A 288,358-nucleotide genomic window follows, 5' to 3' on the forward strand; every position below is an offset into this window, starting at 1 on the left:
AAGCTTCGGAACCAACTTAATAATAATAATAATAATAATAATAATAATAATAATAATAATAATAATAATAATAATAATAATAATAATAATAATAATAATAATTTGAATTAAATTGAGATGTACAAAATACAGATCACCTGAGAATAATGAATCATTATAGTCTGTAGAGAAAACTTTATTTAATAAATCTCATTCTTCTTCATTTTTTTTGTTTTGTTTATAAGCGATACAAATAATGTATAGTACATGAATCACAAAAAAATTACCCTATTCCTGGTACGGTGCACTGTTGAGGCATAAAATATATAAACACTAAACTAGAAATACTATCTGCATAGGTTTTCTCGAGGTTCTGCTCTTTCCTTCTATCTTAATTTCATCATTATCATTCATCTCATCATCACTGTCTCTCTTAGCCTTGGTGCTAATCGTGGGACGCTAAACTATAAAATTTCATTTTACAATATTATTTGTAAGAAAATATTACGTATTTATAACAACTTAAAGTAAGAAGTAAAATGTTAATTCCCTTAAATGTATACAGAGACTAAGCTGTTATCCGGAAAGTGTTGTTTAGAGAGTTCGCGTTACGTTCATATGTGTGATCAGAATAATAGAGTAGAAAGATAATCATGTTATTTTAAGAAAAACATGAAGTTTCGTATATACTTTATATTAGATCCTAAAATGTGTATAGTATAACAGTGTATTTTCACACATATGTTTCATGTTTGGGATATCACATACATAATGAGCCCCAAAATCTTTTCGAAAATCTTGTGCGGTCATTCATGAAAGAACGTTACAGGTTTCAGAATTTTCGGTTTTTATGAGGTTCTACGATCTAATATAAGAAATGACAGCTGGGAAGAAGCGCGGTAACCATCTTGCTCTTGAAAGGTCACTGCTGTTGTTGACATCTCTAAGGAAAATTGCAATACCCCTGCTATTGTCGCTTTATGTGTTTTCTATCGTAACGGCTGAAAACAACCTTTGTTTTACAACATGAAAAGATGAATTGTGAATATCTCTGGTGAGCGACCAGAAAAAGAGGACAGTCCTTCTATTCGAATTTGGGTATTTTTAAGATAAATTCTATGAAACGTGCTTTATGTTTTTATTATTTCTTGCTTTAATTTTTATTGGCGACTCTTCTCATTCCGTGTATTTTTGCAACCGATGTATGGGGAAGAACCACATCGATATGCATTACTAACGTAACAATGAACAAGTGTTTGTCAAAATATCACAGTAGAAACTGAGGGAATGAAACGGCGATGGAATTTTCCATCGTACAAAAAGCCACACTGCATATAAGCTATTCCCGTTATATCAGGGTATTTTTTTTAAAACCAAATAGCTATTTTTATTTGCGTATATCCTTGTGTGCTTACAAGCCAAAATACTGAGTATAAAATTAATTAAAGAATAGCAAACTGACAAAATAGCTGTTCTATAAAGAAATACGGGTGAGGATCACGATTCTATATATTAACATAACTATATTGATTTTTTTTTCAAAATAATTTATAGGTTTGAATTTATATTTAAAAATATGTTTTATATACCAGTTTGTTTTGGTAACGCTGGAACACCATCAAAATTGAATTTGTGAATGTTCGCTGACTAGGCAGCCAGAACAGTTGAACCACCCCAAACCGGAGAGGTAGCGGTTCCATTAAAAGTGTGAATATCGTAGTCAGTGAAACAATTTTCCACGTATTGTGTTTGAAAAATCGTATCTAGGTGTGTAGTGTTAAACAAAAGACTTTATGTCGCCAATTTTGTTTTGTCCATCCTTACTATTTCTTTCCTTATTCTTACAATATAGTGCTACAATAGCTTTAATAAACTAAAAGAATCTTGTTTACAGTATTTCCTAGATACTATAAATTTGTAATCTTTGATGCTGTAGAGGTCACTAACCACTATCTCCCTGAAGTATTTAAAACCCTACTGAAGTTTCCAACAAACCTACCAAAGAAAAAGCAGTATTTTGTTTAGCTACTAAACTTAATGAAATTGAAAATAAAATAAAATAATATTAGAATGATTAGAAAAGTAACTACATTATATATATATATATATATATATATATATATATATATATATATATATATATATATATATATATATATATATATATATATATGTATGTATGTATGTATGTATGAATCTGAATATAAAATTCTGATTGCATATGAAAATTTTATGAATAATAATAAAAGAATACATAAAAATCTTTCTGTTAAGCTTGCGCTAGGTATATGTTAGGTACAAGTTAGATTTTGCATCATCATAGTGCCCCACTCGGAACTGTATCAGGTACCACAGGCACTAACACACGCGAGCTAACCACTGTTTTCTCTCTCTCTCTCTCTCTCTCTCTATATATATATATATATATATATATATATATATATATATATATATATATATATATAAACACTTAACCCCACCTTATACTAAATTATCTCTAACCAACTAACTGTTCTGCATGGATTATACTGTAACGATGACGACACAACACAGATATATATATACATAGAATGTCCTATATAAGTAGTTTTCCATATAAATTAAACAAAAGAAGTATTATATTTTATTGTATTTTTGGATCATTGTCAATTTATTTATTGTAATAGGGGGGTGGAGGGAAGGAAAATAATGATGCAGGATATAAAACTTTACGTCCTTCCTCTGTTCATTCAAATATAACAATTTTCCTTAATTATGACCTCCACTATTATAAAAAGTACATATTCACTATTATAAAAAGTACATACTCAATAATGTCTTGTAAAATATTTTGCAATATCTGCGTTCCTTTCTCTGTTGAATCAAATGTTAACGGAACTTTCTTTCCACATAAATTTTTGTTTTTATTATTGCGTCAACTACTGTCTGTTCCAATGACAGGTTAAAGAAGCAGTAGAAAATTGTTTTTGTAATAACATGTTTGATACTGCAAGGATGCGATAACGAAAATTTATGATAAAAAATGTCCACGTTGTTACACAACGGTACTATACTTTCGGAAGCTTGAAATCTCCCTTGAAATCCCCCTGACTAGTAGCAGAAATCCTGAGAATTCCGTAACTCTTTTAGAAATTCTGAGAATTCCGTAACTTTTCTAGAAAATTCAAATTCACTGACTCTTCCATTATATCTCGCTCCTCGCCACCATGTATTCAAGTAATACAAATCTCCTCATAAGAAAGAGTAACCAAAAGCTTCCTGATTTTTAACATTTTTTTAACGCGATCCTTCTTTTCCTCATTTCATTTATTTCATCTTTCGTTATTTCTTTTCATTTTTGGTCTCGAAGCGGGGGGTCCGGACCCCCCCTTGGCTACGTGCCTGGGTGAAGCATCAGATGATGAATCTTTATAAAAGTTCCATTTTTTTTCGGAAGCGCCAGTAATCGTCAGATTATTAACAAATATCAGAGAATTATTATTACGATGCTCCTTGAATGGTCATAAAGGGGCTACAGCTCCCTTCCAAAAAAAGAAAAAAGAAATCACCATAAATATCCTTAATAGGGACATACCAGAAGAAGGTACAAGGGGCACAGGGGACGAAGCATAATTTGGTAGATCTATAAAATTTCAAATTTTATTTTGGGAATTCTAGGGAGCTTTAGATTAATCACAAATGATACAAAATTAATATTCCGATGATCCTTGCATGTGCCAGTGACTGTTATTGGGCTACAGCCACCCTTGTAAAATTCATATAATTTACGATAAATATCCTTAGAAGGAACGTACGGGAAGAAGGTAAATATGCTTTACAGTTAATGTGAAATTTGTCATTATTGTAGAAGAATGTTTTGAGTTTTTAAAAATCTAGAATCTATTGTAAATGAATATCGTCTGTCAGTGTACCAGATTGAATATATATCTTCGTTGTTTTTGTTTAACTGGAATATAATAAAAAAAATTGCGTTTTTAAAAATCAAATTGGACTCTTCTTATATCATAAAATTACACATACAAGTCACTTGTATATTTTCTGCACACTTAAGCAAACCAGCTGGAAATAGAACAGAAAATGACAATGAAAAATGCCGCGGGTAATATTTTAAAAATTAAAAGTGTAATAGGTGACCTATAAGTTTTAATAGTGTTTTCTTTATTCATTAAAAGAAACAAACAAAGAAACAAAAAAAAAAAAAAAAAAAACCGTAACTTTCCGTACTTCTTACACAATAACTGTATGATCCCACTCTCCGCGCAGTAGCTTTCTCGTGTACTGTACATGTGAGCACGTCAGGAAATCGTATACTATGGACAAATGGTTGTAGTAAAAACAAAGGTCTCGCGAGGAAAAAGGATAAAGTTGAGTAAGGCTATACCATAAACCAAAGAAAACATATTAGTCCTTCTTAAAAACTTTTTTTTTTTTTTTTGCTCAGTTGTCATTAACTAAATTGTTTAAAGATTTCATTAATCTGAGTGTAAGACAGATAAAATGAACTAACTTTCATTCAGCACGCTCTCGTGAACGAACAAGGCATGAATTAATGCGATCTCCTAAAGCCACTGTGAACACCTTGTCCAATATATCTGGAATGATCATCTCTACGCTCTGGACAATTCTTTAAGTCATCTACAAGGGCGCCCATGTTTTGGTTTCCAAGGGGGTGCAATATAAGCGACATTTCAAATGTAGTCTCAATTTTTGCAGTAACTATTCTAAAATATCTATTTGGTTTTCGATCTTCCGAAGCACAATTTCCTCTAAACGGGGGGAGGCGAGCGCCCCACCTTGCCCCTACCCTGATGGGCGCCCTTGTTACATGATTTTTGATAGAACTTTTTAAAGGAATCTCCACAAGAAAAAAATGCATGGAGGAAGATCTGGACTATTTGATGGCCATTCGACACTTCACCCCTTACAAAGAAGTCATTCCCCAAACTTCTCTTTTAAAAGATTTATAGTTGTAGTAGTATAAAAAGGTGGCGTGGATATTTATTGTGGTTTTCAAAGTGATTTTGGGACCGGAACGGGGAAGTTGTAGCCCCACAAGGACCACCGGCACATGGAAATAGCTTCTGAGCGTAAATTCTGTGATATTAGTGATTATTTTTACGCTACCGCCAATAACACAAATAACGAAAAGTTGGAATTTTTCATGTCGCTACTGGTACCCAATATAAGAAGGAATGGCCGTAATAAAATTCCAGACGCATGCACCATCATAGGTACAAGCGAAAGAGTGTTACTGTATTTTCTAATTAAAAATGCAAATTTACTGCAAAATTCCTACAATTAATTGGAGAAAACTGCTTTCAATATTTCACATTGACACTCTCATTAGGCAAAAGAAATTCTGAGTCAATGCCCCTAAAAGAAATCTACACATGGGTATTATCTTATTGTCACTTAACAATTCTTATAAACAAACATTTTTTTCTAAAACAATGTCAAATTTTACATTAATTATTTAAAAAGAAATGCTTCTGCCATTAGGTCTTTGGGTAAGAACAATCATATTGAATTTATGATGATTTTCAAAGAGAGCTGTAGTCCCATATTAGTCACTGGTACATAAAAGTAGTATGGAACATTAATTCTGTGCATCTTGCAACTAATTTGACACTCATGAGCAGTATCAATATAAAATTTGGAATTTCAGTAACCCCCTTATGACCCTCAAAGGTACCAAATTACCCACCGTGCCCTGTGCCTCCTGTTACCAAAATAATATTCCAAATTGTTACTATCAGAAAGCCAAATTTCACATTAATTAACAAATTATAGCTTCTTCCGTATGTCCCTGCTAAGGATATTTATCGGGAATTTTTAATGTGATTTTTGGAAGGGAGACTGCATCTCAATATCAGTCAGAATTTTTATAAAGATCCACAACTTTTGCTTCCCCCCCTGTGCCCCCCCCCTAAGGCGGTACATTACAAAAATAATATTCCTGATGTGAAAAATGCATACCTTTTTGCTACAACGAAGCAAATTTCACATTAATTAACAAAGAATGCCTTCGTCTCATATGTCCCTACTAAGGATTGTGGAGATTTTATGGTGATTTGTTTATTTTTGAAAGGGGGCTATAGCCCCATATAAGTCACTGGCACATTCAAGGAACATTAGAATATTAATTCTGGGACAGTTGTAAAAAATCTAACGCTCACTGGCAATTCCGGAACATAATTTTGAATTTTTATACAGATCCATCTTCTAATGCTTCGCCCCCTGTGCCCCCCTAAGGCGGTGCGTTACCAAAATAACATTCCAGATTTGAAAAACGCATACTTTTTGTCTACAATGACGACAAATTTCACGTTAATTAAAAAAAAAATGCCTGCTTTTCGTATGTCCCTACGAAAGATATTTATGGTGACTTTTTATTTTTGAAAGGGGGCTGTAACCCAATTATCAGTCACTCTTACATGTAAAAAGCATTGGAGCACTAATTCTGTGACATTTGTGATTAATCTGACGCTTACTGGCATTCCGAAAATAAATATTTGGATTTTGGTAACACATCATCCACCACCTTTTTACGCCCCTTGCCCCCCAAAAGGGGGAACTTCCCAAAATAATGTTTGAGGTGGCTTTACTAGCTTCGTGAATGAGTGTTCTGTAACAAATACAACTCATTTGCCCCAAAATCTTAACGAATAATTATTGGAGAAAGCTGCCTCCAAAGTTTAACATTGAATCTGCCATAAGGAAAATGAACTTCCGTGTTTACACCCGTAAAAGAGGGGCTAAAAAGCAATATTCTCTTATTTCCTATAGAAATTCGAAACATTCAGATATTTTTAAATAAGAGTGACAAATTACACGTAAATAGTTTGAAAACATCATCTTCTTCCAGTGCTGTAGAAAATTACACGAATTATGGAACAGTCTATATATATATATATATATATATATATATATATATATATATATATATATATATATATATATATATATATGGTGTTAATGAACTATACCGACAAACTGTAAGAAGTGATACCTCACATCAAAATAAGAGATAAAGTTCATATGGACCTATGGCAAAAAGTGCATAGTTTGAGAGCTAGAGCTGTCAAAATTGCTAAGAAGCCAAATGTTTTTCAGATGAGCAGTGACATTTGCGATGATGTTTAAATCCAAATTCAGCGCCAAAACTTGGGGGAGGCAGAAGGGGTGGATATATAAAAATTAAAAAAAAGTGGCCAATATTAGTGTCGTATCCATAGTTTTCGGAGTGGCTGAGATGAAGAGTGATATTTCCGATGGCGTTTAAATCCAAATTGAGCCCCCATTTTTTACTTCTAAAAGGGGAAAGTGACATGTAAAAGTAATTGAAAATGACTGATACTCGTGTCGAAATCATAGTTTTTGATGTCCCTAAGTTCATTGGTGACAGTTTTGGTGCCCTTTTTGTCCAAAGTGAAACGTATTGTTCCCGTGCGAAAAACGGGTATTATGCTAGGCTTTAATAATAACGAACGGAAATTTCATATGTTAATTTCTTTAATGTATTTGTCACTGCTCAAATTTACGCACTTTTGCTGTGTATGTGTGTATATGTAAATATGATCATCTCTTTTTTTTTAAGTTGTTCGAAAGATATACAAATAATAAAGAAGGATTATTTTATCAGAAAACTGAAAAGTAAAATGAAAAACTGTTGCTTTAAGTATTTTTCCTGCTAGCGAAATATATTGTATACATATATGCTACAGACATGTTACAGCAAATAAGATTAGCATCAGGCGAACAAAAATTTGTTTCTATTTTCCGGGTTTTACCAATATTTCCGAACAAAAGATTTTTTCTAATGGGTTGAAATTTTCCGAAAATTTTACACAGCACGTGGATAACACGTATCTCCATAATATATATATATATATATATATATATATATATATATATATATATATATATATATTAAGATACTGGTATTAACCAAACTGATTCTGGCCTGTTATTTAACACTTTCCCGCCATAAAACGGTAACTTTATAAGATTACTGAAGCTAATTTAAATCTGTCTATATTAATTAATCTAATTAGGATTATATTTTAGGATGTTTTGTAGCCGTAACTCCATTCTATCACGCTGCTGACTTTAAAGGAGTGGTACAAATATATTTGTTGACACTAAAGTTCCCTATTCTAATACAAGCAACAAAACTACTCAATGATCTTAACTGAAAATTAGTAAATATAAAATAGTTTTCATTTTAAAAACATAATGTAGTAAAATATTGAAAATTTCAATGTTTCACAATTTTTACGGATTTTTCCAAGTTCGGGAAGGAAAGCTGTAGAAAACCGTTTTTATAAAACCCAAAATTTCCGTTTTTTCCACCAGGAATTTACAACACTATTACGGAGTATTCCTTACAGGGTGTAATTCTTAGATATGCTCTCAATAGAGTTTTCAGATATACCCTGATTTCAAGGAGGATACAAAATAGTTAGATACAAAACAGGATACAAACTGTTTTTTGGTGTTCTGAATAATGTGTGATGCTATGTATTTCGTCACGGTATATTTCACGTGTTATTCACTTATAAGCGTGAATGAAAACATTGCACCATGCGTTTCCCCGAGTACGAGAAACCGTGCTATTGAAGATCCTTAACATATGAGTGACTTCCTTTACGCTGATAATGACCACTATCCACAGTTTCTGGAATTTGAAATAGGGCCTGTTGATATTTGGCTTTTTCGCAATTATGGGCAGCCCTAGCTCTGAAATTATGGCATTTTCCCCACAGACCCATATGAACTTTTTATCTTATTTTGATGTAAGGTATCACATCTTACAGTTTGTTGGTATAGTTCATTAACACCCTTTGTATACCACATTTTCTGACTTTCGAGTAAGTATGAAAAGGAAGTTCATCATTCCTATGCAATTCGATACAATGACACATAAAAAACAAGTTTCCCTTGTGGTTTAATACCAATCCAGTCCACCTAATAACTTAATTTCATCAGAAGTGACAATTATCATGATGTTCGCTAAATCCTATCATACAATGGTAAAAATGAAATGAAATCCTTAAGTTTTATGTCCCACGGTTATGCCGGTTAGGCTAAAGGAGACAGTGAGTAGGTGAGCCTGAACTTTTCCACCCGAAAGGAAATATGTTAACGGTACTTTACGTAATAATGATGTTCTAACATGGTCCTTTAATGGATGTTGCCAGAGGTGGCGTGTATGTCATTATGGGTTGATGACCTGCTTACGTGTGTTAGAAAGTTGTTATATTTTTGTTTTTAGTTGTGCTGACATGGAAAGGTCATGTGGTCTTTTTTGAGTGTGTATGCGTGTCTCTAGAGACTCTATACTGGTTATTTTTAAAAATAATAATGGAAATTTGAATTGGTTTGATTTGAATTAAATCCATATTTTTATTGGTTCATTTGCTTAGCAAATTCAAAAGAGAAACTTGTTTCGAACAATATGTGAGAGAGAATAAAAGATTACACGAACAATATGTGAGAGAGAATAAAAGATTACACGAACAATATGTGAGAGAGAATAAAAGATTATACGAACAATATGTGAGAGAGAATAAAAGATTACACGAGCAATATGTGAGAGAGAATAAAAAGATTACACGAACAATATGTGAGAGAGAATAAAAGATTACACGAACAATATGTGAGAGAGAATAAAAAGATTACACGAACAATATGTGAGAGAGAATAAAAGATTACACGAACAATATGTGAGAGAGAATAAAAGATTACACGAACAATATGTGATAGAATAAAAAGAAAATGAAATCTTTGAGTCCCACCTGTTAGGCTAAAGGAGATGGTGATTATTTTATTTGTTAAAAATAAGAAGGTGAGAACACTTATAATGTGTGATACGCACTGGGATCGAACCCGGGATCCTTATTATTGGAGCTGAATACTGTATGATGGGAGGGAAATATTTATTCATACGTGACTTTTTAATTTGTTGGTTTGTATGCATAGCATACTCGGTGAGCGTGGTAAAACTTCGTGTACGGTATGATACACTATGATGGTACATATACAGAGCGTGGTTTCCGTACGTCTGTTGCTGATGAACTTAAGACATGAACTGAACTTTTCGCGCGCTTTTGGAAACCCGGTTGGGTAAGAGTGATAATGTGTACATGCTAAAACTTGAATTTTAATACAAAGGAAGACCGTTGACACGTTTGGTAAACATTACAGAATACCGCCAGACTGATAGAAATAACTTTGGCGCCGCGGTAGGTGAACAAAAGGAAGATTGCGGACGTGGGAGATAAGCATCACAAATTGGGGACAAACTAATAAAAATAACTTTAATGTTGGGATTGCCGAACACGTGATTACCTTGCGGTTATGAAAATACTTTAAATACAGGTTATAAGAGACAAAATATATAAAGATACATCATGCAGTCGTATGAGAAGAAGGATCTTTGCAATAGCAATATTGAAGCAATATCTGATGCTGAAACAGAAATATACGAATCATCGTCAGATGAAGAATTTGATTTTGATGCAATAGATTCACCAGCGCTAACAGTTTCACCAACACCGCCATCATCTCCAATTGTATTATCAAGAACATCACGATTTTGGGCTTTAGATTGTTCTTGTAATAGTGAAAAAGTGGATCGTGAATGTATAAAGAAGGCTATTGAAAAATGGAATTTTAATGAGACACTAATATGTGAGGGTTGTACGACAGGATCTAATCATGATTTTGATCATGATTGTATGACGACGCGTCCAGAATTATTGGAAATTCGTGCTTGGAGTATTATAGCAAGTCCTAGTGTTGAAGATGATGTGTTTTATTTGTACGCAAACACGCATATTATCGGACTATTAACAAGAGAAAAATTTTATGACGCCTATGCGGAATTATTAAGTGATACAGACTATTTACCGGAATTACTAGAGATCTTCATAAGAAAAGACAAACGGAAAGCGAATATTTCAGATTGAAAAAATGTATTCGAATAGTGCTAGTGTTTCATGTGTGTTATGTAATGGTGAAAACATTAATGTGAACTGTGTATTAAAAACTATAAAAGTATACTTACACAACAATAATCCAATGGAATGCGTGGAATGCAAGTTACATCTTCCTCATGAATGTAGACATTTTCATAATACTGGATCATTTGCAGTGAAGTATTTATCTCTTGACAAAACTCTTACTGAACTCTTTGAAGTGTTTGAACAAGAACATAGTGAAATTTCATTTCGATGCTTTATGCATAAAACTTGTGATCTTTTACAAAATACAGAATTTGTTGGACAGATAATTCCGTTTTTTATTTTTCATACAAATGAAATTTCACCATGTGTAAATCAGTATATTATCGATATTCAAGGTTTTAAAATGTCTGATAACGAATTTATTATTCGTGAGTTTTGTTTAACTGCATGCGATGATACAGTAAATTTCCATTGCTTGGTAAAATCACCAGTTGAATATAATTTATTATCACTAGGATGTCAAAAACAAATTGACTGGTTAACATTAAATTTGCATGGATTGAAATGGAATAGCAAAACTGGATATACTGTATCATGCATACGAAACCTTGTATATCAATTATGTGCAAAGAATTCAACCTTTTATTGTAAAGGTTTAGAGAAATCTCTTTGGATTAAAAGAATATTTGCATTAGATAATGTCATTGATTTAGAAACAAAACATTGTCCTTCATTAAATGAATTATGTGGAAATACATTTAATGAATATTGTTCTTTTCACACAAGTATTGTAAAGAAATCAGGATGTGCATATCGTAATGCACAACAGTTGAATTATTGGTGGAAATATGAAAGATCAACAGCATTAACTAATGCATTATCAAGATTGTAATGAGGAATTGTAAATAAAATGCATGGGTGTAAGTTTAAAAAAAATTTATTGTACATTAAAAATGTAAATTTAAAAAAAAATAAATAAATAAAAAAAATTTAAAAAAAATTATTTGTGTTTTCTTTTTAAAAATTTGTTTACATGTTTATAAACAATAGCATCATTCTTTTTCAAAATTTTCTTGTTAAACAATTTTAAACACTTTTCAAATGATTGAGTGCGAATAATATGATGCAGAAAATATAAGACAAAATAACCACATAACACAGAATTATCATGTTGATATTGTTGAATATTTGTAAAGTACATTTTAGTATTTTTCGATAAAAAGTTTTTTATTTCCTTGGGAATGTCCATAGCAAGACTATCAAAGTAGTATCCATGTTTTTTCTTATTGATGTACACTGCAACCCAGTGGGAACCAGCAGAATCAGATGTATCAAGATTAATCACAAGTGCTGCAGGAGGTTTTACCGTTACAGGAAGTTTGTCAATAGGGTAAATTCCAGTAACACTTGCACCAGTCACTTTATCAGTTAGTAACACTTTTAATAATTCATCACTATACATGATAAAGATTATTTTTAATTGTAGTAGGTATGTAATTATCACTGTTATTCACATGTAACACATAATCATACACTTTCACATATTCACTATACAGTAATGCTTCATGAACAGTACATCTATATTGTCCGAAACGATGCTTATTATGTGCACACCGATGAACGTGAAAACTTAATGCAGTATACTTTGGACAGTTTATTTCTTCCAAATTTGTAACTTCTCTTTGAAGAATTTCTTGAAGAAAACACTTTCTATTTATTCCGTATGTGTATATGGTTGTAGTATTTGAACAATATGTTTGAAGAATTTCCTTAAGATGTGAATATTCTACATCCCCTTCGTGCCAGGTAATGCCATACACATTCTCACCTAGATATTTGTGCTTATGATTGGCTCAGATAAGTTATTTAAAGGAAATGGTGGTTTAAAAACCCAATTTTGAAAAAAGGGAACGTCAGGATTTACAATGGCTAGCTCTTTTATAATAAACTCATCTTCGTTATCATGATACGCCGAGAAGTGAACAACAACCCGCATTGTACTCAACTAAATAAATTAGAAGGTGTTATCAGTATAAATATTTCTGTCTTTGTCTATTTGTGCTAAAGAATCGAATTGTGCGTACACAATGCATGTAACAGGTTCAGTTAAAGTTTCTGAAAATGATACTTTTAAATTTACAGGGGAATCGCGTACTACATCCCACGTGTTATCATCTAAAGTTCCTGTTGGAGATAGAATAAATGCATACAGAGCATATCCGTTTGGATACTCATCAAGAGTAACAGTATGTGAATAATTTTGATAATATATACCAGTACCTGAAATCAAAGTATAGTAACTTAGAAGGTATAAATTATTATTAAAATCAGGTGTGAGGGGGTTGGGAGGAAATGATTTTGAACCGACTTGTAATTGCAGTTTGTTAACGTTAAAGTTTTGAAATTCAAAGGGATTAAGATGTGATTTCCCATTGAAGGCTGTGTTGGAGATGAAACCAATAATCAGGCCTTTAGGAACATTACCCAGGAAAAGATTATCAAGGCTGTAAGACTTTACTTGTGCAGGTATAGTATAAGATCTTGTTTCCACTCTCGTCAGAGGTAACTTGGCTGTTTCCGAACCCATTCGTGTATTTAATTGCATAGCTAAATCTGCAGCTACATCAATACGACGTACATGAAGAATAATTTCCTCAAGTGCAACTTTATAACTTGTATTTTCAGCAGACATTAAGCAAAAATTATCTTTACTACGATGTAGTTTTACACGCAAACTTACTTTGTTAGGAAGCATACGATCTAAACTTACAATATCCGTATGAAGACGTCCATACATTTCAAAAGATTTACTATTTTTCACCATATTAGCACGTTTTTGAAAACCAGCATTTGTATTATCTAATTTATTAAAATTTTTTGCAGTATCTTTATGCCACATGGCACATGCTAAATGTGTTTGAGAAGCATCATGAGAATAATTTAATAATGTTTCAATGTATGCACGATAAGGATAAGATCCTGATGAAGAACTAATTAATTTATCATTTAACGAAATATCAATTTGACTAAATAAAGAATGTAAGAAATTATTTACGGGTGCGACAACATCATCGTCAGCTAAAGTTGTACCATCAGCTTTAGTAATTTTACAACGTACATAAAGATATAGATATGCAGGATGAATAAATTCACCTGTTTCTCCCGGAATAACAAATTCAATAGGTCCTTCTGAGGTTAATGTGGAAATAGGACGATATTCAGCATTTGTAGTTGCTTCAATAGCTGTTTGTGTCATTGGTATAGAAAAGAAATCAAATTCATTGGTACAACATTCAAAACTATTTGAATTTAGGAACGCCATTATGAAAAGATGTCCTGTATATGTTTACGTTTTGTTGGTGGTCCAAACTTTACAATTGCAGGAGCTTTCCTCTTGCGTGACCGTCTCTTGCCGTTACCAGTTAGCAACTGCCCAACTTTATTAATTGCTTTTGTCTTTAAACTATTACCAGCTTCTTTTACACGTGCACGAACCGATTCTTTAAATGGTCGATTTTCTAATACATCACCCGCAACTTGCATACCGGTTTGTAATGCTTGACGTCCTACAGTTTTTGCACCTTGTTTAAGAAATGGTAAAGCAAAACGAAATAATCCTTTAAAGAAACTACCTATACCATGTCCCCTTTGATATACAGGTCCTGAAAAATATGGTATTCCGCGCCCACGATGATAAGTAACACGTCTTGCTCTCATTTTTTATTATTATTATTATTTAGAAGATGCCGGAGATCGTTTAAAATGTAGTGTTACGGTCAGTGTCCCAGAACGAAATGGCAAATTTCGCCCTGCATGATCTTTTAATGGTATTTCAATTGTATTAAAACAAAATTTTGCAAGTGGCATATAATGAATATCTTCAAATGTAATTGTTTGAACTTTTCCATATTTAATATCAGAGATTGTTGCTATACGTAATAATGTGCTTTTGTATCACCTAAAAATTGATATTGTATAATATCTGTATAAATAAAAATTTGATGTGGATATCCGATATCTATGTATGGCTGTTTGAATCCGTGAGATTCTTTTACAAGATCTGATTTTTCAGAAAAACCTAATTGTAAAGCTAATGTAGGCGACAATGTAACTGATTCTACATGTTCATCACATTCAACATGTACAACATTTGAAAAACTAAATCTTATAAAACTCGATATTGCGTTTAATTCTTCTAGTAAATGATGAATGGATGGATAATATCCAACAAGAATTTTACTTTTCATAGGTTCTGCATTTTTAAATTTGTACCATATAACGTTTTCACCCGCGGTAACATTATAACATGTTAATGGAATATGTACTTCACTTAATCCTACATACCAATCGGATTCTGATAAACGAATATTATTTTTTAATTGATTAATAAAATGTGTTGGACTATTTGTAGGATATACATCAGCACTAGCATTTGAAACTAATGTAATGTAAAAACTATCATCAATACTTTCAGAAATCATTTTCGTTTAAAGTGAAGTGTTAGGTTTGAAGTTCCAAAACGAAATGGTAATTTTAACCCGTGTTCATCTTTTAAGTTTACTTCTATTGTATCAAAATATTTCTTTTCAACTTTAACATAATGTGGTGTGTGAAATACAAAAGATTTTACATGCCCGTGTTGTACATTATATACACTAAGTTTTCGAACTAATGGACCTATATTTTGTTGTTGTTTTACAATATCAATGCAAACATTAATTGTATTGGGAATATTATAATCTAAATCACATGGAAATTTTCCACGTGCTAATATTAAATCAACATTTTTAACTTTTGTGTATATAACATTTTTAACATCAAGCGTATTTTCATTAATAAATCCAAAAATCTGTTGTAAACCTGGTGTAACACCAATCATACATTGATCTTCTAATTTTAAAGAATGTTTAATAACAACTTGATTTTTATTTTGTAAATAGTGTAACATACGAACATTTTCAGGAATTAATTGTAGAATTGATTCAATTGATGAATAATATCCCGGTGTTATTGGAACATGGTAGCGTTCAACTTTATCATCGATAACACTAGTAATTATAATTTCTTCATTTTTACCAACATTGTAAAAACTCCACGGAATATTAATTTGTGTTAATGCAACACCCCATTCCCCATCACTTAAATCAATAGGTTGTGCCAATTTAACTCGAAATGATGATGTGGTATTATTCTCAAAAAGATTGCTACTTGCATTTGAAGGAAGAGTAACGTAAAAGTCGTGTGTAAAGTTTGAATTCATTTTGCAGACTGAATAGAATCTGATCTAATCCACGAATTCATACTTGATGGATATCCTAACCATTTTACATACATCCACCCTTTTTTACGTTTTAATACTTTTTCAATGAGATATGTTTTCTTTGAATTTATAATTACTTTTTGTAATTCTTGTGCATAAAATATTCCTTTAATTTCTTCACCGTTCCAATCTTTTAATTTGTAAGTGACAGGATCTGACTTAATACATTTGTCAACAATAAATATTTCTTGTGACCATTTAGGTAAATATCCTTTTTCTAATACATGTTTATACTTACTAACACGTACATAATCACCCTCATTAAATTTACATGTTATATTCTTTTTATTATTTTTATTTCCGTATAATGTTTCCCACAATTGATTCACATTGGAATCATTTACTTGTGCAGGTGCCATTTTAATACTTGAATGGTATGAATGATTATAATTTTTTACAATTTGATTTAATACATTAATATAACGATAAGTATTCTTTGCAGTAAAATAACGATACAATCTTTCTTTTAATGTACGTATAAAACGTTCTGCTAATGCGCATTTAATTTCGGAATGAACACTATAATGATTAATTTTATATTCTTTAAACAATTGTTTTACATGACGATTATAAAATTCACCGCCTAAATCTGTTTGTACGTTAAACACGGGTAACTTGAAATTTTTAAAAATTTTTGTTATTGCTTTTACCATTTCAGGACCTTTCTTTGTTTTTAACGGAACACAATATGCGTAACGTGAAAAAATATCAATACAACATAATATATATTTATAATTATTATTATACTTTGCAATATTTTGCATATCTGCTAAATCCATTTGTAATGTTTCATTTGGTGCACTAACATAATACTTTTTACGTTCAAAAACTTTACGAGCTGGTGCATGTAATGTATAAGCATCTTGAGAAGCTAACCAATTTTTAATTTTCTTTTTAGATAACTTTGTTTTGCGTTGTAATGTTTGTATACTTGATAAAGAATCAGGATTTGAATAATCATAATATATTTTTGATAATTTTGTCATTTTTTACATACTATATTCTTTCCACTGTTTAAATAAATTAGCAACTACTGCAGGACTAGTAGATTTTCTTACTTTACGAATACGTTGACTACTACTACTACTACTATTTACTTTTGATGCTGGTGTGCTAATAGGTGTACCAATAAATTCTTTAGGAACATTAAGATCTTCTAATAAATTTTTAAATTAATGAATACCTAAAGGATTTCTTGAACGAACAACATCATTTACTAAATCTATAATATTTGAACCTGGTATTGTTTTTCCTTGAATACGTACAATGCCAGACTTATCCCACTGAATTTTATCAGAACTTGTCAACTGTTTTAATAATAGATCTGTTTTCCTACGAAGTGTTTTCGGTACTGATTGTAAAATGTCTGATACAAATGGTAAAATAGAAGTATTGCTATCTTGTTTGGAACTTGATGATAATTTTTCTTCTTCTTCTTCTTGAATGATAGGTAAAGTAATAGGCTTATGTGAAGAAGAAGATGTATACTGTAAATAACGATGCAAAGCTTGTTGATATAATTTCCACTTTTGTTGTACACTAAGATCACGGCGTTTTAAGATATTATTCATTTCTTCATCTAAACGTGACTGATGTGAATCTATGGATTTAAGATTTGATTGAATTTCATGTACAGCATTTTCAGGAACTAAAATCATTTTACGTAATTCTGACATATTTAACGACTGAAAATACTACTTCCTACTGCTGCAAGAAGTGGTCCCAAGATTAACGGTAAAAGCGCACCACCTTTTTGTAGTAACAACTTCTTATTTTTATTTAATGCAGTACGCTGCTGAGATAGAGCACGTAAGATCTTTTTATGTCTACGTAAACGTTGCTTCTGACGAGAATTTAAAGGAATGTTTCCTTTTATTGTGTTTTTAGCTACTTGAGATATTGTTCTTATTAAATCCCCTGAAGCATTTTGTAAAATTTGTTTTCGTTTTGCATTTTTGCATTTGCACAGAGCACGGAGCGTGCTGTAGTGTTGTTTCACCTTCAACATCTTGATGTAGACTAAACAAAAATTTCTGTATGCATGTCTTTTACGTTAGCGTACACATGCATGATTTCATTCGGAAAAATATTTGTACGTATTCGCAATGCATCGTTTGTTTTTTGTGTCAAGTCAAATAATAAATAAGTGTGAGGCTCCCGTGTTACTTCTTCGAACACACTCACGACTTCTTTACTATACCGAGGCATAATTTGCCTTGCTAAATATTGTATTTGTAATTTATCACGTGGATTTTTAAATACTATAATATAATGTGCATTTAAGCTAATATAAAGTGCATGTTTTCCTTTTGGAAATAAATTTTGAATAATAAATATTACAGTTAACTTTTTATGATGTGCATACTTTGTAAATAAATTAGCAACATCGCCATTAGTTTCCGACATTAAATCATCAAGTATTAATAATGAATTTTCTTTAATTTCAAAATTATTCATGTCAGGTATTCCCTCTACAAAACGTATTTTTGCATTTGCATCTAATTTTGGTATTACTGCGCCATAACACCAAACAATATCATTAAATTTTATACTAAACATTTGATCACATTCATTAAGTAACCGATTTACAAAACAAGTTTTACCAGCCCTTGAAGGACCAGCAATTAAAATAGTAGAGGGATGTTGAAACTTTAACATCTTGTAATCAAATGAATGCATACAATAGAGACTCTGCTTTATATACACACTCACACTCATACATTCACATATTTTCGAACATGTGAATTTTAATATTTTCACAATCGTTGATTGTTCGGAGTATACATACTAATGAAACGGATAAAAAATCACTGGGATATAAAATTAAAGCTTGAAATGAAAAAAAAATCACTGGTATATGAAATTAAAATAAATTATGAATAAATTAAAATAAATTAGGAATAAATTAAATATTTTTAAGAACGGTTATGCTGTGCATACGAGCCGGTTTAAAACAAAAAGAGACATTCATACAACTCACATTCATTCATTCGTGGGTCTATAACCGTAAGGTACACTCGCACGTTTTTGTACTGGTTCATCGTCAGTTACGTCAGGTTCTTCAATACGTTTTCGTTTTTTGTTGACCTCACGGTGTGTCTTTGTCTCTCTACAGCTAAAGATGCGGAACCCCGGTCTACGAACGATACTGTTTGGGTTTTCTATTACTGTGGACTCTAATTGTCCAGACACTAATTTATAGAAACTCTCAAAGTTAATTTTTTGAGAGGTTCTATCGTTTAGTGTTATCCCCCTAATTTTGAATATATCGCGAACATCCCCTTGGGCATTTGTTAGCCGCATTGCGTAGTTTTTACAGCCAAGAGCAATAAAGGTTGTAAACTCCCAACCTTCAGGAATTTCATTTGTAAGATCACCCAAATAGTTTCCGAGCGGTAACAAGGGTTCCTCATCTTTTTTCTGTAGATACATGATACTGTCAGTGTCACAGTAAATGGCTCTGTCAGGTCCTACAGTCGTCAGTAGTTCGTAAAGTCTAAGTCTAGCCCACGAAGTAATAAATGCGGCTAGTATCACATTAGAAAACGCTAACGGAACGTTTTCGTTTTCAATGTCTCTGTATGTGACAATGAGATGGTCATCATCAATTGGTATCACACTTTGAATTTCATACCTTGCCGTAGTTAAATACCTAAGAAATGTGACCTCATCACTAACAATTATACTCTGTGACATATCTGTGCGTTGCCCCCACTTTCCATACAATGAATTGAGGTATAGTTTCGCACATTGCCTCAATCCAGGGTTCGTCCTAATATTATCATAATTTAATCGTATGCCTTCATGTGCATAATATTCTTCGATATATTTATGTTTGTCTTCTTCAGTGGTACAGTAAGCAGGAAAACCAGAGGCTTCCTGCTTCATCTGAAGGAAGGAATTCACATAGGTCCCGAACAGCCCACCTGAATTCCCCTCTTCAGGATCTAAGAGTTCAAATTCCCATATCTCATGTATATCGATTATTTTGTAACCTTTTTTAAGAGCAAGGTGTAACTCTGGAGTACAAAATGTTCCTGTGAGAGCACACTCAGCATCACTATGAGTACATTCATTAGTGTTTTCTTCTTCCATACATGTGCGGCAAAGGCCGAAAAGTAATCGACCTCCCGCAACGTATGGTAAGATCGGAAAATAGAGGTCCTTTGCAGGGACAATTGTGCATTTGACTACACCGTGAATACTTTCCACATCTGGAAAGTCCGGTCCCGTGTGAATCTTAGGTGATTTAACCGGCATAGGTTTACGTGACATTACCCATGGGTAAAGGCTCGTTACATCGGCATAAGATATACGCTCATCATTCGTACAATTGACGTAAGAACGAAAGACCTCCGTGCGACCACCGTTGTAACAGTTCTTAGGAATAAGAAAATCAGGTAGATTAGTACAACGTTCTTGAACAAACTTTTGCACTTCCTTGTCCGTCTTTATCTTATTATCCCAAGAACATTCCCATATTTCATATAGGTTTACACCTATACTTTTCAGGTACTTACGGCGGCGCATGGTTTGCTCATATCGTTTTTCCATCGTATTGTACGAATCTTGTGCATCGTGCAAAACCGCGTCACGGTTAAAGGGAAAACAATGGCGGCAGGCGTGGAAAAAACATCCGTAATACTCGAAGGCAGCGTTGAGTCCTTCGTGCCATCCATCGACCTTGTACCTACCAATATACTTTTCCCCACCTCTCCTAGCATGCTGGATTTCTATCCCTAATTGGTCTTCCATATACATAAGCCATTGCATAGCTTTTGTACTATACTTGGTCTTATGATGGAATCCCAACGCGGGAATGATAGGAATAGTATTTTCCGGTAAGTGCAAGGTACGATATGTACGCATTGCAAGACTTGCAATGGTTGATGATGTTATGAAACATTGCAAACCCTCCGTTTTCTCTTCAATAATATCGCTAAATTTGATGACCGCTTCTGTTAGAATTCTAACATCATTTTTACAATAAGCCAACATATCCTTCTGCAGGTTAAACTCCTCGCCACTTTCCGCACGTTCTTGGTGCCAGGCCTCCAGTTGTTTTCTTTCTTCTGTGCTTCGTCCCTCAGGGTCATAGTACTTAAGCGGAGGGTAGGGACCGACATAATTTTGATTCTCTTCAGTATTAAACAAATATGGGAAATCTCCCTTCTTTAAATTTTGACTAAGGCCTAACGTTTTCGGTAATTTGGATAATTTAGCACCAATATAGAGGAAAAAGTCGCGAAAAAAGAAACGGTTACCTATGTTAATATTAAAAATCTTTTGACCCTGAATAAGAACACTAGGTACAATATGCTGGTCATCTATTAGAGTTCTAAGACAGAAGAGACCATCGTATCTGGATGCATTATGAGCGATCATCAGGATTTTCTGAAAGACAGGACGTTTTACTAACACGTGGTTAATAAAATCCGTCATTGTCTTAAAAGAAAACGAACGATTTCCAATATTGTCACCGCACGTTTTACAAGGCTCATCGATACCTTTCCTTATACAGACGTGACATACATGATGACAACACACCAGTACAACTTCATGTTCCCTTTCACCGCGCTCATTCGGCGCCTTCAACATCGTCTCTACATCATAGGTAATGTACATAAACCTTTTCGTATGAATAGGTTACTGTCTCTGAACAAAACATGTATGATTTGTATCAACATACACGCGGCATGTTGAACAAAAATGTTCACCACACATGTGTTCAGATTTTCGCCCCCTCTTATCAAAGATGATACCACAATCGATGCAGAGCTTTACATTATCACATACGGATTTAGCCGCTTTATTACATGTCAGATGGCTGTCAAAACAAATACCCTCAGCAAACTCTCTATTGCATGCATTACATTTAATTCTGTTTGCAGTATAGTCCCGTTCGTGAGTATGTTCGCAAAAAGTACAACGAGTTTTACACTTATGTACCCAATATCTTTCATCATAAGCTTCCAAACAATAATAACAATACTTCCGTGCCTTGAGAAAACTTCTAATATTGCGAATTGGTTCGAAATGGCCAATAGTGTTACCTCTTTGATATAGGATAAAAATCTTATTTTCTGCGTGTTCTCCCGGGTACCGTACTATATATTCCCGATTATTCTTTTCAACCTCCTCATAAACAACGATTTGATATTCCCCTTTCAAATATGCTTGAAAGAGGTCCAAATCAGAGATGTCACAACCTTGTTTACTTTGAACGTTAACTCCTGCCATTTCGCAGAGAACTTCTGCTTTAAGAATCCAACTATCATAGTCTCTTGTTTTTAAATTATACAAAACTTTACTACTTGCGGTATGTTTTGTTATTCCATATATTATGACCATGGGGAGGCAGTACATATTCTTATTTTCAATGCGAATTAATCGCTTTTCCAAGTAATCTTGGTATTTGCAATATTTTTGGACAGCACTCATTGCATTAGGTCTTCCTTGTCCGTGCAAATTCTCTGCTATATGGAATCGAAACAATACTTCTTCCCCTAAAAGGAACACTTCATTCGAATTTAGTACTCGTTCGATTGAAGTGAGGACTGTTCTAGCAGTGAAATTGTCCTTTCTTCTAAACGGCACATACACTGGTTTGTTATTAGTACTATTACTACTTTCAACGTATAAACCAATGTAGTCCATGGGGCGTGTATTGGAGATTACATGTTCCAACGCAAAATCAATTAAACTTTCGATATAGGCCTCTGGGTTATTAATATTCCTTTCATCACCCACAGGTCTGACGACAATTTCATGCCCCGTAAGATGAAACTTACGAAACCTTTGTCTGCTTTGTCTTACAACTTCGAAATTACTACTGCTTTGATTATCCCCGCCATGACTATTATCACTACTACTACCACTTGTACTACCACTATTATGACTACCAGTAGTACTACTTGCACTATTCTTATTTATGTTGCCATGTCCAACCATTGGTGGGACACTAGCAGATGACGGTCCAGGTTGAGGAGAAAAAATCAATTGGTTCCCATAGTCATGATTATCCTGTACACAATATTGAGTTGTATTGTATACAGGATTTTCTCCCTGGACCTGTTGCGTGGGTATAACCACAGCATTGTCCTCATTTTCAACCAATCTCCTCATTTCTTCTTCAATTGGTAATTCAACGGAATTTAAATTGCCAATCCCATCTGCTTTATCATTTAGGAAAGCTAAATCTTCATTTGATAACAAATATAAATTATTAGGACTCAAGTTATGAGTTTCTTGAGGAGTCATGACTATGGCATTATTATTTTCAGATGGGATTAAGCATGGTTCCAAAACAAATCGCGAGCCAAAATCAAAAAACTCAGATAACTCTGTATCATTTATCCTATCTACCTGACCTTCCCCACAAGCTAATAAATACATAACTTTATCTAGAGCCAATTCATATGATTCTTTACTACGGAAAAAACCGTACACAAACAAATCCAGTACGTCAGCACTGCTTACACAGTGCTGGAGAAGAAGTATATCATTACCTTCAAAGACACGAAGGGTCCGCAATATGGCTTCGCATCTCACCGTTCCCCTATGGCCAAGTCTGCTTAATTCCATGATGGCTTTCCACGTACTAAAAACCTTAGGGTACTCGTTGAGACCGCGCAAGACCTCTTGCAGGTAGATTTCATCAATTATGTTAAATTCTTCAGTCGGGCAGAAGAAATCCATCTAAAAAATAAAAAACAAAGAAAAAACTATTTTGAGTAATCAATACCCCTTTAATAAAAAAAAGATCAAATAAATACATCTTTTAAGCAACGCTCACATGATAATATCATATAAAAGAAAAAATAATCATCTTTAGTTAATTATTGATATGTAAAAGAAATCAATCAAGTTACTTTATGAAAAATCAGTAAATATATTCACCTATATTGAATTATAAACTATTCTATTAAAAAATATCCACACACACACACACACACACACACACACACACATACACACACAGAGAGAGAGAGAGAGAGAGAGAGAGAGTCTCTCTTTGTTCATTAATATTGGTTAAATACAAATCAAGTACAATTAAAAACTATATAATTTCTTTCTTTTAAAAAAAACATAATAACCATAAGAAATACATACCTTTCAAGGCTTAGTTCTCCGTTCACAATCCACAAAAAAGAAAAAGAAGAAATCTCAACTGGGATAGTCGGTCGTTTTAATGTAATTGCTAGCACCACAACGCTTAGCACAGCTTCAATGTCTGTAATAAAACAGCCCTCAATAAATATAGTGATAATCCTGTATACTTTATTTAATACTATTAAAATAGGTTTAATAATCAGGAAAGCTTTCTCTGTGATCTTTAACGCACGCCGACGTAAGAAAAAATGATAAGCGTACACATCAAACACATGTTATATCATGTTCTATCAAGTGTTCTCCCTCCCCCACCACTAACAGTGACATCTGTCGGAAAACTTTTAAATTAAGTTTAGTTTACCTCCGTGCATCGTGTTGACGTATTTATTATTATTAGTCCTAAATATATATTTATATTTTAAAGGCACAGTATGATATATATTTCTTTTTTAGCCATTAAATACTACTGATAACATTAAATAACTACCAAGAACCCTTCTCGCAGTTGTGTTCTGTTAATAAAACATAATTTGTGAGGGCATAATTGATTCTTCTATCAGTAAACCACCAAACGTTCATTATATTACAAATCCCTAAGGGGGACCCACCAACACATATGGACCTTCAGTTGAACATAATTATCATCATGTTATTACCTATTCAAAAAAAAACCACCAATTGTAGGAATTAACTAATGGGGAACATGCCCTCAACCGGTAAAAAAACAGCCCCACATAATTCTCTTTTTGCTATAATATAATACTGCTAAAATCTCGGGTCACCTGTAACTAAGGAGGGGAAGGGCTCCCGTTACTTGTAGAAATATACTACAATAGTCGTACGTGATTTTCCTTTTGCTATAATATAATATTGTTAAAATCTAAATAAGCCTGGGGGCCGCGGTGGCTCGGTGGTAGAGCGTTCACCTCTGGTGCTAGGGGTTTCGGGTTCGCACCAAATATTTCAACATTTTCATGACAAACATTGTTTGGATTTATTTTTTATAAATTGTGGTGGACAAACACCGTGTCCATGGGTTTTTTTCTCGGGGGTTCTCCCGTTTCCACCCGCTTCCTATATACTTTTAAGAGCTTATTTTAGCTCCCATATTTAGTTCAAACACCTTATTTTTAACAACGAGTTTGCACAGCAAACGATTTATTTTGCAAGTTCGCAATTTTTAAAATATTTTCGAAACAAGTTTCTCTTTATGAGATTTCATAGAAATCGATCCGTAAAATAAGTTGCTCCGACTAATTTATTAGGAGAATATAAAAATAAGAAACGAACCAAAAAATAATCACCGTCTCCTTTAGCCTATCCGGCATAACCGTGGGACTCAAAAATTTCATTTTGCTTCCTTGTAATACAATACTGTTTAAATTAGGGGCACCTATAACTAATGGGGGGGGATGTCGCCCGCCAGTTATAGGTACGTACTACAATAGTCATACATAATTCTCTTTTGCTATAATAGTCGTACGTAATTCTCTTTTGCTATAATACTGTTAAAATCTAGGCAATCTATCTAAAAGGCAAAAGCCCCCGTCAGTTATAGGCGCATGTTAGGAATACCCATACATAATTTCAATTCGCTTCCTTGTAATACAATACTGTTTAAATTAGGGGCACCTATAACTAATGGGGAAGGGCCTCCGCCAGTTATAGCTATGTGTTACAATAGACGTACATAATTCTCTTTTTGCTATAAGATAATACTGTTAAAATCTAGGCAATCTATCTTGCAGGCAAGACCCCCTCGTTGAGGGACATGGCACAAATAGGAGTACATCATTTCATTTTGCTTCGCGGATACACAACAAGCTTTCAAATCAAAAGACAGTGTTCAATAACCAATGTATTTAGGGGTTCCGTAAATTTTCTTTCTTAACATTAAAGCTATTGTATGGGTTATGTGGCTAACATTCAGTAATATTTACTATTAAAACACAATAATGTTAGGGGAAAAGCGCTCCCCCCAAGACTAAAACATTTCTTTCTTTCTGCAAATACTCGTCTTAGTTCAAACATTTGCCTTCCTAAAAGATTATCAGCTATATTACCAAAGCGTACTTTTATGCCATCTATTGGGAAATGAGCTTACTTAAACAGTTCAAGTCCCATCTGTACAACATACATATATATATATATTAGGTATAACTGATTTTAAAGTAATCGATATAACAGTTTAAAAAAATCGTAACAAATGAATCAAACATATTGTAATTAAGCATCCTATAATTAAGCAAATAAAACTCTACATGTAAATGGTCCGTCTTTAGGCCTTTTATTTGTAGGTTCACACTACAAGTGTTCTGAGTTTGCTTAGCAAACGAACCAATAAAATAATCACATTGCAAGTGTTCTGAGCTTCTTATTTTAAAAAACGAGTTTGTGTAAGAGACGAGAGAATAAATAATCACAGGGTACCGGTTCTGAGCTTGTGTACCAAGCAATCGGTAAAAGATAAGAAAGGAGAATATGAAAATAAGAAGCGAAATAATGAAATAATAATAATAATAATAATAATAATAATAATAATAAATTGCAAACACTTGAAATCTTGTCCCTCTTACATGGTCGTAGGTTTATTCCCCGATAATGTTTCTCAAAAGCAACTCGTGTAGTTTTTCAATAATTATTCAAAAAAAAACTCATTATTATAATTAAGTGAATAATACATGGCATTTAAAAAGTTCTCACCTTAAAAAATCAGAGTTCGTTCTGTTAAATCACTCACAAAAAAGTTCAACACACAAAAGATCAACACACACACACTATGGAACTGTGTAAAAACAATAATAACAAACTTTATTTCAATACTATATATATATATAAGGATTTCATTATGTCCCTCCCCCAAGCATCATGTTTTCAACCCGATTTCATTAATTATAAATAAATAAATAAGGTCATCATAGCCGCTAACATCGTTTATTCATTCATTGCCACAGCGAGAAATCTAAAAATTTCTTATTTTCAAGTTCGTCAACCGCTGGAGAAATCTCATTCAGACAGGGTATCGATCGATCGACATTTGAGGCTTGCAGCTATGTACGGATCTCATCTAATTAAGGAAAAATGCTTACATGTTCATCAGATATTAGATATTCTGCCAAAAATCAGATATTGCCACAAAAATACATCTTCTAAAGGGGGAAGAAACATCGAATTTCTATCTGTCTTCTTCATCACTGCCGATAAGTATCGCAGTAACAATCATCGTTAATGGAAAAATATTTCAGTATGTCATCAGTCAAAGTTCCAACAAACAAGGGGAAAGCGTCTAAGGTTATTCCAGTACAATCGGAAATAAAATTAGAAAGTGCATTGACTCTATACATGCGTGTCACAAGTCATAGTTCTATCGGGAGCAAGGAGAAAGCGTGTAAGGCATTGACCCGGAAGTAATGACATTCTAAGCTAGTCTTCTGTAAGAGACGGAACAACAATCATTCGCTCCGTATTTCAAACTTGGCTGTAAACACGGAGTTAACTATAAGGAATAAAAAACGATGAATATTAAATAAATAAATAACCCATTCAAAAATCACACATCGTATTTTCCATATGTTTTTTTTCTCGCCAATTTACATGTGAGAATTGCAATAATTCTCAGTACAATACAGCGTTCACCTCTGGTGCTAAGGGCCACGGGTTCAATTCCAATACAATGCAACGTTCACCAATAATGTTAAGGGTCCCGGGTTTAATCCCCGTACAATGCAACGTTCACCTCTGGTGCTAAGGACCACTGGTTCAATTCCAGTACAATGCACCGTTCACCAATAATGTTAAGGGTAGCAGGTTCATTTTCAGTACAATACAACAATCACCTCTGGTGCTTGGGGGTCCCAAGTTCATTTTCAGTACAATGCAGCGTTCATCACTAGTGTTAAGGGTTCCGGGTTTAATCCCCGTACAATGCACCATTCACCTCTGGTGCTAAGGTTACCAGGGTCATTTTCAGTACAATGCAGCGTTCATCTCTGGTGCTTGGGGGTTCCAGGCTCATTCTCAATACAATGCATTGTTCACCTCTGTTGCTAAGGACCAGGGGTTCAATTCCAGTACAATACAGCATTCATCTCTGGTGCTAAGGGCCCCAGGTTCGATCCCAGTGCGTATCACACATTATAAGTGTTCTCACCTTCTAATAAAAATGGTTTCCTCCCACTTTATGAGATTTCATAGAAATCGATCCATAAAATATATTAGGAAAATATCTTTTTATTCTCTCTCACATATTGCTCGTGTAATCTTTTATTCTCTCTCACTTATTGTTCGTGTAATCTTTTATTCTCTCTCACATATTGTTCGTGTAATCTTTTATTCTCTCTCACATATTGTTCGAAACAAGTTTCTCTTTTGAATTTGCTAAGCAAATGAACCAATAAAAATATGGATTTAATTCAAATCAAACCAATTCAAATTTCCATTATTATTTTTAAAAATAACCAGTATAGAGTCTCTAGAGACACGCATACACACTCAAAAAAGACCACATGACCTTTCCATGTCAGCACAACTAAAAACAAAAATATAACAACTTTCTAACACACGTAAGCAGGTCATCAACCCATAATGACATACACGCCACCCCTCTGGCAACATCCATTAAAGAACCATGTTAGAACATCATTATTACGTAAAGTACCGTTAACATTCTTCCTTTCGGGTGGAAAAGTTCAGGCTCACCTACTACAGTGATGATAAGAGATGAGTGAAATGGTGGAATGAAGAAAGTGAGATGAAACTGGAGATCCCCGAAACAACCCACGAGCACGGTGTTTTTCCACCACAAAGTCAACACGGTGCGAGCTGGGATCGAACCAGGTACTCGAAACACCGGAGGTGATCGCTCTAGCACTGAGCTTCCGCGCCCCCCACATATCATGGTAAATATAGTACTTATTTCGCTTCTTAATATTTTGTATGGCCGGAAATTCTTTTTTATTTTATTCATTGGAGGCAAACTTTCTTACAGATTGATACTGCACTTCAACTAAACACTAGTGGTTTATTGTTCAACAGCCCTCCAACTCTGCAAGTAAACAAGTTACCACCAAACGGAATCTGTAATCAGAGGTCCCTACAGAGGTTCAGACTTTTCTTCACTGAATAGTTTTAAGCTCTTTCCTTTTTTATAGTAGGCAATAAAAATAGGAGAAGAACAATATTACTTTTCTGCGGCAGTGTGTCATTTATTTGAGCAAAGCTATGATAGTCAAAATTTGCAGACACTCCTCAAATAACAGGAAGAATCCCACAGCTATTTACAAAGGCAATCGGAAAAACAAGTTCATTTCTCTGCTTTCACGGAATATTTACACGTGTAACACTTTGCGTGCTGAAATTAATAATAATAATAATAATAATAATAATAATAATAATAATAATAATAATAATAATAATAATAATAATAATAATAATAATAATAATAATAATAATAATAGTGAATATCTACAATATATTATCATTATTCATACTTTATCTTATTTCTGACATAATACATAATACATAATTTTGTCCTCTTCAATCACAAGCCACTGTTGTGCTTATACGATAAATTTCTCCTCAATATCGTTCTGCCTATTTACTCAGTATACTACTAGACTAATATTCATTCACAACAATTCTTTGATCCAATACTTGATCCAATTTGGTTTGTATATACCCACACTCATGTCCATTTCCATCTAAAGAAACTAGTATAAAACAATTTTGTTACCAAGCGTTATAGTAGTGTATGATTGAATTCCGGATATATGAAGGCCCATAAATATGCAAATTACATATGGGCCGTTAAAATTAGTAAAATATGCATTGGGCCGCGGAAAACTTTGCATTTGAATCAAATTTACTGGAATCCCGAGAGAACAGTTCGCAAATGTAGCATAGATTGTGTCTTAAGTTACTCATATACAGACCATGACAATAGTCTAGGAGACAAAGTTTGTGTTTGTCTCGTATCGAAAAAGTATCGTAAAAGTGGTGGTCTCTTAGGAAGTGTCGGAATAAAATAAACCGTAAAATAGACTACAAAAACAATTTGCAATCATAAGAATGACTAACTACTCACATTGTCGTTAATTTAAAGTTGTGAGTAATTCCCCGAAAGAATTCCTCAAAAGATCTTTTGTTTGTGTAATAATCAACACACAGGTTCCTCAATCTATGCTGCAGATCAACATAAACCTTTTTAGTTTTCTTGACGGGGTATTGTCCTCTTTCGCACTAGGAAATGGTAGAATGAACGGTGGAATTCTCTTTCTGTAGGCTTTGTATGAATTTCCATACCGTTGGGTGGTTATGTCCAACCAAATGGAAATACTTAAGATTCCACCCCTCACATAAGTTATTTGTGCGAGGATTGTTAGACAAAGTTGCCTCATCAGAAATCCAAACTTCCGGTGGAAATCTTGGTGGCACTCTCTTAATTCTGACATCAGAATTCTCAGAATTGAAATATTATTAGCAGTTCGAATTTTGGAACATAATGAATAAATCAAAAATTTATGCCGAAATCTTCATTTACCAAGTAAGAAACAAAATAGTTTAAAACCCAAGAATTCAAATTATACTTTTTGCCTTTATGTCCTCCTGCCATTTCGTCCTCTGCCATTTCGTCCGCGTGCCATTTCGTTCTCCTACCATTAATTCCTGCCATTATGTACCCTGCCATTTTGCCCTTCTGCCATTCTGACCGTTCCCCCTTGCTCTAGATCCATTGGATGTGCCTTGATATCGTCTCTCGGAAACTTCCTAGGAACTGCGTTTCTTGTTAAATTCAGCATGCAACATTATTGAAAGCGTTAACTCAACTTGATAATTATGTTGCATTTGTCTTCCGTACGGAAAGCTACGTTGATTAGTCAATGTCAAGTTTCTGTACAGTTGTGTGGCGGTGGGGTCTAAGTGGAAAATGGAAATGACTCTTTCGTGCCTAAAAATAACGCGTTACTTTGGAAGTAGGGTAACAGTTACTTTTTGGGGACAAGTAAAGCGTGACATTTTAAAGGAAAGTAAAGTAGCTTGTAACGCATTGCATTTTTACCAGTAACTTACCCAACACTGCCCAGAATCGATTGCAGAAAAATGTTTTTCGCTGTCTATTATAATTTTTGTTCTATAATGATAATTGATAAATATTCAAACCAGTAATGCTGGGCTAACCTGTTTCTGTGAAGCTTAATCGATGGTGAAGTATCTCTTCCAGCGGCGTATCCAGGGGGGCGATCGGGGCGTCTTCTCCCCCAGAAGAGGAAACTTGCTTATTTTATATAAATAAAACCCATCCCATAGTTTGGAGCTCTTAAAAGTAGCTATACAATATTACAACACCCCCCCAGAAGTCTGTCCTGGATCCAACCCTGACCTCCTCTCTATATCTCTTACCGGTGTTGCTCTGAAACATAACGGGAGACGAACGGACGGACAAAGTCGTTCTATAAAACTTCAGACCTTTATGCATAGGTCATAAATTGAGGTCATAAATTTTGTATGTCCACGGGTTTAGGACCTCCTTTCGATAATCGAAACCAGAGAAAAAAACTTCAAAGTGAGACGAGGCGTGACTTGAAAAAAATACGAGGAGAGACAAGGAAACCTGATTTCTCCTGCATATCAAAATTTGAAATGGGGTCTATTACAGTACATTTCGATATAGTCAATATTTACTGTACTGTTAATATAGCGTTTATTATTCTATTCCTAAAGTATTCGATAAGCGTTCAGGGGAGACGATTATGATTATTGTGTTACATTGCTCCTGTTTCGGGCAACGGGAAAGTCAATGAAAATTGTGTTGAAAAAAGGATTTTAAAAAGCTGACAGAAAAAAAGAAAAAGGAAAAGACCATCATATTCTTTCGTTCTTGATACAAGATTGACGGATGGGTTGTCACAGCGGGCGGGTTGTCGGTTGAGGTTATTTGAATGTTGTTTTGTGGTTTCAGGGAAGACAGCAACCGAGCCTGTGAATTTCTGAAAGTGTATAAAAGAGAGAGAGAGAGAGAAAAAACTGTATTATACGTGAGGAAAGGAAATGGAGTGGCGTGTTTGGCGCGTGTCAATTATTACCTGTTGTGCAGCGGAAGTTGCTGTGAAACGAAAGGCGCAGAATGAAAAGGGAGGTTTGTAACTTTTGCCACTATTCACATACCATAATGGACCTGTTTTATTTGTCTTTTATTTTAAATTTTTCATTTTTTTTTTCATCTTTTTCTTACAGTGAAAAACAATACAAGAGTATCATTGTGTTTTACTACGTATGTTTAAAAACAATGAGATAATATCTTTAGGTTTTTCGTCCAATGCTTCCCCTTACGCTTTGCGGCTGGTCTGTCGACCTCACTTATATACTAGGGGGCGCCGTCGTATATTTCGCCCCGGGCGCTGATTTTCCATGGCACGACGCCATCCGGCGGTACAATCTCGTGTGATTCAGATCACATGTAGGTTAAAGTTTCATTTAACAGCACTGTTGAAGGTAAAGCTAAATTCAATTTATATGAACAAACGGGTGTCTCCTATTTAGAGTATTAGTCAGTGACTATGTGGTCTTTTGATTTATACAGGTTGAATCAAAACGACACCGAAAAATTTTGGGAGTTGAGTCTTGACACCAAGAGAAGAAGAAAAGTATAGATCAACCTGGGTGCACAAATGCTTGCTTTCGGAGTTATAAGCTGCCAGGGCTGCTATCGGGGCCATCGCTCGTCCCCACAAAAAGAAAGTGTTTTTCATATTTTATATATAAATAAAAACCATCCCAGAGTTTGGAGCTGTTTAAAAGTAACTCTAAGTAGCAGTATTACAACCTAACGCCCCTCTCTAGAAGTCCGTTCTGGATCCGCTCCTTGGCCTACTTCAGTCGGAACAAACCGTAACTTAAGAACATTGGAATATTTAAATTCTAAATTAAATTGAATAAATATGAATAAATGTTTTTTCACTGCTTTTCCACTTGATTAATACTCCTTGATACCGAAAATAATTTTATATTTGGAGTGAAGAGGAAAATTTGAGAGCCAGAGATAATTATGTGGTGTATGATTCTACGGTCGTTTTTCATATTAACGACTGCGGACTGCTGAGTGTGGTTTCCTGTTTTGTTGCCTTCTGATAACTAAAGCAATGTGAAAAGCAGGATGCTTGGCATGCGAGGTTAATAATGTCTGATATCGACCATAAGTGAAGTCAACAAGAAAAGGAATAATAGAAAGCCTGTAGTTTATGTTTTTGTAAGAGCATGATTAAAAATTGGAATATTTAAATTTTAAATTAAATTGAATAAATATGTGCTATAATAAATGTGTTTTTCATTGCTTTTCCGCTTGATTGATTCTCCTTGATACCAAAAATGATATTATATTTTGACTGAAGAGCAAAATCTGAGAGCCAGAGCTAATTATGTGAGGTATGATTTTCCGGTCGTTTTTCATTTTAACGTATGCGGACTGCTGAGTGTGGTTTCCTGTTTTGTTGGCTTCTGATAACAAAAGCAATGCGAAAAGCTGGATAATTGGCATGCGAGGTTAATAATGTCTGATATGGACTATATGTGAAGTCGACAAGAAATGGATTAATAGAAAGCCTGTAGCTATGTGTTCATTAGAGCATGATTAAAAATTGGAATATTTAAATTTTAAACTAAATTGAATAAATATGTGTAAAAATAAATGTGCTTTTCATTGCTTTTCCGTTTGATTGATTCTCCTTGGTACCGAAAATGATATTATATTTTGACTGAAGAGCAAAATTTGAGAGCCAGAGTTAATTATGTGAGGTATGAATTTCCGGTCGTTTTCCATTTTAACGTATGCGGACTGCTGAGAGTGGTTTCCTGTTTTGTTGCATTCTGATAACTAGAGCAAAGTAAAAAGCTGGATACTTGGCATGCGAAGTTAATAATGTCCGATATTGACTATATGTGAAGTCAACAAGAAATGGAATGATAGAAAGCCTGTAGTTTATGTTTAAATTAGAGTATGATCAAAAATTGGAATATTTAAATTTTAAATTAAATTAAATAAATATGTGTAATAATAAATGTGTTTTTCTTTGCTTTTCCGCTTGATTGATTCTCCTTGATCCCGAAACTGATTTTATAGTTGGTCTGGACAGGAAAATTTGAGAGCCAGAGCTAATTATGTGAGGTATGATTTTTCGGTCGTTTTCCATTTTAACGTATGTGGACTGCCGAGTGGGGTTTCCTGTTTTGTTGGCTTCTGATAACAAAAGCAATGTGAAAAGCTGGATACTTGGCATGCTAAGTTAATAATGTCTGATATTGACTATATGTGAAGTCAACAAGAAATGGAATAACAGAAAGCCTGTAGTCATGTTTTCATTAGAGCATGATTAAAAATAGGAATATTTAAATTTTAAATTAAATTGAATAAATATGTGTAATAATAAATGTGTTTTCCATTGCTTTTCCGCTTGATTGATTCTCCTTGATACCGAAACTGATTTTATAGTTGGTCTGGAGAGCAAAATTTGAGAGCCAGAGCTAATTATGTGAGGTATGATTTTCCGGTCGTTTTTCATTTTAACGTATGCTGAGAGTGGTTTCCTGTTTTGTTTCCTTCTGATAACTAAAGCAATATGAAAAGCTGGATACTTGGCATGCGAGGTTAATAATGTCTGATATTGACTATATGTGAAGTCAACAACAAATGGAATGATAGAAAGCCTGTAGTTATGTTTTCAGTAGAGCATGATTAAAAATTGGAATATTTAAATTTGAAATTAAATTGAAAAAAATATGTGTAATAATAAATGTTTTTCATTGCTTTTCCGCTTGATTGATTCTCCTTGATACCAAAAATGATATTATATTTTGACTGAAGAGCAAAATTTGAGAGCCAGAGCTAATTATCTAAAGGTATGATTTTCCTTTCGTTTTCCATTTTAACGTATGCGGACTGTTGAGTGTGGTTTCCTGTTTTGTTGGCTTCTGATAACAAAATCAATGTGAAAAGCTGGATACTTGGCATGCGAGGTTAATAATGTCTGATATTGACTATATGTGAAGACAACAAGAAATGGAATGATAGAAAGCCTGTAGTTTTGTTTTCATTAGAGCATGATTAAAAATAGGAATATTTAAATTTGAAATTAAATTGAATAAATATGTGTAAAAATAAATGTGTTTTTCATTGCTTTTCCGCTTGATTGATTCTCCTTGATACCGAAAATGATATTATATTTTGACTGAAGAGCAAAATTTGAGAGCCAGAGTTAATTATGTGAGGTATGATTTTCCGGTCGTTTTTCATTTTAACGTATGCTGAGAGTGATATTATGTTTTGTTGCATTCTGATAACTAAAGCAATATGAAAAGCTGGATACTTAGCATACGAGGTTAATAATGTCTGATATTAACTATATGTGAGGAAAACAAGAAATTGAATAATAGAAAGCCTTTAGTTTTGTTTTCATTAGAGCATGATTAAAAATAGGAATATTTAAATTTGAAATTAAATTGAATAAATATGTGTAAAAATAAATGTGTTTTTCATTGCTTTTCCGCTTGATTGATTCTCCTTGATACCGAAAATAATATTATATTTTGACTGAAGAGCAAAATTTGAGAGCCAGAGTTAATTATGTGAGGTATGATTTTCCGGTCGTTTTCCATTTTAACGTATGCGGACTGGTGAGTGTGGTTTCCTGTTTTGTTGGCTTCTGATAACTAAAGCAAAGTAAAAAGCTGGATACTTGGCATGCGAGGTTAATAATGTCTGATATGGACTATATGTGAAGTCAACAAGAAATGGATTAATAGAAAGCCTGTAGCTATGTGTTCATTAGAGCATGATTAAAAATTGGAATATTTAAATTTTAAACTAAATTGAATAAATATGTGTAAAAATAAATGCGCTTTTCATTGCTTTTCCGTTTGATTGATTCTCCTTGGTACCGAAAATGATATTATATTTTGACTGAAGAGCAAAATTTGAGAGCCAGAGCTAATTATGTGAGGTATGAATTTCCGGTCGTTTTCCATTTTAACGTATGCGGACTGCTGAGAGTGGTTTCCTGTTTTGTTGCATTCTGATAACTAGAGCAAAGTAAAAAGCTGGATACTTGGCATGCGAGGTTAATAATGTCCGATATTGACTATATGTGAAGTCAACAAGAAATGGAATGATAGAAAGCCTGTAGTTTATGTTTAAATTAGAGTATGATCAAAAATTGGAATATTTAAATTTTAAATTAAATTAAATATGTGTAATAATAAATGTGTTTTTCTTTGCTTTTCCGCTTGATTGATTCTCCTTGATCCCGAAACAGATTTTATAGTTGGTCTGGACAGGAAAATTTGAAAGCCAGAGCTAATTATGTGAGATATGATTTTTCGGTCGTTTTCCATTTTAACGTATGTGGACTGCTGAGTGGGGTTTCCTGTTTAGTTGGCTTCTGATAACAAAAGCAATGTGAAAAGCTGGATACTTGGCATGCGAGGTTAATAATGTCTGATATTGACTATATGTGAAGTCAACAAGAAATGGAATAAAAGAAAGCCTGTAGTCATGTTTTCATTAGAGCATGATTAAAAATTGGAATATTTAAATTTTAAATTAAATTGAATAAATATGTGTAATAATAAAAGTGTTTTTCTTTGCTTTTCCGCTTGATTGATTCTCCTTGATACCGAAACTGATTTTATAGTTGGTCTGGAGAGCAAAATTTGAGAGCCAGAGCTAATTATGTGAGGTATGATTTTCCGGTCGTTTTTCATTTTAACGTATGCTGAGAGTGGTATCCTGTTTTGTTTCCTTCTGATAACTAAAGCAATATGAAAAGCTGGATACTTGGCATGCGAGGTTAATAATGTCTGATATTGACTATATGTGAAGTCAACAACAAATGGAATGATAGAAAGCCTGTAGTTTTGTTTTCATTAGAGCATGATTAAAAATAGGAATATTTAAATTTGAAATTAAATTGAATAAATATGTGTAAAAATAAATGTGTTTTTCATTGCTTTTCCGCTTGATTGATTCTCCTTGATACCGAAAATGATATATTTTGACTGAAGAGCAAAATCTGAGAGCCAGAGTTAATTATGTGAGGTATGATTTTCCGGTCGTTTTCCATTTTAACGTATGCGGACTGGTGAGTGTGGTTTCCTGTTTTGTTGGTTTCTGATAACTAAAGCAAAGTAAAAAGCTGGATACTTGGCATGCGAGGTTAATAATGTCCGATATTGACTATATGTGAAGTCAACAAGAAATAGAATGATAGAAAGCCTGTAGTTTATGTTTAAATTAGAGTATGATCAAAAATTGGAATATTTAAATTTTAAATTAAATTAAATAAATATGTGTAATAATAAATGTGTTTTTCTTTGCTTTTCCGCTTGATTGATTCTCCTTGATCCCGAAACTGATTTTATAGTTGGTCTGGACAGGAAAATTTGAGAGCCAGAGCTAATTATGTGAGGTATGATTTTCCGGTCGTTTTTCATTTTAACGTATGCTGAGAGTGGTTTCCTGTTTTGTTTCCTTCTGATAACTAAAGCAATATGAAAAGCTGGATACTTGGCATGCGAGGTTAATAATGTCTGATATTGACTATATGTGAAGTCAACAACAAATGGAATGATAGAAAGCCTGTAGTTATGTTTTCAGTAGAGCATGATTAAAAATAGGAATATTTAAATTTGAAATTAAATTGAAAAAATATGTGTAATAATAAATGTTTTTCATTGCTTTTCCGCTTGATTGATTCTCCTTGATACCAAAAATGATATTATATTTTGACTGAAGAGCAAAATTTGAGAGCCAGAGCTAATTATCTGAGGTATGATTTTCCTTTCGTTTTCCATTTTAACGTATGCGGACTGCTGAGTGTGGTTTCCTGTTTTGTTGGCTTCTGATAACAAAATCAATGTGAAAAGCTGGATACTTGGCATGCGAGGTTAATAATGTCTGATATTGACTATATGTGAAGACAACAAGAAATTGATTAATAGAAAGCCTGTAGTTTTGTTTTCATTAGAGCATGATTAAAAATTTGAATATTTAAATTTTAAATTAAATTGAATAAATATGTGTAAAAATAAATGTGTTTTTCATTGCTTTTCCGCTTGATTGATTCTCCTTGATACCGAAAATGATATTATATTTTGACTGAAGAGCAAAATCTGAGAGCCAGAGTTAATTATGTGAGGTATGATTTTCCGGTCGTTTTCCATTTTAACGTATGCGGACTGGTGAGTGTGGTTTCCTGTTTTGTTGGCTTCTGATAACTAAAGCAAAGTAAAAAGCTGGATACTTGGCATGCGAGGTTAATAATGTCCGATATTGACTATATGTGAAGTCAACAAGAAATAGAATGATAGAAAGCCTGTAGTTTATGTTTAAATTAGAGTATGATCAAAAATTGGAATATTTAAATTTTAAATTAAATTAAATAAATATGTGTAATAATAAATGTGTTTTTCTTTGCTTTTCCGCTTGATTGATTCTCCTTGATCCCGAAACTGATTTTATAGTTGGTCTGGACAGGAAAATTTGAGAGCCAGAGCTAATTATGTGAGGTATGATTTTTCGGTCGTTTTCCATTTTAACGTATGTGGACTGCTGAGTGGGGTTTCCTGTTTTGTTGGCTTCTGATAACAAAAGCAATGTGAAAAGCTGGATACTTGGCATGCGAGGTTAATAATGTCTGATATTGACTATATGTGAAGTCAACAAGAAATGGAATAATAGAAAGCCTGTAGTCATGTTTTCATTAGAGCATGATTAAAAATTGGAATATTTAAATTTGAAATTAAATTGAATAAATATGTGTAATAATAAATGTGTTTTTCATTGCTTTTCCGCTTGATTGATTCTCCTTGATACCGAAACTGATTTTATAGTTGGTCTGGAGAGCAAAATTTGAGAGCCAGAGCTAATTATGTGAGGTATGATTTTCCGGTCGTTTTTCATTTTAACGTATGCTGAGAGTGGTTTCCTGTTTTGTTTCCTTCTGATAACTAAAGCAATATGAAAAGCTGGATACTTGGCATGCGAGGTTAATAATGTCTGATATTGACTATATGTGAAGTCAACAACAAATGGAATGATAGAAAGCCTGTAGTTATGTTTTCAGTAGAGCATGATTAAAAATAGGAATATTTAAATTTGAAATTAAATTGAAAAAATATGTGTAATAATAAATGTTTTTCATTGCTTTTCCGCTTGATTGATTCTCCTTGATACCAAAAATGATATTATATTTTGACTGAAGAGCAAAATTTGAGAGCCAGAGCTAATTATCTGAGGTATGATTTTCCTTTCGTTTTCCATTTTAACGTATGCGGACTGCTGAGTGTGGTTTCCTGTTTTGTTGGCTTCTGATAACTAAAGCAAAGTAAAAAGCTGGATACTTGGCATGCGAGGTTAATAATGTCTGATATTGAATATTGGTGAAGTCAAAAAGAAATAGAATAATAGAAAGCCTGTAGTTTATTTTTTAATTATAGCATGATTAAAAATTGGAATATTTAAATTTTAAATTAAATTGAATTAATATGTGTAATAATAAATGCGTTTTTGTTTGCTTTTCCGCTTGATTGATTCTCCTTGATTCCGAAAATGATATTATATTTTGACTGAAGAGCAAAATTTGAGAGTCAGAGCTAATTATGTGAGGTATGATTTTCCTTTCGTTTTCCATTTTAACGTATGCGGACTGCTGAGTCCTGGTCTTGGTCTTGGTTTTGGTCTTGCATGCAAGACTCTTGCAAAAACTGGAAGACCAGGACTCTTGCGCTCATCGCTAATTTTCATGTGCACCGTCGTCGAACTTTACACTCCACTTAGATGTTGTTAAATACAGAATATTTTTTTTCTTTTCCAGGAAACATCCCAATTAATTGTGCTACTTCGTGATTCTCTACTTTTATTAACATTAATACAAAAATATAATTAAAGATTTAACTTTTCTTATGATTTACCTCACTTCCTCATCCTCAAGGTATTTCTGTGATTATAAATTTTTGATTTATTTATACAGATTTGTGGACATTGTCGGCATCTACAATCTTAAGCCCGTCACTTATAAGTAGACTTCGGATCGATATGCACTTAAAAACGGCAAAATATACATGTAAATATGCGTTAAAAATTACGAAAATATGCAAATATGTACTAAAAATTGTAAATATGCACCATTCAAAAGTTAAGGTTAAATGAGGAATTTTATTATATGTAGAGAAAAAAGGCGTATTACATGAACTACATATACTTGGTGTATAACTATGATGCATTTATGCTACAATATACAACTATGTACTTTTCGATGTTTTCTGGGAAACGCCTGCCTTCATTTATTTGTCAAAACATTACTGTATATGAAAAATGTTCTTTCCATGTCACGGTTCGTTAAGAGACAGTATTTCAAAGAAGGAATGTTACTTGGCGATAAATCTGAAATTCGTGAGTCGTTGTTCTCAGGAACACTTTATTTACATCAGACAAGAATTTTATGCCAGAAATTTTAGCGTCTATTGACTGCGTTTCGAAGGAATTCTTGTCCGATTGGTCTTGGTGGCGTCTGTTTCGTTATTGGATCAAACTGCTCTAATGCACTACAAAGTACTAATAATCGCTTTTCTAATCTCGTTATAATTTTTTATTTTGAACTAAAAGGGAAATGAAATGAATTTTTTGAGTTTTACGTCCCATGGTTATGCCAGTTAGGCTAAAGGAGACGGTGATGATGAGAGACGAATGAAATGGAGGAATGAAGAAAGTGGGAGGAAGCGGGAGAACTTCACTTGGCGGGAGCAGGGTTTTAACCAAGGACCCCAAACACCAGAGGTGAACGCTCTATCACTGAGCCACTGCGGACCCCACGAACTGAAATGAGTATTGATAAATGCAAGGTCGCTTTTAATATTTTCAGCTCCGTAAGCCTCCAAAGCTTCTTGAATACATTTGGTTTCTTCGGGTTGAAACAGCTCACAGGCAGTATGCGAAATTAAAACATACTTATATATATACCTGTATATACAGTATATAAATTTACAAATAAAAAGAATGCGCCTAGTATCTGTCAATAAAGAATAAATGTACTCGGAGAATCATTTCTGGAATTAGCATATAATAAAAACTACCTAGGGAAATTGAACAGAACTCACAAAAATTTCCGTTAAAGGTTTTAAAGTTAACTGTATCATGAGGGACGTGCTAGAGGGTATGGTGGCAGGAAAGAGCGGGAGAGAACAAAATAGGCAACAATTAATCGACGATATATAAATCGTGGAGTGCACTTAGCGCCCGTAGATTTAGCGCCCACATATAATATCGTATACTTAGCGCCCAGAAAATATTTGATGCTTATCAGTGTGCTAGGGTTGACCAAAGAGAGAACTAGTTTATATGTATAAATGTAGTTTCGTACTCAAATCATCTATCCCATCCCCTCTCTTTTGACGACAAAAGGACAAAAACTTCCTGCACAATTGTCATGTCACTTTTAAAACCCCTTAGGCAAGTTGAAAGAAATGTGTTCTTTTCTTCCTCTTCTGTTTATTACCGTCAGGTCTAACACTCTGACTTTTCATGTACATCTGTAATTACGTAAAATTTAATTACGACTTAAGAGCATTACCATATCACCTATGAGATTTTCATATATGGATGTGAATTCATGTGCCAGCGTTATTTTAAAATGTATATAGTTTTAAATAATAATAATTACACGCACCTTAATGCAAATACTACTGCATGGAAAACAGCAATTATTTATGCACATTGCATAACTTCACTTCCTATCGTAAATACAGGGTGTCAAAAAATTCAAATGTCAAAATTTGCTGGGTAATTCTTTATATCAAATGAAAATAAAACGTTCTAATGAACATGTGTCAAGTGTTATAAGCCGCCCTAAACGCAATCAATCACATTTTAAACCCTAGTTTAAAAATTATGGAACATATCGTAAGTAGTTAAAGAAATTCGGCAAGGACTAGTGTTTCCTCTATCTAAATATCCATACAAGGATACACTTTTAACCCTAGGACCACGGGCGGCGATTAGGGGGGGGGGGCAAAGGTTGCCCCTCCACTTTTTGAAATGATCCATTAATGTATATAGTTTCATTTGGAAATATAAAGTTTTGTATGTATTATTGGTTCATAGAATACAAATGGTGCCATAAAATATTTGTCGTTCCATGAGTACGTATTGGTTATCTTTCCGTGAAGTTAAGAAAGCTACAGAAATTGCGTTTTAAAAATGCCACTAAAAATGGCCCAAAAATTAAGCTCTTGGAGCGAGACAATTCGAGCGTACTTTCATTTCATCTTACAAGGGCTCGATATGTTAGTAAGCCGCTATGGATCTAATTGAGATATCATTTCGCAAGAAAAGAAGTCCTTCACAAGTTATTCTTTAATTGCACAAAAATTGACAGTTCCTAAAACAGCTCTTTTCTTGAAAAATTGACAGTTCTTTTCTTCTTTCTTATAGTAAGGAATATTTTGATTTGATTTTTTTCAGTTTAACATCCTGTTCAGCAGTGAAGCTATATGAGACGTGAACTTAATGATTAACGTAGAGTCCGAACCACGTGAGCTCCCTCCGGGAATTGAACCCAGGTCTCCCACGTCAAAGGTGCGTACGTTAACCGCTTAGCCACGAAGGAGCTCAGTAAGGAATATATAATTTTGCAGTGTAATATACGAGTTTAGGGGTGTACATATACAGTTTTGTTATACAATTAAATTTAGTAAATTCAACATAATTCTAGGTTTTAGGATTATTTTGTATAACTGGAATGTGGAGTGACTAAGTGTTGTTGAGTTTTCATGTATTCCAAGAAAATGAAAACTGTATCTAATGGCAACGAACATGTTTCGGGAAGCTGCAAAAATATTTCTTTGAATGTCGTAGCATATGCTTGTAGTATTCACTGTCTTTCTAAGAGTAATAACACATATAATAACATGCGTGGAATTAAACATATAAGTTGTTCATTAATTACCAGTTTCAATATAACTTTTGCAGAACAAGCCTTATTATCCATTACTATGATTATTTGATTAATATTATCCTTTCTATTTATTTGTTTTGCAAATTTGTTATTAAATAGGTCCCTAATCTGATCACACAATTTTCCAGACAGAATTTTAAGATGCATGATTTTATGATTTTTTGATTTCATGAGCAAGGAATCAGATCTCTTCTTACACCTTCGTTGTATAAGAGTACAAAGAGTTAGTATCTTGTGTTGCTCTTGTCAATTTACGTAACAAAATATGAAACAAGATATACGGTATTTTAACTGAAAAAGATAGTTATACAGTTATACAGCCTTTAGTCTATATAACAGCCTCCTAATAGTTATACAGCCTTTAGTCTAACTACACCAGGAAAGTGTTACAAGCAACCAGGAAAAGTAACATTGACATACAAATACTGTATTCAGATCATGTCTTGCCTACCCACTTTTAACGTCCAACCGCCGCCACTGCCTAGGACTACCAGGTGGGTCCATTGCACTCGTACGCATACCTGTACTTTCTGTAATAATTACTAAGGGTTAGTAAGTATTGAAATTCTATGACATTTCCCTGGTTGTGTTCTTGTATTATGTTATTTAAGTATTTTTTTTTTTTTTTCATTTCCGTGAGTTAAGTGATAGTTTTTAAAATTTATAGCATTGGGTGCCGAGTGGGTCCATTAATGAAGAAATATGAGGATAGATTCAGAATAGATTGAGATTGTGCCTCGTAGCGGAGTGAACGTTCTGATAATCTTCTAACTGTCCCAATGAAGTCAGATATAACATATTGCAACTTTATGTGTTATTATTTAGTTTGATTGATTTAATTATTTGCAATTTTGCTTATTTTAGTAGCAGATTTTCTTTATATATTCACTTATATAAGCCCATTGTCAGAAGCATAATAGTTGCTTTTGTCTATCAAACTGTATTAATTTTTCCGTTGTATGCAGTTGCGTATCCAGGGGGAGTTTCCCGGGATATGAACTCCCAAGAACCAAAATTTTAAAAAGTTGCTAGAATAAAATCTAAATTTGTGCTTTCAGTCTCCACATTAACAAAAAAGTTTTCCCGAGTAGGACACTGACCCCCCCCCCCCGAATAGAAATCCTGGCTTTGCCACTGATTGTATGTAAAGTTTTGTTTATTGTTAGTGTGTTTTGATCATTGCACGTGGTAGAGAAACAGATCACTAACAATACACGTCACTATTGATGGTAGAGGAGGAATATTTTTGGTAAATCAATAAACAATGAAGAAATTGATTCCCGACAGACGATAAGATATTAGCAGACTTATATACAAATCGTTGCGTGTTACTTGCCACGGTGTTACTTGCCACTATTGGAATTTCGTGTTACTTGCCACGGTTACCTTATCGCATATTTATCTATCTATGACAGCGTGTCCGTTGCCACGCATCTGCATCTAGATTTGACCTTGAGGGGGTGGGAGTAATTTCCCTGTGTTGTTTTATCTTGGCTGGAAAGCTCATTCTAGTTTCTTATAACAGCGAAACACACTTCCTTCCACAATTTCTTCTTTATATATATATTTCTTCTTTAATGAAGCGTTTCTCTATTCCCTCAATTAATTTTTCATAGTCTTTATCACTAATTAAAGACATGCTAGTCACTTATCAAAGAATGTATTAGTTTCCCTTGCGAACACTTGTTTTCACGCGCTACACACAGAACGAACTGTTACGTGAAAGAAAAAACTTTTAAAAAACATTTATTTTTTACTTTTCTACTTGGAGATATCTCGGCAATTTTTCTGTTGCCGTCTCCTCAGTGAGCGGACTCCCATAAGATTCCATGCATTTTTAGATGTTGCGTAACTGTTCCGTCGCCGAGCTGTTGCCCTGCTGTCACGCTGCTTAGCAACACCTCGGCAACTTTTCTGTCGCCGTCGTCTCAGTGAGCGGACTCCCATAAGACTCAATGCATTTAGCCAGAGCAACAAGATAGTTGCCCGACAAAATGTTGCCAGTGAGCGGTAGGCCTAAGGCAACAGCTTGGCGATGAAACAATCGGGCAACATCTAAAAATGCAATGTCTTATGGGAGTCCGCTTACTGCGGCGACGGCGACAGAAAAGTTGCCAAGGTACATCCAAGCAGAGAGATAAAAAAAAAAAAAAAAAAAAAAATAGATGTTTCGAATTACATGCTTTCGAATTACTGAAGAACTTCAATTGTTTGTGTTGATTTGCAAGAATATTCCTTTCATCAGAATCTTGTTTTGTTTCTTGTATTTCGTGCGAGTTTTTTGAGTTTTGTGACACGCATAAATGTAACAAGGTTCCTTTTTCTCAAATCAGAAATTTGCTTTGTTACTTGTGTTTCAGGTGATTGCCTTGCTTTGAAAATTGCTTGGGAAATTACTCCCACCCCCTAAGGTCAAATCTAGATGCAGGTGCGTGGCAATGGACACGCAGTCATAGACAGATAAATATGCGATAAGGTAACCGTGGCAAGTAACACGAAATTCCAATAGTGGCAAGTAACACCGTGGCAAGTAACACGCAAACATTGAAATGAGACGTTGAGTAGTTTTCTTATCCAGAGGATTGGTTAGAAGTTTGAAGCGTAGCACCTATAGCTATTGCAAAAGCACGTGCTAATGCAAAAAGCAAAACTCCGGAGAAAAGCGATCCTACATGGGCTGCCTTATGTTTTGATGACAACATCGGCGCTATTAGAATACCTGATGATGAACTGTTCCTAATTTGTGAAGTTGCAGATTCTTCACACACTCTGCAATATAATTTTATTCTTACATATAATATGACTGTAGACGAACAATTTCTCATTTTTTGGGTGCGCTGTCTCTTTTGACAATATATACCCAGTAAGATCACCCATTGCAAAACACAATGCACAACTATCCTGAAGTGGTCACTTCTAGAGCGGAGGAATAACTCAAAGTTATCATATATTACAACACAACAAAATCACACGATCCCACTAAAAATCATATGGCTCGCTGTTAGATTACAAAACAATGAACAAAATAGCCTATGACAGTATTTTACATAACTGATGTAAGTGGACTCAACACTTATGGTATTGTGTCATCAAAGCGTAATTTCAAACGAGAAACAGACATTAAAAAAGTTTGAAATGCCGTAAATTCTTCATTTCGTCTGGTTAGCAGTTCGCCAACGTTGAGAAAAAATCACGGAGAATGGAAGCTTCCCTGCATACTGAAGAGGAACAGTCTAAGAAATTCTCTCCAGCAAAGAGGGCACAAAACAAGAACTTTCTGCCGCAAATGCAAGCTACATGAATGTACTGACATGTAACATTTTCGAAGTGTAACACTCCCACTTTGATAAAATTTGGCAGGTAGATATTACACATGAAATAAACGAATACGTGTTTTTTTCTTTTCTGGGGAAAACTGTTTTAAGGGTAAAAGCCTCCACCCAAAATTTGGAGAAATTTGAGGTCCGAAAGACAAGAAGAAGTTAGCCGGAGTGAATGAAATTGTGCACAGATATTATAAACGTTAAAAGATGGAATATGTGTTTCGTATTTTCCTGGGAAAAAATGGTTGGGTGGGACACAGACCCCTTCAAACCTTTGATCTCGAAATATCAAAAGCGCTAATAACAGTACGTCAAAAATGCCTACTGGACATGGAGAATTGCAACGAAACTATGTTTACATTTCATCACGACTTATCAAAGTGCTAATTAGTGTAGTGAAAAGTACCTAAAAAAACATGGAGAATTCTAAAACAATTACCTGTGACTAATTAATTTTTAAATTTTGTTACGCAGAAATAAGTTTTCTTCTTGCAAATTTCAATATTATACTTCTGAATAGTGTTTTACTTCATAATAAAAACTCCCTTTTGCAAAAATTAAAAATAAATAAATAAATAAATAAATAAATAATAATAATAATAATAATAATAATAATAATAATAATAATAATAATAATAATAATAATAATAAAAATAATAAATAAATAAATAAATAGGTTTGTATTTAGTTTTATGTCCCATGGTTTTGCCAGGTAGGCTAAAGAAGACTTGAATTTACTGTTTATAGTGGAATCCGAACCAATTTGGTCATTCAATGCTCTCCCACCAGGAATCGAATCTTGAACCTCATACGCCAAAGGCTTGCGTTCTTGCCAATAGGCCAGCGAGGAGGGATAAAACAAACATATATAGGAATATGTAAATTAAACTCACAACCAGACGTGGCTAGGGAGGGAAGTCGTAAGCCAAAGCGTTCCAGACAAGTCATACGAACACGAAGTACATACTGCAGCACTTGGGATTGGCGAATTTTTACAGGGAGAATGAGAAAGTTCGATTTCTATGGAATGGTGGACGGATTTGTTTTCCTTCTCTCTGACAAGGGTCAGAAGTGATGGATTACTTACAGCAAATCGTACAAGAAGAAACTGAAGAATTCCTAATTTATTTTGATAAACATTACGCATCAGGTAGTATCTGGAGTATGCGACTTTCATCTTACGGTGATCTTACGATTCAATTTCTTTGCTAGCCTCTTTTGTTTCCTTGCAACATACCCGTTCATATAGCAAAATTACAGAAAGAGACACGAACGAGTAAATTGATAGAAGCTTCAAATTTGAAATTCCAAAAGGTTGAACCTGTCCATCCTTCCTTGTGGATGGACATTACAAAAGGATAAGGCCATGGTTTCAACTGCATCGAACAAGAGCAGCGATATGAATTACCGAAGAAGAGGGTAAAATGGAAGACGACTAGCCTTCAAAGGCGCTTGTTCAACTTAGTGATGGATTATTCTCAAAGAAACACCATACTCGTTCAATATCTGATTGGAATTGATTACTGCATAAGGCTGTAACTTTAGGGTATAATGTGTACAATAAGGTTCGTAGAGCGATTAACTTATTGGTTCGTAAAGCAACGTTCTTTTTATTATAGAACGTTACGTTGTTTTTCAGTGCTTGTAGTGTATGATATCAATTGCCTAACTATATAGATTTATATTACGCATAAAGCTGTGAAATATGTATCAAACTTAATGCGGATAGCTTGTTAGATTTTTTTTTTTCTGAAACTGTGTAATACCATATGATAATATGACTTTTTTTCTTTTTTAGTATCAAACCCGATGTTGTTATATAGTCAGAGTTACCATTTGACAAATTTTTACCGGGACAGTCCCGGTTTGGAAGCTCTTGAAATGAAATGAAATCTTTGGATTTTACATCCCACGATTAAGGAGATAGAAGTAGGATAGAGGAGACGGTGATTGTGAGAATGAATGAAATGGTGTAATGAAGAAAGTGAGGGAAAACGAGAGAACTCCGAGTTTATCGATGCACGCAGCGTCTGACTACCACAAAGCCCATTTGACGCAAGATGGGATAAAACCAGGGATCCTATGAACCAAATGTGAGTGTTTCTACCACTGAACCACCGTGACCTCCATGAAGACTCTTATCCCGGTGTTTCGACAGTTTACATTTTGTCCCGGTTCTCAGTCGTGAGAATATGTTCACCGTTTTTTGTATGCCTTATCCTCATTGCGGTATTCTAGATTACGTCTGTTTTACATAGTTTTCACATTAAAAGCTAAATATGTAACCTTAGTTTATAGTACATTTAAATATTGTAGAGCATTGCATACCACGGAGTACAGTTACATACATGCATACACACACACACACACACACACACACACACATATATATATATATATATATATATATATATATATATATATATATATATATATATATATATATAACTACGGTTCTGCGTTTCACCCTTTCCCCCGGAGGTTATGATTCATTGAAGCGTCATAATCAGTACTATTGGCTGGTCTCTCTGTCTCTCTCTCGCTCTCCCTCTTCATAACAGTTTTACTTAGTGGACGCTAAGTACACGGAACATGGATATAAGAAAATAACAGGAATTAACGACCTGTGGAAAGAGTTGAGTTGAGTTGATTTTAGTTTAGCATCCCTTTCAGCAGCGAGGCTATATGAGACGTGGACCTACTGATTAACGTGGAATCCGAACCACATGAGCTCCCGCCGGGAATCGAACCCGGGTCTCCCACGCCAAAGGCGCGTACGCTAACCGCTTAGCCACGAAGGAGCTCTGACCTGTGGAAAGAATGGTAAAATGAACTGGACATCCCTGATTGTGAGATAAAATCAATATAAAATTCCTTCTGTGAGCCAGAAACACTGCGCGCTAAGTCTACGGGCGCTACATGCACGGAACCACATAAATAGAAAGTTCATACGTGAAGAAGAAGAAGTTAGTGGAAAATCGTGTAGCATGGAAGGTTCCCAGCTGCGGCAAGTGACCTGCTAATAAGGGCAGAATACCTATGATGATGATGATGACATATATATAAACACAAGGTTGAAGATGACTTAGAGTTTTATAATTGAGGTTTTTGATTTTGGAAATTAGGGAGCTTTTTCTTCATATTGTTATTTTATGTTATCAGTAAGGCTTTTAAAGAGTTTCAATGCGTCAGAACTTGTTTCTTTGCTTCCTTTGTGAATAATATTATAATAATAATAATAATAATAATAATAATAATAATAATAATAATAATAATAATAATAATAATAATAATAATAATAATAATAACCCTTCGCTATACACGAAATAATATGAGTTATAAGTAACCGTAGTCCAATTACGCACCTTGTGTAGGGTTCCTTCGCTTTTCTCAAGTACAATTTAAGAAACACAAAGGTTCGGTTCCTTTCCTCAGTGAACCACAAAACAGCAGTCAAACAACGTCAACGAACACATCTCCCGCTGGGAAAAATCCGTCCGTGAATGCTACTACCACATTGAGTTATGTCTTTCAAAATCGTCAAGAAGTGGCTGTGATGTTTAGCGATTATTTTTCTTTTCTTTAGTCGTTTTCTTTTAAAACCTTTTTCTTTTACTTTCTCATAACTCAGAAATAGTGAACATATTTGCTGCGAAACTGGAGCAATATAAAACACCTGGCATAAGCGTCTATCCTGAACACGGATTGAATACTATAGCAATAGAATAATAAACGCTATATAAATAGTAACTATTGACTGTAGCAAAATGAGAGAAATGTACTGTAATAAACACACTCTTAAATTTGGATAAACACAAAGTCAATTGTGTAATAGAGATCGAATAACATTAGCAATAGAATAATAATACGTCTAAAATCGCACTGTCCACTGTAACTGCGGCTTGATGTACCTAGGTAATTAAAACCACCAAAAACTATTGTTGTAATGTTCTAGAAGCAAATGAAAGCAAAAATCATTATAAAAGTTTAACAAAAATGAACGTCATTTTAAGCAGTATAACAATCACTACCCATGTGTCAAAGGGATACTTCAATACAATGTCGGCTCTTGAGGGGATTCAAATCGGTAATAGATAAACTTTAATATTTAGCACATCAAGGTACGATAAAATTTTTAGACAGGTGTATACAAGAATTACTATTTTTCGGGATACTCCAGTTTCATCAAACATTTTCATTTCACTAATTGTCTCATCATGATTCACTGGCTTCAGTCATTCCCTCAGTTATGCCAAAGGGTGTAATTGTGAGCGTTAAACTGCAAAGAATAATTAGTATTCACTTAATTTATAGTATAAATAATTAAATGCTTAGCAAAGGGACTTTTCTCAATAGCCAGGCACCGTAGCTACATCTATTATTAAACGTTAAAAACAAGACGAAACAGAGACTAAGCTGTGGAGATGGATACAATGCGCACATGTGAAAAGCCAGCTGCTAAAGAAGACACCTAACGAGAAATACGTGAACTACGTGCGCATGTATGATGTAAAACCACCAACTAACTGAAACCAAATTATTACGAACCAGAGCTAAACTAGCGCCAATAAAAGTTAACTTAGATAATTAAAGAAAATACCTAAGACCTAATTCAATATTAGTGAGGACAAAAACAGCGGCACTTATTACATGTGAGCAACCCAAAATTAGCACAGCACAGATGCGCGTATGGCATAAGGGGAGGAGGGATTCAAAACACACCGAAATATTTTAGACCTTCCATGGAGTACAAATAAAATAATGTCTGATATTGACTATAGGTGAAGTCAACAAGAAATGGAATAATAGAAAACCTGTAGTTATGTTTTTACTAGAGCATGATTCAAAATTGGAATATTTAAATTTTAAATTAAATTGAATAAATATGTGTAATAATAAATGTGTTTTTCTTTGCTTTTCAACTTGACTGATTCTCCTTGATACCGAAACTGATTTTAGGCTATATTTGGACTGAAGAGAAAAATTTGAGAGCCAGAGCTAATTATGTGAGGTATGATTTTCCGGTCGTTTCTCATATTAACGTATGCTGAGAGTGGTATCCTGTTTTGTTGCATTCTGATAACTAGAGCAAAGTAAAAAGCTGGATACTTGGCATGCAAGGTTAATAATGTCCGATATTGACTATATGTGAAGTCAACAAGAAATGGAATGATAGAAAGCCTGTAGTTTATCTTTTAATTAGAGCATGATCAAAAATTAGAATATTTAAATGTTAAATTAAATTAAATAAATATGTGTAATAATAAATGTTTTTTTCATTGCTTTTCCGCTTGATTGATTCTCCTTGATACCGAAAATGATATTATATTTTGACTGAAGAGTAAAATTTGAGAGCCAGAGCTAATTATGTGAGGTATGATTTTTCGGTCGTTTTCCATTTTAACGTATGCGGACTGCTGAGTTTGGTTTCCTGTTTTGTTGGCTTCTGATAACAAAAGCAATGTGAAAAGCTGGATACTTAGCATGCGAGGTTAATAATGTCTGATATTGACTATATATGAAGTCAACAAGAAATGGATTAATAGAAAACCTGTAGTTATGTTTTCATTAGAGCATGATTAAAAATTGGAATATTTAAATTTTAAATTAAATTGAATAAATGTGTGTAATAATAAATGTGTTTTTCTTTGCTTTTCCATTTGATTGATTCTCCTTGATACCGAAACTGATTTTATATTTGGACTGAAGAGCAAAATTTGAGAGCCAGAGCTAATTATGTGAGGTATGATTTTTCGGTCGTTTTTCATTTTAACGTATGCGGACTGCTGAGTGTGGTTTCCTGTTTTGTTGGCTTCTGATAACAAAAGCAATGTGAAAAGCTGGATACTTAGCATGCGAGGTTAATAATGTCTGATTTTGATTATATGTGAAGTCAACAAGAAATGGATTAATAGAAAGCCTGTAGTTATATTTTCATTAGAGCATGATTAAAAATTGGAATATTTAAATTTGAAATTAAATTGAATAAATATGTGTAATAATAAATTTGTTTTTCATTGCTTTTCCGCTTGATTGATTCTCCTTGATACCGAAAATGATATTATATTTGGACTGAAGAGAAAAATTTGAGAGCCAGAGCTAATTATGTGAGGTATGATTTTTCGGTCGTTTTCCATTTTGACGTATGCGGACTGCTAAGTGTGGTTTCCTGTTTTGTTGGCTTCTTATAACAAAAGCAATGTGAAAAGCTGAATACTTAGCATGCGAGGTTAATAATGTCTGATATTGACTATATGTGAAGTCAACAAGAAATGGATTAATAGAAAGCCTGTAGTTATATTTTCATTAGAGCATGATTAAAAATTGGAATATTTAAATTTGAAATTAAATTGAATAAATATGTGTAATAATAAATGTTTTTTTCATTGCTTTTCCGCTTGATTGATTCTCCTTGATACCGAAAATGATATTATATTTTGACTGAAGAGCAAGATTTGAGAGCCAGAGCTAATTATGTGAGGTATGATTTTCCTTTCGTTTTCCATTTTGACGTATGCGGACTGCTGAGTGTGGTTTCTTGTTTTTTTGGCTTCTGATGACAATAGCAATGTGAAAAGCTGGATACTTAGCATGCGAGGTTAATAATGTCTGATATTGACTATATGTGAAGTCAACAAGAAATGGATTAATAGAAAGCCTGTAGTTATATTTTCATTACAGCATGATTAAAAATTGGAATATTTAAATTTGAAATTAAATTGAATAAATATGTGTAATAATAAATGTGTTTTTCATTGCTTTTCCGCTTGATTGATTTTCCTTGATACAGAAAATGATATTATATTTTGACTGAAGAGCAAAATTTGAGAGCCAGAGGTAAATATGTGAGGTATGATTTTCCGGTCGTTTTCCATTTTAACGTATGCGGACTGCTTAGTGTGGTTTCCTGTTTTGTTGGTTTCTGATAACAAAATCAATGTGAAAAGCTGGATACTTGGCATGCGAGGTTAATAATGTCTGATATTGACTATATGTGAAGTCAACAAGAAATTGATTAATAGAAAGCCTGTAGTTATGTTTTCATTAGAGCATGATTAAAAATAGGAATATTTAAATTTTAAATTAAATTGAATAAATATGTGTAATAATAAATGTGTTTTTCTTTGCTTTTCCATTTGATTGATTCTCCTTGATACCGAAACTGATTTTATAGTTGGTCTGGAGAGGAAAATTTGAGAGCCAGAGCTAATTATGTGAGGTATGATTTTTCGGTCCTTTTTCATTTTAACGTATGCGGACTGCTGAGTGTGGTTTCCTGTTTTGTTGGCTTCTGATAACAAAAGCAATGTGAAAAGCTGGATACTTAGCATGCGAGGTTAATAATGTCTGATATTGACTATATGTGAAGTCAACAAGAAATGGATTAATAGAAAGCCTGTAGTCATATTTTCATTACAGCATGATTAAAAATTGGAATATTTAAATTTGAAATTAAATTGAATAAATATGTGTAATAATAAATGTTTTTTTCATTGTTTTTCCGCTTGATTGATTTTCCTTGATACCGAAAATGATATTATATTTTGACTGAAGAGCAAAATTTGAGAGCCAGAGCTAAATATGTGAGGTATGATTTTCCGGTCGTTTTCCATTTTAACGTATGCGAACTGCTGAGTGTGGTTTTCTGTTTTGTTGGCTTCTGATAACAAAATCAATGTGAAAAGCTGGATACTTGGCATGCGAGGTTAATAATGTCTGATATTGACTATGTGTGAAGTCAACAAGAAATGGATTAATAGAAAGCCTGTAGTTATGTGTTCATTAGAGCATGATTAAAAATTGGAATATTTAAATTTGAAATTAAATTGAATAAATGTGTGTAATAATAAATGTGTTTTTCTTTGCTTTTCCACTTGATTGATCCTCCTTGATACCGAAACTGATTTTATATTTGGACTGAAGAGCAAAATTTGAGAGCCAGAGCTAATTATGTGAGGTATGATTTTTCGGTCGTTTTCCATTTTAACGTATGCGGACTGCTGAGTGTGGTTTCCTGTTTTGTTGGCTTCTGATGACAAAAGCAATGTGAAAAGCTGGATACTTAGCATGCGAGGTTAATAATGTCTGATATTGACTATATGTGAAGTCAACAAGAAATGGATTAATAGAAAGCCTGTAGTTATATTTTCATTACAGCATGATTAAAAATTGGAATATTTAAATTTGAAATTAAATTGAGTAAATATGTGTAATATTAAATGTGTTTTTCATTGCTTTTCCGCTTGATTTATTCTCCTTGATACCGAAAATGATATTATATTTTGACTGAAGAGCAAAATTTGAGAGCCAGAGCTAATTATGTGAGGTATGATTTTCCGGTCGTTTTACATTTTAACGTATGCGGACTGCTGAGTGTGGTTTTCTGTTTTGTTGGCTTCTGATAACAAAATCAATGTGAAAAGCTGGATACTTGGCATGCGAGGTTAATAATGTCTGATATTGACTATATGTGAAGTCAACAAGAAATTGATTAATAGAAAGCCTGTAGTTATGTGTTCATTAGAGCATGAATAAAAATAGGAATATTTAAATTTTAAATTAAATTGAATAAATATGTGTAATAATAAATGTGTTTTTCATTGCTTTTCCGCTTGACTGATTCTCCTTGATACCGAAACTGATTTTATATTTTGACTGAAGAGCAAAATTTGAGAGCCAGAGCTAATTATGTGAGGTATGATTTTTCGGTCGTTTTTCATTTTAACGTATGCGGACTGCTGAGTGTGGTTTCCTGTTTTGTTGGCTTCTGATAACAAAATCAATTTGAAAAGCTGGATACTTAGTATGCGAGGTTAATAATGTCTGATATTGACTATATGTGAAGTCAACAAGAAATGGAATAATAGAAAGATTAATAATTTGCATATATTTGACATATTTTTTGATGATATAAAAAAGGATTAAAATATAAATTAGTAATTTAGAATTGGTATTGAGTTCTAGAAATTGTTGGAGTATGCACTTTTTATTGTATGGTGTGTTTGCTATCATCAGGATTGATAATAAACTTATCAAAATAAGTATTAAACATTATTACGAAAGGGATGTTTGAGATTTGAGTATTTAGTTTTTGATCACTGCCACCCTGCTTTTATTTTCAACAACATGTTTGTATCTTCCCTTCGGTGGATGATAGACTTTCAGTCACTTGACAAAATATAATGCCTCATACCGTGCAACTGTTCGCAAAAATTGCGGAGTGTAACGTAATAAGAAAATTGTATCATTACTACTGCTATGAATAATATCGCAACCTGAAGGAGTTATTTTACGTTGTATTGACACAAGCCATTAGGGAATGAACCCCAAAAATTGCTAACCTCACAAAATAAATAAATAAGAACACTACCCCCCCAATCCGTAACTATTTGCGTCAACACGAGGCAGGGTCGACATTTGAGAGGACAAAGATGATATACCGTCCTGTGGTTGAGAAGTTCGTACTTCCTAATCGATTGTAATGTAGTAATAAAAACATGAATCTTATTTAGATGGGAACTTTCTATCCTTCCAAAATTTGAACATTATTGATGCAACTCAAAAGTTTCGTTTTTGTTTGCGATAATAGGGATAAGAGTTATAATTGATTTTTTTTTGGGGGGGGGAATTTTGTGTTTCATTAGACTATATAATTTGAACGAAGGCTTGTAAGGAATATGCCCCAAGAGGATAAATTCTTTAACAAACCCCGCAAAAGTTGCGGAACTCGACACAAAACATACGGTGAGAAATTGTAGTCGTTTATGCTTAAAAAATCTCGAAACTTCTAGTCAAAATCGATAACAAGCATTAGTGTAACAGATAGATGATTGAAAAACCAAAATTTACGTTACTGACATTATATCGCGAAATCAGTATGTAATGTCGACTGCAAAGTTAAACGCAAATTTTCGTAACATTGATGTAAACTAGCGAAATGCATGTCAATTTACCCAGAAACAGAGACAAACAATATGTCTGCGAGAGAGTACACAACGAACTAGATCCTCATTCCGTACCAATCTTAGCGTAATTATGTATTTTGCAAAGATATACTCCCTGCAAATTTTCTCAGATACCTCCCACTCAAATTCCTCCTCTCGTATTTTGCGTCTCGGAAATATTGCTAGGGCCGTTTTCTTAATTGATGTACACTCAGGCTCAGTCCTCAGTAAAACATGTATTGAGTAAAACCTAATCTTTTAAAAAAATCCATCTTGAGACGACTCTTTTTCATAAACAAAGTTTCAGAATGTATGTTGGTCAAGGTTGCTACTTCTGCCTTATAGTACATTTGGTACCATTACGGCTATCAATTTTGTTTAATTATGAATTAGAGACATTGAAAGATTGTCTTGAAAAATATTTATGAATAAAGTCAAAGGACCTTATGCAAAATCATTCTGACATGTGATTAGAGCCATACTAAAGAGATCAAATAACATATATTTCCTGCAGTAGTCAGGTGTTTAGTATGACGCTAATCATACGTCGAAACGACTCTGCATAAGGCGGATCATGTCATTTTGAGTAAATCTTCCTTACTGAAAATCTATATTTTAAAACCTTGCTTGATTGAGGTTGTTAAATAGCAATTGACTTCTCAAGACATAATCCGCCTTATGCAGATATGTTTTGACTTCTGATTAGTTATACTAATGATCTGACTACTGCAGGAAATACGTGTTAGTCAAACTTTTTAGTATGGCACTAATCATTCTTCAGGACGACTCTGCATGAATATGAATAAGGCCCAATATGAATATAGTCATATAGCAATACGGAATTAGCTCCGTCTTATTGCAAAATACCTACGTCCTAGAGTAAAAAAGAAATAATATATATATATATTTCATTTCTTCGCACAGTTGAAATGGATTTATAGTTTTTTGAACAAATAATGAGGGGAATACCATTTCTCTTTTCTTATTCTTCTTGGTGTGTACACAGAAGTAGTAGCGGCTGTAGGCTCGTAATAGTAGGGAGGAAGAAGGGAGGCAAGAAAAAATTTGGGGCGGCGAGGCAGCTACACTTGTTTTTCTATGATTATTATTATTATTATTATTATCGGTTGTACAGTCCGCAGCAAAAAAAAAGCTGCAAAATGGGCATTTAAGTTTATTATGAAACGACGAAGCCTTATGCTCCAAAATAAGTTTGCAGGGGAGGACGCTGAGGGTTCTTCTGACGGGATTCATGCCACTTAGACGTTATATTGATTCCCTAGGTTGTTAGGCCTAGTTTCACAATAAACATACATGCTCATGTTGCAGGTTTTTTTGCTGTGGACTGTATATATTATTATTATTATTATTATTATTCACCGGTTGTAGATAGAAAAATTGTGGCCGAAGAAGGGTCCAAAAAAATATTGTGGTGTCGGTCGCCTCTCCTCGCCCCCTGTATAGCCGTCACTGCACAGAAGTTAATAGCACGTTCCTTAAGACCCAAAGGTTCTATTTTATTTGGCGGAAATTTTGTATCTAATCGGAGAATTTTGTCTTCAGATGAGAAATTTGCTCTTACGAAATTGCCACACTGGACGCGATATCAGTCAAGCCCACATCTCATTGGCCGACTTAAGTAATCTAGTTAGCTGCAGTGTGCAAACTCAAGGAGGCATTCCCTATCCAGATGGGAAAAAAGTTTTCTCCAAATGGGAAAAATGCTATTTAAAATAGAATAGTATTAAGTTTCTGTTGGGGGAAAGAAAGAAAAAACCTAAAACTTTGAAGTAAGTACTTCGCCTAACTAAATACTAATAATATTATTAATGTTCTTCAGGTGTTCATAAGCATGGGAACTATATAACGAGATTATATTGACGCATATCATTGGGAAGGTGTGGCATATATATATATATATATATATATATATATATATATATATATATATATATATATATATATATATATATATATATATATATATATATATATATATATATGTGTGTGTGTGTGTGTGTGTGTGTGTGTGTGCGTGCGTGTGTTATATTTGACAATGTCTATTGCAACAAATGTTGTTTAATGACAATAAAGCATATCATATCTTATCTTAAACAGGGGTTACTAAAGATGCTAGCTCTCTAGAACGCGAAATGCAAGATATGATATTTTGCTAGCATCGCAAAAATGCTACTCACTTCTCCTCAACTAGCTGGAGTAATAATCATAATATTTTGCTCGTGTAAATTGAACCTCCGTTTTGATAACCGATATTAGATTAGACATGGACCTACTGTTTAAAGTAGAATCAAACGATTTCAATGCATTCTATATTCTCGTATTTAGAATCAAATCTGTGACACGTTTACAGAAGACGATCGCTCTAGCTAATGAACTAGCAGATTGTAGTAATCATCGGCCGTATGCAGAGTCGTTTTGACATATGATTAGAGTCATACTAAAGGCCTGACTACTGCAGGGAACATTTGTTAATCGAATTCTTTAGCATGGCACTAATCATGTTAAAGAAAGACCTTACATAAGGCCCAATAACTCTTATTAAAGTAATAATCTTCTATTATGTGCCGCTTCGTGCTCCACTGATGTTTTCAATGCACGTGAATTTCCAACTTCAGCACTTGGATTGACAATAACTTCGATTAAAAACTCATTGCAATCGATATTTTTCTGTTTTGTTGAGAATTAAGGGAACAGAACTTCAATAAAATCTAAGCAGGGTGTATGTAATGTATAAACAACTTCTCATTGTGAAGGTGGGCAGTAACTACCATATTGGAGGCATTACAACCCATCAGGAACAAAGCAATTGCCGCCTACATGCACTAAATGACGCGACGTGGTGTGGACAAGCTCGTTTACGCAGACAAGCAATAGTGCATCAACAGTGTATCAGCAATATGCCCTACAGCGTTATTAGGTCTCCATGGGCTATTGCAGCTGCAGACCTACACGAATACAGATGCGAACCACTGGTCATCGATAGCGGTGACACTATGGGCTCGAAAATACATGGTTGGGACTTACATGGCTTGGCAACATGTAGCATGCTTAAATAAGCTACGTTTCCAACCTGTTCGGATGGATAGTAGGGCCCGGGTGTGGTGCTGACTTCATGAAGCCATGGACCCAAGTTGTAAAATGGTCCACTTGAACCTGGCATTGGCCAGTGAACGCTATGTTCAGCTGCATGATGACCATCTTCACCCGTTTAAGGGCTGCGTGTACCCTGCCAACTCCAGGATATCACTAGGCTGCGATTGTGTGCGACTAGTTTGAGGAACATTCTGATCATTTCCAAAATATGAATTGGTCCCTAGACCTCCGAAAATGAACTCTATTGTTCACATATGGGATATTGTCGAACAGGCCATTGCCCAGGCTACTCTACCTACAATTACAACCGAATTGTCGACGCTGCACAGGCGAACATTCCTCCAGTGAAGTACTAGCGACTTTATCTGTCCTTCTGCCACGTTGAGTTACTACACTTCACGTGCTCCAGGCGGTAAGTATCCCATGACTTTGGCATTTAGGTGTGTAAGCAGCGGCACAAATCTGTCTTCAACATTGGGGAGGGGGGCGGGTAAGACCGTTCCCATATTTTCTTTAAGCAACGTTCCAAATATTTATGAAGTTTAGAAACAATGCTTTGGAGAATCAGGGAACAGAATCATCTTCAACATTGGTAGGCGGGCAGATTTGAGGCTTATTCTGCGGCGAGATCCAATTTCATCTCACTTTCCTTTGTGGCAATCGGACACAAATAACCACATTTCTTAAAAAAAAAAATCAGATTATTACAGAGGATATTCCCCCGAGTTCCAAGATTGGAAGGGACATGCCCCCGTCATCCCCGCGGAATTCGCGCCAGTGTGTATAATTAATCAAAATATATGGAGATCTTACATGTTAACTTTTTAAATAATATAAAGAAACATAATCCAGAGTGTATGCTTTTCATTATGTAATAGCACATAAGAAAGCTATGATGAACTGAATTCCTATGTCAATAATGTGTTAAGTCATGATCCTTAAGGGTAAAGCTGTTGGACGTAGAGGACATCTCGTAACATGGGGAATGCTTCCTTTCTTTATTAGTCGGATACTCACTGGCGCTAACACATCTGCTCCTTAGAGACTACCCAGAACTAAGGTTATGACCCATTATCTTCGCCATGCCCTTATGAAAGTTAGATACAGTTCGTACTTTTTATGGTCACCAAGCATAATTTTTTCCACTTTCTTTCTATGGTATATACCCACATGTAGCAGGGGTGAATCCAGGACGGATTTCTGGGGGGTGCGGTGGGTTATAATACTGCTACTTGGAGCTACTTTTAAGAGCTCCAAACTCTTGGATGGGCTTTATTTATATATAAAATAAGAAAGTTTTCTTTTCTGGGGGGGCATCGCCCCGCTCTCCCCCTTGATCCACCCCTGACATGTAGTATTTATACTTATGTCGGTCAAATTCTTCCAAAGTGAATCTGCACCTGAGAATGCACTTCTCACATTGACTATTTCAAAAGGTAGTAGAAGTAAATTTCCTCATGCAAGAACTACGTGACTCTGGAAATTTTCTTAACGGTCAAAGGTTTTAACAAATTAGAAGTAATCTTTGTTGATTTATTTGCATAGAAAATATTTGGTGTAAAGCTTTATTGACATTCACAGCTTGTCAAGTTTAATTTCCCTAACCTGCTAAAACAAATATGCTGTTCAAGGCATATTTTAATTTAGTTAGTTGGATACATTGGATTGCTGATTTGCTGTTGTGCACACGTCACGGAAGTGTTTCATCTCAGTTATTAGTTTGCATTTATTAGGTGATATTCCAGCTAATTATTGATGAAAACGTAGATCTAAAAAAGAAGGTAGGTTTTAGTTTTCATTCCAATTATATAACCGTATAAATTTGTAACCGATAAGTCTGAATTTACACATGTAAACTGGAACCAGCCACACCCCGTAAATGGACTAGGTCGCTTCAAAAGTCGGGACTAAAGGCTTAGTATGAATACAGATCTTTTTTGCCGGCAGTTTTTGGATTTGAAACTTATAATTCGTATTTGACCCTATAGTAAAGACGTAATGACGTGCATCAGCAATATTTTACACAAAATATTCGAAGTTATTTTATTGCTCTCAATAATTACATGGTGAGTGTTGCTGTAGATTTTTACTTCATGGCTTCTGTATCCCCAGTGTTTTATACAATTATAAAAGGAAAACGTCAGTTAATCTACTTCCCTACTGACATGGGAAGAAGGCTACAGGAACATAGTTCTAGCCTATGAAGACTGCGTCTTACTGGAGGCCGAAGTAGAAATGGAATGGCTCCTTGGTGTCTACGTTCATCCTGGAGCAAATTTTATCGTATATCTCAGTTCCTAAGAGAGATATGAAGAAATTGTGCAGGTTAATTTAAGAACATCATTCGAAATAATTATAAATTCATAATACTTCCGTTGCTTTTCTTTTGTTCTTCAAAATATTTGTTGTGGGTTGTGTGTAAATACAACATTCGGACGTGCGTTATATAAACTACAATGCAAAATGCTCAAACTGACTTGTGCTAGCGTGCTAGGTTGCCACTACAAATAATATTTTCCATCTAATTAATCAGAACAGGGCGACATATATGTGTCTGCACGGGTATGTCCGTAGAGAAGTTGGCGCGTCAGCGATGGTGAGTGCTCGCTAAGCGAGTATAATGGAAACTCAAGTTACGACAAGCCTTACCTCTCATACAGCTCTATCTTTACGAATCGTAAAATAAGATATGATAAAAAAAAAAAATGTTGAATTTACAAGTATTTTGATATGGGTTTTCGCAGTGATATGAATTCCTATAGCACTTTTAATGGTTTCACATTAGTAACGCTACACTTGTAAAACCAAATATAACTTTTCTACACTGTGAACGAATATTACTCCAGTGGAAGATAATATCTACTTCACCATTTAATTTACACTTACTTATTTGCTCCGTGGTGTAACAATTGTAATAGATTTACACTACTAACTTTATAGACGTACTTGTAAACATAAAATACAACTGGGTTGCTTACTTAAATGAATCGCTTACATACATTTGGTTATATGCGCAGTGTTTTCAATTTTCCGTGTAAATTTTGCAACATGTAGTGTTGCACGAATGTAACATTAGAAATACCAAGTATTGTTAGATCAATTTGTTCAAATGAATTGCTGGTATTAAGTTTTGTTTTACAGGCAATGCTACGTATGCGGTAGCGCAGGTCAAAGGTGTTACATATGTAAATAAAGAGATATACAAAATTATTCACGTTTCTTGTTTTAGTTCTAAAAATGGGCCTTGTCTGTATGTATGTGTGCCAGGGTTGGCTGGTTTGAACCAAAAAATGAAAAATGTTCGTAAAAGTGTAACTATTCGTAAAATCTTGATGAACACACATTTGTGGATTATCACCTTTCATTCCCATATATTATTCGTACTATATTCAGACCTAAATTCCCTATTCAGTACTCAAAGAGATTATATTACAAAATCAACTTTTTTATATAACTTTATGGATGTTTCTTTTGTGATTTTTTTTTTATAGTTTGTTATTATTGTTATGCAACAAGAGGAAAATTCTAAACATTGTTTCGTTTTAATAATGTTTACTATTCATAAAATACATCGAAATGCCGTACTTTTTTGGGGAGGGGGGTCATACAAAATCCACTGGAGGCAATTATTGAAATAATAAGAATCTTTGGTAACAATTTATGTATAAATGGGTCAGAGCCAAAGTGGACTCAAATAATTCGTATTTTTATTCACTTTTCTTACTGATACGCAAAGTAAGTCGTTATAGACTATTTCTTTAACTTGGACTAATAAAAGTCAAATGAACTGACACTGACAAAATTAGTTCTTCTGTACTCTGTAGTACTTTTGAAATTGTCCATATGTAATTCTGTATAATGGTTCCACTTGTGCAATTGTTTATCTTTTTGTCCTTCTGTCCTAATGACTCTTGACGATTATATTAGCAAATATGTAAAGATCAGTCAACGTATTTTTATCAGGAGTCCTTCGTGAGTGAGTCGGCAGACGTATCGCATTTGTGGCCAATTAGTCCCGGTTTCGAGTTCAAACGGAGGACAATTTCTCTTGGATGTAAGCTGACAAGCGGTTTGGATTCCGCTTTAAGCTTATGTGACCCCTTCCAGCATAACCCGGTTGTTGCATACTAACACCAAGGCGAAATAAGCTTATTTCTGTCCATATGTGATATAAATACATAGAGCAAATTATTTAAACCAAAAAAACCTGGTTTAAACAAAACAAAAAAAAAAAAAAAAACTGTTCATTAAAAACCATGGTTTTTGCCAACCCTGATGTGTGCCACGCATGCTTATATAAAATTAGTGGATAAATACAAAGTGATAGAGCATAGCACTTATCATGTTTAATAGCTTATCTCTGGAAGGTTTAAACAACTTTTTGTGTCTCTTTCCTCAGCAGGTTAAATCATTCACATGAAAATCAGATTACTGTATGAAGATATCTTTCACTTTTGGTGCAAGGACTCATATATATCGCTTGCTTGCGCTCTTGCTCGCTCTCTCTGGCAGTACTTTATTTCTTGTAAATATTTCTATGCAATAGTGAACGTCTATGGAAAATGAAGGAAAAATTATAAATTTTACATAATGCTGAGTACCGTATTAAAAAGTATGTCCACAGTTGAAAGTGTGATTTCTTCTTTTTACGTTATAAAACATACAAGGTTTTCCAAAAAAGCTTTATATCATCTTCATGTAACTTGTAAAAGTCTGGTTACGTTTACTGGCCACTTTTTAAAATAGCTGTTAGATTGTGTTATCAGGAGCTCAGATGTCTGCTTATTCAAATCATCAACTTATCGGTAATCCTGAGTCCCGAAGAAGCTAGAAATGTGAGGTCGTTACCCTTAACAACATTTTTATTGTACTAGTTATTTATTTTTAACTAGAAACAACTCCCGAGACATTTCCTTCTGACCTAGGCATTAGTTCTGTAAACCAGGAACTCCAATAATACAAATACAATTTGATATATAAGTCTACGTGTTTGGGCGTATAGTTAATGTCATGGCTACAGTTGGTTGTCCGATTCGAAGATCATTATCATTTTCAAGTTGCTAACTCGCTTTCTTACAATAGATTTTACGTTTAAAAGGCCTTTGTAACATACGATACTTGTACAATACGTCACATACTCCACCAAGTACCGGTATACAAGAAGAATTCGGGAGTATCACGATGGGATTGCCATTAGTGTTGAGAAGATAGAGGTATATGTTTACTAATTTCCTTTTTTTCAAGTGAAGTCTTGTCGATTTGTAATTAACTGACACATGGAGAAAGGCATTTATTATTTGTTTGTACATTAATAATAATAATATACATTATAGACAAATATGTACGTACTACAGAAACAAAGCGAATATAGCCTCATTGCTTTTTATTCCAGACGAGCTTTTGCACGAGACGAATTAGATTCATGGAAAATATTTTGAGCCTGCTCATCCCCTTAAAATACGCATATCTGTGAAAGTATAATATACAATCCATAAGATATTAGGTTTTTTGACATTAATTTTGAAACCCCTTCTACTCAAGGTATGTCCTTTAAACAAAGTTACATGATAAAATCCCAGCTTGAGGTAGGTACTAAATGCATTCAAAAACACATTTAAACTGTTCAACAAGAGTTTCCCCTTGACGCGATCACAAATAACAGGCAACGTAGATTTAAATGTGGGGAAGAAATTATAGAAAATACCCTCCTTCCCTTCTTAAACACAAGTTTTCAAAAGAGAGTTTAGTTTGATACCGAGTTTCATGTAACTTAACGGGCTTATGAGATACTGTCTTTTTAAGTGAAAATTTGAACTCCCTGTACTTCAATTATGATGCACAGTTTGATCAAAGTAATACAATAAGAATCAGCTTAAACTATAACACGCAAAGAGTGAAAAAGTGACTGACAGGACCTGGAACTTTGACATACCGTGCCGATGGGTTAACTACTACGTCACCCAGTCCGCTTCCCACCGCCACCAAGCCCCTGGGATGCGGGTTCTAGTCCCGGTCCAGTCAGTCACTTTTTCACCTTTTGCGTGTTATAGAATTCGCAGCTATAGAGGATGTGAAGTGAAAAAAAAAAAAAAAAAGTTGTTTCCTTCTTTCATTAGCATATACCAGATACCAGATTAAGATAATTTATACTATGTTCTAGAATTAATTTCAAAGTGTTCAGCTGGTTCCTCGTGATTCCACCCCAACCGTTCCTCGTGATTCGATCACATTCAATGTAAAGAAAGGAATTACAGGAAATCCTTCCGCCACTTAAAACGGAAATTTTCAAAAACTGGGAGTGACGTGTCCCCTTAACTTTAATGAAAAGTTTATATACTGACTTTGATCTTCCTAACTTAACGAGCTCGTGGATACTGTACTTTTTTTTTTATGCATATCTTTTGAACCCTTTCACTCCCATCCCCCAAGATACGCCCTTGAATCAAAGTGACATGATGAAAAGGTCAGCTTAAGTTAGATACTATGTTCAAAAATTCATTTCAAATTGTACAGCTTTGTCCCCGTGGTGCAATCACAAACAACAACACAATATCGTTTTCAGTGTGAAGGAAGACATTATAGATAATGCACCGTTTCCCTCTCCCCCTTAAACGGAAATTCTCAAAAATGCTGAGGCACGAGTGCACTTATTTTTAATGAGGAGTATTTCATATTTTAACATGACATTGTCGTGAGATACTAAATTATTCCCATAGATTTTGACCATATCCCCTCCTCCTTTAGATTACGCATTTAAACCCTTTTCAGTTCTACACGCTGTAAAGAAGAAATAGCGACACCTCGATTCTCAAGATAACTTACACAGAAAACCATAGTTGCAGCCCACTAGAAAAGAAATAGAAGGAAACTAAGAGTAGAATTGTTCATTTGCGTTATCGTTGACACTTGTGGTGTACAACGGCGCATGCTAATTTTTTATATATCAGTAATATTCTCGCCAGATGGTAGTGAGAGCACCTCGCATGTTATTGTAGTAAGAATTTTGCATAGAATTTGTGATGTGTAGGCCCAGGTAAATAGTATTTTGTGACTGTTCTTTGGTTTCTCATTGTTTGGACAGTGTCAGGAGGCAGTATTGTTGGCGTGCAGTGTTGTTTTTGTGTGCTATTTTTGCTATATATATGAACTGTAAAGAAATAAGATGGGTAAGAAATGGTATTTGTCACCATGTGAACAAGGCATAATTCTTACTTTGCTCAGCTAAGGTTAATCTCTAAGGGAGATGGGTGGAATAAAAAAATCCACCCCTTGATGGCAGGAGAAGTAATTCACAAGCAAAGACAGCATAACAATCGTCCCTTCGTCAACAATGTGATACAGAAAAGAAAGCATAACCCAGAGCAGATGGCTAAATAAAATCAATAGCCCTGCATAATGAAGGAATGAGTTCCCGACAACTCGCTTCTCTAATTCTAGATGACGTTGGAACTGCAGTTACTTGTACAGCTGTATTGTCTTGACTGTATGAAGAGGATATTACGAAGAAGAAACCGAGTAAGAAGTCGAAGATGACAAAATCACAGGGGGCATCGAAACATGGTCACTTCTGAATCTGTATGTGCGTGATGTTGTGGGAAACAAACTTCATGAAAGTGGAAATGTCTGTGGGTAGCAGATCAAGTAACGAATCTCGTCATCCGAGTGAATATATATGTTGTTCTGAGGAAATTGCAGGGTTTAGTGTTTATTGTGACAGCTGTTTTAGATGGGTACATGCCCAATGTTATGGTTTGTCGGAGGAACAAGTGCAGGAGTTAGACAAAAGCAGTGAGCCGTGGCTATGTAAGCCTTGCCTGGCGAAGCAGGTGACAGTGTTGCCACTGCCGAAATCTCCGGAAACTGAGAGTGATGAAGGCGAACGTGTGACGCGGGGTAGTCCGAATGATTCTGATAAGGAGGAAGGAAGTCGAGAAAACGTAACTTCCGGTCCAAATGTGCAATTAACGGACTTTGCGGCCATGATGGAACGCTTTAGTCATACTTTAACTGTAACGCTGAATGAAAAATTTGAAAAGGTAGATGGTAAATTCCAGGACATTAATAGTAACTTTCAAGCGATGAGTAATCAAGTTGACCGTAAATTTCAGGATATGAACGAAAAATTCGAGAATGTAAAATTTGAATTGTTACAAACGATTAATGAAAAAGTAGCCCATGTGAACGAAGACGTAGAGGCTGTTAGGTCAGAAGTTCGCGACTTATATACCTCTGTTGGGAACTATCAGAATAAAATAGACGCGCGGGTAGATGCCGTTGAGGAAGGTCTCCGGTTATCGGTTGAAGCGCAGAATCGACGATGTGACGACCTGACAAAGGAGTTCTCACATCTCGAACTAAGTACCCAAAGGTCGTGTCAGGCGCTTGAAGCCAGGATTCAGACGTTAGAGGGAAAACAAAACCAGAGAAAAGATAAACGGTGTAGTCGGAAACGAGCGCGAGACTTTGTTGCCGGTGATGGAATCGAGTCTGACGGGACCGAGTCAGACATTCAAGTGGATGTACCGGTCTCTTCAGTTGGGGAGACTCGTACTATTCCCACGGTGACTGTCTCTGTCTGTCAGCCGACCAGCATTCACGGCACAAATGTCCTTCCCTTTGAATTATCTACACGTACGTTGAACATAAACAAGTCACATACGTCCTGTGTTGAGACAATAGGTTGTCAGGCGTTGTCCAGGAGGTCGAATCCATTGTCAGTTTCGCCTCAGGTGTCAGGATCTTCCAATCCTAGTTGTCGGTTGAACCATGTAGTGTCCTCTAGTAGTGTAGTAGACATGACTCCTGCGTGTGCTGGAGTTCAGGAGGGAATATGTGGTCATGCGGTGGTATCGATGCCAGACAACTTAATTTCTGGACAAAATTACCAACACTATTCCATTTTCGGTCAAAATCACTTGGGTGCAAAGAGCCCCGTCGTTGGCCACAATTCTCCCGTGAACCCCAGTAGAAGCGAGGAAGGCATTGGTAAGCGAACTCTAAACTTAAGACTTTCTGAATTAAATCACTTACCTACATTTTCTGGTGAATACGGTTTGGCTAGAACATTCTTAGAAAATTTGGAACAAACTTTCAAGGTAATTTCGGCATCAGAACACGAACGTCTAACCTTGGTACCTTGTTGCTTAACAGCTGGGGCCAAGACATGGTTCCAGACTGTATGTCAAGACATTAATAGTTATGCTGATTTTGTGCGTCTGTTCCGAGAACACTATTTTTCGGCGAGAATGGAAAGGTTGCAAAAGAAGTTCATTCAGGGAATGAAATACGATCGAGCGAAGTACAGCCGATTAACGGACTTTGCGTGGAAAATTGTGGCAGAATACTATGCTGTGGCACAACACCCGGATGAAACCGAACTGATTGAGATAGTCTTGGATTGCTTACCAGCCGGTGATGCCAAGCTGTTGAGGGCTGTTGAGCCAAAGAACATTCAGCACCTTATGGTGAAAATAGCTGAGATAGAGGGACATCCAGAGCCCAGTGAACCGGTCACGGACAAGAAGTTTAGACGCTTTCAGGTACGTCAGGCGAAAGTCGTCAAAAAGACAGAAAAGTCAGGGAAACAAGCCACCAAAGATACTTCGTCTCAGACGGAAGAAGACGAAAGCAAGAGGAAGGAAGGAAACTCCAATGGCAAAGGAGATGACCGATTTTCCGGAAACCGGGGACGAAGAAGGAACTTTCAGTCTCGAAGACCATGGCCCAATCAAGGAAGACCGAATTGGGTAAGAGATGGCAATGGAAATCGGAATGCTCCGTATGGGTACAACCAACGCTACTATCCAGCAGCGATGAGTTATGGGTATCCGCGGGGTACATCTCAGACGTGCGCGCCAAACGCGATGACCTCAGCAGGAGCGCAAGCCTATCCGGGATACGCGCCGAATTTATTTCCTGGAGGGGGGGTGGCGCCTCCCACGTCCACTTCTTCCCCAGGAGTGAACATGGCGATGTCCACTGGATGGCCTTCGCAATATACGACATTCGTACCTACGATGGCTCAGCCACCGGAAACGAACGGGAATAGTTTGGGAAATGCATATCGCAGCCCTCATTAGGGGAGAGTGTGGACTGCGATGTGGATTCCTCAACTCCCCAGAAAGAACAAGATCGGGTAGCGAGTAGTCAAAATTCCAATTTGGTAACAACCTCGTTCGATTTTGATACTAACCTTCTAAATTCGAAATTCGATGTTTTGGCAGATTCCGAAAATCGGGAAACAAAATTGGGCACGCCTCTGTTCTCGATTCGTTTCGTGATCGACGAGAAGGAGTGTGACTCCAGTGCGGGAAAAGGTACCCTTTTAACTTATCCTTCACCTACGTTAAGTTGTTCAGTTGGAAGTTTAACTTTAGTTTGTATCCTGGATTCTGGAGCGGATACGAATTTGTTGTCTGGAGACGTTTGGAGGAGGATCAAGGAGATTTATCCGTCAGCTAAACTTCGTCCAAAATCCAACCCTTCATTACGAGGTTTCGCAGGAGACCAATCTTTTCAAGTCAAGGGTTTTCAGATTCTAAATTTCACGATTCAAGGTTACGTTTTCGAGGTTCCAGTATATGTGATTCAGAAATTGAAAACAGATTGTATCCTAGGTTTCCCCTTTTTCATTCGGTATCATGTTCTTCTAAATTGTAAAACGAAAGAAGTCTCTCTTGAGACTGATTCTGGACAGACCATCTCCATCAACATGGAACAGCAGCATTGTTGTCGAGTGACAGTTGCGGAAGTATCATCAGATGAAGAGGAAGACATTTTGTACCAACCAGCTATTTCGAAAGAAGATATTCAAAATTTTGTTTCTCGGAGAACTGATTTAGATTCGGATTCTAGGAATCGTTTATTTTCTTTGTTGATCAGGTTTCGTTGTCTTTTTACAGAGAATCCCAGAGTCGTGAAGGTTGAGCCGTATAGAATACAGCTTTCAGACGACGTTCCCGTGGTAGGAAAGTTGTATCCTGTACCTGTTCACCTCCAGAAAGAATTTGAGCAAGTGCTGGACAAATGGTTGAAACTCGGGATCATCATAGAAGGACCTTCACCTTACAGATGCCCTGTACATATTGTGCGTAAGGCGTCTGGAGAGCTAAGGCCTGTAGTTGATTTGCGTGGTATCAATGAGCGTGTGATTGTACCAAAGATTCAAGTCGAACCGATCTCTGATCTAATCGCGCGAGTCAGTGGTGCAACCATTTTCACCTCATTGGACTGTACGCAGTCATATCACAGTGTCCCGATCCATCCAGACTCTTACAAATACGTCAGTTTCATTTACAAAGGTCGTCAGTATCAAATGACACGTCTAACCATGGGTTTGAAATCATCTCCGGCAGTTTTCCAATCAATCATGCATACTTTTTTCGGCTTAGAACCTTTCAAAAACTTTCTCATTGTGTATCTTGATGACGTCCTTTGTTTTTCATCATCTATTGACGAACACTTTCAGCATTTGGAAAAGGTCTTTGAAACTCTCCGTTCGGCAAATCTTTCGCTCAATTTTCAAAAGTGTAATTTTCTTCAATCACAAATTCCTTTTCTTGGCCACATAATTTCAGGATCTTCAGTCAAAATTAATCCCAAAAGTAACGAGGCCATCCGTCACTTTCCTCTGCCGCGGACTAAGAAAGCTTTACGAAGATTTCTTGGTCTCGTGGGATGGCGAAAGCGACATTTTCCTGACTTTGCGGGGTTAACGGCTCCATTTTATGATCTTCTGAAAAAGGACCGAAAGATTGAATACTCTCCGGAGTTACTGGGAAAATTCGATCAGTTGAGAGAACTTTTAAGTAGTCCTCCCGCACTTGCGCAACCGGATTTCAATCTTGACTTTCATTTGTTCAGCGATGCCTCTGCGGAGTCATTGGCCGGCTATGTGGCGCAATATCCCCCGGGACAGGATGATCCGGAGGTTATTGCATATGCGAGTCGGCGAATAAAACCGCACGAGGCCTCGTTGTCAGTGTTCCAGTTGGAATTAGCTGCAGTTCTTTTCCTCTGCGAAAAATTTTCATACTTCATATTAGGTCGTCGGACTACGGTCCACTGTGATAATGCTGCAGTCACGTATGCTTTCAGTTTAAAGAACCTAGATGCTCGAACAACTCGTCTTCTGTTTAAACTGCAACGCTTTGATCTTCAGTTCATTCACATCAAAGGCGCGGACAATGAAATCGCAGACCTGTTGAGTCGCTATCCTCCAGAGATTCCTCCGGCAGAAGAGGATCATTTTGTAAATTTCTTGACCGCGGAGGACACGGACTTCTTGAATGTCACGGAACTAAAGCGAGAACAGCGGAAAGATCCGTATTGTAGAAAACTACATGCCATTTGGAAGGGTTGTCAAAACAATACTAGGGTACGTGTGGAGAATAATTTAGTTTACGTCAGAAATTCTCAAAATTCTGTTTGGTTGCTGGTTATTCCTTCCAGCTCAGTGAAAAATATTGTTTCGGCAATTCACAACAAAGGCCATTTTGGAGTGAAGCGATGTTTGTCGTTCGCTAAGGCCATGTTCCATTGGAGAGGTATGCGTGAGACTTTTACAAAGTATATTCAAGAGTGCCTTCTTTGTGCGCGAACCAAGTACTCCTACAGGGTGATTAGAAAGGAGCCCTGTCATGTTGAGGCGTCTTCTTCCTTTGAGAAGCAATGCCTCGACCTGGTCGGGCCTCTTCCTAAGAGCCAGGGATATAAATATATCTTGTCCATCCTGGACGTCTACAGTCGTTTTGTGTGTTTCTTCCCTCTGCGGACGGCACACACAAGAGAGATTGTGGCGGTCCTTGAAAAGAGATATTATTATCAGCTACCATACCCGAAGTATTTGGTGAGCGACCAAGGTCCGCAGTTCTTGTCGCGCGTCTGGCAAGAGTTTTGTCAAAAACACCGGATAAAACATATACTTACCACGCCATACCATCCAGCTTCCCATGGCATTATCGAACGTAGACATCGTGATCTTCATCGCATTCTCCGCCTGTATTGCAGTGACAACCAGTCCAAATGGAGTAATTTTCTAAAAGCAGCCCAAGATTTGTGTAATCACTCTTGGTGTGACGCTCTCGGATGTACTCCAGCGGAGCGTTTCTTAACGTATTCAGCATCCAAGAGCTTCAAAGAAAACTTCATTTGGCCCAAAGAGACGGTGCAAGTGAATGAAGACAAGAAATTTGTAGTTTCTGTTCCGGCAGCAGAACCGAAGAAAGAAAGAAAGCTGCGGAAACGGCAAGACATCATCACAGAAGGTTCTTTGGTGATGGTGAAAACTCACCATATATCGTCTATACCCAAAAAGGTGTTTGCTAAATTTATGCACACATACGTCGGACCTTACCAAGTGGTATCTCTATCTCGAAATTCGGCGAGATTGCGAACTCTGCGGGGAGAAAACATAGGAGTTCAGAGTTTTGACAATCTGAAACTGTTTCGCTGTTCAGAAGAGAAAAGAAAGGAACTATTAGAAGGATGAAAAAAAAAAAAAACTTAGTTTATAGGTTAAGGTTAGGTTAGGCTTGATTAGAACGTATAGTTGTAATTAGAAAAAAAAAAGGATGTTTTATCTTGTATAGTCTCTAGCAATTTAGTAGTAACAAAAAAAAAAAACCAACTTAAGAAGAACTCATAAGTTCAGATTTTTTTTTTTTTCTCCGAAGCTCCCGGAGGATGTTACCTTATGCTCAGCATAATGTAACATGGCCCGATGCTTTTGAGCACCTTGTATATTGTCAGAAAAATTTTAAAATTTATTTAGAATATAAGAGAAAATTTTATTTATAGTAGAGAAAGCCGTAGGTTGAGAATTTTGCGTAAATTTTGTAAAACAGAGCGTTTCGATAGATGTTATATGAAGATTACATGATTATTAATTATATTATATATATTTTACGCATTTATTCATGAATATATCGTTATTTTAGACAAATAAGTGTATATTTCAGCTTTTTCAATGGTTTTCAGTTCATTTCTATTCATATTTCGGCATAGGGAATCTTCACAAGAAAGCTAAAAATTTTATTTCGTAAAATCTTCTTCAAAACTCCAAATTAATAAGTCAGCCATAATTTCTTCTTGGTGCATCTCTTTGTTTCGAAGTAAAATTATCTGATTGGATAATCCACAATCACAGCTGCGGCTGAGATTTCGGTTGTCTTTGATCTTCACTCAGAAGCCTATCATCCTATCATTACGTCATGATTATCTTCCAATTAGGGATCATCTTCTTGTAACTCTTTGTCTTACGGCGTCAGCCATTTCAAGAGTCAGACGTGCAGTGTTTAGCGTCTGCGGAAAAGTGGAATAATTTTGTGATTACGTTAAGTTGTGTTAAATTCTTCGTTTTGGCAAAGATTGGAAATTGTAATCAGTGATAAACGTACTGTGTTTGGTGTTTTCAGCGAATATTAATTCAGAAATAGTCAAATTGTGAAGTGATTTCGTATAACGTAATGGATACTAGCCTGTAGATGTCTAGCGGTATGGAATGAGCTCCGTAGCAAATTTTGTGTTCTCGATCAGCCAGAGAACCTAAGAGAAGCCAGAGGAGACGGTGAAGGAGAGAGAACGTTGAGTAGTGGTGCAGACATCGAGGAAGAAGAAGTCGAGCCACGCTCGATGTCGTTTTCTGGATAGGTGTTGTAGAAGTTAGTATCCTAAAACTGTTTTGAGTCCACAATTCACGAGTTTCTCAGGAATCTCGGGTGGAAAGTCGTCAGGAATATATTTTTTTTTTGTTGTAAACATATCCGTTGTCTCTGTGTAAGAAGAGGATTTAAGTAAGTAAGAACCAGCGCAAGTGAAACTCAATCCAGGTATTTGGCTTCAAAATTTCAGTGTTCTGACAAACAAACATGTGTGAATATATTTTTGGTGTACGTGTAATATTCGTAATATGATGCATTAAGTTCGTAAAGTTTCCCTCAACGCCGCACACATGTAGATTCAGGCAATGTGACATCGTGATTTCATTCGATGGGGGGGGGGAAAGAAAGCTGGAATCTCAGCACAGAGCGATTGTGGTAATCTCGAGAAAATGTGTGTACCACACACGCATTTTCCCCAGTGATGAAAAGATGTTGTAGATTCCCCAAAATCTAGAAATTATTTATCCCGGTAACACTGCTCTAAATTCAAGTTTTATTTATTTTGGCATGTTTTCTTTGGTTTTGAAATAGAATGATTATGAATGTTGAAGATGTAAACAAGTGTCAGTTTCACGGCTGCTATCAAGTGCAAGGGTACATGCATTTTGCGTACCGATAACTGAAAACTTTCATCAATAGGCTAAACCTACGTAATATTTTAAAAATCTGATACCCATCAGGTTAGAAATTGCGATTTTTGTTAATTACTAGTAAATATTTGTCCTTCTTTTTTTTAAAAAAAAAAAAAAAAACAAAAAAAAAACCTCAATAAAAATATAGATATTCAGAGCGACACTGATGCAAACTGACCACTGCGTCTTCGGTAGGAATGTGGTAGCGGACACGAAACAAAATATAAATGTGAAATGAATATGGTGCTTTATGAAATGTATGTGTGATTTTTTTTTTTATATATGTATATGCTTGTTTAGGTTAAGTTAGAATAGTTAGATTAGGGCTTTAGGTTTAAGTATGTCAAATATGTATACGAATGCTTCGCCTGTGCTAGATTGTCGTGTGGATCCGAGCTGAGAAGAGGTCGCGAAGAGCGTAAATCCTCTGCGCCGGCCACAATCTAGATGCACAGAGGAGGGTAAGCACCAAAGAATATATGTAAACAGAAGCAAAATAAGCTAACCACAACATGTAGGCAGTGAAGTTATTATTTTAGTAGTGTTTTGTATTTTCTCTTGTGTCCTTTTGTTTTGTTTTTGCATGTCGATACAATGTCAATGCTCTAGAAGGCAAGAATATTGAATGAATATTAAAGAATATGAATATTTCGAGAATATGAGCAAAAGTAAGGAATGTTTCGGCTCTGAAAGGTATAGAAATCGATTTTATTAAAATTTTATTTTGATGGGTATGTCAGTTCAATGTAAAATTTTTTCCTGTTAACGAATATTTTGTCTAATAATACATTCATGAATATTTTGGAAAAGAATAAAACTTACTAGCCGTGAACGCATCTTTAATTTCGGATACGAAATTTAATTAGCTCGTAATTTTAAGAAGTCATAGAAATATGTAGTCGATGTCTTTGGTATGCATGCGAAGCGTGATCAAAACGAAGAGCAGTATGTGCAGAATAAGTTTACTGGGGAATGAAATAGCTGTGAAATTCAGGGAAGAGACTTTCCTTAGTGTGACCGAGTTGAAAACAACCGAATCTGTAGAAAATTTCTCGTTTTTTTTTTGTTATTAGTTTCTATCAAAATCTCAGTTTGGAATTTTTTTTTTTAATTACAAAAATTTTTTTTTTCGAGATTTTTTTTTTATAAATTCTGATAGGGCTTTCACAGACAACCTCAAGATCTTCTTTGTGCTCAGTGCCAGCTCATCTCATAGGTCGGTGTCCTGTGTCTGTAGTCGTGGTTCACAACCTATTTCCGGATGGGAGGTGGATGACGAACTGCAGGCCTGGATATCGGGCTGTGAGTTGAGACGGAAGAGAGTTCGGAAGCTTTATATTTCGGGCCAAATCTGAGTTCTATTTTCCGGAGATGATTGGTGTAGTGGATGGGTCAGTGAGTGTTGATAGCTTACCCGTCTGGGCCCGGTGGGTTCGCGTTCAGCGATCAGTGACACATTCACGCAACCATAATCTCAAGGAAAGGGAACATCATACGAGAAAACACAATACACATTTGTTTAGCTACACGTGTATATATTTTATATTTATATTTATATATATATATTTTTTTTTTAAAAGTAAAAAAGTAGTATGTTGGATATTTCCATACCAACAACTGGCATTCGCCTTATCTCCATTCGCATTCAACTCACGGTGTGAGGGCCAATTGAATACAAACTTTCTTGGTTACCTTTATATATTTTGTGGATTTTTACCCCTCCCCCCGAAAAAAAAGAATGGTATTTTTGAGCTGGGGAAAATTGCAACAACACTGGTTTGAAATAGCGTGACGATAACTTAGATCGGAGCTTAGAACTTTCCAGATTACGCTGCCATACTGTTATTCAAAAGTACATATTTTACACTGTAAGTAAAACAGAAAAATACTCCATTTTTATTCAGAAGTACGTAAAACTTCATTTTTAAAGGGTTCAGTTTTCAAAATTTTATGAGAAAGAGCCCAGAGCTCTACTAAGCTTCTGTGGTGTTCACACACTGAAGTTCTCTGGTCATCAACTGTGAAAGCATCCCCACTGATTTCAAAACACATCACCCTTGACTGTTACTATAGATCTTAAATCTGAACAGAGAGTAGTCGCTAAAGAAGCGTTTAAAAAGAAAAAGAAAAAAATAATTTGTTTCGTATATAGTATTGTACGGATTATGAAAGAACAATGATACACGGTTGGGAATAATCGAAATGTGTGTGTGTGAAGAAGAATAGATGAGATTAACTTGAGGAACGAAATTCCAGTGAGGAGGTGGTATCGAAAGTAGCAAATGTGAATAATACGAAGAATACGAGGGTTATTCCGATAATAATATATATATATATTTTTTTTTTAATGTGAACGACTAGATATACAGAGAACTAAATTACACAATAGAATAAGCTACTTAGAAGTTATTTTCTACAGAGTCACCACCATTGGTTATTCAACAATAAACGAGAGCCCGTATGCATGTTCGTAAAGATTGGTATCAACGGAGGCAATTCAGTATTTTTACAGCTGCGATTACAGCATCCGTGTCAAGAAAATATTGCCTATGTAGTCCGTCTTTCATAGGGCCAAAAAGATTAAAGACGAAAGGGGCGAAGTCCGGAATGTATGGCAAATGTGTTAAGACAGTACAACTAAAATCCTACGTCTGTTTCGAAATGACAGACTGTAAACTTTAAAATATCAACCAAAAATTAAATTTTGTATGCTCTTTTATTTGAAAAAGTAATTTTTGGTGCTTTGTGAATTAGCTATCTACTGACAAACCTGATCCAAGAACGCCTTTCAATCATTCTAGAAAGAGAACTAAAGAAGGTGTATCATTATTATTAACAACACTCACGCATTATTAATTTGCAAGAAATAAAGTTATTGTTGGCAATGATTTTTCACATATGTCTTGTACGAAAACCGGTATGTTCTAATAGACAGGTGCTTTTGCTTTTATTTCTGAAAGTTCCAACTGTTTAGAGCAAAACTTAAAGATATGATAAAAATAATAATAATAATAAAATAAAAATAAAACGTATTTTTTCCAGGGCACAGGGTTTTATCAAATATCCCTAGAATCGAAAGTGTTAGTATTTGGAATTCGTTTTTAATATGTATTTTTTCGTACGAGACATAGTTATATATAGCTACATGATGAACTCAAAGGAACAAAAAAATATTGCCCATAGTAACAGGGAATTGGTTTGGCGTGGCAGGGAGGTGTTGAACCCACCATTCACTGTATGTATAAAAAAGAAGGAAATTGTGGAAAAGGTGAAGTTGGACTGAGAGAGAGAGAGAGAGAATTTCTTTCTTTCACCCTATAGGAGAGAGAATAGTCGAGGAAAGAAGAGAGAGATACAGAACGACCCACTATTTAAGTGTCTATCTTCTCTCTTTCTTCCTATATTATGTATGTAAAAGGATTATTTAAAATAATTGAACAAAAATAAGCGTGTCGCTAACCGTTAGTATAAACGATGCTGTGGTGGGAGAGTTAACCTTGAGTGTTCATCCTTCCACGATGACGAAACTGGGCCATTACGTAATCATTCTTAAGTCCACAGTGATGTCATCGGAGTTAAACTATCTATATTTGCAGACTGACTAACATTTTCAGAAGTACATAAGATGTGATGATATCATTGGCTTAGTATCCATTTCTTAATTTAATAAGATGATTAACTAATTTGATAAGGTTTGTTCCTTCAAGTTTTAAAAAGTAAGTCAGTGGCGTATTTTTATAACAGCTGGCTTAGACCCTGCAAACAGATATTAAAACCCATTTCAGTTCTCTTGAATTTTTGTTTTGCGTCCTTATCAACACCGAGGTTATGAAGGATGGTTCGTTCCTACAAGGCTTGATGTAGGCTTAAAACCGATATAATTGGCCGATACATAATCATGCAAGATCAGTCCTCACAGTATAGGCCGTACTCCTTCACACTACTATTCCGAGTTGATGAAGACTTTCGTAATCCCAGAAAGTTACTCTGTAATACAACAATCGCTAAATAATATTGTTTCTGTTGCGGCGCACTTTATCTCTTTTCTGAAAATCTCTAAAAGAATGGAAAAGCCGAGTTTTGCATATTGCACTATGCATGCACATATTTCTTCAGAAAAATAGCTTAAGTGGCAAAGCGTTGGCTTCGCATTCGTGAGCTGGTGGGTTCGATTCCCGCTGCCGATCATCCTGACTGGGGTTTTCCAGAGTTGCCTTAATCCTACCAGGCAAATGACGGAATGATGCCTACTAAACACACTCTGGCAGATACCTTTCCAAATCTTTTCCATTGTTGTTGTTGTTGTTGTTGTTAGTTATCCAGTGTATTTTTAAATAAATAATATTCCAATTTTTAAATAAATAACATTCCAATTATCTGAATTCTGAATAGTTGGGTAAATTACATCTAGGTAGCTACTTCCTTAACTTTTTTTTTTTTTAAAGCTTCATTACATCGCTGAATATACAGGATAGCCTAAAAGTAGGTATACAGTCCGGATTGATCTGCTCACTCTATTTCACATCATTTCTTATTGCTATCAGACAGGTAGGCCTAGCTTCTTTATTATTAGTTCTTAATGTCTTTTTACTTATTATACCTTAAGCCTGATAAGCCGAATCAAATAAACCCATAAGCTAGAATGTTATACTTGATCATTGGGAGTGTATACCTACTTTTGGGCCACCCTGTATATATTTCTACGTACAGTTTGTTTCACATACATTTTCGTGTGCGAAAGTGTGTGGTATGCGCTTAAGATTAAATGAATGACTCCCAGTTCATACTATAATATATTTATTTAGTGCGGTCCCTAACTTGAAGGAGTATGGGGAATTGTGGAGGGGGTTAATCATTCTAAAATGAATGTAGTGTTTTAATTATAGTTGTAAGGTTAATAAAGGAATTAGATGAGAATGGGCTTGGATTTGAAAACTGAGTGGTTAGCACACAGAATCATAATGCGATTGGTAAGACCAAAAGGTAACGTGATGGTACTAAACTAAAAACAATCTGGCCGGCCGTAGGTTCTTGTGGACCCTAACATCAAATAGCCCTACTTTATTTTGCAGTATTATGACATTCGTCAAGATAGAGAATCATCTAGAGTTCTTCTTAATTATTTGTAATTGTATTAAGTTTTCCTTTATTTTAGTAAGAACGAGCTAAAACCAAGGCGTATTTTTTCCATAAGAATACTATATATAACCAAGGCGTATTTTTTCCATTGATTGATAAGAACAGTTGGCCACTTAGCTTTGGGGAAGAATAGTACTGTCATAACAGTATCAAGTACATAGCACAGTATTACTTCATAACTATAATCAGAATTCTTTTGAAGGATTTAAGATGAATTACTAAATGCCATTCTTGAGATAAGATAATGTTGAGGAATGTACCTTTATGAACGGTAGAAAGTGAACGTAGACTGTTTGTAGGCTATTTTATCAATGAGAAAATTGTGAATTTACTAAATGCTCAAGTGTGTTAGCATTATGGGAATGGAATGTTCGCGTTTACGTCTAATAGGGATGTGACTCTCAGCAACACAACATAGGGATGAACCCAGGGGCGGATCTAGGGGGGCGATCACCCCCCCCCCCAGAAGAGGAAACTTTCTTATTTTATATATATAAATAAAACTCATTCCAAAGTTTTGGAGCCCTTAAAAGTAACAGTATGACAACTCACCGCCCCTGCCTCAGAAGAGGAAACTTTCTTATTTATATATAAATAAAACCCATCCCCGAGTTTGTAGCTCTTAAAATAGCTGTAAGTAGCAGTATTACAACCCACCGCCTCCCCCATAAGTCCAACCTGGATCCGCCCCTGAATGAACCGCGCTGGGTTACCCGTGCATTAAGGAAGTAGTGCGTTGTTCAACAGGGCCGTTTGAAGTGCACTATGCTGAATCAACAGTTGAAAGTGAATTTTCTTTACGAATTCAAGCTAGAACTTCCTGCACAGCAAGTCGCGAAAAGCATTAACAGTGCACTTGGGACAAGAATGTTCCACCATTTACGGGTGGTTTGTTAAATATCATCCCGGTGACCCAACATTGTGCACCGATTAACATGTTCGGTTGCACTTTTCAGGGACACCGTGGTAGCATGGTTCGTGACATTGAAGGCGAGTTAGGCATTCGCCACATCAGCCAGTACAATCTTTAGGAAGAAAAAGTTACTCATTCTCACTAGACTCACTATCAGGAGGTGTGCAATTCTCCTAGTGTAATGGATATCTGTTCAAGTTTCCTGATCGGATTTTTAACTTGAGATGAAAAATTGATCTGCCATCACGATCGAATTGGTTAGGACAATCATTGGATCATGATAAATGCTTAGGTCCCTAAAGGTTGTTGCTGGTATGGTGGTCTGTGGTGGGAGTGATCTATCATGCTTTTCATAGGCGAGGTAATACGAGGGGTGATCAGAAAGTAAGGTTACAAAGCCAGCAGTGAAACGTGTATATATTATTTGATACAACCAATACAGCCAGCGCATAGTACATACATTAGGTTATTTTTCGACATAGTCTTCATATCGGTTGAAGCACCTGTCGCATCGTGGGATGAGTTTGAAGATTCCCTCCTGGTAAAAATCCTGTCCTTGTGTCTTCAGACACATTGTCACGAAGTGTTTCACCTCCAATGTAAAATCGTGCAGAATGTGACGAACACTTTCGAACGACATTCTCATTTCTGCCATCAGATGCCGTAACGTGATCCTCCTGTTGTCCTGAATCAGCTCATCCACGTGACCTGTGTTCAGATCTGTTGATGCCGTGCTGGGTCGACCCCTGCACTTCTTTTCTCTACCAGTCGCAAACTTTTGACACCATTCTGCGACATGCTGACGAGGCATTATAGTCTTTTCGTAAACCTCTACCAGCTGCAGTGGTTGCTATGGCATCTTGGTCACGAAGTGAGATACGAGCAGTTTTGCGGCATAACTTCGCGCATGGTTTAAACGTAGACCAGTGCTTAGAAGAAATGACTCTTATACACTGGTTGATGTCTGTCCACATTGTACGGCTATGTTCAAGTGGTGCAGAGAAATCTAAAGGGGCAGTTTCACTCTGGAGGACGCTGAGAGGGTGGGAAGGCCAGGAACATCAGTTACGGAGGAAAACGTTACTGCTGTTTAAAAAAATGCCTAACGAAGACAGGCGAGCGACATGCCAGCAGATTGAGGGTACCTTAGACCTAAATGCATCAGCAATTCATTCGATTCTGCATGATTATTTGCATGTGAAGAAACTTTGTTGTCTTCCGGTGCCGCATACTTTGACTGAAGGCAGATGACATGATGCTGGGAGATGCTGCAAATGTTTGATAAGGGACAATCTCGATATGCGAACAGCATCGTGACAGGTGACGAGATTTCATTGAATTATTATGATTTGCCGACCAAGATTCAGAACAAAGTTTAGATCTTTGATGTTGAGGATACACCTGTAGCTGTCAGAGAATCCCGATCAATGAAGAAGAAAGTGATAGCTAATTTTTTCAAATCGAGTGGAATTGTGAAGCGTGTCGTTTTGGACATACAAAAGACAGTGACAACTAAGTGGTACACTGAACAGAGCTTGCATAGGGTAGGGCCATGCCGAAGATACCTCGCGTCGAGGTCCAGGTTTAAGTCGCGGTCGCACCCTCGATACTGGCACAAACCCATGTATTCAAATGAGTAATGCCTAAGATGTACGCTATATCGCGACCTAGAGTGACCGCGAGGGTGAATTAGTGGTCGCGATGATGAACAACTGAGTTTCTTTTTACAACGATGTTCAGCGGAAGCATCACTGTGGCTTGTTTTCTCATTGGCTCTTCCTGAAGCGTTACACGGAATAAAGTCTTCATTTGTTTAGAATTTCGTCTGTAGATGATTGTGTGTCTATGCTCGAGAGGTTTTGTTGCACTATTATATTTGATTATGAAAGACATATAAATAGAACTAATGAGGAATGTTCCAGCAATATGGAATAAGAAATACAAACATCGTAATAGCCACGTTTTAAATAGAGAATGGAAGAAAATAGCAACTGAAATGGGAATGTCAGATAAGTTCTTTATATTTGAAAATTAGACTGTAGCTTAGTATTATATAAGGCAGTGGCTTATGTCCATAAATTGTGCAATTTTTAAAGAAAAAAAAGGAAGCTACCAGGGTGGATTGATTTAAATCAGTCTGATTTAAATCACGATTTTAATCAAGATTTAAATCACTTGATTTTTTTAATAAAAATCGTTGATTTAAATCAAATTCCGAAATGAATTAATTTAAAGTGAAAGTAAGTAAAATTCCGTTTCTCTTCTGTTATTTCGATTATGGAAGATAATAATCATAATACAATTAGACTCAAATGTAAGCACAGTATGAAAACGAGTATCATGTAGGGAACGATCAGGGAAAATCCCGTTTGAATGGGTTATGGGTGAACCCTGCTTTCTTCTCTTTGTAACACAGGGTTTTAAAATTTCTATTCCAACGGGGAAATCACCATGGACATTTAAGATGAAAACTCTTTTGTATCCACGTCTATTTGTTTGTTTCCAGATAATAGTAGCGTATTTAGAGGGGTCTGATCCCCTCTCCGAAACAAAAATAAAAAATAAAAAAATAAAATAATAATAATAATAATAATTTTAAAATTTTGGGCGAAATTTATGTACTAAATACATAGAAGTTCCTCGGGATCGTAATATTACAAATTTTGGATGCGTTAAAATATCGAATAATACTTTTCATAAAGTGGATACTTGACCCCATTGGAAAACATGCCGCGATCTGCGATGTGATCGCAGAAAATTTGCCGCCCCTGTGCAGGAAAAATTGTCAGAAGAAATAAAATAGCCAACAGAAAAGTATAAAAACGTGCCTGCTATGTATAGATGTCTTAAATGCACGGACAACTCGCATTTGAACTGTTTTTCACGTCACATAAAGCATATTTTTAACAATCACAGGTGTTTCTTCTTCTGGAACTGATCATCTTGATTTTTTTATTTTGGAATTCCTGCAGGGAATTCGTGTTATTATTCAGTTCAAAATCTCTTATCGTCGAGGAATTTGAAGCTTTAAAATATATAAAACGATAATTATGCCTGTTGTGCTGTATAGTTGTGAAACATGGTCGCTTCCGTTGAGGGAAGAACGCAGACTGAAAGTAATTGAGAATAAAATCCTGAAACGAATATTCGGAACCAAAAGGAACGGAAATGAGGAATGGCGAAAACTTCGTGATGAGGAACTGCATAATTTATACCGTTCACCAAACATTGTTAGGGTCATCAAATCTTGGAGGCTCAGGTGGGCAGGATATCTAGCGAGAATGGAAGAAAATAGGAAGTTTTCAGTTTTAACTGGAAGTCCAATCGGAAAACGACCATTAGGAAGGCCTAGGCGCAGATGTGAGGACAATATTAAGTTGCATCTCGCAGAAATAGGAATACAAAGTAAAAACTGGATCCAGTTGACTAAGGATAGAAGTTAGTGGAGAGCTTTTGTGAACATGGCATTGAACCTCCGGGTTCATAGGTCATAGAGTGAGTTAGTTAATTTTAGGCGAAATTTACGTACTTTATATGTATTTTGTGCCGCTAGCTAGTTCCAATTGTTTAAAAATATGCCCCTGCCAAATATCAGTAACTTTCGTGAAAAGAAAAGTGTCATGTTGATATACATTGCTGTACTTTTTCCTTAATGCTTAAGAAACATTGTTTGGGATTGAAATAGGTTAACGATTGGGAATTAATTTAAAATTTAAAACCTAATACTTTCACTTAAATGACATAATTAACATTTAATACTAATTCCTAATGTTTTTTCTTTAGTTCGCGACTTGTATTATACGAAGAAAAAGATTTGATTTAAATCAAAAAAATCGATTTAAATCAAAAAAATCAACAAAAATGATTTTTTTTAAAAAAATCATGATTTTTTTCCACCCTGGAAGCTACTGTTAATCATATCTATGCTTAAAAACTCCACCCACCCCCCAATTCCGAGATTAATAAAAAGGGTTTATTCTAAATTGGTTATTGATATAAGGTATAGAAATACCTCTAAAGACAGGCACGTATCCATAGGGAGGAAACGTCGAATAATGGAATTGGAGTGCCGAAATTTAATTTGCTGCAGTTAATACCCCCTCCACCTCGAAACCTGAAGACATACCTGATTTATTTATTTATTTATTAAATTTTACTGGGAAACTATTTCTCGCCTGAGTGCTGAAAGAGGGCATTTTCTTCACAGAAAATTGAATAAAAGGTAAAAGTCTTTGATTTAGAATATTGATAGAGATGAACAAGAGATGAGACTCAAATATTTTTGCGAAACAAGAGGCGAGACTTTGGTATTTCTCATGTCTCGCGTCCATCTCTATTTATAAACTGGCCCTTTCAATTTCAAAATGTGGTTTCGCAGTAATTTTTATGCACTGACGGACTAATTTCACATGCGTCACAGCAATGTTTCTCCTTAAACTGAGAACTTAACAGCGAGGGTGCGACTTCCTCGCTATGTGCGCCCTTCATCCATCGCGACCTAGACATCGAGATAGCGACCGCGACTTAAACCTCGACTTCGATCGCGAGGTATCTTCGGCATGTCCCTACCCTTACAGTCATCGAATCTACTATGGTTCTTCCATCGTAGCAATGGTCCGGCTCACCACACGTAAGTAGAGCCTGCACTGAATGTTTGATCACTACAGCACTGAAACTTCTTGAGAACACTCCCTTACAGACCAGACCTTGCTCGCTGCGACTTTGCAGTGTTCTTGTATGTGAAAATGAAGTTGAAAGGGATACTGTTTTCCAGTGACGAGCACTGGGACGCGTCCACCTCTGGTGCTTGGGGTCCCGGGTTCGATCCCAGCCCCGCCAAGTGAACTTTGTGGTGGACAAATACCGTGTGCGTGGGTTTTCTGGGAGTTCTCCCGTTTCCTCCCACTTTCTTCATTCCACCATTTCATTCATTACTCATCATCACCGTCTCCTTTAGCCTAACCGGCATAAACGTGGGACGTAAAACTCAAAGGTTTCATTTCATTTCTTTCCAGTGGCTAGCAGCTTCTGAAGTCTTGGGAAAACGAGTGTCTTACTCCCTAATGAAACTTGGCAGATCTAGTTTAACGATTGGTGTCGGAGGATGGAGAGTTCTTGAATGTGGTGGAAATTTGAAAAAATAAATAAATAAAACTACATTGCAAAACTTTCCTAGACCCTTTAGTTCTTTTACACAGCCACTGCCGTCTCTGGCATGTAAAATTTGGGGGGACATCAAAGAAAGTGATTTAAATGGTACTACCTAGCCCAATCTTTTTATTATTTTCGATTCCATTTGTTATCTTTCTGCTTACCTTCACGGACCCCCTAAATTTTTTCAACTCTGTTATAATCGTTTCACAACCCGAATATTATATTCCAAATGAATATAATTATAATTATTATTTATAAATTAATAATGTCGTTAGTAAATAAAGTAAATTAGAATAAAATATTGAATATTTTGTACTTCAAAATATTGGGGGGACGCGTCCCCCTCGTCCCTTCGCCAAAGACGCCCGTGTACACAGCAGTTTATATAGTATATGTTTAGAGGTAAATTATAGACTTTCAGTCAAGCGGCTACAGCATCATCCCTATCTATCGTAGGATCATGGTTCATACCTCGTTTTTTCACAATAGAACAACCTTTCAAATGGTATAATTCACATTTCCGTATCATGTCTCTGAGGCGGGGAATTCTCAGAGAAATCCGGGATTTTTTTCGGATTTTTTTTAAAATTTTGAGCCCCCTGGACCCCCCCCCCTGTGTTAACGCAGAGACCTGGAAAGCAACTGAAATATACTAAGGGATGTACTAAAATGTACCAAATTTGAAGCTTCTTTCTTGAATAGTAAGGGCGGGAAAAATATTTACCAATAATCCCTACAATGACCCAATTACCGCAAAAGAGCAGGTAGGGATGGTATCGAGACGAGACGAGACGAGACTTTGTACAGTCTCGGTCTCGTCTCGGTTGATAAATAACGGTCTCGGTCTCGTCTCGAGTAAAAAATCATCGTCTCGGTCTCGTCTCGGTCAACAGATGCTTGTCTCGATCTCGGTCTCGGTCTCGAGTACCAAGTCTCGGTCTCGTCTCGAAAGTCTCGAAATAAATAGTGTGATATTAAAATAGCGAAAGTATTATTCTCGTACAGTCTGTCGTTTCCGCTTATTTTTTCCTTTCATTTATGACTTAGAATTATGGTATTGTGTACCTCTTCATAGCTAATTTGCTAGTGTTAATGTTTTCCATGCGTGTATTCCAGGTTCAATGATCAGTGGGTATATCACCCTAAAACCCTAATAGTAACCCATATTTCACTTTCAGCAATAGACTTTGTCTCATATAGACTCAGTACTGCCTATACAATTAAACTCGATTAAATTAACTCCAGTAATATAGAGTAGTTTATTTCCTTCCTTTGAATCAGAATTGTTCAATACCTCCTAACGGATAACGCAACATATACCAGCACGAATGTATTTAATCGTACCGAAATTGAAACTTTACGATTTCTCATCTATTATTCAATACATTCTGCTTTGACTGTCATTTTCAAAACAGAATATCATATTCATTATCTTAACAAATAGGGTAAATTATTACTACAATATACGTATTTTGTTTCAAATTGATGAAATGCTTTATTACCGTTTCACATCTTCGTGTTTAATTGACACTTTATAACACGAGCGTCCTGAACCTTGCGGTGGGAGCTACTACACTCATCTTTGCTATGTGAGGTTTCGAGTTGGTTCACAAAACAAGCTAGATTCAAAGTCCGATGTTTCGCATAGTTCGCGTCTGATTTTAAGTGCATTCTGTTTCTTATACAAGTTCATAAGGCCGTAATGCAATACATAAGCACATATCTAGTGCCGTAACATAGATTAATCTTATTCCTGAGCTCTCAGCGGTGCATGCAATCTTTATTCGAGAAAACTAATCGTGTGTTCAGTACGTTGAAATTTTATATTGATTGAAAATTACTTGCGAAACATGGACATACATATTATATAAGTATATAGGTAATTCGAGTTGTCTGTATCTATTTTTTTCTCACTCGCCATAACAAGTGATTCTTAACTTTCTTGTTTTATTTTGTATTAATTTTCGTAGTTTTGCTGCAACATGGTGGATTGAATAGTCAAAAATGTATTTTCGCTCTACGACTTTCATTAAATTTTGGATCCATTTTTACCCTACCTTTCCTAGTAAAAGTTCACACATACACACACACACACACACACACACACACACACACACACACACACATATATATATATATATATATATATATATATATATATATATATATATATATATATATACAGTGAAACCTCCCTTAACGGACACCTCTATAATACGGACAGATTTTTTGTCCCGGCAAAAATATATGTTCTCTTAGGGAACAAAACCCTCCCTTTTACGGACACTCTCAGAAACGGACGCGGACAGTACTTTTTTACCCCCAAACGTTTCAATAGCCTCTTCATAACGGACAGGAATTATTCTCGGTTCTGCGATATATAACAGTAGACAGAAAGTCTTTTCCCCACAACTGTATCTATCATCAAACAGAACAACTTCAAGCTGAACTTGAAATGCTTCTTTTTTTTCTGCCCGCAATAAACTGCTTTCTGGTGAAAATCCTAGAAAATCTTCAATAAGCACTAACACTCATGCAGGGTTAGTCGTATGGTCAAGAATTCTATGCGGATCTTCCCTTCCGTAACAAATTTAGTGTTTTTTCCTCCGGGCCTTCCATCTTTTCCGACAATAGATAACAAAAGAAACATTGTTTATTTTGCAATAAGATTTTTCAACGAGCAATGTTTTCCCTCTTACTTTTTTGAAAAAGCAAAATTTTTCTTTTGTACAAATTGGTGTGTCAAACAGTTGAACAATTAAAGAAATTTGCCATTAATCGCGGTGAAATAGTTCTCCAATTGATCCAACAGTTGCAAGCAAATTTCGAACAGAAACTAGTGTCCGTAGGATGTACACGGCACACAATTACTGCAGACTTTTCCCCAAGGAATTTGGTGAGTTTCTTCTCCACATTTTCAGTATTTAATAATAATATTGCATACTTATTAAAGCTATGTTTACTTTTCGTATAGGCGGTATATGAATTAATGGATTTTTTTACAAGGTGATGACATGTCCTTACGAAAATTACCATACACGCATTATCATTTGCATCATACGAACATATTAACATATTCCCCAACAATAATATTATTTAACAGAAATGAATGTCTTCTTCATCCCTCCCGGTAGTTCAAATACGTACTAAATAGAGTATTTTCATATTGGATTTTACGTATTTACGCTCATACATAACGTATTTACTGTATATTATTGCATACAATGACCGTTGAGAGATATTAAATTTTTGTGACCTCTCTGTAACGGACACCTCTCAGTAACGGACAAAAATTCCCGTCCCATTGGTGTCCGTTATTCAGAGGTTTCACTGTATATATATATATATATATATATATATATATATATATATATATATATATATATATAGGTACACTATGCTAAGTAACTTTTTGGTCGAAATTGAGTTAAGAATGCTTTCTTTTTTAAAATAGACTATGTTCTTTCTAGTGGTGTAATAACGTAAGTTTGAAAGCATCCTACTACTTTGTAACTAGTTGGTAAGTTTGAAAAACAGTACTACAGGTCTTAGTTGAGGAACCGGTTTTTCGCTTCTGTAAAATTACTAAATTATGACTTGATTTAGTTTACTTCTGACGTCCAGATATAATAAAATCATTACCATCATCATAATCAACCATTATCAATCCACTACTGGATGAAGGTCTTTCCAAGTCATTTTCACAACTATCTAACTTAGACAATTCTTTTCCAGGTTACTCCTCAGTGGTTCTTGATTTCGTCACACCTTCTTGTATGCTGAGGTTTCCTAGGGTGGTTTTGTCTCGTGGTATCCAGTCTAGAATTGTTTTCATCCGTCGATCATAATTTCTTCTTGCAATACGTCCAGCACATTTTCCAGCTCATATTAAATTATTTCATTAGCACCATCAGTATTCATTTCTACATATTTGGGCTACAAATAGTTCGAATTCGCTACTTTCGGAGTACAGAGACGCTACTTTTAATCAACATGACTGAATGATTTAAATCAACACAATGTGAGTAACCCCATTTGGTCTAGCGGATAGCACGCTTGATTTCGGTTCGCTGAGTCCCGAGTTTGATTTCTGATAGGGGTAATGTTGAACGACCGAAGTGGTTCGGATTCCACTATATTCCACGTCTCCTTTAGCCGCCCTAGCATAACTGTGGGACTTCAAGTGAAATAAAACAAAACAAAAATGAACACTGTGTATTACTAACTGTAAGTCCTTGAATAATTGCATATAGCTATATGGAATGGATCGAGTCTGAGGTGGTCGGTGGTCAAACTATAGCAAGTGAAATGTAATTAGGGTGTAATTAGAACTTTTAATTAAGCATGGTTTTAATCTCAAGTGTACACCAGGCCTAAGGCTTAGGGGGAACAACTAGTGTTACTGAAAATGTATCAGTTACATTTAATTTCAGTTACAATTTGCATTTACATATATTGCTGGAACGAAGACTTAAACATTAACATTATAAGTAGCCCAAAGACTATGAAAAACGTCGTCTCTTGAAAGCATTGTTGCAGCATAAAACAAATTACGAATAATTTTAAAATATTTCGCAGTTTATCTACTTTATTTGCACACATTTAGAATAATATTTAGCAATTTGTTTAAGTGGGCAACACTGCTTAAAATAATGTAACTGGTACTTGTAATTAAAACCACCAAAAACTATTGTTGTAATGATATAGAAGCAAAGGAAAGCAATAATCATTATAAAAATTTAATACAAATACGTCATTTTAAGCAGTATAACAATCACTACCAATGTGTTTGGTATCTCTGAAACGATTTGAAATAACAATTTTTGTAAATTGCGTTATAAGCATGTAAGTCTTTTGGAAGCATCTACATGATGAGACGTGATATATCAGGTCGTTTTCGAAGTAAAGTCTTTAGAAACATTTAAATTTTCCATTTCTTATAAATTTGTTCCTTCATTCATTCGAAATATACTATACCATGATCATAGTATTTGACGCTTAGATACAGTTGATGCGCATTGCACCGTCCATGCCATTTGAGTTATTAGAGATCTCCAAAATGTTGATGTTAGTGATACTGTCCTTTGTTACACTAAATAATGTATGGGCTATTGTGGTTTTATTAAATAACTAAATTAGAAATATGTAATACTTTACGTAGCGCAATTTGAGGAAATACAACTTTATTTTGCTTGTTTATCTAGTGGTATTGCAGAGTATCTAGAAGAAATTTTCCAACTTGGTACAAAATTTCAGCATTTTTAATATATATATATATATATACACTATATATTCCTACTAAAGTTGCCTTTGTACGTTACTTTTTGATACTTAAAGAGATGCCTGTTTTTATGAATAAAGTTACTGTACAGTACTTCTTTTTGGCAAATAAACATGTACAGTTCGATTATCCGAACAAACCAGTTTTCCGAACACCCATGTCCCCCAATTACTTCGGATAATCGACGCTCTACTATATATATATATATATATATATATATATATATATATATATATATATATATATATATAGAGAGAGAGAGAGAGAGAGAGAGGATTGCCCATTTTAATCTTTCCACGAAGATATCTCGAAAACGATTGAACATAAATGATCCGAACAAATACTGAAATAGGAAATGCCATGGGGCACACCGAACGGTGTTGTCGCGGTGCCTCCCGGGGCCGCCCTTCATGGGTTCCCAGGACCAAACTTTAAAATTTTAAATGGAAACATGGGGCGAGTAATACCTCGTTCCATAGATCTTTAAAAAGTAAAAAGCGTTGAGGCAAAAGATTTTTCATATCGGTCACCGTATTCAAGATGGCCGCAAGACATGGTTCCTGTATCTGATAAAACGTCCAGTACCACTAATATGAAAGCAGTTGGAGATAAACGAACAGTCAAAAAGTGAAACAGAAAGGCATGGGGCGCGTCTAGTAATGTTCTCGCAGTGCTCCCAGGGCTGCCTTTCAAACTTAGAAATTTGAAACCGTATAGGAAAGCACAAAGGGTATTTATCATTCCACAGCTCAAATTAAATGCGACGGAGAAAAAGATTATTAAAGTATAATTGACATGATGCAAAAGATGAAATGATAGAAAATTATCTTTCCGGTCTCTGTCCGTAAGTAGGTGAAGCGGGAATGAATGGTAAAATCTCAAATGAGAACCTCACTTTTATTTGCAATAGATATGGTTTGTCTGAAACACTTGTGTGTACAAATGACTGGTACTATAATGAATAAAAATAAAGTGAAATAAGGTGAATAAAAATAAGATGAAATTCAAGTTTAACAACATTTTGCCCGCCCCTGATAATTTAACGCAATGCGTGTAAGATTTTTGGGACATATCTGCATCAGTATGTACCGTTTCGTTACTAAGGATCACAACTGAAATTACCAAGTTATTCGGAATGTAACTGTGGACAACATCTCAATGAAACTTATATTCTATCACATGCAAGAAGACATAGAAGGAAAAGAAGCCAACCAATATCATGCAGACGACTGTTGAACAAAACCAACGTTTGTAAATATTGTTTTAAAATTGCATTGTTCCACAAATTTGTTTTGCATTTCAGTTGATTCATTTTTGCATCAAACCATTACCTGCAATCAAAATGGAAGGTATCATTTAACAAGAATTTTACATACTTTATCCCATTACAGACACATTTACCTCTTATAAAAACATATTTCAAATAACTTTGTTTCGTAGATACAATTTGCAAAAACTAAAGCTCTCATTTGCAATTCCACCGATCCTTTCCGCTTCACTCACTTACAGAGTGAGGTTGGAACAATAAATTTCTAGGAGTTAGATTTCTTCCTTTCCATTATGGTACTTTCACTCTAATCGTCCTTTTACTGTTGCAACACTCCCGAGATATAGAATGATAAATACCCTCTGTGATTTCCTATTCGAATATTTGTTCTGGTGTTTTCATATTAGTGATACTTTGCGTTTTATCTGATGCAGGTACCATGTCTTGGTGGTCATTTTGAAAGCGGTGACCCATATGAACAATCTTTTGCAACAGCACTCTTTAGTTTTTAAAGATATATCGGACGAGGTATCACTCACCCCATGTTTCCATTTACAATTTTCAAGTTGCGGCCTGGGCCCCCATGAAGGGTGGTCCTGGGAGCCTCCGCGACAATATCAATCGATGTGCCACATAACATTTTCTACTTGAGTTGTTGTTCGGTTCATTTATGTTCAACCGTTTTCATATTAGTGGTACTGCACGTTTTATTGTATCTGGTAGAGGCAACATGTCTTGTCTACCATTTTGAATACAATGCCCGATATGAGAGATCTTTTGCCAGAACGCTTTTTAGTTTTTAAAGATATATCGAACGAGGGACCACCCACCCTTGCTTCCATTTAAATTAAAGTTGGGCCCCGGGAACCCATGCAGGGCGGCCCTGGGTGACACCGAGACCATATATATATATATATATATATATATATATATATATATATATATATATATATATATATATATAGAGAGAGAGAGAGAGAGAGAGAGAGAATTCTATTTGCATCAGCAGTGGATTTTGTTTCTGGAAAGGCTTGAGGAACAAGTAAGAAACATTTGCGTTCTACGTGCAATGCAAAAAATGATCACAAATTTATTTCGGGGGGGGGTTGAGCCTGATAACCACCCCCTAAATACGCCACTGTACATCAGTCAACCGTTCGCATATTACCTAACACAGCAACGAAACAAATTTTGAGTGAAGGCAATTTTAGTATATATCAATATCAATATTCGAGACGAGACCGAGACTTTCGAGACTGACCTAAGTCTCGTCTCGGTCTCGTCTCGATTTAAGGAGGTCTGTCTCGGTCTCGTCTCGGTATTTAAAAGCCCGTCTCGGTCTCGGTCTCGTCTCGGTATTTAAAAGCCCGTCTCGGTCTCGGTCTCGTCTCGGTATATAAAAGTCCGTCTCGGTCTCGGTACCATCCCTAAGAGCAGGTAAAAAGAAAATCCTGAGACATCCATATTTATCCTAGTTAATGGTTCGCCCATCATTCTCTTCAGAATAGCACTGCCTTTCAAATGGTATCATTCACATATCTTCATGTATCTGAGGCGGGAAAATCGCGAAGAAAGGGATTTTTTGGTTAACCCCCCCTTTTTTTTTAAACTTTTTTGCCCCTCTGAACTCTCCCTGGGTTAGCGCAGAGATCTGAAAAAATCTGATAAATACTACTCGGTGGAGTGAATGTTAATGCAAAATTTCAATTTTGTAGGTGCAAAAGTAAGCCCGTTAAAAATAATAAAAAATAGGCCCCAACAAACAAAACATTTTTTAAAAAGTTATGACGTTATCACCTCGTATGTCTACGCAGAAAGGCGTGAAACTTAACGTAACGTGTTCTACAATGCCTTTAAACTTAAAAATAAAAAAAAAAAGTAAAAAGCTTTATTGGTTCTGTTTTAAAATCGAGATTTATTTCCCCAACTTAAGGGACTCCTAAGATAGGTACTCTGATTTGCATAAATTTTGATACCCTCGACACCCCCCCCCCCAGGATACGCATTGTACTCACTGATATAGATATTCAGTTTGAGGTGGGTGTTTACTATGTTCAAAAATTAATTTCATACAAATTATCCGTTTTACCTTGATAATGTAACAGAATGCCCTATTTCAAAGAGATATTTTGAATCCCTTTTTCCTACCTTGGATACTCATAAAACACTTACTTTTAATTCCAAATAGAATATAGCCCGGCTCGAGTTATGTACTTTGTTCTAAAATTCATTTCATATCGTTCAACGAGCTCCTTCGTGGTTAAGCGGTTACCGTACGCGCCTTTGGCGTGGAAAACCTGGTTTTGTTTTCCGGCGGGAACTCATGTGGTTCGGATTCCACGTTAATTTGTAGTCTCATATGGGCTCGCTGCTGAAAATGACGTTAAACTCAAAATCAACTCATGTCAGGGTTGCCAAATGAAAATAGTCAAAATAAGGGACGGGTTACGAGTTTCAATAACTATTACGGGAAGGGTTTTGATAAACATGATCTAGTGGTAAAAAATGAGCCAGACATCAAATAAAAAGAGTAATCATTTTAGACTGAAAGAAATACAAAAGTATAAACTTATTCAAAGAGTTATTATAAGAAAAATTAGGTAAATCTTACTTTTAAAAATACGCGCCTTTGGCGTGGAGGCCCGGGTTCGAGTCCCGCGTCTCATATAGCCTCGCTGCTGAACGGGACGTTAAACTCAAAATCAACTCAACTCACTTTTAAAACATTGGGATTTAGGCTACTTAAACTTTCTTTAAAAAATTGTACTTCACGCTTGAATTAATTGCACTTATAATCTCTCAAATTTGGATTTTTCTTTGTCGAAAATCTCATTGCAGCTCAAAGTCGAAGAGTTTATTGCTATTATAAATTCACCTTTCGTCAACTGGGCAGAACACCTGTTTGTTGTGCCAGTCCATTTCAAGTCAAGTCCATATGTGAGAACTGAGAAGACTCTTTTCACAGTTGAATTTGACTGTGATGCCTAGTGAAGAAAAGACTACTTGGGCAGGGCGCCGGGCAGGCACACGACTCATTAAAAATTGCGGGCTTTAAAGTCGTTGTGTGAGGTAAATTGGTCATTTGGGCAAAATACGGGACTTTTGCCGTCCTGTATCGAAGCTCCCCGGGACGCGGAATAAAATCGTAAAATAAAAGACTGTCCCTTAAAATCTGGGATATTTGGGAACCCTGACTCATGTAGATTTGTGTATGGAACAAGCATACAAACAAACATTTAGCTTTATACATATATGTGTACGGTAATGACGGCAGTTAGTGGCTGTAATTTTGATATAATTAATATCATACTGTTTATAATACTCAGTTTCGTAATGTATCTTGTAATGTAACTCGATTTGAATAATATGTGGAAGTATTGTTTTCATAACTTTTTCCCATACCGAAAGGAAGCAACGTTATATCAAATGAAAGTGGGAAGCATAAAGCAACGTTAGTTCCAGTAGGTTGCACAGAGTAAATGAAAAGGTGAATGAACTAAAGTGTCAGGAGGAAGAGAAGAAGCATTTTTTCATTTTCTTCATTTTTTCGTGAGAAATAACAAACTTCTGCATCTTCATGTCTTTGGAATATTATTATTATTAATAATAATAATGTATGTATGTATATTAATTATTCGTGAAAGTGTGAGTAAAGGATTCTGTTTCCAATAAAAGTAGAATTATGTAATAACGCGAACAAAACGTAACAGTCCAAGGAAAATATGATTCGTATTTAACGTAGGTTTGAAAGAGAACTGGACGAAATATAGGATTTGCCTTTACTGGATACCACATAGGAGAATCTGTGCTAGGTGCTGGTATTGATTTTCGTCTGACGACAAAGCTGAACGACCTTTCCTTATTGTCTGCTTGTGTGTGTGTGTGTGTGTTTCGTTTTTGAACGTTGGGGGAAGCCTCAAAATTACGCCAAGTTTCTGAAATGTGCAGTGATTTTCGTTTGACGGACTAGACTAGACTACACACCTTATGGATTACGGCCTATCAGATGCCTTTTAAAAATTGATGATGCCCGGTCCGAATATCGATTGTTTATAGCTTTTTGAAACAAAATTCGCTGTTTCATAATTATATGCACTGAAATTCTAATTATCGGGATTAAGGAGTTCTGGATGCAACCACAAAGCCCACTTGGCGCGAGCTGGGATCGAACCAGGGACCCCACGCACCAGAGGTGAACGATCCACCACTGAGCCACCGCGGCCCCCTGCGACCTTCTGAGTCCACTGTGAGAAATAGTAAATTATATAAGGAATACGAAATATACCAGAAGCAAGTATACGAGTACAGCCAAAAATAAATGAATATATGTTTTAAATATATTATAGTGTTACATATTTTCATGTAAATTATCAATGTAACTATGTAACTAGTAAGTAAAATAACTAGAAAATTTAGATCTATTCAAAACTGGTATGAGGTGTTCTTGGGAAATGGGCATTGTCAATGTGGCTTTTAAAGAAAAAAAAAAAAAAAGCCCTCTCCTGTCCTATGGCTATAACGTTCGCATATTTCAGATTTGAGGAAAATGTCACATTTGTCGTTGAAATGACTATTACGTGACTATTCTACTTATTATTATTCTAGCTTTATAGTTGCTATAATTGTGCTAAATTTCAGTTGAAGTCATTCACATTTGATAAACTGAATTACAGATTGATTTTATTTAAATAACAGGACTGAATAGCTTGAGTATGACACAAAAGAAATACGAAAGAATGTGTTGCATTGATAACATCACTGTAAGAATGAAAGCAATTCTCTGCTGTAGTAAGGAACATCTCCAGTCAATATTTGCTGGAATGCAACTCGCATTGCGGTACCGTGTACCGTCCCGCCCACTGGCTCCACCAATCGGCTGTCCGTTACTTTGCCCTTCTTTGGTGGTAGCTGGAAAATTGGATCGTTGCCAAGGTGACGGCTCAGCTAAAGGAAGTGGCTTATTTACCAGTTCTCTCTCGTGTGATGACAGACAGCTCAACTCTTGGGTCTATCCCATCTACACGACCACACTACGGCTAAACTGATGTGAAGTTTCAAGGTAGATGCAAGATTCATTAGCTGAAAACAATGTATAGCTTTTCACTTCTAGATATTGAACAATATGCTTCAGCTTTGCTTACGACCAATTTTAGCTGTAGTTTTATATAATTTAGCTACCGTTGCATTTAATGAAAGTTACGTTTGAGGATTCATATTTTTTTAAAGCATTTTTTTTAATTGCAAAATCTAATTACGATATGGAATATTCTGAAATTACCTGTTTTCAAACTTTGGTTATTATTGAGAAATTAGTTGAATGCTTGGTTAAAATTTAACCTCCCTTTTCAAAACGAGGCTATATAGGCGGAACTGTTTTAAAGTAGAATCTCGGAGCACTATTCGGGTTTGTATCCAAGCTAAATACTTCTACCGGGAATCGAACCTGGCTGTACGCGCACAGAAAACATGCGCGTTACCCAATCAGCCACGAAGAGACACATTAATCAAATATTTGGCAAATATTGAACAATGAACAGTGACGACAGTTTCAGTTTATATCGTGATTATCAGCTCAAGTTCAAGCCTCTCTCTCTCTTTTTTTTTTATACGTACACACTTCTAACCGAATAATCTATAATCGGAATGATTTATATAAAGCTTTTAGCCATTTAAATAATGTTAACCTGTTTAAATCTCCTATCTAAGGAAACTACAGAAAAGTATAATATATACCTGAAACTATTGACTTTCACCCCCAACCGGAAAAAAAAATATACTATGTTCTTTTGCTGACAGCTGTACGAGTAAAAATCTGATGAATATTACAATAGAAAAGCTGCTATAACGAAGGCTACTATATATATATATATTAAAGTTGTTTCTCTCTGAATATCTTGATTTTATTTTTACACAGAAAAATAAATCAATAATTATGTTGGTGTGGACGCCGTTGCACCAGTCTAACGAATTTATCGAGGTCACTACTCTCATATGGTAACCATTTTGTGTCAAGCATACGCAACGGGTTTTGTAGTCCAAAATTTACTCAAATAACTTTTTGTGCTCGTGGTCCCAAGTTCAATACCCGTAAGGGTACTAGCCTCGGATAAAATCATGTGTAATAGTTCGAATCCTACTTTAATAGATTCTGCCCCGTAGGCTGTAAAGGAAGTTAAATCCAGTCAGTCAGCAAACTCATTTACATATGATCCGAGTAGTATTGATTACGCGTCTCATTTTTTTTGTTCAGACGGCAAGATTGCGAACTAACCTTTGTTGTGTTTACAAGGACGTTACACATATGACAGTATTGCCAGAGGTACTGCTTTTACGTAAAATTTCTTGGGTATGCTCAAATGTTTCAAGAAAACGAAAAAAAAAAAAAGTTGAACCTAATCAAATTTGTGTGAGATCAGTTGTGTACATACTTTAATGTCATTGTGGCTTAAGTATATAGAAATATTTAGTATGGAATCAAAATATTAAACCATCCAAATGGTTGCTAACTTAATTGTTCTGTATGAAAAATAAAAAAGAACTTTAAACAAAGAATAGCTCTAAAAAAAAAAAGCTGTAATATGTCTATAGTGTACGAGTATAGCGTTACCGTAGCGTTTGAGTCTATAGTCTATATAGCATTACCGTTTTTTGGTAAACAGTAACGCTGGAAAATGTTTGCCATCTGAAAGCAGGATGAGTAACTGCTATTACCTTTGTTTCAATAATAGAAAATGGAATATGTATAGCTATTGTTAAAGAATGTGAACTATGAAGATGTGAACGGATAGACTCAATTAACGCATTCAACCTAGATAATAATTGCTCTAGCTATCTAGTGAAAAAATAGTTAAAAAATTTGCTCCCGTTCAAGAATTATCGTGTGGAGTATCGGACGGACGTAGATCATAGTTACACGTTAAGATGTTAACGGGTTAACTCCAACAACGAACTCGCTTAGGCAATAATTCTAGTTATCTATTGAAAAAAAAAATTAAAAAAATGCTTCAGTTCAGGAATTCTGGCAACCATGTAAAGTAATGCAGAAAACCACTTAAATCTCCCATCCCAACACCCCCTCTTCACCCTACACAACAGCAGCAACTCTACAAAACAAGTGTAGTACCTGATCGGATACGTAGTACTTAGATGTAAGGCACGGGCGTCTCTGGTTGGGGTCGAGGGGAACGCCCCCCCCCCCCAATGTTTTGAAGTACAAAATATTCAATATTTTATTCTAATTGAGGAGTTTGATGCAATAAGGGCGTAAGTCTGAAACATGCAGTTGGAGAAAAACGATGTTGAAAATTTAAGTAGTGTTCTCTTTTTTCTTACATAAAACAATGTAATGTGCAGCATTTTATTCCGATATTGAATTGAAATATTACCGAAAGCTATACAAGCATGGCAAAAGCCACAAATGCGTTTGATACAAAAAAAAAGGAGCAAACTCGCTTACGCCCTTATTACATCAAACTCCTCAATTTAACTTATTTACTAACGACAGAATAACATATAAATGATAGTAATTATATTTATTTGGAATATAATATTCAGGCTGTGAAACGATTATAAGAGTTCTTGATATACCTGAGGGGTTCCGTGGAGGTAAGAAGAAAGGTAACAAATGAAATCGAAGATAATAAACAGGTTGGGCTAGGTAGTACCATATAAATCACTTTCTTTGATGTCCTCCCCAACTTTTATATGCAAGAGACGCCAATGATGTAAGGTATTTCTTCTAGTATATGTTCCCCAGTTTTTCCCGCTTATTGAAAACTTGCCTTTTGCTTTGTTTTGTCTGAATCTGTAATCGTGAGTTGTGGATGCAGTTAATTTACTTTTAAAAGTGGTTCTGATGCAAACATTATGTGATAATTTCAATGGAGACGTGTGAAGCACCTTAATGGTGCTCTCCTGATCCCTGTTCAGTTATTATTATTTTCAAATTATTGAGAAAATCAAAGAATAATATTTCTCTGTATAGTTTTCTGGTAAAGACAAGATACTCAATAAACTACTTTTGGGAAAATCATCTTTCTTGCCCAGTTTATCATCTAATACATGAGCATATAATGCCATAAATGATTTGAATATACAGGGTGTTAATGAAACTATACCGACAAACTGTAAGAGGTGATTCCTTACATCAAAATAAGAGAAAAAGTTCATATGGACCTATGGGGAAAAGTGCATAGTTTCAGAGCTAGAGCTATCCAAAATCGCGAAAATGTCAAATTTCAACGATCTGACTGCAATATGTCGACATATACACGTTTCACTGCAGCGGGCTTAATGCGAGCGTGACCACGTGGAATATCTTCTTTAATGTCTTGCATACGGCTGCATTTATGTAGGTCATCACTCAGCCTCACCCTACATGTTCTTTTGTTTGTAACTTCAGAACGAATTGATGCAATGAATTTTTTTGTCAGTATTACTTCTCTGCACATCAAAGTAAAACAAATTAGTTAACTCTGTCCGAAGGCCTTGATTAAAAAAAGTATACTTTTTCTTTTCTTTGTGGTAACTGTACATGTGAGAATACACAGTTGGTTTCTCTTTGTTATAACACTGGATCTCACGGATCTAGTCTCAACCACTAGCAGTTCCCTCATTTTATTAATGAATAAGGCATTTTTGTCCATGTAAGCTGTCCTTTTTTTCTGCATTCACCTCATACAGTATTTATCTGTCTTCCCTGGTACGGTACATTCTCTATACTAAATATAGGCTATTTCCTGTATATTTCATTTTGCTTTCGAAAAGCATGACAACGTAGCATTTTACGATAAATAAAAGGTATTTTATGGTTATTTTTGGTTAATATTTTCATAATAGTAAATTGTGAAACATATATTGTCAAAAAAAAAAAAAAAAAAAAAGTTCCTTTTAGGATCAGAACGGAGCACGGTGGCAGAACACTAAGGCTAGTTTTAGACGGAAGCATTTATCGTAACAAAAATCGTATCATCGATATCCTGCCGTGTAAAGTAGCAAGTGATATAGCATTTCCCATGCCATGGCATATCCTATGGCATTTTTTGTCGATAGAACCTGCTCTATTTCTTAGCATTTCTGGTCCTATTGCAGCTCCGTGGTGTGTTAAAAAGAAGTGAAAGATGTTGTGCCAAATATCCATGCCCTTTGTTTTGTGTGGGAAATTGAATTGTAGTAAAGAAAAATGAGTTGGAGTAGGGATGCTCTTTGTCCATACTTCTTTGTGATTTTCGTTTTTTAATATGACCGGCGAGAACTATTGTTACAATTACTGTAGCTTTAGCTACCTCACGCTTAATTTCGGAGCCATAATTGCGCTCTTCTCCAGTGATTTGTTTACTACGTCACGACAGATGCTTATCAAAATGCTACCGTTTAAAAGCACCACATACTTTTGATGCCATAGAATATTGTATGAAAATTTTGGCAGCACATCTGCTACGATAAATGCTTCCGTCTAAAACTAGCCTTAGATCTCTTGCCCTGATTCGATCCCCGGCCAAGTTTGTTTGGGTGAACAGCATCATATTTGTGGGTTTTCTCTGAGTGCTCCCGTTTCTTCTCACATTCTCATTCCACTTATTCTTTCATCATTCACTTCCTTAATCATCCGTCTCCCTTAGCTTAAAACAGGGGCGGTGGGTTGTCATACTGCTACTTAAAGAGTTGCTTTTAAGAGCTTGAAACTCTGGTATGGGTTTTATTTATATATATAAAATAACAAAGTTTTCTCTTCTGGGCATAGGCGTCTCTGGCGGGGGGACGAGGGGGTCGCGTCCCCCCAATATTTTGAAGTACAAAATATTCAATATTTAATTCTAATTTAATTTATTTACTAACGACAGAATAACAAATAAACTTTCTTCGATGTCTCCCCCCAAATTTTACATGCCAGAGACGCCAGTGCTTCTGGGGGGCATTCCCACCGTGGATCCGCCACTGGCTTAAAAGGCGTAATTGTGGACGTTAAACTGAAAGATTTCATTTCATTTTCTTTAGGATCAGACACACGTATAATTTATATTCATTCAAACGTTAACGTATCGGAGTAGCGATGTTACATCTGAATATGCACAAATCTGCATAAGAAAGTAAGTACCTCATTTACCAGCGTTTGAGACTGAATTCCTTAAGAGTACCAAGATGGAATGAGTACCAAGAGGTTGATTATTTCGTTTTCAAATAAGTATTCCTGATTCTGTATTGTATATCTATCTTGTTTCCGTGCGGTGTGGATCACCGGGTTTTTAAGTTTCCTTTGATTAAAACACCTGACATGATATAAACTTGGGACCTTGAACCCCCTGGACGAATGTTTGCATATGCCACTGACTGGTTATCATGATCACATTATCTCGCGGCAAAAATGCAAATTACTTTTGGTTCACGGAGCATTGACAAACTATATATGGCTATATATGGCAGAGACAAAAGTTTCTCCAGTATTAGGCTCGGCAGTCTGATACTAGCTTGTTTCGTGGACACTTGCCTTCGTGACATTGCAAGAGCGGCGCCTTTCAACTTGCTTTTCATATTGAAGAGGGACATACTATACATACACAGGCATGAACTGTTAACTGTTTACACATTGTAGAAAGGAATAAAAAGTGTACACCGCGTACAAAAGTGGTTTCAGTCATAAAAGTTACTTCATTGACATTTTCAGCACTCTGGCAGTGAGTGCACAAAGGGTAAATGATATTTATTCCATTATTTTGCAAGCCCATAAACAGCCTTAAGCAACAACAATGATGGTCAGAAGATGCTTCAGCATTTAAGGCAACAGTTTGTTTGCACAAAAACTCAGGAATTGTGAATAGAATTTACAGAAGTGTACTGCGGACCACGTGCGATTTTTCTGTTTACACGTTTTGAAGAGATAATAATGTAATCAAAAAATAGATTCCGGCTAGCATCATGTCTGCGCGTGAGGATGATTCAAGAGAGAATCGCCATGTTGTGGGGATAATTACTTAAACACGAATGGAAGTTAGGGTTACAAGGTGACTCAGGTGAATTTTGAGTTTTAAACTATGTACTCAAGAGCATAGTTCAGTAACTATATCTAGTTTTACATTTGAAAGTAATACCCTTTAGACTAAAGGACATGGTTCATTATCTCTTTTAATGACGCTTAATCAAGGTTATTGTCTACAAACGCGCTTCATAAAAAAAATTCTCTATTCTCGGGGATGCTTCTAGATCTGTATTGGGCATAGTTGTGCCATGTAATACTTTCATTTTACTTCTTTGTTCGAAGCAGCAAACGCACACCCCATTGAATGGGTTAACACTTTCGATGCTAGGAGGATATTTAAATTAGCGGAGTTCTGTGCCCTGGAGAAAATAAGTCGTTTCTTTTAAAAAGTCAGATCTTTCAAAGTTTTTACTTTAAGTTGAAACTTTCAGAAATGAAAAAAAAAAAAGTAACAATCTACTAGAAGATACCGGTTTCTATACAAGACATATGTGAACAATCATTTCTAACAATAACTTTATTGCAGTGGTCCCGCGTAGCGTAGTCGCTAACGCTATCGGTGCGAACGGTCTCGGGTTCGACTCCCGGTGGGGGCACTCGGTCGAAAAAGTATAAAAAGATTTCAGACCAGCCATCCTGAATGACGTTTTCTTGGGTTTTCCTGATTCATAGCAGGCAAATGCCGGGGTGGTACCTAACTTACATGTCCTAGGTCGCGTTCTTCCTTCCCTTTTCCCGGATAGTGTGCTCGCCGAGGGACGTAATCTCTCATACGTGACGGGCTAAATGATCATAGATGCCGAAAGCCCAGAAATCTAAGTCCTAAATAACTTTATTGCAAAGTAATAATGCGTGAGTAATGTGAATGGTAATGGTACACCTGCTTTGCCTCTCTTCCTACGTACAATGACTGAAAGGCATTTTTGGATCAACTTTGCCAGAAGAAAAATGAAAATGAAATCTGAGTTTTAGGTCGCACGGTTATGCCGGTTAGGCTAAAGGAGACGGTGATGATGAGAGATGAGTGAATTGGTGGAATAAAGAAAGTGGGAGGAAACTGGAGAACCTCGAGAAAACCCACGAGCACGGTGTTTGTCCACCACAAAGTCCACACGGCGCGAGCTGGGATCGAACTAGGAACCCCAAGCCCCGAAGATGAACGCTCTACCACTGAACCACCGTGCCCCCCAACTTTGCCATAAGACAATTCACAAAGCACTAAAAATTACTTTCTCAAATAAAATAGCATATAAAATTAATATTTGCTTTTTATTTCAAATTTCAAATGGCCGTGTCGTTCCGGAACGACACTCGGATTTAGCGTAAGTTTACAGCCTGTTGTTCCGGAACTACAGTAGGATTGAAAGTGTTGATGCAAGTGAATGATTATGGAGCAATGCGGAAGGAAACGAGAGAACTCAAAGACACGATGTTACGTAAGGATTTCGAAAATAGTTTTATAGGAAATATTTTATGCAGGAATAAATTAACATCAGATGAGTGAAATAGTTAAGGAAAGCCACAATGCAAAACAACAACAATAGCACATCACTAGAGATACAGTGCGAGTAATTAGATTTTGGATTACTAAATAGGGCGAATTACGTCCCTCGCATAGAAAGGACGTGTGGTGTATGGAGAGTTGTAGTTGGGAAACTTTTAGGAGAGTAATCCTTGGATTCATCAAGTAACTGGGGATAATATATAAAGCTGGGTGTGCGGAAGGTGGGCATCAGTAATCCTTAGTGGATTGACATTGCATACAATAAAACCCAATATCGAGCTTTTGTTTCTACGGCAATGAACCCTTGGGCTTTTGAAGTATAATTAGTTAATCCTTTGCGTTCCAGTGACATTCATGAGGATGTCATAAAATACTCCGTTGCAAAATACCAGTGGCATCCAGGTGGATGTCGTAAAATACTCCGTTGCAAAATACCAGTGACATCCATGTGGTTGTCATAAAATACTCCGTTGCAAAATGCCAATGACATCCATGAGGATGTCATAAAATACTCCGTTGCAAAATACCAGTGACATTCATGAGGATGTCATAAAATACTCCGTTGCAAAATACCAGTGGCATCCAGGTGGATGTCGTAAAATACTCCGTTGCAAAATACCAGTGACATCCATGTGGTTGTCATAAAATACTCCGTTGCAAAATGCCAATGACATCCATGACGATGTCATAAAATACTCCGTTGCAAAATACCAGTGACATTCATGAGGATGTCATAAAATACTCCGTTGCAAAATACCAGTGGCATCCAGGTGGATGTCGTAAAATACTCCGTTGCAAAATACCAGTGGCATCCATGAGGATGTCATAAAATACTCCGTTGCAAAATACCAGTGGCATCCAGGAGGATGTCATAAAATGCTCCGTTGCAAAATACCAGTGGCATCCATGAGGATGTCATAAAATACTCCGTTGCAAAATATCAGTGGCATCCATGAGGATTTCATGAAAACGATCCTTTATTAAGGGTCAGGGGCCGCTGTGGCTCTGTGTTAGAGCGTTCACCTCTGGTGCTTGGGGTCTCGGGTTCGATCCCAGCCCCCACCAAGTGAACTTTGTGGTGGACAAACACCATGTGCATGAGTTTCCTCGGGGTTCTCCCGTTTCCTCCTACTTTCTTCATTCCACTATTTCATTCATTCCTCAACCGGCATAACCGTGCGACGTAAAACTCAAAAGATTTCATTTCATATTTTTAAAATTAAGAGTCTATTAATCCTGGAGATGATGAAATTTTTAGTAGATGCAAGGCACGAGTTAGTTCTGTTATTTCTGCTTAGGTGACAGCACCTCACTGACAAAAAAAAAGTCTTAGTAGATGGCAGCCCTAAGGGAGCATTCAATCATGAACACGTATTAGTTTTGACGATAAACAATTGTGAATTTCGAGATTGAAAAAAAAAAACTATCTTTTATCTCCGGTCAGTGTTGCCAACCTGAAGTAGCATAAAATCCCTTTCAGAACATCAAAATTACCCTTTTTCAGTCCAAATGTTTCACAATGCAAATATTTTTATCAGTAATGTGAATGTTCTCTTGCGTGCATAATAACTGTGTCCTTTATAACCGACTAGACAATCTTTTAACAGTAAATGAAAACCTAATATTACAGTAAGCACATAGGAAAATGACACCTGGAATGCAAGGGGTAATGAAAGTAAATAAATTCAGATAATACTGTAAATGTTCCCCAATATTAGCGCCGGTTTTTCAGTAGAATCTTCCATTATTGTCTTCCTATCTTCGTTGTCCTTCTAGGACAGCGATTCTCAAGTAGGGATTATTTTTATTAGTGAGAATGTTCAACGGTCCATCCTGCTCTTCTCTTCGAAAACTTCATTTGTTATTGTTTTGATCAATACCACTATACCAGTATACTATATTAAAAAAAATAAATACAGTGAAATCTCAAAAGCGAACACCGACAGGACATCATTATTAGTCTATAAAAGAGAAATATCCGTTATTGAGGGGTTAAATTTACATTACTCTCAGCTCATGTGGTAATTATATGAAATATGATAGTAATTTGAAGATTAGTTAAATACCTAAGTATAGGCTGTTATCGAAATGCTGTACTCAGTGTTCGAACCAGTGGGGGGATTTTCGAGATAATGTAAGAAAAGAAGTATCTTTTGTTGAAGTTTTGTAAAATAAACATTTGCTCCTTTATATTCAGTGCTGCAGAGGAAGATGCAAGGCGTAAGAAAAATAAGACTGAATTTGTCAGGGAAGGAAAGATGATCCTCATTGACTTCTGGGGCTATACGACAGGCTCCCCACAATTATTTTTGCTCGTAGAAGGTTTCTAATATTCGTACGAATAGAGAAAAGAATTATTTCAGGTTGAACTTGGAAAACGTTGTGTATGGTAGTTCATTATTCCATTGGCTTACAACAAAGACATTTTGGAAAAGGGATTTCTGTCTACTGTGTCAATGGCAGAAAGTATTTTTCTATCGTAAATACACAAACAAACAAGCATTCCTGTCCGTTACGAGGAGGTTACCAAAATGTTGAGAGGAAATAAATAAATAAATAAATAAAAAACTGTTCGTGTCCGTAAAAAGGAAGAATACATGTATTTTTGCCGAACCAAAAAAGTCTCCGTATTATGGAGGTGTCCGTTAAGGGAGGTTTTTCTGTACTTTAATTTTATGTTGGTATAAGCATAGTTTGTTTCTTCACCCGAAGAGCAGTTCGTATATAAAGGTACTGCCTTCTATGTATGGCCATAAGTAAACCATTGTCCGCGGGAATTTGTGGAGAACACCCCTGATAACTAAAAGACCAGCCAGAACCCTTATTTCAAACAATTGATAGCCACTTGTCAACTCCACGTGGACTTAGTTGTCACAGTTTCAAACTCTGTCCTTTCAGTTAGTGATTAGAAGATTGCTGTCTAACATATATAGTTTTCTTTTTATATATATATATATATATATATATATATATATATATATATATATATATATATAATATGGCTTGAAAAATCCACTCTCCTGCTCGCCAGTATTTTTTTACATTTGGCGAGTAAAGTCACTGCAAGTAAAGTACATTTGGCGAGTATAACACCTCCGACTGCAAGATGGTCTGCCTAGTAGACTTTTTTGGCTGGCTAGTACTTGCAACCAAAATTTTTCTATATATATATATATATATATATCTGGGAAGAAAGAGCAGACACATTGAGTGCTAAGACATAGCAACCCCACAAATGCGGTCAAAAGACGGGTGAAGGAAGGAAGGAATACTGTTGTAAAATTCAGCATGGGAACTTGCCGAACTACACTCCTATTGAGTGAACACACGATAGATGAAAATACATATTATTGGTTTTAAAAAAAATAAAATATAATATTTTATAATAGAGACAAGTTACACTTTTGCAAGTTCTTAGAATTCTTTACGTTAGTAAATTTTATAATCTTTACCTGTTTGAGAGAATAGATCATGCACAGTTCACTTAAGTTTATTCTTTGTCCTTATTGGACTGTTCAATAGGTCATATCTAAGAGGACCAATAGAGCATATCTGGAGAACACTTTATGGTTCACGAACCATAGTTTGAGAAACACTGGTCTAAAGGAAAGCTGACACGACAACTAGTGAAAACACTGGGTGGTGAAGCTTATACACCGTATTCGACGGTATAATATAGAGCTATTACTGTAAGTTTTATAAGAGATGCCCAAAATTAAAAAATGGGTCTGTACAAGTTTTACAGTATAATGATACAGTGTGATATTTCTTTTCAGGAAAAAATGGATCAAATAACACCGAAAGAGGTGAAGATACTTGAGTCTGCGGAGGATATTCAGGAGCGGCGAGAGCAAGTCTTGAATCGCTATGGAGCATTCAAAGCCGAAGCTCGACATAAGAGGGAAAAGCTAGAAGATTCTCGACGATTTCAGGTATGTTCACTGATTTGTTCATATTATTAAAAAGAAAAAAAAAAACTCACTCAGAACATCCTGTACAGGATGTTACGAGTATAGAAGAGTTACAATATTGTAGGACTCTAATTTTAGACTGAATTCCTAAGTAGAAGAGGGGTAAGTGAGAGAGAGAAAAATGAACTAAATTTAACAACAGTCCTGTAACGTGTTGTGCTTTTCGGTAAACATCTTTGGTATGATAAAAAGGGAGAACCGTGTTCTTTTTGCAGAAGAAAAAATGCCGACGTTCTAATTGGCTCTGATGGCAGGCGCTAAAACTAAATAAATGAAAGAAATTAAGATGTGCTGCCCTCTATTGATAATGTAAATTCATATAATAGTCTTCTTGTAGTTTTATAAATTGAAATATTCATTTTGTAAATACATTTTTTTTTTAATACAGTGATTAAGTTAATTCCAATTTGTTAATATTTAGTTGTTGAAGAGAAAGCTTTCTTCTTTGATTTTGTATTCAGTTTATGTTCTGATCAATGTTTTGAACAAGTTTCGTCTTATACTCTCAAATAACTCGTGTGTATTTAACCAGATTTGAATTTTTCAGTTATACATTTTAAGTTTTTTAAATTACTAGTGAATGATTTCTTCAGAAAAGGATGTCAGAAGTGCGTTCCGACTTAGAAAGCCCTGAAGGGGAGCAAGTATTTTATCTATGAAATATTTAGATAATTCTTTGTACACTCACCAGCAAAAATATATGTAAACATATCATATTTTTGGTCAATATGAGTCGACTAAGTTTTATTTTAGTTTCTCTTTACCCTGGGATTCAACATTGTGAAATATATTCCAGGTTGTGAGTTTGTTCGTAACTTGACAGAACAAGTGATGATATATATATATATATATATATACGGGCGTCTATAGCGGGGACGAGGGGGCGCGTCCCTCAATATTTTGAAGTATAAAACATCCAATATTTTATTCTAATTTAATTTCTTTACTAACGACAGAATAACATATAACTGTTAAATAATAATTATTATATTCATTTGGGATTTAATATTCAGGCTGTGAAACGGTCATAATAGAGTTATTGATATACTTCAGGGGGTCCATAAAAGTAAGGAGAAAGTTAATAAATGGAACCGAAGGTAATAAACAAGTTGGGCTAGGTAGTACCATTTAAATTACTTTTCTTTGATTCTCCGCCCCCCAAATTTTACATGCCAGAAACGCCAGTTTTGCAGACTACTGAGTTAGTCACATCTTACGTTACGGTGACTAATTAATTGATAATCACTGGCAGATTACTTTTCATAATTGAAGTTTCCAATTGTACGGTTCTCGGCTAACGTGTATGCCGTACGTTCCAATACCATCCTTTAGTTATTTTTTCTTATCTTTTTTATTATTTTTTTATATTTTTAATTTTTTTTTTATTTCACTGTAACATCTGTCTTGTCCCTTAGAATACGATTTCTTGTCATTGTCTTTCCAGTACCTTTTCCGTTGCTTTGTTCGTTCTTTCTTTAGAACTTCTAATATTGTTTTCTCCCCGTATGTCTTCCTAATATTTCCTTGACAGGTTTTGTGTTCGGCGTAGATAATTTTCTTCATTATTCTCAGCACTTACATTTCGAAAGCCTCTGAGTGGCCCGCGTAGCGTAGTCGGCAACGCTGTCGACTTTGGTACGAGCACGGTCCCGGGTTCGATTCCTGGTGAGGACACCGGTCGGAAAGGTCAGCCATCCTGATTCGTGAATGGGTTTTTTCCTTGGTTTTCCTCATTCCCACGGGGCAAATGCCGCGATGGTACCTAACAAAAGTCAGCCCGCTTTCTTCCTTCCCCACTTCCCTGGGTAGTGTGATCGCCGAAAAATCTCATCTCTCATACATGCCGAAAGCCCAGGAATATAATTGCTGATTCGGAAATCTGTAACCGTCAGAAATACCCCGGTTTATTCTCCGTATACACAGTACTCATACAGGATTTATCTGACTGTCGTTATCTGACTGAATTGACTGTCGTGTCGGAGTGAAATAAACTTGCGGTGGAGGAATGTAGTGAGGTCTTAGTGATACATCGCAACCAAAAGTTAACCACGAGAGTGGGAGCGAGTGGAACGTGGGTCTAGTGGATCTCTGTGCATGTGACGTATCATGAGAAAAATACAGCAGTACGGTATCAAGTTTTATGTACGATTCGGAAAATCCGGGACAGAGAGTGTAGACACGTTGCGAACAGCCTTCGGGAACGAATGCTTACAAACAACACAGATTGTTGCGTGGCATAAGTTCTTCAAAAAAAAAAATATCAAGAGAGAATGTGCAGGACGGACAACGGAAGGTCGACCGTCCATGGCCAAAATGGGCTGAAGAAAGCTTGCATGAACAAATCGAAGTTCAAAACAATATTAGAGCTCACAAAGAGTTTGTCCCTCCTGGAACGACATTAAATATACATTTTTACGTGCAAGTGCTGTTAAGATTCCGTATCGTTCGTATCCGTCCCAAGGTCTCCGACAGCTGGATCCTTTAGATGTCAATGCGTCAAACCACAGTGCGTTGACAGCGAAGGAGTTTCTGATTAGCAACAATGCCAACTGCCATAGCCGCCCTGTAGTATCGACTTGTTCCTCTCCGACTTCTTTTTGTTTTCTTGGCTGAAAAGATTCATGAAAAGACACCAATTTGGGAGAGTTAGAAATAAATCAGTTTTACTTAAGAATTCAATATTAAAGTATCTTCTTGTGTTAAATCAGGGTGGCCACTCACCTGGAAAACCTGGAAAACCGGGAAAAGTCAGGGAATTTTTTAATTCTGGAAAAGTCAGGGAATTTTGATGAAAAACATGGAATTTTTACTCGGGAGAAAATTTACGTTCTGCTGTATTCCTAGCCATTTAGCCGGTTTATTTATATACAAAATAGCTTTGGTCGCTGGGGGCTTCGCCCCCAGATTTCTCCTTCCTTCCAGGTTTCGTTTATCTAGCTCTGCTGGTTTGGGCTGCGCATACTTTCTTCATATTCTTTTGTCGTTTAGTGCTGCCCATGAATTGAGCTGGAGCGAAATCGGGACCATTTTGTAATTAACACACTTGTTTAGTTCGATGGCTGCTTGATTTCCAGAATTCGCTCGGGGCTGCGCCCCTGCATCCCGTTTTGGTAGTCACGTGATTAATATAAAGGCTGAACGATAGTTGAGTATTTCTGCCGGAAGAGTTCCGAATGTGTGTCGAATTCCACAAAATATGTGGAATTTTGGTTAATGCGTGTATTTCTATGTGGAATCAAAAACTGTGTGGATTCCACATGCATTTGTACTCAGTGGCGGCAGTACTTTTTGCGCCACACGATTAATTGGCCATGCTTTTTTACAGATATTTGACCTTTTGACCACCAATTTGAAGTAATGGCATTCCCCTCCCCCTAGTTTTTACACCCAATTCCGCTACTGCATGTACTATTGTTCTAAAAAAAAATCAGCTTCAAACAAATTTTTCTGATTTCTTAAAAGCACATTTTAATAGTGCTCATTTACTTCAGTTCCGTTGTTTTGTTACACAATATTTCCCATCTATGTCGACCTGTTCCCCGGTTGCATAACCACCGCACGCCACTGCTGGCACGACAAAAGCTTTGGGACCCGGGCCTACCTAAAGTTGTTAATGCTGGCTTTCTAGACCGAAGTCCGCTACTTCTTAATACAGGTAGCTCCATAATTGTCCTCTCCATTCATTTGTGACGTCAAAGAACGATAGCATAACCTTGTACTGCAATATGACAGAGGTTGCTAATAAGCACACCTGGTGAAGGTATTGTATATTTGTTGTTAAATCCCGAGAAATATTTGATTGCAAATTAACGAATAATAAGTAGATAATGAGTAGAACAGTTTCTTGATTTGAATTTTGCAATTTTAAACCGATTTTATGTAAATTCTGTAATGGTGTTTTTCCAAGAAAATAAATTTAAGAATTATTGACTACTTATTTTTTAAACATATATTTGTTTAAAAAAGAAATGAAAATTTCAGTCAAGGGAGTTGAGGATTGTCGCAGGGTGCGGGCTCCACCTCCATTGGCGATTTCCTAGCTATGGGCCTGGATCAAAATAGGGTAAATGTGCCAGTCCTCGACCACCTAACTCATTTTCTTATGGTCCTTAATCGTTTTTCACTCAATGGAACAACATAGGAGGATGCAAGTAGCTCATATATGTTCCTAAAACTATATTTTATCTATACTTTATCCAAAACTGAGATAACTTATACCATTTATGTAATATTAGTCGGAGGAACACCAGTAACTGATTTCTTTTAGTGTTCGACCATTTTTCGTTAATGCTCGACCGCGTACTGTTTAGTCATCGACCACTACTCGATTAATGTGCTTTTAATTACAGTATGAAGGCTAAAGCATAACTTTACCAAACTAATAGCATCTGTAGGTGTTACATCATTAGTTTTTCGGGTATCACTTCGCATTTTCGCACAATAGTCGCTGATATTAAGTAATTTTGTGATAGTTTTGTCAAGAAAGGGACCACCAAATTCATTTAAGGTTCAGTGGAATGCAGCACCAAACATGCTTCGTCTTCTCTGGGTTGAAGGGGTATAAACCCCATCTTCTAAATTCGTTTTTAATTACTAATTGTGTTGCTACCTTGTATATCACTCTTTTAATTAGTGGTGCAGAAATAACACGTGTAACATTTTACTCAGTTTCCATGTAGAACTCTCGAAAACGATTTGAACACTGATACGTCGCAGGGTTGAAGAATATGTGTGCTGTTTGGTGGAAGGCAGTAGAGTACTATAGCATGGCTGGAACAAAAATTCGTTGACTTCCATTGCCAAGTGAGTCTTGTGGCTGTCGATTAGCAGAAGGACTGGTTTCTTAATAGAGGGATCATTCACCCAGTTTAGGAAGCCGTTTGCTATCCATTCGTAGTGTTTCACTTCGCATCCAGCCGCTATCTGACCTGACCTGCCTATGAAAATCTCTGAAGAAACTGCACTGATAACGTCCTTTAGAAGATCTCTTACAGGTATACGACCATCGGGGATACAATTTTTCTTGCTGCGGAAAAAGTGCAAAGCAGTGTTAATGTTTCTTTCTCATTGCCCTTCACCTCGTACATATATTTCCAGCTTTGGACCCGAACGCTTTTCTTGATTTGTGACACAGTTAAAAGCTGGATTCATCAGCATTAAATATTCGCTCAGAATCATTTAGAATACCACATTGTCCCGTTTCTTTCAAGTATTTCTCAAGCTCCGAAAACCACAAGCGAATGTTCCCCTCGGTTACAGCATATCGCGTTTTGTTCAAAGTTCAGGAACACGATTTGTGGGTGTCTCCTCAAGTAAGTGTAGTACGAGGTTTCACCGGCTCGATTGTCTTTGAACGGCGTTTTGGGTTTTTCTGAATCGACAATTTTTTAACACTGTTCAGAAGATCGTATTTTTTCTGTAGAAAGCCCTTTTGCTGATATTAAGGAGCAGTTTGCTAATCCCTCTCTCCTTTCTGTGTTAGGTATGGTTCTGAATCTATTTTTCGCTTTTTGGGACTGTGACCATGAAATTTATCCATCAGCGTTACCCGAGGAATTCCATAGATTACTGATGCCTTTCGTATGGAGCGCTTTTTTTTTCCGCGACAAGCCTCCAGACCTTTTTGTAGATCCTCGTTTGAATAAGCTGGCAGTTTAAGCTTAGGCCTATACTCACTCATTATCTCTGAAAGAAACAAAAATTCTTAAGGATATGCAAGGAAAACAGATTATTCCAGACGTAAGCTGATAGTTGCTATTCCGCTAACAATATTTGAATGCGTTCCACGACGAAGCGAGAATAGTGTAGTTCAGTATTAAACAAATTAGACCAAATATAATAAATTTATTATTCAAATGAAATGTCATACCCTAAGAGTGCCGTTAATTTTCCATGAAAATGTTGGGAAACTACATGAATATTCAGTTATTTGAATTTATTTTATGGCCTTTAGGCATCTACGGTTCCGACCGGGATAGGATGGGGGAGAGGATGTTAGAAGTTAGACGGCCAGGGTCTATTTTGAAGATACCATCCCAGCATTTCCCTGGTGTGACTGAGGAAAAACCCGAAAAAACTCAGTCAAGATGGTCGACCGCTGGGATCGAACCGAGGACCTTTCGAATGCTAAGTTCGAAATGCGAAAGTTCGTCTCAACCGAGACATTAAGCCTGAATGCTCCTCGAGCCAATTGGAGGTAATCCAATCCTGACAGGAACACAAACACAGAAATATCGAAGACAATTAAAATACCCTTGCTCTTGAGAGGGATTCGAACCCTCAATGGAATGCCTCTTCACCATTACCACTGAGCCACGGTCATTAGGTGAATATTCATGTATTAACGGTAAGACTCAGCAGATGATTATACAAATGTAAATTGATCACTGAATTAGTGTTTGAATCAAGAAATTCTGCGAGAAAATACAAACGCAAAGCATGGCCGGACACTGAGAAAGAAACAGCTAATTTTCGACCAGTACAAATGTATTACGAAAAGTAGTGGTCGAACACTAGTAAATGTTCTCGTATTCCATTATAACTTCAGAATTGGTAACTAGGAACTCATTTCATGCAGATGAATCGAAAGTTAGTCGTTATTGATATTTCTACAATTTTTCAGTGCTAGACCACCCTGTGGTCGAACACTAGTTAACAAAGAATATTTCATGAGTCAGTGTCCGACCACTACATTTTATTGATTTATTCTTCATACCTTACAGTTATCACTAAAATTTAATTACTAAAATGTGTTCTACAGTTCCATGTAACAGAATAATATGTGCATTTCTTACCTGGTGAGATAAAACTATGGAAAAGCACGAAAAACAGGGCGCTGTCGTTCCCATTTGCAACAGATTAAAGTTGTCGAAAATTCAGTGCGTCTTCCGTAGGCACATTTGATTGGCTATTACCGAATGCATGTGCAATATATTTTGACAGTATCTTTGTGATTGGTTCAGAACAAGCTGCAATTCAATTATAACGGAAAAGCATGCTTTTTTATCGGAAAATAAGCCTAATATATGGTTTTAAAGTGAAAAGTGGTCGGCAACTAGGGGGTGGTCGAAGACTGGCACAACCACCCTACCATGTTTTCGAGTATTTCTTTTTCTTAACACATGGACTTCTTTGCCGTATAACTCACATGATTTGTGTTTAATAATGGTTTACGGGTTTGCAGGGCCGGCGACAGGGGAGGGGGAATAGGGGACAAATGCCCGGGGGCCTGGAATCACAAAAGAATAATTAAAAGCAATAATTTTACTGGAATTTAGGGGTTCGTGTCCCTGAGTTGCCCAAGGTTCCTATATATACCAATTTTAGATCTCTCTAGAAATTTTCTGGAAAACCGGGAAAATTTCTGGAAAAGTCAGGGAAAAGTCAGGGAATTTTGAAATTCCAAATGAGTGGCCACCCTGTAAATGTTAATATTGTATTATCTAATTGAATCAGTCGTTTGAGAAACCCGACTTTTCTTTGAAACTCTTATTTTTCTCTTGGTTTCTGATGTTTCAGTAGCTATTACGGACACTTTCTATACATCACAGAAGTCGGGTTTCTCTTGAAATCGCTAGATTTACTCTTGCAGATTCTATTTAAATTGTAAAGTTAAAATAGATTTTTCTTGGACAAGTTGGGTTTCTCAAACGACTGATTCACTTTCGTTCCAACATAATAATGAATGTTATTTTTTTAAGTTAGTGTGAATTATAAAATAGGAAGTAGCACGCCTTGATCTAAGGGCGAGGCTGTACACTGATCACTCAATTAAATGTGCACCATCTGGCTGACAGGACTGTAGTGCCAGACTAACGGAAGCTCATCTTAATATTCCATCTATACACAAATGAATGAATCATTAATTATGTATTTCGGAAATGAAAGTCTTTTCTCAAATGCTAAAGTATGCACAATATCAAATCCTCACTTTTTCTTTATATCATTGATAAAAATCACTTTAAACTGCTAAGCTAAGTAGACACGAAAAAATTAAGTTTCTATTCAAATAACGAAATGCTTATAGTTTGGTTCGTGTAACATGCTAGAACTTTTGTAGTATTGCGCACGTTTATACATTATGTGGTAAATTTGTTCTTTGTTACAGTATTTCAAGCGAGATGCAGATGAGTTGGAATCCTGGATTTACGAAAAGCTCCAAGCAGCCTCTGATGAGAGCTACAGAGATCCTACCAACCTGCAGGTACGTCGATGTGTTTTGGATTTCACTGTTTCAAGTGGGGAACGTGTTCCAAGAATTTTATTTTATTATTTTTTTTTTTTAAAGAATTGTTGGATCAATGTTTTTTTTTAAAATCATATTCAAAATAACAGAATAAGAAATACATTTTGATTACGAAAATTATATACATAATGTGATATTTACTGATCTGATCGTAATAAAATCCTTAAATTTATTAGTTATTTAATGAGAGAAGAAATTTTGTTAATTTGCTTTTTATTCTACGTGTAATTACCGTATAATAATAGATTTCGTTATTTATGTGGAAGTTACTCTATATAAACCACATTAATGTTTCTTTGTGGTTTGAATTTCAGGCAAAAATCCAAAAACATCAAGCATTTGAGGCCGAAGTAGCCGCTCATAGTAATGCAATTGTAGTCTTAGACAACACAGGAATGGAAATGATCAACCAAGGACATTTTGCTTCAGAGATCATTCGCAAACGTCTCGGTGAGTTTTTGGGATATAAAATGTGCTATATGGGGACTTTTGGATATAAAATTATCACAAATATTTTATTTCTGAAAGAATTTCCTCATTAAAACACTCATATAGCAATCGACGCATACGTTTCAATGACCAAAATGGTCATCTTCACTGCGCTTGTAGAATCAAATATTCTGACAAGTGTCCTTTATTGTAGAAACAGTGTTAACCATTGGAGGAGGATCTGATGGAGAAACGTGTCCAGAATATGTAATTGTGCAAAATGAATAGAATCGTAAGGAACATGCACTGAGAATGATGACAAGTGGTCATTGAAACGTGTGCATCGAATTGTTATATTGATACTTAGATGTAGATTTTTACTGATTAATTGGTATGCAACCTATAACGCCATTGAGTAATTTTACTTTTGACTTCATACGAATTATTCTTTTTGGAAATTGATTATTCATATATTCATACTAATGTATGTCTTTTATGCTCATGCAAATATCACAGGAATATCCTTCACCTTTCCGGTCAATAATTATTAAAATAATGTGCAATCAAGTTTTTAGTTTTTTTATTTTTTTATTTTTTATTTATTTATTTATTTATTTATTTATTTATTTTTTTTTTTTGAAAAATTACTTTAAAAAAAGAACTACGTCTGAATGCATTTTAATTTTCAGAAAATGTATGTGTGAATGGGTTAAGTACGAAAATATATGAATTGAATAAATAACTAAATTTAAAAGAGAGAAAAAAAAAGCTTGTTTCGTATAAAGCTGAAGTTTATTTAAAAATTGCACTAATCCAGCAGAATTTTTAAGTAATAATAAACGTATGAGAATAAATCTTAAAAATTTTGGTAGGCGATAATAATTTATTATGCATATTAAACTACCAGTACTTCACTTTTATTGTGGTTTTTAACTTTAAACAAATGAACAAAAAGAAAGAAAAACTGAAGAATCAAGGAACTTTAACAGGACTGTTTATTTCATGAGCACGGTGAGTCCGAACTTGAAAGATACATTACATTATAAAATAAAATGCCATGCTTTGAAATTGGAGTATACGTTGAAAACTGTTGAGAGTTTTTACTAATGTCTTTACCACTTTTTCTTATATTTTCTAAATAAATCAGCAACAACAAACTATATTATAATATTGGAAAATGAGCCTGTAATACATACAGAATATTTCTAAGTAAGCTACTGTTTGTTTCAACACTTTTATTTATTAATTCGGTTGGTGCGATTTAAATGTCAAGCTGACGTAGTGCAGTTTTGAAGGCTAAAAAGTGAAAACTACAAAACGCGACTACTGAAAATGGTTTCAAGCTGCATCCACTCACGTTTGCTATCTCTCACCCAATGATTGGATTCCATGACTGTCAATAGTCTCTGACGCTCACGGTTTTTGGTGCGAGTGGTCCTGGGTTCGTTTCCTGGAAGGGACACTCGGTCGAAAAGGTGTAACAGCTTTTTCAGGCCAACTATTCTGAGATTTTTCTTGGTTTTTCTCATTAACACCAGGCAAATGCCGGGATAGTACCTAACATATAGGTCTTAGGCCGCTACATTCCTTTCTTCCTTGCCCCCTTCCCTGGATAGCATATTTGCAGAGGGACGTCATCCCTCATGTGTAATGGACTTAAGGCCATAGATGCCGGTAATATCCAGAAATATGTATAAATAAATAGATAATCCAAAACGATCGAGGTCTGGAGTCTGCGATGCAGAGAAGTCCTCAACCGCACGTTGCATCGGCCGGTCGTCAGGAAAGTTCTGCCCGGTCAAGAAATGATCGAAACGGCGGAAAACAGTCGATTAGTCGATTCAAAGATGTAAGGAGAACATAGTAGGTGAAGAAGGGTTTTATACTGCAGGTCATGGAGTGGCTCCACCGTCCTTTGAGATAAATATAAAGGATCCATTGTGATTTAAGTTCAGGACTCCAAGTCTGTTAACCATTGCTGAATGTTTGAAGACAAAATGACGGTACATTTCATGGAGTTCAGTGCAATCCGCATTGATGGTTTCGCCTTGACGGAGAAAGACGTGGATCACGTACATACCATATAGACACCATACCGGCCACACTACTTAGGAGTGGAAGGGTGTTTGTGAAAAGCATTGTGGACTTAGGTCACAACAATCCATTCCTGCCCTGACCGTTTACGTTATCGTAGCAGATTTTTTTTTTTAAAGTAGCATTCCAGTGCAGATAGCCTTCCCGGTTATTTCATATACCAGACGGAGAATTTCACAAATCTAGACGGTGATCGTGCTTCCAGTGTCAAATCGTGTCACCCGTGAGTCCTACTTCTTCATTTTACCAATTTTGCGCGGGGCGGCCGAGTGACAGTTGTATTATGTGTACATGCGATGACCACTTTTCCTAGGGACCATTTCCACTGTGTTTCTGATTAGCTATTCAGAACATTCTGTTTATCAGTGACCACATTTTAACGGCACGAAATTTTACAAACTAACGCCGTATGGTGTGGTCATTCACCACTCGTGGTCCAAGGGCGCTATTGATGGCTTTTCGAAGCTAGATGTGCATAATCTCTCAGTTCGATCTCATAACGGAAAATCAGTAGCAATGTTGATGTAGTTTTACACGATCCTGTTAAACCACACGGTGCCTCCTGTCTGACCGGGCAGGGCAGTCTCTTTTCTGAATATATACGGAGTTTGTGGCGTGGTACTTTCATCTCTCTTCATCGATTGGTTGCGTTATAGTGTATGTTTTTTTCATCAGACGTAAAACCAGACATCTCAACCGCAAACTTAATAGAAGTGAAATTTAGTGCTGTCAGTTATGTCAAAACCTGGGCATTCAAATTACCAGCCTATAATGAAAGATCAAGACTTCGTAATTTAGTTTAGAGCGATTTGTGTATATTACCTGGCTCACTTTCTGAATTTAAGGTAATATGTTTTGTAAAAATTACTTCTAAAATGCAGAAACAATAGTGAATATTTATATCCGATGTTTTATTTCCGTTGAACTCGTTTTTCAGGTTAATGTAGCTTAAACTACACCATTTAAAAGCTAGCGGACCCATAAAATTGTTCGGTAAAAACTCGTTACTGAATCCAAGTTCCATTCAATACAGATTTCATTGTAATACAAAATAACGGTACGCGTAGTGTGTAGTTAAGTCTTGGTATTAACCATGACTTGATATACTTACAGATGAACTTCACCGCTTATGGGAGCTGTTGCTCTCCAAACTGGCAGAGAAGGGAATGAAGCTGCAACAAGCCCAGTTTTTGGTACAGTTCCTTCGACAGTGTGATGAAGTCATGTTTTGGATCAATGACAAAGTAAGTATTAAAAAAAAAAAAAAAAAAAAGCGTAATCTTGTCTCTTGTGAAAACGATTTTCTCGTGTTTAGTCAGTATTGGCGGGGAGGGGGGAGATATATTAGAATGAAGGTACTGATTTTTTTTCTATATTTGTATCTCCAGAAAATAAACAGGGTAAGGAATATGTTAAAGCTAAAATGAGGTTAACAATAAGCTACTGACTAATATAAATGATGAAATTTCTGCGACGACCATAACACCACAATTTTAAGCAAAATGTATTTTACATAATATCTTCCTGGTTATTCTGTCCTACATATTTAAACATAAAATAAGCATATTTCTTGTCCGTATTTACCTTACGGAAACCCTTCCACAGTAAATTAATATATATTTTTTGTTTGAAAAATTGATTTTAAAAAAGAACGCAAATCCCATTTTTCACTATCCTTTTTTTCTTAATGTTTTGTTTTTGTGTTTAGTTTCCTAAATAGTGTTAGTTCTTAATGCACATTCTTGCGTCTTGTTAATTATCATTGCAAGAAGAAACTTAACAGGAAACTGTAGCCGCTCGAAAGGGACGATAATTTCAATAGAATAGAATACGTGTTAAATCGTGGCATGTAGATGCTCTCACCGCTTAATTATATTTATCACATACTTGAAATACAGTTTAAAAATAAATCACATAGAACAGTGAAAATTTTGCAACTCGACAGTGAGTACTTGCTTGGTCAATTTTCTTCGGACTCAGGAAACTTCAGAGTATCATATCGTACAAACTGTCTTACACTAATCTCACTCTGAAAGAAAGTTAATGCTGTAGAGGACTTAACTAGTATGGTTGCCTCCTGACAATTTAAAACCGGAAGGCCACCTTTTTGGTTGAAAACGAGGACAATTCCAACACCAAAGTAGCATTTATGTATGGCCTGAAGTATGCTCTCACACCGAAAGTCTCATTCAGAGACCCCGTCATATTATATAATATTGAACTTTACACTGAATGTGAAGGAAAATTGTATATGAAGCTGATCCTAATGTATGTGTCTTCTTAAAAAAGAACACATCTGTTGCTCTGTCTTGCTGCTTTTGCTGTTATCTTGTGAAATTTAGCAATAAGACCTATTTAGACAGTTGAGTTCATGCGTCAAGAAATAGTATATCGGTAACCATATTGGAGTTTAGCTCTTGTGTTATTTGTGAGACTTGTCTATCGTGTAATTAACCCTTTCAGACCTGATACTCATTACATTCCTGTCCTAAAATTTCAGCTAGAACCAGTGTCAATAACAATTCAGTTTGTGTATGTACTGTACATCAAGCAGTGTTATTTTCCACATATTGTTTTAGTTCTAATGTAAAGCTTTTGTTGAAAAAATATAATGGTGAATGTTGTATGATTTGAGCATATTAAAATGTCGAATGGTACTCGAATTCCGATGTACATACTTGGGCATATTAAATATCTGGAAATGTATGAGTCACATAAGCAATCTTATATCACAAAATATCATTAGAAGACATTCTTAGACTCAAAACCTAAAACATTTTTTTATTATCTAAAACAAGGATGGTGGATTTTGAGCTGAAGATCAATTTAATGATTAAATTTTGTCTTCTTTATATTATAAAATGTTTGATTTTCACGCATTTCTTTTTTCTTTTGTAGGAAACGTTTGTGACAACTGATGAATTCGGCCACGACCTAGAACATGTGGAAGTTCTTCAGAGAAAATTCGATGAATTTCAGAAGGATATGGCTTCTCAAGAATATCGCGTTACCGAAGTTAATGAATCTGCTGATAAACTGGTCACCGAGGGCCATCCAGAAAGAGACATTATTCTACGTAGAAAAGAGGTAATTGACATTAATATCTAAAATCGTCATGCCTATGCCGCTTCCAAATTGATCAATGTCCATGATATGCCCGTTCTGTATTGGACTAAGGACGGACATTTTGTATTTTTTTTTTTTTTTACTTCGGTAATTTCTAAATAATAGACTTAATTTAATTTTTTTCGGTAGTAAAGATTATTACGTTTTTGTACGTGTTCCTATTTCTTACGTATTTTATTATTGAAATTCCTTAGATGTGCGTATCTACTCCAAATTCTCTTACATTCTGAATACAGAGTACATACTTTATTTTGGAGTACTTATCATGGAACTTAACAGTGGATATCGAGGAATCTTATGTGGAAATGAAAGTACTGTTTATTAATTTTAGTTTTTGTTCAATTCATTTAGCAAAAGTTCAATAGATTTCTGCTAAAATTATTTCTTGCGTATTCTTAGTGTTTATTTACTTCTACAGGAATTGAATGAAGCTTGGCAGCGGTTGAAACAACTTGCTCTGATGCGACAGGAGAAATTATTTGGAGCTCATGAAATCCAGCGTTTCAACAGAGATGCTGATGAAACCGTAGCATGGATAACTGAGAAAGATGTCGTGTTATCTTCTGATGATTATGGTCGAGACTTAGCTAGCGTTCAAACTCTGCAGGTGTGTATATTATTATAAATGTATTACTTCCAAAGCAAGGTAGTTTTCGTTATTCAATGTATTTGAAATGTTTTCTTCATTACGATCAACAGCAGTTAGTATATAATAATGCATTTTCTAGTTGCTAAATGGTAAACATCTTCGTCTTGTCGGGCTCTTTGTTTTCGGTGGAAATGTATGTGGCTTGTGTTCCACATTCAATTGACAGTATTCCGTAGAGGCTCGGAGCTGAAAACGGATTTTTCCCCGTAAACATTCTACAGTGATTCAATGTATTCTTTATGTAGGTAGTTATTTTATTATAAATAAATTTCTTGCCTCTTATCTTTGAGTAAATGCATTGTAACCATTAAAAGAATTTTGATAGCACAAGATTTAGTTCAACTGTTCTTTCTTAGTGTTGAGATGAATCTAATAGGATATACTTGTATCCACAATAGACTCAGTATTTTTAAATCCGATTGAAATTGTTTAGACTCAGTGTCTTGCACAGATATTTTTCTAATTTTAATTGACGTAATAAATCAGTTTTATATACTTCCTTTTCACTTTAAACTACACTCTGTAAAGAAAAAATAGCGACACTTGCTTTAATATGGTTTTCTCAACATACTTTAATCAATATGAATTTTTACATGAATTCCTGATAATATTACAAGGCATATTCCTAATGAGTAGTTATTCTTAATACTTGCGCCAAAGTTTCAGGCTTTTGACATGAATTTAGTGAATTTATATGCATATATAAGTAGTTATGTGTGTTTTGAGCAAAATCGTTTGTAGGAAGAGTAATTCATAAAACTGAAAAAGATCAACAACAATAGCAGAAAACAAGAAATGGAATTTCTTTAGGGTAAGACATATTGTGTGCAAACATCGAGAAGTACGATACACCAAGTACGATATTTTGTGTGTGCACCATGGGCTTCCCGCATTGGTAACAAAACTATTGCAAAATGCAACCTCGATATCACGGAATAACACCCGGATTATCTGTTCCTTGAATTCCATTCTATTTGAGATAGTTATCTATTGAAATTTCTACTCATATTGATCCACAAATTTTCAACTGGATTCATGTCGGGTGAGTTTGTAGGCCACACGAGTCTCTAAATAGTCATATTCTTGAACCACATATTAACAATTTTGGCTCGGTGACATGAAGCATTATCGTCCTGGGAAAGGAAGTAGTCCATATTTTCTTCAGAAAAGTCATCTTTAGCTGTTGTAAGAACTTTACGTACCAGAATTTAAAGATATTTTCGTGCATCAAACGATCCTTCACATATATCCGTCGTTCTGACGTCTTTAACGGTGAACCATGTCCATATCATCACTCAGTAACTGAATATTTGAATCTCTTAAACAAAATCCTTGTCAAGTTCCTTGCTTGTTCGTATCCACAACTTCACACTACTATCGTTTCCCACTATTTAAACTTCTTTTCAATGAAGAAAACGACATGCTTTCAGTTGTCATAAGTCCAAGTTGCATATCGACTCACAAAACTCCATGTTGAAGTCCTCTGTGTTTTGTCAGTTTCGACTTTCTACGCGGTTTTTTCTTTGTAATATCCTCTTCATACAGTCAAGACAATACAGTTGTACAAGTAACTGCAGTTCCAAGATCATGTCAAACTACAAAAGCGATTTTTGGGGAAATCACTCATTAAATCTGCGGTGCTATTGATTTCATTTAGCAATCTGCTCTGGGTGATGCTTTCTTTTTTCTTTCACACTGTTGACGAAGGGACGGTTTGTTATGCTGTTTCCACTTGTGAATTACTCTTCCTGCCGTAGAATGATGGATTTTCAGAATTCCATCTATTCCTTTAGAGATTTGCCACAACTCACATTTCTTACCCATCTTATTTGTTTACAGTCCACATGTAGCAACAATATCACACACAAACAACACTGCACAACAAAAATTTTGCCACTTGACACACTGTCCAAACAATGAGAAAGCAAAGAACAATCATAAAATGCTATTTACCTCAGCCTACACATCACAAATGCAATGCAGAATTCTTACTACAATAATTTACGAGACGCACTCAGTGCCATCTATCGAAAATACTACTGATACACAAACAATTGACAAGCGATGTCCTACACCACAGGTGTCACAGATAACGCAAATGAACTATCCCACTCTTCATTTCCTTCTATTCCTCTTCTAACGGGCTGCAACTATGGTTTTCTGTGTAAGTTAGTTTGAGAATTGAGGTGTCGCTATTTTTTCTTTACAGAGTGTAGTAAATATATAGTAGTTTAAAAAAATGCCGTCTACGTCTCTTTCAAAGGTTCAATATCAAATGTTCAACAACTTAATATTTTGGCTTAGGGTGAATGAAACAGCGAAAGAAAATTCACATTCAAATTTTCTTGCTACTTGATTACTTCTTTTATATACGAGTGTAGAACTTTCCAATGACATACAGATAGGCAGGATTCTTTAAATAAGAGTTACTCTAATATATACAGGGTGGTCCAAAAGTAGGTATACAGTACCGTACTGCATTTTATATAATTTCTTATTGCTATCAATCAGGTAGACTTAGTATCTTTGTTATATGTTCTTAATGTGTTTACCATTGTTAGTTTCAATTTGCCAAATTGAAAGTAGCAACTCAGAGACAAGTAAATAAAATAATATATGCTTTTGCCAATTACAGTACATTTATATTTTGTTTACTTTGAAAATCTTATAATTTCTATTGTAGAGAAAACATGAGGGTGTGGAAAGAGATTTGGCTGCGTTGGAAGACAAAGTAACAAATCTTGGGCAAGAAGCGGCCAGGTTATGTGGAATCCATGCTGATCACGCTGATCAAATTCAAGCCAAACATGCCGAAATAGTTGCCAACTGGGAAGGACTTACAGCTAAAGCTAAGGTAAGAAATTGTGTAATTTTATATATTAAGGAGGGCGGAGTGGGTCTTATTTGAATTTTTGATTGAAGACTACGTACAACAAACAGGAATAGAACTGCAGGTGCTCTGAAATAGATTTATGGGAAGATGGCACACCAGCCTTTGTGAGGAACCTTGACTTAAGTATATGTATATTTGATTTTACTTTTAAAAAATCGTAATAATGCAGGAAAACAAAATAGTGACGAGCGGTTTCCTGCTTTTTGGATCAAAAGACTTATTATATTTCAGTCAAAAATTTTCTTGTAGGCCTTATATTTGGAGAATACATTTAGTGTAGCCAAACCTAAACTATCACTTAACTCACTATGATGTGCTTATTCCGTAGAAAATACGAAAATCCGATTTAGGGGCCGTTCAAAAATTTTTTGGACCCTAATCCAAAAATGCATCAAAAGATCCAATATATTTCAATCAAAAATTTTCTTGCAGGCCTTATATCTGGAGAACTATATATAGTGTAGCCAAACCCAAACTATCACTTAACTTAGTATGAGTGCTTATTCCGTAGAAAATACGAAAACCCGATTTAGGGGCCGTTCAGAAATTTTGTATCCCCTGATTCAAAAACTAATTATTGGCCAAGATCGCAATCTTTTGATGCATTTTTATGAATTATTCCTAAAATTCTTGTTCCTATTTCATTTAAGTGTGTGGTAGGTTTACAATGTGTATTGTGCATGGTAAAACACCTAACAGATTAAAACAATGGGAATGTGTAAAGCTGAAGAAAATACTACTCAATACAAAATTCGAGAGGCAAAAATGGAATAGATAATTTTAAAATAGCTATGTAATATTTAAGTGACAGTGTTATTAACAGATACTAATTTCCCATTTATTGCGTAGGAACGCAGACAAAAGCTGGACGAATCCTACTTCCTCCATAGATTTTTGGCTGATTTCCGAGATCTTATCTCGTGGATCAATGACATGAAAGCAATCATTTCAGCGGATGAACTCGCGAAGGATGTGGCTGGAGCAGAAGCTCTATTAGAAAGGCATCAGGAACATAAGGTGAGTTAAAATAATCTATTTATTGTTGTAAGTTAAGCTGGTATATCGTACCTCGGTCAGGAAATAATAAATGCTGAGACACACAGCTTAAATTGTCAAATAGCCTTAATTAAAATTATTTCAAAGTATTAGCCACTGTTTTTAGGTAGAGTTGAGTTGAGAACTTCTAGGATGCTGACAATTTAGATAACAAAAGCTTTAAATAAAAACTAAAAATATTACAGAATAGATAATTAACTTATAAATTGTATGAAGTAATTTTTAATAATGTAAATGTAAAAGTTCTTCCTTTTGAAGTGATAGGTAGAGCTAGGTTGAGTAAATTAGAGTTTAGAATTGATTTTTATTACTGGTTTATTATTTTTTTAAAAATAATATAACAACAGTATTTATAGAAATATTATAATGCAACTTGTGTTTAATGTGAGGTAGAAAAAGGTAGCTTAAGAATTTGCAGCTTTTAGAACAGGATTTTTACAGAACCCTGGACAAGCTAAGTAGAGTGATGTAGGAAACTAATGCTCCGCAGCAAGCAGTGAGGGGTTAAGAGTTACAGAGCTCCGCAGAATGCTAAGCAACTGGGTTGGCAAATAGCTTTGAGCAAGCTAGCCAAGTGAAAGGGAAGCCTAGAGTCCCGTAGCAGACTAGAGGTTATGAGGTTTGGTTCTTTTTAGAGCTCTAGGTAAGCTAGAGGACGGGAGACCAATCGTAGATTGGGGATTGTTTGTCGATTTTTTTTTATTATTATTATATAGGGGCTTCAAGCGTGATCGCGCTGTTGCTCTCGTGGTATTATGTGACTTGTAGGCGGTGCTGGTGCCCGTCGTTTGCTTCTTGTAGTAATCCAACGTGAGGTGTAGTACTTCAACATAAATACATGTGGTTTATGTTTACAAACAGGAGCACGTGTGATTGTTTATAAACACAAGAACGTGGTACATTACAATATATATTTTTAAAAAAATCATTTTACTGAGAAGAAATTTCTCTGTAAATTTACTTGATTAAACAATAATAATATCTTCTGTGTAACACAAGCTCCCTCGTCGCTAAGCGATGAGCGTACGTGCCTTTGGTGTGGGAGACCCAGGTTTGATTCCACAGGGAGTTCATGTGGTTTGGATCCCACATTAATCTGTAGGTCCACGTCTCATATAGCCTCGGTGCTGAAAGGGGCACTAAACCCAAAATCAGGTCAAATCAACATTATGTATAACATTAAGTAGTTACTCTAAAACTATATGATTTTAAGTAAGCATGAGTATGTGCAGGATTTCCAGTTCTCGTTTTCTTTTTTATACAGGGCCTTTCGTTGTTGAAACCGTCTAATTATTGCAGAAAATATAATAATGGTACTCTGAAGCATTTGACATGTAGAGCAAGAAAGAATTGTAAGGTAGTTTTCGTAGTAAAGTTACGTTATTCTCTTCTTGCCATTGTTATAAATATGTGACGGGTGTAGTTAAACGAATTCCTGATGTAGTAGTACTTATACTATGACCTGGCAATGTTTATACATTTTTGGACAAAAGTCTTAGGTCTTTATCTCTACATTTTTACTCTTATGTATGTTAATTTAATTATTTAGGAGAAACGTACTGACTTATTGCCATTTAAATGCCACCGAAGGAAGCTAGTAACGTTTACAAAAATGTTTTTAATTCCTTTTTACCATTTCAGGGAGAAATCGACGCACGTGAGGACAGTTTCCGTGCAACTGCAGAAGCTGGACAGTTACTGCTGGACAGGGAACATTATGCATCAGAGGAAGTAAAAGAAAAATTGGTAATCCTTGCTTCCGAGAAGACCTCGCTTCTTTCTCTCTGGGAAGAAAGACGCATTCTCTACGAGCAGTGCATGGATCTTCAGCTTTTCTATAGAGACACAGAGCAAGCAGACACCTCGATGGCTAAACAAGAGGTAAAAACCTTAGAAATTTCTTAATTCACCATTAAAAACATGAAAGGAAACCCCGTATCATGATCTAAATTACGAGTTTGAGGTCTGGTTGTGCAGTTTTGAGATCGAAGGCCACTCGAATAATCGATCCTTTGTCCTTCATGAATATATAAATGTATAACGGATGGTCTGAAAATGGCGTCCACAAACCATAGGGCACTATTGAACAAATCAAAATAAAGCCAGATATATATATATATATATATATTTGTTTAGTGGTGGACACAAAAACCGGTTCGGCTTTCACCTAATCCGGTTTCGGTTTTCTTCAAAACCGGTTCCGTTTTTTTTTCAGAATTTGTTCTATTTCTGATCCGAATAGTGTTTCGTTGTTCTTCGGAAACCGAATCCGTTTCCACAGAAATAGATTTGTGTTTTCCAAAGGTTTTCACCGAAACCGGTTTTGGAGAAAACCGAAATGTCGGTTTTTCCGATTTCTATAAAAACCGCTTTTGCCCATCCCTAATTTGTATACATTTCGAGTCCTCGTCTAGAGACCCGAATTGCACTATGTGGCAACGTTGCAGATAAAGAACCATAGAGAAGATCTGACAAACCATCAAAAAAGTTCCATCGATTCTTTCTAGATGGCAGTTAAATTCAAAAGACGTTGACACTAACATCACTTATTAGTGTAGCAATCGATGTAACTTTTTAGTGAATTTGTAGGGCAATGCTAATGGTTCCAAGTTAATCTACGACGTTGCCACATAATGAAATATAGTGAAATTTTAAGTTCCTACAGCGGCTAAAGGAGGTTATTCAATCATATAACATTTTCGCTTTATTTTGATCTGTTAAATAGTGCTCCGTGGTCCGGGTCCGTGGGCTCCATTTTTAGAACACCCGATATAATATATGGGTCGGGTCAAGACTTCACTTAGGAACTAATATGTGCCCTATCCAAATATCCATGTTTCAGAATCCTGCAGTACTTCGTAATAATTTTTATAGAGGCAATTGGAGAGTACTTCAAATTATATGACCGTAGCCAAACTCCCTCTATAAAAATTGCTTCATGATTACCTTAGGATTCTGAAACCTGTATTTTTGGATAGGGTACATATTAGTTCCTAAGTGAAGTCTTGACCCGAGTACGGTAGGTCCTATAGTTTTGGAGCTATGGACGTTTAAAGTTCATTTTTTCATGTTTTCGGAAGCCTGTAACTCCGAAAGGAAGCATTTGTGCACCTAGAATGGTGTATACTTTTTTGTCTTATCTTGGTGTCAGGAATCACCTCCCAAACGTTGTCGGTGTTGTTTTAAAACATCCTATATATATATATATATATATATATATATATATATATATATATATATATATATATATATATATATATATATATATATATATATATATATATAGCAAATAATGTAGGAAATAGTGACGATATGGACGAGTATCTTAAATACTTTGAAATTGACTGTGAAAACAGTTATTTAAATAAGAGGAGAATGAAAAATAAATCTTGGCTAATAATGGTAACAGGATTGTAACTGTAGTGTAATGACTATTTTAGGAAAATGATTTACTTCTTTAGTGTGTAAATATTTAGGAATATCTAACTGCATACTTGTTTATGCAGTTAGGTTTTTAAAAGCTAAATTGCTTTAATTACGTTATTACTGTTAGCAGTGGGATTCTCTAGATCAGGTGTAAGGGTGTAGAAGCAGTTCAGAAAGTTTCTGGTTTTTGGAACCCATTTTGACATAGTCGACTTCGATATATCATTTAATTATTTTTTGTGTTCGCTGGTTCTTCTGCACAATGATTAATGTTTCTTAATAACTAACTGTTTTTGCATTTTTTAACACTCTCGTCTATGTTCAAATTAGTATTTTGTACGTTCTTAAGTAACTAATAGTTATCATTTACTTTACGATGACCTTAATATTGTTTGCATTCGTTATAGGCTTTCTTGGCCAATGAAGATCTGGGAGATTCACTGGATTCCGTTGAAGCTTTAATTAAAAAGCACGAAGACTTCGAAAAGTCATTGGCAGCCCAGGAAGAGAAGATCAAGGCACTTGATGAATTTGCTACCAAACTGATTGAAGGACAACACTATGCAGCTGATGATGTGGCCCAGAGACGATCAATGGTAAAGTACTTCTGTTTAAGGTTACTGTGCCCACCCCCTTGTCCGAGCACTTCGCCTTTTCGCCACCAGATGCTCACTTTTTCATTTAGCAATCACTGCTGGCACCTCTACTGGGAAGAATTGAAAGATCGTACCGCTCAGTTTAAATGTGTCCATGATATCCACAATTGAAGTGGGCGGGGAGAGGAATCCAACAGTTTTTTTTTCCTTCGTGCACCTGCAGTCAGTCAGGGTCTAGTTTTACAAGCCGTATTGTTCAGCCGCAGGGCAAAATCTCAACCATTGACGAGTAACAGAAATCTTTTCTTTTTGCAGGTAGGAATAGAGTTTTTGTACGAAAAACGTGAATTAGCTTGCAGAGAACGTCATTCGCATCGCGTTGACAAATTTTCTTTCGTCCGTTTATCACATGAAGCTCTTTTCTTTTTTTTTCGATTATTACCAGAATATGAGAGAAAAAACTTAAATGGTTCTTTGTATACAGAAAACAAACAATACCAATATTTTCTTACATATCAGTATTATATGATTTTTTTTTCTGAAGTGTATGATGCTTGAAAAATGGACAGAATGAATTTTGATTTTTCTATTTGTCCCTATCCTTCTGAGTAGAGAGAATGCTGTGGCGCAACTAAAGGGCCTGCAGGGCCCGCAACATTGAGAGGCCCAGAACAGAAAGAGGCCCATTTCAGTTTCGAAGTTAAACTTTATAATGTTAGGATGTTAAAAATTATGTGATGTTCCAACTATATCTCATTTTTACCTGTGAAGACGGTAACACCTGAGCGATTATTTAGTAAATTAAATGCCAACAAAACTTATACTGACCAGCGAAAACATTATGACCACTCGCTACTTTTTGAACGAAATCATTGTGCAGAGATAAGAGCTACAAGGCATAACACAACCGCGCGCCAAACGTGACAAGAATCTCACTCGATTAGTCAGTGTGGTGCTTGTGCCTTGAATGGGGAAGGACGACGATATATCAGGGTGAGTAAATGGCTGGGAGCTTCATTTCGGAAACAGCGCGACTTGTCGAGTTTTCGCGATCTGCCGTGCTTATGTATTTCAAAGGTGGGAAAAGGACAGTGAAACCAGCATCGAACCAAACAACAAAAAGTGGGGCGACTACACCTCATTAAAAATGTCGGATGTCGTAGACTCTCGAGGTTGGTACAACAGAATAGACGAAAACTATAGCACAATAATATAATAATAATAATAATAATAATAATAATAATAATAATGTGCATTTTTTTGCATATAAGCAAGTTGTGACTCCCTAGATAGAACATAGAAAGTCAAAACTGTTCTCTGCAAATTTTACGTGACTCATGGATGTGGATAGAGGGGGTCCGTTTAACATTTTTGCGGGGAGGCCCATTCGTCCTTACTTACGCTATATACAAACTCCTGGCGCAACAGTCCCTTGTGATCTGAGTCTCCAGCGGGCTTATGTTAGTGGTCAGCACAACTACACCCAACGTAGCCGGCTGTCTAGATTGAAGTCCGCTATCTTTTAGTTTCCCAACTTCTCTCTCGATGTTTGGTCAACACAGCAATGTTTGAGTGCCACACCGGGAATTAAACCCTGGACGACGCACACCGTATCACTTTCGCTAATCTTTTGGTAAAATTCAGGTTAGGGTGGTACTGAATTATTTTTGGAATATGCCATTTCTCATAAGGTAAAATTCAAAAGTATTGTGACATAATTAAAAAGCTCATTATCAACCACGTATTCTTGCCTCTAATATCACTAAAAGTTTTCGAGATATGTGTCAAAAATGGTTGAAACACTTGAAGTTAGTTTAGTAACTTGAAGAAGATAGTGGACTTGTACATACATAATTGCTCCAATTTTTATTTTTATTCTTCTTTCTCGTAAAGAAATACAAAATCATAATTTCAACAATTTTGGTACATTTTTCACAATTTGAAGGGCGAACAGCCGGTTTCTTTCCTTACGTTTTGAACTTGGGATTTAATTCTTCTTGTCACTTATCGTGAATGTCATATAATGACATGGGTACCAAAGCTAGAATATATTATGCGGCAGAGGTAATGACAATTTCATCTCTAAGATCTTTTAAATTTGACATTTATTCAACGATAGCGATTTTATAATACGAATAAATTTTTCGCAATAAGGTGCATATAGTGGTCGTAAGAAATGACAAAAACTACCATTGACCTTTATAGTTTGACTGATGCTTTTTCAATCATGGTCTTCCCCTTAAATTTTGTAAAGGACAGTACCATTTTAATTATCTTGGCCTAATTTCCTAAAGCCTCTCTTTCGTACGCTAAAAGAAAGATTTCTATTCTTTTATGTATAAGAATTCAGGGAATGCAAATTTATTCAAAATTCGTTTACAATTAAAGTCGGCTAAACAGATATTCCTTCGATATTTCTGTATTTTGAAAACAAATTCACGATTTCAGTTCTTTGTCTTTACTTGTTTCCATGTTTTTTTTTTTTTTTTTTTTTTTTTTTTTTTTTTATCAATAGTGTATGATCAATTCCAAGAATTATTTTAGTTCCCCGGTAAATCCATTTATAACAAGTTCCAAATACTGCTACAATTTTAATGTGGTTTCAGGAGAATCTGCATATCTCATCCTTTTGTTACTCTCTATATATTCATCTACTACGTAAACAAACATCAGTGAAAGAAAGAGGCTGAGAGCTAACATGTGCTCCGTGAGGAACGTTGTCATACCTTGCACTGATATATCTAGAGAGTCTAGTGTTGCCACGAGACAAGACGAGATGTCTGGCTGTGTCGTCTCGTCTAGAAAAGATGTGCCCGTCTCGTCTCGTATCGAATGGTTCTGTCTCGTCTCGTGGCAACACCAGAAAGGCTGAGGCCCACAAAAAGAGCTGTTATACCAAGTGGTTAAAATTACAACTTTTAACCAAGTTTTGTTTGGTAGCACAACACACAATACGACTGCAATCTTCCAGCAACGACTGCTTAGATTCGACTGAACCAGTAATTACCTCGATAGGAACATTTGTCAATACCGTCAGTAACGTCGAAAGGCAAGATTTCCCCATTTATTCTGATATCCTTTTTTCAGAACCCCTGGCGCCACTTCAACAAATAAGGAGGCCTATGTAACTTTCCCATTTAAAAAATGGTTTAGCTTCGAATAACATCATAAAACAATAAAAAAGATAAATTTTGTTGTCAAATCAGCATCTTTTCAAAACTCAGTATCGAGAAAGGCTGACACGTTTCTGTCTTGGTTCGGAACGAGAAAGACCATGAAACAATAGTTATTTACTGATAAAATTGCCACTTCTACGTGTACTCCTATAACAGGATTTTTATACGTAGATATTTCCACCAGCCCCCGGAATAAAATCTTCTGAAACACTGATCTCAATGAACGCTTTACATTTGTATTTGAATCTGGAGCACTATCACAAAATAATTAAACTTGAATCGATTGAAAAATGGAAGTGAAAGCTGTTTGTAAGAATCATTTTTAAAAAATTATTTAGGTATTCTCTGTTCTTTGTAGGATTTGAAACATTGAATCATTTCGATCATTTGAAATAATAAAAGATGGTATACATTTCGAAGGCAAATAATTTATTCCGAGTTAATAAATTTTTAAGCAAATTCAGAAACTGTGTTTGTATTTTTCGAGACACGAGACGAGACATTTCACGAAACGTTTCGTATTGTATCGTGTCTCGCTTCAAAGAGTCCTGTCTCGTCTCGTTGCAACACTAAGAGAGTCTTACGCATTCTCTTTCCAAGAAAGTGAAACTTGAAAAGCACATTCAGTCAATTGTTATCATAGAATATACTATGGGCATAGCCACTGATGTGTAGAAGGTGACACAGGCGGAATTTGTTCTTATGGAGCCCTTGGCGAGTTGGAGCCGTGGGGCTCTATTGTTTGGATTGGAAACATTGGTTCAAAAATATTTTACATTTAGCATACATATATACACACACATACACACACACACACACACACACACACACACACACACGTACATGTGTGTTACATATACTTTAGTGTGGACCTGCGGACAAGGTATACTTCGCCCGCCCAAAACACCGCCTCTGGGGGGTGGGTTCGAAGCGCACTCCTGAAACACAGAATTATGCTAATCGTAATTTTCTGAGATAGACTACCCCCCGAGGAATAAGTAAATAAATAAATAAATAAATAAAATAGTTTTGTAATGTTTATCTTCCGTATACGAGTAATTGAAAATTTTAGTGTCTCAACAATGAGAGCCGTATACAGGTGATTCGCGTTCCTGGCGGAACTTCCCTAGTTCCGGCCCAAAATTTCACACTATACCCTCTTTCGGCTCTCTCCCCCACGGTAGTTTTAAGAATTTTTATCTATTATCTACTCCCTTGGAGTAACTGTTGCTCTGTATTTTCACTGGCTTGCAACCGTCAGAATGAATATCTTGGCTGCTTTCCCAGCTACCTATTCAGCATGCAATAGATACATGCAATAACAATCAAATCCCATACAAACTACTCTACCCATCAAATATTTTAACATGGAAAGTTCTTTTACGCAACGTATTTCGTTTGTTTAAAATGGAATAGACCTAAATACTTTTTTTTTTAATGTTCTTCTGGAAATTCGATAGCGAGACCGCTCACATCAAAAAATGCTCTGACAATCTAGTAGAGATACAACATGCCATATATACACATTACTGTGATTACATTGCTATTTATTCAATGATTATTTTGCTTAGAGCTTTCTTACTCTCCAGGGTACTCTTCAAGGGTATATAATTACTCTTCACTTATGTCGCGAAAAAATACTCAGCTTTCAAATTTATTTCGACAACTTCTCATTCCGTAATACATGTTTATTCTCTGCATTTGTACGTACAGCCAACAAACTTACATAGAATCTCACCAGAGTTCAAATGTGAGGTGTCTGCTGGGAAGCACAGGTCAGTTGTATGGGAGGGACTTTTAGAGTGCAATTCTAGGAACACTGTGGGCTTTTAGAGTGTAATTCTAGGAACGCTGTAGGGGGCCATCCCGCTCCACCTGACAAAAAAAAAAAAAAAAAAAAATCTGGAGGCACACAACTAGTTCACACTGGTTATAAAACAGGCGCAACAAAGTTCTGAATGAAATATGTTTATTTTTTTTATTTTATTTTTTTACTATTCCATTTTCCGAACAATAACATTTACCGATGACCTGTTAGCCCCTCCACCACAGCCACCATGGAAACAAATTCAATCGGAATTTGTCCAGCTCGTTTGATCACGAATAATTATCGTTTGATCCCAACGCATACTGCTGTATTACACACAATTTGGCTAGGGCTTGTTAGCCCTTGATAATCGACATGTATCATTCCATAGATATTTCAATCGTAAATAGGTAAGCAAAGTTTGCTTAGTTTCTGGTAGCAAGTACGGAAAATAGTTTACTGTTTATTTAAAAATGGAGGCCTCCAACAATGAAACTAAGAACAATATGTGAAATCAACACGTACTATTTCCTACATATTTCAATCTTAAATGGGTGTGCAAAGTTTGGTTAGTCTGTGGTAGAAAGTATGGCAGATAAAGTTGATCGTTTATTTCACAATGTAGAAATCCAAGGATTGTGTATTTAACAATGGTGGTCTTCAACAATGAAACTAACAACAATATGAGAAATCGACACATATATTTCCCTAGATATTTCAATCTTAAATGAGTGTGTAAGGTTTGGTCAGTTTCTGGTAGAAAGTATGGCACATATAGTTGATTGTTCATTTAACAAAACTGGTCTCTAACAATGAAATTAACAACAATAAGTGAAATCGACACGTACTGTTCCATAGATGTCTCAATTGCAAATGAGTGCGCCAAATTTGGTTAGTTGTGGTAGAAAGAGTGTAAGATAAAGTTGATTGTTTAGGTAACAATTTAGAAATTCAACGATTGTTTATTTAACAATGGTGGCCTTCAACAATGAAAGAACAACAATATGTGAAATCGACACATACCATTCCATAGATATTTCAATCGTTCATGAGTGTGCAAAGTTTGCTTAGTTTGTGGTAGAAAGTATGGCAGATAAAGTTGATCGTTTATTTAACAATGGAGAAATCCAACGAATGTTTATTTAACAATGGTGAACTTTACAATGAAACTAACAACAATATGAGAAATCGACACATATGTTTCCCTAGATATTTCAATCTTAAATGTCTGTGCAAGGTTTGGCCAATTTCTGGTAGAAAGTATGGCACATATAGTTGATTGTTCATTTAACAAAGCTGGCCTCTAACAATGAAAGTAACAACAATAAGTGAAATCGACACGTACCATTCCATAGATATCTCAATTGTAAATGAGTGTGCCAAGTTTGGTTAGTTTGTGGTTGAAAGTATGGCAGATAAAGTTGATAGTATATTTAATAATGGAGAAATCCATAGATTGTTTTAAAATGGTGGCCTCGAACAGCGAAAGTAACAACATGTGAAATCGATTGGTACCATTCAGTAGATATCTCTGTCATAATCCGATGGGTGTGCCAAGTTTGATCAGTTTGTGTTAGAAAGTGTGTTAGATAAAGTTGACTGTTTAAACAATGTAGGCCTTCAGTAATGAAACTAACAAGAATATGTGGAATCGACACGTACCATTCTTTAGATATCTCAATCTTAAATGGATGTATAAAGTTTGGTCAGTTTGTGGTAGAAAGTACGGCAGAAAAAGTTGATTCTTTACTTAAAATGGTGTCCTCTAACAATGAAACTAACAACAATATGTGAAATCGACCCATACCATTCCATAGATATCTCAATCGTAAATGATTGTGCAAGTTTGGTTAGTTTGTGGTAGAAAGTGTGGCAGAAAAACTTGATTGTTTATTTAACAATGGTGGCATCTAACAATGAAAGAACAATATGTGAAATCGACACGTACCATTCCCTAAATATTTCAATCTTAAATGCGTGTGCAAAGTTTGGTCAGTTTCTGGTAGAACGTGTGGCAGACAAAGATGATTGTTTTTTTTTTTTTTTAAATGGTGGCCTCTAAAAATGAAAGTAACAACAATAAGTGAAATCGCCACGTACCGTTCCATCGACATCTCAATCGTAAATGATTGTGCAAGTTTGGTCAGTTTGTGGTAGAAAATATGGCAGATAAAGTTGATTGTTGTTTAATAATGAAGAAATCCAACGATTATGTATTTAACAATGGTGTCTTACAACAATGAAACTAACAACAATATGTGAAATCGACACATAGCATTCTGTAGATATTTCAACTTTAAATGGGTGCGCAAAGTTTGGTCAGTTTCTGGTAGAACGTATGGCCATTAATGTTGATTGTTTGTTTAACAATGGTGGCCTCTAACAATGAAACAAACAACAATATGTGAAATCGACCCATACGATTTCATAGATATCTTAATCTTAAATGATTCTGCAAATTTTGGTTAGTTTGTGGTAGAAAGTGTGGCAGAAAAACTTGATTGTTTATTTAACAATGGTGGCATCTAACAATGAAAGAACAAAAAATGTGAAATCGACACATACCATTCCCTAGATACTTCAATCTTAAATGCGTGTGCAAAGTTTGGTCAGTTTCTGGTAGAAAGTGTGGCAGATAAAGTTGATTGTTTTTTTTAAACAATGGTGGCCTTTAAGAATGAAACTAACAACAATAAGTGAAATCGGCACGTACCGTTCCATCGACATCTCAATCGTAAATGATTATGCAAGTTTGGTCAGTTTGTGGTAGAAAGTGTGGCAGATAAAGTTGATTGTTTATTTAATAATGGAGAAATCCAACGATTGTATAACAATGGTGGCCCCGAAGAATGAAGCTAACAACAATATGAGAAATTGATTGGTACCATTCAGTATATATCTCTGTGGTAATCCGATGGGTGCGCCAAGTTTGGTCAGTTTGTGTTAGAAAGTATGGCAGATGAAGATGATCGTTTATTTAACAATATAGAAATCCAACGCTTGTGCATTTAACAATGATGGTCTTGAACAATGAAACTAACAACAATATGAGAAATCGACACATATCTTTCCCTAGATATTTCAATCTTAAATGAGTGTGCAAGGTTTTGTCGGTTTCTGGTAGAAAGTATGGCAGATAAAGTTGATTCTTTATTTAACAATGATGTCCTCTAACAATGAAACTAACAACAATAAGTGAAATCGACACGTACCGTTCCATAGATGTCTCAATTGTAAATGAGTATGCCAAGTTTGGTTAGTTTGTAGTATAAAGTGTGGCAGATAAAGTTAATTGTTTATTTAACAATGGTGGTCTTTAACAATGAAACTAACAACAATAAGTGAAATCGACACGTACCATTCCATAGATGTCTCAATTGTAAATGAGTATGCCAAGTTTGGTTAGTTTGTAGTATAAAGTGTGGCAGATAAAGTTAATTGTTTATTTAACAATGGTGGTCTTCAACAATGAAACTAACAACAATAAGTGAAATCGACACGTACCGTTCCATAGATGTCTCAATTGTAAATGAGTATGCCAAGTTTGGTTAGTTTGTAGTATAAAGTGTGGCAGATAAAATTAATTGTTTATTTAACAATGGTGGTCTTCAACAATGAAACTAACAACAATAAGTGAAATCGACACGTACCATTCCATAGATATCTCAATTGTAAATGAGTGTGCCAAGTTTGGTTAGTTTGTGGTTGAAAGTATGGCAGATAATGTTGATAGTATATTTAATAATGGAGAGATCCATAGATTGTTTTAAAATGGTGGCCTTGAACAGCGAAAGTAACAACATGTGAAATCGATTGGTACCATTCAGTAGATATCTCTGTCATAATCCGATGGGTGTGCCAAGTTTGATCAGTTTGTGTTAGAAAGTGTGTTAGATAAAGTTGACTGTTTAAACAATGTAGGCCTTCAGTAATGAAACTAACAAGAATATGTGGAATCGACACGTACCAGTCTTTAGATATCTCAATCTTAAATGGATGTATAAAGTTTGGTCAGTTTGTGGTAGAAAGTACGGCAGAAAAAGTTGATTCTTTACTTAAAATGGTGTCCTCTAACAATGAAACTAACAACAATATGTGAAATCGACCCATACCATTCCATAGATATCTCAATCGTAAATGATTGTGCAAGTTTGGTTAGTTTGTGGTAGAAAGTGTGGCAGAAAAACTTGATTGTTTATTTAACAATGGTGGCATCTAACAATGAAAGAACAATATGTGAAATCGACACGTACCATTCCCTAAATATTTCAATCTTAAATGCGTGTGCAAAGTTTGGTCAGTTTCTGGTAGAACGTGTGGCAGACAAAGTTGATTGTTTTTTTTTTTTTTTTTTTTTTTTTTTTTTTTTTTTAATGGTGGCCTCTAAAAATGAAAGTAACAACAATAAGTGAAATCGCCACGTACCGTTCCATCGACATCTCAATCGTAAATGATTGTGCAAGTTTGGTCAGTTTGTGGTAGAAAATATGGCAGATAAAGTTGATTGTTGTTTAATAATGAAGAAATCCAACGATTATGTATTTAACAATGGTGTCTTACAACAATGAAACTAACAACAATATGTGAAATCGACACATAGCATTCTGTAGATATTTCAACTTTAAATGGGTGCGCAAAGTTTGGTCAGTTTCTGGTAGAACGTATGGCCATTAATATTGATTGTTTGTTTAACAATGGTGGCCTCTAACAATGAAACAAACAACAATATGTGAAATCGACCCATACCATTCCATAGATATCTTAATCTTAAATGATTCTGCAAATTTTGGTTAGTTTGTGGTAGAAAGTGTGGCAGAAAAACTTGATTGTTTATTTAACAATGGTGGCATCTAGCAATGAAAGAACAAAAAAATGTGAAATCGACACATACCATTCCCTAGATACTTCAATCTTAAATGCGTGTGCAAAGTTTGGTCAGTTTCTGGTAGAAAGTGTGGCAGATAAAGTTGATTGTTTTTTTTAAACAATGGTTTCCTTTAAGAATGAAACTAACAATAAGTGAAATCGGCACGTACCGTTCCATCGACATCTCAATCGTAAATGATTATGCAAGTTTGGTCAGTTTGTGGTAGAAAGTGTGGCAGATAAAGTTGATTGTTTATTTAATAATGGAGAAATCCAACGATTGTATAACAATGGTGGCCCCGAAGAATGAAGCTAACAACAATATGAGAAATTGATTGGTACCATTCAGTATATATCTCTGTGGTAATCCGATGGGTGCGCCAAGTTTGGTCAGTTTGTGTTAGAAAGTATGGCAGATGAAGATGATCGTTTATTTAACAATGTAGAAATCCAACGCTTGTGCATTTAACAATGATGGTCTTGAACAATGAAACTAACAACAATATGAGAAATCGACACATATCTTTCCCTAGATATTTCAATCTTAAATGAGTGTGCAAGGTTTTGTCGGTTTCTGGTAGAAAGTGTGGCAGATAAAGTTGATTCTTTATTTAACAATGATGTCCTCTAACAATGAAACTAACAACAATAAGTGAAATCGACACGTACCGTTCCATAGATGTCTCAATTGTAAATGAGTATGCCAAGTTTGGTTAGTTTGTAGTATAAAGTGTGGCAGATAAAGTTAATTGTTTATTTAACAATGGTGGTCTTCAACAATGAAACTAACAACAATAAGTGAAATCGACACATACCATTCCATAGATGTCTCAATTGTAAATGAGTATGCCAAGTTTGGTTAATTTGTAGTATAAAGTGTGGCAGATAGTTAATTGTTTATTTAACAATGGTGGTCTTCAACAATGAAACTAACAACAATAAGTGAAATCGACACGTACCGTTCCATAGATGTCTCAATTGTAAATGAGTATGCCAAGTTTGGTTAGTTTGTAGTATAAAGTGTGGCAGATAAAATTAATTGTTTATTTAACAATGGTGGTCTTCAACAATGAAACTAACAACAATAAGTGAAATCGACACGTACCGTTCCATAGATGTCTCAATTGTAAATGAGTATGCCAAGTTTGGTTAGTTTGTAGTATAAAGTGTGGCAGATAAAGTTAATTGTTTATTTAAAAATGGTGGTCTTCAACAATGAAACTAACAACAATAAGTGAAATCGACACGTACCGTTCCATAGATGTCTCAATTGTAAATGAGTATGCCAAGTTTGGTTAGTTTGTAGTATAAAGTGTGGCAGATAAAGTTAATTGTTTATTTAACAATGGTGGTCTTCAACAATGAAACTAACAACAATAAGTGAAATCGACACGTACCGTTCCATAGTTGTCTCAATTGTAAATGAGTATGCCAAGTTTGGTTAGTTTGTAGTATAAAGTGTGGCAGATAAAGTTAATTGTTTATTTAACAATGGTGGTCTTCAACAATGAAACTAACAACAATAAGTGAAATCGACACGTACCGTTCCATAGATGTCTCAATTGTAAATGAGTATGCCAAGTTTGGTTAGTTTGTAATATAAAGTGTGGCAGATAAAGTTAATTGTTTATTTAACAATGTAGGCCTTCAACAATGAAACTAACAACAATAAGTGAAATCGACACGTACCATTCCATAGATGTCTCAATTGTAAATAAGTATGCTAAGTTTGGTCAGTTTGTTTTAGAAAGTGTGGCACATAAAGTTGATTGTTTATTTAACAATGGTGGTCTTCAACAATGAAATTAACAACAATATGTAAAATCGACACATACCATTCCCTAGATATTTCAATCTTAAATGGGTGTGTAAAGTTTGGTCACTTTCTGGTAGAAAGTACGGCAGATAAAGCTGATTGTTTACTTAACAATGGTGGCGTCTAACAATGAAACTAATAACAATAAGTGAAATCGACACGTACCATTCCCTAGATTTTGTAACGTCCACTAACCAGATTATATCCGTTTTTGCTTAATTTTTGCATTGTTCATTTTATTTTTGATTGTTTTAATTTTATTAGTTGCATATGTTAACATTGGTGATGGTGGCGCCATCTACCGTTTTAGAAACAAACTATTTGGACGTAATGAATAACCTTAAGGAATTTCTTGTATCATTGCTGTTCCGGAATTTTTATAATTATTTCACCACTGTTATAAACTCTTTAGCATTAGTAGCAGGTTACATGCCGCAAAATGAAGTTCCCTACTAACTTAGTCTTAAGTAGGAATTACTTGCTTTAAAACTTCATTAGTGGCGGCCGTAGAGCTGGTGATACTATTCATTCAAAATAATAGGAACTATTTATTAAAAGGTATGAAACAACCATTAGCATGTTAAATAAGGTTAATTAACTTCATTCAGTGTGTCCCAATTATTCCTATCCGCAGGACGCGGTGGCTCAGTGCTAGAGCGCTCACCTCTGGTACATGGAATCCTTGGTTCGATCCCAGCTTGCGTCAACTGAACTTTGTGGCGGACAAACACTGTGTGCGTATGGATTTTCTCGGGATTCTTCCACTTCCTTTCTTCCACCATTTCCTTCATTTCTCATCAAGTCTCCTTTAGCCTAGCCGGTATAACCGTGGGACGTGTAAAACTTCAAGATTTCATTTCATTTTTTTTTTTCCCTGTCTACTGGGCTTATTCGCTTACGTTTGCATTTACTATGCTGTAGGGTTGTCGGATTTTTTCAGAGAAAAAAGGGACGATTCTACTATTTTTAGGGGGAGAAAAGGAAGATACGTAATAATCAGAATTTACAACAAATATAAATGGTTTCACATAGTAAGACAGTATAATTTTAATTGAATACTAAGACAATTTCATCAAAAATAATTGTAACATAATATAAAATACAAGAAAGTATATTATAATTCCCGGTGAGAAGTCGTGTGATTCGGATATACTTTAAGTTGTAGGTCCTCGTGTCCTATAGCCTCAGTGCTCAAAAGGGACGCTGCACTTGAATCCAACCAACAAAGCATATCACACAACTCTTTGTTATCGTTTAATTGTATTTTAATGAAGAATGTGTCTCTTAACAGTCCCATTTTATTTAATACATTAAAAAAATCCTTATAGGACATACCGAAATTCGCAAGCATTTAATATTTTGCATATATTAAATCACAGTAGCTTCTGTTCTTGACGTCAGGATATCACGATCTATCGAAACTGCGATATGATTGAGAGGGCGTTGACAAACGAAGGCTAAGATGCTAAAACTAATTTATTCTCAATCATAAGGTTGGAATGGCAGCTAGATAGGAGATAAAACGCAACGCATTTCCTATCCGAATACTAAGTTGTCATTGGATTGCGTTGTTAACAGTGTAAAAGGAATCTATTCCTTTAAGTTAGTGCTATTGTTTATTATTATTACTATTAAAAGAACATTTTATTCAGAACCATAAAAAGTATCCAGGACTATAATTTCTTTTTTATTTGTTAAAAAAACTGAAGAATTTTTTACGGGAAAAATAAGAACGTAGGCTATAACGCAAAACGTGCCAGAAAAACTAGAGCATACAGGAAAATTAGATTTGACAGCTGTACCGTACTATGACATGTCACAAAGTACTTCAAAAACAACCGAAGAGTTAAGATTGTTATGTCATTTCAGAAGAACGAAATGTTTCCGAAGTTCCGGAAATTGTGTTCTAAATTTTTAGTTTAATTTACTTTCGTGTAGGCTACATTGCAGCTTTTCTGTATGCGCTAGGATAAGTCCCCTTAACGAGCTAATAGTTCTTGAGGGTGACTGAAAGTATCAAATTTGTTTCTTGTTGAACAGCTACTGAAATTTGGGGGTCTCCCAAATAATTGTGCATAATATCGTGAACGTATCACTTATGTTAGCACTAACTGCGCGAATATTATTAGTCGGTCTTAACTGCAAAGGCTCTCTACACCAGCAGTGTTAACTTCGTTTGTAGCTGCAACAACTGACCTTTGAAAATGCTCTGCGAGTTTTTGATCGATCAACTGAACGATAAATTGTAATTTTGTATTCTGCAAACTTTTCAGATACTCCTTAAATAGTCGTAGGATTTCAGATGTTTTAACCTCCTCTCTCCAAGAAAGGAAAAAGTAATGGTTCGTTTAGAATTAATAGCGGCTTCCAGCAGACACACTAAATCATAATAATTGTCGTTGTCGAGTATCGTTGGACAAACAGGTCACAACTTGTTTGCACTGAAGTATTCGTTACTAGTCCTATATTATAGCAATTCCCAGAACTTCAAAAACATTCCTATCATCTATGATGTATATCTATGTAAGTTACTGTTGGGATTTTAACTAAATCTGTAGTAGCTCCACAACTTTATCACATAATCTATTTTTCGCAATTATGTTTTACCGATACGCTTGTGTCGTTCAGGGAGTGAAAAATTCAATGCATGAAATTTGAATTTGTCAAAATTCCTTCTACTTTCTCGGCCTCATATTTTGTGCTAACTCGGGTCAGAAGTTTCAGGACAGGATACACTGTTAATCAGACAGACAGACTCATGTCAGCTGTTAAAGTTGTATATAAACCAAAGATTTGTAAAAAATGATAGATAACGAAAGTTTGGCCCAGTAGTGTATGAGAATATGTAGTAGCATTTTTTAATTAGTGTTATTCAAATTGTTGCCTGCTGTTATTAGTATTAAATGTGCGTGATTTTATGGAAAACGAAACTGAAGTAATTGCTTTATTAGATTTTTGCTTCAACAGTGTAACTGGTAAAAATTTGAAACTCCGTAACTTTAGTATAATCAAATATTTTGCAAGGTTAACGCTAAAAAATTGATCCTATTTCTTTCCAGCTGCTTGAACGACGTTCTGCTTTGCTTGAGAAATCATCTCAAAGACGAGCTATCTTGGAGGACTCTTTCCGTTTCCAACAATTTGAGAGAGATTGTGATGAAACGAAAGGATGGATCAACGAGAAATTGAAATTCGCCACCGATGACAGCTACCTTGTAAGTTAAACTACAATTTTGGTTTTAGTAAGTTTTAAGTATTTTAATTCCTATCGCGAATATCCAAACGTAGAAATTTTTGGGACTTTTAAGAGTAGCATAATTTCTGGTTATTAGTCGAGATTCATCCATCAATATATATATATATATATATATATATATATATATATATATATATATATATATATATAGATATAGATATAAATAATCAGTTCCGTTTCTTCTTTCTCTTTTTTTAATTCTAATGTTTATAAAATAATCTTATAAATGCACCATAGAACTATAGAGACTGACTGTGTTTATAGTAACGAAAAGAACTGAGGAAAACCATAGTACTGTAAAAAAAATAAATAAATAAATAAAAAATCGTCCAGCAGTGTTAGATTACTTCAGACATATCTATATTTTTCTTTGAATTCTTTTCAACATGTGAAGATGCATAGTAGGCGTTGCATTGGCTGTTCCCTCCCGGAGATTCCCGATTTTTCTTGTATACACAAGAGATTTCAAATTCCCCACGTGACAGAGTCCATAAAGTTGAGTCAAGTGACCATATACCCATTCTACAAGTTCTCTTGTCCCAATTTAACATCTGAAAAATCAGGAAGTACTCCTGCCATTAACTTTAAACTTTAAGGAACCCATTTAATTATGTGTACCATGATTTGTTTAAAGAATAGGCGTTTAAGCGTCTTGAAATTTTAATTGTATTGTGCTTGGTAACCTTCTTGTATTGAATGCATTAACTTCAATAAGTCTTTGTTAAACAATTACACTAAACTGAAATCAAAGAAATGATTACTTAGGTCCAAACTTACTACTGTTAGAAACAAAATATATTTACTTCTCGTAATTTATGTGCTACGGAAACACTGTAGTCTAGTGGTTAGAGCGTTGGACTCATGTCCGCGTCGTGAGGCAAACTGGGGAGTCATATGAAAACAAGACGTGACGGTCTAGAAAGCTCCTGATGTGCCTGTTAGGGACAGAGAGTCCAAGCGGTGCCCACATGCTTGCCGCTAGACGACGTAGTTCAGCTGGTTGCTAGCAGATGGCGCTGAAGCAGGCTTAGGCTCACAAATGGGCCGTTATGTCTTGGTTTTGGTCATTCATATGCTAGATACTAAGTTACTGTAGTACACAATAACATACAATCTGAAAAGTCATCAGAATCAACTTGGATAAGGCTAGTTCTTAAACAGACTTATTAAAATTTTAATTTTAGTAGGAAATAACTTATACGTTGTTCCGGAAGAATTAGTTGTAAGAAATGCTCAAAATCCATACGCATTGTGGACGTTGTTATCCCTATGGACTAAAGAGTGAGGTTTTAATGTAAAATATACAAAATAAAGTAACTGAATGTTGTAGCGTGTATTGAAAATTAGAAATTGTATGTGTGTCACACTTAGGAGTAATTAAACAACAGATACGATCTGCTAATTAATAATGTATATTTTGGTATACTAGTTGAAATCGCGCTGTTCTTGTTGTCATTCCTCATAATATATATACATGTCCCTTTACAGACACAAGTGAAAGACGTCTTGATAAAAATCGGCAAGGGATATGATAAAGGGGAGATTTTCTTCGATTATTTTGTCAATATCTCGCACCGTTTGCAAGATTTGAGCCTATTTACAGTTGGAGTTTCTAATTCATGTATGATCAAGTGTTTTCTTTCTTCTTGCATGCAATATGTAATAAGCAAATACATAATATACACAATTAATTATAATGTCAGTTATATATGGTGTTAATTGGGCAAAACATTCCAAACAATAAAGATTCATCTTAGACTGGAGAAATGGTTACCCTTCGTTTTTCATTATCATTTGGCCATGAAACAAACGCCGGAGAAATATTCAACCTCTGTATACCAATATGTGATGTTGGAATGTATAACTCGTAGAATATGATGCTTTTATAAAATTTCAATACCTTTAGTGTACCCCTAAAAAATCTAATAAAGAAATACCTTCCATTTAAAAAAAAATCAATTAGAACTTGAACAATTACACAAAATTTGCAGTCGATCAGTGAAAATGGCATCTTTCTAGAGCCTACTGTTCCCAAGAACTCACTGTCGAAAGGATTGACCACAAATATATAAACGTAGCATTTTGATATATAGATAGAACATAATTAAGTAAATAGACTATTCCAGTAGAATAGAGACTTATCAAAATTCGTTTTTCTCGATTTTCTCAAGAGACTACACATGAGAATTTTTACCCTGAAATATGTGATTTCCTTCAACTTGAGATCTCTCGATTGATGTGTCTCATTTTCGGACAATAAATAAATAAATAGATAAAATAAAATAAAATCGTTAATTATAATTTTGAGCCATATTTCATTAGCTGGGGCTGCGGTGGCTCAGTGGTAGAGAGTTCACCTCTGGTGCATGGGGTCCTTGGTTCGATCCCAGCTCGCGCCATGTAAACTTTGTGGAGGACAAACACCATGTGCGTGGATTTTCTCGGTGTTCTCCCGTTTCCTCCCACGTTCTTTATTCCATCATTTCCTCGATTTCTCATTATCACCGTCTCTTTTAGCCTAACCGGCATAAACGTGGGACGTAAAACTTAAAAAGAAAATTTCATTTTCATTTAATTAACATTGTGTCCTGTGTCTTAGTAGTGTCATAATGAAAAGCTTGGTTAGCGTATCCTTCAGTATTAGTTTCGTTTTAATAGGTGGTGTGTTTATCGTCATCAGTTATTAGTTTTTTAAAAAATCTCAAAAACTACGCATTGGGATATACATTCATATCGTTTTGTTCAAGTTAATAGAACTCATTAATTGAAATATGTCTGATTTTTGGACAAAATTCCTCCTGTTAAACGCTATAATAGTGTACAATTTATTAACTTATTTGAACTTGTTCGTTAATTTGTAATAAATACTATTTGTTTCACAGGATCCTACCAATTTGAATGGAAAAGTACAGAAACACCAAAACTTTGAACAAGAGCTAAATGCCAACAAATCTCGTATTGAAGAAATCACCTCCACTGGACAAGAACTGATTGAGACCAATCATTATGCATCGGGTAAGTTCTTTTTCTCTTTTTTTTTTTCTGGGGCCGCGGTGGCTCACTGGTAGAGAGTTTACCTCTGGTGCATGGGGTCCTTGGTTCGATCCCTCCTCTCCAGTTTCTTTATTATTTCTGACGTGAGAAGGTAATAGTGATGCTTCGTTTTTGTTTAGAAGTTTGTATTGTATTAAGAAAGGATAACTTTGTAATACGAGGGGTATTCAAAAAGTTTCCAGAATTTTGTTGTAACTCTTAATTGACACAATATAAATAGACATTTACTTAATCGCCTTCGGAATACACACTTGCTGCACTATGGAAACATCGATGATTTTTGATCCGTTCGCATTAGTTTTGATCTCTTCCACGGACACGAAACAGATACCTTTGAGGGCCTTTTCTGAGACAAAAATCTGATGGTACTAAACTGATGTTAAAGCTGTCAAATTCTCTGGAGAAGATTTCCCCAATTTGAACATTGAATATTTCCGAGTTTGCTCGAATTTCGATATTGCACCAACTGATTATCATACAGTCATCCGTTCAGCTATATTACCCACACCCTGCCAGTTGTGACCAGTTCACACAGGGTGTCTATCGGTCACGAATGTCACGAAAAAGTCGCGAAATCAGAAAACGGTCATGAAGGTAACGAAATTTAGCTTTTGGGTGACTTTTTTTTTTTTTTTTTTTTTTTTACCGCAAATGTAAGTACAGATTGGAAAATTTTGTTCTGTAGAACGTCAAAATTTACCACCAAAAATGTTAATGATCGGCTTTAGACGCTACCAAATCACAAGCAAAGTACGTTTCTATCGCATGGATGAAAATTCGGCCTAATTAGCACCCAAATTCGCTCTTGAAAATGTTAGGAAATTTTATGATTGGGTAAAGAAAATGTCACGAAAAAGTAATGAAATTTCATTTTGGAATTTTTATAGACACCCTGTCACCCTTGGGAGATCCATAACTAGGCGATCGAAGGACTGTGCTGTACAAGATTTATTGTAATTACGTCACAAATGCCAAAACTACATCATTCCGGAAACTTTTTCATTGCTTCTCGTATATTTCAAGATACATTCGTGTGAACAGACTTTTCTGGAAAAAATGTAAAAAATTGACTTGTAGATGGTTGTAGAATATTCAACTGAAACTATTCAGATTAAAGAATAAATCAGATTTTCGCAATATAAGGTAAGAAATATTGTTTGTTTTTGACTAAATGATGTGCGTGAATATGCAAACTGTTAACATATCATTGAACATATTTTCTAAAGACAGTAACAAATGGAAACAGTAACTAATACACATAGATGGTCTACGAGATGTGTGATGCTAATTTCTGGAATCGGCTGTAAATAGAAAAGTTCGCCTACCTATAAACCAGGGGGCGCGGTGGCTCAGTGGTAGAACGTTCACCTCCAATGCTTGGGGTCCCTGGTTCGATCCCAGCTCGCGCCGTGTGGACTTTGTGGTGGACAAACACCGTGCTCGTGGGTTTTCTCGGGTTCTCCCGTTTCCTCCCACTTTCTTCATTCCACCATTTCACTCATCTCTCATCATCACCGTCTCCTTTAGCCTAATTGGCATAATTGTGGGACGTAAAACTTAAAGATTTCATTTTCATTTTATCTATAAAACCAGCAGTTGTTGTCCCGTTCAGAATCGTCTCTTTGTGAAGTGATGCATTTTGCTAGATCACTATACCGCTGCCGGAAGCATCCGGAACACAGGGCAGTGTGTATCGCGGTGCGCTGAACGTCGAAAAATGTCATCAAGTAAATGTTCTTTGGAAGTAACTTTCAATTTTAGAAACATCAAAATGTCTCATAGTGGTGTTAAATCAGCGGAATAAATAATTGATAAAGTAATTACTAATAGAGCGAATGGAATATATATTACCAATATAATTAGTACTAACTTATTTGTATTCCTAAGAAAATAATATCCAATACTTCGAAAACTGTTATCAAGTTTCCATTAACAAGAAATGTAGAGGCTTATAGGTTATAACATATTCAGCAGAAAGGTCTTCACATGCTTTAAGCTTTGTCTTCAGTGGGTAAGACTAAAGAAGTTACCTGATCAAAAATAAGATACTTTTTTTAAAAAAAATAAATTGAAGATATCCACTGAAGACGAAGCTTTAAGTATGTGAAGATATTTTTGCTGAATGTGTTGTCAGGCTCTACGGTCTTTGGTAATGAAAATTCCATAAAGTTACCGATATATTGAATGTCGTTCCCTTCGGAGTACAGAAAGGTGAGTACTGATTTTATTAGTTGATCAAGTTTCGGAATAGATTTCTGGATCAATAATTTTCACGAAGATCTAACGCTGTTTAAGATCCATGTTATTCGTTCTGCGCCAACAGTGCATCACATACGCGTTACTTTCTCTGCTATCTGTGGGGACAGCCAAGTGGTCTGCTACTCATTCGAGTGCATGTTCGAACCTGCTAAAGTGCTACGCCGTGCGGATTACAGGAATTGTCACATCTGATGAATTCATACGTGAAGGATGTTTTAAAGTATAGTTCTAAATTTATAATTACGCTTGTAATGGGTGGTTTTCATCAACAAACCTTGACTTTCGTGTTGCAGATCAAATCCAATCACGAATGGACGAGATCGTTCAGCTATGGGAGACACTGGTCACCGCAACTGATAAGAAAGGATCCAAATTGCAGGAGGCATCACAGCAACAGCAATTCAATCGCACCGTCGAAGATATCGAATTGTGGCTCTCCGAAATCGAAGGACAGTTGATGAGCGAAGATTACGGCAAAGTAAGTAATTACTCCAAAATATTTATAAATAATTAAAAAAGAAAAGTTTTAGTATTGTATGGGGAATAGACCTTGAATTAACAAAGCTTAATTGCCTTGTCTTGACTATAACATAAGTAAATAGTTAGAATTTCTTGAGCTTATCTGTCACTAGTCAGAAGCTATAAATATTTCTGGAGAATTGTAAAAATTGTTCCTAAATATACTATTTCAATGAATTTTGGATTGACGTGAACAAGAATTAGTTCTTCGATTTTTTTTTTCTTAATTCTGATTTGCTCCATATATATTGTATACCACTTCAATATATAATTTCATGAAACCATTGTGCTTTGTAGGATTTGACGAGTGTCCAGAACTTGCAAAAGAAGCATGCCCTTTTGGAAGCTGATGTTACATCTCATCAAGACAGAATTGAAGGAATTCGAATTGCCGCTAGTCAGTTCGTTGAAAGGGGTCACTTCGACGCAGAAAATATTAAAGCAAAACAGGTAATTAGTGCACTTCTGTTCTCGTCTTAATTTGGTTACATATTCATTTTTATACCTTTTCGTGGTTTTGTTTGAATTCCTGAAAAAATGAGTCCCCTCGTAGTTATGGGGGTGCGTACACGCCTTTGGCGTTGGAAACCCGGGCTCGATTCCCGGCGGGAGCTCATATTTGGATCTTACGTTAAGGTGAAGGTACGCGTCTCATATAACCTCGCTGCTGAACGGGACGCTTAACTCAAATCCAATCCATTCATGAAAGAAAAAATGTTAATGCAAAGGGAAATTTCTTCCTCGTTATTGGAAGAAGTCTAATTGGAATTCTCTAATCCTGTATTCTATTCTATTGCATCACAGTTCACTTGAAATGTCTGTAGATAACAGATTTTGTAAAACCGAATCATCATTCATTGAAGAAAGAACTCACGAGAAGGCAGATTTATATAGAAATGTCAAAAGTTCTCGGTATTAGTGTTCATATCCTATATCCATAGAATTTATTTTATTTATTTGTATTATCTTTCATTTACAGCAATTCGTAGGATATTAAGTCAATAGAAAGGGTCCATGGTAAGAGTAGTCTTAATTAAATGTGTGCATTCGTTTATTCAGTTTGAATCATATCGAAATAAAACCAGTGAGTAAACAATACTGTATCTGCCCGCGTGTAATATCCAGTATATCTGTATGGTTTCGGTTTGATGGTTGTTGATTGACGAATAGGCTTCAGATATCACTGTTTCAGGTATACGACAAGTCTTCTTAGAACGCATAGACAAGCAGAATTCTGTGTTACTATTACTGAATTCTGTATGTAGATACGGTGTAGTTTGTAACCATGGATATTTAGAATTTGTATTGGGTGCGCGGTGGCTCAATAGTAGAGCGTGTACCTCTGGTTCTTGGGGTCTCGGGTTCGATCCCAGCCCCCGCCAAGTGAACTTTGTGGTGGACAAACACAGTGCTCGTGGGTTTTCTCGGGGTTCTCCCGTTTCCTCCCACTTTCTTCATTCCACCATTTCACTCATCTCTCATCATCACCGTCTCCTTTAGCCTAACTGGCATAAGGCATAATCGTGGGACGTAAAACTCAAAGATTTCATTTTTCATTTTAGAATTTGTATTAGCTTCTCAATTGTTCGTCATACCTTTTAAGCTAAATCTCATAGTTCACAATCTGTGGCGCTAAAAAATATTAAATAAATAAATAAAATCGCTATGGGTTGCTTAAAACTCGGTGTTCTTCGATCATATTTATTAATGTTTTTCGCTTTTCTTTTGATATAAAGAACGACCTTCTGAAGTTTGATGGAGTGATTTTCTGCAGTAAAAATTGACCGTACACCAAAAAACTGTAAGGTAGTCTTTAATTATTGTATTATTTATGATAAAAATTCTAGATAAGTTCTTAGCAGTTTGTTTCTTCTTAAGATAAGGGATTCACACACTCCTAGAGATAATACTAGCCTGTGAAGTCAATAACAAGATATTCGATTATAACAATGAAAAATAGTACAATTGTGACAGCAATCTGTTGTTCTGTTCTTTGTAGGAAGCCCTTACAGATCGCTACGCAGCTTTGCAGCGACCAATGAGCATTCGCAAACAACGTCTGTTGGATTCTCTTCAAGTTCAACAGCTTTTCAGAGACATAGAAGATGAAGAGGCCTGGATTAGGGAAAAGGAACCAGTAGCTGCTTCCACAAACAGAGGTATGTAGTTTTTGGAAGAAGTTCCATAACTAACTAACTAACTCTATGGCCTATGGAACCCGGAGGTTCAATGCCGCGTTCACAAAAGCTGTCCACTGACTTCTATCCTTAGCTAATTGGATCCAGTTTCTACTTTGTATTCCTATTTCTGCGATTTAAATAATAATAATAATAATATAATTACCTATGTTCCAAAAGCCTAGTTATAAGTAGTTATTTTTTTTTATTAATATACGTGATTACCAGGGCCCGGATCTTGTTGACCTAAAATTTTCTAGAAAGTGACCTATAAAATGACACTAAAATTCTTGTAAAATGCCCCTAAAATTCACAAAAATTGACCTTAAAACTTTTGTTTTCTTAAGTGTTTATTTCGTAAAACATTGACATTTTTTAAATATCCATTGGATTTTAATTAACGTTTGTCACTCATATTCAAAAAGTTTTGTTTCAGTTAGTTGCAGTCAATTGATCATTTATGTTCGTTGATCAGTCCATTGTACGACATTGTACGTACTGAAACCGTCAATTTACTCCCGAGTTGAAACCAGGAAGCACTCTTAAACAATAAAAGTTCGTAAGTGTAGACTATATGAGAATAATAGATAAAAACCCTGTTTAAAATCTTTGTACGCCTTCTAATCCATTTTTAGTTATTCACGTGATCACATTCTTTGTGGTCAATAACCCAAAACACTGTATTGGGTCTGTTTGGCGATCTACCAACCCCCACCTTTCGTTAACCAGCTACAGCTGTTTTCATTAGCTTGTTACGAATGCAGTTTTTCCCTCACAATAGTCAGGAAGCAAGAAAAGAGATTATTCAACTTCGTCTTTTTCACATCCGTAAACAGTGTTCATTTTAAGATTTCCTTATGTAGAAGAAAAAGAATAAAAAGACCCATAAGTGACCTAAAATTTACCTTAAAATATTAAAAAATGACCTGAAACTTCAAAACGGCAAAAAGTGACCAAAAGTTGACCCTAAAAATATATATTTTTAGAACCTAGAATTGATAGATAACGTTTTTATTAGAATTTGCCTTGTCTTATGCGTAACAGAGAAAAGTTGACCTGTCAACAAAACCGGGCCCTGGTGATTACACTAGTTAATGGACGATATAGAATACATATCTACGTATAATTGAATAACAAACACTCACCTTGTATCCAAAAATAATTAATTCTTCCTTATATAATTTTGGCCTCTCTGGAACCTCCCTAACTAACGTTACTTGTAATTACTCTTCTTTCCTTACATATTAGTCTTCAAAGAGAATTTTCCTGACTTTTTTTTTAAGAACACCGGATCATACGAAAACCATTTAAATAAATAGTGTCATAGGTAGATCCTCCTACTTCCTCACTTAAAGAAATATCCAAATTTAGATTGTTTTCGATTGTCCTTGTGTTCTTCAAATTTATCAGGAAAATTTTCTTCGAGGATGAAATGTAAGCAAACAAAAGATACTAGACTTTAGTTACTAAAGAAAGTCCCAGAAAGATTCGAAACTATACGAAGAAGTAATAATCATTTTTGGATACAGGGAAATTGCCTTGAACTTAAAAAAAAATGTGATTGTATTTGCCTGAAAACTTGTGAAATGATGGGTATGTGGTATTCTCTGTTCTGAGTTTTTCTTACCCATTGAAAGATTTCAGAAGAAAAGTGTAAAGAAAACACTATTTTGAATATTTTAAATGTCCAGGTGTAATTAATTAGGAAACACCGTAGGCTAGTGGGTAGAGCGTTGGACTATTGTCTGCGTGGTCCCGAGTTCAACTCCCGGCCGGTACAGTACTTCCCAATTTTCGGCGTCCATCCAGCGTCGTGAGGCAAACTGGGGAGTCTCGTGAAAACAAGACGTGATGGCCACTAGGTCTAGAAAGTTCCTGATGCGTTTGTTAGGGACAGGGCGTCGTGACACGTTGACCACGTGCTCGCCGCTAGCGGATGGCGCTGGAGTAGATTTAAGAGTCTTCATCCCGGCGAAATTAAAATACTGCTAATTTTACAGTAATTATGTGATATCTTCAAATAGATAAAAGATAATTGAAATATGGAACAAGAGCGCCCTAGACAATATTATTTTTGCGTGAGGTACCGTTATCACAAGTCACCTAGTGGCTTTCCGTTTTCAGCTGTTTAGAAACGCGAAAATAAATGCCGATTTTCAAAATGGCTCGAAATCGAAAGCAGATAAGTGAGTCGTGATAACGGTTTGTCATGTAAAATAATATTGTCTAGGGCGCTCTTGTTCCACATTTCGATTATCTTTTATCTGTTTGAAGATATCACATAATTATTGTAAAATTAGCGGTATTTTAATTTCGCCGGGATGAAGACTCTTAAGCTCACAAATGCACCGTTGCCCCAAGTGATTTTTTTTTTCCAGCTGTAATTAATTTGTAGTTCAATGGCAGATTGTTCGTAGATGATAATTACTAGAGCCACCCAAAAGCATAAAAAGCATAATAGCGATTTTCACATATGGTTGGTACCTTAAACCTAGTTGTGGTTGTCTAAGGGTCTAGAAGAAACTAATTTTAAAAGCATAATTTTAGAAAATAAAGCATAAAGCATAATTTAAAATATATATAGCACAATTCTTGAAAAATTCTGTTTAACTGCAAGTTTAACATATTGTATTAATATTTTTTGAAACCAATATTTACAACGCAAAATCATTGAGAACATAACAATGCAACAATGAAAAACTTATTTTTATCTCTGTAAACTTCTTTTCGGTGTAATCCTTTGATGCGGAGAAGAAAAAAAAGGAAAAGAAGAGGAAAACTTTCCGCCAACAATGAATAGTATACAAGAACTCCACATTGTAGTGTTATGTGTACCTATTAAACTCGAGTCCTTTTTGTACTTTTTGGTGGCATCTTTTACTTTCCCTTTCTATATATACGCACCTCTAAGGTGCACACAAGTGATAAGGAAAACTGACTCGAGCAGATATATCTTTACAGTGCATTAAGTAGAAAGTTCATTAAATATGAAAGAAATTGGTTGCATAAAATATTAATAAATAGATCAAGATATTTAGAATATTTAATATATATAGTAAATATTATACATTATACACAATTAATATAAAACAATGGTTGAAATTAACAATAAAGGATAATGTGGGTTGCTCTAATAATTACGTATGGTGGGTGATAATATTGGTAGTGGTACAGGATAGGAGGATTGTAAACATTAATTTTGCCTCCATGTCATCCAAAGGAAATGCATATATGTTCCAGTTTTTATTTTTTTTAAAAAAAACTTCAAAACATAAGTAATTTCATTAAAGTTTGAATATCTCGTACAACACTGAAAATTAATATATTGTTTCTATTAGACATTATAGTTTTCTCATTTGAAGTTCGCATTAGGACTCAGATATAGTGTCTGAAGCAGGTTATAGCAAATAATAATTCAGAATTCACAATAATTAGATCTTCCTACTTGTTATAAAGTTCTTACTATCTTTGTAGGTTTAGTTTTCTACTCTCTTTCTTTCTTTGTTTTTTAACTCTCTATTTCCGTTGCTGTTTTGTTTCTTGATTTACCAGCAGTCTCTTCACCTCTGTGATGCTATTTGTTCAAATTCTATCTTCAGTGTGTATTCAATAGGCTTCCAGCTCGTATGTACTCGAAGTTTTAATCATTCCTGTTTATCACTGTTACCATTATTATTGAATTATAACTTTTTCTCACACATACACATTTATAATCATCACTTGGTTTTTGCTTATCGTAACTTAGACCTAGTTTTTCAACTACATATATATATGTTGAAAACTTTACAGTTTAGATTACTTGTGAAAATGAATATTTAGAATTTTTTAAATTTTCTCTTGAGTCTGTCTACGAAATAAACTTCTATAATTATCGTTTTTATTGTTTTCAAGGTCGCGATTTGATCGGCGTGCAGAACTTGATCAAGAAGCATCAAGCTGTGCTTGCTGAAATCAACAACCATGAGAACCGAATCGCAGCCGTGTGCCAGTCAGGGCAGCAGATGATTGAAGAGGGTCATTTTGCTTCTGATGAGATTAAGCAGAGGGTTGGAACTCTTAATGATCATTGGACCCAGCTAAAGGAGAAAGCACTGCAGGTGAGAAATTTATCTTCTTTTATACTTTGTTAATGCTATTTTATTTGAGCTCCTTTTTGACTAAGTAAATGTTGCCATTCTCAGCTTCGGTGTACGAGGGCCATCCGGAAAGTGGTAACCTTTTGTGCAATAAAGACGCAGTAGTACATATTAACAAATATACAATTTTTTATGGAAAGAGCATACTTTACACTACTTCTCCATATAATCACCAAGCAAATTGAGACATTTGTCATACCATGTGACGAGTTTTTGTATTCCAGCGTCATAGTCCTCCGCCGCCAGCGTATTGAGATACGTAGTCACGCCTCGTTTGGTTTGGTTTGGTTGGTGAATGAGCGTGATGCCACTTCATGGACTGTCGTTTAGTCTCAGGTGATGCATAACAAACCCGTGTTTCGTCCCCTGTAATGATGCGATTCAGAAAAGTCTCCTTCATCGGAATAACGTCCCAGAAACGTCAGTGCTGCAGCCATACGTTTGATTTTGTGCTCATCTGTGAGCATGCGAGGGACCCACCTTGCACAGATTTTTGAATAATGCAGATGTCTTTGACAATTTCATGACCAATTGTTCGAGACACATTAGGAAAATATTCACAGAGTTCATCAATTGTGACGCGCCGATCGTTCGTCACGCATTCGTCTACTGACCTCAGCAGTTCGTCTGTAATGACAGATGGTCTCCCTGAATGCTCCTCGTCGTGTGTACTCCTCCTCCCCAGGTTGAAGTTGCGACACCAGCGCCAAACAGACGACTCGTCCATCACAGTGTCTCCATACACCTCCTTTAATTGGTGATGAATTTCACAAGGTCGAACGTTTCGTGCATTAAGAAATTTAATCACGGCCCTCACTTCACAACTGGCGGGGTTCTCAATTCGTTTAATCATTATAAATGAGCACAGACACAACATAGGCACTTCTAGTGTCACGCAACCTCGCATAGAGCAGGCAGACAAGCCACTGACGCGGTCTGACCTTGCGCAGCGGCTCCCCGAGTCGTCGGCGCTTCATGTGGCGCAAACGGGTACCACTTTCCGGATGACCCTCGTAGAAACCTGACTTCAGTTTCCTGTGGATGATAATGTGGTTTTGATAAGTCACGGAGAGGGCGGAGGAAGCGACCTTCACATTCCACCAAAAAAAAAAGCTAGTTTTTTATTATAAGCTCAATTGGTTTTGCGGTAGCCAGGGTATCTTTTTCAATTTCTTCCGAATCCCCAGCTAAGTCAGTTTGTACTGAACAACATCGTGTCCGTGGGCTTTTCCAGGGTACTCTCATTTCATCCCACTGATTCTTCCATCATCATTCATTTGCGTTGATCATCCGTCTTCCGTAGCCTAACGGGTATAATCATGGGACGTTAAACTGATAGACTTCGTTTTATTTTCAGTTCCTTACGAAAATACCTTCCCATAATCGAGTATTGGTATTTGCAGTCTAAATAACCTCTAGCGTTCCGTTTCTTCGTTTGTAGTCTTATATTTAATGGTTTTTAAGTCTGTGCAGGTGAGAATGTTATGTACCTTAATGTAAACAGTTAAATGTGAGACACGACGTTTGTTAGCCTTAATTTTACCATGTAAAAATAATTAAAAAATAAATATCTTTTACTTACTAACAGCATGTCTCAATTCGTAGAAGGTATTCATTCAGGCAAGTAAGTTGTTGGTTTGTCCATAAATATATATATGCTTACTTGTATATAGTCTCAAATAAATAAATAAATAATTAAAAGTCTCAAATAATTAAAAGCATTAAAATTTGGAAGTTTACTTATTATTATTATTATTATTATTATTATTATTATTATTATTATTATTATTATTATTATTATTATTATTATTATTATTATTATTATTGTTTTAAAATTTTAAATGAATGGATAGTAGATTTTAAGTTTTTTTTCTGGTTATTTGTATTTCAATGCAGCTTTTCAAAAGTAGATGAACATATGTTATTTTTCTTAATGAAAGAAAGAAGGAACAATGGTAAAAATTCACTTTGTAAACAGTTTGTGAATTGTTATTTAAAAGTCCGAAAATGATAAAATATTCAATATAATTTTTGACTATAGTAATGAAGTGTCCCTTTTTCTTTTCTCTTTAGAGAAAACAAGATTTGGAAGATTCGCTGCAGGCCCACCAATACTTCGCTGATGCTAATGAAGCCGAGTCGTGGATGAAGGAGAAGGAGCCTATAGTTAGCAACACTGATTATGGCAAAGATGAAGATTCGTCAGAGGCTCTTCTGAAGAAACACGAAGCCTTGATGTCAGATTTGGAAGCCTTTGGAAACACGATTAGTGCTCTCAGAGAACAAGCACAAGCATGCAGGGTGTGTATTATTACTATTATTATCTATTGTTAAATGTTATTTGGGTAGATTCTATTTTCTTTTTATTTACAAAATTCTGTATTAGTCTTTCTTGTTAATATTTACTTCATTTTATTAAATTCTTAATATCTCACAAGGATCTCAAAAATAATACAGCATATTTGAATTAATTAGTATATTACGTTACTTTTTAAAAATGACTTACAACATTCGTTTAAATCTTTAATTATTTTCTTCTGTAGGGTGCGCGGAAAGTAATTCCTACATTTAATATTTTTCCCTCCTAAAATATTATAGGTATAAACTCAATTTTTTTGCACAATACAGTTTGTTGAATACCAATATATTTCCAAAAGTTACAACTCAATGTGTGCTCCAGTATTTTCAAGACATTGTTTCAAATGAACAGATACGTTTTCTACGACCTTCCACAAGAACTCAGCAGAAACACTTATGACCTCACGGATCTTATTCTCAAGTTCGCCAATGGCTATTATGACGATTAACGACCCCCCTTCCCCTCCCTACATGAAACGCACCTTGATCACTCCACAGATTTTTTTTTTTTTTTTTTTTTTTTTTTTTCTCTCGAACATGTGATGATTTTCATGGCATGCGAGCATCATATCACAAATTTCAACACGCCTATCGCAATCATCTGGATAAAACTTTCGGACATATATGAGGCTTCCATGGTCTGTAATGTAACTCTTTGTGGAGAATTGCTTGCACAGAATAGCGTGTGATGTTACTCTCTCTTGCAGCGTGCCTTGTTGATTATAAAGGACTTCGCACGAACATCTCCCTCACTATGACCACTTTTTCCTCTGATACAGAAGTTGAGTGCCCACCTGATCTCTTTAATGTCCACTACACGTCCGATAGTCATTAATTTTCTGTGGTAATTGTTGTTTTTGCATCCAGAACAGCTTGCCTTCCATATTGACCCCTTCACTACCGTTAAACCTGAATTACAGACAGTCACACCTCAAATCTTGCTGCAGTTTTGTCTCTCTCTCTCTCTCTCTCTCTCTCTCTCCTCTATGCTTAATCGTCCTGGCATCCCTGTGGCTTTAAAGGAACATGAAAAGCTTCACAGGATTTGAAAAATATTTTTTAAAAAATGGCATACTTTAGTCTATAAAACAAGATAACTTCCATTGCTGTCTACACAGAACAGTAATAGAAATTCACAATTCAAAATAGGAACTTTCCGCCCATCCTGTAGTTTTAGCGTAATCATTTGGCTCTGTCCTCTTCTCCTTACTTAAAGATCTTTGAAATGTTAAAAATTGATTTATTTTAGGAATTGTTTGAGAAACATAACTAACTGAAGTATGTCCTTCCCCATAGCAGAACATGCCGCGATCTGCGATGTCATCGCAGAAAATTTGCCTCGCCTGTGCAGAAAAATTGCCAGATGAAAGAAAATATAGCCAACAGAAAAGTGTAAAAACATACCTCCTATGTGTAGATATCTTAAATGCACGGACGATTCGCATAAATATAGTTTGAACTATTTTTTTTTGTCGCGTAAAGCTTACTTTTAACAATCACAAGTGTGTCTTCTGCAGAAAATTTTTGACGTACAAAAGCTCATCGCAGAAAGACACAAAGTCCATCTGGGTGTCCTTTTTGTTAAATGATTTTTCCCAAATTCGTATTTAAATCGTTCTAAAGAAAAGTAATTACTTTATCTCAATGAACGCTTGTCTTCTTTTGTCAGTCACTTTTACAACTAGCAGCATAGTATTCATGTAAACGAAACCACCGAAAGCTGATTAATGAAGTTTTTAAAATTAATTTCGTTATGTTATTATTATTATTTTTCTTAAACGTTTTGATTCAAAGCTTCTGATATGTAAATTAACATAGCTTTCATTTCGAATAGTATTGCGAAAAATTATTCTTTTAGAGATAGTGTATAAAATCTTTCTTAATGTAAATTAAAAGATGCCAGTTGGAAAGCTCTTATCGACTATTTGCAGTTTTTAGATATTTGATTAAACCTTGGATGTTGAGGAAACTGTTAACTATGGTGTTCTACCTCGTCCCTTATATATGTAGCAGGGAAGCCACCCATCAGAATTATTAAACGGGCTTCAAATATAATTTACTTTAAATAATATATGCTTTAATGCTTTATCCGTGTAGGATTATACCTTTTTCAATGTATGAGTAATAATAATTATTTTTTAATCTACTAATTTCAGCAACAAGAAACTCCTGTTATTGATGTCACTGGTAAAGAATGTGTGATCGCTCTTTATGATTACACCGAAAAATCACCTCGAGAAGTTTCCATGAAGAAAGGCGATGTGCTAACTCTTCTGAACTCAAACAATAAGGTACATTAAAAGAATCTATTTGTAACTAATAAATAAATAAATAAAATTAAACTACATTTGCTACATACTAAATAACATGAAAAGAAACTCACCTTGTTTTTGTGTATCCTGTTCCGAATTTGTTCATGATTTTTTGAACAATTTTGAAATAATGTCAGAAGAGCATGACGAGGTCCTTTTTTTGAGATTATTTACAAGTATTTTACATTAAAAGTGGTTAATACTAGCCAGAAATAAAACCATAATTGTAAAAATGTTCAAAAATGGAGAAAATAATTTATCATAGTAACATAGAGATGAATTTTTCATCCAATTGGTTTTTAAACAATTTCACTATTTTTCCCCTAAGAAATTGCTAGTATATTGGATATAGTCTTTGCTTTACTAAAAAGTCATTTTGAAAGCTGAAGTAGTTATTTTGGTGAATTGTTTTTTTTTTTTTTTTTTTTCCTCATTTGTTATATATTTTCAAAATATGTAGTATGAGAAAAGAATATGGACCGAATCAGCAGATACCTTAGAAAGAATTCTAAACTAAATACTAGTGTAGTATTGCCAATGCGTATCTAGAGAACCATAATTCTTCATGTTTGATAAAAAAAATACATTATTATTTCAGGATTGGTGGAAAGTGGAAGTGAATGATAGACAGGGCTTCGTACCAGCCGCCTATGTGAAGAAAATTGAGGCTGGTCTTTCAGCTTCCCAGCAGAATTTAGCGGATAACAGCTCCATTGCCGCCAGGCAGAACCAGATCGAGACCCAGTATGATAATTTGTTGGCCCTTGCACGCGAGAGGCAGAACAAATTAAATGAAACTGTCAAAGCCTATGTGTTGGTTCGAGAAGCAGCAGAACTTGCTACTTGGATTAAAGACAAAGTAAGTTATTTTGTGTTCTACTATTTTTAAGGTAGAGTGATGAGAAATAATGTATGAAAAAGTTTTACTATTGAGAGAAATCTACTGTGAAAAAATTTGTGTTTCTTGTTGAGGAAATAAATTCTTAATCCAATTCTGCATAAAACTGGATATTCTCTTTGAAGTTTTAAGTAAAATTTAATAGGACATAGTACCAAACTGTAAGGAAAATAGTAGTAAATTGATTTTGTATTTAGAAATTGAATAACTCGAATGTAACTTAAGAAAAATTTGTAACAGAGACTGAAAAGACTGTAACTGTAACGAGTGCAGAACTTAAAAAAAAATAGTTAACGTATAGCGATACAAAATTCTCTTTTAATGCAAACCCTTTTTTAATATAAGAAGTGTGTGTATATATGTTTGTCATTCCCGTAAATAGCTTACTTCAAACGTGAGTCAAGTGACTGTTAACTGTGCACCAATATAATACATATTTATGTTAAAACGCACTGACAGTTCATAATCTGTTTCTTCTCTAGGAACAATATGCGCAAGTTCAAGACGTGGGAGAAGATTTGGAACAGGTAGAAGTCATGCAGAAGAAGTTTGACGACTTCCAGGCCGATCTAAAAGCCAATGAAGTGCGTTTGGCTGAAATGAATGAAATCGCAATGCAGCTGATGAGTCTGGGTCAAACAGAAGCAGCGTTGAAGATTCAAACTCAGATTGAGGTAAGGAGCGTTCATTACCAAAATATTATCATGTACTAGTATGCCAAAAGTAAAGGAATAACTCCTAAAGAATTCCAGTTTGTCTTCCGTATTGAAACTGTTGATAAAGTTGCCAGTATCAATGTTTTCTTGACAAAAAAATTGATCATTTCAAGTGTATTTCACGGGACTTGAGGAAGCGAGAAATTGAGAAAGTTTTATAATTTCTAACAGGGTTTTCACCATTATTATTATTTAACGATGGTACGTTTAAATTAATAATCATTGTGGATTTCATCATTATTACAAGTTGCGTGTATTAGTATAATTACATGTGATTGATTTGATTTCGGCTGTATTTAGCTTCTTTTCAACAGAGTTTTGTAGTTCCGTAGCGAAAGTTTTAGATGAGTAATCAATGTCATTCTCGGAAAAGACGGTGAAGTAAGAATTCTTAGTAACATACTTTATGTATATAGAACTAGTTGTTACGTCCATATCTTTGGTTCGCTGTATACTAAATGTTAAAATCCGTCTTAATTAAAAACTCTTTTAAGTGGCCCCACGTAGCGTAGTCGATAACGCTTTCGCCTTCAATGCGAGCGGTCCCGGATTCGATTCCTGGGGGAGGGTGGCACTTGGTCGAAAATGTGTAAAAACGCTTTTTCAGGCCAGCCACCCTGAATGAGGTTTTCCTGGGTTTTCTTCATTCAAACCAGATAAATGCCGGAGTGGTACCTACCTTATAGGTACCAGGCTGCTTCCTTCCTTTCCTTTTCCCGGATGGTGTTCGCCGAGGGACATCATTCCTCAAACGTGACAGGCTAAATGACCATAGACGCTTCCCAATACCCCAAACTCAACAACATATTTTTTATGCAACAATCTCACCGATGAGGCCGCGGTACTCAGTGGTAGAGCGTTCACCTCTGGTGTGTGGGGTCCCTGGTTTGATTCCATCTTGTGTCAAGTGGGCTTTGTGGTGGACCGTGTACTGGGTTCTCTCGGGATTCTCCCGTTTCCTCTCATTTCATCCCACCATTTCATTAATTTCTCATCATCACCGTCTCTTTTAACCCACACGGAATAACCGTTGGACGTAAAACCACAATCCCGCCGGTAGTGGCATCTTGGCGTCAGACAGCCAAGTGAAAGCGCACTTAGCGTCATCTGTTAACGTGACTGTTTACTATTAGGAATTAGGGTAACACACGGAGACGTTTGTCGTGTAATATAAAGATTTCTCATTGTATCCATTGCTTTCCTACTACAATCTGTATAACAAATCTCTTAGGAGGAGGTACGGTGGCTCAGTGATAGAGCGCTTACCTCTGGTGCATGGGGCTCCTGCTTCGATTTTGCCTAAGTAAGTTTGTGGTGGAGTACATCGTGTCCATGGACTTTCTCAGGGTGCTGCTGTTTCCTCTCACATTCCCATTCCACCAATTCTTCCATCATCGTTCATTTGCCTTAATCATCCGTCTCCCTTCGCCTAAAGAGCATTGTTGTAGGACGTTAAACTGAAAGATTTCATTTTTCTCAACCAGGGTAGTGTGACGCACAGACTGACAAGTTTCCGTTTTACAACTAGGTTTTATAATTAGGATACAAGTACTATGTTTTTGAATTTCATTTATTTTATTTATTTGTAATTGAAACGGCTTATTTTTGTGTTTCCAGGACTTGAACCAGAAGTGGACATCGTTGCAGCAGTTGACTTCAGAACGAGCAACTCAATTGGGCTCAGCTCACGAAGTCCAGCGTTTCCATCGCGATGTTGATGAAACGAAGGATTGGATCCAGGAGAAGGATGAAGCTCTTAATAATGACGACTTAGGCAAAGATCTTCGAAGCGTACAGGCTTTGCAGCGGAAGCACGAGGGTCTGGAGAGAGATTTGGCCGCACTCAGTGACAAGGTACGATTTCTCAGACTTTAAGGAAAACAGACCAGGTCGTACCATTTGAATTCTATGAGATCAAGCACAGCTATGCTATACATTATTTTCATAGTCCCATCACTAATTTGCTATTTTAGCCGGTATTCTGTATAGTTGAGGAACTAGTATATGGGTTAAAGAACCCTAAGTTCATTGCCATGGAGACAAAACTTCACAATTGAAATCTATTTTGTGTAAAGTCATTTCAGGCAAGATTGTTTTTATCGCCATACGTGTAACTATTTCCATCCGTTGGAGTTGTTTATGTGAAAATAAAAGTGTTTAGTCATTCTTCCCCGCCAGTTAATGAACAAAAAAAGCTTGATAAACGACCAAACTAGTACGTAATGGTATTGTTATCCACTTCCACGATTGATACTTCGCCTATTAACTAACTGCAATATTCTAGATCAGCCCTGTATATTACAGTAATTGATATCAAATAATTATCTACAATTTACTGTATTTGAAGCATATTTTTAATAATTAAACTTCCCACTTCATTGCGTCTGGCTTAATTTTCCTAAACAGTTTCATCAGCCTCATTTGCCATCTTCGGTGAATTTTTAGTCCTTACTGGAAAATCAACTCACACCTCAGAATGTCGTCTTGAACTTCGGTATGCATAGAATTGAAGAAAAGTGATCACAATAGCAATACATTCTAGTAAAGACAGAGTGAGGATCACGTGAAATATTTTGATGCATAAAATGTGGGTACCCGACCGATAAAATCGCCATTACTTGTTATGAAGTTATCGGGTTGACCCCATTGAAGAACTTGGCTGAGCGATCTGTTGAAAAAACATAATTAGTTGTTTACATCCATGAAATATAGGCTATAAATAGCCACCGTTATACGTTAATATTATAACGGATTGATTCCATTAACGAATTCGGCTGAGACAATTTCTTTAGTTGTGTGCTGGAAAATTAGAATTCAAAAATTTGCTTACATCCACGGGCCATGGATAGCCACCGTTATCCGTTAATATGTTATCCGTTAACGAACTCGGCTGAGATAATTGCTCTAGCTATCTATTGCAAAAACAGAATTAAAAAATTCGGTTACCTGTATGAGGTGTAGACTATAGTAGCCACCGTTGAAGTAGCCGTTATTCGTTATTACTTTAACGGATTGACTTCGCTATCAAACTCGAGCCGAGATAATCGCTCTATCTATCTATTGCAAAACAATTAAAAAATTTGCTTACATCTATGGAATATGGGCTGTAGATAACCACCGTTATCCGTTAATTTGTTCACAGATTGACTTCAGTAACGAACTCAGTTGAGTCAATCGTTCTAGCTATTTATTAAAAAAAAAAAAAAAAAAAAATCAAAAATTAGCTTCCATTCAAGAGTTATCGTGCTGAGTAACGGACGTACTCACAACATAAGTCCCACTACGTGATTCTAAAAACCAAATTTCTTGCTCCTTGCAAACTCTTGAAGTGTACAAATTCCTGTAAAAATCTTAGAAACGAAAACAGTTCTTCTTTAAGAACCACAAATTGGAACATAGCTTCGAAATTCATATACACTTATTGCTGTCAGTTACACTTTTTACAGATTTTTGGTTTAGGAAAATTACAGCTGAACCCAACAAATCATAAGTTTAACTATTTATAATTGACTAAGTTATCAATTTCTTGTGTACTAAACTATTTTTTTTTTCCTCATTAACTGGCAAGTACGTCCAGTTCTAGTAACCAGTTGTATTTTGTGTTCCGTGTTTGCTTTTTTTAATCAACGTAACACATTAAATTTAAAACCATATATATATCGGCCAATATAACAAATTACTCACTTTCCGCCATGACTTCTCACAGAATAAAGTGATGTTTGTGTTTTGTTATAGATTCGACAACTGGATGAAACAGCCCAGAGGCTGATGCAGACGCATCCAGAAACCGCAGAGCAGACCTATGCTAAGCAAACTGAGATCAACGAGGAATGGATCCAGCTGACAGCGAAGGCCAACAGCAGAAAAGAGAAGTTGCTGGACTCGTACGATCTTCAACGCTTCCTTAGTGACTACCGAGACCTGATGTCCTGGATCAACAGTATGATGGGTCTCGTGTCCAGCGACGAATTGGCATCAGATGTCACCGGGGCCGAAGCTTTATTAGAACGACATCAGGTAAATAACACGTTTTAATTATTCATAACTTTATATAGCAGGTGACTAAGAAAACCTCGGTAGAAAAAAGAAAAAGGTTTTAAAATGAAAACGTAACGTGAGATTCTGAAAATAAGATTGATTTTGTCCATGTAAGATTTGTTTTTGTCTAAGATAAAGAGGGACATTGTTTTTGTATTGTGCTTGATGTTGAAGCTCACCGTCAGTTTGTTCAGCATTGTGTTCCATTTATCTCAGTTTTGAGCTGAGGGTACACACGAACGACACCTTGCAGAACACATTTGCAAAAACTGATAAATTAATTGTTGATCCTTTAACTATTCTGTCATAATTCTTGTTGTTAAGGTTCGTAGTACTCGGAAATAGATAATGTAGTATAGTATATATTGATGTAAAAATTTGTTTGATTTTCCTCCACCTGTTAGTATACTTTAGGTACAGTAATATAGGAACATTTTCACGACAAATGTAAGAGCCTAAATGACGGTAACATCGTAGACAAAATTGATTTAAAAAAAATTAGTTTAAATTATAATTAAAATGATACAGTATGCTTTGAAACGTCCTATAATGTCTTGTACTTAATGGATTACTTAATTTTTTGTTAATCACACATATAAGTTGCCTTTTAGTCGTCATTAAGAAAAAAAGTACTGGTTAAGCAAAGAAAACATGTCTCCTGCAATAAGGTGACATAACTGGATAAGATAGCTGTTGTAACTAGTGTAAATTTCATATTTCGAACAAGAATAGAATCATTAGTCTATATTAGCGGTTGGACTGTGTTTTCCAATCTTGAATTTTGACCACTGCCAACGAATTCCTTTATGTGGAAGCAGTATTTTTACTGTAATACACAGTTTTAATTTCATAAGCAGCAAAGCATTGACGTAGATTAAATAAATTTTCTGCTTTTACTTGGGACGTAATTGATATACTAGGGTTCTCACTGACCTTGAAAAGTCAGGGAATACAGCTTACTCTTGGAGGAGTCTTGGAAAAGTCAGGGAATTTTATCTCTTTTTGCCTTACCCGGGTATATAGGGGATATTTTATAAAATAAATTACAGTATTTTGCAAAACTTTACCTATACAATACTATATATACATGTACATGCATAGTAGATGAAAAACCCCTTGATTGAAAAAAAATTTAGGTGCTTTTTCACACTATATATATGGTAGATCTGGAAATTTGTAAACCGTATATGGAAAGCCTGGAGAAGTCAAGGAATTCGTGCTCACCAAATAAGTGGGAAACCTTGTATACAAAACTAGATCGAATATCCGTCATTATGGTTAAGGTGAATATTAATATGATACCATTGAATGTGAAATGTTTACACATGGTGAATTTTTTCTTTTCTAGAATTACCGTGCAGAAATTGATGCTCACTATGGTGTTCCGCAGGTATACCGTGTGGGGATATAATGTATATAAATTGTATACACTTAGGCATGATTTCCATAACATACAGGCCGTTAACTCGTTTTCTGTTAACACTTAACTGTATTATAATATACAGTGGAAGTGGAACTTCTTTCTGTTTGATTCCGGCTAGAATAAAATGATCAAAATTTTTCTCGTTATTTTCGTGTAACGTGTTGTTTGGCTTCTACAAGTTCAGTGTTGAAACTCTTTTTTTTAAATTAGATGTTCCACTTTCAAGTGTGTGTTTTCGTAAAAATCCCCACATTTATTTTAAGAAAAAGTTTTTTTTTTCTTTTCGTATAGTACATTGAATTGATTATAATTGTAGACCTGCAAAAGAGAGAATATTATAATAGAGCATAAATAAATATATCAGTGTATATAACATGCATTGCATGGAGTGTCCTCTTTCTGCAACTAACTGCTCCATATTCTCAACTCTCTATCTGCATTTTTACAATTGCATGGATATTGAGAAAACGGAACTTGAAAGAAAGAAAAGTACGTAATCGAAAGGAATTGATTTTTGTCGAGTTCTGTTTTTGTCCTTAGATTTTTTTCTTCTTTGTGAAGGGCGTTGACTTTCACTTTTTCTAATATTCTTCTGCTATCTTTTATTGTGATCTGGGAAAAACGTTTTATTTCCGATTGTTGCCTTGATGGTGATGAGCGTGTATAACTCTCGTTATATGATTTTAGATTCACGTAGTGTGCGTTTTCGGTTGTCTATAGTGTGTTTGTTTGATTTGGTGGACTTTCTGCTCTTACTTGCTTCTAGTGTATATTAATCTGGTAAGCATAGTGCAATTCTTGCTTAATATTTCTTATCTGTGAATAAACTACAGTAGGATTCAAGAAATTAGTCGCAAGTTCCCGGCTCAATTTATGTTTGGAAACTCAGAACTGTTCCGGGTATAAATCCACTTCAGATTATATATTTATAGAGGAGACTTTATGTGAACAGTATCATGTGATGCCTTAAAGGACTGATTTTCCCAGATTTGAAAGAGCTCGGAATATACTTTATTTATTTTAAAGGAAGAAAAATATGAATAGGAACTGGATAAGTATGTGGCCATCGTGGATGCACTGTTTTCCAGGAAATCCATGTTTGACTTCTCGCAGAGTTAAAATACATGTAGGAAAGCTCCAAAGATATTTATACCTGAATAGTGCTCGCAGAGAGTGAACCGGAGTAGACCTCAAAATCTTCGCATTCTCCAGGCTTGTTCATTAAGGCTCTGGACAATTCTGGGAGATCACATGCTTCGAGTGGCGCAAACGTTGTACTCTAAGGTGATGGCTGTGCTATGGAATAATAACACTCATAATAATAATAATAATAATAATGCACCCACATAGCAAGATGATAAGTTGTTTGACGAGCATAAAAGTAAGATTGAACTTTCGTATAATTTGTCCAGTCAAGTTATCTGAACAGTGTTTAGTCACTTGAGGGTTGGAAGGAGGATCGACTGCAATACAATCACGTGAAGAACTATCCCTTTTCTGCAGAAATAATGGTACAAAATCTCGAGCCTCGTTGCAGGACTTGTATAGGTCCTTCCCATGAATATTATAGTTGTATTGGTCCATGAAAGAGTTCAAACCTGTACTAATGGGAAATTATCCTAGCATGTTTTCAGTTTCTTGAGTCCATGTTACATCCGTAACTAAAGTGGTTTCGTATGTGAATACGCTATTAAGATTATAGCTTTACTTCGTTGAACACAGTTATAACAACAAATTACCATAGCGTTAAATGAATCCTTAAGTACAAATCAGAGCGATTTAAAAGAAAGTAGATGATTAGTTTTCCTGTAAAGCTTTACCGTACTCGTTATTATTTCAACACTTTGAATTCACAAATGCGTCCCCTCCCTCCTCCCCAAATATCACGCCAGGATTGCGGCGGCTCAGTGGTAGAGCGTTCACCTCTCGTGCATGGGGTCCCTGGTTCGATCCCGGCTCGCTTGAACTTTGTGGTGGACAAACACCGTGTCTGTGGGTTTCCTCGTAGTTCCCCCCCCACACACACACACTTCGTTCATTCCACCATTTCATTTATTTCTCATCATCACTATCTCCTTTAACCTAGCCGGCGTAACCGTGGGACGTAAAATTCAAAGATTTCATTTCATTTTTTTCAAATACCCTATAAACACTTTTTAATATACTTATGACAAGATATGTGTCGATTCCTGAAACTGATTAAGATAATTGGTTATTTTACTGTAGACATTGAAAAGTGTGCTTTAAGTGATGTAACTAATTAGGCTTTAAAAAAAAAGAAAGAAAGAAAAAAGAAAAAAAACTTCGTTAAATTTTTCGATTGTTTTCCTTGAAGTTAAATCCAAGACTTACGTTACTTCATCTCTTCCAAAACTATGGCACAGCGTATTTCTTTTATTACTAAGGAGAAGTGTCGTATTTATTTCTTTATTTCGTTATTACTGATTGTGAATTAGGGAAGGGACATGGTTGTGCATATAAGCTCTTTACAAACTTCAATCTTCTGAATTACTTCGTAAAGAGTAGGCACATCAAAGAGTGTCTTTCTATTAACTTCAGATATTTGTCCATTACGTGTTGACCTTCATGCCTTATATATTATAATACCTTGTACATATTGAATTTTCAGGAACACAGGACCGAAATCGATGCAAGAGCAGGAACATTCCAGGCGTTTGAATTATTTGGGCAGCAGCTTCTTCAAGCTGGCCACTACGCTTCAGTTGAGATTCAAGAGAAACTCGAGAGCATGACAGAGGCCAGGCAGGAATTAGAAAAGTAAGTCGAAGAACTGTTCATAGTGAAAAATTAATTAAATGCATGCGTAAGGAATCTATTTGTGATTTTCAGGGAAAAAATCGTAACCTGGTAAGGTTTCCAAAGAGGTTTTTTTTCTTTTTCTTTCTGAGACAAAGAAAATTGTCGAAGAATAAACAATCCGTGTTTCTGTAAAAGACAAAACAACGAACCACCTTATCTTAAGTTGAGTATATCAATTTTACCCAAACCTAACTTACTCTGAAACCGAAATATTAGAGTGTCAATGTGATGACTCTGCTTTTGGAATATATATTAAATTAAACGTAGTATGGCGTATTAAAATTAAGAAGATAATAATAATATATATTTTAAGAATAGTTGTTATAAGACACATGTTGAATAACTATAAAAGATGTGAACATTGTATCCGTGGAATTATATAAATTTTTTCAAACTGTTTCGACGCTCGCTGACATTTTTTTATCAATAACTTCTTTTCGCTAATACATGAATAGGTTCATAGTTTATACATCGATTACATAGGTAACAGTTTAGCAACAAATAGAGACGTCATTGATGGTGGAAACAGTTTGAAAGAATTTGCAGTTCCCCGGATACAAGTAAGTTCTTTCATATTTGATTTACGCATTTTAAGAATTCCCATTTAATAATAAAAATGACATAACAAAGCAGTATTACATTTCAGTATTTATAATAAGAACTTTGACTTCACACACAATTATACGATATTAAAACAGCATCTGTTGAGGGGTTCATAGTCCAGCTTTAAATATTCCCATCAGAACCTAAAGAAATTTTGTGGGACTACTAGGAAAGTATACTCTTAAAATCAACAAAATGGGTGAAATTGTGTCGAAATTATTCATGCATATATCCGAAATATATACGAGGGACAGTCGAAAAGTTCCTGGAATTTTATTGTAGCTCTTTAGTATCACAATATAAGTACATTTATTTAATTGTCTTCAAAATAGGGACCTTCGAAACACACACACATGCTTCATCGATCCTACCATTGCTGGAAACACCGACGAAAGTCCTTTTTTTGGTATCTTTTGAAGTTCAGCCGTCGCTTGATTTTAATCTCTCTGCGGTTGCAAAACAGGTACCAGTGCTGTTTCGTGAAAGTGCTGTCACCGTAAGCTGTTTTTAAGGCTATCGAAGCACACTTCTCCATTTCGCACATTAATGTGATGTTTTTGCGCGTTGCTTCAACTGCAACATTGCTCTAACTGATCACCGCACACTCGATTCAGCTACGCTACTCATGCACGCTTGCTATGACCTGTTCACACTTGTCAAATTCATAATTAAGTAACCTATAGACTGCACTATACAAGATTCATTATGATTGGATCACTAATACCGAAACCACATCATCATTCCGGGAACGTTTTAACTGCCCTCGTATATAAATGGCTTGAATTGAGAACCTCTTTTCTTTTCTTTTTTCTTTTATTTTATTTATTTTATTTTATTTTATTTTATTTATTTTATTTTTCTTTTATTTATTTTCTTTTATTTATTTTATTTTATTTTATTTTATTTTTATTTTTATTTTTATTTTATTTATTTTTTTATTTTATTTTTATTTTTTATTTTATTTTTTTAATTTATTTTATTTTATTTTGTCTGTCAAAACGAAGCTATTCTGAATAGAAAAAAAGAACCATTTTCCAGAAAGTTTTAGTGAATAATCCATGACTAAACTACGAGGATAATCCCGAGTAAGACCTCCAAACACCAGGGACTAAGGAAATCTTGGTGCTGTTCTTGGCAATACGGTTGTGTTTTCCCCTACTTCCAACCAAACCTGCATGCACCTCACTGGGAGGATGAGTGACTTGGAAGTTGTTTATAATAAAGCGTCCGCTAGGCGCTACCTCCAAATGCAAAGTTCGCGGATTTATTCTGTTTTTGAACGCAAAAAGAGTTAAATCGGTTAAAATTCATCACCAATTGACGAATTTTATGGTGGGTGGGTGTCGTGGTGAGTCAGGCATGCATATCAAAATCTTCCACAAGTGGTGTAAAGAATTTGCAGCTTGTACTGAAATTCACGAAAAAAAAAAAAAAAAAGCAGGAGATCGTCAATTTCCGACGAGACAGTCGTGAAGGCTGAGCAAACCAGTAACTAATACCTGTTTCCTAAGTTGAAAGAACATTGAAGATTACCACGTGATGACAAGCTAATGTGATATGAGCATACAAAAACTGCCACAGCGCCTACAAAATGCGTGGGTTGAAATGGCGATCATGTATAAAAGTAGATAAATACACAAGCTTTAAAATGATATAAACATTATTGAAAATAAACGTTTCTTTGTATTTAAAAAAAAAATGATCATACTTTTGGGAGTACCCTCGTATATAAGAAAAAATGAACTAATAGGTATTTCCGGCAAATGCACGAAACATTGGTTTGTTCACGGTGAAAAAGATCGTTCATTCAGTCGAAATTCAGTGAAAAACTTTTGTTGGATTAATCTATCCTGTAATTAATTGTTGAACTAACGAACACATTATTATAAAATCACATTTTCGCATCTTTTGGTGGCTTTTGATGTTAACGTTAATTTGTTTGGTAGGGCCTGGATAGCCCGTCGCATGCAACTCGATCAGTGCTTGGAGTTGCAGCTCTTCTACAGAGACTGTGAACAAGCAGAGAACTGGATGTCTGCCCGTGAAGCTTTCTTGGCAGCTGAAGAAGTCGATTCTAAAGGAGATAACGTCGAAGCTCTTATCAAGAAACATGAAGATTTTGATAAAGCCATCAATGCACAGGTAAGTAAAATAGCATGCAATTGACTTAGTATTCCCGTTGTCAGCGAAACATATCTAAAATAATATTTAATACTTAGTGTTCCGTTCAAAAGAATCCTCTCAATCACGGGGTTTTAAAGGAAATTTTAGACTTTCAGTTAGGAGGCAGTACTATAATTACTTTATATTCATGACTTGTACATAATTATTTTTGGAATAATTCATGCTTTCGAAAGATAAAACCACCAAAAATACAACCCATGCATCCCGGATGCAAAATTCAGGGAAAATTCAGCTATTTTCCGAGAATTTTCAAGAAAACGAAAAACCGCAGCCGCACTTAACTAGGTTACAGGATCAAATACCTACACGAAAGACACTTCCTACTATTCTATATGTCCTAGGTTATATATTTGCCAAGTTTTCTTGGAATAGCTCAGTAGTTATTAACTTACAGATTTTCAAATCAAGGACGATAATTTTTATAGCAGATACGACTTTTTGAGTAAGAGAGAATAAAGAGAGGGTGTGCTTTCATATGTAAACAGGAGGCCGTGATCTTAGATGAATCATGAATTGCTAATACGCTCTTGTAATTAGAAGAGGTTTAAATACCAGCCAAATGAGAACCATGCTAATACTAGTCGGCTGATTTTAAAAGTATTAAGGGTGTAATTCCAATATATAGAAATAATTTGATGAAAATGTAAGAAAACTGCTGAAAGAAAACATACAACTGTAGGAGAGAACTGAAAGGTGTATTCTAGATACGAAGAGAGGTCCCGCGTAGCATAGTCGCTAACGCTCTCGCTTTCGGTGCAAGCGGTCCCGGGTTCGATTCCCGGTGGGGGCACTCGGTCGAAAAGTGTAAAAGACTTTTTCAGGCCAGTCAACTGAGTGATGTTTTTTCCTGAGTTTTCCTCATTCACACCAGGCAAATGCCGGGGTGATACCTAACTTATAGGTCCCAGACTGCTTCCTTCCTTCCACAATCCTTTCTTCCTTCCCTTTTCCCGGATAGTGTGCTCGCCGAGAGACATCATCCCTCATATGTGAGGGCTAAAATGGCCATAGATGCCGAAAGCCCAGAAATTTAAATCCTAAATCTAGTACGAAAAGAGGAATATAGTCAACTGATGTTAAGATTTTGCAAAGATACCTGCAATAGAGTTTATTGAAGAGATCCTCGTTGAAATAGCTTAATTCTTTGAGTTTGGTTATTATTTTCTATAATATATTTGGAAAGACTTGAGAACAAGAAGGGGGGGGGGGGGCATTTGAACGTCACGTATGAGTTCTTCGATACGAACTATGTTACTTTAATCAGTATAATTCTAAGTATAACCTTGTCTCACCTGTTTGAACATTTTTCCATGCTCAGTGCTTGTATAGGCATTTTTCTTTTTGATAGCGCAGTAATATTTCTTTATTTTTCATTTCCAGGAAGAGAAGATTGCTGCGTTACAGACCTTAGCTGATCAGCTGATAGCAGCCGAACATTACGCCTCACAGCCTATTGATGAGAAACGCCGACAAGTCCTCGATAGATGGCATCACCTGAAAGAGGCTTTGATTGAGAAGCGATCTAAACTAGGAGAATCGCAGACGCTGCAACAATTCAGCAGAGACGCTGATGAGATTGAGAACTGGATTGCTGAGAAGTTACAGTTAGCAACCGAGGAGAGCTACAAGGACCCTGCGAATATCCAGTCCAAACACCAGAAGCACCAGGCGTTTGAAGCTGAATTGGCAGCTAATGCTGATCGTATCCAGAGCGTCCTTGCAATGGGTCAAAACTTGATTGATAAACACCAGTGCGCTGGATCGGAAGAGGCCGTTCAGGTTAGTATACATATTTCGTACTGCTAAAATTTAATTTCCAAACCTTGTGCCACAAGCGGCGTTGTCATTTTTACTAGATGATGAAATAAGTAATATCAGCGTAGGACAGGTTTTCCTTTTCCTCCTTTCTTCGAAGTGAATTTCAAGTAGATAATATATTCCTATATTACTCGACTTTGAAAGCGGTTTATTTAATTTTATTAATTAATTAATTTAATGAGCGTTGGTTCTGTAGTGTCAGTGTGATCAATAAGAAATTTACAGTGAACTTTCTTCAGCTGTATTGTCCGAGATAGTAACCTCAATCAGAACGGTAGTCATAAAAAAAAAAAAAAACTAATTAGCATTAAAATTAAGGTATTGCAGTGTTAATTAATAAAACAGTTTAATTATTATTAATAAGTGGAACCATATTGACAGTCCGTACGATCAAATTCAAAACTTGTCTTACATTCCATGCAGGGGGTGGGTCCTGGGGGTCCGGACCCCCCCCTTCCCGAAATCCCGACTTTTTTTGTAAATGTAGTCTACTTTTAGGGGTAATTTTAGAAATTTTCATATAATTTAGCCTCAAATTGTATTTTAACCCCCTCCCCCCGAAACGCTTTAGACCCCTCCCGAAATAAATTCCTGCGTACGTCCCTGATTCCATCTATGTTTATTTTATTTGACTGATGTTTCAAAGCCCATTGATTCCGTTTATCTTCACATTTGTAATAATTCGGTGAACTATTGTACAATTATTGTAATATGCTATAATTTTAATTGTTACATTGTTATAATTTTATATTTCAACATTTAACAATTAGATGTTGTAGCAAATTACTTTGTTTCAAAGTTATAGTAATCGTTTTTTTTTTTAATAACTAAGAAAACGAGGAGCACCATGACTCAGTGGTAGAACACTTATCTCTGGTTGCGTGGGGTTCTTATTTCGATCCCCAGCCAGATAAATTTGTTGTGGACATCATGATTTTGTCCGTGAGTTTTCTCGGGGTACTTCCTTTTTCTCCTGTTTTCTCTTTCCACCAATTCTTCCGTCATCATCATTCACTTGCTTAAATAGGGTGTCGATCGGTCACGAAAGTAACGAAGAAGTCACGAAATCAGAAAACGGTCGTGAAAGTCAAGAAAAAGTCACGAAATTTAGCTTTCGGGTCACGATTTCTTTATCTGTACAAATAAAAGTACAGACTGGAAAATTTTGCTCTATAAAACGTCAAAATTCGCTACCAAAAATGTCTATGGTCGGCCTTAGAAGCTACCAAATTGAAAGCAAAGGACGCTTCTATTGCATTCATGAAAATTCGGCCTGATTCTCTTCCAGAATCGCTCTTGAGAATGTTAGGATATTTTATGGTTTGGTAAAGAAAAGGTCACGAAATTTCATTTTGGAATTTTAGTAGACACCCTGCTAAATCATCCGTGTCCCTTAACCTAACAAGGATAATCATGGGACGTTGAACTAAAAGATTTCATTTCATTTCATTTAAGAAACCGTTTAATATATATTTATTGTATTCCAATTTGTTTAGAATATTACACAGTTCACGTAATTCCAAACCTGACGGTTTAAACTAGATGTTCATATGCTGTATGTATACAATTAAATCAATCAGAGAAGTCAGCATTAACGCATCATACAATAGAAGAAAGCATAAAATTTTGTTTGAAAATGCGTTGATGATATCTAGATCCACTCATGGCTATAAAAAATTATTAAGAGAAGGGTAGAAATAAAATTAGTGAAATTTGGAATATTTTATTACCATAATAAATAAATAAATAAGAGGACGAAATAATAATATGAAGAAAACGATTAGTATAACTTTAGAACCAGATTGCAATTTGTAACAATATTTAATTGTTAAATGTTGAAATGTATAATTATAAGAAACTAACAAAATTGTATCACAGTAATTTCTAAAATTAGTGCAACTAACGCAATCAGTGCTTTTGAAACGTCAGTCAGGTAAAATGAACACGGATGGAATATCAAAAGTCTTTTATGTATATATTTTGATATTTGGATTTAAATATTCGGAATAAATTCTTACATTAAATTTTAATAGTGTAATAGGGGACTTTCAAGATTATAAACATCACGGTTACGTTTTGTATTTCTGCACCATATGATGATCTGTTTTATATACAGTTTAACTTGGGTTTACTGATAAGAGTTGTAGAAGATAAGAGTTGTTCTGATAAGAGTACTTGCAGAAAATGGTGAATAACAGCTCAATCCTACTTAAATAGCGAAATTAGAAGCTTGTTAATTTCTGTCCCTTCCTAGTTTTCTGATTAAACGTTGGATTTCTTTTCTTCTCTTTATTCTACGGAGTATTAAATATAATATTGTAAGCAGTAAATATGAAATGGCTGTATGGTAAGACTCACATGATGGAGAAAATACATTCAAATGTTAATGTGAATTTCCTAGTAAAGTTAAATATATATATACAAGTGCTTTATGTATAAAGCCGTGTCAGTCGTGGTTTCAGTTCTCGATTGGCACAGTAAAATCACAGTCAGCCAGTTCAAAGTCAGGAAAGTCAGACATATATATTTGTTAGAATGATTTCCTCTTTAAAAGTGTGTCCATCAGTGATTTTAGTAGGGGACCTGTGTGGTTCATCGACCAATCTTTTTATCAGTACTATTAATAATCGCAAAAGTATGTAGAATTTTGATATATCGGGAGAACTCTTCGCCATTTTTTCATATATTGCAGTTGTATGTAGAAGATTGTATGCTTAATTTTAATATTACATAATTCACAGGCTCGTCTGGCATCCATCGCAGACCAATGGGAATACCTGACACAAAAGACAACAGAGAAATCTCTGAAATTGAAAGAAGCTAATAAGCAGAGAACATACATTGCTGCTGTCAAAGATTTGGACTTTTGGCTGGGAGAGGTAGAGTCTCTCTTGACATCTGAAGATTCCGGCAAAGATTTGGCTTCGGTTCAGAACTTGATCAAGAAGCACCAACTTGTGGAGGCAGACATACAAGCTCATGAGGATAGAATTAAAGGTATGTTAAGTAGAAAGTACCTGTTATGTGGCCAAGTGGCTCAGCGGTAGTGTTTGATCTCAACCGTTTGAACTTGTGGTGAGAAATCTTGTGGTTTCTTTTTTTTTCACTGTCATCATTTCACAAATTCTTCCATAATCATTTGCGTTATTTATAATCAATTTCCTTTCAATACGAGGAACAACTAACGGATATTAAACTGCAGATTACATATCAGTTAAGTAGGTTTTATACATTATTTGATTGTAATTGGTAATAACACACATTGAAACGGGGTGCACGTAGTCTCGAGTATTGTGTGTGAGGAAGCTGGGAACTACAATACAATATGTGCTGTTTTTTTTAGTTTAATAATTTATTTATTTATCTGTTACCTGTAACAGAGCTCTTGCTCATTTTACAATAGGCATTACAATACATAAGAATGAAATTAACAGTACATAAGATATACAAAATGACAGAATAATAATAATAATAATAATAATAATAATAATAATAATAATAATAATAATAATAATAATGCAAACTAAAATGCGTAGTAAGAAACTGAGAAATGGAAATTAAATTAAAAAAAGAAAAAAATCCAATAAAAACAAGAAATGTCGCAATATACAGTATATATACATAGTTGGTACATGTATCACTAGATAAGAAAACAAAATATAAAATTGTGGAAAGTTCGTTTACTTGCTGATTACTTCTTTAAATACTTTTTTTTTTTTTAATTTGAGATAATCACTGATATATAAATATATATCAGTGACTGTAAATATATATAAATGTACTACCGTACATGACAGAAAAAATCAATACTTGTATTATCTTTATTTAAGATATTGTATTCCTTCGTAATTCTCACAAATTGTGAGCTTTGATGCAATATCATATTAGATTTTTTACAATAGAATGTTCGTTTTATTCGTATTTATTTTTTAGTTATTTTTTTCAGCAATAAGGTAAAAACTCTCCATTTTCAAATATGCCATTAACTAATTTATATAGAAACAATTGGTCTGCAATTTTGTCTTTCGGAACGTAAAATACTACATTTCAAGTTTTGTAACAAATTGTATCTTTATTCTATCTCTAGTTTATTCGAGTTGGTCTGTCGTTATTCGTTCTTGGAACACTTTATGAATTTCTTTCCCAAAGTTGTTTGGTGTTGTTTCCGAACACCTCGTGTACATACATATACATACACATACACAAACTACAGTGAGCTTCCTGGTATTCTAGTGGTTACTGTATGTGCCTTTGATGCATGTGGTCCCGCGTTCGATTCCTGGTGGGTGAGCACAAGAAAATAATTTTACAGTCATTCACTCTCAATAATCAGTCATCTCCTTTAGCCTAAGCACGTAAACGCGGAATATTAAATATAATATATGATGAAAAATATATTGTATGAAAAACAGGAGGAATCTGCAGATTTTTGTTAACACCACTTTCTTTATTAATGCGAACCCAATGAAAACTCAGAAAAGTGTTGATACACAGGGGTAAGGAAATTTCCTCCCATTTTTTGATATAACATCTAGTTCAACCGTCGCACAGTGGGGCGAAAACGCAAAAAGCTGGCCAAAATATGATAACTATATTCAAATTAAATGACATTTAGTATTAAGGGGTTATTGAGGTTGCTAATTACGATTCTGCAACTAAAGTTGAAAAAAACAAAATGGCGGAATAAAATTTGCAAAAGTCGAAAAAGTCGTAGAAATGTTCTCAAACGTGGCGATAAAGAGGTTATTGAGGTTGCTGATTACGATTCTGCAACTAAAGTTAGAAAAAACAAAATGGCGGATCCAAACTGGCGGAATAAAAAGAATGTCAACATACTTCGTAATTTTCACAATGTATCTTTAACAACATTCACTTTTTTCACATATTTTGATGAACAATTACTTGTTACTTACGTTCTTATTTATTAGAAATGTATTATTACTTAAATGACACAAATTATTGGTATTTGATTCGGTTATGATAACTGCAACGGCTTGTCACTGTAACATTAAATGAACAATAATTAACATCAACACACTTCGTAATTGGCACGTTTTGGCAGCTACTTTTTTGTCGACAGCATTAATTAATATTCAGACTACCATTCTACAAAATATGAACGTGGTGCACGAGGGTGCACATAATGTTTTCAACGCTTTAAGTTAATAAAATATATAAACAATGTGAAAATTTTGCCTGACTTACGATTCAAATTATAAATTATTACATCATTATTATTAATTTTTCACTTCATACACTTATTCTACTTACCAGTACGATATAGGAAAACTTTACAGATTTAAAAACTATGAACGCGTTCGAAAGTTACAACCGTTTAAACGGACGCGTCAGAATTCTTCTATTATTCTGTACGCATTGGACCTGCTGAAGGATCTACTTAAGAGTGGCTCAGGTAGTCGGAATAAAGTAAAAACCCTATTCTATTTATGGATTTGGGCCCTTCTAACATCACTCTAATCAACTACATTAAAAAAATCCTATATTACAAACTTTCGTTTTTTTACTTTCGGCCAGCTTTTTGCGTTTTCGCCCCACTGTGCGTCGTAGGTGTTCATGAAAAACAGATGAGTATCCGATCATAACAGAAGTCGTGGTTACGATCCAACGGACTGAAAAGTATGAGAATCGAAGTCAGGAGTTCGTGGTGCTTGGTTGTAGAGCAGGAATGGCCAATATGTCAACCTGCAGTCTACGATGGTCTGTTCTCGCACTATCGATCGAATAATTCCAGTGGATGAATCGCGTTAAAAAAATAACTTGCGTATAAGCACATTGCTCACTTTTTATACTTTTAAGTAAGAACAAACAGTTTTAAATAAGAACCGTATCCTATTCAATTATTTTATAGCTGTTTTGTAATAAAATATTTTGAATAGCTGAGCATTAAAAAAATCATTTACAGTAGTCTAAGATGTAAAAAAAATTTTAATTTTTTTTAAAAATATTGTTATTTTGAACAGTATGATGAATTTGTGAGATTTCCGAATCTGAATTCGTGTTATGAGGTGCGGTGGACGGTAAAAGAAAGTAAGTTTTAAGCTCTACCCTTTATCTTACTAGTAACCACAGTTACGGTACTGTGTTCATTATAATTGGATATCACTGATCTATATTAAGATAAATAAACAGCCAGTGATTTCTGAAATCAATACAGTGCAACCCACTTATAACGAACTTGGAAAAAGCGAATTATTGGATATTACGAACATAAATGAAATCCCCGTCACACCGTCTATTTTAAAACATGGTTTCGGAAGAAATGACCGTATATTACGAACAATACTTTCCGTAAAGACTGCTTATAGCGAAGTTTTCAGAACGGGATCATGTTTTCTTTTCTTCTGGGCTCGTGGATAACTCAGATACTGTGCTTGAAAGGATGTTAATTAACATCCGCCTTGAGAGGGGAAACTAACACCTCTTTGAATGTGGTAATTCAAATGCTCGCAGCGATATGATCTACGTTGAAGCCACAGGTCGTCGCAAATTGTTGGCGCCAAGCAATTCATTTTCATGATGAACCTGGTTCATTGCTACAAATGCGGCGGAAGAGGCTGTTGATTCTGGAACTAGGAGTGAATTTCAGGAAGCAGCGACAGGGAATTACATTTGTCGAGTACGTCACTGCAGATGATGCGCTTGTAACTGAGGATCCGGATGTTCTTTATTCAGTTGTGGAAAGCGAGAGAGAAGCTATGAAGGAAGATGAAGCAGATTTCGGTGATGAGGGAGAAGTGGGAAATGTGAAAGAACCCGTGAGTTCCAGAGAAGCGATCCAAAATTTAAAAAAAACTTGCAACGCTATCTTTTCCAACACAGCAACACATGCCGGAGAATGCATTTCGGACATTTGAGGAAGTGGAAGCGGCGTGCTACGAACAGCGGCAGCAGACACGGTTGAGAAGAAAATTACAGATGTCTTCAAGCGTGCTTGAACAGGTAGGAAGAACTGCAATACGTACGATAGACTAGATGAGACCCAGTTAATAAAATTATCATCAGATGTAATGCTATACTGCTGTGTTTTTTTAAGTGTATCTGCTTGTTATCTAGTCCTTGTTTTATCACAATTCGGAAAAATACATGAGTGTTTATAACGGAGTTTGGATATAAAGAACACATTCTGTTGGTCCCTAGAAATTCGTTACAAAAAGGCTGCACTGTAGTAGTCCTCAACGGAAACCTGGATCAGGTCAACACTTATTCAATCTTTAAATTTTCGTACAATATATGTGTTCTATTTTTATTTTCAGATATGAATGGCCAAGCCGACTCGTTGATTGAGAGTGGTCAGTTTGACACAGCCAGTATCCAGGAGAAGCGTCAATCGATCAATGAGAGATACGAGAGAATCAGAAACCTTGCTGCTCATCGCCAGGCTCGTCTCAACGAGGCCAACACATTACATCAGTTCTTCAGAGATATCGCTGATGAGGAGTCGTGGATCAAGTAAGAAAATTCATCTTTGAATCTCCACAATACGTAATTTTGAGGAACTTTATCCCGTGATGTCTTCTTATAATGGATATTGGAAGTAAATCGAATTCAATGCTTAGAGTACTAAGATTTCTTTTGAAGTGGTTCATCAGTCCTATAGTACACATGATTAAGTATACACTATTCTTTTGTAAATAACATACACATTTTCAAATATTATTCTTGTATTTTTGTAGTAAAACGTGTCATTGTGTATTAATTTAAAAAAAAAAAAAAAAAAAAAAAAAAAAGATCAAAGCAGTAAAAATGTTAAAACTGTTCCACAAGTCTAATCATGTATGTTGAGTACTGTGATAAGTTTTGTTTTTAGTATTTACATTTCCAAAACTGTAATGAACAGTATATGTTGTCATTGTGAATAGCTGGTGGTAAATTCTAGAGGGTACATACATTAAATAGAACGTTCTTATCTATCTCAAGTTAGATAATTGGCTTTAGACAATTTCAGCGTGCTGCTTTTTTTTTCAGTATCATTTTAAAATTGCTAAAATTTACGCATTGTTGGGTTATTCCTTTTTCCAGTTTATCAGTTTTTAATAAGTAAAAGAAGTTAATGTAGTACTCTATTCATTTTAGAGAAAAGAAGCTTTTGGTGGGCTCCGATGATTATGGCAGAGATTTGACTGGTGTTCAGAATCTGAAGAAGAAGCACAAACGTTTAGAGGCTGAATTAGCATCTCACGAACCTGCCATTCAGGCTGTGCAGGAAGCTGGTGAAAAATTGATGGATGTTTCTAACTTGGGTGTACCAGAAATTGAACAGGTAAGGGCGTCTCCTCACATAATAGTTATAGTTGATTCATAGCGCATACACAAAGAACTTTCAAATACTATGTATGATATACGTTGAAAATAATTCATGTTTTTATTGTTCTGATATAAATTAATGTCCATTTAAGTTCATATTACTATGAACGGAACACAAGATCTAAAAGTATTTATAGTTTCGTATAATATGAGAAAAAAATTATAACGGAACCTTATGTCAAATTATTCCCCGTTACTTGAGTTTACTGAGGCTTGGATGAAAACTTGAATATATTAATTTAGAACTGAATCATATACACAGGCGGCTTTTAATGCAAATAATATAACAAATACTTTTTGAAAAATAAATAAATTAATTAAACCGTTTATAACGATAACACTAATAAATATGTGTCCATACGTTGATATGGACAATAGTCCGTATCGTATATCATTTTCTTGTATGGCAGATCTGAACATTTATGTTGTGAAGTTGTGTGCCCAGACATGTATAAACATGTTCGTTTAAGCAGTAGAGGATAGAATATGCAAGAAGCTATTCATAGTGGATATATTCTCAATTATAAAGAAGGAATTTTGTAAAAATAGAAAGGTGAATGTAGAAAATATACGGAAAATACATCAGTTTAAATATATATTATTTTGTGTATTATCATTGAAACATTTAGTGAGTAAACTACGATTTAATTAGTCCCAGAAATTCTGATATAACAAACTTAGGGCAAAATAGATGTTATACGTATGATGGTTTCTACTGATTTTGAAGAATATTATAACTGAAGCCTATCGAATGATATACAAGTTCAGTGAGTGAATTACGCCCAGAAAATTGATTTCGCACGTCATATTACAGTAGAGAATTAATTTTACTTCGCTTTCTTTTAAACCTAATATTTTGTAAATAAATCTACAACGTACTTAAAACGTTCGTAGTGCTATTTCTAAAGCAACTGTTTTGTTCTTCAAGCTAACACGAAGAAAGAAATTGGTTTTAAAACACTGCTGCAAGTCACACAGCGTACGAGCACTATGGCATGCAAATTTAGGTTTGTTTACAGTTATGTGCTATTTAAAATAATAATATTCTGTGAGACTTTACAAGGAAGAAGAAAAGAGAAGATGATACTATTTTCTTATGTGATTGAAAGCTACATTTGTCTAAGATAACAAAAATTGGGGAGGAGACTTCCTAATCGTTGTACTTCTGTATTTATTTTAGCGTTTGAAATTACTCAACCAAGCTTGGGCAGAATTGAAACAACTAGCTGCCAGCCGAGGTCAGAAATTGGACGAGTCCCTCACCTATCAACAATTCCTGGCAAAGGTTGAAGAGGAAGAGGCATGGATCAGGTATATTTTTCATCAATATTTGCAATCGCATTAGTGATTAGATTATCAGATAAAACTTTCATGTATGTAAGATTCTTTAATCAAGTTATATCCAAACTGACAAGTATATTCACAATGAAGTGTTTGTTGAACAGGAGCGAACTATATACTTTAAAATAGAATGATATTTATTTATTTTTGTTATTCCTTTAAAAAAATGCCATTCATTTAAAGATAAAATACACATTCTAATGCAATTGTGTCGAAATGAAAAAAAAAAAAAAAAAAAAAGGAAAGAAAGAAAGAAATTGGAGCCGTCGTAAGAATAATCTGCTTACTAATACACAGTAAACTCTCTGTTTTAAGGAACTCGATGAACAGATTTTAGATTTAATGGACAGAATTTGACTAATGTAGCACATGTAATTGAGGAAGGAAACTGTTGAGACAAAAACTTAAAGAGATATTTAAAAGACGCACCGACTGATAGGATTGTAATATGACAATGCTTCGTACACAGAGCAACAGCTACTACTTATTCAACTCGAAACTTCGACTACATTCGTGATCTTTCATGCACATGCGTAGCTTCAAATGTCAGTTCCGATCAGCTCTTAGTTTTTACCATGTATTGTAGCAAATTGTAGCCTTCTCTATGGACAGGGACTAAACTTATATGTGGATCCAAGCTGCCAGATTCTCAGCCAGGAGATAGCAGAAAATGTTGTGAAGAAAAGAGGATGTTTGAGATTTTTTTTTTAAAGTCGTGTCTGGTCCTAAATGACGAGAGGAGCCCATATGGACATCATCATTCCATATGTAGATAGATATTCAAATCCGAAGTGTTGACTTACGAACATTTCAGGTAGCTTAGATCTTCGATTATTAAGAAACAGCATTCAACTGGAAACCAACTAAATTGATGTTTTCTTCTTCCTTTTTTCTGTCTTCATCTTTCTAATACCCAGTTGTAAGTTTTTTTTCTTTCTTTAAACTAACATGATATGTACATTAAATATTTTATATTGATATTATAAAGCACAACTTCAAGTGTAATACCAAATTTTAAATATTGTTCATGTTTACGAATTTACGGACACACTTTCGCTCCCATTACTATATATATATATATATATATATATATATATATATATATATATATATATATACAGAGTATCTCAAAAGTCCCGTGGGGGGCGCGGTGGCTCAGTGGTAGAGCGTTCACCTCTGGTGCTTGGGGTCCCGGGTTCGATCCCAGCCCCCGCCAAGTGAACTTTGTGGTGGACAAACATCGTGCTCGTGGGTTTTCTCGGGGTTCTCCCGTTTCCTCCCACTTTCTTCATTCCACCATTTCACTCATCTCTCATCATCACCGTCTCCTTTAGCCTAACCGGCATAACCGTGGGACGTAAAACTCAAAGATTTCATTTCATTTTCAAAAGTCCCGTGACATAGGGTTACTCTATTATTATCAGAGTTATAACAAAATGTAAGAGGAGAAACAAACAGTCTCCAAATATGATGTTTACAATCTAAAGTGAAGGAATTTTTTAAATCGGACGAGCCGTTTGGGCTGTACTCTTTATGCGCCCAATGTTAAATGAAAATGCAACGTTGCCATTTACCTGGGGCTGGGAGAGAGAAGGACGGGACAGGATGTGGACAAACTTTATAAGAGTATGGTGAATGGGGGCTTGCCATCGACACGTTAACATAGGAGACAGTAACTTCAATCACCTATGTTGTGGATCCAGGTAAATGGGAGCGTTTCATTTTTATTTAACATAGGTCCATAGTGTACAGACCAAACGGCTTTTCCGATTTAAAAAAATCCTTCACTTTAGATTGAAAACATCATATTTGGAGACTGTTTGTTTCTTCTCTTACATTTTGTTGTAGCTGATAATAGTTACTATATGTCAGGAGACTTTTGAGACACCCTATACATATATAAAGTAGTGATCGTAAATGTTTTGCATATGAATGTATAGTTACTTCAAAAACGAATTCTCTAATAAAGATTATTTTGTCAATAACATTTTAAGGTGTAGATCAACTGTTGTTCGTTTTCATTAAAAGTATATTTATCTTTTTAAGGCAATGAAAAAAAACTAAGTTTTGACCCCTGAGTTTGGACAAATTCTGGGGGGATTTAGTTTCTTACCTTTAACAGCAAACTTACTCCTTTGTCAGAGTGAATTAAAAATATGTATTAAAACATATCATCTTGCACGCTAGTAATAATGTCTCATAATAATTATAATTCCAGTGAGAAACAACAGTTGCTGTCTGTGGAAGATTATGGAGATACCATGGCTGCAGTTCAGGGTCTTTTGAAGAAACACGATGCTTTTGAAACTGACTTTGCTGCCCACCGAGATAGGTGCACTGACATTTGTCAGGCTGGAGCCAAACTTATTGCTGATGGAAACCATCATTCCGACAGCATTTCACAGCGTTGCCAACAGTTGCAGGTGAGCAATTACAGTAAAAAAATCAGACAATTGTAAAGTCAGAGGATATTTGATTTTTGTTTTATTAAATTCATAAGCCGCTCTTTTACTTCTGTTTAAATGTTCGTTTTAAGTAATAAATTGTGACTAGCTTTCTAAGAGAGGTTTTGCCTTAACACAGTGTAGATGGTACGTAATTCGTGGCACTAAACCGGACAACCGGCTACTTTAATTCACGTACTTCATTGTCGCGCTTTCTTTTATTATGTGCGTAATTATCAAAGTGATGTAACAAAGAATTAGGTAGAATGTTTATACGTTACTAACAATAAATTGTTGGCTTTGGTTCATTTGCCGATCTAAGGTCTTGTAGTTCGAACCTCACGTTAAACTGTAGGTCCATTCTTGTGTAGCCTTGATGCTGAAATAGGACATTAAATTCCAAACCAGCTAATGCTTCAGGATGTCCCAAGTGATTACTATGGCTTAATCCTGTTTTGTAAGCTGGGAAGCCCTAGAAAAGCATAGGTGATGTCGAATTCAAGTGGGGATTGAAGTAGTCATGACTTATGTTTGAGAGAGAGAGAGAAAATCTATAGGTGTTCCGAGATTTTAATTCTGTCTCCAATACCCACACAGTGTTTCTGAAAAGCATTAACTGGCTGCTTAGTGGAGGTATTTTGTAAAATGTACGAACTACTCAATAATTTAAACTGTTTAGAGCAATAGTCTTTTGTAAACTAAAATCATAATAATTCATGAAAGTTATCAACAACAGTCTCAAAATTTAAAAGGTAAATGTGCAGGGTTATACACTTACTGATAAAAAATCAAGTTCCTAGAAGGAATGGAGGGAGCGGAATGAAACTTCACGGATTCCAAGACCAATCAACATTATTGTAATTATTACAATTTCAGATCAGTCATACAAGGGGTTTGGTTTTACGATCGTAATACATGTTCCATATCAGTAAGTTGTAGCACCTCCTGCGGGCACGGTTAAATGCGTTGATGCGGCTTGGAAGTCCAGTTTTGGAGTCATGATATCATTACCTGAGACAAGTCAGTCCATAGCTGCTGTAACTTTGCCTTCAGATCTTACAGATCGTCAGTGACGCGAAGTTGGCATCCGAGGTGGTCCTAAACGTATTTAATTAGGGAGACCATGTGACTTTGCTGGCCAGGGAAGAAACTCAGCATGACGTAGACAGTCTATAGACACTTCCGTGTGTAACCGAGCGTTGTTTTGCTGAAAGATTGTACCGTACCAGTGTGCTTTTATGGATACAGAATCTCACCCACGTATCACTGTGGCGTCAGTTCCGCGGATTGCTGCGAGAGGTGACCGAAAGTCACTCATGATGGCTTTCCATACCATGATGCAAGGAATAACGCTGGTGTACGGTTTCACAATATCTGTTGGATGTTATCTCTTCAGCTGGCGCAGCTACATACGCATACGATGGTCATCTGTCGTAATGCAGAATCGGGACTCATCACTGAACACGATCCTTTACCATTCATAAGAATTCCATGCTGCTTGACTGCGACATCACTGCACACTGTGGTTTAAGCACTGGTGTTAATGCAACCTACGCAGAGGTCCGTGCACCCGCAATCAAGTTGATACCAGTCGAGAAATGACACAGGGTGTTGTAGAGAGTTCACTACTTCTGTCCAGATGACAAGCACAGACATTACAGAGTTACGTAATGTTTTACGCACAATGCGACAAGCGTCCCGTGTTGTGGTCTGTCGTCGACTGGAATCTTCATGTCGTGCATTGGTGCCTTTATATATCCACTGGCCTCAACATCGGGCCACAGTGACATTGAAATGTTCCTCATGTTTAGTAATTGTTTAGTCACGAACATTAATAAATGGAGGTTGAAGCCATTATTTCTTATGGCTCCAACCTCCATTTATTAATGTTCGTGACTGTACGAAACACCCAGCTGGCCTCGTGCAATCTCATGATGCGGCCCCTTTCGAACGCCGTCAAATGCTTGTAATGCTGTCTGTTGTGGGGACGAGGCATTATTTATGTTTCTTGACCTTCTAGCTTTGTGCTGACTCACTCTCACGCTTCACAGCGGACTGACACGATTTATCACAGACATTACTGCCCACTGGTGGCCACTCGTGATGTTTCCGATCTTTGAATTTCTAATCGTTTATACACCCACACAGCGTTACACATCCATCGAATTACAGGTGAATTTGATTATTTTTTTTGTCAGTGTATAATAGTAATATTAATTTTGGACAGTTCTTTAATTCCTTGCTTCCTTTCTTGTAGAATAAGTTGGATCATTTGGCTGCATTAGCTGCTCGACGCAAAGCCAAGTTGATGGATAACTCAGCCTACCTTCAATTTATGTGGAAGGCAGATGTAGTTGAGTCCTGGATTGCTGATAAGGAAACCCATGTACGATCCGAAGAATTTGGGCGCGATTTGTCTACTGTTCAGACTCTCCTCACTAAGCAGGAGACGTTTGATGCAGGTAATTCTGCATTTTATTTGTGCTAAACACCTATTTGTCTGTCCTCAGTTTATTATAACATTACTTGTATAGAAACGCAATATTATGTATTCTTTTGTCTTCTTAAGAAATGAAATAGTATTGGTCACGGATAAATAATTTTCCTCGAATTGTAACGTTGTTTGTTAAAAAGTTTCCTTTTCGTTTTTCTGTTTTAACAAAACATGATTTTACAAATTCATATGCTAAATATCAACTTACATTATGTAGTGCTTGAATGTATTCGCAATGTTGTAAATACATTTAATAAGTGTGTTGGGTTCTGATTATTAGTTGTATGATACAGGATAAATTTCCATTGCAGGTCTCCATGCATTTGAGCACGAGGGTATCCAGAATATCACTGCTTTGAAAGATCAGCTAGTTAACGCTAATCATGATCAAACACCTTCTATTTTGAAGCGGCACGGAGATGTTATAGCAAGGTAACTGTTTTTTATACGAATTTAATGTCACAAATTCCATTTTTAACGTCATCTATCTTGACTCTGGAACTATTACGTAATGAATTAATACTTTTCTGACCAGAGTATATATATATATTGTGAATTAAAAAAACAGTAAATTATAACAATACGTGATGGGTACATCAATAATAATTTAATGTTATGAAGGTATATATGCCAGTTAACGTCTGGTGAAGATAACGTTAAGTTATTGAAACTATTGGACTTGTTTTAATAAATAAGTATATTCTCTGGTGAGAAAAATATTAATTAATTAATTTTTAAGTATATGTATAAATGAAGTATTATGATTTTATAATTACATGGACGCATGGGGGGATATTCAAAATTAACAAAAAATTGGTTACTTACCAATGAATCCTCCCTTGAAAAATTTAAAGATTTTGACGTTTCGGAACTCTCAGCTGGTTCCTTCCTCAGTGGCAAGGTAAAAAGGATTAAAACGGAAAGGAGATAAAAGGAGTAAAACCAGGAATACATACCACTATATAAAAGTAATGTACAAAAAAGATCCTGAGACGAATCGCGTTCTTTTTTATACAGTTGATTTTTTCTTTTTTCACTCTGCTCTGTTCATCTCAGGATCTTTTTTGTACGTTACTTTTATATAGTGGTATGTATTCCTGGTTTTACTCCTTTTATCTCCTTTCCGTTTTAATCCTTTTTACCTTGCCACTGAGGAAGAAACCAGCTGAGAGTTCCGAAACGTCAAAATCTTTAAATTTTTCAAGGGAGGATTCATTGGTAAGTAGCCAATTTCTTGTTAATTATTATGATTTTAATTTAAAATAAGAGACAGGAGTTGTGTTCTCCATGGTATTACCGAGCAGACTGTGAATTTGCTGTTTGTAACTTACTGCGTTTAGCGTAGAGGATAGTAATTTTCTGTCATTTCTATTATGGACTGGGAAAAGTAAAGTCAAGTGCCAATATATCCAAAATAGTTAAAACGTGTAAGAAAACGTAATACAAATAATTTCTGGCGCATATTTGTTAAAGGAATAATTTACTTGTTTGTGCGCGTGTAATAAATCTGTGAAGTTCGATGTTGAAATAATTTCTGCAGCCTGCGTACAACTTTCTTCACTCAATTTAATAAACGGAGTCACTGCATTAACTTATTGGGGATCTTTTTATGTATCTTGCTATAAATAAATAAATAAAAATTAAAAAAAAAAACTTAATTGTGCACGAAAAATACATTTACAATCGTAGTTATGACCAAATTTTTTTTTTTTTACTAAAAGTCGTCATAACTTCTAGAAAAGATGGTTATTACTAAAATCTTTGCTCCGCGTAGCCCGTGTAGCGTACTCGCTAACGTCCTCGCCTTTGGTGCGAGCAGTCCTGGATTTGATTCCCAGTGGGATTCTCGGTCGAAAAAGTATAAAAACTATTTCAGGCCAACCATTCTGATTGAGCTTTTCCTGAGTTTTTCTCATTCACACCAGGAAAATGTCGGGATGGTACCTAACATAATTGTGCCAGCCGCTTCCTTTCTTCCTGCCTACTTCCCCGGGTAGTGTGTTCGCCGAGGGACATCATCCCTTATACATGAGAGGCTAACATGACTTAGCTGTCGAAAGCTCAGGTAGGCTTCTGAAATTATTCAACATTATTCGTGGAAATAGTATAGGCACATAAACAAGTTGGTGATTCCTTCTTTTAACAAAATATGTGCCAGTCGTTATCTGTGTTACATTTTCTCACAGATTTTAAGTGCTTCAAGTATTTCCATACAAGTTTTTAGCTGTTTTGGAGATGCTGGGTCCTGATCCTACATTTTCCAGTCGGTGATATACTATCACAAAAAACTTATGTCCTCTATAAGGAATTGTATTAAGCTAAACGGCGGATTATTAGAGTACCCGATAACAGTTTTTTTCATAATAACTCGAGATTCGGGAACAGTCATTTCTTCCTAATTTAATGTATTTTTTGTTTATAGTTCTGTGAGAAACTACTTTACAAGGATGATCTCTTAATGTACATTCCTTGTTACAAAAGTTCAAAGAGTGATCTCGTTTCTACTCTTTACCAGTAGTGCGCTTTTGACTCGCTGAGGAGTGCATGGAATGCTTTGAAAGTTTTCTGGATGTATGGTGTTGAGCGCTGTAGTCATGTTTTGAGTGTCTATTATGTTTGAATATTATATGACTTTCATTATTAACTGGAGTTTCGGGGATGGGAAATCATCTGGCAGTGCTAAATCAGGTGATTCGTTCAAGCTTGCAAATTCGTTGTCTGTTAGAAATCTGTGAGAATTATAGTGGTGTGTAGAGGATCATTATAAACGACAATCATTTATTTATTGTGTGTTACAAAATGAGGTCGCTCTTCGGTAATTCATTCCAGACCCTAACGTAGAGGGGTTGCAAACACTGTTGCGTTCCTGTGAAATGAATTAAATATGGGTGATACTGTTTTTGTATATGGGAAAAAACAGTACTTTTGGGAAAAAACAGTACCAAAAGGGTATCCTATACAGCACACCACAGTTCACATGCTTTGACGCTGGATCATATCAGGAGTATTAGCTTTCATCTTAAGCTGTAATGAGTCATTTTCTCAGTAACATACCTATTGTTCAAATAAGATTACGCATTCTTATCAATATTGATAGTCGTCGGTCCCTCCTATGTCGGAAGTTCCCTACGGAACAGTTTAAACCATTTGAATTTATTTCTTCTTCTTCTTCTTCTTCTTCTTATTATTATTATTATTATTATTATTATTATTATTATTATTATTATTATTATTATTATTATTATTATTATTATTATTGTGTGCGTGTGTGTGTGTTACTGTTCTATTTCCGTAGATGACTTATATTATTTCGTGTGTTTCATATAAAATTTTCCTCAACATAAACGGAAATTTCATCTTGATGAGCTAGTGCATGTTTACCTCTTGAAGTGGTGATCGGATACAAATTCTACTTATCCAGAGGCGTGTTATTAATGTCTCCTTGTATTGCGTATCCATCTTTTACTACTGTGGCGATTATAGAAGTAAATTTGCAACATCTTGTTTGCACTAAAACAAATAACATTCATCAAACTTTTGTGACAAAAGGTGTGTGTCACAATGACTTCACAGATATGAATTCAAAATAAGCAGGTGTTGAGTTGGAATTTATTAACTGTATTTGTCACATATTTTACATATAATAAACTTTTTTTTTAAATACTACTACTTCCTACTGATTGTGATATCTGTTGATTATTTATTTTAATGTAGATGGCAGAAGTTGTTGAATGACTCTGATTCCCGCAAGCAGCGTCTGTTGAGAATGCAAGAGCAATTCCGACAGATCGAGGAACTGTATTTGACTTTCGCAAAGAAGGCGTCCGCTTTCAACTCATGGTTTGAAAACGCGGAAGAGGACTTGACGGATCCAGTGCGTTGTAATTCCATTGAAGAAATTAGAGCTTTACGAGAGGCGCATGCTCAGTTCCAGGTAATTTGTCAATTTTTGATACACTATCGTAAATTATACAAGTGTAATGATCATGGTGTTATAGTAAAGGTTGAAATTGGTATTGCAACTGAGAATTTAGAAAATTTATTTTTAGAATTGAAAGAGTACAGCTGTTGCATATTTTCCCTTCCCTTCAGTTTTGAAATCTAATTATCACAGAAGAACATAATATATATCTGACTTGGCGTCATGATTGACAATTATTATTTCTGTTTAGCAGTGAATATGTAAAATATTTTCGCTTTCCTTTGCATCCTTTCCCACTGTGGAAAAGTTGCAAGTTTTATTTTCTATTATTATTATTATTATTATTATTATTAACTGAACCAGCGCTATTCACACAGCGAACAGTTCTAATTTGAGCGTTATTCTCCTTCCCACTTCTCACTATATCTGTACAAGTCCCTTTACAGATACAAGTAAAGGACAGGAAGAGTCTAGAGTGAATTGCTATAGACAAACATATAAATGTAGTATTTTATTATATAGAATGTAGATGTGAGTTCGTGGCACTTGGATAAGTGATATATGATTCCAAATGAAAATATTTTTACTTATAGTTCCATATCCGAGTACACCTCATTGTGGGTCCACAAACCTTCGAAGTTGCCAGCTTGCAATACGTAGGTTGTGTCATTCAGATTATAGCAAAGCGCCTGAAATTCCGTCAACCCCCTCTACGTATCTTCTCTACTGGTTGCCTTCCATAAGGGTATGAACCTAGAGGCAATATTAAACTAACAGGGTCAAAACGACGCCTAAAATGTGGAATAGTAAAATAAAGACAAGTTTTTTTGAAAATTTGAATGAGAACTGACAAAACTACACAAAATTTGGAATCGACCAGCGTAAACGGCACGTTTCTGGCGCTTGTGGTTTTCAAGATCTCATTGTCGAAAGGATTGGTCACAAACATATAAACTTTTCTTGATCACAAATATATAAACCTAGCATTTTAGTGTAAGACTAGCTGAACCTGCGCTCTCTACACAGCGCATCATTCACATATGCGCATGAATCTCCTTGTTATTCCTCTCATCTGTACATGTCCCTTTACAGACACATGTGAAGGACGTCTTGATAAAAAATGGCAAGAGATATCTTAAAGGGAAGATTGTCGATTACTTTTTCAGTATCTCGCACCGTTTGCAAGATTTGAGCCTACTTCCGGTTGGAGTTTTTAATTCATGTATGATCAGTGTTTTCTTTCTTCTTGCATGCAGTATCTAATAAGCAAATACATTACACACATAATTAATTATAATGTCAGTAATATATGGTGTTCATTGGGTAAAACACTCCAAACAATGAAGATTCAACTTAGAGTGGAGAAATAGTTATCCTTCGTTTTCACTATCATTTGGCCATGAAACAAACGCCTGAGAGGTTTGTAACCCCCATATACTATTGTGTGGTTTTGGAATGTATAGTGCGTAGGATATGATGCTTAAGTTTTTTTTTTTTTTTTTTTTTCTAATTTCAACACTTCCAGTATACCCGTAAAAATATAATAAAGAAATAATGGCCATGTTTTTTTAAATATTCAATTAGAACTTGACAATCTACATAAAATTTGCAATCGATCAGTGAAAACGTTATATTTCTAGAGCCTTTAGTTTCCGAGTTCTCATTGTCGAAAGAATTGGCCACAAACGTATAGTTTAAAAGAACTCCAAAGATGACAGCACAATTCATTTGCATTGATTTTGGAAAAGGCTTATTAAAATACAAAGGCTTTGAACAATAATTTAAACAATAAACTTTAAGAAAAAGGTCTATTTAAATTATTTATTTAAAGTACACATAATATAAAACATTTGTCTTCGTTAAACGTGAAATCACAAATAATCGTAAATAAAAGGTGTGAAATCCAAAGTTAAAGATTGGAGCTCAGGCGCTTTTGTTGCTATTGTAGCCGCACATTTAATAAGCTATTGTAGATAGATTATTAAATGTGCGGCTTTCTTAAAAACACTCGAAGAGAACTGTTCTTCATGCAGTTATTTCTGGAGTGCTTAATCCAGTTTGCTACTTAGTAAGGAAATTAGCTTCTCATTTTTCTATTTTAACATCCAAAATTGGAATACTTACCAAGCACCATGCACCACTTGCTAACACAGAGGAATATAATTTGTTGTTAATTGTGAAGGAAAGTGGTATTTGTCTTCCTTTTAACTATATACTTCCAAGTGCAATAGGAAATAAACTGGCTACCACTTTCGTCGATTTTAAACTTCTTGGATGAAAAAAAGAAAAAAGTTAAATATCAGATTTTTTTTTTTCCTTCATGATTATAAATAATTTTCTAATTGTCGTTCTTTCAGGCATCCCTTTCTACAGCTCAAGCTGATTTTGAGGTCCTGGCTGCTCTTGATCAACAAATCAAGAGTTTCAATGTAGGGCCCAACCCTTACACATGGTTTACGATGGAAGCGCTCGAGGATACTTGGCGTAATCTGCAGAAGATTATTAAGGTAAGAATTATACGCTTAAGTTGATAATTATATTATTTTACTATACATTATTAGTTGTGAATGCATCATTATATATAGTGACCTGTGTCATGCATCGTGGAGTTTGTTTATTTATTTATTTATTTTTAATCTCAGAAGAGGATAGACATACTAAACAACTTAAATTTTAAGTGCAAAAGTAATTATTTTACCCATACAAAGCAATGTGAATATGTTGCGATTGAAGAAGTAATCTAGAGAAAATGCCTAGTGTAAACAGGAAACCGTGAGATTTCTGAAATATCATAACAATATACTCCACGATACGAGTATTGGCTCTCGTTTATAAATGGGTGCGTTAAAGTGCGTACGTTAACGTACATTATTAATTGTTAATGACACCAATAAATTGTCGTAAATAGTATCACAATTTTGCAAGCGGTGATTATATTCAATGAGAAAAAGTGGAAAGGCTATTATTCACCGCAAAAAAAATGTGTAGCAGAATTTTCTTCTACATGCAACAGGTAGCGCTTTCGGAAGATGCAACTTCCTTCATCAGTCTGTGGTAGACTTCAAAAAGGATAAAAAACATGAAGAATGGTTAAAAAATGATTAAAAGGTTAGGATATGTAAGAAACAAATCTTCTGTCAAACACACGGGAATAGAAACTCATGAATGTCGTGTTTTTTACATATCCTAACCTTTTAACTTTTTTTTTAAAGTCTATCACAGGCTGATGAAGGAAGTTGCACCTTCCGAAAACGCTACCTGTTGCATATAGAAGAAAATTCTGCTACATATTTTTTGCGGTGAGTAATAGCCTTTCTGCTTTTTCTCATTGTCGTAAATAGTATTTCAGCACAATAAATAGTATTTCCTTCGTATTATTACAATAGTTGAATGGAATTTGTTCTGATAATTATAGCAGAGGTCAGCTTCTACGCTAATTAATTAACCCGTACGTAAAGGCTACCCTTTTCTTAAGCTCTCGATTTCATTGTAGTTACACCAGGAAAACAAATGATACTTCTGTTCGTAGTTGACCTGGTTTTCAAGTACATACATATGTCAATAAGTTTTTCATAAAGTTTGGGAATACCTTTTCAAAACTTCTCATAAAATGTTCACAAATATCCTGATACATAAGAATCGTGATATTAAAGTTTCGGGTGAAAGATAGCTTGCGTTCGGGAGAGAATTATTGAAGTTCGGGAGTCAGGATTTGAATTATAATTTTCTGGATGATTTAGACAGTAAATTTGTAAAATTTTTGAACTGGACAAAAAATACGAATCATACCTTGTTTTGCTTTGAACGAAACACGTTTTCTAATTATGTAAACACTGAATGGGTGCATTAAAGATAAGGTAAGATAATAATGGAATTTCTGGTGAGATTTCTGAAGTTAGATTCGAATTTCTTCCTTCGGTATGCATTACCCTAATCAACACAGTATGTCCTCATTAATGTGTTCTAATATAATGAAGAAGCTCATACAGTTTGTGTTATAATAATTGCGGAAGGAGAAAGAATATGAAGAAAATTTCTGAAACAAACAGGCTTTTTACTGTCAGCAAAGCTAGATGAAGAACTGGACGTTTCAGCTTGCTTTTAACTGCTGACCTCACTACTCCTTTGCTCTGAGAAGCTACGAAACTGCAATGCAAAACATATCCACAACATTGAAAGATAAGAAAGGGCAGCTAAGCGGTTAGCATACTTGCCTTTGGCATGGGAAACCCGGGTTCGATTCGCGGCTGGAGTTCGAAATGTGGTTCGGAATCCACGTTAATCAGTAGGTCTCGTCTCATATAGGCTAGCTGCTGAAAGGGGATTTAAACTCAAGAAAGGGCATTTTTCAGCATATGTTAAAATGGATATGGTTATCAATGTCATATATATATATATATATATATATATATATATATATATATATATATATATATATATATATATATATATATATCAGAATTTTGAACATTGAACATGTTAGTGCAAGATAATTTCGTAATTTTTTAAAAGTTAACTTTGTCTTGAGGATTTGGTTTTGGAAAATCAGTCTATAATAATGTAATAAATTTGACTGAGCAAATATGAGACTCCCACGAAACAACTAAATTCATCAATAATAAACCGAACACAAATAGTTTAAAGCAGAGATCATCCATAGCATGTAGTGCAAAAACGAAGGACTAAGTTCAGTTTAATAGTAGGTGTGTTATTACTATTATTGTATATGGATCTAAGTAGCTTCTATACTTATCAGTTTTTAAACGCGATTTCTTGCTGAGAACTGTATCAGCTTGGAATTCAAATTTAAATTTTAAGGCTACTTGTATGTTAACCAAGTATTATTTAATTTTTAGGAAAGAGATATTGAATTGGCTAAGGAAGCCCAAAGACAGGAAGAGAATGATAAATTGCGCAAGGAATTCGCCAAACATGCTAATATGTTCCACCAGTGGCTCACAGAGACAAGGTAATGTTATTTAGAATACTTTAAAAGGAGAGAAAAGTTGCAAAACATTCAGTAGAATGTATAACATTAATTTTTTAAACCAAAAAGATGGGAATTGAGAATATATTTTTTCCTCTTTAAAAATTGCTTAGTGATAAGAGTATTCATCTCTGATAAACAAATTCATTTACATAACTTTGTGAGCTTCGTAGTGACCAAACTATGTCCGTTAGTTTTCTTGGAGTTTCTTTCTCTTGTTTTATCATAGCACCACGTATTTTAATTTAGATTAATTCATACCTCTACCCATATGGAAAAACCGGAATACACTAAAAGTTTACTTTTAAATGTATATGTTATGTTTAATTCTCTTTTCTTCTTCAATCCCGGGTTCGATTCTTGGTGAGGGCGTGATCTGGCGTCGTGAGGTAATTGAGGGAGTCGCCTGAATTAAAGAGTTAATGAGGTCGGTCGCGGAAGTCAGAAATAAGGCAATATGAGCCGATCTGCTGACTGCATATCATCAAACTAAAAGTCATAGTGTTAGTGGGCTGTAAATACAAGGAATATAATTTAATTCAATTAAATATGTATTGTTTTAGCCACAAAAATTTAAGGTAATAGTTGTTTAGAAAAAAAAAAAAAATTAGATTTCTCAAAATAAAATGCTTAGACCTTAACACTAGTGTTCGTTATATTGAGTCAAAGTTGCCAAAATTTAATGAAATATGTAGCCTGCTTCCAAATATAAATGCTGAACACAGTATGCATGCAATCTTTATAAATTTTGGTGCCTATAACGCATTGAGATATCCCAAGTAATAAGTAGAGAGTTTATTGTACATATTATCTTTATACTCGAGTATAGAAATATTTATTTACTGTTAATTACTTTGATAATAATTAGTGTAAGCTATTATCTTTCCATGTTGCAAACTCTTTCTTCACTTAGAAATTGTTTTGCTAAATTTCGGGTTTGCTCATTTTTTGTATATACAATTGAATGTTAAAAAAATACTATTGGGTGATTATAATGAGCTCCAAATGAAGAATGCTACATTGATTGGAAGTTGCCTTTTTTTATATAATTGTACATTTATTAGCAACAGATTTAAGCATTCAAATACTTAATGATACTATCAGTTAATGATGATACATGTAAAGCGAACGGTAGTATAATTAATTTCAACATGTGAACTAATTAAACGCTTTCTTTTCTCCATGGATTATGTCTGTCATCCTACTTCAACAGATATCGTCTGCTGGGATGGGATGGGTGAATATATTTATTATTTATATTGATAAAGACTAACTTGTGTTGGTTGTACTTTTTATTTTTAACCAGCATTGACTAGACATAAGTAACAGCATGCACTTTGCAGAGGAGTTTTTGATTATTTGTCTGTTTATTTATTCTTTTTGTTTTAAACAAAAGCACAAAAATGCATTACACACTATATATAACTTTATTTCTAACAGTGAGTTCTGTTTGATATTTATAACTTTTTGAAGTAAACATAGAGTTGACATGAGTGTACCGTGAAACGTGTCTGTCTGTGTACATACTAAACTCAGGTATGGTTTTTCATTAAAAGGCATTTTTTTAAATGTTTTACACTATAATAGTCGTATAGTGTAAATATAGTGATTCTTTGACTACGTAAAATACTTATCGGTGATCTAAATTAGTGTATATATATATATATATATATATATATATATATATATATATATATATATATATCCTGCTGATCTTAAGAGGTGGCGAATCGGCGTGCTTGTTTAATGATTGAGATTTCCTGTGTTTCGTATTTCATCATAAAACCAACTCAGAGATACACACACACACAGTTCTATATATTACATAAATTACACTACTGCAGCTATGTAGTTCCATAAGTTCTCCAATGAACGAAAGAAGAGATTCCAGTACAAAAATATACTTTTTTTTTTTTTGTCAAGATCTAGATTTTCGTCTGTAACCAATAAGGCCTGGCAACAGAAAACAAGGGACAAATACTATAAGCTAATTTTAACGTTTAAAATCCACTTCTCATTATGTATTCTTCCTATTATTCTTACCTTGTATCGATTGTTCAGGTATTTAATTATTGCTAAGCAAGTTCAATGGTCTATGCTACTTCATCACTAGAGACCGGATGTTTAGGCATTAAAAACCTGAAAAACAGGCAGGCAAATAGCCACAAAAAATTTAAAGAATAAGTCGTAAAATAGTCACTAAAATAACTCGAAATAATGAAGGTAAATACTCAATATAATTTAAAAATAAATTCAAAGAGACGGGATGTTTAGACATTAAAAACTTGGAAAATAAGCAGGCAAATAGACACTTAAAATTTTTAATAAAAAATTGGCACTAAAATAACACACAGTAGTCCAAAGTTTTACAGCACTTTATCAGTACATATAGCAGTCGAAAGTTTTACGGCATCTTATTATTAGAAACAGACCTTTTTCTCGGAAGAGGGAGAATCCTTTTTTGAAACACTAAATTATATACCAATAAAGTCGTATTTTGTAGGAAATGCTTATAATAGGCAACATTAGGTACTAAAGCAAGTATTTAGGAAGGAAGGGCCGAAATAGGCAAAATGGTAAAAATAAAATTAGCTTAAATTGAATCTATAACCCCCCATATAAACTTTAAAACATTATTTTTAATCACATCTTTAATATTAAGGAATAGACATTTTGCCTAATATCTAATCTCTATTCATCACTAATTTCTTATAAACCGCTAAACTTGACTGATTAAGACAAGTTCCGTACTGAAGGGGGGGAGGGGACAATAAGAGTTAAGTGTAGCGATTTTTAAGAAGTTATTGGTGAAAGTGAGACTACTGAAATTATTTAGCAACAACTAAATAGTCAAACAGCGGATACCAGATAAGAATGTTATATCTAATATGTATCCGGTAGCATTCATTACTAAATTTTCGGTGTGTAATTGTTTTCAAAATAATAGAAATACGTGGAGTTGGAAACACTATGATATCTGGGTTGGCAATAGTCAGACAGTGACTGTAGCGCTGCGCTGTTGGTGGTGATGTGTTAAGACCACGGTGAGGGGTAGTAAAATAGCTGTGCGCAGAGAACTGAGCAGATGGTAATAGTATAAAATAGAACTCAAGCAGCACGTTCCACAACTTGTGTTGACAATCACAGCCAGGCTGTGAGTAGTATATCATGAACATACATAGTCGGGTTCCACGGGCGAAACCGCTGATAAGCGGACCATAACGTTTTAGCACGACGTTAACGGTTCCATAGTGCTTTAGCACAACGCTAACAATTCCATACTATTTTAGCACACGACTCTAACGATTCCCTCAACTTGCAATGGACCGCTGATAACTGAAAACATGTGATATTGTCGAATGTGTCAACGTTCTCCGTATTTTAAAACATAGGCCTTGTTTACGTGTGGCGGACGTCCAAGGAAACTTATAATCCGCAGTCTCTCCGCCCAACCGGAAACACTGCGTAATCCGCCGTCTCTCTGCCCAACCGAAAACATTGCGGTGGGTCTGTGATGATGTGGGCCTCAACATCCTGGTTTTCGGTGAGTCGCTGATGCGCTTAAAAATCGCTGATGCTTACCGGGCGCCTCACTATCCATGATTAAATTGTCATTTTAGAAGACCATGTGCATCTTATGGTTCAGGTGTTTTCGAGCAATGACGCATATTCCAGGATGATAATGTGTCTATTCACAGAGCAGGAGCTGTTGTGGCGTGGGTTGAGGAACGTCAGGTTAAATTTGAACCCTCTCAGACCCACCCAATCCCCGAACCTGCAGTCTGTTTCGGAGAGACAAATCTGGCACAGATTTCTGCTTCCATCCTCTCTTCAGAAACTGAGTGATGTACTGCACGCGGAATGGTGTAATATTCCACTTATTACAATTCACGACCTTTATGGCTCCATTCAGCGTCGCATCAGAGCTGTTGTGAAGGCGAAAAATGGTCCTGTGAGTTCCACTTTTTTCAGATGTTTCTATTATTTTGATAACCATCTGTATATACACCGTATCTTGTAAATATCTTAACATAGTTTTCCTTAAATGTTCCACAATTCAACGAGAAGTGTGACATCAAGTGAGTGAAATTATATCGGATTCCAAAACCTTATTCCAGAAACGTAGTTTTCTTCAATAAAAGTAGCTTTTCGTTTCTGTTGCTTTATAAGGGAAAACTCTCACTGCAGGAAATACCAAGAAAAAGAACCAGCTTTCTTATGTTTTTTCTTTTAAAAAGTGATTTACTTTATCCCACTTTACACAAAAGTATAAACAAATAAAAATGTATTTTAATGTCCACTAGCATTGCTCTACAATTACATCCATTGTCAAAGTAATAAGTGGTGGTAATGTCAACGTCTATTGACTTGAACTGCCATCTGGAAAGAATCGATGTAATTATTTGATGGATTGGTAGATCTGATCTATGGTTCTTTATCTGCGACGTTGCCACATAGTGCAATTCGCGTCTCCAGCACACGAGGATCCACATGATATACAAATATATATAAAGATTTGAACTGAAGATAGTAAAAACTTGTCGCTGAAACGTGTGCATTTGAATGCTTAGTTAAATACTCAATTTGTGTTATGATTAATTTGATATGCATCATGATCTTTCTACATTTTAGCCCATTGCTTTCATGTAAGTCCTCTTTGTAAAATTATGTAATCGTAAGACATGCGGTTGGTACTTTTTCAGTGTAATGGAATATTTTTTTAAACAAACTTGCCTCAAACAATATTGACAAATTGTGTGTGATTTTCTAATTATTATTTATTTATTTATCTCCCATCCTTTCGTTTCCTTCCGCGTGACCACAATAAATACAGGGTGTTTCAAAACAACGACAACGTTTGGGAGGTAATTCCTGACATCAAGATAAGACAAAAAGTAATGGCAAACCTGGGTGCACAAATGCACCCAGTCTTTCAGAGCTATAGACTGCCGACAACATGAAAAAATGAATTTTAAAGGTCCATAGCTCTAAAACTATGGGACCTACTGTAGTCCGGTCAAGACATCACTTAGGAACTAATTTGTGCGCTATCCAAAAATATATGTTTCTGAATCCTAGAGGGAGTTTGGTTACGGGTATATAATTTTAAGTACTAACCAACTACCTCTATAAAAATTGTTGCGAAAGTATCGCAGGATTCTGAAACATGGATATTTTAATAGGACAATACTAGTTCCTGAGTGAGATCTTGATCCGACTACGGTAGGTCCCATAGTTTTGGAGCTATGGACCTTTAAAGTTGATTTTTTTTATGTTTTCGGCAGCCAATAACTAAAAGGAAGCATTTGTGCACCCAGGTTGGTCTACTTTTTGCCTTATCTTGGTGTCAGGAATCACCCCCAAACGTTGTCGGTGTTTTGAAACACCCTGTATATTTCATCTTTACATTTCATCAATATCGATTTTCGTGGTTGAATTTTCAATTTATTGTTGATCAGGTGGATATTCTTCGCTAATTATGATCACCGTTAGGTAACGTTACGGTCTATAACTGATCTCGAAAAAGTTTTTAGTTTTAAAAGTGCAAACTCTTGTGAGAAACTAATCAGGACTTTAGTTCATTAGTGGGGCGACACAGTGAAAGAACAACTTTCATTTACGTAAAAATAGCTTTCCATATACCTCAGAAATTATGCAGGACAATTTTTGAATACATTTTGAAGTAGTAAAAGAAAATTTAAAAATTGAAACATTCTATTTTGCTGTCTTTTACTGTGCAGTAATTTGTGTGCGTGTGTGTGTGTGTTCTGTGTTGATTTATACTTATATATGTGTGTGTTGGCAAGTTGATAATAAATAGGAGAGACTTACTAACAGGGAATGTTTTGTATATGGTATTGAAATGATTTAAGCAACTAAGTGCGTATTATTTTTTACAACATAGATATTAAAATTATTAAAATCATTCTCGACAGTAACTTCTTTGTAGTAAATACAATGTAAAGAGAAAAAAGTGACTTCGCGCTTCCTTTGAAGAGGCTAACAAATATTGTTAGATGTAAATACTGTTGTTGCTGACAAATTGTAAATTGTTCATTTATCTCTTGTAAATTTTCAATACAACATGTCTGTACGTATAAGCTTGTTATTTTCTTTTTTCAATAAGATTATACAACCGTCTCCGAAATACCATTTTCCTGATTAAATAATTTGTAATCAAAACTCCAGGTTAGGTAGGTGCCGCAGTGGCTCAGTGGTAGAGCGTTCACCTCTGGTGCATGGGGTCCGTGGCTCGATCCCCACTCACGCCAAGTGAACTTTGTGGTGGACAAACACCGTGTGCGTGGGTTTTCTCGGGATTCTCCCGTTTCCTCCCACCATTTCATTTATTTCTCAACATCACCGTCTCCTCTAGCCTAAAACTGAAAGATTTCATTTCATTTGTTTCCAGGTTAGGTGAACTCGAGATACAATTCTGTGTGTAATCAAAAAAAATGGTTTCTTTAAGGCTGATAACCAATCGGTTCATGTAGTCAAGAGGCCTGTTGTTCTTGGATAGCTTAAAGTTCGTGCACAAAATTGTTGATGTTGACATACATTATACTGTTGGCAATTAAGAGATGACAAACACCTGTTTAGAAATTCAGAAATAAAATGGGATCGAAAACCGATACGCTGACTATGCATCATCCAGTTGAATATGCACCATCTGGTCGGTAATAGCTCTTTATGTGCTATTGCGCCCTAATTATAATTCACCAATGCAAAATTGTGCGGTAGAATAACAGGCAATTTCATAATAGTAATTAACACTTTACACATGCTGTTGTTTCCTTCACATAATAGCAAATTAGTTTAATATGCGTAATTTTCTTTTCAGAGCCTCTATGATGGAAGGATCTGGATCTTTAGAGCAGCAATTAGAAGCCACGAAGGTAAAGAATTGCACATATTCATGCAGTTTGCTACATCAAACTTTCTATCCTTTTTTGAAATCCTGATAAATGCTGTTCATTTAACTTGGAAATTTCTTTGCTTTAATTAGAAATAAAACCTACCCAAGGCGCTTTGAATAAATAATAGTGTCACAATTTTGGCATTGAAGAGATTCAGGTATTCAGGTATCCGACAGACTTTGTACTATAATTGATACATTGTCAAAACTGAAACACTATTATTTAGTGTTTTGCTGTGGTCAGATTTTATTTTTAATTAAAGTTAAATCCTGAATATTATTAAACAGAATTTTAGAATTGTGATTAAATATGTCTGAATTTTTTCTTTCTTTCTTTCGTCTGTATTTATGCCGATACTATCTATCAGTGACATATTTAGGATTTTGTTTCGGGAGGAAGGGGGGCTATGCACAACCAGGGTGGATTGATTTAAATCAGTCTGATTTAAATCACGATTTAAATCAAGATTTAAATCACTTGATTTTTTTAATAAAAATCGTTGATTTAAATCGAATTCCAAAATAAATTAATTTAAAGTGAAAATAAGTAAAATCCCGTTTCTGTTTTGTTATTTCGATTATGGAAATTAATAATCATAATACAATGAGACTCAAATGTACAGTATAGTATGAAAACAAATGCAGAGGATGATTAGGGAAAATCCCGTTTTGAACAGGTAACGGAGCAATCCTGTTTTCTTCTTTTCGTAACATTGGGTTTGAGTTTTAAGATCGTTAACTATTCCAACGGGGAAATTACTATCGATATTTAAGACGAAAATTCTTTTTTGTGCGTGTCTGTTTGTTTGTTCCTAGATAATAGGGTGTATTTAGAGGGGTCCTATCCTCTCTCCATTTTTGTTTTTTGTTTTATAACTTTAGGCGAAATTTATGTATTTCATGCTGCAAGCTAGTTCTGAGTTTTTAAAAATAGGCCCCTGGCAAATATAAGTAACTTTTGTGAAAAAAAGTGTCATTTTGATAAACGTTGCTGTACTTTTTCCTTAATGCTTAACCTTTTAAATTATATAATTAAATTATTCTATTTAAATTATATTATATTTTTAGGTGATAGGGTAGAATCTTCATTATTCGATTAAAAGAGTACCAATAAGGTTTTTTACTTCGTTTTCTTCAAGACTGGAGGCATTCTAGAACATGTTGCATATGCTTTCACGCCTTTCTGCGTTGAGGCATATTGTGTGATGACGTCAAATTTAAAAAAATGATTTTTTTTGTTATGCGTATTATTATTTGGCATTTTGCGGGTTATATTTTGCATTCAGAAGACTGAAATTTTGCACACTCGTTCAGTGCACCCCTTAATAATTTTCAGATGTTTTCAGATCTCTGTGGAAACAGCGGAGTTCAGAGAGGCAAAAATGTTAAAAAAAAATAAATAAAAATAAAAAAACAATATTTTTAACAAAAACAGCTTTTTTCGTGATTTTCCCGTCTCAGGTGGAGACATATGAATGGTACCGTTTCAAAGGCTGTTCTATTCTGAAGAAAATGATGTACGTAGTATGCTCCTAGGATAAATAGGGATGTCGCAGGAAACTGTTATCTGAGATCCTGTTTAATACGGGAATCTGGGGTATTTGAGGAATATTATTTTTCGCGGGCTTACTTTTGCAACTACAAGATTGAAATTTTGCACATGTACTCAGTGCACCACTCAGTAGTTTTCAGATTTGTTTCAGATCTCTGCCTTAAAACAGGGGCAGGGGTCCACAGAGGTATTAGTTTTTTTTTTTTTTTTTTTTTTTAATATTTTTAACAGAAAATTCATTTTTTCGTGATTTACCCGCCCCAGATACATGATGGAGACATTTGAAGGGACACGTTTGAAAATTTGTTTTATTCTGAAGAGAATAATGTACAAATAATGATCCTAGGATAAATAGGGATGTCTGAGGAAATTTTTATATTACATCCGGGTCATCGTGGGAATGTTCTTAGCTCATTGTTAAATAATTTCCTCACCCTTACTACTCAAGGTAGAAGCTTGAAATTTTGTACATACATTCAGTACACCCCTTAGTATTTCCCAGTTGATTTTGAGATCTGTGCGTTAACACAGGGGAATAAAGAGGGGATTAAATTTTTTAAAAAAAAGTAAAAAAAAAAAATGCCGATTATTCTAAAAATTTCCCGCTTCAGGGACATGATAGGGAAATGTGAATATTACCGTTTCAAAAACTGTTCTTTTCTAAAAAGAGTGATGTGTGTACCATGATCCTAGGATAAATAGGGATGATGCTGTAGCTGCTTGACTGAAAGTCTATAATTTACGTTTAAAAAGAGCCATAATTTAAAAGGGTTAAGAAACATTGTTTGGGATTGATATAGGTTAACGATTGGGGATTATTCAAAATTCAACCCCAATACTTTCACTTAAATGGCATAATTAGCATTTAATACTAATTCCTAATGCTTTTTCTTCAGTTCGCGACTTGCATTATACGAGGAGAAAGATTTTATTTAAATCAAAAAAATCGATTTAAATCAAAAAAATCAACAAAAATGATTTTTTTGAAAAAAAATCATGATTTTTTTCCACCCTGTGCACAACACGGGCAAGCATGGGAGCAATTATATTTTAATTTATGCATAAATTGAAGTTTTAATGGAAAGAGTTGCAGATTGATAAATCTTGCGTGATAAAATACACACAAAAATTTAGCAGTGAATCTAACTTTTTATTCTATTCATAAAAAAAAGGTAGCATCGTCTTGGCTGACTAATTTTCCGGGCTATTTATTCCCCGCCTCTTAATTTGCTGTAATTCCAACATTTAACTTTATAACTAAACGATGTAACTATTCCTTTGCTATAATAACTGAAGTCCCGTCATGTTGATGTCCTTTCAAGTTGGTGTGGAACACTAGATTTGCTTAGTAGCTCCTCTTAGTTTTGGTGTTACTGACGACGACCAATTTGAATCATAACTAACAACGGTTGAAAGTATGATAGGAGGAACAAAAAAAAAAAAAAAGTAACAACTAAGAAAAAGAAATAGAAGAGTAGAATGGACGAAAGAAAGAAACAAAGAACGCAGTTCTTACATGGAATGGAATGCAGTATTATTTCTGAACAAAGAGCATAAGAAAATAAAAAAGTCAATGAAATTCTTAGAAATGCTAAGAAGGATTATTGTTGTACGTGAAATGTGAAAAACTCACAAATTTATTTGGGGGGGGGGGGAGGAATTGAGCCCGATAGCCCCTAAATACGCCACTGCTAACCATACTGCCCTATGCGTATACATTTATCAGACATCCTGTAGTGATCTCTACTTGTCTGGTCAGATTTGTCCAATTTACCGTGTTATTCCGATGGAATAGAGTTATTTATAATCATGGATTTTTTTTTTTTTTTTTGTACGAAGAAAACCTTAACATCGGGTATGAATGACGTCATTTGATCTTCTGGCAGACGTTGTATTGAGCAAATAAAACTTATTGCTTTAGAAACCAGAGATGTAAAATATAGCCCAAATGTTCTACCCTTTCTAAACATTTATTTGAGGCAAAACATAGCATCGAAGAGATTCCGGTACTATAATGGAACAGAGACAGTACATTCGCAGAAACAAGCCGATTCTTAATAATAAATCCTTTAGTCTGTTTGCCTGCATGTCTTGCGCGTTTCTTTTGTTATGAATATGTGAAAAGAGCCCTTCTTCTGTTTTGCTGTATTGGCTCTGTGATGTAGTCTTCGTGTATAGTTTTTCTTCTAGGTGAGAAGGTTTTTCCAGTGTGAAACCGAAAAGATGTCGTAATATATTGATCACCAGTACTGAAAACTAAGTTATTTTATTTAAATTTATACTCAGTATCATTACAATTTTCTTAACGTCATTGTAAATTAAGAAAATGGTTATACGTATTCATCCTGAAGAAAAGGGGGAGGGGTAAAAACAAGCGATACTTACTTTTGCCCAATAGTATAAAAATCATCTATAAACAGTTGCGTCAGGTTTTTCGTACACTTGTGCACTTCTTTTGCAAGGGTACTATATCTTACAAGGTACATTCGTGAAGTGTCGTCTCGGGCTTCGTGTAAAATTGGTTCAAATGCAAAGGTCTTTGCGGCCAAATGTACATTGTTCTAATTTTAGCGGCCTATGTCGGTAATTTGTGTATTTATGGGCCTCCATACATCCGGAATTCAATGTATAACTACTATAACGTTCGGACACAAAATTGCTTTATTATTATTATTATTATTATTATTATTATTATTATTATTATTATTATTATTATTATTATTATTATTATTATTATTATTATTATAAACTAAATATGAATGTGGGCATATACAAAACAAATTGGATTAAGAACTGTTCTGACACATGTTACACACCCCGGCCGCCATCTTTGATCCTCCATATTGGATTCAACTTTCGGTTTTACAAATGAGAATAGGCGCAAGTCTTACATCAAATTTATGTACAGTTTTCTCGGAAATTCACTGGTGTAGTAAGTTTTACCGTATTTTGAACCGTTTGCAAAGTTTTGCGTGTTAAATGTCAGGCACGTCACGAACATTGAACCAAATAGAAAGTTGTGAAGGGCCCCGAATGTATATGTAACCTTTTATGTAATTCATCGTTGACTAAATATTCTCTGGACGTACATACAGATACACAGACGTTAATACGGAAATGATAGGTCTTCACCCAAATCTGCTCATAAACGATTTTGTGAGTGAGTTGTGTTCGATCATATTTGTATAGACCCCCAGATCCGTAATGTTATCAATCTGCACGCACTTATCCATAATCAGTTTAGTGCTCCAATATTCAACAACATGATTAGGCACACCTGGAAAAAAGATGCATTTCCCGTTACTTGTCATTTCTTTGATGTACCCGACAATGTTCTCTGGCAAACTGAAAATTCGAGTTACTTATCTCTCAAGTGCACAATGACTCATTCATCCAATGTGCTTACTGTCGTGTATATTTATACTTACAGGATTGGTTCATGAAGTCTCATCAGCATTTATATATTTCCCTGTATGGGCTGCAGCAATTAGCACAATACACAACGGCCCAGTGCAATTTTTTATTTGGTTCAATATTCGTGAAGTGTGTGACATTTACCACGCAATACCTTGCAAACGGTTCAAAATACGGTAAAAAACATTACACCAGTAAATTTCCGAGAAAATTGTTCATGAATTTGATGTATGACTTGCACCCATTCCCATTTGAAAAACCGAAAGTTGAATCCAATATGGCGAATCCAAGGTGGCGGCTGGGATGTGTAACATGTCTCAGAGAAACAGTATTTAATCCAATTTGTTTTGTATATGATCACATTCATGTTTAGCTACATCTAAAGAAATTAAAAGCAATTGTGTGTCCGAGCGTTGTAATAGTATATGATTGAATTCCGGATGGATGAAGGTCCATAAATATGCAAATTACCTATATGGGGGCGCTAAAATTAGTACAAAGTACACTTATGTCCAAAATGAATGTCGAATGTCTATAACTGTCTTCTTGTAAGAATATAATTTCATAATGATTTTGCAGGCTACTTTTAATACTGATGCCATATGTATAATCGGGAACTGTATATTTGTGGTAAATTTCATAGGAAAAGAATTATAAACATGTAAATTAGAATGAGTAAAACAAAATGTTGCTAAATGGACAATAAATTTTTATTTTCGTTTTATTATTCTTATTTACTGCTCTTTTGACATGAAATTTGCCACATATATATGTTTGCCGATTATACACATACTAACATTATAAGAAATACCGGGCGAATTCGTTATCAAATTATATTCCTACAACAACATTTATAGACATGCGACAATAATTTTGGACATGAGTGTACATTGGGCTGCGAAGAACTTTGCATTGGAATCAATTTTACATGAATCCTGAGGGGACACTTCGCGAATGTACCTTGTTAGATATTTAATGTATGCACCAGGTTTCCCATATAAATGAAATTCCATTAGAGACTATATTTTAGTTTGTATTCCGTTATTTGGTGTGTGGGGTCGTTGGTTCGATCCCATACTATATGAGTTTATGATGAATAAGATTGTATTCATGGGTTTTCTCCCGTTTCCTCCCACATTCTCATTCCATTGTTTGTTTTATAATTGTTTACTTATATTAGTCATCCGTCTTCCTTTAGTCTACAGGGTATAATTGAGGGATGAAAAACTGATAAATTATTTCTTGCCTTATCCCTTTATTTTCCGTAATGTAAACAATGGAATTGCTTTTTTTCTTTTATCTATTGTCCAGAATAAAAGTTATTCCAGTGAGTGGTTCTAAATGAATAATACATATTGTATTTTGTTTTACAGAGAAAAGCCGCAGATGTGAGAGCTCGACGTTCCGATTTGAAGAAGATAGAAGATCTAGGAGCTATTCTGGAAGAGCATCTGATTTTGGATAACCGATATACAGAACACAGGTACTATTTTTCTGCTGAGTATTAATAAATGAAAGCATATTATCTCTTAAACTTAAGTATTCGTTTGGTTTTAAATACTTGGTGCAAAAAGAGACTTACGAACGTATTGTAATAATAAGTATATTGTGGTCGTAAGCTGTTCAGAGAGATTAATAGTTGAGAAATATATTCAAAGATGAAGTCTTTCTCTCTTAAGACTAGAATATAGAAATTAATTCTACAGGACTTCCTTCCAGCTATAGTTATTTATTTAGTTATCTTAATTCCATTTTGTTACATGCGAGGTGCTATCCAAAATATCCCAGAATGTCATTGTAGAAATCAAAAAAACTATATTTACGTCTTAATGTCCTCCGTCACCTTCAAAGTGCTTTGGCTTATGTGCAACGATCGCAGCGTTGTTCTCACTTTTGGGAGCACTCCTGGAAGTCCTCAGGGTGAAGGGTGTTCAGGGCCCGTTGCGATTCCACTTTGATGCCTTCAATGCAGTCAAAACGTTGCCCTTTCAACGCGAGTTTCATTTTCGTGAACAGATAGAAGTCGCACACGGGCCAGGTCAGGGGAGTAGGGAGGGTGGAGAACTGTTGCATGTTGTTTTTGTCCAGGACTTCCCTCACAACGAGCGAGGTGTGTGTGTGTGTGCGAGGGCGTTGTCATGGTGCAGCAACTAGTCTTTCGTTTGTCACAGATCTGGTCGTTTGCGCCGAACATCTTCCCTTAGCCTCTTCTAAACCGCGCAGTGAAACTTCCCGTTGACATTCTGACCAGGAGGAACAAACTCCTTTGCACAATTCCTCGAATGTCGAAAACAAATGATCAACATTGATTTGATGTTGCTGCGAACTTGAGTTTTTTTCGGCTTTGAAGAGGATGGCGTCTTCCATTGAGATGATTACTGCTTTCTTTCCGGGTCATAGCCACCAAGGATTTATCATCTGTAATGACTCTGGATAAGAAGTTTCTACACTTTCGAACTCTGTTGCAGCTCAGTGCACGTCTGAACCTTGAGATTGTTTGGTCGATGCCGAGAAGGCGAGAGACAAACTTTGCTGCAATTCGTCTCATGTTCAATTCATCGGATAGAATTCGTTAACATGTGCCGTACGACAGTTGAAGTCTGTTACAAATATCGTGAATTGTCTACCTTCTGTCTTCGTGAATCACATAACGCACTTTCATGATCATTTCGGTTGTTGTGCAAGTTGGTGGTCGACCAGAATGTTTGTCATCTTTCACAGATTCGCGGCCTTCTTTGAAACACTTGAACCACTCAAATGTTCTTGCTTGATTCAGTGCACTCTCATCAAGTTCCTCTTTCAGCATGCAGTGGGTTTCGGCTGCAGTTTTCTTCTTCAACTTGACACAGAACTTGATGCAAATCCGGTGCTCCGTAACGTCAGCCATTTGACAAATCGCAGAAGCACTGAAACACGTCCTAACACGCACAACTACATTTCACAACTGAATGCGCCAAAGATGACGCAACTTTGTGGCGCAGTAGTAAATACATGTACCTCGAGACATCTAGGGGCCGAATGTCGTCCTGCTATTGGTTTGCCCAGTAAAAAAAGATATTTTGGGTAGCACCTCGTATGTATGTTAATCCGTATTTCTTGAAGTTCCCCGTGGCTAAACGGTTAGCGTACGCGCCTTTGGTTCCCGGCAGGAGTTCATGTAGTTCGGAATCCACGTTAAACTGTAGGTCCACGTCTCATATATAGCCTCGCTGCTGAAAGGGACGCTAAAACTAAAAATGAAATAAAGTCCTAATTCGTATTTCTTGTCTGCAATACTTCTATATTTCTTTTACATCATTTGATAAATATTTTTCATTAATTTATAATTATTGCTATCTTTTAGCCCTGTTCTGGATTAATGCATAATAAACATAATTACATTTACTTATAAAATCTTACTTTTTGAGTTCCAAAATCTTGTATTCATTTTGGAACTAAGGAAAGCTCTTTTCTTTCTTCATTTGTCTTCAAGTGTATCTACACTATGTGATCAAAAGTATCCGGACACCTGGCTGAAAATGACTTACAAGTTCGTAGCACCCTCCAGCGGTACTGCTAAAATTCAATATGGTGTTGGCCCACCCTTAGCCTTGACAGCTTTCACTCTCGCAGGCATACTTACAATCAGGTGCTGGAAGGTTTCTTGGGGAATGGCAGTCCATTCTTCGCGGAGTGCTGAGCTGACGAGAGGTATCGATGTAGGTCGGTGAGGCCTTGCTCGAAGTCGGTGTTCCAAAACATCCCAAACGTGTCTTATAGGATTCAAGTCAGGTCTCTGTGCAGGCCAGTCCATTACAGGGATGTTATGGTCGTGTAACCACTCCGCCACAGGCCGTGAAGTATGAACAGGTGCTCGATCGTGTTGAAAAATGCAATCCCCATCCCCGAATTGCTCTCCAACAGTGGGAAGCAAGAAGGTGCTTAAAACATCAATGTAGGCCTGCGCTGTGAGAGTGCCACGTAAAACAACAAGGGGTGCAAGCCCCCTCCAAGAAAAACACCACCACACCATAACACCACCAGCTCCGAATTTTACTGTTGGCACTACACACGCAGACAGATGACGTTCACCGGGCATTCGCCAAACCCACACCCTGCCATCGGATTGCCATATTGTGTACCGTGATTCGTCACTGCACATAACGTTTTTCCACTGTTCAATCGTCCAATGTTTACGCTCCTTAACACCAAGCGAGGCGTCGTTTGGCATTTACCTGCGCGATGTGTAGCTTATGAGCAGCCGCTCGACCATGAAATCCAAGTTTTCTCACCTCTCGCCTAACTGTCTTAGTACTTGGAGTGGATCCTGATGCAGTTTGGAATTCCTGTGTGATGGTCTGGATAGATGTCTGCCTATTACATTTTACGACCCTCTTCAACTGTCGGCGGTCTCTGTCAGTCAACAGACGAGGTCGGCCTGTACGCTTTTGTGCTGTACGTGTCCCTTCATGTTTCCACTTCACTGTCACATCAGACACAGTGGACCTAGGGATGTTTAGGAGTGTGGAAGTTTCGCGTACAGACTTCTGACACAAGTGACACCCAATCACCTGACCACGTTCGAAGTCCGTGAGTTCCGCGGAGCGCCCCATTCTGCTTTCTCACGATGTCTAATGACTACTGAGGTCGCTGATAATGAGTACCTGGCATTAGGTGGCAGCACAATGCACCTAATATGAAAAACGTATGTTTTGGGGGTGTCCGGATACTTTTGATCACATAGTGGATTAGTTCCGTCTGAAGGGCTTATTTCCGATTCCTCGCAGTATAGTGGCTCAGATTCCACCTTAAACTGTAGCTTATGTCTCATATAGCCTCGGTGCTAAAGAGGAATGGTAAACTCCAACAACTTTTACTTCATTGACTTCTCTCAAGGGAGCGGTTCAATAGTTTAAGAAGGGGAACTGGATTCTTGGATAATAAAGCTTCAGTTTTACAACCTATAGAGCGAATGAGTTTAAAGAATAAGTAAAAAATACGTAAGATAGCAATAATACTACACAATTTCCACGTTTCCCATTTGAAATCTTTTCTGCTGTCTCCATATTAGGACGTTTTAATTCTCTTATTAGTATTTACAATTTGAAAATATGGAGAAACGACAATATTAAAATTTGAAAATTTAGGTAATGGTATTGTATTATGATAGAAGTCAAACATTGTTGGTATATGAAATATCTTCGAACATCGTTGTAAAATGGAAGATCCACAAATAAAATTCTATTCTAGATAGTTTTTCCATTTTCTGAAGCATGATTTTCTGTGTAGATACGTTTCTGTAACACTACTCTGTTAAAATACGCAAGTTTGTTAAAATACGATTCGCTGAGTTGATTCTTCCACCGTTGTCTGCTGTTTTCAATACTTAAAGCGGTATAATTTATTAGTTTCCACCTGAAGTCGCATGCCAAATTCCCAAGTAGAATCTGCTGTAAAGATACTTTTCTCAAGTATAGTAAGTTGAAAATATCTTGAACCCAAATATTAGTTGAACTCTTTCTCATTTATTTATGCACATACAGTGCTAACACATCATCACTAAATAAATCTTACTAAATCAAGCTGCTGAGGCTATGAAACTTATACCTAGATTATTATATTATATAGAGTATGTAACACAGCATATCAACTATTATACCATATAAAAACACCCGACAGTTGGTCAGTTCCTATTTTGCACAGCCCCCACAGAAACATTCCTTGATTTGAAGTGACAATAAAATCAAAGTTGGAATATTCTTTCTAACTTTATAGATATAGTTTCAGCAACTCGTCAGGTTTCATGTGGTATCAGTTCATTAGAAACACACTATGTGCACCCCACGTATTACCCTGCGAACGTCGATGTGATGACCTGTTTGTTTGACACGATCATCAACTTGATTCGAGACTGGTGATCGGTCTCAATGCCCCTTTCTCTGGTCATAGATGCCTCAACCAAATTGTTATACCACTTCAAAATTATCTTGTTTGCAGGTGAGTTATGCTTGAAAGTACGCTGCACCAACACGACAACTTTTTGTTGAATAAAATCCTACCACATAGCTGCGTTGCTGTCCGGTGAGTGCCATTTCCAAGTTGGTTTCACTGCCTTCTAGTGATACAAGGATTCTGCGATGTTTTGAGTTAATGTATTCACCGACACCTTATTTTTAACGTATTCCAATAAGTTCTAATTTTATAGCAACTTCTAATGAATGATTGCTTTTGTGGGAACTCTGTATTACCTTGTATAAACATTTTTCATCCAGTCTAATATTGCAGTAATATTCATCACTTAATAAACGTCTTGGAGCGTTGGCTTCTTTCTTTCTTCTTTCCTTTTCTTTTCTTTTTTCTTTTCTTTTCTTTTCTTTCTTTTCTTTTTTTTTAACTAGGGTGTATAAACATTTTTCATCCAGTCTAATATTGCAGTAATATTCATCACCTAATAAACGTCTTGGAGCGTTGGCTTCTTTCTTTCTTCTTTTTTTTCTTTCTTTTCTTTTTTTAACTAGGGTTGCCAAATTGTTTCACCGAACATGGTTAATGAATCGAATAATCTAAGAAGCAGGGGAAAATCAGGAGACCCGTTGACGTGTAACGAACAATGATTTATTTGTGTTTGTTTGTTTCGAGTTTAACGTCCATTTCCAGTACAAGACTATATGAAATTTGAATCTATAGTTTAACATAGACCATCAGCTTCTACCAGGAATTGAATCTTAAGTGCTAACCGTGTAGCCACGAGAAATCTTGGAGAATATATGAGACGTGGGAGTTCAGCGTAACGTGGAATCTCTTACCAAGAATGAACAGACAAGAACACTGATGCTTTCTCGGATAACACTGGCGTTAGGTAGATGACTTAATATACACACTTGGAGGATATACACATTTACCAAATTATAATAAAATATTTTTTTCCTTGTAGCACTGTTGGTTTGGCCCAACAATGGGATCAGTTGGACCAATTGGGAATGAGAATGCAGCATAATCTCGAGCAGCAGATCCAGGCCCGAAACCAGTCCGGTGTAAGCGAAGATGCTCTGAAGGAGTTCTCGATGATGTTCAAGCACTTCGACAAGGATAAGACTGGTCGGCTTAATCACCAGGAATTTAAGTCTTGCCTTCGAGCTTTGGGTTATGATCTTCCAATGGTTGAAGAAGGACAACCCGATCCTGAGTTCGAGGCTATACTAGGTATGTATCGTTGTTGGCTGATTTAGTCGGAGCATCGTATATTATTTAGCTATTTTTAGAATGTCTAAATTATTCTTGAAAAAGGATTATTGACTATGTTAAAGAGTAGTAGGGGACGCTTCTGGAGCGCATGGTCATAAGTAGAAATCAGATCTTAAGCATAATATCAGTTTCTTGATGCAAGAGACTTGTAAAAATGAATACGCAGAAATTCATACGGGAGGGGACTATGCTTGAATTTCAGTTAAATTTGTTTTGCCTAAATTATAGCGTAAATATCTTTTTTTCAAAATCATTACTACGTAGATATTTTTCAGCAAGGATTTCTGTCACTTCCGAGAAATTTAAAAATAACAGTGGGCGAGTTATTGTGGCTAATAACTTTTTCAAATTAAAAAGAATTAGATAAGTGATCAAAGATGAAAGTGACCAATCCGCATGTTCTTACGAGTTTCAGATATGTTCCAGGTACATCCATGAAAATAGTATGTTCCATGCGTGACATTTTTTAAAAATAAAATTCTGTTGTATGATCTAAGATATAATTGTCATTGAAAACTTATAGACAGAAAAGAAAACGTAGCTATCAACTGAAATCGTAATTAATTATTCTTTTTAATGGTCTACTAAAATGCATTATATTAAAATATAATTTATCTGTTCATTCAAAATGGTCAATAATTGCTTTCTTCGGGTTGCTGTATGTAACACGCTCAAAAACTTTGGATTTGTTGTGCCAAGTGATAAAATACTGTATTAGACATACATGGGAAAATTCCGTGCTGCTTTCTTTAGAAGTCCTTCACAAATAACGACCAGGTAGTGTATATATTATTTGAACACTACGCGAGCCACGGTGGCTCAGTGGTAGAGTGTTCATCTCGGGCGCATGGGGCCCCTGATTCGATTCCAGCTTGCGCCAAGTGAACTTTGTGGTGGACAAAACCGTGTGCGTGGGTTTTCTCGGGGTTCTCCCGTTTCCCGTCGGCATCCCACTTTCTTCATTCCACCATTTCATTCATTTCTCATCATCACCATCTCTTTTACCCTAGCCGGCATAACCGTGGGACGTACAACTCGTTTCATTTTTTGAACACTACGCGTGGCTTAATTTTAGTTTTTGAATGTTATTGGATGTTAGATTTGAGACAACTTCGTTAAAATTAAGACTTTAGTACCTATTTATTTTCTGTCTAGTTTTCATATTTTTTACTGCTCAGTAATCATATCTTACGAGGCACGTCCAGAAAGTAAGTTCCGTTTGGTAATAAAATTAAATTGTGTACAGATACAGAAAAATTATTTATTGCGCAAAATTCTACAACTCTCAAACTACTTTTCCACATAACTGCCGAAATTTTGCAGGCATTTGTCATAGCGTGGCACAAGGTTTTGTATACCTTCTTCATAGAAGTTTGCCGCCTGTGTCTTCAACCAGTTGGAAACAGTTTCTTTCAGCTCGTCGTCATTGTTGAAGTGTTGACTGCCAAGGAAAGACTTGAGATGTAAGAACAGATGAAAGTCGCTAGGAGCGAGGTCAGGCATTCAGAAAACGAATCACCGCTCTGATTTCACAAGCGGCGGGATTTTCAGTCAACATCGACATGGTAAACAAGCACAACAAAGCGTACGTGACTGACAGCGATCTCCAAATGGCGCACGTTTCTTCTTCTTGATACAGAGCGTCTACCGCGCATGTGCGGAACTGCGATCGCAGCGCTGCAGCGGAGATAAATTGAAACGGAACTTACTTTCTGGACGTGCTATGTATGTTCATGAGTTTGAATCCTAGTCGCAGTGTGTGATGGGTAAATACTACATGTGGAGAAGGTTATCTTGGAAACAGAGTCGTTATGTATTTGTTCAGTATTTTCCTATTTCTTTCTTTCCAGATGTAGTTGATCCGAACCGAGATGGCTACGTGTCTCTACAAGAGTATATGGCATTTATGATTAGCAAAGAAACAGAAAATGTCCAGAGTTCGGAGGAAATAGAGAATGCGTTCAGAGCTATTACAGCGGGAGACAGACCATACGTAACAAAGGAGGAGCTGTACGCCGTAAGTAAATTCTTCTACTCTTTTGCATTACATCATTTGTTTGTTTACAAAGTGAAATAAAATGTGTCCGCTTGTCAAAGATTTGACCGTTCGAGTGGCATGTTTCATGTGTTAATAACTCCAACAAAACTGGGGGCCGTGGTGGCTCAGTGGTAGAGCATTCACCTCTGTTTCATTGGGTTCTTGGTTCGATCCCAGCTAGCGCCAAATGAACTTTCTGGTGGACAAACACCGTGAGCGTGAATTTTCTTGAAGTTCTCCCGTTTCCTCCCACTTTCTTCATTTTACCATTTCATTCATTTCTCATCATCGTCGTCTCCTTTAGCCTATCCGGGAAAACGGTGGGACGTAAAACTTAAAAGATTTCATTTCATTTTTTCCAGCAAAACTGGGGGTAAGATGAACTAATAACCTACTTTGCGTATTGGAAACTATGATAGTGCAGTGGTAGAGTGCTCACCTCTGGTGCGAAATATCCCTGGTTTGATCCCAGCCGTGTGAGCTTAATGGTGGACCATCGTATCCGTGGGTTTTCTCGAGATTTTCCCAAACTATCATTTCATCAATTATATCGTAATAATTCATTTTTCTTAATCCCATTACTTTTCGACTAAAAATTATAAACGGTGGACGTTAAATTAAAAGTTTAATTTTATTTATTGGAAACTGTGATTAAGTTAAAAATAAAACAAATCATCATTTCTTCTTAACCGTTGTAGAGTAGAAATTTGTCATTTTGTAGCTAAGAATTTTTAATACTATTTATGTTTTACAAATTTTTTTTCTTTCTCTATGGTTATAGCATCTAAAATGTAGGCTGAAGTTAAAACTAGGTTAAATTTTCTCCGTTGCATCGGAAATTATCAATAGTTATAGGATGTATGCACAGGGTATTTGTGGAATTCTACTTCGAACGTCTTTGTAGAAATTTTGAGGTTACATCCAAAAGAAAGTATAAAACCGAAGGAGAGTGTGATTGAATCTCTCTGATACAGGACAAGGTGGTGGGCGTACCTTTGTTTAATCATCGGGATTCGTAAGCCGTACAGGGAGTCCATAATGTCCTACAGAAACTTTTGTGTATATTTAGAGTAAGATTCGGATTTTTCTTTTTTGTGCTTGTTAAGGGTCATCGCCAAACCTCCAGCTGTGCACCGTTCGTGTCCAAATGGTGTCGCGGTTTTTTTTTTCTGAAATCTACAATTGCGTGCTGAGATGCTCGATCTGGCCATATTCAGAATTACTTCACTTCCTTTTCCCTTCAGATCGTCCAGATTAGCTGGTTTCTGTGCATACACCTGTCTCAACTGCCAATAATCACAGGGTGTTAAGTCTGGTGATTGTGCAGGTTAAGTGTTGATTCGCTTCGGCTAATCCATCTCTCTCGAAATTATTTATTATAGAATTTCCGAACCGCAAGTGCAAAATATGTCGAGGCCCCACCTTGTATGAAGACCTCATTAATGATGCGTAACATCTCAAATTCTGCCATAATGAATGTCTGTAGCATGTTGAGATAACCGTCACTGTTTACCATGTCCTCGAAGAAAAATGAACCAGTGGTGTGGACTATTAAAACCTCGTACCACACATTGAATTTCGAGTATTCCGCGCATTTACTTCGAACTGGTGTGCATTCCCCCCTTTTCCGAAATTGAGCAATTGTGCCTGTTCATTTTCCCCAAAACATAAACATGTGTAACCTAACACTTCCCCGTACCTGAGAACAGAATCCGAGATAGAAGGCCCCATCTCTTTATAAAATTGGTAGACATCGATTCACAAAGTTTCATTCTCAATCACAGTCTTCGTCCATCAGATAGTATAGATATATTAACTTGTAAGGACGGGCCTTCAATTTCTTACGTACGATCTTGTGTAACGTTGACCTCGGCATCCCCAGTTCCAAGCATCTTCGTTTAAGTGATTTGATTGTACTCCGCCCCACTCCCTCCTGCATTCCCTGAATCAGGTGGTCACTCGTTCCTGACTTGCCAATGCGTGGTAGATCTAACACACTTCCTGTAGTTTTGAACTTTTTATACATCATCTCTTGATATTTGTCACTGTTGGGAATGGTTTCCCGTGCCTTTTCTTGAAACTTTTTCCACACCGAAACGCAGGACTCCAACTTCGCAAAGTACAGCACATACTGTGCTTTTCTTGTGTTGGGCGCCATCTTGAGTCAGGTGATCACCAGTATAAGCATCATTGAGTAGAATGACTAAAATAAAACTTTCCTCCTTCTCACCTAAAATTTTTGTATCATGAACGTAATTATAGTAATTATTTACAATTCAGCTAATGTGGTGAAATCAAGCGCGATATGTAAGTTTCATAGGAATAATATTTACAATTACAATTTCTTTTGCAGAATCTCACGAAAGAGATGGCAGACTATTGTGTCGCAAGAATGAAGCCTTACGTGGATCCGAAGACGGAACGCCCAATACCAGGAGCATTGGATTATATCGAATTCACTCATACATTGTTTCAAAATTAGTATGTGGAGTCAATTGTAATCATATAGTAAGAATATCCAACATTAAAATATAAAACTTAATTTAATGTAAAATAAAGAAATTGTTGATGTATAGTTGTCTTTTAAATTTACTTTAATTAATGAATGTTTAAAAGACAGCTGTATAATCACTTTGGAGATTGTAAAAATACTCTCACCGAAATCTTAAAATCAGATTAGAAACTGTTTTGTATCAGTTAAATACAGTAAAACTTGTTACGTTGGGCACCTCGTGTCTAGTTTGGCTCTATATCTGTCAAACATAGTAGTAATCTTCTCTCATTACTCTGTGACATTTCGTGTGGAAACACGGAGGCTTATACTTGTTGTACTGTATTTATGAGGCAAAGCGCAATCGTTGATGTCAACAATTTCCGACACGTAAGATAATATACATACAGTAGAGAAACATACATGGATTATCTTATTCTACTCTTACTTCCCGTCCATAGATACAGTTAGAATTTGGAATTTTCAGAAGAACAAGCATATGTATTAATGTGTCTTTATCACATGTAAATGTAGCAGTCCAGCCCCAGCAGTGAGATGTGACGATTTTGAGTACTAGAAGCACAGCAATATATTAGCTTTATGAAATATTTAACCTGTTATTAAATCAGTTAATGCTTACAAACAAAAGTCCATTTATTGGCTTGTTTTGGTGGTATTATTTTGTGTAGTTGATGATATGGTTCGGGTTATTTTTATTAGTTTACTGGGTGCACAAAGTGTATCTTTCTAAAGCAACAGTCAGGGTTTACAGGTCATATTAAGCTTATAACAGCTACTTGCAAATACTCGGTGAAAGTATATTTACTGCTTCCCAAAAGTTGTAGAGGCCTTATTGTGAAGAATTGCTTTTAAAAAAATCAGCTCTTTTTGTTTGTCGATGTTTTAACTTATAACTTTCCAAAGAAATTTTTTTATTATTATTATTGCCGCCTCGTCTTTTTGCTTTGTAGTTCTTTTTTAATGGTATATTTAATTAGGAAACGAAATAGGCAGCTTTCTTGGTTGTCCTTTTAATTTTAAAAACAGGTAGCTTGCAAATGATTCATCGCAATTGTAAACAATCAGTAAAAAATTGCTTTCAATAAAATATATATTGTATTTTTGTTTATTTTTAAATATCCATTTTCCTAATCTTATTATTTTTTTTATCCATTTCAAAATAACATTAATTTTCGTCCTTTTGATTGTTCATTTTAAAAAAATCACGAAGTGTTTATACCGGGTATATTTTATAATAATACAGGGTGTTTCAAAATGAATATCGGGCTTTTAAGACTGTAATATTTATTACAATTATAATAATGCATCAAATGAAAGAGCAACGCTCGAATGCGCTTTCACGGTTTCCTCTATCTGCCGTTAGAAAGCGCTAGTAGCAAAGACGGCGAATAGTGAGCAGGAAGCTTTTTGTGGTTTATATTTTGCAGAGATGGATTTTACCTGGATACTGTTCGCCATGGGCAGTTCGCGCAATTTCTACGTAATCCAAAAACGGCAGGGACACGAACACAGAAACATCCAGGACAGTTAAAATTCCGACCTTGCTCTTCAGAGGGATTCGAACCACCAGTGGATTTCGCCTCATGATCCGAAGCCGAACGCCCGAGGCCACTTTTTTAACTTCCTGACTATTTTTTTCTATTTTAACCACTTCTCAGGACTACTAGACTCGACAGGGGCACGAACACACAAACATCGAGGACAGTTAAAATTCCACCCTTGCTACTACAGGGGGACTCGAACCCCCAATGGGCTATTGCCACCGGCCGCCACTAGACCGGCAGGGAGAACAAATCTAATGTATTTTGTAGTGTCTGAAGTTTAAGCCTATCTCACCCTGACGTAATAGGTCTATTGATTGTATGTTTATGTTCACCGTATTTGTTACTTTGAGGAATGATGTGTTATTGATATAGGTTCTATTACATATTCCTCCACAAATATTATATAAAGTAACAGAATTATTCATGATTTGTCCTGGAAATTCACTGGTGAATGCACAGTAGACGAAGAATGCAATTGGAAGGAGTGTTCGACAGGGATGATATCTTTCGCCGACGTTATTTAATATCTAGAAGAGATAGCGAAGAGGAGTCTACATAATGCAGGTATTTCGTTAGGAGGTAAAATTATTAGGTGTATACGGTTTAAGATGATATGGCTGTTGTTGCAGAATATAAAAAGAAAGTCAATAAGATGTTGAAAACTTGAGAAGAGTTTGTGAAGAATATAGGATGAAAATAAATGTTAGAAAGACAAAATCCATGGTGATTGGAACGAAGTGATCGGTGTCAAATATAGAAGTAGGAGCGGAGAAAATACAACAGGTGACTAATTTTGCCTGACAAGTAACACTTTCCAAGTGTAACACTCCAATTTTGATAAAATTTCCCAGGTAGATACTACACAAAATAAATGAATGCTTTTTTATTTTCTGCAGAAAAACGGTTTTAGAGGCAAAAGCCCCCACCCACAATTTTGGAAGTTGACGCCCGAAAATCAAGAAGTGCACCGAAGTGGATGAAATGTGCCCAGATATTGTAGACCTAAAATGAGGCAATACGTGTTTCGTATTCTCCTAAGAAAACGGTTGGGTGGGGCACGGACCCTTCCAAAAATTTGATCATGAAATATCAGAAATGCTAATAATAGTATGTCAGAAGTGCTTAAAGGAAATGAAGAACTGGAACGAAATTTTGTTGTAGTGACAATAAACAAAAAATGTAACGAATACGGATTTTTATTTTCTGCGGAACAACAGTTATACGGGCCAAATGCCCTCACCAAAAATTTTTGAAATTTGACGCCCGATAGGCAATAGGAAGTAGACCGAAATTAATGAAACTGTGCACAGATATTGTAGACGTGAAATGAGGGAATACTGTTTCGAATTTTCCTTAAAAAAAGAATTGGCCGAGACACAGACCTTCTAAACCAGCGCTGTCCAAACGGCGGCCCGCCAAACCATTTTCTGCGGCCCCCACAGTTTTCACTGATATATTATTACTGATTTTTATTATTGATAGTATTTTCATTTATATTTATTCATTCATTTAATGTTTTCACTCACTCTTCTTTCGAAATAAGACATCCATTTAGCGCTTCTGTACAACGAAAAGGGCGCGGGCATCCACGGCAATAGCTTTCCCTAAAAACTGTGAGTTTGGTCGGAAAAGAGTGTCAATGTTTGATAGTACTTATTTGTGTGAAAGTGCATTTACCACCATGAAAATTGTGAAGAATCGCTTCAGAAACTGCCTTGGAAATTCTTTTTTTTACATCTTCTGTGGCTCAGAACAACAGGAATGGATGTAGATATCCCAGCCCTTGTAAACGCTGCTAGTCACCCTCATTTGTCACAGATTGAATAGGTAATATTTCAAATACCTTTTTTATATTTTTCTTTTGTAGCGTAATAATAATAATAATAATAATAATAATAATAATAATAATAATAATAATAATAATAATAATAATAATAATAATAATAATTAGCTGCGGCCCTCCACTTTAGTAGTAAAGACGGTTATGGCCCTCAGGCTCATTATAATTGGACATCGCTGTTCTAAACCGTTGATTACGAAATATCAAAAGTGCAATTCGGAGGGGCCTTGGCCCTAATACTGTTTTGGGGGCAAAGCCCCCTCCGAAAAAAGTAAATTTTACCGTAGTAGCGCAGGAAACTATCAACTTTCAAAATTTTGGGTGGGAGCTTTTGCTCTCTACAACCGTTTTTTCCGCAGAAAATAAAAAACACGTATTCGTTTATGTGTAGTATCTACCTGCTAAATTTTATCAAAATCGGAGTGTTACACTTGGGAAGTATTACATGTTAGACATGTAGAGTTTAAACCAGGCCGCATTGGCTCAGTGGTAGAGCGTTCACTTCTGGTGCATTCGATCTCAGCTCGCGCCAAGCGAACTTTGTGGTTGAGAAACACCGTGTGCGTGGGTTTTCTCGGGGTTCTCCCAGTTTTTTCATTCCACCCTTTCATTTAATTCTTATCATCATCATCTCTTTTAGCCTAGCTGATATATCCGTGGAACGTAAAACTCAAAGATTTAATTTCATTGTAGAGTTTAACGTCCCTTTCAGCAGCGAGGCTATATGAGACAGAACCTACTGATTAACGTGGAATCCGAAACACATGAGCTCCCGCCGGGAATGTAAGACCAACTGAGTACGTAACAAGTAGTGACTATTTTCATGAATACATGTATCATGTAGAAATCTCTTCAGGTCTGATACTAAAATAATATTATTTTACGTATTACTTGAGATGAAAACTATAGTTGCAGCATTGTAGAAGGAATATTGCCTAACTGATAATGCTTATGAGAATTGTTAGGTTTCTATAGAGGTAGATCTACTCTTCCCACCCTGGGAAAGCAGTAATTACGTAAATTTCTCTTCCACTCTACAAATAAAGCACTGATTAGCACTGGAAAAGGATTAAATTTTAAACAGGAAAGTAAAACTTTACATATTGTTTTTCTGTAAAACAGATGATTGTTTAGCTTTAGTAGATGACCGTTAAAAAAGTAATGGAACGAATTAATTTCTTTATACTACAAATAGCTGTCGTTTCTAAAGAGAGCAGAAACATAGCAAGTAAACATAAATCGAAGCCTCTGCTGAGCTATGATCTAATACTCACAGAACAGTGTGTTAACATTTTGATTTTGTCTTATGCCTAGAGATATTTACAGGGTCAGTACAATATTGTCTGTTAACATGTAAAAATTCCTGAAGGAAAGTGGAACAGAATACTATAGAGTTATGCAGTGCTCACTTTAAGTCAACATATATCGAAATAAGGAGTAGATTCTGGCTATTAGCAAATAAAAAATACTTTTTTTTATCAGCTGTTGGAGCAACTAACTGCACATACTGATAGAAATAGAAGCTACTGATAGAAATAGAAGAGATTTAAATGCTTCAGCAAAGTAAAAATATGTTTCGTAGCAATTGAATCCCGACTATGAACAATTATGACCGGAGCGAGATTCGTAAACGGAGTCCATGACTTCGTTAGTAGTCCAAGACTTCACCGTCTGAGCAGCAACTATTTGCCTGCTTTTGCTGGATTATCAATGCATTTCGGGCACAACTTTGGAACATGAACATTGAAGTGAAATAATTAGAATGATGGGAATGACAGTTTGAACTGTCCACTATTGCAACCCTCGTTGGGCATTACAACATTACGCAAACTCTATTTTATATACAACCATTAATATACATTTAATTTTCATAAACTTGCTCTTATGATAACAATACCGATTTCCTAATAGTCTAGCGGCGAAATCGAGTAATGGGGGCTTAGGGGGTACATGTTACCGAGTACCTACTGATATATTTTGATTTATGGGTCCCTAGAGAACATGAAACGGCTTATTGGCATTCTTGAATTTCTAAAATTATATCAGAAGCCACCATTTTGTAAAATGATGGCAATTGTCAGAAATAAACTACTTTATCTGTAAACGTACATGAAACGCGCTCAATCTACGCATATTTAGTATATATTTGTATGACTTAAAGTTGTATAAGTCAGGACAAATTATTAAAAATGTGATACTAGGACGCATAAATTATATTTTCAATATGGCGCCAAGAATTTTCAAACTGGCCATGGTTCTTTTACTTATTAACCTAGCCAAGTTTGATATCAAACAATTTGTTTAAAGGGATGCAAAATTCAATGAAAATGTTTAAAATGTAGCAAAAAGTATGTGAAACAAGACTATGAATATTTGTTCATCAATTTAAAATTATGCACTCAGTTAAAACCCTCACATGTTGCACTACTGACTCAATTTCAAATAAAATCCTTTGTTTCTCCGAAATCACTACTATAGCACTGCGTGATAATCGTATGCATAACAGCAGTGAAATATTAATAACATAACTCAAATGAGAGCAGATACAGAATCTACACGTAATAGTCCATAAGTATAAATTGTCACTTTACTATTATATAATTATCTGTTAAATATTAAAGTTGTTTATGTTTTAATTTATTTTCAGGCTCAATATTCTTAATTGAAGATGGAAGCAGCTGTTGTTTTATCTTCTAGAAAATGAGCTCATACATCTCTAAACTGGAAGATGTGCGTCATTTGCCAAAGTGAAATATGTGATGGTCTTAGCAAGCATGGGGAACGAGGTGTCCTGAAACTGAAAGAAGTTGTAACGGGTCGTATCAAGTACCATGACCAGAAAAATGTAGATATTTTGGATAGACTATTTGACTACCAGCGACTTTGACTTAGAAGCAGAGTGGAATAACACTGATATATACTAGGAGTTTGATATTTTCAGGCGTTGTTGGATTACAGTCCACAGAATATTTTCTTCATGAGCAACAGCATTGATAATTGGCATACATCCCGTAGTTGTTAAAGTATTTTTGGCCGATATAGAAGACCAAGCGTTGAATGCTTTCCACGAAGGAATCTCCTGAGCGTTACGATCACTCACTCTACAAAGTATCCAGGCAATGTCCTATGCAAATGCCTTATCGGCTTCTGTACTTTCATTATTTATGAACTAATCTGACATTAGTACTCCAGGTGAATATACTGGAATTGGTTGGACTTGTCCCCTGTAACTTGCTTCTATTACTTGGTGAGGAAGCAAGTTAGGAATTTTTGAAGTTTTATTCATAACTGCTTAAGTTCCTCCTGATGTTCTTTTTCTGCAACAATCGCAGACCTAAATTGATATGCTACCATCTGCGTTGCATGGAAAGTTTCCTTACCATCAAGAACCTCTTCGATAATATCAGTATTATCTGTTGCGAAGTATACAAAATTGCCTGCTTGAAGATTAGAAGGAATTTCTATATTTCCATTCAGAGCATAGTTTTCACACTCTTTTTGTGCTAATGATGTGCCGACACACGGGACCTGATCGTAGCTGATAGTATTTTCTGCTTTATGCATTAGATCAACAAGTGATTTCGATTTAGTAGTTCGATGGACTGCCATACCAAGGCCAGTGTGTTTTGCAGTTAATATATGACCTTTAGAAATGTCCTGACTCAGGCTGAGTACACTTATTTTATCTTTGGTGTTAGTAGTAGCTTCATCCCATGCATTATCTGTAAGAAAGGTATGAACAAACATGTATAGACATTCGGGAATCACTTTCTTGATTAGATCGTCACTAACATGGGCATAATTACGATATTTTGGTAATGCTTTTACATCTGTTCTAATCTTTTTTTTTTTCGCACCATGATATAAAGTGAGCAGGGTTTCTGATTCGCAGTTGGTTGTATGTACTAGTCTTATTTCCTCTTTAGCTGTAGTTTCTTCACGTGTAACCCATGTTTGTTTGAGATTCTGTATTGCAGATTTTCCATATTTTGGTGAGAAAATAAGTTGTGGTTCATTCTGATCAACCTGAGAGACAAAGTCATTCACACCGGGCATAAGTTTCAGCAATTTTTCGTCCAAGCAGCGTTTTGAGTTTTTGTAAATCCCTACTGTAATACCTTGATTTGCCATCAGAGTCTAGTAGTATTTCCACACATTCAACAAATCGAAACTCGCCCTCTCGCGATTCCTGCACGAAGACAATTGACGATCTTGGAAAGACAAGTTTTCTGTGGATTTTTAAAACATCACTATTTTGGTACCGTCCGTTTTTCCTCACATAGCATGGAAGATGGTATCTGGCGTCACCTGCGATCAAATCAAGCATTCCTGATTAATCGACAATTAAGAGTTTCATCTCTTGTTATTTGTAGTATTCTATCTGACATGGGTTTGGTCATAACCATTTTTCTTGGTTTTCCTATGTCACTTTGACAGAACACAGAAAGGTTAAACGATTGAACATTGCGACGGGTTTTCTATTACTTGTGCGTCCTTCGAGGTAGCAGGCAGGTGTTAGTGGTGTTTTGTGAGACTTTTCGAACTTACTTTGTAATCTCTTGATATTAGTTTTGTTGGTTATGTCGGAATACCAGCGACGGAGGTAAAAAAAATATCAGTGTTATTCCACTTTGCTTCTAAGTCAAAGTCTTCAAGTCTATCCAAAATATCTACATTTTTCTGGTCATGGTACTTGATACGACCCTTTACAACTTCTTTCAGTTTCAGGACACCTCGTTCCCCATGCTTGCTAAGACCATCACATATTTCACTTTGGCAAATGACGCACCTCTTCCAGTTTAGAGATGTATGAGCTCATTTTCTAGAAGATAAAACAACAGCTGCTTTCATCTTCAATTAAGAATATTGAACCTGAAAATAAATTAAAACATAAACAACTTTAATATTTAACAGATAATTATATAATAGTAAAGTGACAATTTATACTTATGGACTATTACGTGTAGATTCTGTATCTGCTCTCATTTGAGTCATGGTATTAATATTTCACTGCTGTTATGCATACGATTATCACGCAGTGCTATAGTCCGTAGATGCGGGCTACTTGGACCCAATTTTGCAATAAATTTGTTCTTTCGGCCTGTTTTCATCCACAAAACTCGAAAGTTATTGTCATAACCCATATTAAGTGGAACTACAGGCTTTATTGTGCATATCGAGAACAGTTTTAGTTACATAATTGAAAACAAAGCACAGGCGATTATTGTATAAAATGGGTCCAAGTAAGACTCGCGTTCGGGCTACTTGAACCCACCCCGTATTTTCCTACAGAAAACCATTGAAATCTGCTCTGAGACTAAGTAGGACGTAGGTGTTCCAAGAACAACACTTTTTATTTACTGCAAACCACAAAGAGAACATGTTAAGAGGTACTATCAAATATAATGACTGTAATAGCTGATTACGTTTCCTTCTACAGCTGCACGAGCCCTATCTATATTAGCAGCGAATCTAGTCGGCTGGAGGTGCAGTTTCTAAAATAACTTCACCCAATCTCGACTGGGAAGATTGTCTTAGAAAGCAATGACAGTTCTCCCATGCATGGCTAAATAGGACTTCACAATAAATCTGAAATCAAGTTAATTAACGAGGAATTCGAAATCCCAAACTTTATCAAGATGACTAGCGAAGGCTAAATCATCATCTTCAGTGAACACTTTCTGATGGCCCGAATTCTGCCTTGATTTGTTCTTTAATCTTCTTTTTATGGTGGAAAGACTTATCTTGAAGTGAGCTTCTGTTTCTTTTTGCGACATTTTCCTCGGCTGAATTGCTGGTAAACATTCTTCAAGCTGTTATTAAAAATCTGCATATTTTCGACCTGCAGGCAATCTTTTATATTGATGTACCATTTTGTACCGGTATCCTTAAGGAAACCATGAAAAGTTTTTACTTGTGTGACACGTGACAACATACCTTTATTTTTCATTGATAAAGATAACAAAGGATGGGGTGGGATAAAGATAACAAAAGATGTGGTGGGACAAAATATCCATGTTTTGCAGGTCATATGTACACACTTCATAAATAATGCAATTACGCACACATCTTATTGTATATGAGAAAGTTTACCATGTCAGTTTCATTAACCTATATGTAACTACTTATGTGTTTACTTAGCATTGGTTCCACTTCCTTGCAAATAGTGTCCACACATAAAAGTTTGGCAGTCAATAAATACACTGTTTTCATCAACGACCTTTCTGACCAATGCTGCTCAATCGTAGCCTACCACAAAACTAGTTTCAATGTGTGTACGCCTGCATTTTGATCCCATCTAACGGATCTAACTCTGAACTCACTCATTATTGCATTGCATATGGGACTTTAAACGAGTTTTTGGTATGGGTCCAAGTAGCCCCTTAAGGGTCCAAGTAGCCCGCAATTACGGTAGTGATTTCAGAGAAACAAAGGATTTTATTTGAAATTGAGTCAGTAGTGCAACATGTGAGGGTTTTAACTGAGTGCATAATTTTAAATTGATGAACAAATATTCATAGTCTTGTTTCACATACTTTTTGCTTCATTTTAAACATTTTTATTAAATTTTGCATCCCTTTAAACATATTGTTTGATATCAAACTTGGCTAGGTTAATAAGTAAAAATACCATGGCCAGTTTGAAAGTTCTTGGCCGCCATATTGAAAATATAATTTATACGTCCTAGTATCACATTTTTAATAATTTGTCCTGACTTATACAACCTTAATTCATACAAACATATACTAAATATGCGTAGATTGAGCGCGTTTCATGTATATTTACAGATAAAGTAGTGTATTTTTGACAATTGCCATCATTTTACAAAATGGTGGCTTCTGACAATTTTAAAAATTCAAGAATGCCAATAAGCCGTTTCATGTTCTTTAGGGATCTATAAATCAAAATATATCAGTAGGCACTCGGTAACATGTTGTACCCCCTAACTCAATTTCTAGGCCCCTTTTCAGAAAACGCCGCCAGACTATAATTAAATTCAATGTATAGATAATTGTTTAGTTAATTTGAATTTGAGTTTAGAGTCCTTTTCAGCAGCGATGGGACCTACTGATTAACATAATCTGAACCACATGAGCTCCCGCAGGAATCGAACCAGGACCTCCCACACCAAAGGTATAGATAATTGTGTTTTATATAGCAGCTAACGACTTTGTGGTGGACAAATACTGTGCTCGTGGGTTTTCTCAGGGTTCTCCCGTTTCCCCACTTTCTTCATTCCACCATTTCATTCACTTCTCATCATTACCGTCTCCTTTAGTCGAACCGGCATAAGCGTGGGACGTAAATCTAAAGATTTCATTTTATGTTTCTTACTATAAAATATAAAATAATTAAACATTTGATCTAAATAAATGAGAAACCTAAGATATTGCAGATTACGGAAATTTAGATTTTAATTCAATTTTAAGCATTATATATATAATATATGATTGTTCAAGTTGCTTTACAAAGATACAGACTATGAATTATACTAATTTTTTCAATGAAATGAAGTTAAATCTTTAAGTTAGACGTCCCATACATATGTCAGCTAGGTAAAGGAGACGGTGTTGAAGAGGAATGAATGAAAATTGTGGAGCGAAGAAAAGGGAGGAAACAGGGGAACCCTGATGAAACCCACGCACACACGGTGTTTCTCCACCAAAAATCTCACTTTGTGCAAACTGGGATCGAACCAAGGACCCCATGCACCATGCAACGCTCTACCACTAAGCCACCGCGGCCCTATGAAATATACAACCATATTTATTCTTCCCCCCCCCTCTCTCTCTCTCTCTCTCTCTCTCTCTCTCTCTCTCTCTCTATATATATATATATATATATATATATATATATATATATATATATATATATATATATATATATATATATTCCGGCGCGAATTCATGTGGTTCGGTTTTTTCGTTAATCAATACGTCCACGTCTCATATAGTCTTGCGTTTATACATAATATATATAATACGTTTATACGTATATATACCAGGAGCATGAATAATTTTCATTTTGGACGTATGGTTTCAAGTTGATATTTAACTCAGAACTATGTTCTTAATGAGTTGAGTTGATTTGGAGTTTAACGTCCCTTTCAACAGTAAGGCTATATGAGACGTGGACGTATTGATTAACGTAAAAACCGAACCACGTGAATTCGTGTCGGGTGGTGGTGGTGATGATGATTTTGACTGAGCTTTCATTTATGCCACACATAAACTTCAGAAGACAGTGCCCCATATTTAGGAATATTTTGATGTCAGCAATCATAGGCTAAAAGTGTGGACGTGTACTGCTATTTGAAAACAGCACTTTGTACCAGGTTGGGAACATTGTCAACCCAATAAGCTCAAATATTGATTACTTTCATTTTCTATGTTAGTATAAAAGTATTTGCAGAAGCATAATTCCACTTGATTGTATTATTTCAGCAATATTTAAATTGTTGTTAATTGACACTATATTCTCCCTTTTCTCATTGTGCCTCAATTTGTAAATTTTCACAGATATTATACAAATCAGAAACCTTCAGTTATATTTGCAATATAAGGAGAAACACGCTTAGTACGGATAAGTTCTCCAACTCGTTTGAGTTATCGAATTTTGCATTTTTAATATTTACAAATAAATTACTGCGTACCAATATTTAGCACTCTCAGAAGTCATTTAACGAATAATTAAATCGGACAATTAAATTAATTCTTCTTTCGAAGTAGTATTACGTATCAGTGGAGCCGGAACCAAGGAGCTCAGGCCCTGTTAGACCCTCAAACTTTTCATTGGAGGCTGGGCTCTTCTCCCGAATGATCGATCCATAGTTTAATTGATATGCAGGTAGAATTATTGTTAATAGTTTCAAAATTCAACCCAAGGCTTTGCGTTTACTTAAAAAATATTGTACTACATATACCGCATAATCTATCCGTATATTATTTGGTACGCATATATGTATAGTCATTTGTAGTAAGTAAACTTGTCTATAATCCCTCATTTGAGTTAATTATAAGATTATTTAAGTCCTCTGGGTGTTATCTACTCATCGGCGCCTCTGGTGTCCGTATATTTTTTTCTGGTATTGTGCTGTTTACTGTAAGTATACACAACTCCAAAAGTGCATTACCACCTGCAATTCTCGTTTTCCTGCAATAGCAGGCAACCCAAAAAGCTCGGGAGTTGGGTTGGTTCCGAATTCGAAAGGCGTTGGACCAAATCTCAATTTTGTAACAAATATATCAGTGTGGCAAACTGCAAGTCAGGAAATAAAGAAATTGTTAAGAATGACAATTTTATTATCGTGACGGAGTTATATGACATCAAAAGTTACAAAATGATCTTACTTAAGCAGTTCAAAAAAGATGAATGGGAAGAGACAGATATCAGAAAAAATCATTTCTCTCCTCCCCCCCCCCAAAAAAAAAGAATTTCATAAAAAAGAAAAAGTTACATAAAGTAAATGTTTAATATAAAAGACCCACTCAAAATTTTGAAAGTTGACACCCGAAAGGCAAGAACAACTGAACCGAAGTGGATAAAATTTTGCACAGATATTTCAGACATAAAATGAGGGAATACAGGCTTCGTATTTTCCTAGAAAAAACGGTAGGGTGGGGCACGGACCCCTCCAAACCTTTGATAACGAGATATCAAAAGTGCTAGTAACACTATGTCAGAACTGTGTAAAGGACACGAAGAATTGTAACGAAACTTTTTCTATGGACAACACGAGAAAAATAAAGGAATACGGGTTTTTATTTTCTACGGAAAAACAGTTTTAGGGGTCAAAAGTCCCCAAGAAAAATTTTGACATTTGACGCCCGGAAGGTAAGAAGAAGTGAACCGAAGTAAATGAAATTTCGCACAGATATTATAGACATAAAATGGGGGAATACAGGTTTCTTATTTTCCTTTAAAAATACGGTTGGGTGGGACACAGACCCCTCCAAACATTTGATCACGAAATATCAAAAGTACTAGTAAAAATGTCTGATGACTGTAAAGGACATGAAGAATTGCAACGAAAACGCAAAAAATAAAGGAATACGTTTTTTTCATTTTCTGCGGAAAGACAGTTTTGTGGGGCAAAAGAACCCGCACCAATATTTTAAATTTGACGGAACAAAGGTAAGAAGAAGTGAACCGAAGTGAATGAAATATTGCACAGTTGTTGTAGGCTTAAAATGATGGAATACGGGTTTCGTATTTTCCTGGAGAAAAGGGTTGGGTGGGGCACCGGCCCTTCCAAACATTTGATCACGAAATATCAAAATTTCTAGTAACAGTATGTCCGATGTGTGTAAAGAACATGAAGAATTGCAACAAACTTAGTGTATGGATAATATGCAAAAATATACGAATACTGATTTTTTCATTTTCTCCGTAAAAATAGTTTTAGGGTGTAAAAGCCCCCACTCAAAATTTTGAAAGTTGACGCCCGAAAAGCAAAGAGAAGTGAACTCAAGTGAATGAAAATGTGCACAGATATTGTAGACTTAAATGAGGGAATACGGGTTTCGTATTTTCCATGGAGAAAACGGTTGGGTTGGGCACGGACCCCTCCATATATTTGATCGCGAAATATCAAGAGTGCTAGTAACATATGTCAGATGTATGTAAAGGCCACGAAGAATTCCAAAGAAACTGTTTGTATGGACAATACGCAAAAAATAAAGGAATACGTTTTTTTAATATTCTGCGGAAAGACAGCTTTAGGGGGCAAAAGAGGCCACCCCAAGCTTTTGAAAGTTGATGCCCGAAAGGCAAAAAGTGAGCCGAAGTGAACTAATTGTGCACAGATATTGTACAGATAAAATGATGGAATACGGGTTTCGTATTTTCCTGGGGAAAACGGTTGCGTGGGGCGCCGACCTCTCCAAACTTTTGATCACAAAATATCAAAAGTACTAGTAATAGTATGTAAGATGTCTGTAAAGGACATGAAGAATTGCAACATAACTTTGTGTATGGACAATACGCAAAAAATAAAGGAGTAAGTGTTTTTTATGTTCTGCGGGAAAACGGTTTTAGGGGGCAAGAGTCCCACCCAAAATTTTGAAAGTTGACGCCCGAAAGACGAGAAGAAGTGAACCGAAGTGGATGAAATTCTCCACAGATATTGTAGACATACAATGAGAATACGGGTTTCGTATTTTAATGAAGAAAACGGTTGGGTGGGGAACAGACCCCTCTAAACCTTTGATCATGAAATATCAAACATGCTAGTAACAGTAAGTCAGATGTATGTAAAGGACATGAACAATTGCTACGAAACTTTTGGTATGGACAATACGCAAAAAATAAGGGAATACGGGTTGTTTATGTTCTGCGGGAAAACGGTTTTAGGGGGCAAAAGTACCCACCCAAAATTTTGAAAGTTGACGCCCGAAAGGTAAGAACTGAATCGAAGTCAATGAAATTTTGCACAGATATTGTAGACATAGAGGGAATACGGGTTTCGTATTTTCCTGGAAAAAACGGTTTGATGGGGCACGCACCCATCTAAACCTTTAATCACGAAATATCAAACATGCTAGTAACAGTAAGTCAGATGTATGTAAAGGACATGAACAATTGCTACGAAACTTTTTGTATGGAAAATACGCAAAAAATAAAGGAATACGTGTTTTTTATGTTCTGCGGGAAAACGTTTTAGGGGTCGAGAGCCCCATCCAAAATTGTGAAAGTTGACGGCCGAAAGACGAGAAAGAAAGCACCGAAGTGAATTAAATTGTGCGCAGATATTGCAGACGTAAAATCAGGATATGGGTTTCGTATTTTAATGGAGGAGACGATTGGGTGGGGCAGGGACCCCTCCAAACATTTGATGACGAAAAATCAAAAATGCTAATAACAGTATGTCAGATGTGTGTAAAGGCCATGAAGAATTGAAACGAACATTTTGTATGGACAATACGCAAAAAATAAAGAAATACGTTTTATTTTTTTCTGCGGAAAGACGGTTTTAGGGGGGTAAAATAACCCACCCCAAAATTTAAGCTGACTCCCGAAAGGTACAACTTGTCTCAAAGGTCGAAGGCGTTCTTTATTGCCGTTTTGAGAAAAAAAATTTAAGTCCAACTTTGGGTATGTTCGGGAAAAAGTAAACCAGGTTCGAACCTCGAAGCCAACCTTTGCAATCGGGAATAACTTTGCAGATGTGATTTCCTTCTTTTAAATATAATAAGACTTGTTACTAATTGTATGAAAAAAGCAACATTGATTGAAATACTTAATGATACAATATTTCGAAACTGTATTAATGTCAGCACATGCTTTTTTTATTTAGCTCTCCATACGTAAACTTTAGATACGTAAAAAAATCTTTCCATATGTGAAAAAATGCTGAAAATTAAGACATAGAACTTAATTCTCGCCTGAGTACTAAATTAAAGTCAAAATAGAACAAAAACAGCGTTTGCAGTAGATATGAACCAGAGCTCTGCACGAGCCGGGCGTGTCCGGTTCAGCCCAGAATGTGCCTGGGCCGACCCAACCCGGCCCTGCCCGTTTCAAGTAATATCAAACTGGACCGGGCCTAACCGGACCGGCACATTCCGGGCCGAACCGGGCTGGACACAAATGCTATAGGCCCGAACCGGGAGCATGTATTTTCGGGCCGAGCCGCCCGGACACTGAAAGGCGGATTGGAAATTAATGTCATTTTTTTCTTAAATGTCCTCCACTACCTCTGCCTTTCCCCTGATTGTACGGTCTTACTGTCAGTTTATGTTAATCGTAATGTGTTTGGGAAACTGACTCTTTATTCAAGACCGCAAAATACTGTAATATTACTAATATTACTACTTCTACTACTACTACTACTTCTATTATTAGTACTACGACCACAGCTAGATACTTCTATAACTGCTACGATTCGCGTCAGGGTTGACATGTGTGATGGTACAGAATTTACCTTCTAAGTAAAGAGAAAAAACAGAGAAACGCTAGCTATTATGGCCGGTCTGCATATAATGTGAAGCGATCCTTGATCTCTGAGGGACAACGGTGGCTCAGTAGATAAAGCATTCACATCTGGTGCTAGAGGTCGTCGGATCAATCCCTGCTCATGCTATGTGAGTGTTGTGGTGGACAAACACCGTGTACGTGGGAGTTTTCGGGGTGGTCCCGTTTCCTCCCACTGTTTTCATTCCACCAATTCACCCCGTTATCATCCATACGGCCTGAGCCGTAGCTACCTAAAGAACGTATGATAAAATCAAGTACTTGACCTACTAAATACATTTCGTACGCTACCATTAGCCCACGGAGGCCGAAACCGTGAACTGACGTGTTCATAAGATCTGTGCAATTTCTAGTAATGTTCAATTAGCAAGGCAAATAGCAAATGGTGTTACATGTTCCTGTATTGTTTATAGTTTGGTACTACAAATATAACAAAATATAATGATAAATCACTAAGACGCCAGGGTCTATTAGGTGTTCCTGGAACGGTGGATCAGCGGTTGAGCGTTCACTCTGGTGCATGGGATCCCTGGTTCGATCCCATCTCGCGCCAAGTGAACTTTGTGGTGGATAAACACCGTGTGTGGGGGTTTTCTCGACGTTCTCCCGTTTCCTCCTCCTACTTTATTAATGCCACCATTTCATTTATTTCTCATCATCACCGTCTCATTTAGCCTAGCCGGCATAAGTGTGGGACGTAAAACTCGAAGATTTCATTTTCATTGTTTTGTTTTCGTATTACTAGTAATAGCTGTAGTGGTGTTCGCTGTCGTATTGGTATAGTAATGAGTAGTAGTAGTAGTATTGGTAGTAGTAATATTTGTAGGAGTGACAGCCATAGTGGAATTAGCACTATCATTCGTAATCGTAATAGTAATAGTAGTATTAGCAGTAGCAGTTGTGGTATTAGTATTATATACAGTGTAACACTCGTAACCCACTAATGAGTGTAGTACAAGACTTTTACGTCCATGAGCTGTATTATTGTATAATAAACATGGCTGGACAGAGCAAGTACAGATAACAGACAGATAGAATAGGAATATAGAAAGTAAACCTTGGGTAACATTTCAAACGATTTTCCCATTCAAGAAGGACAAAAGGACATCAATATTATGACGACACATATCTCATTTTCCATTGGACCAGGCCGGGTCGAGCCTGGCACAGAATACAGGTCCATCCGGGGCGGGTGGGCTGGGCCTTCTTTGGGCCTGAGTTTGCAGGACTCTGATATGAATGTCATAATTATCTAGAGAGCCGAATACATCGCTAGAAGCACGTTTCAAAGAGTGCGTGCGTTGGCTCAGCGTCGTTAGGCTGACAATCGTTAGGTGAAACCCATTGGGAGTTCGAATCCGTTTGAAGATCAAGGGTGGAATTGTAACTGTCCTCGCTGTATCTGTGTTCATGTCCCTGTCGAGTCTAGTAGTCCTGAAAGTGGTGAAAGTAGCAAGCCGTTGGATTCCAAATTGTAAGGTTATGAGTTCGATTCTCATCTGGGTATTTCTTTTTTTGAAATTCTATTTTCTGCAATGCATGAAAAATTATATAAAATAATTACATTAAAATACATCAGTTGTATATATATAACATAATCATTGCAGAACATAGTAATTATTATGTTTAAAATATAACATCTGAAATAGGTAGGTGTTCACAGTAGGTCGGTATTATATATGAGAATGTAAAATACAAATCAAGAAAATAATACCATAGAGAGAAATAGGTTATAGTGTATTTGTTTGCAGCTATTTGTCATATATAGGTTACTTCTCAACATTCATATTACAGCATGACATTTATGATCTTGAAAAATTACCCGAAGTGTAAAAAGATGGTAAAAACAGAGAATCCAAAGTCGGAACGTTCGCAAGAAATTCATGAGCACCAAAGGTCACGTGAGCAGACTGGAATTGTCCTTATGAAGCATGCTACAGCAGAGAGTCTTTACACAGATTTTCAATTCAATACCTGATATATGCTTTTGCAATGTTGAAGTGGTGATGCCCTGGGTCGCCCCCTCTCTCTCACTGTTTCTCTCTCTCTCTCGCTCGCTCGCTCACTCGGTATATATATATATAAAAATGTGGATGTATGTGTATGTGCGTCAACATAATTCTGATATGTCTAGAGCAATTTTAACCATACTTCTTACAATATGGAAAAGAGTACTGTCGGGATGCATATCAAAAATGTTAGAAAAGAATCGATATTAATATCGAATCCATAGTTCGTGGTCACTTAGGTAAAGAGTTCTACTTTCAATCCAAGTCCAATTAAGCTCCCATTAGCACCCAGAGTGGTTACGTAGCGACATAAAAATATCGAAATCAACCGATATTACATTCGAATCCTAATTTTTCAGCGCCGCTAACTGTGCCGCATTTCCCATTAGTCCAACTAGGCTCGTGCCTAGAGAGCAACATCTTTGAAGAGCGAAATGTTTAAAAATTAATTAATATTTTCATTTTTTCGTATGAAAAAGTTAAAAAATCAAGAGGAAATATACTATTTCATAAACAATCTTCTTTTACTATTCTAATATGCTTAATGAAAGCGTAAGAAATCTAAAAATAATTCAGAACATATTTCTCACTAATTTTTTGTTACGTAGTTGTAGCTGTAGAATTTAGTGAGTGGTATTTAACTGTAATGAATTCACTAATTAAGCACTAATTGTTTTATTTTGAAGTTAGGGATCAAGGGTCGGAGAAATATGTAGTAATTGGGGGCGGCGAGGGCAAAAGTAGGGACGCAGAGGTTCTAAATGCAGCACTGGTAGCTAAATTAATTGGTAGGAATTTTAATGCCATTTAAAACCAAATTTAGTCCTAGTGGTGGCAGCATCCGTTTGCTCTCCTAGGAGGAATGAAAGGAGCTGACATCAAAATTATAAAAAAGACCGATATTAGTGTCAAATCCATAATTTTGGGGGTCGCTTAGATAAAGAGCTGCAATCCAGATGTCATGTAAGTTATGCTCCCATTAGCACCCTGAAGGAGTGTGTGAAAAATGACATGTAGAAGTAATTGAAAATGACCAATGTTAGTGTCGAATCCATATCTTTCGGGGTCCCTAAGTTCATTGGGAACAATTCTGATTACCTTTAAGTTCATCTTCCAGTAGGTGTAAGGTTCCCTAGCACATCTAATAATGAGAGTCGAAGGGAGTAACATATCCAATGATTCAAAACGACTGTTATTAGTGTAGAGTCCAAGGTTTCGTTATAACAGAGATCAATAGCAAAACTTCTGAACGAACATGTCAGCTGGATTTTGAATTTACAGGGGCAGCATAGAATCCATTGCTCGCACAGCTCTAAGTATTTTAATCTTTCTGTATAAATGAATATTCCAACCTAACTGCGGAATGTCTGGGACAACCTTTACCAAATTTTGGGACATATTACTTTGAATCTAAGAAGAAAATATTGTAGTAGTATGGAATGTTGGAAGTGGGAGGTGTGACATGTAAAATTAATGTAAAACGACTGATCTTAGTGTTTCATCCATAATTTTCTCGATCGTTGACGTGGATAGTGATGCTCACAATGGAGTTTACAACCAAATTCCTTCCCATCTTCACAGGATGATGGCCTAAGAGAGCTAAAAGTAAAATCTAAAAAAATACTGACATATTTGTGGAATTCATAGTTTTCGGGGTTGAGAAAGCGATTCTAATAACTTTGGAAGGTAGTTTGTACCCACTTCAAGATGTTTCTTTTAATCGTATCAATTTCTCACCGTGAGAAGAAATGACCATTTCAACTATTATATTAAGCCAACCTTCGCAATCGATGACAAAATTGTGTGGACGTATGTTTCATCTTTTAAATGAAATAAGATATGTTAAAATCAAAGATGGACTGGGTCAATGGGTCGGTTGGTAAGTGGGTGAAATGGGTCAAGATTTGTGAGTGGGTCAGCGGATCGTGGGTCAAAAGGACGTGACCTACTGCAAAACGCCACTGACTGTGACCCACCGACCCATTCTGTTCAGTAGATTGTAGACAGCATCTTCTGAATATTGGTGAGCTTGTCTACGTTTTACTTTCAAGATCTCCATTTTTCTTGTTTCTAATGAAAATGTTCAGGTACTCTTGGATTTTGATATTTGCAATTGTAAAAGTGGCAATAGCAATAGGTTGTCTATTTTGAGATGCATCCTGTGAGCTTTTAGAGGAGCTAACTACTGGAAAAACATATTTTTGAATCACCTGTAATATATGAATTATTATATAAAAAATTGAAAGTAACTATGTCTGCGTGATCATCACGGTCAAATTGCAAAGTCAAATGAAATGACGTTTGGTATGTAATCAGGCCCCAATCCCAACTGGGAAGTTATCATACGCGTATCACTTTCATTATAATATATATCCTTACGGGGGAGTAGGGGTCCGAATTTTTCTAGAAGTTTTGCTAGAAGAAGGGATATTTTAAGAGTCTCGAGTCTCTATGCTAAACTTGAGCAAAATTGCGAGTCTTCAACATGGTAATAAATTCATTGAAAATTCCGTGGCCACCTCTAGAAATGTGAAACTTTTAAACCGATATCAGAAGATGTAAACACTTGTCTTATCATTGCAAAGTATAATGCACCAAAGTAGGACAAAAAGTATAATGTACCAACGTTCCTTCCATTTCTGTATTCTACCATTAATTTCATAATTCACAATCACGTTGTCCTTTAGACTAAAGACACAATAATGGAACGTACAATTTAATATTAATGATGTAATAAACCCACAATGGGGCACTTCTTGTTTTACCTTGGTGCATTATACTTTTGAAATGGTAATACAAGTGTTTACCTCTTCTGATATCAGTTTCACAGTTTCACATTTCTAGAGGTGGTCACGGAGTTTTTAATGAAGGATTTATTACCATCTTGAACGCTCGCTATTTTGCACAAGTTTAGCATAAAGACTCGACTCTATTACCATCTCTTTTAATTTTGGCAATACTTTTAAATGATATACTACTTGATTTCTCTTGCCATCTTCAAATTTTGAGTTGCACCCCTACTGGGGACCTTGGCGTAATTCTTTTACCTCGATACGGGGTACCTTTGAAATTATAAAATACGTGTTTTCCAGTTTTAACGTCTCTTTCATCGTTTCAGACTTTTAGGAGTGCCAACGGGCTTCATGGATACCATGCTTCTTTATTCTCTTAGTTTTCAGGTACAAGCCCCCATGCTGTAAGCGTCAGTGGACCACCGATACGCAACTGACGACCTTTCGCTAAAAGTTGGTGATGCCGCAGCTACGATCCGTGGTGCCCCACTTTTGTTTTGAAAGTTATACCACTAGCGGCAGAGACTCGACGAAACGCCAACGAACCACAAAATTACTACCCCAAAATATGTTAAATCGTCTATATACCTGATTTGTTTATATTCAGGTGAGTGTAAAAAATAGGGATGGCCAGAACCGGTTCTGAGTCTAACCGGTTTTCGGGTCTAAACGGATCCGGTTCTGGAACCGGGTTTTCGGATCCAGGTCTGAAATCGGTTCTGAAAACCGGATCTGCGAGAAGCGGTTCCTCGCGGAATCGGTTCCGCCGGAACCGGAACTTTGTGACCATCCCTAGTAAGAACACTAGAAAATAAAGCAAGTACCCCGAGTTGGGCGCGAACCTTGAACCTTAAGTTTACTAGCCGCGTATTTTTCTGACTTCGCCACGGAAAGGATAAAGAAAATCTCGCTTGTAGAAGAATAAATTTTTGAGGTCTTCATTTAGTCAATCAAACAAATCCCTCTATGTTGAGTTCTGTGAGATGGTACTGTGAACCGTTTCGAGATTTATTTCTTTGTAGTGGGGTACTGTCTATGTGCAAAATTTGAGAAAATCGCCGAGAGCACCTTCGGAGCCTCTCCTCTTTAGTACAATGTTAACCAGAGATGGCGTGGGTCAATGAAACCTTGATCCACAACATACTGGCCCACCACATATCGTGACCCACGACCCACCGTCACCCACAATGACTCACCACCCAACGTAACCCATTCACCCAACATAACCCTATCTGACCCACCACCAACTATAAACAACTCTGAACCATTGTGACCAACTCTGACCCACTAAAATACATCGTTATTAACTTTGATTCGTGATCAACGCCATCCTTTCTACTAACTAAAGAAGTTATATTTGTAATAAACCAATTTTTTCAGTAGTTAGCTACTCTAAAAACTCACAGCCTGCATCTCAAAAGCCAAGTAGTAAGTGCCAAATCCAACCGTGTTACAATTGCAAATATCAAAATCCAACCGTGTTACCTCATTTTATGTCTACAATATCTGTGCACAATTTTATTCACTTTGGTTAACTTCCTCTGGCCTTTCGGACCTCAACAATCAAAATTTTGGATGGGGGTTTTGGCCCCTAAAACCGTTTTTCCGCAGAAAATTAACGAATACGTTTTTCCGTATTCGTTTATTTTTTGCGTATTGTCCCTAAAGAATGTGTCGTTCCAATGTTTCATGTTCTTCAATTTCTTCTGACATACTGTTATTAGCACTTTCCTCGCTTCACCGAAGCAAAAATGATTCTTTGAACGTCATTGAAGGTGTTCAAGATCTGGTTGTCTCATTCAAATCTCAACCAAAAAAGGTAACTCATTATTTGTTTTAGGAATTTAATAAGCTACCAATGCTTTACCTCACTGTTCCTATGACTTCAGTGACACCAGAAAGATTATTTTCGATTCTATCAAGAATGAAATCTTATCTTCGGAGTACCATGTCCCAACATAGATTAACTACTTGATGATTCTTCATTCCTACAAAGATCTCCTCGAAGAAGTTATGAAATAACCCAGTACCATTGCCAAGTAGCTCATATTAGTTGATGTGATTTTGAGTTTAACGTCATTTTAGCAGCGAGGCTATATGAGACGGGACTTACTGATTAATCGTGAAATCCGAACCACTTGAGCTCTCGCCGGGGTCTCTCACGCCAAAGGCGCGTATGCTAACCACTTAGTCACGAAGCTCGGAGCTCATAATAGTAAAGAAGAAAGCACATTATGGGAATTTCAGTGCACACAACTACGTACGACGACTGTTAAATGAATATTTGTTATCTTGAATATATTGTGACAATCGTCAATCTTATTTGATGTCATTTATTAAAAATAGCATTATCATTTCTGTAACTCACTACAGTATACAAGTTAAATTTCACACAGTGTGCAAAAGAGGGGAAGGGATTACAACGTACAGTCACGAAAGAAATAAGTCAGGCGGGCAAGAGGGGAAAATATTCCCAACCCTGTTCACGTGAGTTAACTTCTCCGAGAGACTTGCTGCTTTCACGTGAGGTCTGTAAGCAGCTATCCCAAAACAAATCCAGTATCTGCTGAAAAGCAATGTTCTTTTCGATAATGAGTTTAATGCTTTTAGACAGATAAGGAAAACAATATAAATAATTCATTCATAGTAGTTTACAAGTGCCAGATTACCTATTATAGTTAATTTAGATATCTAAATACTCATGATCTACTCACAGATAATTGAAATGTGAACAATGAAAAGTGATTTGGGAAATTCAAGATTGCATTATTGGTCTAATACTTTGAAATGAAATGGGAATTTTAACATCGCACAATTATATCCTGGAGGCTAAAGGAAACAGATGATAAGTGAACTAAATAATTAATGAAAGGAACTGAGGAATGAAGTGGAAGGCAATAAAGAACTCTTAGAAACAAATTGACAGAATCAACACAAACTTACATAGTATAGGCTGGAATCGAGCCTATGACCTTGAAATCAAAAGTGAGTGCTCTATCATTGAGCCACCATACTCTCATTGTGACGGAAAGGCGCTCCCGGTTCCGACGTCGATTGGTTGGGTGGTGGATTGATTTGGAGTTTACTATTCTATTCAGAGCGAGATAATTGAAGACGTGGACCTATATCTTAACGTGGAATCTGAACCACATAATCTCCCACCAGGAACCGATGCCGGGTCTCCCGTGACGAAAATAAGCACTCTAACTATTACGAGGAAATGCCCCATGGTCCAGTGGTGCTATTCAGCCGGATCGCTAGAACGGGTTGTTAAAATATTTTCAGTTCGCAGAACCGTTTGTTAAACCCAGACAACAATAAATGTTACCCAGTTACACCCAGAAACAGTACATTTTTCTTTAACTATCTTTGTTTTTAGAACCTCTTACAGCTACAGGGTTAAACATATTATCTCTCAGAACAAGGTATAAGCGTTTATTTCTTAATCTCAAATGCTCAGATATCAAGAATGAAAACTGCGATTACATCAGTATAGTTGTGTGGGTTATTTATATTCGAAACGTATACATACCGGTACCATTATCAACAACGACGTAAGCTTCGTGATTTTTGCTACTGTTGTTCACGAAGGGGGGCTCTCTCGTCTCGTGAAGTATCATGGAAATTCAATTTCATTTTCAAAAAGGTTTAATGATTTCTATTGGACGATGTCGTCCTGTGTCTTTTCCTCAGCAACATTACTTTGTGCGCACAATAACACACACATCAGTAAATAGCATGTGTATCAGTTTTCAGTATTATAGCGTGTCGTTTACTCGTCATACATTGCAATCAAATGTAGCATCTCTACTATCGCATAAGTTGTGTTTTAAATATCCTAATCATCTATTGCGTAATTGCTGCTCGTGAAATTTTCACCAATATTGTTTCACGTGTTTAACTTAACAGGTTTCATTATTTCTCTTTGTTAAGGGGGAAGTTTGGATCACAAATTCTTTATAAATGAGATTAAGAGATTAAGAAAGAATCGTCCTTAGTCTTGAAGGAAGTAGTAAAACAAAACCCTTAGGTAACAGGAAAGAGACCCTTAGGTAACAGGAATAAGAAAGACTTTGAAGTTGAATATTATGCTGCCCACACCAAACGAAAAATTTTATTTTCAGATGGACAATAATCCAGACATCTTCATCTTCCATTAAATAATCAAGAATCAGATCTCATGTAAAACGCTCCAAGAAGACTGTTGATTGAAAATGCTGAGAAATAAGAGGTTTCATTCATTATGTGTATGGGGACAGTTGGTCGTAAAGGTGTAACAGCTTTTGCAGTCCAGCCATTCTGAGTGAGGATTTTCTTCGGTTTTTCTCATTCATACCAGACAAATGTCGGTATAGCACCTAACATACAGGTCCCAGTTCACCTTCCTTTTCCATTCCTGTCTTCCTTCGTCACTAATTGATTCCATGCCTCCTCGAATGAATGCGGTGATAGATAATAATAGTTCGTGGACACACTATTAGGTTTAAAATTATAAGATTTTTATGTTTATTTAAGACTATTTTGTTCAAGACTAATATTAGTTTGAAGCATTCACGAGCAGAAGGGAAAAAATAGTTCTAAGCATTTGGAATTGCAAAGACAGACTGAAATATTTTATCTTGTTCTTTTTGTTTAATAAGTTAAATTATTTTTTTTCTTTTTTGGTTGGAATTAACAATTCTTTTTATTCCATCATTTTTCTATTGGAGTTAGGAAAACATTCTGAACAATTTTGAAACACACAAGGCCAAGGCGAAGTTAAGTATAATATCTTATTTTGTTATTTGTGTGAAATATATTTTTTTCTTTCTTTCTTTCTATATACCAGGGGTAAAAGTGGATCTGAAAAGGTAGGGGGAGGCATGAGTCACGCCACTCCCTGTGCCTATCTTTGCCATTGTAAATTTTTAGAAAGTGGAAGGATGCCACATATATTTTCTGGAAGTGAAGGGGCGACGTCCACCGACGTTCCCCCTAAGTTTTACTCCTACTATATATATGAGAATTAACATTTCCCTTTATTCTTATTACGGAAATAACAAAATGGATATTCAGAACAGTTTTGGTTTTCAAACACTTAATGCCAAGAAGCAAGCATATCTCCATGAAATAAGCATATCATTTCATTTCTTTCTTTCTTGACTCTATCTATCTAGTCGATCGCCCGAAGGCAAAACATCGCACAGCAAACAAGCTGATACGACAAGTGCCAACGACAGAATGAAAGTCTTGATTTTAGTATGTACTGAAGCTGCCTTCCAAGCAAAATGCCCGCAGGCGTGGCTCTGTGCCTTGTAACATTGTGTTTAAAAAAAAAAAAAGCAGACACAAGGACTTTTTTTTTATTATACAGAAGGTTTTTGTTTGAAGCCTCTTTATTCCTTATAAAAACTATATATCCAGATTCACGGAAGCCCACAGGATAGAAAGTTGAAAAAAATATCTTTATCATTCAGATCCTTTATTATTATTATTATTATTATTATTATTATTATTATTATTATTATTATTATTAGTAGTAGTAGTAGTAGTAGTAGTAGTAGTAGTAGTAGTAGCAGTAGTAGTAGTAGTATCACATAATATGTTTTCGTTAGTCCTCACAGCAATTAATACTTAGCAGCAGGGGTAAAAGTGCTTGGGAACGCGGGGGGACGCCGTCCCCCATCTGCAAAAAATGTGTATGGCGTCCCCCCAGTTCCTAAGAAATTACAATGGGCAAAGATAGGCATGGAGGACGGCGTGACGTCATGCCGCTACCTACCGTCCCCCTACCCTTTCAGATTCACTTTATCCCTGCTTAGCAGGAAATCGATAGCAGAGTTAGTAGGACGTAGGATGGTCCTTAATTTTTGATTTCCGAATTTCTTTGGACGAGCCCCCTAAAATGGTTCCATGTGGGACTAAATTAAGCCAGGAGAAAAGTTAGCTCCAGTGAATAATATTAAATGGTGCCTCAAGCGACCTAAAGTTTTGAATCTGATTACTATATATAGCACATGGGGAAAATCTGGAATAAACTCTTGTAATTTAGAAACCTTTAAGGGAATGCGAAAATTCCCTGGATAATGGGACTAGAAAAAGAGACACGCCTAAGTTTGTATAGTATTGGCATTGCGGCTATCTTGAAGTCCGCCATCTTGGATTCAGATCAAAATTTTTAAATTGGAAGAGGGTCATGTGATATATCGTTTTGAGGTAGCGTTTTACCAGAAACAGAAATCTGGCAGTATTGTAAAGATAGCTTTAGTCGTGTAAGAATTATTATCTCTGAAATGATTTTGGAAATGAAACTCTTGTTTAAACCCCCCCCCCAAATGTTATTTTAGTTCAAATGTCAGGGTTAAAATTTGAATATTTCAATTTTCTAGTTAGTTTTAATGGAAAAATGCAAGCTGCGGATACAACCATATTATATGTCGAAAGGGAATTTATTTAATTGGTAGTGCTAATGAACAGATTTTGGGAAGTAAATTACCATCAAACAAGCAAGTGTTGAGTGTCTTTTTCTACAACTTGAGAACGGTAAATCTGACAGTGAGGGAAAGTGCACGATTAGCTGTTAAAGAAACGGAGGTATTTTGGCAAAAGGCAAAGATCTCGGTAAAGGATGCCCAAAGCAGTGTTGACAAACTTATTATATTGTATGAGAAATGGTGAGCATTACAGAAGAACAATGAAACGTCGAGTGAAGTGCAAAGGCAAAAAGAAGTAGTCTTCTCAAATATCTTGCCTGATTTATTTGATATAGCACACACTAATGCTATAGGTATAATTGAAATCATAGATAGAGAGTTTCCTTTGTCTCAAAGACAGAAGGGACGAGGTCAACGGTTATTGCATTCTGCTAAAGCAGAAGCTCCAAAAAAATTTTCTATACCTTCCTTGTAGACACCACATTTATGAATTAGTTTTAAAATGTGTATTTGATAAGTGTTGTGTTTGGTTTGCAGCTGGACAGGACGGTCCTCTATTTAAGCGTTTCTCAGAACAAGTGGTACTTTCTTCCAGGAATTGATGATTATGATGTAAGTTCGACTGCTTACACTTTGGTTCGAAACAGACGTTATGATCCAAGAATTGATAAGAATCTTACTGATTTTGTAATATAGCATCAATCCGGATATTGTTATCTTGTAGGTTGCAGCAAATACTGATTTCTGTACAATGCATTAATTTCAATCATCTAATTATAATAGTGCAAAAATTTGAAAATCAATCAATGGTGCAAAATAATACTAGCTCGAAACCAAACTAGTAATAACCGAAACCAAGCCAATAATATTCCAATCCGAAATATCAATGTGCGTGAAGAGTGTAGTCCTAATGTAAGAAGTAATGATAGATTCAATTATTCCGGTAATAGAACCGAACCCAATTCCAGAAGAAACAGAAATGGTAATCGTACAGCATTTAATCAGGCAAACAGTATATCTAATTTTTCTCGAAATTGATAACTTTATAGCTGGCAGAAATTCTCAAAATATAAACCAAAGAACTTTAGAAATTCATAATATACAGAACGGTACTCAAGATAAGAAGTACGGTAATGTCATTCAATGTAACCTAATCGTTTGCTAATGTAACCTAAGCTAAAGTTTTGGGAACAGGTCAAAACTCCCACAGCCATAACCCCCACTCTCAAGAAATGCCAAAACGCCCACACAATCGGCCATAACTCCCACACAAACGGACAAATCTCCCAAATGCACGAACGGTCATAACTCCCCCAGCCAAAACCCCCACACTGGTAGTCGGTCATAACCTCCAACGGTCAAAACTCCCACACAAATGGACAAAACTCCCATACATAGCAACGGTCATAATCCCCATATAAATGGACAAAACCCCCACACAAATGGACAAAACTCCCATATGTAGAAATTGTCACAACTGCCACACAAATTGACAAAAACCCCACACAATCGGGCAAATCTTCCACACTCTGAAATGATCCTGGGTGCATGTCTTGCCCTTGTACTTTTAATAACATTTTTTATTCCACTTAAACTGATGTTGCAACTATTCTTCTTGCACTGTTTTCTAACGAAAGAAATACTAATGTTGGCGTCATAAAGAGCCGCAGCAAAGACGTGCAATCACGATCATTTCAGAGTGAGGGGGAATTGTCCGATTGTGTGGGGGTTTTGTCCATTTGTGTAGCAGTTTTAACAATTTCTGCATGTGGGAGATTTCACCATTTGTGTGGGAGTTTTGCCCATTTATGTGGGGATTATGACCATTGCTATGTGTGGCTGTTTTGTCCATTTGTGTGGGAGTTATGACCGATTGTGTGGGCGTTTTGACATTTCTTGAGTGTTGGACTTTTGGCTGTGGGGATTTTAATCATTCGTGCGTTTGGGAGATTTGTCCATTTCTGTGGGAGTTATGACCGATCATGTGGGCGTTTTGACATTTCTTAAATGTGGTGGTTTTGACCTAGACCCAAAGTTTTGGCGTCCGTCAAAAACATATTCCATTAATTATTGTTTAGTTTCACTTTGAATATAGTTATTTAATTTGTAATTCGTACTTTGTAAGGAACAATATTTCCGATGGAAGAAATGAAGTTTTAAATTTTGATATTAACTTGTAGAAACAGGACACCACAGGAAGACTACAGGGAATTTTTAGGACTGGTCATCATATTCTTGGGTGGTATACCTCCTCGAGGCGTTTTCTTTCGTTTGTCTGGAACAACTGACCATGCAGGGTGGAAGGGAAAAGCAATCTACTGTTTAAAAACATTTCTCTTTCGCTAACAATTTCGTTTAACGAAGCAAATAGAAACGGGCCTTCGGAGAGTATGCATTTTCCTGATACGACTATATGTGCAAGCTTGGTTTAAATGTAATTGAGCATCCCATTCACCATTACAAGACCTGCAACTTTTGAAAAGTTTGTACAGTTATAGACAAATAGATGCTGAATTCACTCTCTAAATTTTCTCGCCGCCTCTGGTACTTGGCGAAGGAACACGTAGTTTTTTATATGTACTTAGCATTATGAAAAAATGATTGAAAAATGAAAACTGTAAGGGGAAACCGTGAAACAGCAAAGAGGTTTGATTCAATAGATGATACGATAAAAATTCTTGTGAAAAGAGAAATCAGTCATTTTGTTAAAATAAACACAAATTTTCCTCGAGAGATTTAAAATACCTAAAGGATTTCTTGAGTGTGATAAGATTTCATGGTCAAATAATAATGACTATTAAATTCATTCACGTAACAAACGATGCAGCAGAAAGAGAAGTGAAACTAATAGAAGATTACAACAACGTTCTTACGAAAAATGAGGAACAGAAACAGTTTCTTTTGCGGATAGTGAAGGTCCACAGATAATCTTTTCTTAGATGTGTCCGAAGTGAACTGTGTAGCAAATAAGATTGAAAACTTCTTCCAAGTTATAATTTTTCTCTTTCCTCATAATGGACTATGAGCCATCATGATGAAAACTTATTTTTAGTTCATAGCGAAACAAAGATTTAGGTTTTTCTAGCAGTTTGTTTCACTTTATGTAAAAAAAAATCCAAATTCTTACAAATATGTTGCCTATAACTATAATAAGAAGCATTTCGTTTTTCATGTGTAATGACTCTTACATGATTATAGGTATCTTGAAAATAATGCCAGATTTGTGCTTCTGGTAAAACGCTACCTCAAAACGATATGTCCTGTGACCCTCTTCCTGTCTAAAACTTTTTACCTGAATTCAAGATGGCGGATTTCAAGGTGGTCGCCATGATAATGCTATACAGGATTAGATTGGTCTGTTTTTCTAGTTCCATTATTCAAGATATCTTCCCATTTCCTTAAACCGTTTCTAAATTACAAAGGATTCTTCCAGATTTTCTCCATATACTACGTATTGTAATCGGAATCAAAACTTTAGGTCGCTTGAGGCATCATTTAAAATTATTCAATGGATCTAGTTTTTCTTTTTGCTTAATTTAGTCCCATATGGAACCATTTCAGAGGGCTCGTCCAAGGAAATTCCTAAATTTATTTTTCCCCATATAAATAAGGACCACCCTAGTAGGACAGCTACTCTTTATTGATAAAAATCGTAATTTGGCAGTTCTTAAAAGCAATATTTCTGTGTCTAGAGGTAGAAGAGAGGAGACTATGAAATTACTATTGTCAAGTATAAAAATGAAACCTGTGTTCAACACTGACTACGTATCATTCAAGTTTTCTTTTTTTTAAAAAAAAAGCGAAATGTTTACACCTTTTGAAAAGTAAAATTAATATAATTACTAAGAAATACATTCATTGAAAAATTCATGGTTAGCAAGTGCTCTCTTAAATCCACTTGAGAGCGTTTGAGTGCAAATTCAAGTAAAGTTAACGCATGGAAGACCCAGGTTCGATTCCCGTTGGGAGTTCATGTGATTCGAATTCGACGTTAATTAGTAGGTCCACGTATCATATAGCTTCGCTGCCGAAAGGGACGTTAAGTTCAAAATCAACTCAAGAAAAGTTAAAACAATGAGAAAGTTTTCAACTGTTTTGAAGTAATCAATTCTATGTTAATTAAAACTACATACAGTATTTGATAATGGAAGCATCGTCAGAAATACAATATCCAATAAAGCAAACTTTTTGAGTACGGTTTGTCTGAAGATACATACAGATATTGAAAATAGTTTTAAAAGGTGCATAATGCAGAAATACTATTTTATCGCGTATGAACTTGAGGCTTCTAGAACAGCAAGTTCTGACCAGACATTAACATCGCAGAACCAGGATATGATCAAGGGATGAACTAAACCATAATTTCCAACTTTACCCAGTGTAAATAAAGTAGCATTGAAATCCATTTTATCCAGTGTATACCTGAGCGTCATCGGGGGTTGTAACCCCTATAAAATTCCCCTTGGATCCACGCCTGTTGAAACGAATTCAAATTTCATAACTTCACACACGGCACGATCAACCCTGAATCTATTGAAATCTTACTATGTAATAATTATCGAGTGTCTACACTTTTTCTATTAAAGCTCATAGTATATTCTATCATAATATAAATTGTCACTCATGTGGTGTGTGTTAATGTAACTAGGGATGCGCACGAGACAAGATTTGTGGCTGTCTCGTCTCGAAAATGTGTTGTAAAAGTGATGTCTCGACTCGAAAAATGTATATTTCTCTATTGGGAGAGCCGTGTCTCGACTTGAATTTTGTCAGGAAAATCCTGTCTCGATTCGTATCGTGCGCATCCTTAAGTGTATCTCATGATAAAAATGTTTTGTTTTCAAATAAAATGAAACGGTTGAGGTGGATGTTGCCAAGTAGAAGACATGCAATATATTAAATCGCCTCGCAACCCACTTGGCCACACACTTAGGTTACACTCTTCAACCTTTTTCCCAAGCTATCTAAAGTATCGACTAATCTTAAATTCGCATTGCCGATTCGGGTTTTCTAACAAGAATTATTATGTTGCAACTTAATTTGGATGTAAAATCCTGACTTAATTAGCATTTAAGAACATTGCAGTGTGCATTAAAATCATGACAGAAATATAGTTAAATCTCAGTTTCAAATTTCATGTCTACCTTGCATCCAAATACTTGTACTGTCATTTGTTTCAATGTTCGTAGGAGCCGAAAGTTCCAATTGATCCCAATCTTTCGCTTTAATTCCCTGTATTTGTTCGTAAAATTTTAAAGAAATATTATTACTAACAAGTAACACTTCCGAAGCGTAACACTCCGATTTCGATAAAATTTGAAAGGTAGATAGTACACATGAAATAAACGAATACGGGTTTTTTATTTTCTGCGGAAAAAATGGTTTTAAGGGACAAAAGCCCCCACCCATAATTTTGAAAGTTGACGTCCGAAAGGCAAAAACCAAGTAAACCGAAGTAAACGAAATTTTACACACATATTGCAGACATAAAATGAGGGAACACGTGTTTCGTATTTTCCTGGAGAAAACGGTTAGGTGGGGAACGGACCCCTCCAAAACAAAAGTTAAGGCCCGGAAGGCAAGAGGAAGTGAATCGAAGTGAATGAAATTGTGTACAGATATTGTAGACATAAAATGAGGGAATACGTTTTTCTTATTTTCCGGAGAAAAAGAAAACCGTTTAGGTTGGACACAGACACCTCCAGAACTTTGATTGTGAAATATCAAAACTGCTAATAAGAGTATGTCAGAAGTGCTTGAAAGACAGGAAGAATTGGAACAACACATTGTGTAGGGACAATACGCGAAAAAATGAATCCGGCTTTTCTCTTATTTTCTGCGGAAAACCGGTTTTAGGGGGCAAATGCCCCCACAAAAAAATTGAAATTTAACGCCCAAATTGTGAGAAGAAGTGCGCCGAATTGAATGAAATTGTGTGCATATAGTGTAGATGTAAAATGAGATAATTGGGTTTCGTATTTTCCGAAAAAAAGCGGTTGAGTGAGGCACGGATCTTATAAACAGTTGATTACGGAATATCAAAAGTGCAAATAAGCATACGTCAGAAGTTCTTAAAGAATATGGAGAATTGCAACGAAACTTCGTAAAGGCGGAAGAACTGTGTTGGGGCCTAAGCCCCATCCGAAAAAAAAAATGGGAAATATTACCATAATAGAGCAGGAAGAAGTGGACCCAAGCAAATCAAACTTGTGTGTACATATTATATAGACCATATGTAAAATAAGTCTTATCGTGTTTCTCAAGTGTCCCTATCCGGTTTGCTTCAAATTTGACAGATCAACAGCAATATGGAAATAAATCGACATGTGTTTTTGTTTATGCGGAAAAACATTGCAAGGGTTAAAGTTGCCTTCTGAAATACTATAAAATACGCTATACTGTTTGCGCTTGCTGTTACTTGATCTGCCAAATTTGAAGAAATCGGATGGAGACACGATACTTGTGAAACACGGAAGGCCATATTTTACATATCCAATATCTACATACAATTTCTTTCGGTTCGGTCCACTGATACCGCCACTCAACGACTCGGTTCACTCAATAGTTTTTTTTCCTTTCAGGAAAATACGCAACACATATTCCCTCATCTTACCTCTACAATATTAGTGCACATATCATTCACTTCGGTCCACTTCTTCTTGCCTTTTGGGGCCAAATTCCAAAATTTTGAACGAGGGCTTGTGACCCAAAAACCATTTTTCCCTTGAAAATAAAAAAAGTATTCGTTTACTTTTTGCCTATTGTTCATACACAAAGCTTCGTCCAAATTCTTCATGTCCTTTATACACATCTGACATACTGTTAGTAGCAGTTTTGAAATTTCGTGATCATAGGTTTTGAGGGGTCAGTGCCCTACCCAACCGTTTTCTCCAGGAAAATACGAAACTTATATTCCCTCATCATATGTCTACAATATCTGCGTACAATTTCATTCACTTTGGTTCACTTCTTTTCGCCTTTCGGGCGTAAACTTTCAAAATTTAGGGTGGAAGCTTCTGCCCCCTAAAACCGTTTTCACGCAGAATTTAAAAAACCCGTATTCGTTTACTTTTTGGGTATTGTCCATACACAAAGTTGTGTTGCACTTCTTCATGTCCTTTACACACATCTGACATACTGTTACTAGCACTTTTCATATTTCGTGATCAAAGGTTAGGGGGGGTCCGTGCGGCACCCAACCCTTTTTTTCCAGCAAAATACCAAACCTATATTCCCTCATATTATGTCTACAATATCCATGGATAATTTCATTCACTTCGGTTCACTTCTGTTTACCTTTCCGGTGTCAACTTTCATAATTTTGGGTCAGAGGTTTTGCCCCTTAAAACCGTTTTTCTGCAGAAAATAACCCTTATTCATTTATTTTCTGCGTATTGCCCGTACATAAAGATTCGTTTCAATTCGTTATTTCCTTTACACAAATCTGACATACTGATACTAGCACTTTTGATATTTTGTGATGAAAGGCTCTGAGGGTTCCGTGCCCCACCCAACTTTTTTTCCAGGAAAATACGAAACCCGTATTCCCTCATTTTATGCCTACAATATCTGTGCAGAATTTCATTCAATTCGGTTCACTTGTTTTTGCCTTTCGGGCGTCAATTTTCAAATTATTTGTTGGGAGTCTTTGCCCCCCTAATGTCGTTTTTCCGCAGAACAGAAAAACCGATATTCCTTTATTTTTTGCGTATTATCGATACAAGAAGTTTAATTTCAATACTTCATGTCCTTTACACACATCTGACATACTGTTACTAGCAAATTTGATTTTTCGTGATCAAAGTTTGGGACGTTTCCGTGCCCCCCCCCCAACCGTTTTCTGCATTAAAATACGAAACTCGTATTCTCATTTTACGTCTACAATATCTGTGCACAATTTAATTCTCTTCGGTTCACTTCTTCTTACCTTTCGGGCGTCAAGTTTCAAAATTTTGGGTCGGAGCTTTTGCCCCTAAATCCGTTTTTCCGCAGAAAACTAAAAAGCCCGTATTCCTTTATTTTTTGCCTATTATCTATACAAAAATTTCGTTGCAATTCTGCATGTCTTTTGCGCAGTTCTGACATACCGTTAGTAGCACTTTTGATATTTCGTGATCAAAGATTTGCACTGGTCCGTGCCCCACCCAACCGTTTTTTTTTTCAGGAAATACGAAACTCGTATTCCCTCCTTTTATGTCTGCAATATCTGTGCACAACTTCATTGACTTTGGTTCAGTTGTTCTTGCCTTTCGGGTGTTATCTTTCACCACTTAGAGTGGGATTTTTATATTAAAACTTTACATTATGTAACTTTTTCTTTTTTATGAGATTCTTTTTTTGGGGGGAGGAGAGAAATGCTTTCCTCTGATATCTATTTCTTGCCATTCATCTTGTTTGAACTGCTTAAGTAAGATCATTTTGTAACTTTTGATCTCATCCAACTCCGTCACGATTATAAAATTGTCATTTTTAACAATTTGTTTTATTCTCTTATTTGGAGTTTGCCACACTGATATATTTGTTACAAAATTGAGGTTTGGTGCAGCGCCTTTCGAATTCGGAACCAACCCAACCGCCGAGCTTTTTGGGTTGCCTGCTATTGCAGGAAAACGAGAATTGGAGGTGGTAATGCACTTTTGGAGTCGTGTATACAAGTTTCCAAAGACTCCCTTTTGTCATTTCGTCAGCCAGCGTTTCTCCTCACTCCTGCACAAAAGCACAGTTTACGATTTGTTCTTTTAACAGTTGGGGGCAACTTCATGCTGCTGTTCTAGCTACTCTACCAGGCGTAATTAAACTTGGAGCAGGCGTTAGTTGGGTTGCCTATCTCGCGGACTTTGTACATCAAGAATTCTTGTGGCCCACTTTACAAGGTTCATTACCTTTCATAAGACAGACGTATATTTGTGCGCCAATCTTAAATTTTGGGAGGGGTACATTCCGTATTGTCAAATCAATAATTGGTATTTGTTCTTAAAATTGGGTGGTATCCCATTCTTTGGGTAAATCCTTGTCAAATATTAGTATAGTCACGTGATCAGTTATTGACCTATGATGGGATTATGGGTCCATGACATTGGTACATTAATACGTTCCTCTTAAAGTTTGTAAGATTATTTTGCTTAAATTTGAGAATTGTCAAAATGAAATTACGTCATTGGTCTTGATTATTCCCGCCTATGTGCCAAAATATAAACGTAAGCAATACGTTGTACCACGTGGAAGGTATTGAAGTTGATGACGTATGAATATATGGTAGTGTACAGGGATTCACTTCCTTTCAAAATTTGTTGTGGTACTTCTTAAGTTTGGAAGTTATCAAATAATACGTTTCTAGGCCACAGTTGGTTCTGCTTATTTCTTTCTAAGCTGAACAATTGCCGGAGGTTATTGACCTCATTGAGACCTAACTACAACATATCATTATATGGTTAATTACTAAGACCTAAGTATATCGGGAGAGATACATAGGACCATTCTTTAAATTTGGAAATTGTGATAAACAAAATTTTAGTATGAGGCGCGAAGTTTGAATGTTCACTGGCTGATTAATATGAAACAATACTTTGAACTTTAGTCACAGCTCATAGTCTAAGATCATTAGTGGTGGTTGATTTTTTATCTTGAACTTTAGAAATCTGATAGGTAATCTTATTGAATCTTATGGCTCATAGTCTAAAGGCAATACATGATACGTGATATGCTACATCACAGAAATTTAGTCACAAGGTGATGTAATCTGATCACTGGGAAAGTTATTGTTGATGCAATTTGATTGGTTGATCGCTATCTTTCATACAATATGATTTATTGATAACTTTCAAATCTTTGTGATTGGTTAATCACTATTTTTCGTGCAATCTGATTGATTGATGATTTCCAAATCTTTGCTGTATTCAGTTTTAAGTTTTGTTTAACATTGATCGATTACTGTTTGAAAATCTTGGTTTGAACATTTTCGTTCATTTCGCACTCAGTGATATGATCAAAACCATTTATTGGTTAATCGAATATTTAAAACCAGATGAAGTTTGACGGTTAACCGTGAAACGTGAAATGTTTGAAAATATTTTTAAACAGTTTGAAAATTTTATTTTGTTTGAAAATTTTTGAAATTTTTGTTTGAAATTTTTGTTTAATTTTTTTGAATTTTTTTTAAAATTTTGAAGATTTTTTGAAATTTTTGAATTGTTTTCAAAATTTTGTTTGAAATTTTTGTTTGAAAAATATTTTTGAATTTTTTTCAAAATTTTGTTTGAAAATTGTTTCAATATTTTGTTTGCAATTTTTTTGTTTAGACATTTTTGTTTGAAAAATTTTTAAGTTTGCACTCATTGATAAAGAACCGTTTCGTAACTGTTTAGAACAAAAACATCTGGCAACAATGTTTATCTTGATGCAATTGTACACGTCAGAAGATGGTAATGCAACGTCATTAGTTTTGCATCATATACAAGTATCGTTCGAGATAGTATTCACGATAACGTCATCATGACTACTTGTCTGCAGTTTCTATATACACGTGATGTGTTGAAATCATTTACCAAGATTACTGATTTACAACTGAATATACCATATAGAATCTTATCTAGCCAAATGATCCCTACAAAGTTTTGATTAAGAATCGTAGTGAAGCTTGAAATTGATAAGAATAATATTTTACCAGCAAGATATTTACCCGTGGAAGCATCAAAACAAGAACTATTACTTTTCTTAAACACTGGATTTGTATTTTTATGCTACAAAGGATTTTTGGGTCGGTCATCAATTTGAATATAGTACACAGCCTCATCCGTGAATTAGGTTTTGTGAGCATGGCGTCAGCAATTGCGATGAAATCACGATTTCAAAAGTCAGCACATTCCTTTTCAATGACATCAGCAATAGTTCTATGACTTGTGATGAAATCATCAATGGAAACGTCAGTAAATTCCGTGTCCCCATGTAAGCTATAACCCTTGAAATGATTTGAGCAAGTGCGTTTTAAGATATGTGTATTTCTAACTATGATACAAAGAATTCCTCTTCGCAAATTATTCGATAAATACATTTCAAACAAAACATGTGATGATTGGTATCTGTGCTACAACCTTTGAACCAGTTATTCGATTAGGCAAAGCAGATATTATGTACACGAATCGACCAAATGAATGAATATTTTCATGATGAACTAAATGTAACCATAGTCAAATCATTAGGCTCAAATCAAGAATTGGTGCTACGTATAGTCCTCGAGAAGAAGATGGTGCTGTTACTTACATTGTATGAACCCCGCAACATGGTGTATCTAAGGCAAACGGAATGGACCAAATTCATCAATGTTTTCCAATGTGTAAAACATGCAGTGGGAGTGTGCAACAAAACAAGTATATTCCTGAAACAGTACTACTTTGAAAAATGCCATGCAACAACACGTGTATAAATGCTGCGATGGTTGTCAACATTATTCATGGGTGCATACCTGTATTGATAGATTATTTGTGATCATATGGACATTGAGTTTCCACCTATTGATATTGCAATAGACCTTAGAACACTTCAATTGGAATTGAAATTATACGCTAAAGACAAACTAGTGCAAGAAGTAAAAATAAGCTGTATCAACAATATCCAGATCATTTATCTGGTATCGATGTTTGTGATTAACCAGTGCAGTGTAATAAAATTATTAATTTTAATTATTTGTTTTTTTCAAGTACAACCCCATGTTTTGACGAGTACTATTGGATCATGATAAACAGTGCTACCAGATGTTTTGTATAAACAATTCCGGTTCTTTCCCAATGAGTGCAAACTTAAAAATTTTTTGAAACAACATTTTCCAAACAAAAATTTCAAGCAAAAAAATTTCAAACATAAATTTGAAATAAAAATTTTACAATTTTGAAAAGAAAAAATTCAAACAAAATTTTCAAAACAAAAATTTTCTAGCAAAAGTTTTAGACAAAAATTTTAAAACAAAAATTTTTCAAAATTTTGAAACGAAAACATTTTTGAAACAAAAATTTCGTTTGGAACAAAAATTTCAAAAAAAATCAAAGATTTTACAAACTATTTTTGAAACGAAAAAAATTTTCAAAAAATTTTCAACTAAAATAATTTCACGGTTCACCGTCAAGTTTTATCCGGTTTTTACCTATTCGATTAACAATTAAACGGTTTTGAGTGAGTGCAAAATGTTGAACGGAAAGGGCCAAACCACGATTTTTAAACAGTAATTGTTAAATGTTAAACAAAACTTAAAACTGAGTGCAGCAAAGATTTGAAAATCATTAACCGATCAGATTGCACGAAAGATAATGATTAAACAAATCGCAAATATTTGAAAGTAATCAACCAATCAGATTGTATGAAAGATAGTGATCAGCCAAACAAATTGCTTCAACAATAACTTTGCTAGTGTTTTAACCAATCAGATTACGTCACCTTAGACTAAATTTCAAAGTGTATCATATTGTCTTTAGACTATGAGTCATAACACAATAAGGTTACCTATTAGATTTCTAAAGCTCGAGGTAAAAATCAACCACCACCAATGATCTTAGACTATGAGTTATGACTAAAATTCAGTATTGTTCAGTATTCAAAAGTATTGTTTCATATGAATAAGGTATTGAACATTCAAATTTCGGATCTCATACTAAAATGTTATCACAATTCCCAAATTGAAAGAATGGTCCTACGTACCTCTCTCAATATACCTAAGTCTTAGAATGAACCATATATATTGTAGTTAGGTCTCAATGAGGTCAGTAACCTTCGGCAATTGATCACCTTAGAAAGAAATAAGCATAACCAACTCTTGTCTAAAAGCATGTTATTTCATATTTCCCACGAATTTTCAAAAGGAAAGGAATCCATGTACATCAAGATCAACCACACCTTCCACGTGGTACATCGTATTGCTTACGTTTATATTTTGGCCCATAGGCTGGAATAATCAAAACCAATGACGTAATTTCATTTTGCCAATTCTCAAATTTAAGCAAAATAATTCTACAAACTTTAAGAGGAACGTATTAATGTACCAATGTCATGGACCCATAATCCCATCATAGGTCAAATGTACCCCTCCCAAAATTTAATATTGGTGCAAAAAAGTAATAAATCCTGTACTAATTCAATAATAAAGCCGTATCAAAGAAGATAAAATAGGTGAATAACCTTCGAAATTTGAATATTTGGCCATAAGAGGGACACCAACATTTACAAAGGGTCCTAGAAAACGTTTACCAAATTTTTATTTGATAATTCCCAAATTTAAGGAATGTTCCTATGTACACCAAATAAAATTTACAAGCGAACATCAAAGTATAAAGGAAATGAACCCCTGTACATACCCATACAACGTGTTAAATCCTTATAAAGGGAATAAATTGGGTCAATAATCGAACACGTGGTCGTACTAATTTCTGGTAATTTCTACCCATGGAAGGGAACGATATGGACCATCCAAATTTATAGTGGTATATGTTAAGAACCTGCAAGACTATACCAAATTCTTGAATTTGGCAATTTCCAGACTTTAAGGGGTGGGCCAACGTAGTTCTGCCAAATTTTAAGATGAAGGGATCGATGTACTCATACCTTATAAAAGAAAAAAAAAAATGAAATCTTTGAGTTTTACGTTTCACGGTTATGCCGGTTAGGCTAAAGGAGACGGTGATGATGAGTAATGAATGAAATGGTGGAATGAAGAAAGTGGGAGGAAACGGGAGAACCCCGAGAAAACCCACGCACGCGGTGTTTGTCCACCACAAAGTTCACTTGGCGGGGGCTGGGATCGAACCCGGGACCCCAAGCACCAGAGGTGAACGCTCTACCACTGAGCCACCGCGGCCCCCACCTAATAAAAAAAATAGACCCCTGAACAAATTCATATAAAATAATAAAGCCTTCATTAAAGAGAATAAATTGGGTCAATAACCTCCGAAATTTAAATTTTTGGCAATTTTTATCCATGAAAGGAACGGAGATGGACCACCCAAATTTATGGTGATACACTTTAGGGTCCTATAGGACTATATTAAATGTTTAATTTGGACAATTTCCAAAATATAAGGTAATAAAACCTCATCAAAGGGAATAAAATGGGCCAATAACCTCGAAAATTTGATTTTTTACCAATTTTTTAACCGTAAAAGGGAACGAGATGAACCACCAAAATTTATAGTGGCATTTATTAAGGTTCTATATTATTATACCGAATTTTTAAATTGGACAATTTCCAAAAGTTAAAGGGTGAGCCAAGGTACCACTCCCAAATTTTAAGAAGAGTGCACTAATATACCAATGTCTTATGAAAGAGAACGAACCCCTATACAATCCCATCTAACCATATAAGGTAATAGGACCTCATCAAAGGGTCAAAAATTAGGTCAAAAACCGAACACGGCAATTTTTAACCGTAAAAGGGAACGAAATGGACCACCAAATTTATAGTGATATATATACTAGGGTCTTATACTATATATATACTAGGGATTAGGGTCCTATACTACTATAGTAAATGCCTAAATTTGACAATTTCCAAAATTTAAGCTGTGGGCCAATGTACCCCTCCCAAAACTTTAAAGGGCTGCACCAATACACACATGTCCAATAAAAGAGAATGCACCCGTATACACGCCCATATAACCATATAAGGTAATAGGAACTCATCAAATGGAATAAATTAGCCCCAAAACCGAACATGTGGTGCAACGTATTGCTTATGTTTATATTTTATCAATTTTTTAACCCCTAAAACGGAACGAAGTGGATTACCCAAATTTATAGTGATATATATATATATATATATATATATATATATATATATATATATATATATATATATATATGGGTCCGATAGCATGATACCAAATGTTCGGTAATTTCCAAATTTTAAGAGGTGGGCCAAGGTACCCCTCCCAAAATTTTAAAGGGGCGCATCAATGTACCGATGTCTTATGATAGGGAATGAACCCCTGTATACACCTATACAACTATATAAGGTAATTAAACATCATAGGGGGTAAATTAGGTCAAAAACTTCCGAAATTTGAATTTTTGGCATTTTTTACCCATAAAAGGGAACGAGGTGGACCCCCAAAACTTAAAGAGATACATACCCTGGTCCTAGGCTACCATACCCAATTTTTAGATTTGGCAATTTCCAAAATTTAAGAGAGGTGGTCCTATGTTCCCCTGCCAAAATTTAGAGGGGGTGGTCCTAGGTACTTCTCGGTCATTGACCCCGGGCCAGGGGCATTGATCTTTGACCTATGATGTCACAAAAAATTTTGCTGACTCGGCTGGATATACGCGGGGGCCTACTACTTGCGGTAACCAAATATACGTTTCTCTTCTTCTGACAAATTTAACTTCCCTAACGTAAAATGAAGAGTGACTCACCCAGATTCGAATTGTGGACTGCGTCAATCAAAGGCAAATATTCATTTTAATCGATAGATCTTAGCGGCTCTCCTCATAGAACTTTTTGTTGATTTCTTTCCTTCGGCATAAATAACACGGGTGATGGTTCGATTCTCGATGCATTCAATCACACAGACAAAAAAATACGCAAAATTTCGGAAGTCATTTCCTCACATTGGTAATTTCTCATCCATTTCATTTCTACCTATTCAAAATCGAAAATATACAACGTCATAAAGTGGCTTTAAACAAAAAAAAAAAAAAAAACAAAAAAAATCCCCTGACTTCAAATTACGTCTTCAAATATTCGGCTTGAGTATACGATTTCTCATCCTATATCTTCAATAAACATGACATCACCTCATTCGATGCTTCCTAGCAACTTCGAATGAAATGCTATATTCACCTTAGCAACTAAGATCAACATCAATGAATCTAAGCATCATCATCATCATCAGTTCTTCAATAATAACTTTCGCGTGGAACCCATTTTCTATGGGAAGCTTCTCAGTCTCATATCATAGTCAACAATGGGGCGGTCCAAAATTACATGTTTCATCTTGTTTATACAGACATCTAACCTTAGCAACTAAGACCAATTCGATCAAAGGACAAATTTCACACAGTCTGGTACCAAAACCTATTCCTATGGACATTTACGCTCTTCGCCGGAGGGAGCGGGGGTTCTAAATAACTATCCAATACATGTCTACGGTCATATACAGAAGAAGAAACCATCATGTTTCATCTTTTTCTATACATCCATATAGGAGACCGGGGCTCGTTGTGACAGGGGCAGGTTGTGACAGTTATATTTCTATTAAAAGTGCAAACAATATTCACGACCTGGCGACGCTGATTGACGCCTACAGTCACGAATTCACAGGCTATTTTTTCCCATCAATGTGAGTCGCGCCAAGCCAGAGCAAAGAAGAAAGTTTGGTTTTGTGGAGGTCTAGATCTATTTTTCAAGGTAAGTTTGATTTATGTTTTCTTCAATATAAAATAGTTGGAAATATTAATGGTATTTTCTAAAAACTAAAGCAACTATAATACGCATGTAAACGGTTTTGTTTGTTGCTAAAGTAAAACTGAAATACTGAATTGCCATTAAATGCAAAAATACCCATTCGGGCTAGTTATGACAAACTGCTAGGGGTAAATTGTAACAAATGTCACAACTGACCCCGCAGAAAACCAGACAATGGAAGTTTATTGTCTAATTAATTTTGTTAATTTTACATAAAGGATATTATTACTGTTTTAAGAAGTGGACACGTTATTAGTATTGGGAAGAAATTTCCGATTTCTAACGCATAAAATCATTAGCACGCTGTTGATTGTATATGCATCAATGTTTGCAGATTCAGACTGGTTTCTTTTGCGTATGTCTCTTGTGGATGAGTGTACTCAAGGGATCCCGGGTTCGATTCCCGGTGGAGACACAAATTGTTCGGATCCCACCTTAGTTGTAGGTCCCTCCTTAGGACGTCATCACCATCCCATGGAATAGAAATACAAACCACCATGGGTTCATCTTGCCCAGAGACTTTGAATCAAAGACTGGCCTTTGGACAGACCACCACATCATCATTAACAACAATAACATCCTTTTGCATGTAGTTTTCAGCAATTTGAATTTGCATTTTAATGTTTGCTTCAATCTTTCTCGTTGCAGATGGTACGAACATATAAGAGAAAGAGAAAGGACAGATACAAATTGAAGTGCACATAGATGCAGCACGAGCATACCACGAAAACAAAGGATCTTTAAGACAAGTGCAGCACAAAATGAGGTTAATAGACAGTCACTGTACAGATTCTACAAGGAGCAATTTGTTGCAGGTAATTAGAACCTAGATCCGAGCTTAATTTACATGGAGAAGAGATTTGACCGACTTCGATTTCATGGTAAAGGTCCTACTGGAAGTATTGCAGGAAGTAATCCATCAGGTTGGATGACAGGACTGATGAATTTAGAACTCCCAGATTTACCTGTGAAGGAAACAAACCAGCCTTATCCAGCAAGAAACCGTAAATAATCTGAAACCTTATCGACTGTTGACAATAGACCTTCTACAAGTAAAGAAAAACCACAATTGTCGTCTATGCAAAAAATGCCTTAAGACGAAACGTCCAGAAATGACAGTAATCCTCATCATGTTAGTCCTAGCGCCCTTCGTCCGTTACCAAAACCTAGACCCAGGGAATCTAAACGAGGAAGAAAGAAACGAGTGTCCACTGTACTAACTGATGCTCCAGTTAAAGAAGCATTAGAAGCAGAAGCAGGAGCGAGACATGAAAAGTCTCTGAAGAAGGGTATAAGCCGTAATATTCTGAACAGCTCTATGATAAAAAGGAGGATATCAAAACGTAAAAGTGATAGTGACGATAATTGTTTTTGTCTTGTGTGTCTGGAACCATTTTCTAATTCCAAACCCAGAGAATCGTGGGTTCAATGTGTTGACTGTAACCAGTGGTCACACGAAGCGTGCATAGAAGGTAATCCTAAGTATGTATGCCACAACTGCAACTCGGACAATGATAGGGGGTCTATGTATTCAAGGTTTGCATCATAAGTCATTTCTGAAAGAAATTGTGATTCTATTATAAAACTGTGTACTAGGAAGGAAGTATTGTTGGCGCATTTAACTGTGTACGATAACGATAATTTAGAAAGAGTATTCAAACGAAAAATTGAAAGTAGTTGCTTTATGTATGCAAAACATTTTTGTTAGGAAACATTACCTTTACGTTATGTTTAGCACAATTTATACGTATTAAAATTACATTAGCGACATCTGGCACATTTCTTTCTGTCACAACTTACCCGATCAAAGTCACAACCTACCCCAGCAAGTGGCATGTTATGACAAAACATTTGTGTTTGTTTTTTCTATTGTATTGTTCTTGTAATGTAAAATACAGATGCAGGAAAAATTATGGAAGTAGTCTAATGTCCAAACTTTATTTTAAGAGAAAATTTTCTGACATTTAATAGAAATGAGATCTTAGAAAAATAAAAACTGATTTTTGTCACAACAAGCCCCGGTCTCATCTACACCCGTCCAAGAGTATGCATGCATCCTATCACCTAGTAACATACTAGTTTAGGCCATGTGAAATTTCCCAGGCCGGGCCTAAGGGTCAAAGGTCAAATACAGCTATCCGCCGGGACCTCTAATCCGTATACCTGATTTCAAGGTTAAACGCGGGCTCCAGTTCCGTAACGATAGAAAATCGGACAGATTTATTTGACTCTTTCGGCTTATTTTCATATGTAGAATCACTTCACAAATTATATGACATTCCTCCTGAATCACCCTATGTGTATGTATGTATCTGAGAGAGAGTTGGATATAATTCTCTTAACAAACCGTACAAGGTAGATGCAAGAGTTCTTACATCTTAGAACGCAACGCAAATTTTACCACCTTGGGTTTGAACCAGGGCGGTGGACAAGTCTACCAAAAGGGAGCCCAAACAAACGCGAATATATATATATATATATATATATATATATATATATATATATATATATATATATATATATATATATATATATATATATATATATATATATATATATATGCTATTTTACATCTACATCACCAAAATTGTGTTTTTGTCAAACAGAATTAAGCTAAATGTATTAACAACTTAATATAGCTCTATGGCCTATGTGTGCAATCGGTTCAATGCCGCGCAATTGGATCCAGCTTCTACTTTATATTTCTATCTCTGTGAGATCCGTCTTAATATTGTCCTCCCATCTTCGTCTCGGTCTTCCTAATGATCATTTTCGTATTTGGATTTCCAGTTAAAACTTTGAAGGCGTTCCTACCGTCTTTCATTCATGCTACATGACTTGCTTATCTGAACCTAGTAGACTTGGTGACCCTAATAATGTTAGGTAAACGGTATAAATTATGCACTTCCTCGTTATGAAGTTTCCACCGTTCCCCATTCCCGTTCTCCTTGGAGGCCGAATATTCGTCTCAGGATAGTATTCTCAAATACTTTCAGTCTGCGTTTTCCCCTCAGAGTAAGCGGCTATGTTTGCAACCATACAACACAACAGGCATAATTGTCGTTTTATATAGTTTAAGCTTCAAATTCCTCGACAGAATTCGCGACGACAAAAGATTTTGTCTGCCATGGGGGTCATCTGGGACCGACACAGAGCTTTCCGCTTAAGCCACGTCTGTCATATGTAACCGGGGTTTGAAGGTTTCATTGGGAGACATATAAAGATGACCGAAAATTTGACCGGCACGTCGCCCTGAAGCAATAAACTACTTACCACGCCGCGCGAGTCACATAGGACCGGCACTATAAATTTGCACTTTCCAAAATAACCGATGTTCAATTTTCAGAATGATTATAACAGTCCTCCATATTAATGAAAGCATAACTCTATAACATGCATTGCGTGAATGGCAAAATTTCAAAATTAGGGATGGCGGTCAAAGTGTTAACTGAACAATAAAATGAAATCCCTGCTTTCAGTCGACATCAAATTTCTTCGTGATTATGTCTTTGGTCTGTTAATATTGATCCTAGATACTTGAAAGTATCCAGTTTGTCGAAAGTATTACTTGTATTTTAACGCATCCATAATTTGCAGTATTACGATCCCGACGAACCTCCAAGTATATAGTTTTCTCTGCATTTACTTCGAAGTCCTTGTTCCTGTAAGCGTTAATTAAAACTTATGTATTTCTTTCTATTGTTCTATCATCCTCTATTATATTTACATCATTAGCATACGCCATAGCCTGGTAAATATCATTCAACTCTGGCATTTGATTGCTGTCTTTGATTTTCCTTATAGTATACTCCAGAACAAAGTTGAATAATAATGGCGACAACGCATCTCCTTGTTCCAGGCCATGCTCAACTTTAAAGCTCGTAAGCAAGAATTTCCCTACTGGGACATTACTTTAGGATTCATTTAAACATATCTTAGTTAATCTAACTAATTTTTTCGGTATTCCGAATTCTGTAATAATGTACAATGTTTCCCTCCTAACCTAATCATGTGCCTTTCTAAAATCAATAAATAGCTATTTGATGTGTTGGGATATTGTATTCCCATTTTTTCCGAGCATTTGTCGAATAGTAAATATCTGGTCAATAGTTGATCGATTTCAATTAAATCCGCACTGATAATCTCTAATAATTTCATCTGCATATGTAGTCAATCTTTCTAATAGAATGTTTAAGAGAATTTATAGATTGCTGACAGAAGAGAAATACTTCGATAATTATTAAAATCAGTTTTGTTGCTTTTCTTGTGAATTGGAACAATGATTGATTTTTTCCACTCTTGTGGTAATTCCTCCTTGTTCCAGATAAGGAAAATGAGTGTGTATTTCTTCCACAATTTTTCCCCTCCAGCTAAAATTAAGTCAGCCAGAATTTCGTCAACACCCGGAGATTTGTATTTATTTATAGCGACTTCTATTTCTGTTTGGTAAGGTTTTGTTATATACGGTTATATTGTATGCATTTCAATTTCTGCAAGAATATTAGTTTTCGGCTGCGTGTTAAGCAAACCGACAAAGAAATGTTTTAATCTATTCAACATACTATTTGGATAGGTGGTAATTGTTCCGTCTGCTTTCTTTAATATATAAGTAAGAGGTTGAGCCTTTCTTGAATTCAGTCATGCTCTTATAGGTATCCCGAATATCTTTGTTTTTATTATTACCTTCAAGTTCTTTAATTTTAACCTTCAAAAAATTGCGTTTCTTCGTTCTAAAAGTTTTGGAAGTTTTCCGCCAGATGACAATGAAATTTTGTGTAGTTATTTCGTTCGGATTTTGTAGCCAATGCTGTTTCGCCTGATTTCTCTTCTTTGTTAGTTTAGAAGTTCTGGTCGAACCACGGCTTGCTTCTACGTATTTCCGCATGCCCCATTTTTAATTATTCTGCTGAAATTTTAATGCTATATCTAATTTCAACCCAAGTATCCTGAACAATAGTGCACTCCGAATCTTCTAAAACCGATTATCTATTCGACACTTCAGTCTGGCATTCTCCTCTCACCTGGAGTTCTTTCGTGGTTAAGCGGTTAGCGTACGTGCATTTGGCGTGAGAGACCTGGATTCGATTCCCGGCGGGAGCTCATGTGGTTCGGATTCCATGTTATTCAGTAGCATATATCATACCATCCCATATAGCGTCACTGCCGAAAGGAACGTTAAACTCAAAATCAACTCAACTCTCCTCTCACCTGGCTTTCCTTTAATTTCTTTAAACTAAACCTCTCCGTTTACAGATATTGAATATTTTCTTTATTCAACGAGTCTCTCTCTCCTATTATCGATGCTACCAGGTACTAATCAGTATCACAGTCAGGTTCTCTGAGCGACCGAACATCAATTGTGCTAGACTGTTTTCTTCTGTCTACTGAAACGTGTTAAATTTGAATATGTGTTTCTTGATCTGGCGAAGTCCAAGGATATTTATGAATGTCACGATGTGGGAATTTTTGTAATCTTCAAGATTAGTTTTTGGATGTTGCAAAGTTCGAGTCTAACACCGTTGTCACAACTTTCCTTATGCAGACTTTCATTCCCTAGAATCGGTTTGGAAATACCCTCTCGTCCTACCTTCGAATTGAAATTCCTCAATAGAATTTTCATATGATATTTCGGGAGTTGGTCAAATATCCATTCAATTTTTTCGTATTTTTTTATATCGTCATCCTTATTTTCTGTTGTGGCATGTACATTTGAATTAATAATATCAGACCGCTGACCCTTAAGTAGAAGAAAAATCTATTATTAACAAATTCAACCCGCTTAATTGCTTATATTATTCGCTTGTGAACTAAAAACCCTGTTCCTAGTTGGTAATTTTTAATCCCTTCCCCTCTAAAAAAAAACCGTAAGATTTCCGGACTTGAATGTCCCATTTCTTCTCATCTAATTTCCTGTTATCCTACTAGGTTCATCCTCTATTTTTATAACTCACTCATTACAGATTTTAACGCGCCTGTCTTATAAAGACTTATTACATTCCTTGTTCCAAATCTCATGTCCATTTTACATTGCTGAGTTCGTGCCAAGTTATCAGTCCTGATCCGAGGATTCTGCGAATGTATCTGAACAGGCTTTTTTTTAAATTTACAGAATGAGGTTGTTAACCTTCCCAGTAGAGGCACTGGTTTTGATTTTGATTTATTGACATATAACACAACAGGCACAGACCTAATTACAGTGTTACATAGTATATACGTTATACAGATTATATAGGTTAATAAAGCTATTGGTAATAATTACATTTGTCTTACAGAATTAATAGACTTCTTAAAACTACTTACATACATTGCCAGTACATCCAGGTTGAAATTTTCCTTAACTAACCTGTTGTAGGTTGCACTAACTCTCCATATAGGAGATCTGCTTAAGACGTTTGTTTTTGCTGTCATACAAAAAATTGTATTTTTCGAAGCAGTGCGCAATTTAGTGGATGGTACTTGGATACATATCTGTTCGTTAAGATCAGGACAGTCTTTTTTGCCATGAAAGAGTTTGTGTAAAAATAACAAATAAATATTTCTTCTCCTGAGTTCTAATGTTTCAAATTTAAAATTTTCAACAAGGTTAATGTAGCTTTCAAAGTTTGGATAGAATTTTGTTTTCTTAAGTGTAAGAAGTCTTAAAAACTTATTTTGAGTACGCTCAATCAAGAATGAGTATTTCTGTATATTAGGGTTCCATATATTACTATAATATTCTAATTTCGACCTGACGTATGCATAATACAGCACAATTAAAGTTTGGTCATTTTGGAAATCTTTACTGACTCGATAAATATATCCAAAATTTTTGTAGGCTTGTTTGCAAATAGTTTCAATATGTTGAATAAAGAATAATTTTGAATCAAAAATAACTCCCAAATCCCTTATAAAATCAAGCCTTTTCAGTTTTTCCCCTAATATTGAATATATTTTTTTCTAGTGAATGTTAAATAACTGCATTTACGAACATTTAACTTAAATTTATTATTTTTACACCAAATTTCAAGATTTTGTAAGTCACTCATAAGTTCTAAACAGTCCTGAATTGTTTTAATTCTGTTGAATATTTTAAGGTCATCAGCAAAGAGTAGATTTCTAGAAAATTGAAATCACTCAGGAAGATCATTTACCGCTAAAATAAAAAGTAGAGGTCCCCCGTACCAATTCCCAAGCTGGAGGAACACCCCTTGTCGTCTGTCCTTGACTTCTTATTCAGGATATTCGCAGCTGACCTCGGAGGCCTTCTCCTAGATCCAAAATCTGAGGACTCGCCATGGTGTGTAAGGTACACGAATTTTCGATATGAAAATTTTCTTTTTCTTTTGGATGTCGCAGGGAAACAGGAGAGACGAAACAGAAATAACACGTCTCCCTTTTCTTTTCCCCTTGCTTTCCATCAAACCAGCTGCTATGTTAGTTCATCTCTCTCACCCTCTCCATAAGAAGGAATCCGGGGTTGGATAGCCAACACGTTGCAACTCAACTTTCTTAGCGCAATTAAAATAAATTGCACTGCCTTAAGAAAATTCTAAGACCAACTCAATTGCATACTCGGAGACAGATATAGTGTCTAAGGAACGGAAGTAACAGTTGTGAACAATACTGTGGAATATTCAGCTTTTGGTACTGTTATAAAAATAGGTCTGCAAACACATTAAATAGAAACCTTTCCCATAAGGGAAGACTTGTAAATTAGCTTTTGTAAATCTATAACTGGTAGAAGCAGCTGTGAGTTAATGAATGACTATTCCTAATGTTTCTCAGAATAAACCTTATAGAGTGTGAAGAATGTAGAATGGTACTAGTTAACATTTATGTGTAACCCCGAGTGAAAAGATAGTAACTTTAGAGTAGGAGAAGAGAGCAGCTGCTTCCTCCCAGCCCAAATGTTATGTATTTTGTGTAATACCATATATGGAATTATGTATAACTAAATTCCTCTCGTAAGGGTATAGGAACACTGTGCGCAAAACTAAAAACTCAGAACGCCCTTCTGAAATCCAATCAGAAAGAGAGTAAACTTGAGCTAATATGCAAATTAGCCAACGCCCAAATTCTAAGGGTAGTTTAAAACCTTAGAGACGCTCTCCAAGAGTCAGTCGACGTCTCAACCCCATCGATGTAATACCGCGTGTCTGCGTGTGTGTTCATCATTTGAACTTAGCACATTCGATTGTCTATACAAGTTTCTAACTTCATCTCTTTCGGTCTCCAATTCCAAATTCTATCCGTTGCTCTATCGGTGTGTTCGACTCACTTCAGTTTACGAACTGAAGTTTCAATTTTACATTCTGTGAACATTAGCTCTTACATCTCATTCGTATAAGTGAACTTTTCACTACGACAACTTAGATAAAACTTTTTAATACGTGAATTTATTACTTATACGATCCAGAAGTATAGTGTTCTTATACTACAAATAAAACGAGAGTGGCCTTGTACTCGTTTTCAATTTAACTAATAAACTTTTATATATCTATTCTACGAAAATCGTTATTTTTCATTTAAAAACAAAAAACCGCCACCACTACTAACAATTAGAGTTGAGGAAAGCCTCGAAGATTGCCAGGATCCGCGATCTCACGAAACGCTCGATCGCTCGACGCATTACAGGTGACAGGAAGACTACATTTCACGAAAATTAATATAGATATATTTTAGAAATACAATAGGCATTGATAATCCGAACACTGCTTTAAAGCACACAGGAACGATCAATATGTGCGGATATGTGGATGCATATTAAGACTCTGTAAGCTTGTATGCTGTAAAAATCGTAAATTAGGAACAGAGTCTAGTGTCAATGTAGTATTTCATGAATGCATCATGCGTTTGACTCAGACTGTCCGAACTATTCTTGATTTCTCACAATGTTTTGTTTTATAAATTTGTAACTTCATACATATTTTTGTATGTGATTATACTCTTCACTTACCTGTTCTCTGACAATAGCAACTGTATAAATTGATAAAAACTGGTATACAGAACATTTTTTTAATGTGATATTTCGCAGGTACCTTATGTATAGGGCGTCTTGTACCCTTCACAGGTTCCTTATAAGCAGCCACTATTTGAATTTATTATACAAACCTGGTATACAGAACAACTGAAACAACTTATCTATAATGTTGATGTTTCGCAGGGCGCCTTATGTAAAGGGCGCACTGTACGCTGGACCAACAGTAACTGTCAGTATTTATTGGTCAGAACTGTGGTATACAGAAGAATAAATAAAATCGTTCATTTTTGATGTGGTTTCGCAAGGGTGCTTAATGTAAAGGGCGCACTGCACCTTTCACGGGTTCTCTACTAACAGAGCTGCAAGAATTTATTGTTAAAAGCTTTTACTTTTATTTATACTGTGATGTTTAGGAGGGCGCACCGAGACATGTCCCGGTATCCCCGTGGGCCAGCACGGGCCTGGTTTGAACTAAGAACTGTTTCTATTATATTTTATAGCACCGTCTTCGAACAAAACTGACTTGAAGGAGGGGAAAACATATGACAGAACATACAATCAGGGCCGGATTTCCCAATAGGCCCGGTAGGCCCGGGCCTATGGGCGCAGCTCCCGGGGGGCGCACGGCCGAGAGAAAAAAAATAAAAAAAATATCTAGAAATAAAAATAAATAGCCATAACTTAACATATTTTTTGAATTGATTTTAAAAAATCAGGCTAATAAAGCATTCTGATTTTGAAGTTCATTGGAACAAATAATTGTTGGTAAAGTTAAACTATTTTTCAACATTATGCATCAACTTCGTTACAACATTGATCTCAAACACGGGAGAACGGGCTGTAATTTTTTAATAAAGGTTTTTAGGAAAGTAACTTTAACCAGACTAGGGGGCGGAAAAAATTATTGGGCCTAGGGGCGCCAAAATGCTAAATCCGGCCCTGCATACAATAGTGTATTCTTGTTAGTGAGATTTCGTGCAAGTAGCTTCAAAGCTTTACCAAAAGAAGTATTTTTTTTTGTCTGAAAATTTCAAATGTTTATTCTTACCAATACAAGTATGGAACACTCGAAACTATTAAGACCTGGAAAGCATTTATTAACATGACTGGGAAACTTTATCGGTCACATCAGATAAATTTCTTGGCGCCCATCCATTCAAATTTCTGTGAGCCCGTTAAATTGAAACAATTCAAAATTGCTTGTTTCTACAACAATGCATTCGAATAGGAAAAGTACAGAGGCATTTTCCAAATTTGTTTGCCGTCTTTCACTCTTGGTCCTGTTACCACGGCATAGCGCGTCCTCAGGTTGCGGATCGAGGAGAAGGCCTCTAGATATAGAGGTTAGCTGCGAATATACTGAATAAGCAGTCGTGGACAGCCGACTAGGAGTGGTCCTCCAGCTTGGGGGCTTGGGTAGGGCTAACAACCTCATCCTGTAAAAAAAGCACTTCTTCAGAAATATTCACAAAAGCCTCGGACAAGGACTGATAACTTGGCACGACCTCAGCAAAAGAAAATGGACATGAGATTTGGAACATGGAATATTAGGAGTCTTTATAGGCAGGCGCGCTAAAATCCGTAACGACTGAGTTAGAGAAAGACACGATGGACTTAGTAGAAATTCAGGAAGTTAGGTGGGAAGGAAATGGATCTGTGAATTCCGGAAATTTTACGTTCTTTTACGGGGAAGGAAATAAAAATCACCAGTTAGGAACAGGGTTTTTCGTTCATAAACGTACATTACCAGCAATTAAACGGGTTGAATTTGTTACTGACAGATTTTCTTTTATTACTCTTAAGGGACGGTGGTGTGATATTATTGTTTTAAATGTACATGCCCCAACTGAAGATAAGGATGACGATACAAAAGACACTTTCTACGAAGAAGTGGAACGGATATTTGACCAACTCCCGCGATACCATATGAAAATTCTATTAGGGGATTTCAATGCGAAGGTAGGACGAGAGGATATTTTCAAACCGATTATAGGGAACGAAAGTCTGCATAAGGAAAGTAATGACAACGGTGTTAGACTCGTAAACTTTGCAACATCCAAAAACCTAATCGTGAAGAGTACAAAATTCCCACATCGCGACGTTCATAAATACACTTGGACATCACCAGACGGGAAAACACATAATCAAATTGATCACGTTTTAGTAGATAGAAGGCAATCTAGCATAATTGATGTCCGGTCGTTTAGAGGGGCTAATTGTGACACTGACCAGTGGCGGCCGGTGGTTTGTGGTTTCGGGTCTTGCAGTACGAACGATCGGAGACAGAAGATATAAAGTGGACTCATTGACTAATCAGCATAAATTTAGATGCAAATGCTATGTGGCATGTTAAATTAAATAAAAATCTGTTTTTAAAAAATAAAAAATGAGAACATTTAATCCGATTAATCACCTTATTTAATTAGTAAGTTCATTCTTCTCTCTTTGATTGGAGCAAATCTGCCTAATACATGCTGGTTGAACTCTAGTATTCTTATTGTCAAGTCTTTTTCGATGGAAAGCATAACCAATGGTGATAACCTTTCTTGGGATCCATTTAATTCCTTGAAAGTGTCAATTCTTTTTCATGTAGAAAAATACTTTTCGTCTTTTGCTGACACCATAGGTACAGTTAATATTAATTGCAGAAGCTTTGTAGATTCACTAAATATTTTTTCTAGATTTTTGTGAACAATTCATTCTAGCAAACTCAGTCCCTGACGCTGACAGTGATCCGAATTCTTCTTCAGTGTAGACTGAAGAGAGTTCGTAGCAGAGATTAATGTTATAAAAAAAATGTACATTGAACACGCTTTACTCACAATTTATCTAGGAAAATTTAAAATAAATTGAGGAAATGTATCTAGTGCAAACAACATTACTGCCATAAAACATCCTGTAAATTTAAACTGGATTTTTTTTTCGAACACTCTCCTGAATTGTCCTTTGCTTGTTTTGTCTAAGCCTTAATTGTAAGTTTCTCCTCAGTTGAAAGCTGGGCAATTTTTTGTAAGTTATTTACAGAAGTCATGATATGCAATTCATTCAAAATTTGTAGGTTATGTACAGAATTAAAGCACACACAATAAAATTAAATCTAATAACTAATAACCAAAACAGCTGATACAAAAGAGATACTAGTATATGAATTGCGAATGTTACATATTCATACATAGGGCTGTCAACTGGCCGGCTTTTCATTGGCCTGACCGGAAAAATTGCTGTTATTTTGATTAAAGCCGGTGACGGGTACAAACTTCTCACCAGCCCCTTTATAACAGTTTTTTTTAATTTGTATCTAGTTCGAAGTATAGATATTGAAAAGAAGCTGTCATTCTGTAAACTCAAAACTGTTACCTTTCACCATCTATCAACGATTAATATATTTTGTTCATCTGTTTAGAAAATTTTAGAGAGATGACAGGGACTGTATCAGGAAAAATTTGAAATTTACTTTCAAGGAATTTTATACATTTATTAAGAGTGGAAAAGGACTTCTTAAAGCAATTTCCTATAGTTGAAGTAGAGACTATATGTTTAAAGAGTGAATTTCATTTTCCAAATCCAAAATGGTTACGTAAAGATTATTATACTTTTGTTAATCTGTTTCGATAATTTTAAAGAAATGGTAGTTACTGGTAAATACAATAAATTGATCAATGCCGATTGATCAATTTCAGTTTCTCATTTATAGCACAATGTATCTATTAAGCTTATTAGTGAATGTTCTAAGGACATACAGGATATATGTGTTAATGCACTTTCGTTCACGATAGTACATTTCCTTTCCATGGATAGATCCGAACAGAGATGCTTCACGCTGAGACCTATATCATAGAGAATTTTGAGGAAGTGCCGTTTTTTTTATTTTACAGAGTTGGCAACCCTATTTATATATCAACACACACACACACACAAACACACACACACACACACACACACACACACACACACATATGTGCGTAAAAGAAAAAAAACTACATTCCAAATCATCCGTCTTGGTTGTTACGCAATGTACGATGAACACAATATACTTCCACATGAGGCGAAACAATGTTTATCAACGTTCTGGAAAGCAACCTTGAAACCCGCCAGATATAGGAACAACATGTTAGCTGTTAGGGGTCCAAAGTATTTGAGGAAGGCCTAATACGTCTACGTAATAACGAACCTGTCTTTTACTGTACCCGAAAAGATAAATAATTCTTAATTACTGTCACCTATATTTTTAGAAAAAATGATAGAACGATTATTTCTATAAGAAAAGAAAGAGTACATGATGAGGCGTAAAATAAAATATTTAGCTTACATCAATCATTTCTCTGTTAAACAAGTATAGTTCGTTAAGAAAGTCTACAAATGCTAGTCGAGTTTCGAAATTTTGGGGAGGTCCGGACCCGTTGGCCCCTCCTCGTGGCTACGCCTCTGAGCATTACTAACTAGTCCCAAATTCAATGTGGCGTTCCCCACCTTACAGTTCTATCAAGAGTATAAAATATACTTATTTTATAAAAGAAATATGTATATACTAAAATACTATCCACAGTCAATCTGCATATTGACTTATCAATATTTGGTTCACAAATTACTGTAGAAGAAACCTTCATTATCTATAGCTATAAGTTAAGAATTAACTTGTAAATGCGGATCTACTTTCATTTGATTTTTGATCTACTAGATATTTTCTTTCTTATTTTGTAATTCTGCTATCACTTTTTTTTAAAATTGTCATTATATTGATTTGCTTCAGTATAAGTACCGTAATTTAAAAATATGAATGCATAAAAACAAATTCCATTTGTTAATTGTTAGTGAAATAAAATTCAGAAAGCTTATTTAGCGCGAAAAATCTTCTCATTTACTGGAAACCGTGCTGTGTTGCAGAAGCACTGCAACGACCAGACGCTTTAACATCTGAGATAGGGGAAAGGAGACTTAACATTTGCTCCAATTTCCGCGCTGAAGGAATCTGGTCGTTGTATGCTCGCTGCAACACAATACAAATTAGAGACTCTTTGACGGATTATTTTTCGCTTTTTAAAACGGATTAACGAAACGGACAGTTACAGAAGTAAAAAAAAATATGTTATTTCAAGTATATATGGGAGTATTGGAAAGTATTTTTTCTGTTCTTTACTACTATTGCTAATAATATTTTTTTCTTGAAATACTTTGGTCGTTGCGCAACGCTGCAACACTAACATTAGCCGCCACTGACACTGACCACTACCTGGTAGCAGTGATAATATGAGAGAGGTTATTGTTGAATAAAGGTAATATTCATTGTCCGAAAACGTAGAGACTCAATTTAAAGAAATTAGAAGAGAGCCAGGTAAGAGAGAAATACCAGATTGAAGTTTCAAATAGATTCTCGCCTTTAGAAGATTCGGAGTGCACTAGTGTTGAGGATACCTGGATTGAAATTAGAGATAACTTTAACATTTCAGCAAAAGAAAAATTGGGACACGCGGAAATACGTAGGAACACACCATGGTTCGACCAGGAATGCATAAACTAGCAGAGAAGAGAAACAGGCAAAATTACGCTGGCTACAAAATCCGAATGAAATAACTACAGAACATTTCGCAGATATCTGGCGGGAAATTTCCAAAACTTTTAGAACGAAGAAACGCGATTTTCTGAAAGCTAAAATTAAGGAACTTTAAGATAATAGTAAAAATAAAAACATCCGGGACATGTATAAAGAAATCAACGAATTTAAGAAGGGCTATCAACCTCGTGCTTATATATTAAAGAAATCTGACGGTACAGTTCTCACTAACACGGATAGCATCTTAAATAGATGGAAAGATTTCTTTGACTATTTGCTTAACACGCAACCAAAAACTAGTGTGCGTGGAGAAAAGGAGATATACACCGCAGAACCGTATATTCCAGAACCCAACCGAATAGGAGTAGAAACCACTATAAAGAAATTAAAGAAACACAAATCTCCGGGTGTAGATGAAATTCCGGCTGACTTAATTTTAGCTGTAGGCTCCTTATCTGGATACACAAACTCATTCTCCTTATCTGGAACAAGGAAGAATTGCCACAAGAGTGGAAAGAATCAATCATTGTTCCAATTCACAAGAAAGGCGACAAAACGGACTGTAATAATTATCGAAGCATTTCTCTTCTGTCAACATCCTATAAAATCCTTTCAAATATTCTATTAGCAAGACTGACCCCATACGCAGATGAAATTATTGGAGATTATCAGTGCGGATTTAGACGAAATCGATCAACTATCGACCAAATATTTACCATTCGCCAAATACTCGAAAAGAAGTGGGAATACAATACCCCGGTATATCAACTATTTATTGATTTTAGAAAGGCGTACGACTCAGTTAGGAGAGAAACATACAACGTTCTTACAGAACTTGGAATACCGAGAAAGCTAATTAGATTAATTAAGATATGTTTAAATGAATCCCAAAGTAAAGTCCGGGTAGGAAAATTTTTGTCCATCAGCTTTCACGTCGAAAATGGCCTGAAACAAGGAGATGCGTTGTCGCCATTATTATTTAACTTCGTTCTGGAATACGCTATAAGGAAAATCAACGATATTCACCAGGTTATGGCATATGCTGATGATGTAAATTTAATAGGGGATGATAGGAGAACAATATAAAGAAATACAGAGATCTTATTAAACGCTTGCAGGGACATGGGTTTAGAAGTAAATGCAGAGAAAACTAAATAAATGGAAGTGCGTCGCCACCGTAATACGGCACACATTGTATGCCTTAAAATATTAAATAATACTTTTGATAAAGTGGATACTTTCAAATATCTAGGATCAATATCATATCCTAGATATTTTCAAATATCTAGGAAAATCATATTCACGAAGAAATTAAATGTCGACTAAAAGCAGCGAATTCGTGTTAATATTCGGTTCAAAATCTCTTGTCGTCGCGAATTCTATCGAGGAATTTGAAGCTTAAAATATACAAAACGATAATCATGCCTGTTGTTCTGTATGGCTGGGAAACAGGGTCGCTTACTCTGAGGGAAGAACATAGACTGAAAGTATTTGAGAACAAGATCCTGAGACGAATATTCGGACTCAAGAGGAACGGGAATGGGGAATGGCGGAAACTTCATAACGAGGATTTACATAATTTATATGGTTTACCCAACATTGTTAGGGTCGTCAAGTCTAGGAGGCTTAGGTGGACAGGTCATGTAGCTAGAATGGAAGAAAGTAGAAACGCTTTCAAAGTCTTGATTGGAAGACCAATCGGAAAAATGACCATTAGGAAGACCTAGGCGCAGATGGGAGGACAATATTAAGAAGGATCTCGCAGATATTGGAATACAAAGTAGACACTGGATGCAGTTAGCTAAGGATAGAAGTCAGTGGAGAGCTTTTGTGAACGCGGCATTGAACCTCCGGGTTCCATAGGCCATAGAGTTAGTTTCTTTCACTCTTGGTTAGGTCATGCGTATATATGCATGTTTGTGTTTATGTCTGGGTATAACAAACGGTTCTGCGAACCCGAAATATTTTAAGCGGTTCTGGCGAACCATTGCGAACTGGCTGAATAGCACTATTGTTCACAGCGCGAATACCTAACACATAATCACAAAAATGCGCTATTTTTTTTAAGTTATAGGTTCGCATCCAAGTGACACTTCATTGTTTTTTAAGGAAAAAAATCTTTTCAAAAGTATAACATGTTTACGATTTATTTTCCACTAGAGCTTTGCAAAAGGAGATTTAGGCCTACGTCTGATTATTTGGCACTACTTTAACAGGCTGTTCATACTGCAACTGAAAGACTGAAATAGGAAAAGAAATGTCAAATTTATGAAATTTGATTGTGGGGCGGCATGTCAAACCGTTTCAAGTAAATTAAGTTTTGTGTCTTTTTCACACCAAAAATATTTTTCCGCACTATTAGAAAAAAAACAAAAGTTTTAAGTGTTTTTCGTTTCACCCTACCAAGCAAGTAGTTAGATATGGTTACTACGAGCGCATTTCCCCCTCCGCCCCCTAACTACCAAAAAATTATGAACCCGCCACTAACCATTACACTTTAACCCAGAAGGAGCCAGCTAATTATTCAAAGTTACACGGCGCAAAGTATTCCCATAACTACAATGTTAAAGTGAGATCGCATAGACTTTTATGACATTTAAAATCATAAAAACTTACATCTAAAACTTATAACTTATAGTGCTGTCTTTGATTGAAAAAATAGTTTTTGTTTGATCGAAATCGGCCTATTAATAGCTGAGTAATACGAACTTAAAGTTAAGTATGTTGATTCGCTGTTACGTACATATATATACACTTTCACCACACGCATATACATATATTCAGTTGAGAGAAGGAACAGCATATATGTACATGAGATTTACGATTATTCTCCTTCTTTCTTTTTTGAAGCGTGACTTCCATATGAACATAATTGTAGTAACAATGTAAAGGAGAACTTGTTTCTTTTTAAGTCATAAGTTGCATTCCCTCAGGCAGTCATAATGTCTTTCTTTCTTTTTAGTAATCAAGCAGTATATGGAAGTGTAGTAATAACAATACCAATCCTGTCACGTTATAACTAAAACTAAGAAGTTTAAAACTTTTTCGATTGTGAAGAGAGAAAATTGTAGCTAGATAACGTGACAATGTAACGTGATGATTTTTACCTTCACGTGACAAACAGGGTTTTAAACTAATTCTTTTTATCATGTTTTCCAGAATTGTTAAAATTATGAATTAAGCTCTGAAACTTACAAATGAACTAGTACTAAATAAGGTAAACATGATAATTTTTTGGAAACGATAATCAACCCTCACATCAATGGCGGCTCATGAGGGAAAATATCTTCAGATAGTTATACCTTCGTTGTTTATTAACCGATTTTCAAAATTCAAACGACAATCGATAAAAAATGGCTATTTTTCGATTGTATTGTGGGTTGCATAACTCTAAGGATACTATTTTGAACTTGCTGTAACTTCGTCAAATATTAACCGATTTTCAAAATTCAAACGACATTCAATAGAGAAATAAATTTACTATCTATTGAATGTCTTATAAATTGCATAACTCTAAGGATATAATTACAAAAAACTCAAATAAATCCCTTATTTATACATGTATCTTTAAAATACAAATGACATTGTGTTCTATATATCCAAAGTTCGTAGTTTTTTATAGTCTGATACTATAAAAACACTTATACACTTAAAATTACAAGTTCGGATATTGATAATGAAATCATAAAAACACTTATACACTTAAAACATACTTAAAATTACAAGTTTTATTTTTTGGATTCATTTCTAAAGTAAAACTGATGTATTTTATAACCATTATCTAAATCTTTCAAACCTTCATACTTAACAAACAGCTTATACTTTTTCAAATCTTTCAATACTTGCTCAGTTTCATCATTATATCTTTGTGGTAATAACGTCTTATATTTCTCATCTAAATGTACTAAAACTCTTTGACCATAACGCTGTGTTTGAATCAATTTCCATAATGTTATCTCGTACGCTTTACCTTTTTCTAACTCATCTATGCGAAGGAATCTCAATGCTTTAACATCATTTTTTTATTCAAATAATTAGCCATAGTTTATTTATTATAAGGAAAATGCTCGTTTTATGAGAAATTCTTAAAACCAATCCTCATTTACATACAGAACTCAACAGTTGGATAATTATCTTTTAAACCAGTGTATTTGATTTTTATTCCATCCTTAACGATCTCATCAATCATTTTATCTGTTAAGTGTTTTGTAAATCTAGGTGGAAGAAAGACGTTAAACTCCTCACATTCAACTAAAATGCTCTTTCCAAACTTAGTTTTGATCTTTTCCATTTTCACAATCTTATATTCTGTATTTAATTCTAATTCTCTTAATCCAATAACTTGTTTTTGTTCAAGACTTCCAAGTTTATTTAAAAGCTCAATATGACTTGACATCGTATTTATTATATAGAAAATCAATGAACACTCTTCAATTTTTATCTTCACCAAAAAATATTTAATCATTTTTTATCAATTTTGTTTATGGAAAAACTTTAATACAAACATACATTTAACTATCTAAAACTCTTCTACTACTTTCTCATTCTTAGGGTCATATGTAAAGTTCTTTTGTCCAATTAAAATCGCATAACATATAGTATTAGCAGTCACAGCTTCTACAAAGTCTACTACAATCTTTATGTTTGTTCTCTCATTTACCG

At 35.6% G+C, this 288,358-nt stretch overlaps 1 protein-coding gene across 4 annotated transcripts; it reads left to right on the forward strand.

The window, feature by feature from the left end:
• Positions 1-61,389: 61,389 nt before the first annotated feature.
• On the forward strand, positions 61,390-226,270 carry alpha-Spec (alpha spectrin). 4 transcript variants are annotated; one of them, XM_081764258.1, is made up of 43 exons: positions 61,390-61,538; positions 109,059-109,214; positions 117,361-117,456; positions 117,813-117,948; positions 121,135-121,265; positions 122,920-123,108; positions 123,566-123,754; positions 126,480-126,650; positions 127,539-127,706; positions 129,387-129,626; positions 131,579-131,767; positions 146,492-146,647; positions 149,571-149,703; positions 152,295-152,479; positions 152,818-152,970; positions 154,520-154,679; positions 158,589-158,794; positions 160,907-161,134; positions 163,348-163,482; positions 164,102-164,362; positions 164,884-165,075; positions 166,735-166,971; positions 168,853-169,134; positions 170,504-170,545; positions 173,208-173,356; positions 175,948-176,143; positions 177,566-177,964; positions 180,745-181,000; positions 185,278-185,473; positions 186,098-186,284; positions 187,509-187,639; positions 189,888-190,092; positions 192,371-192,575; positions 192,919-193,039; positions 196,322-196,541; positions 198,887-199,036; positions 201,386-201,498; positions 202,730-202,753; positions 208,358-208,412; positions 214,772-214,881; positions 220,312-220,580; positions 222,473-222,639; positions 225,014-226,270. In XM_081764258.1, the coding sequence occupies exons 2-43, from the start codon at positions 109,065-109,067 to the stop codon at positions 225,140-225,142; spliced, it is 7,311 nt and encodes a 2,436-aa protein (XP_081620384.1). In that variant the 5' UTR covers positions 61,390-61,538; positions 109,059-109,064; the 3' UTR covers positions 225,143-226,270. The 4 variants fall into 4 exon arrangements, with proteins under 4 accessions (XP_081620384.1, XP_081620386.1, XP_081620387.1 ...); XM_081764260.1 differs by lacking the exons at positions 61,390-61,538; positions 202,730-202,753; XM_081764261.1 differs by lacking the exons at positions 61,390-61,538; positions 170,504-170,545.
• Positions 226,271-288,358: the final 62,088 nt, after the last annotated feature.

This window comes from Thermobia domestica, chromosome 7, assembly GCF_964235325.1.
Source record: "Thermobia domestica chromosome 7, izTheDome1.hap1.1, whole genome shotgun sequence".
Classification (NCBI taxonomy): Eukaryota; Metazoa; Arthropoda; class Insecta; order Zygentoma; family Lepismatidae; genus Thermobia; species Thermobia domestica.

What these genes read in the sequence shown, in the direction of transcription:
- alpha-Spec (XM_081764258.1), top strand. Translation starts at nt 109,065, where the DNA reads ATGGATCAAATAACACCGAAAGAGGTGAAGATACTTGAGTCTGCGGAG. An exon ending in AGCTGCTTCCACAAACAGAG is followed by an intron (nt 154,680 to 158,588) that starts GTATGTAGTTTT and finishes ATTGTTTTCAAG; the next exon opens with GTCGCGATTTGATCGGCGTG. An exon ending in GATGAGGAGTCGTGGATCAA is followed by an intron (nt 185,474 to 186,097) that starts GTAAGAAAATTC and finishes TATTCATTTTAG; the next exon opens with AGAAAAGAAGCTTTTGGTGG.